Source organism: Bos grunniens, chromosome 1, assembly GCF_055505025.1.
Source record: "Bos grunniens cultivar Pamir isolate PY7600 chromosome 1, Bosgru_T2T1.0, whole genome shotgun sequence".
Taxonomy (NCBI): domain Eukaryota; kingdom Metazoa; phylum Chordata; class Mammalia; order Artiodactyla; family Bovidae; genus Bos; species Bos grunniens.
Window position 1 is genome coordinate 98,493,885 of NC_141165.1, and position 214,260 is coordinate 98,708,144.

Here is a 214,260-nt window from a genome sequence, read left to right on the forward strand (position 1 = left end):
CAAAAGCTGGAATGACAATTAAACTGAGAAAGGTGAGAATTATTCAAGATAAATTAAAGCCATAGAAGTAAAGACAGTGGGAAACTGAGATTCAAAAGAGCATTGAGGGGAAAATACACATGTACTAAAAAGCATAGCACAAAGCACATAGAGGCACAGAGGGAAAAGAGAAAAGCAAGGTAGAAAACGGATTCTGCTTCTGCTTGCTACACTTCTCTTTCAGCACCAAGGACAGAGCTTCTGAAGGGCTGACCCAAGCGACACTCAGTTCAGGGTCCCTCCCAAATCCTCTAGAGAAAATGATGCATTTGAAAGCAGTCATGAAACATGCAGTAAGGTCTAATAGGGACGCTGGAAGAGCAGCACATAAATGATTTCACCTTAGAGGCAAAAATGGGTGATTTTATTTCTGTTCATTTCCACAGTTTCTGTGTCCTGAGAATGGCAAAGTTTGCTTTGCTTGGGCATGTCTGCTGTTCGTAAATGGTTATAGGAGCTGAAGTGCTAAACCCCACAGCCTCCAGAAATCAGAAGAAATTTTCAGGGTAAGTAATTTTATTTCATTTCTAATTTAATACACAGTGTTTTCCTAAGAGGTTATTTAAGCAGCTTGGGGTTCTGTGGTTCTCTGAGACTATACATTACAACTCTGTACCCTCTCTTAAAAACCTGAACCCCTGAGGAAACTGTTTTCATTGTCTCTTCATTTTTTGGACAGTAGAAATGTATTTTCTTTCTCGTTTTTCCCCTAAAATTAGATCTTCATGGGCTCTAGAAACTATATCAAGGCAGAATTTTAAAATGAAAAATAAAAAGCTGTTACTATTCCTGAGATTTGTATGGAAGTTGATTATTTTCCTCTTAAGGGTTTTACTTAATTGAAAGGGTCTGTTATTTTAAACTCCCCAATTCAGCACCCTGGTAATCCAGAGCTGAGGGTTTGGAGAGGCACTGTTTTCAATGGTCTATTTTAAGTTAGGCTGCTTCCAAGTCAGAATCCAATTATTCCCAACAGAGATATGCAGTACTTGAGATGATGATTGTGTATATTTTCTTTAATGATGGCAGATGATTTTGAGGATATTGTTGTTTAATTGTGGGACTTTCATTACTTACAGTAGCTTATTGGGTCAATGGAAGTTGTTGCAATTAGGCATTTGTTCCAGTTCATGCCTTCAGTTTAATCAAATACTATCAAAATGAATGCACAAATAATAATGCAGCAATAGCAAAGTGAAACTGAATCTAGACACATTCTACATCCTGCTTGAACTTTATAGGTGAAGCCGTTTGCTTACTGACACGAAAAGGTCAGTATAATGCCTGTCCTTAGGTAAGAGTGAAGAATTGCTGCTTGATACTGCATTGGATTTCTTGTAACCAAAGAGAAGCAGATACAGTATGAGAAAGATTCTTACTCAGACACTATTTATAGTTGAACATTTTCAAGGGTCTGCTTGGCCAGCAGTGTGCAGAGGTGTTGAGCAGAGTAAATACTGACAGCATCAAAATGCATACCTGATATTAATGAATCTATACAGAAGGCTGCTTATTATGGAATGTGAATTAAAACAAATACCAAGTAGATTTTACCCAATACTAAATTCAATTTCTAATATGTTGAAGTTGTCATCAATCAATATTTGCTTGTTAATTGACTAATCCATTGAGTTCCCCATTTTACCTCTGACTAGAATGGTAGGATACTCAGATACCAGAATTTGTGATGGAAAGTGGGGATGCTCTGCTTTAATGGGCAAGTTTAATGAAGAAAAAACTATATTACCTTAGCTACTGGATCTCAGTAACCAGGTATGATTTTCCTCTGTATATTTGCCAACAACGTAAATGTGCCCAAATATGTAAGTAAGCTATGGATTTCAATTCACTTAAGAATCTTCAGTAGGAAAATAAATTAGACACAATTTTCAAGAATAAGGTGCCATAGAAATGCTAAAGACTATCTCTAATAATAATGACAATGTAACTCCCACTGTTTCTATGTGCGGTGTGCACCTGCATTGACTTCTCTGAGCTTGGTCAGGTCATGTGCACAAGATACTTTGAAAAAGCGAGGTTTTAAAATTAGCCCCCATTTCTGGCTTGTCTCTCTCACCTGAATAATGGGGAAGTTAAGAACATGGGGCTCTGGAAACAGACAGCTCTTGGGTTGAATCAGCTCCATAATTACTGGTGTATGACCTCAGTGACATCCTTAACCTTTCTGTTACTTTCTTTCTTCATCTGCAAAAATGGGGATAATAATAGGACCTATTTCTTTCATCAAGTTGTTATGAGGTTTAAATAAAATAATGCTTATAAATGAATAAATTAGTTATAATTATTAATTTTTTCAGGCAATACAGCAAGTCTGAATTGAATTCCCAAGCCAGAAAAGCCTTGGAGACTAGAGATCAGGATGTAACTGAGTGAAAGTTCAGAGCTGGCAAAAGACAGGGATCTGTGACACAAGGGATTGGTCTTGCAACCCTGTTGTCACCTGGAAATGATTGTCCACAGTGACTTCCACCCCCAGCATGAAAGAAAGTGAAGTGAAGTCGCTCAGTCGTGTCCGGCTCTTTGCGACCCCACGGATGGTAGCCTACCAGGCTCCTCCATCCATGGGATTTTCTAGGCAAGAATACTGGAGTGGGTTGCCATTGCCTTCTCCAGGAGATCTTCCCAACCCAGGGATTGAACCCGGGTCTCCTGCATTATAGGGAGACGCTTTCCTGTCTGAGCCACCAGGGGAGTCAGCATAGATACATTAAATAAGTCACAAATTTTGGATTTAGGAAGACACAAGATTAAAGTTGGGCTCAACTCAGACCCTATATTGTGCAATCCTGGGGAAGTTACTGAAATTCTGTCTCAGTTTCTTAATCTATAAAAAGAAGATATCAATATCCACCTTCAGGGTTACTATAAATATTAAAATGAGGTGATATCTGTAAAGTACTAGTGCCTAGTACAGAGGAGCAGCCAGAAGTGGTAGTGATTCTTATCTTCAGAAGGAGGCTGAGAACTCAAGGTGTTTTTGTTTTTGTTGTGTTTTGCCTAACTCCATGTCCTCAAAGAAAGAAAACGAATAATTAAAACCTTATAAATCTTAATGAGTAACTTCCTAACAAACTCAAATGGGAGTCTTGTATGGAACCAGGAGCCCAAACAAGGCAATGTACAGATATTCCAGGCAGACTGTGGTTCCACACTGAGGGACAGAATATCATCAGAGCAGAATGCATGTCATAGCTCATGGGGGCCTGTCCACACTATGTCCCTATGCTTTTTAAAGCAGATTAGACACTCACTCAAAGAGATGCTGTATAATCATAAGGGATTTGATTTTGGTCATACCTGAATGATCTAGTGGTTTTCCCTACTTTCTTCAAATTAAGTCTGAATTTGGCAATAAGGAGTTCATGATCTGAGCCACAGTCAGCTCCCAGTCTTGTTTTTGCTACTGCATAGAGCTTCTCCATCTTTGGCTGCAAAGAATATAATCAATATGATTTTGGTGTTGACCATCTGGTGATGTCCATGTGTAGAGTCTTCTCTTGTGTTGTTGGAAGAGGGTATTTGCTATGACCAGTGTGTTCTCTTGGCAAAACTCTATTAGCTTTTGCCCTGCTTCATTCTATACTCCAAGGCCAAATTTGCCTGTTACTCCAGGTGTTTCTTGACTTCCTACTTTTGCATTCCAGTCCCCTATAATGAAAAGGACATCCTTTTTGGGTGTCAGTTCTAAAAGGTCTTGTAGGTCTTCATAGAACCGTTCAACTTCAGCTTCTTCAGCATTACTGGTTGGGGCATAGACTTGGATTACTGTGATATTGAATAGTTTGCCTTGGAAATGAACACAGATCATTCTGTCATTTTTGAGATTGCAACCAAGTACTGCATTTTGGACTCTTTTGTTGACCATGATGGCTATTCCATTTCTTCTAAGGGATTCCTGCTTGCAGCAGTAGATATAACAGTCATCTGAGTTAAATTCGCACATTACAGCCCATTTTAGTTCGCTGATTCCTAGAATGTCGATGTTCACTCTTGCCATCTCCTGTTTGACCACTTCCAATTTGCCTTGATTCATGGACCTAACATTCCAGGTTCCTATGCAATATTGCTCTTTACAGCATCAGACCACTGGTCATTCAGGTATGACCTAAATCAAATCCCTTATGACTATACAGTGGAAGTGAGTAAGGGACTAGATCTGATAGAGTGCCTGATGAACTATGGACAGAGGTTCGCGACACTGTACAGGAGACAGGCATCAAGACCATCCCCATAGAAAAGAAATGAAAAAAGCAAAATGGTTGTCTGTGAAGGCCTTACAAATATCTGTGAAAAGAAGAGAAGCGAAAAGCAAAGGAGAAAAGGAAAGATATACCCATTTGAATGCAGAGTTCCAAAGAGTAGCAAGGAGAAATAAGAAAGCCTTCCTCAGTGATCAATGCAAAGAAATAGAGGAAAACAACAGAATGGGAAAGACTAGAGATCTCTTCAAGAAAATTAGAGATACCATGGGAACATTTCATGCAAAGATGGGCTTGATAAAGGACAGAAATGGTATGGACCCAACAGAAGCAGAAGATATTAAGAAGAGGTGGCAAGAATACACAGAAGAACTATACAAAAAAGATCTTCACAACCAAGATAATCACAATGGTGTGATCACTCACCTAGAGCCAGACATCCTGGAATCTGAAGTCAAGTGGGCCTTAGAAAGCATCACTACGAACAAAGCTAGTGGAGGTGATGGAATTCCAGTTGAGCTATTCCAAATCCTGAAAGATGATGCTGTGAAAGTGCTGCACTCAATATGCCAGCAAATTTGGAAAACTCAGCAGTGGCCACAGGACTAGAAAAGGTCACTTTTCATTCCAGTCCCAAAGAAAGGCAATGCCAAAGAATGTTCAAACTACCACACAGTTGTACTCATCTCACACACTAGTAAAGTAATGCTCAAAATTCTCCAAGCCAGGCTTCAGCAATACATGAACCGTGAACTTCCAGATGTTCAAGCTGGTTTTAGAAAAGGCAGAGGAGCCAGAGATCAAATTGCCAACATCTGCTGGATCATGAAAAAACCAAGAGAGTTCCAGAAAAACATCTATTTCTGCTTTATTGACTATGCCAAAGCCTTTGACTGTGTGGATCACAATAAACTATGGAAAATTCTGAAAGATATGGGCATACCAGACCACCTGACCTGCCTCTTGAGAAACCTATATGCAGGTCAGGAAGCAACAGTTAGAACTGGACATGGAACAACAGACTGGTTCCAAATAGGGAAAGGAGTACGTCAAGGCTGTATACTGTAACCCTGCTTATTTAACTTATATGCAGAGTACACCATGAGAAACGCTGGGCTGGAAGAAGCACAAGCTGGAATCAAGATTGCCAGGAGAAATATCAATAACCTCAGATATGCAGATGACACCACCCTTATGGCAGAACGTGAAGAGGAACTCAAAAGCCTCTTGATGAAAGTGAAAGAGGAGAGTGAAAAGGCTGGCTTAAAGCTCAACATTCAGAAAATGAAGATCATGGCATCTGGTCCCATCACTTCATGGGAAAATAGATGGGGAAACAGTGGAAGCAGTGTGACTTTATTTTTTGGGCTCCAAAAGCACTGCAGATGGTGACTGCAGCCATGAAATTAAAAGACGCTTACTCCTTGGAAGGAAAGTTATGATCAACCTAGATAGCGTATTCAAAAGCAGAGACATTACTTTGCCAACAAAGGTCCATCTAGTCAAGGCTATGGTTTTTCCAGTAGTCATGTATGGATGCAAGAGTTGGACTGTGAAGAAAGCTGAGCGCCAAAGAATTGATGCTTTTGAACTGTGGTATTGGAGAAGACTTTTGAGAGTCCCTTGGACTGCAAGGAGATCCAACCAGTCCATTCTAAAGGAGATCAGTCCTGGGTGTTCTTTAGAAGGAATGATGCTAAAGCGGAAACTCCAGTACTTTGGCCACCTCATGTGAAGAGTTGACTCACTGGAAAAGACTCTGATGCTGGGAGGGATTGGGGGCAGGAGGAGAAGGGGATGACAGAGGATGAGATGGCTGGATGGCATCACCAACTCTATGGATGTGAGTTTGTGTGAACTCTGGGTGTTGGTGATGGACAGGGAGGCCTGGCGTGCTGCAATTCATGGGTTCGCAAAGAGCTGGACACGACTGAGTGACTGAACTGAACTGAACAAAGAGATGCTACAATAAACTCTAAATACTGTGTAAGAAATTAAAAAGCTCTTTAAAATTTGTAAGTAGGGTGATATGTAAAGATTCTTGAAAGAGTAAGACCAGCAATAATCTTCTAGTCCTTGCCTTTCCACTTTCTCACCTCCATCCACTTTTAACTAACACCCTTCACTGAGGTCAGCAGTAATCTCCTAATTTCCATGTCCATTAGACACTCTGCAATTGTAGTTTATTTGACTCCTTCACCTATTCCCACTTGCCCTTAAACAATAAAAGCTACAATATTTTAAGTGAAATGTGCCAGACATGATGTTAGAGCCATGATTCTCAATGGGGAGAGCAATTTTGCCCCACAAGGGACAGTGACAATGTCAGAGAGTTGTTTCACTGTAACATCTGGAGGGAGGGCCATGTTACTGGCATCTAGTGGGTAGATGTCAGGGATGTTGCTAAAAATCTTACAATATAGAAAACAGTACCCCCTCACCCCAACAAAGAATTTTCCAGCCCCAGTTGTCAACAGTGCCAAGACTTTGCATATTTAATTTTATTTGATCATTACAATAACCGTATAGAGTGGGTATGATTGTCCTTATTTTGCTGATGAGGAAATCAGACTATTGTTATGAATTACTTAGAGAGTCAAAGAATTGATGCTTTTGAACTGTGGTGTTGGAGAAGACTCTTGAGAATCCCTTGGACTGCAAGGAGATCCAACCAGTCCATCCTAAAGGAAATCAGTCTTGAATATTCATTGGAAAGACTGATGCTGAAACTGAAACTTTGGCCACCTGATGTGAAGAATTCATTCATTTGAAAAGACCCTGATGCTGGGAAAGATTGAAGGCAGGAGGAGAAGAGGACAACAGAGGATGAGATGGTTGGATGGCCTCACCGACTCAATGAACATGAGTTTGAGTAAACTCCGGGAGTTGGCCATGGACGGGGAGGCCTGGCGTGCTGCAGTCCATGGGGTTGCAAAGAGTCAGACACAACTGAGTGACTGAACTGACTGACTTAGAGAGCGACTTTTTTTCCCAGCTGGGCTGGGTCTTCACTGCTGTGTGTGGGTTTTCTCTAGTTGCAGCAAGAGGGAGCTACTATTGCAGTGACTTCTCCTGTTGCAGAGCATGGGCTCTAGCGTGTGCAGGCTTCAGTATTGCAGCATATAGCTTCTAGAGTACGGGCTCAGTAGTTGTGGCACTGAGGCCTAGTTGCCCCATAGTATGTGGAATCTTCCCTGATCGGGGATTGAATACTTGTTCCCTACCTTGACAAGCAAATTCCTAACCGGTGGACCACCAGAGAAGTCCACTTAGAGAGTGAATATTAAGTTCACAAATTCTCTAGACTCTTTACTTCTCCTACCGGAGATCAGTAGCGTATCTATCAAAAGAAGAAAGAAAAGAGAAAACCCAGCCCTGTTCTGTGTTATATAAGCAGTGCTGGTTAAAAAAAAAAAAAAATTTCCTAAATAAAATCTAAGGAGGGAGGAAGTTGAAACAATTAGCTGAGAAATAGGGAGTAACCTAGCATCTCAGTCATTTTCTGCTTTCATCTCCCACACCCACAACCCATCAGGAACTGCCTGGGCAACCAAGGCTTACCCCACAGCTATGCTAAAGGATCTAAGACTAGAGATAGTGTAATGCAAAAAGTAATTAAGTCAGAAATTGCAATGGTGATTCCAACATCAGGCTCAGAATTGATTTTCAGAGTCAAGGGTTTCCCTTCATAGAATTAGTCACTGACACTCAGCTGTGCTATTTTTAAGTAGCTGCCAAACCTCAGCAAAAATGTCCAGCACAAGGGTAACAAGTATCCCAAGGCTTTATGCTTCCCTCCTATCCAAAAGATGAGATAAGGCCAAGACATCACTACCCAACTGCAGACCCCAGGAAAATGTGATTCCTGGCCACTGATTTCCAACATGGCCCAGCTGCAGAAGCAAAAATGTTCCAGGCCTGAGCCTGTCTCAAAGGTGAAAATATCCTTGAACAATCAGAAAGCTTTGTATTTTTCCAAAAGCTCTTGGCAGTAACAGTGCTATCTCCGGGGTAGCGGCTGCCCTTCTCCGAATAATGAGAAAATTATAATTATTATCAAAAATTATTATTATGCTTTAAAATATATTTAGTGCAAACAGTGTGCCAAGATAAAGAACGTGTTTTTTTTTTTTTTTAACAATCCTCTGAGTTCATTCCAAACCGCTCGCCCCTTACAATTAATTATTTGTTCACTTTAACACTTTCACATTCCAGGCTGAAACATTCAAAATGAGATACAAAATGACAGCCAGGAATAAGCCAATCTCCAAATCAAAGGAGAGCTGCAGTTAGCAGAATTGAGAGCAAATGCTGGCCACAAAGCCAGGGCCTGGAGCAAGAATTCCCATGGGGGCCCATATACTCCATGTCTACATAGTTTAGTTATAACTAACAAACAGTATTGAAGGAAATGTTTACTCCTCCTGCCTTAATAAAGGTACCTTTTCAAAAATCTGGAAGGCCAGGTTTGAATTTAGGATTCCCAGGCCTTAAGAGTGCCATGCAAAATGTGAGAAGGCAGGAGAAACTACCCCACTCCCCATCCTGTCCCAGGAGCTCTGTCTTCTCTCCCCATCTCAGGCTACCTCCAAGCTATTCATCCAAACTCCCCCAGACAGATACCCCGGGAGCCCATGGGTCCCAAACATATGCCATAGTCTTCCTTCAGGGTGACAAATCCAAAATGAGGCCTGTGCTGCCCTAGAAATAGGGTCCAAGCAGTCTGGGCAGAGAATCCTGTGATCTTGATACCAAGAGTAGGGTCTAGAGGGCCTCCCTGGTGGTCCAGTGGTAAAGCATCCTCCTGCCAATGCAGGAGGCACGGGTTCAGTCTCTGGTCTGGGAAGATCCCACATGCCCCGAGGCAATAAAGCCCGAGCACCAAAACTATCAGGCCTGTGCTCTAGAGCTCGGGAGAGGCAACTACTGAAGCCCACGTGCCCTACAGCCCATTCTCTACAAGAGAAGCCACTGCGACGAGAAGCCCGCAGACCACAACCACAGAGTAGTCCGTGCTTGCCACAACTAGAAAAAAGCTTGCACAGCAATGAAAACCCAGCACAGCCACAAATTAATAAATTCATTGAATTACATATTACACATACATATATATACACATATACACAGTGATAGATAAAGAGTGTAGTCTAGAAAGGGAGTGTGGACTCTGGGTGGTTCTGCTCCTTGGTGCCATGGGAAGGCACAACTTCATCCTCTGGGGAGGTTATGACCAGATGGGGTCCAGAGTGAAGGCCTCAGAAGTACAGAGCCCCTGGGAAGCACTCTGCCTAGGTCTCAGGGTCATGCTATAGGCTACAAGCTTTGTGCTTCCCCAGCATGTGGCATGTGGGATCTTCCCGGACCGAAGGCACTGCTACCCTTGGCACAAAGGCATTTCCCTCTCGTCCCCGTGGACACACACACAGCTGGCTTTGAGGGCCCAGAGTCCCTTCTGGCCCCAACAGGTTGGTGTCGTTGGCCAACTGATGGGCTCTGTTGCCTTTCCCACTCTACATCAAACATCCCCACAGTTGGAAGGTTGGCTTTTCCTAGTGGGTAGTAATATGACAGCTACTATGGCTTTCAGATGCCAAAGAAGAGCACTGGAAGGCCTGCATGCCGGTTCCCTAAGAAGCTGTATGACTTAAGATATGTTACTAATCTCTCTACATCTCAATTTCCCTGTTTGAAAAGTGAGAGGATTGAACTAGGTCAGAGATCAAAAACTGGTGACATATGGTTCATTGACCCATGGATGTGGGAATTTTTTGGGGGGGATGGGAGACTTCATAAGGCTTAAATATTTTTTAAATTAGTAATAAGTCTTTAAAAATTAGGAAGTTTCAGGAATTCCCTGGTCATCTTAAGGGGCTTCCCCAGTTGCTCAATGGTAAAGAACCGGCCTGCAATGCTAGAGCTGCAGGAGACACAGGTTCAATCCCTGCATTGGGAAGATCCCCTGGAGGAGGGCATGGCAACCCACTTCAGTATTCTTGCCTGGAGAATCCCATGGACAGAGGAGCCTGGTGGGCTGCTGTCCATATGGTCACAATGAGTTTGACAGAAAGCAACTTAGCAGGCACATATCAGTGGTTAGGACCTGGCATTTTCACTGCCGTGGTGTGGGTTCACTTCCTGGTCTGGGAACTAAGATCCCAGAGGCTGCGCAACACAGGCAAAAATATAAAATGAAATCATTAGGAGGTTTCCAATAAAATTCCACACATGGATTTTTCCTAAATATAAAAACCACTATACTGCCTCTAAACCCCATTACTCTTCAGACTTTCTCCCATAATCCAGTCTCCAAAACCACCATGTCCTACTATCTAAGACCCAAGAGAAAGAATGGTAGACTGAAGGAAGTGAAGAGAGACAGAGGGAGGCAGGGGAGCTGGCAAATGCAGGCAATGGGAGGAGGGTAGAGTGGGAGGGGAATAAGGAAAGGGGAGTGGGAAGCTAAGAGAAAAGGACCAATCAGAGAAAAAAAGCTGACACATCACTTTCTAGGTGCTGGGCATGGCTATCAATGTCTTACATATATTATAACTCATTTAATCTTCACAAAATCCCTATTTGGACAAGTTCCATTATTTCCCCATTTCACAGAGGAGGGAAATGAAGCTCAGCAAGCTGAAGTGACGCGCCCAAGTCCCCAGAGTTAGGAAGTGGTAGACTTGGGGTTGTAATCCTGCAGTGGCTACCCAGCTCACTCAGAGCCCAAGTGAGGTTCTTTCAAGGGCCCTGCATGACCTCTCAACCACACCCTTCCACTCTGCCCCTGCCTCACCTGGCTCCAGGCACACTGGTCTCCCTGCAGCCCCTTCCACCCACCAGCTGCTGCCTTCTGTACCTGCTGTTCCTCCTGCTTGGCTCTGTGCAGTCGGCTTCCTCAGGTCCTCCAAGTCATGACTCAGTGGTCACCATCTCCCTGAGGGCTTCCTGATCACTCAAGTCAAAAACTGCACTCCGACCGCCTGCTGGGTGTCTAGTGTGGGAAAGTCACAACGTCCATCTAGATGTTGGTATAGAAGATGGACACTGTGACTTCCCCACACTAGCAGAGAATTGCACACACACACAATCCTCACCCTGTCCTCACCTCCTTCCCTAATTTATTGTTCTTCAAAATACATATCATCATTGAACACATTGTTGTCATTTTTTTTAGTCTCTAAGTTGTGTCTGACTCTTTTGTGACCCCATGAACTGTAGCCTATCAGGCTCCTCTGTCTGTGGAATTCTGCAGGCAAGAATACTGGAGTGGGCTGCCAGTTCCTTCTCCAGGGGAACTCCCCCACTCAGAGACGGAACCTGCATCCCCTGCATTGGCAAGAGCCACCCCTGAGCCACCTGTGAAGACCTTCATCAAACATACCACATGTTTTATTTATCTTACTACTGTCTTCTCCTCTGGAATGGAGGCTTCACAAAGGCAGGAGGTTTTATCCCTTCTCTCGGTGCTGTATATCCAGGGCTTGGAATAGTGTCTGGCATATAGAAAGTGCTCAATAAAATATCTGTTGAAGAAATAAATTGAAAAATGTACCCAAGCAAGTCAAACTCCAAAGAGTCTAACTTGACTGACATTGTTTTCTATCTCCTCCCAGGAAACGCGTGGGGGTTACCCCGCTCCCTCGGGGCGATGGCACCTCTCAACCAGCTGGGGGGCCACATCAACGCGACCTGTGCCGCAGAGAACTCCACAGGGGCCGGCCGGGCCCGCCCACACGCCTACTACGCCCTCTCCTACTGCGCACTCATCCTGGCCATCGTCTTCGGCAATGTTCTGGTGTGTTTGGCTGTGCTGAAGGAACGGGCCCTGCAGACCACCACCAACTACCTGGTGGTGAGCCTGGCCGTGGCGGACCTGCTAGTGGCCACCCTGGTGATGCCCTGGGTGGTGTACCTGGAGGTGAGTGGGTCGCGCGTGCAAGCTGCCCATGTGACCGTGCTTGTCTTTGTCGTCCCTGAGCATCTGGCGCCTGGGCTCTGAATGCTCCCAGCCGTGATCCAGGGTCTGGGAAGGAAGGAGAGTTCCTGTTACTCTCCCTTTCACGAGGGAACTGAAGGTCCTGAGAGCAGCATTTATTGCAGCATTACTTGCCCACATCAGAAACAGGGAGCTGGGAATGATTCTTCCCCGGGCCTCCAGCATCCAGGTGACTGGACTTGAGAAACGGGATTCATCCTAAAAACCGCACCAGGTTTGCTCCCCGTGTCAGTCACGCTGCAAAGACGTGGAGGGCTGGGGGAGGCAGTCCAGCGGCCTCCTCATAAGTGTTCAATATACTAATACGTAGGGGTGAGGGTGTGCGGCGAGGGCAGAGGAATTCTTTTTTAACGAAATCTTTTTTACTGAATGAGAGGAAACAGGAAAGGGGGATGGGAAGGTAAGAGAAACAGAGCAGAGAAAATGAGAAAAAAAGAGAGAAAGAACAGTCTGCGAACGGATCAGACTTCTGATGGCTCAGTTGCCCTTAGACTCAGCACTTTCCTCCTGGGTACCAGTTCTCCACACTCTGCTTCCACAGGAAAAGACCGAATTTTTATTTTCGATGCCTCCATTAATAGTACAGAGCCCTCACCCGTTAGATAATGCAGCAGACCCTGGAGAATTCTTCCAGAGAGAAACATTTCTTAAATTTGAAAGTATTTTCATTGGAAAGTGCAAAACAGAGTCAGGAGGTGATCAAGACAAAACATCCATTTGCTAACAAGGAAATCGGGGTGCCCACACCTGTTCAAGAAACAGACATTCCTACCAGGAAAACATGCAATTACTAAGCAGTTTTTAAAAAATACTTAATACACTATTAATATTTCTCCTCTACACTGCATATCATTCTAAAGAGGTATCCAATGAAGGCTCAAAATGATGCCATGATTAAGAGAAATTAAAATTCATCAAATTAATATCTCAGTTAATATTAATAGTGAAGATGACAGTTAATTAAGTATGACATATCACAGGAGAGCAAAAACCTCGAACACAGACTGCTTACCCGAGTAACCATATTAAAGAATGACTGGGAACTAAAATTAGACTTATGATCTCAACGGGGAGAGATAAAGGAACAAAATCAAGAAGACAGAAAAGGAAATTCAAGAATAAAAGCAACTAGGCTGACTGGGATAGATTTCAAGGCTAAGGGAATACTCAGAGTAAAAACTATGCATTTATTTTTCCATTAGGATGTTCCTGATGGTAAAGGATCTTGTGATTATCTTGACTTTTCCATCAACTCAATTGCTGTGCTTAGTCACTCAGTCGTGTCCAACTCTTTGTGACCCCATGGTCTGTAAGCCACCAGGCTCCTTTGTCCATGGGGATTCTCCAGGCAAGAATACTGGAGTGGGTTGCCATGCCCTCCTAACCCAATTAGAAACATTCTTGAAATTATAAACCATGTCTTTGTCCTTTTTCCCCATAGTCCAGATATACTACTTGGCACATAATATGTGCTAAATAAATACTTGATGTATGAATGGTTAAATGAATCTGCTCTTCACAGTATGCGTTAGATAGACCATTTCTGCTTACACCATCTGCAGCTACATCTATTGTTACAATGAACTATTTACTTTTACTTTTTAATAATGATACTGAAAAGGAGTTAGAAGCGTATATTTCTATTCAAGAGAGAGGAAGACTTTAGTGGCCATAACCCAGTGTGGATGGATTAGTCAACACTTCAGAACATCCCCACACGCCACTCAAAAGTGTTTCTGTCTATCCCTATACACTATAAGGATTTCTGCAGTCTTTCAGAAGGACGAATGTCAGAAAAAATGCAGGAAGAGAACCTTCCCTCTGATAAGCATCTTAATTGCATCTGAAATAAAACCAGGCTTTTGGTGTCTGTGCACTTAGGCCTTCTTTAGCTGTCCATCTGTGATTGTTTCCAGGACTCTGGATGGATCATGGTTGGAGAATCTCTGTAGATACTGGTATAGGAGATGGACAGTGTGACTTTCCCACACTAGACACTCACTGTATCCCCTTCTGGCCCCAACCGCCAATATGGATGGTGCCCCCACTCTACTGCTGAGCATAGAGGAGCACCTGAGTCTGCAGAAGGCCAGCATGAATTCTCTCCAAAGGCCTTAGTGGACTCCCTGCAGGTTATATCTCTGGCTTTCTCCACTGGAGAAGCTCTTGTTCTCCTCATCAAAACCAATACACCCTCTGTCCAACAGATTATTTACAACAAGCAGGCATTCAGTGGTCAAGAGGATGGTCACATAAGTCTGAAATCAAACCAAAAAGATTTGGAGGAGCAAAGATATCTCTCCACTGGGAAATAGGCTTTGTGGCCTCTTTTTGGTCCTACCCATTTTCTTCAAGGCTGTAGTAAATGCAACTCAATAACTCTGCATCACTTTTTCCAACAGTTAACTAAGGGCCTGTCTCAACAAAAGACAAAATATGGCATTAAGTAACTATCATTAACAGACAACCAATTAAGATAACAGAAGATTCTATTCCAGAGGATCAGGTCTCCCTACCCTACCCCAGTCTGTATATTTTCCTTAGTCTTAAATGTCAGCTTCTTGTGGACTTCAGAAGCAGACTGGGTGGTTAAAGAGAAATAAGAGCACTTTGAGCTCTTAAAGGAATCATGAATATATAAATCCATGTGTCTCAGGGAAGAACAAACTGTTACTCCCACTAACTTGTCTTAATGACAATACAGTTTGGGTAGCTGGTCTAGTAATTACAAGATCATACCAAAGAGGAAAGAGGAGTAAAGGATGCGGTGTTGACCATAGAGACTACTGTGGGCCTGAGGGTCCCCAGGGGGACAGGATGAATATGAGAAGACACCATGAGAATGCAAAATTAACTGTCAAATTCCCAGCTTCCTGTACTTTGATTTGAATGCATCCATACTGTTTGAAGGGAATATTGGCTCACATTGGCCAGACCTCCTCCTTCAAAGGAAAATTGGCTCATCATGCCAGACACCAGTTTGTTTGAGTTACGAATGTTTTGGCTGTAAATATTGGAAAATTTGACTCACTGTGGCTTAAACAAATAGGAGTTACTTTTCTTAAATAATCCAAATTCTGGAGGAAGGGGTTGTGTGGGTATTGAGTCAACTGCCTCAGGTGTCATCAAGGACCAGACTCTCCCATTCTTTCTGTTCACCATCCTTGGTAAACTGACTCACTTCCTCATGCTGCTCACAAGAGGGCTACTATTGCCCTCAGCATCATGGCCATATTCAAAAATAGGATGGGTGGGGACAGCAGGGAAAGAAAAAAAAAAAAATCCTTCCCTGGAGTAGCTTAAAGATCTCTCTAAGGGACTTCATTTCAGTCTAATTGGCCAGAACCAGAATATAAGGCCAACTTTAGTTACAAGGAGGATAGAAAAGAAAAAGTGAAAATGTGGGTTTTATTAAAACAAGATGTGGGGGAGAGATAGGCAATAAAATGTCATATAACTTTGTGCTTCCGCTGGAATTCACTGGGATGAATGTTATTTTGATACAGTCATGCTATGAGAATGACTCAGAATTGGGAGTCAGAAGGCATGGAGATACATGAATAAAATGAAAATGACAGCTACGCTTTCCCTAACTCAAAGGGTTGATTTAGGCTCAACTGTCATCAACTGAAAAAGTGCTCTGATAACTAAAGTGCGATCTATAAGTATCTTAGTTAATACACTTCAATTTGTAAGTAAAAGGAACCTTAACTCCAGTTGACTTAAACAATGACCATTGTTTGTCTTTCGATGCACTGGCTCTCCTGTCCTGTGGTAGGGTGGACTGCAGGCACAGTTTGAACAGGGTGCCAGTTCCATCTCTCTACAATTCTTTCAGCTTTGTCTTCTTCCATATACTGGCCTTATCCTTTGGCAAAGGGTAAGCTATAGACCTCACATTGCACACCATGCCATTCACAGCAAGAGAGAATATCTATATCCCAGAATTTCTATTAGAAGTATCCAGATGTACTTGGATTGGATTGGTTTATGGCACACGATTTTCTCTGAATTAATCACTGAAGAGAATAACCAGTTTGGCACAGGTTATGTGTACCTTCCATAGAACACATCAACTGCTCAGGAATCACAGGGATTCCCAGTAGACTCCAAGGGCAATTGGAAAGAAGAAGGAACACTGTCAGCAAGAATGCACCACAGTGGCTTTCATGGGTACCATTTTCATTGTGAAGGCACACAAGAAGGCTGGGCTGGGACAATATATTAAAAGGGACTAGAGGCAGGAGGAGAAGGGGATGACAGAGGATGAGACGGCTGAATGGCATCAGCAACTCGATGCACATGAGTTTGAGTGAACTTCGGGAGTTGGTAATGGACCGGGAGGCCTGGCATGCTGCGGTTCATGGGGTCGCAAAGAGTCGGACATGACCAAGCAACTGAACTGAACTGAACTGAGAGGGGGCCAGTCACTACCCTTCTTCAGATTTCTCTGTCCTCAGGCCTGGCAGAGAAGTTGAGGACAAAAATCACTCAGGTGACCTCAGAGTACATTATATTCCAGAGGGATCTGGCCATCTCTTTAATTCAGTTTGCAGCATTTTTATGAAAACTCTTTTCTGGGCTATACCAAATAGTTCTATCTCAGATTCCCTCTCAGGTTTTTAATTTCCTGCTTTAGAAGCCGCAGTCTGTTTAGAGCTCCTTCTCCAAGCACAAACATCCCATCTTGTTCCACTCGGTTAAGCACCTTTTGTGATGTTTAATGCACTTGTATCAGGGCAGAAAGGCAGCGTAAGCAGCCAGGGGAACATTGAGAATGCTAACCAAAGAGTATTTGGGTCCCAGTGTGGACTGAAGGAAAGATTCAAGGATTAGGTAATATAAACAAGCAAAAAAGTGCCGAGTGGGTTCAGGCAGGAGCGCTCATCACAGAGAGCACAGTCCAGGCCAGAAGATGGTGACAGAAAAGAACAGCGCTATTCTGGGGAGAGAGGTGCCGTTGGACCTTGTAATGATCCTGATTATTAAAAATAAAGACTTTTTAAAGGAAAATTTCACCATTGTCCAAAACCTCCAAATGACAGCTATTTAAGCTCTGGAAACAAAAACACCAGGAGTCTCTTCACCAAACTGGATTTTGATGGAAGTCATAGACTACAAAGCTGGAGGGACTTGGAGAGTGTTTCTACTGTCATTTCTTTTTTTCTTTTAATATATATTTATTTATTTGGCTGTGCTAGGTCTTAGCTGTGGCATGTAGGATCTAGTTCCACCACCAGGGATCAAACTCAGGCCCCCTGCATTGGGAATGAGGAGTCTTAGCCACTGGATCACCAGGGAAGTCCCTCTGCTGTCATTTCTAAAGTGTCATCCAACCTCAAGAAATCTCTGGCAATATCCTAGTGACCAGGATTCTCTGTGGGAATGGGCCTCAGGGTTGAGCTAAACCTTCATGACAGGGAGCTGCTTGTTCAAAATACAGACTGATGGGTCTACCCTAAATGTACCAAACTGGACTGCGGCAAACAAAAATCGAATGAAGAGGCTAATCAGAGAAGTAATTCCATATCTACCCCTTGGATATCTCCCCAAAACTAAAATTCCACCCTTAGAGCAGAAATTCTTAATCTGGGGAGTCCATCAACTTGGATATAAACAAAATTACTTCTTTATTTTCACTAAACCAAAATTAAGCATTTCCTTCAATTATGAATGTCAGCATCAACCCACAGCAGAAGAAATCCTTTGTGTCACCAGTAGAAGTTACAGATATTTATATTTTCAAATCACATGACAGTTTTTACAGACACCAAAATAGCATTTACACTCATCAGTACTCTGAAACTATAGGAATTTGAGGCCTGTACCTAGGTCTTGTCATTTAATGCATTATTAAAGAATCACATATATTTTTAAAAAATTTGTAACTACAGTTTGATATAATTGATATCCTTTGTGATTCATTGTATTTTATTTTATGCATTTAAAACACTCTTCTGAGAAAGAACTATAAGGTCAAAGGCACCCAAGGGATAAAGGATGCTTCAGGAGCCCTAGGACAACCATTTCTTTTTCTTTTAATATTTTTTGTTTTATTAAATACTGTTGATTTACAATGTTGTGTTAATTTTTGCCATATAGCAAATTGACTTCATTATACACACAAATATATTCATATATTATACATATATTCTTTAGGGACATATATACACATATATTCTTTAGGGATGACCATTTCGGAAGATAAAGTCATGCCCCGCCCTCCCACAACATCCTGTGGACCAGTATTTCCCAAACCTCCAGACAGCATGAATCACTGGAGGTATTTATTATCCTGAATGCAGCCTAAAAATCATTTTAACAAGAGCCTCAGGTGATTTGGAAAATGCTGCCTTATCAGTGAATTTGGGAAATGCTGCCGTAGGCTGTGCCTGTTGAAAATCAATAGCCAACTTCTGTACCTGAAGACACTCTCCTGCTCCCCCTCCTTCTGTATTGCCAAAGGGAGTCAGTTATATTCATTAGCAAGTGAGAGTAACACCACCTGGCTGCTGTTTAATTCTGAAGTGAGTTATTCATTAAAATTTAGGGGAAAGGTAGAATCACATCTCTTAAAAAGCCTTAAATCAATCAGATTTCTTTTTTCTGCTTTTCTCCTGCTTTAATTTCAAAAATCACTTTACCTTCCATTTTCTCCCAACACTGTACTCATCTCACTGTCAGCACTTATCATAGATATTTTCTTAGTGTGCCTCTCCCGGGCCTTCAGTTCACCCCTTCCCAATCACACATGACTTCCCGCTTCCCCACCACCCCCTGCCATCCCCCACCTCCACACGCACTATATTCTGGCCTCACAATACAGTTTAATTCATCTCACAAGTTTAATTCATTTCAGTACACCCACCCCAGCAAAGCGTCAGCCCCATAATGGGCCCTCAATAAACACCGGACACGTGGGTGGATGGATGGACCAAGGCCAAGTCTTCCCCCTCCTGTGATATGCGAATGGAGTTACATTGTACATGTCTCAGAAGCAGCGTGGCAAGGTGCTGACCTCTGAGCGGCAAAACAGAGTCATGGTTAACATTAAGGTTTGAAATTCCAGCTACTTTTACTAGCTATGTGTCCTTAGGCAAATTATTCAACCCCTCTCAGACTCCTATTTCTTTATCTATAAATTGGAAAGAATATTTACCTCATTGGGTTGCTGTGAGAGTTACTTAGCATGTTTTTGGCTGCTACTGATTGTTCACTATTATTTACTTGGTGTGGAGGACTCATTTTAAGAAAATAAAGGTATTTTCATTATACATACCACCAATTACAGACACATCTTGACGAGCAAGCGCCAGAGAAGGCCAGGTGATGGCACCTTAGCGGGAATTACTTAAATAGCTAATCAGGTTGTTTTCTTCTTGACACTGAGCTGAGATCAAGGGGAGAGTGAGTATTTTGCTGGCAGAGTTGGAGACGGGAGGAGAGGAGAGCCAGAATGGGGTAGCCCAGTGGAGGCCTGGAAGCCAGAGGACAGCTTGAGCGCTTTGGCCCTGAGGAGCTCAAGAAACCAGGGACCTGCCCGGTATATACTTCACTAGCTCCAAAGTCTGCGGGCCCCCACTGTTTTGCACTGTTTTTCTGCAACCCTGGGATGCAGGCAATCAGAAGGTCTCCCATTCCCTGGAAGCGGGGTGATGTGGTCTGTGCCACAAAATTCCCTGATGAGCACATGGTTTTCTCTTCCTCCTTGTGTCCACCCACTTCCATCCCTTTCCACAGCTGCCCCCTCCTCACCCGACACCCCCATACAGCGACGCGTAACCATCTACATTCCAGTGCCCAGTCTGTCTCTAGAGCCATGCCTTCCTGGGCCAAGGCGCTGCACCTCGTCAAACATTAGCCTCTTTCTCAGCAATGAAGATAACAACAGTCCTCTCTCGCAGGACAATAACCAGCCACAGAGGCCATGATGTAATTGTTAGTATTAACACAGATTATGTCAGAGACCCTTCATCCTGTCAGAGTGTATTTGCAGGCTGGGATTCCTCTAGGAGAGGGATGCAGCAGCAAACAAGAAAAACTCCTTGCTCCTATCAGATTGATTAAGTAGCAGTCATTTAATCTCCTATCAAATAAGTGTATAATTTGTCCTCAAAAAGCTTTGAGAGCACATACAGTTAAAAAAAAAACAACAACTCAGGGATAAAATTCCAAAGTTACAGAAATTTCTGCAATGGGTCATGTGGATTGGTGACCCACATAGACTGAGTTCTCAATAAATGTTAGCTTTTATTAATAATATTAGGATCTCATGATGATCTCTTTTATTTAGAATGCCTTGCTTCTTCAGTACTCTACAAGGATGGGGCCTGAAGAACTCTTTTTAAAAAACACATAATATACCCTCCTCTAATGAACCAATAGGAGTTTTGCAGGTACTTGTGTTATGGATAAATGAATGAATAAACAGGACATCCAGCAAGCCTGGGGTTTGCTACTCTTCTAATGATCCTCTCTCACTTACACAGTCCCCCAACACACATAAACAGGCACTCACAATTTCACCCCCCAAAAAAATGGTTTCCCCCAATTTAAGTTACATAAAGAGATTAGCATACAAAGAGATGTTAAAAGAGATTTAGCATACAAATTTCCCTGGTGGCTCAGACAGTAAAGAATCTGCCTGCAATGCAGATTCTGCCTTCAGGTTTGATCCTGGAATTGGGAAGATCCCCTGGAAGAGGGAATGGCAACCCACTCCGGAATTCTTGCCTGGAGAATGCCATGGACAGATGAGCCTGGCGGGCTACAAACCACACAGTCACAGAGAGTCAGACACAACCGAGTGACTAACACACTGCCACATACAAATTTCACCTTTTGCAAGAAGCTTTTATAGCATAGAACTGTCCTATGGACTGAGCAAAACCCTCTTCTATTCTCCTGGCTGCCTTAAAAGGATGTCCCTTTAAAAAATGTTTCATTTTCAGAATTCGTATATATTCATTATTAGGCTTTTATTTACATAGCACCAAATGACTGGACTAAAAGAGAGAAAGTAAATCCACAACTAAATGAACAAAAATGATGACTTCATCACTAGTTTGAACTTTTCATTGTTGCTCTTAAAATACTTTTGGTCAGAGTTTCTCATACTAGAGCCTAGAGATGACCAAATATAAGGAAAAGATCAAATGCTGAAAAGGAAATAATTCTATGGGGAAAAGTTATTAGTGGAGGGGAAACAGAGAGAGCCTTTCAGGAACGTACATTAATGCCATAAAACAAGGATACCCAGTGAAGTGGTCTGGTGATATAAGAAGCCTCCTGGATGAGAAAAATTAGAGGAACAACAGCATTTTCGTGCACTATTGTTGGCCATTTTTTCCTTAGAAGCTACTTCAGAGGCTACTGAATCTATGTTTCACCCACCTTTCTCTTAAATAGCCATTTGACCTGCCAGCAGAGCTATCATGAACACCCAGCTAAGCCTAGGGGGCCAGCCTCACAGTTTTCCCTTGAGACCCATGGTGCCCAAGAATGGCAGCCCCAGGGGCTGGAAGCTGGCAAGAGCACAAAAGCCTCTGGGCCCCAAGAGGCATTTGTGCATGAAAGTGATAGTCTCCCTGACATATCTCTCTGGCTCAATTAGCTTATGTAAAAAAAAAAAAAAATTTTTTTAATAAAGTAGAAAGGTGCTAGAATATAACTTAAATCATCTAAATTCCTGACTTATTTATATACGTTACTCGGAAGAGTTATGGAGCTCGGAACACATGTGTACATGCGTGAGGTCAGAACCATCTTCTCTGATTCTGTGAGCAGTAAAGAGGATCTGGGCCCCTTTCCAATGCCCTGGACGCACCTTTCCCCTCCACGTCTTGGTGAGCAGGACCATGGTGATGAAGGCAGGAGCACTGGCACAGACTGATTTTACATAGTCTCTTACAGATGCTGTTAAATCTTCCAAGCTTTAAAACCAGAAGCCAGATAGACTTTTATTGTGGAGGGAAGGTTTATGAAAAATGTGTTCTCGGTTTATTTCCTGAACAGGGTGAGCTCTCCACTGGGTGGAGGGCTTCGAAGAGGTAGTCTTGGCACAGCGCACACATCTGGCAGTCACCCAAGCTCTTTTACCATGAGCTGTGCGTCTATGGGCACATCACTTAACCACAATGAGCTCAACCTCAATTGTTTCCGACTCTTTGTGACCCCATGAATCACAGCACGCCAGGCCTCCCTGTCCATCACCAACTCCCGGAGTTTACTCAGACTCATGTCCATCGACTCATCGATGCCATCCAACCATCTCAACATCTGTTGTCTCCTTCTCCTCCTGCCTTCAATCTTTCCCAGAATCAGGGTCTTTTCCAATGAGTCAGTTCTTCACATCAGGTGGCCAAAGTATTGGAGTTTCAGCTTCAGCCTCAGTCCTCCCAATGTATATTCAGGACTGATTTCCTTTAGGATGGACTGGTTGGATCTCCTTGCAGTCCAAGGGACTCTCAAGAGTCTTCTCCAACACCACAGTTCAAAAGTATCAATTCTTTGGCACTCAGCTTTCTTCATAGTCCAACTCTCACATCCATACATGACACTGGAAAAACCATAGCCTTGACTAGATGGACCTTTGTTGGCAAAGTAATGTCTCTGCTTTTTAATATGCTATTCAATTGGTCATAGCTTTTCTTCCAAGGAGCAAGAGTCTGTTAATTTCATGGCTGCAGTCACCATCTACAGTGATTTTGGAGCCCTAAAAAATAAAGTCTAACACTGTTTCCACTGTTTCCCCATCTATTTCCCATGAAGTGATGGGACTAGTTGCCATGATCTTCATTTTTTCAATGTTGAGTTTTAAGCCAACTTTTTCACTCTCCTCTTTCACTTTCATCAAGAGACTCTAGTTGAAACAGATCAGTGATTCACAAACCTTGGTGTGATGGGTGGGGAGTGTTCATTTTAAAAAGATGATTCATGGGCCCTAGATCCAGACACTGTGACTCAGTTGGTCCAGGAAAGGGTTCAGAAATCTACGTCTTTAATGAGCACCCCACTGAGGACTGCACTTTGAGAAATGCTGGAATATTTGATTCAGAAGATCCATTTCAGTACTGACATTCCGCCAATTTGACCTTTCTCAGGCAAGCAATCTTAGGCACCCTGACATTCACTCAAGGTCTGCCTACCCTTGGTGATGAGGTGGTACCCACAGAGATGACATGTCTCCGTCTGTTCAGGACAGCCCAGGGAAGGCAGTAGAGTCGATTGGGTTGCTGTCCCTTTGTTGGGAGGAAACACTAACATCCTTGTCTCTGATGCCCAGGTGACAGGTGGGGTCTGGAATTTCAGCCGAGTTTGCTGCGATGTTTTCGTCACCCTGGATGTCATGATGTGCACAGCCAGCATCCTGAACCTCTGTGCCATCAGCATCGACAGGTAAGGCTGGGCTTTCCTTCCAGGCTTAGGAGAGAGGTGACTAGGTCAGGTGGTGAGGGACCCCACCTAGGGAAGCTGCCCTTGCTGTGTTGAAGGCACAGGCTCGGCATCTAGGGCACGGGGGTCATTGTGAGTGCAGCTTAACATGGGACATTTTCTTTTCTCTCTTTTTCTTTTAAACGATGGTTTGTAGGTGAGATGAAACTCCTGTGATAGAAGAGAAATAACTATTCTGGAAATTTTCCTTTACCGCAGATCCCCAAGGAGGATTCTGGTTTTACTTTTCCACCATCCTTGAGGCTTTCATGAATCTTAACTTTGTAGGGAGAAAGCAGAGAGATAGGGAGGTGAGATTAGGAGAAAATGTTCCTGCTGCTATTTTGTTTGTTTTTGGTAAAGGGAGGGAGACAACAGGGCCAGGGACAAAAGACAGAGAGGAGAGAGAAAAGTTTGGGAGTATCTGTGAGGACAGAGAGAGGAGTGGATGAAGGAGAAAGGTAACTGCAGAAACTGTGGCCATGACCTGTTTGTTAAATATGTATTTCCCTCATAGAATTTAAGAAAAACAAGAATGATGTGTTTTAGAATTGTCTTTTGGTCGCTGGAGTGGACTTCTGTGATTTTGACCCGAGCCTGTGTGTATTCCATCAGAATGGCATCACTTTCTAGCCCTAAGCGTGTCCTGCCCCAGCTCTGGGGTGCTCTGCGCCTCTCTTCCCTTCTTTTCATGTTTCCTCTCCTCTGTCCCTTCCTCCATCCTGAGTCAGATTTGTCATGGCTCCCATGGACATCTCCAGAGCTGCGGAGCACCCTGGGAAAAGGTCGCTTTCCAGCCTGTGGCCTCTGTGGCCGGTCAAGCGCCTCCATCTCCCCTTTTCCTACTTCCTGTCTACCTCTTTTCTTCCTACACTCTTTCTCCCAGAATTTTATCCATCCACTCCATAACTTCAACACTTGACCCCAAGTAAAATCTGCCTTCTACTGAGAATTTACCACATTGTGCTAAGGCATGTCAAAACCTTAACCCATTTTGTTTTCACAACAACCCTTCAGCCAGTCAGTTCAGCTGCTCAGTTGTGTCCGACTCTTTGCAACCCCATAGACTGCAGCATGCCAGGCTTCCCTGTCCATCACCAACTCCCGGAGTTAACTCAAACTCATGTCCATCGAGGTGGTGATACAATAACCCTTAGGTAATATTATTAGCTTCATTTCCAGCTTCTTGGAATAATGAAGAAGTTTTCCCAAGTCACACAGCTAGTATGAAGCAGTGCCAGGATTTGAATTCATGTCTATCTGATTCCCAAGTTAATAATCACAGGCTTTGTGCTAAGCCTCCTCAAATCTCCAACCTCACCTCTAATCTGATATCCAGACCACATTGCTACCTGGATATACCACTGGCTCCTATGAGGCGAAATGTTAAAAACCAAACCATCAAAGCACCAAACCATCTTGACTTGATGATCTCTCATTGGCAACATCATTCTTCTGGAATCTTGGATTTTGTTCAGCTCCTTTCTCTTCCTCATCTCCTTGTTTACATACACCAATGTAGCTAAACAATCAGTGCTTATAGACTCTGTCTCTGAAATGTTTTCTAAATATGCCCCATCTTTCCTTTCTTACCTCACCTGCTTCTTTTAGGCTCCCATGACCTCCCACAGCTTCCTAATTGGCCCTTCAACCATGCTCAGAATTATTCGCCAAGAACTGGAGCCCAAATGTCCACTGCCCTACTCAAAACCCTTCAGTCACCTTGGCCTGAGGAATAAAAATGGAAGTTACCTTCACAGTCTAAGATTCAAAGGTTTCCACAACATGGCCTCACTCTACCTTTGCAATCTCATCTCTTTCTGGGTTGCCCTCTGGCCCTCTTATGCTCCAAGGCTGATCACACCAGTCCCCTTTTCTGCGAAGCCCTTCCAAGTTGTCTACAGCTTAATTCAGTCATCCCTGACCTCCCATGGTGCTTCCTCTGTAAACATGTTGTGGCCTCGCCAGGCTCCTTTTGCAGGAATCCTGATGCAGGCCCTCCTCACGGCCCAGGTGTGACATTCGCATGACCCACAGTTCTGCTGTAAACTTCCCTGCATGTGTGTAACCAGTGAAAACCCAACCCTCTGAGGATACTGCAAACCAACCAGCCAACTCAATGGTCTTGACTTTTATCATTTGATTGGTATCACTTGACTTTTATTACTTGACTAGCTATGCTGAGAAGGAAAATCAAAGAATGTGTCTATAATGCTAAAACTAATACCATTAAAGAATGTGTTAAAAATAAAGGGGAACAGTTGTATAACTCTGTAAACATACCAAAAAAACCCAAATTAATTTTATACTTAGATGAATCGGGTGGTATGTGAATTATATCTTGATAAAAGCTGTTAAAAAGTAAAAGGATTGTTAGGGATTTTATAATATTTTTAGCTCTCTGAGAACAGAATTCCTCCCATAGCATCTATGCCTTTCGTGTGATTGCTGGACATTTAGTACATGTTTGCAGAAATGTATGATTTACAGAAATAATGGACTGTGTTTGGTTTGCTACATCACTACCTCCACCACCCAACAATTATACCATCCTAGCTCCTCATCACCCATGAATGTCAGTGCTGTACTTATTTCAGAGCCTTGAACAAGGAATATTAAACTGGATCCAGGGATCCCTGCCTGAGGATAGCCAATGCGTACACCACAAATATGCACCTTCAGAGAGGACATGAGAATGGAATCAGATCAGCCTTGGAGGAGTGAGGGAAGAGCTGCATAAAGAGAGCTTCTAGGACAGGCTCTGGGCCTCTAGCCTTCTAGTTCCAACCCTACCCTACCCCTCCCAGCCTTCTAGTTCCAACCCTACCCTCTCCTATCTTTGAGGGTGTGCCTATATACTCCTGGAATGTGAAGTCAAGTGGGCCTTAGGAAGCATCGCTATGAACAAAGTTAGGGAGGTGATGGAATTCCAGTTGAGCTAGTTCAAATCCTAAAAGATGATGTTGTGAAAGTGTTGCACTCAATATGCTGGCAAATTTGGAAAACTCAGCAGTGACTGACTGGAAAAAGTCAGTTTTCATTCCAATCCCAAAGAAAGGCAATGCCAAAGAATGCTCAAACTACTGCACAATTGCATTCATCTCACATGCTAGCAAAGTAATGTTCAAAATTCTCCAAACCAGGCTTCAACAGTACATGAACTGTGAACTTCCAGATGTTCAAGCTGGATTTAGAAAAGGCAGAGGAACCAGAGATCAAATTGCCAACATCCATTGGATCATTGAAAAAGCAAGAGAGTTCTAGAAAAACATCTACTTCTGTTTTATTGACTACACCAAAGCCTTTGACTGTGTGGATCACAACAAACTATGGAAAATTCTGAAAGAGATGGGAATACCAGACCACCTGACCTACCTCCTGAGAAATCTGTATGCAGATCAAGAAGCAACAGATAGAACTGACATGGAACAACAGACTGGTTCCAAATAGGAAAAGGAGTACATCAAGGCTGTATCTTGTCACCATGCTTATTTAACTTCTATGCAGAGTACACCATGAGAAGTGCTAGATTGGATGAAGCACAAGCTGGAATCAAGATTGCCAGGAGAAGTATCAATAACTTCAGATATGCAGATGACACTACTCTTATGGCAGAAAGTGAAGAAGAACTAAAGAGCCTCTTGATGAAAGATAAAGAGGAGAGTGAAAAAGTTAGCTTAAAACTCAACCTTCAGAAAACTAAGATCATGACATCCAGTCCCATCACTTCATGGCAAATAGATGGGGAAACAATGGAAACAGTGCAAGACTTTATTTTCTTGGGCTCCAAAATCACTGCAGATGGTGACTGCAGCCATGAAATCAAAAGACTCTTGCTCCTTGGAAGAAAAGCTATGACCAAAGTGAACAGCATATTTAAAAGCAGAGACATTCCTTTGCTAACAAAAGTCCATCTAGTCAAGGCTATGGTTTTTCCAGTAGTCATGTATGAATGTGAAATTTGGACTATAAAAAAAGCTGAGCACCAAAGAATTGATACTTTTGAACTGTGATGTTGGAGAAGACTCTTGAAAGTCCCTTGGATTGCAAGGAGATCCAACCAGTCCATCCTAAAGGAAATCAGTCCTGAATATTCACTGGAAAGACTGAGGCTGAAGCTGAAACCCCAATACTTTGGCCACCTGATATGGAGAACTGACTCATTTGAAAAGACCCTGATGCTGGGAAAGATTGAAGCGGGGAGCAGAAGGGGACAACAGAGGATGAGATGGTTGGATGGCATCACTGACTCGATGGACATGAGTTTGAGTAAGCTCTGGGAGTTGGTGATGGACAGGGAAGCCTGGCGTGCTGCAGTCCATGGAGTCACAAAGAGTCAGACACAACTGAGCGACTGAACTGAACTGAACTACACACTCCACCACACACTCCTTCACACATGGGGCTGGCAGGTGAGGCAGTGCTGGTTGTGGCTGGAGTGTGGGAACTGAATTCAGCCAGGGCTTCACGCCCAAGCCTGGAGTAGACCAAGAGAGGGTACTTTTTTACAACTCACCAGCCAGGAGAGGGTATCTTTTTGTAACTTGCACAAAAGCACCATTTTGCTGGCAGCAGCCATGCTTAACGCACACTTCTACTTGCACCACTTAAGACACAACCAACAAGAGCAAACTTTGAATTGGCTTCTGTCTCATACAGGAAGAATTCCCAGAATGCACAGCACTCACCTACCTACAACCTGAGGGACAAGTTCCCATCTTAGACCCCAATGGACAAGGATGCTCCCCTCTTGGCTTGTAGGTCTAAAGGAACCAACCCTCACCAACCTTAAAATGTAGCTTCCTCCCTCTTCTAGGACTGAAAATAGGCCTTGGAAAAGCTGTCTCTATTATCCTTCACAGCAGTTTGCAGTACACAGCATTAAATTCTGTTCATGGGATGCCAAATAGCCGGTCAATTCATTAAAAATGCAATCATTCATGCAGACCTTTGGTCTTCACACAATGCTAGTCACCCATCTGACAAACTTGACCAAATGGATTCAGCATTTTTTGGTCATGAAGCCCTGATCTGTAATAACAGGGTAGTAGGAGATAGAGAAGAAAAGGAAATGATAAAAGGGTTTTTGAAAGCAAGTAATACCATTGTCATTAGATTCTCAGGCATCGCTCTGGATGCTGGCATTAATGCTGCCTTTTCTTTTCTAAAAAGCAGAGTGGGTGAACACCACCCCCAGAGCCCCCCTCCCTTGGCTCCTTGCCTCCCAGTGGGCCAACCCCTCCCGCTGCACCCTGGGTCAGAGCTAACTCGGGGAGAGGGCTGAGAAAGTGTCAAAGGAGGAGGACAAGATCCGAGCGAGCGGTGAGAATGCGGGTCCTCCGCAAGGATCCCGGGAATAATGCAACCAAATTCATTCACCAGGGAGTTCTTTAAGTGGCTCTCAAATGGCACCCATCACACAGGCAAGCCTCCGCGTCTTTGCAGCAAGCACAATAGGTACCGGATGAGTCACAGGCACCTTGGATTTTTTAGTTTGCATCTAAATAAGCACTTTATGTTTGCAACGGGCTTTCCAGTCATTTGCAAAAAGCTTTCTCCTTCAACAATTCCACGAGGGGAGTCCACAGAACTAAAGATTTATTGAGCCCCCTGTCTGACCAAATAAAAGGTGGTGAAAAGCAGCGCTCACAGAGCTCGGGGGCTCATTAAACCCAGGCGGGGAGTCAGACTCCGGCCCTCCCTCCCGGCCCAGCCTCCTGCCGTCCCCGCTGCAGCGTTCTCAGGACGCACCCTCCTCGGTTCCCACACACACACCTCCCACCGGTCAATAGGGCTCCAGGCCGAGGTCGAATTCTGTGAGGACCTGAGACCTTCAGTAAAGTGGCAACCCCATGAACCACAGTCACAGAATTGAAAGTCAGAGGGGCAGTAAGAGCTTAAATTGTTGGTGCAGGAATGAGCTAAACTCAACGCTCACCAGGGTCCCACAGCCTCTTAGTTCTGAGCCTAGAACCTGAACTTTCTGACTCACACATCACCCCTCTGTCTGTGCCAACGAGTGGCCCCTTCATTGTTGGAGGCGAGGACCGGGATCGGAGGGCAGGGGCCTCTGGCCAGGCTGGCACCCAGCTTTCTAGGTGCCATTTCTTGGGAGTAAATCAGGCACATCTCCTTTGTCTTCAGTGACCTGGCTACCGCTCTGCTGATCCTAACATGAGTGGATCTAAAACCAATAGCAATAGAAATACTGCATTGGCCAAAAAGTGCGTTCAGATTTTTCCATACCATCTTAAGGAAAAAATCACACGAACTTTTTGGCCAACCCAATAGCTACCGTTTCTTTAGCATGTACTATAGGCCAGGCACCAAGAGCTTGTCATTATGCTGACCCTCACAACACTCCAGCAAGGCAGGTGTATTACCTGCATTCTGCAAGTAAAGAGTCAAGACTAGACTGTGCAGGTAAGCTTGCCCAGATCTCACAGCTGGTAGGTAAAGGAGGAAAGACCCAGGCAGCCTCTTTCTCCTCCAGCTCACTGCCTTTCTCAGAGGCTTAGCCACACTCTGGGCCCCCCAGCTCTGAGTCATGCTGCCTGGCTGGAAATCCTGGCTCTACCACTTCATAGGCTTCCCTGACGTGCAGGAGACCAGGGTTTGATCCCTTAGTTGGGAAGATCCTCTGGAGTAGGGCATGGCAACCCAACCCAATTCTTGCCAGGAGAATCCAATGGACAGAGGAGCCTGGAGGGCTATGGTCACAAAGAGTCCAACATGACTAAGCAACTAACACTTTTACTTTTTTTACCAGTTCATAGCAATGTGACCTTGAATAAGTCAGTTAACCTCTCTGAGCCTCAGTGCCCTTCCATTTAGTGGGGATCATAGCAGAAGGGTTGTTATGAAGAACAAATGAGTTAATATTTGTAGAGCACTTCAAATCGCTGTTTGACTCGGAGAAAGTGCTATATACTTGTTTGTTTGAGAAATAAATAAACTTAATGTTCCTTGATAATCAGGAATAAGGTGCAGACACCCACCTCCCAGAAAACTGATTGATATGAACAGTTACAGATCCCCTGGGCTAGCACAATAATAATGACAACAATAATAATACTGTTTTTCAAATGCTTAATAGGTACTGGGCATTGTGCTAAAAAACTTCACAGAGATCATCTCATTCAATACCCAAAACAGCCTTATCGGGCGGAAACATTATCCCCACTGTGCACATGAGGAAATTGGGTCTCAACGAAGTCGTATCTCTGGTCCGTGGCCCCACAGTTCAGCCGCAGGCCAAGTGGGATTCAGTCGCTAATCAGCCTGTTTTCCAATGCCCATTGACTTACCACTGAGCACGCCGCCAGTGTTCCCGCCACGCCAGCAAGGACCCAGAAAGCTCAAGAGGTCAAAGGGAGGGGGCCTGGCCAGGCGCGCTGCAATCGAGACAGCGCACACTGCGCACTGGAACTTGGCTGAGGACCTGGAAGCGCCGGGGGAGGGCAACGGGCCCACGCCCAGCCCTGCCTTGGCCTAAGGTCGGTCATCTGCCATCGATTCGGGGGCAGACCAGAGGCTAAGCAGTCTGCTTGAATAGGAATTCGGGGTCCCTGCAGGGCTGCAGGAACCAGGGGGGTCTCCCGAGCTTTCCCTCCCCACCTCCCCAAGGTGCCTGGAGAGCCCCCAGGTGAGCCGTGAACTTCTCACCCCGCCGCGCTGGCGGAGCTCTTGCTGCATTCCGGCGCCCTCCGGTGGCCAATTCCGGAACAGCCTCTGGGTCTCAGCCCATTGTGGCAAGCTTCCTGGAGGAAAAGCCCTGGAAGCAAATTGGGGTGAGGGGTGGGGCGCCGCGGGGCGGAGGGGTGTCACTTATTCTAAAAGTTTAATCATGTTTTAAAATTAAGAAAAAATATTAATGTAACAGTGGCAAGACGTAGTCTCATCTCTCACTTCTAACCCAAGTTCACAGGAGTTTTTGACACAGAAATGTTCCCCAATGCAGACTTTCTCCAGCTTGTCTAATCAAAAGATACACTTGCTTGTTAAAAATATGCACTTCTGGAGTGAAACAAATATCCAAGGGTGTGGCCTTGAAATATGCATTTTAACAGGACCCGCAGGAAATTAATAGAATCAAGCTACTTGGGGAAACTCAGTTCCAGGCAGCTGGTTGCTCTCAAAGTACAAAGCACCCTTCAATACCATGTTTCCTAAAGAAGCCCTTGTCCCCACAAGGCCTCGTGCGTGCGTGCTCAGTCACTAAGACGTGTCCAACTTTTTGAAACCCCGTGGACTGAGGCTGCTAACTAGGCTCCACTGTCCATGGGATTTCCAGGCAAGTATACTGGAAGTATACTTCTCCAGGGGATCTTTCTGACACAGGGATTGAACCCGCATCTCCTGCTTGGCAGGCAGATTCTTTACCACTGCACCACCTGTGAGTCCCCACAAGGCCTCAGAGACTTGCAATGCCCTGAAGAAGCAGCGAGGCAGCCAGAAGAGACCTGGCCTCTGCCACCACTAGCTTTGGGAAGTTGTTTTCATCATGTAATCATTCAGTGATAGTGCTCCCTACGCTTACTGACTCATTGAATATATTGGGACCTCCAAGAAGTTGCTGAACATTAAAGCCTATTTAGGAAAATGAGCAACTATCAGTGGTGGGCTTGGAGTCAGCTCATAATGGCCAGTGAGAGCTGATGGCAAAACTTTAGGAGCTTTTTGAGGCAGTTACTAAACCATTGGTGTAACTTGAAATGGACAATAGTGGGAGTACTTGTACCACATAAATTGACAAATGGTATAAATTAAGGCTCTTTTTCACCTGCAGAGCCAGTTATTAAGCATTTAGCAGCATATCACTGAATGAATGGGATGGTCAGTTCTTCTACATCAAAGGTAATTATGTAAATAAAGGCCTGGGTCCAGCTGCAGGTCTGAAGGGCAGGAAGTACATCTTACCTTTCCTTCCTGACCCTCAGCAGGTGTTCAGCCAGGACAGCTACAGGACTCAAGGCTCAGGCTCTCCTCTGAGGTGCCTCAAGGGATCACTGCTAAGGGCCAGGCCCCGGTAGATGTATTTGACTTGAAGCCCCAGCAGAGTCTGAAGTCCTGAGCAGAGTGAGAGCCCGGAGGAGTGCCAGGCACTATTTGCCCACCCCTTCATCTCCAAGTTAGGGACTCAAGGTTAGTGTATGTGCATCAGGAGAAGGAAACTGAGCCATCATGGGCCGTCCTTGGAGTTAGTGGTGGGATCTAAATTTGACCTCACTGAATAAGGGCTCTGTTTCTCTTTCTTGAGAAAGAATCACCTCTGTCACATGCCAGGGTGCCGAGGCCGAGTTCTATCGAGTCTGCATCCATCTTCGCCCTTGGAGCTGACTTGCAAGGCTCTTTGGGGACACAAATGTTAACACATGAACTCTAAGGCCAGATACACAAGAGGCAGATGAGTCAGGCAGCTGGAGCACTGAGGAGCACTGCACCCGCCTCCCCAGCTCAGGGTCTGTCCTTCCTCAGCCCCAAGCCTTGAGGTGCACAAGGGGGTTCCTGCTCTGCATCTGGCCTCCAGGTTCCCTGGATACTGAGAGGACAATGAAAATTTGAGCATATGTGCTATTTACAATAGCCTAGATAAGTGTCCATCAACAGATGAATGGATAAAGACGCTGTGGTACATACACATAGTGGAATGCTACCCAGTCATAAAAATGAATGAAACAATGTTATTTACAGCAACATAGATGGACCTAGAGATTATCATACTAAGTCAGACAGAGAAAGACAAATATCATATGATATCGCTTGTATGTGGAATCTAAAAAATGATACAAATGGACTTATTTACAAAACAGAAACAGACTCACAGACATAGAACACAAACAAGATTGCCAGAGGGGAAAGGTGGGCGGGAAAGATAAATTAGGAATTTGGGAGCAGCAAATACACACTGCTACTGCTGCTGCTGCTAAGTCGCTTCAGTCGTGTCCGACTCTGTGCGACCCCATAGACGGCAGCCCACCAGGCTCCCCCTCCCTGGGATTCTCCAGGCAAGAACACTGGAGTGGGTTGCCATTTCCTTCTCCATTGCGTGAAAGTGAAAAGTGAAAGTGAAGTCGCTCAGTCATGTCTGACTGACTCTTCGTGACCCCATGGACTGCAGCCCACCAGGCCCCTCCGTCCATGGGATTTTCTAGGCAAGAGTACTGGAGTGGGGTGCCATTGCCTTCTCCAAATACACACTACTATATATAAAATAGATAAACCACAAGGACCTACTATGTAGCACAGGAACCTGTGCTCAACGTTTTATAATAACCTAATGGGAAAAGAATCTGAAAAAGTGTGTGTGTGTGTGCACGCGCGTGCATGTTAAGTCGCTTCAGTGGTGTCCAACAACTCTTTGCAACCCTATGGACTGTAGCCAGCCAGGCTCCTCTGTCCATGGAATTCTCCAGGCAAGTATACTGGAGTGGGTTGCCATGCCCTCCTCCAGAAGATCTTCCCAAGCCAGGGATCAAATATGCATCTCTTAAGTCTCCTTCATTGGCAGGTGGGTTCTTTACCACTAGCGCCTCCTGGGAAGCCCATACACACACACACACACACACACACACACAGTCACACACACACAAATATATATATATATATATTTGTAAAAATCACTTTACTATACACCTGAAATTAACACATCATTGTAAATCAACCATTCAATAGTAAATAAATGTTCAGCATTTGTAGACTCAGCTATATATATTAGATCCCTTGAGCTGGGATAGAATTAGAATTGTCCTCTTTTGGGGAAGGACACCCACAGGATCCATGAGGCAATCAGCCTACAGTTTCTTACTACTTGCCTTGTGCAAGGACCTATATGGAATATGATGAGCTGAGCCATTAAGTAGCTTAAATCATACGGAGTCTCTCTCTCCAGCCATGAGGTAAGTTCACTACTGAGGCAAGACACTGCCTGCAGAAGAGCAGTGTGACTGGCAGAAGAGTACTATGCATTTAGAGTTAGAGGTCTTCATAAAATGGAAGGACTGGGACGGTTACTGCGAGCTGATCTGAGATTAAAGGAGAGAAAATATGAGCTACCTGGGGAAGGAAAAGGGATAATGGATTGAACAGACTATTGAAGATTACCCATCAGTAATACGGGTTACATGGCTAACGTGGCTGGAGTTATAAGTAAGTGTCAGGGACCAATGGGAAGTCAAATTGGCAAGACAAGTTGGGGTCATGCTGGGGAAGGCTTAGTATTGACACTGTATTTGTTTTCTGTTGCCATGTAACAAATTATCACAAATGTAGTGACTTTAACTATATCCATTTTTTATCTCACAGGTCAAAAGTCTGCACGGTGTAGGTAGGTTCTCTGCTCAGGGTCTCACGAGGCTGAAAATGGGTATAGGCTGACTTGTGTTTTCATCTTTCAAATGTATTCAGGTAGTCAGTAGAACTCAGTTGCTTGCAGTTATAAGATGGAGGTTCCCACTTTCTTAGTGGTTGTCAGCCAGGGGCTGTTCTCAGCTCCTGAAGGCCTCATGCTGTTCCCCGCCAAATGATCTTTTCCCAAACGTGGCAAGTTGCCTCTTCAAGGCCAGGAGGATAATTTCTCATGCTTTGACTCTCTCTTATTCAGGAAGTCCTGAGTTCCTTTTAAGGGCTCACCTGATTAGGCCCAGCCACCCAGAATCATCTCCCTTTTGGTTGACGCAATCTGTTGATTTGTAGTCTAATCACAGGAGTTCTGCTCGTTCTACAGTGCATGAACCTTGGGTGCCATCTTGGAATTCTGCCTATCTTAGACAGTTGTCAGCTGAGGGACCATGGGGTGGGGAAGACATAACGAAATCTATTTTGGAACCTGGCACAGGAAACCAGCCAGGAGGCTGTGGCCATCACAGAGAGAAGGTGGCAGAAGTGCATGGATAAATAGGGAAGTTACTACAGTGCATAAATTTACAGGACCTGCTGTCCTTCTGCCTAAAATGCTCTTCTCCTACCTTCCCTCAAGGCTGGCTCCCTCTCACCCCACTCATTTCCTCCCATCTTGTGTCAGCTTGCCCCTTCTTTACATCCTCCTCTACCCTTAAACCGGAGAAGGCAATGGCACCCCACTTCAGTACTCTTGCCTGGAAAATTCCATGGATGGAGGAGCCTGGTGGGCTGCAGTCCATGGGGTTGCAAAGAGTCGGACACGACTGAGCAACTTCACTTTCACTTTTCACTTTCATGCATTGGAGAAGGAAATGGCAACCCACTCCGGTGTTCTTGCCTGGAGAATCCCAGGGACGGGGGAGCCTGGTGGACTGCCGTCTATGGGGTCACACAGAGTTGGACACAACTGAAATGACTTAGCAGCAGCAGCTACCCTTAAACATGTCACCCAGCTTAATTCTTTCATAATAGTTTTCATTTTATATTAACATTTTTTTCATCCATCCACTTCACTTACCTCCAAGCTCAATAAGGAAAGAGACCATTGTCCCATTTCCAATTCTTGGTATTTCCAGAATAAGGCCTGGATAATAGTAAAGAACCCAATAAATGCTGGATGAATGAAATGTTAAATGAATGGGTGAGCAAATGATATGGAAAGGCCAAAGAAATGTCAAAAAGCCTGAATGTTGGGTGTGGATGTCTTGAAGAAAGGCAGGAAGTGGAGCCAGATTAAGAGATGTAGGAAAATAGAAAGATCTACTTCAGATAGCTTGAGTTTGGGACAACCATGGAACAATGGTGTAGGTAAGTCCAATAAGCAGCTGGAAATGTACGCGTGGATATACCACAGAAAAGACAATATCCAACAAGAATAAAAAATAGCTTTGACCATGTAAAAGTGTGTGCTGTAGACTGAATGTTTACATCCCCCACCCCCAAATTCATATATTAAAATCCTAACCTCCACTGTGATGGTACTAGGAAGTGGAACCTTTGAGTAGGAATCCACCCTCATTAATGGGATTTTCCCTTATAAAAGAGACTCCAGAGAGCTTGCTTCACCCCTCCCACAATGAGAGAACACAGCAAGAAGATGGCTGTCCACCAACCAAGTAGTGGGTTTAATACCAGATACCAAATCTACCAGCACATTAATCCTGGACTTCCCAATCTCCTGGACTGTGAAAAATAAATATTTATTGTTTAAGTCACCCAATGGTATTTTGGATAGAGCAGCCCAAAAAGACTAAGGCAGCATGAAAAGTTGATTTTAAAATAAGCCTTCATTAGATATTACTCATCTCTATTTACAAAATCTCTGCTACTTGGAATAGTTGTCACTGCAAGGGTTAGAATTAATGTTAGGATACAAGCGGGGATAAACATCCTCTTTGGGCATAGTTCCATCATTATCTGAAAGCTGTGGAAGAAAATAAAGGCCCACAAACCAGCACCTAGAGTCTTCAGGTTTAAGAGTGTCAGGGTATGTGAATACAAGGCTGGGCCAGCAGCCACTCCTGATACCCTCTTGGATATACCAGAAGCTCGCTGACAACCCAGGGTCACTATGCTATGCTTTTCACTCTTTCTCCCCGTCTCTGCTCACCTCCCTCAATGAGTTCTTCATCTGTCTTATCTCAATCTTTCTGCTGTGTTCACTCAAAGACCCTTTTCTCCCTTAAGTTTCTCCAACCAAAGTATTTTTCTCCTTCCGCATGTATCAACCTGATTATTCATCTAGTAACCTTTTGCAACCTGTCTTTTGACACTTCTCATCCTACCTATTCTCTATCCCCTTCCTTTCACAGGTACACTGCTGTGGTCATGCCTGTTCACTACCAGCAAGGCACGGGACAGAGCTCCTGTCGACGCGTGGCCCTCATGATCACAGCTGTCTGGCTGCTGTCCTTTGCTGTGTCCTGCCCCCTCCTCTTTGGCTTCAACACCACAGGTAACAATGACAGTGTCACTTGCAACACCCAAGTGATTCATAGCACATCTGAATGGCTGTGAGTGCTGTTCATCCCTGAAATGTCTGACCTCAAAGGCAGTGTACTTTGTAATCAAATGAGGATCCTATAGCTTGCAAAGCAGTGGCCTCTATTGATTATAAATAAAACAGAAAGCAAAATCTCTTCACTTAATGGTGCAGGAGCCACACGCTGCCCCAATTAATGAAGTCTGGCTTACTCCTATTTTGAAAGAAATACCATTGTATTCATTTGAAGAAATATGCCAGTTAAAAAAACTATGCTATATGAATAATTCAGGTGAGATTTGTTAATGAAAAGATGATAATTTGTAATGAATTTACAACGCAAAGTAGCATATCATAAAAGCCCTTGAGCAGGGTATACATTTCTAGCTTTTTACTCAATAAGAATCATTTCTAGCATACGTTGGGAACTAGGATACATTTGTGAATTATTGGAGGATGTATTTTATATTTTTAATACACAGAAATTTTTGGCCATGGTGCTCAGCACATGGTACATCTTCTATCAGATGGATGGATGGTTGGCAGGATGGATGGATGGATGGACAAATGGATAAAAAATGTGTTTATCTGACATGTCCAGGACTTTAAATACAATACTGATCCAAATCTATACCTCACGTGCTTCAGTACCTTCCATGTCTATTCTATGACCATCTTTCAGCCTCAGGAATTTCATGTCTTGAAAGAAAATTGTTAGCACATATAGTAAGGTTATAGGCACTGACAGTAAAGACTGAGTATTCACTAAGAGGTAACTACTTAACTCCTGTTCTAGTGTTCATCTGGATTTCTTACTTCGTCCATTTGAATTGGTTCATTCAATTCCGACTATGTTCCACTTTTATGAATTTCTGGTATACATGTTCAAGTCACATAGCTATGTACTTATGTGTACAGATATATGTAACATATTACATATAAATTCAGGTAAATCTTAACTTATAAATAGTCTTCAAAGAGTCATTTGCTGGTCAATTATTTAGAAGTCAGAATACATTTAGGAAGGCAGAGGCCCTGGAGTCAGAAAAACCTAGATGCAAACTTCAATTCTACTACTTAACAGCTGTGTCTGTTTGAACAAGTTACTTAACTTTTCTAAGTTAAGCTTCCCCATCGACAAATTTGGAGTAATAATATAGTAGAGCATAAACGAACAAAATCAAATATTTGGACTAGGTCTGTGTATTTAGTTAGGAAGTTTTCAGCATTTCTTTTTATATATGTCCTCCTGCAAATAAGTGCAGCAACTTTATCTCTAAAATTACATGTTATGTTGAACTCTTTATCAAAGATGACATATTCCTGCATGTGTCATATGTCTTTACTTATTACTGTTCAGGGTTGTAATCAAACCATGTATATTTTTATATGTGATTCAGGGTGAATTTTGACTCTATAATTTTCATTGACTCTAGAAGCTAAGCCTACATATGCCATAACTTCACTCCACCTCCTTCACGGAGCTTTTTTTACAATTAAGTGAAGATTAAATTGGGATAACATACATAGACATGCCAAGCACATATCCCCTACTCAAGGTGAGGCTTGTTTCTCTGCCATATTAGAGGTTAAATTGAGAAGTTATCCAATGAACATGTGCCTGGTCAATTCAGGGTGCTCCTAAAATATGATGTTGTTATCATCTTTGCATTACTTTTTACTGTTTCCCATCACCACTTACCAGTGACACATTATATACACAAACGCGTGTGTGCACACACATACACCAAGGCAACACTCTCTAACATAAAATAGAGGCTGACTCTGGCACCCAAATACCATTTCAGTGAGTCTAAATGTGCTCTGGGTGTTAGTCTGATAACTAAGCCACCCTTTATATCCATGTTTCTATAAGAAAATGCATTCTGGACTTCCCTGGTGGCCCAATCTAAGACTGTGCTCTAACGCAGGAGCCTGGGTTCTATCCCTGGTCAGGGAACTAGATCCTACATGCCATAATTAAGAATTCTCATGCCACAACTAAGACCCAACACAGCCAAATAAATAAATAAACACTTTTTCAAAAGAGAAAATGCCTTCTAAGTTGGAATCTGCAAAATGAACCAGCAGCAAACCTCCAGCAATGTTTGCTGGGCAGAGTTATTCCTCTTACTCATTCTTGGAGGCTGGCAGGGGCAGTCTTACTCATGCTCACACACACACACACACACACACACACACACACAGAGGTAACAGTCTCAAAATCTGACATTAGACAGGGTTCCCAGTTAATGTCAACATGTAAAGTGAAGAAGAATGATGAGCTAATTGCAGTCTTGTTGCCACCAGTGAGATCATAATTGTTCCAGAAATAAAACTTTCCAAAAGAATTTTCAAATATAGAATTGAGAAGGCAAAAAAGACTTGTGACTTAGCACGTATAGGCTCGCTTCTCTCTCATCTCTTTCTCTTTTACTTTTAAATGTATTCATTAGACTACAGTAAGTGAAAGTGAAAGTCACTCAGTCATGTCTGACTCTTTGCAACCCATGGACTACACAGTCCATGGAATTCTCCCGGCCAGAATACTGGAGTGAGTAGCTGTTCCCTTCTCCAGGGGATCTTCCCAACCCAGGGTTGGAACCCAGGTCTCCCGCATTGCAGGCAGATTCTTTACCAGCTGAGCCACCAGGGAAGTCCAGACTATAATAAGCTCTCCACTTATTCACATATTGTGTTAAAGTCTCTGGGCCATTATAAAAGCCCAATAGATATTAGCCAGTGTTATTGTTATTATTATGTATTAGAAAAAGTTCCTCTGCTTCAAAATATAACTATGCCCTTGCTCCAAGGTAAATCTAAACAGTGGTAGTTCTGCTGGTGGTCAGAGAAGAGCCTAGTCGTCCCATTCTAGAACATCGGTTAGAGAATTTGTGAGCAGGACTCAAGGCAGAGAAGCCCAGCCGTCCTCTGCCTCGTCTAGCCTTCACAGCATAACTTCGCTATTGATATAGTGCTATATTGCGTCTATAAGGAAGTTCCCAAGTTATATTGAAACCCCAGTAGAAATGACTTCTCCGCCGTTTTTTCTTACTCCTCCTGCTGTGAGAAGCAGAGGAGAAAGGGGCAGTGTACTGGCAGATAGTGGAAGTCACTGGACTTCTACTAAATGCAGCACAAAACACAACCCTCTGGCAGAGCTCTTCTTTTTTTTCAATTTCTTTTTTTCTTTTCCTAAATTAATTAATTTACATATTTGGCTGCGTCGGGTCTTAGCTGCAGCACAAGGGATCTTTGCTACCTCCTGCGGGGCCTTTCATTGCGATGCCCAGACTCTCCAGATGTGGCTCAGGGGCTCCAGAGCCCATGGGCCTGCTTAGTTGCTCTGAGGTGTGTGGGGGATCTTAGTTCCCTGACCAAGGGTCAAACCCGCATCCCCTGAATTGCGAGGTGGATGCTTAACCCCTGGGCCACCAAGGAAGTCCCCAGAGCTCTTGTTTTAATGAAATGGGCTGCCATATAGGATTGTGAATGGTCAGAGAACATCTTCAGTTCAGTTCAGTTCAGTCACTCAGTCATGTCCGACTCTTTGCGACCCTAGGGACTGAGGTAGAACAAAGTTGAACTGCAGTTTCTTCCTTCCTGGAATCGCTCTTATTGCCTGGGAAGGGTGACATGCATTTCTGGATGCACACATAAGGCAGGACTGTGGGTTGCAGAGAGTTCCAAGGCTGTGGGGCCTGGTCGACCTGTGTTGCCTCGGGTCCCAGCAGAGATTTAGCAGTCAGGAGTCAAATATCACAGCATCCAGCCCCTACGGCAATGGAGGGTGGAGAGCTAGTGCTAGAGAAAACCCTAAAGATCCCCGATCCTTCCATTGCACAGGTCAGAAAAATAACTAGGATCTAAATTTTTGCTAAATCAGACAGCTATTGAGTTATTTAAAATTCCAGAATGGATAAACAATAGCCGGTGACCAGAATTTAAGAAACTTTCAAGTGCAAAAAACTTTAAAGAAAGTTCCTACCGGCTTAATTTTCTTTTGAAACAAGGAAATAGAGGAGGGCTGTTTATAGTTTAGCAATAGAACCCGCACTTTCACTACCAGAGGGTGGGTTAGCTGCCTGGTTAGGGAAGTGAGAGCCCACGTGCCACACGTGTATATGTGTGTATTAGCCACTCAGTTGTGCATGACTTTGTGTGACTCCATGGACTGTAGCCAACCAGCTTCTCTGTCCATGGAATTCTCCAGGCAAGAATACAGGAGTGATTGCCATTCCCTCCTCCAGGAGATCTTTCCAACCCAGGGATTGAACCCAGGTCTCCTGCATTGCAGGTGGACTCTTCTGAGCCACCAGGGAAACCCTCACAGTGTGGCTTTAAAAAAAAACAACTCTAAATTTTAGCAATAGAATGCCTCACCTGGCTTTCAGAACACTGGATAAGGGGCAGAGGATGGTTGATTGAGAAGCACAAAGTTAAGAGAATACTAGGCTCATCTTCAATCAAATTCATCAGGATCTCCTGTCTTTGTAAACAAATTGAGGACAAATCCTCCAATGAGTTGGAAATTCATGAATCTCTCAACTCAACTTGCTTTTGACTTTGCCATTCACATCACTATGGAACTTAAGTTCACAGCCCAGCCCACAAAAGATGTTGTTTACCACTGAGTGCAATGCCTTAAATACAGTGTGTCTGACTCTTTGCAACCCCATGGACTATACAGCCCATGGAATTCTACAGGCCAGAGTACTGGAGTGGGTAGCCTTTCCCTTCTCCAGGGGATCTTCCCAACCCAGGGATCGAACTCAGGTCTCCCACATTGCAGGCAGATTCTTTACCAGCTGAGCCACCAGGGAAGCCCTTGAATACAGCAGGGGCTCCATAAACTTGTGTTGAATGAATCAGTGGGTGAGTCCTCACCATCATTCTTTGCCCCTTAGCTGTTGAAATCAGTTGGCTTAGTAACTTCCCAGCCTTCCCTATTAGGCTTTGGCTCATGACTGCTGATGTTCTTAGTGAAAATGCTCCTCTGTACATGTTGCTCATTGATTCATCATTCAATAACTCGTGCTGACAGCACAGTACTGTTTCAGTTAAATAATCAAGACAAGGCACCGCGTCTCCTGGGGAAGCTTAGCTCTTGGGGGGCTCCCTGCTCTCACCACCTCCTTGGGACTCAGCAGAGAGAAGCTTGCAGAACTGCACCCCACTGTGCGAGGCGCTTCACTCCGCCCTGCCCACAGGACGCACTCCAAGGCCTGGCCTGGAGGAGGCTGAGGCAGGGCCCAGCTCACTGCCCATCCTTCTCCAATGTCACTCTGCCTGCTGACAGGCCTCACCAGCCACATAGTGTGGTGAAATTGTGGGACGAGCTTCAAAACTCTGTCTAAGCTCAGGCAGCAGGTTCTTAGGGAAGGAAGGACAGGATAACAAGGCAGGCTCGGGGGTGTCTTCATTGCTCAGTGACCCCAAAATAATTTTTACATTACATTGACTATACTGTAGTTAATGTATAAAGTAGAGGTCAGCCTCCCAGAACCCAGGGGAAGGTAAAGAAGGGGAGAAGGTCTAGCTGGGGAGACCCATGGAGACCCAGCACACCAAGGATGGCAACCAGATGAACAGGAGGAAAGTGACTCTGCCACCCTCTGACCCCCTCTCACTACAGACATGCCGAGGTGCCTCCTCATTAGAGGAGACATGTCAGTCACTGACATCAAGGGTGCTGATGGCAGGGGTGGGCAGGTCACTGCCAGCATGGCTCCTTATAGACTCAGAAAGACCACCAGGTGCCACCCTCTCCCTGCCCCCAACCCCATTTCCCCAGATTACCAGAAATGCCAATATGGTGATCACTGTTCAGAGTCTTATGATCCATTCCCTAAAGGATGAAGATACAGGCTTTGGTGAGAAGACATTAATTTTCCTTGAATTTTGCCCCCTCCTCAGAGAATCATAGAATTTGGAGTGGCTCATAAAGGGTCTGGTGGCAGTGTTGTCATTAAAATGCCTCACTGAGCACTAAACACGTTCAGTTTGGTTTGTCTTAATTCTTACCTGTTGCTCCCTTCTCTCCTCTACAAATTCTGTTCCATACAAGCCTCTCTTCAAATTTTCATTCCAAGTGATACCTTCCCTTTCAAGTTCAAAAAGCTCAGAAGAGGTATATAGTAAATGATATTAATAATAATAATAGCTGCCATTTAGTCTCACAACCTCTACATGAGACAGGATTTTTGTCTTTCTTTCACAGATAATGAAACTGAGGGTTTGGCATGAAAGTGAAAGTGAACCCATAGACTATACAGTCCATGGAATTCTCCAGGCCAGAATACTGGACTGGGTAGCCCTTCCCTTCTCCAGGGGATCTTCCCAACCCAGGGATCAAACCCAGGTCTCCCGCATTGCAGGCGGATTCTTTATAAGCTGAGTCACAAGGGAAGCCCAAGGTTTGGCATCAGATCAGATCAGATCAGATCAGTCGCTCAGTCGTGTCCGACTCTTTGCAACCCCATGAATCGCAGCACGCCAGGCCTCCCTGTCCATCACCAACTCCCGGAGTTCACTGAGACTCACATCCATCGAGTCAGTGATGCCATCCAGCCATCTCATCCTCTGTCGTCCCCTTCTCCTCCTGCCCCCAATCCCTCCCAGCATCAGAGTCTCTTCCAATGAGTCAACTCCTCGCATGAGGTGGCCAAAGTACTGGAGTTTCAGCTTTAGCATCATTCCTTCCAAAGAAATCCCAGGGCTAATCTCCTTCAGAATGGACTGGTTGGATCTCCTTGCAGTCCAAGGGACTCTCAAGAGTCTTCTCCAACACCACAGTTCAGAAGCATCAATTCTTCAGCGCTCAGCCTTCTTCACAGTCCGACTCTCATATCCATACATGACCACTGGAAAAACCATAGCCTTGACTAGACGAACCTTTGTTGGCAAAGTAATGTCTCTGCTTTTGAATATGCTATCTAGGTTGGTCATAACTTTCCTTCCAAGGAGTAAGCGCCTTTTAATTTCATGGCTGCAGTCACCATCTGCAGTGATTTTGGAGCCCAGAAAAATAAAGTCTGACACTGTTTCCACTGTTTCCCCATTTATTTCCCATGAAGTGATGGACCAGATGCCATGATCTTCGTTTTCTGAATGTTGAGCTTTAAGCCAACTTTTTCACTCTCCACTTTCACTTTCATCAAGAGGCTTTTTAGTTCCTCTTCACTTTCTGCCATAAGGGTGGTGTCATCTGCATATCTGAGGTTATTGATATTTCTCCCAGCAATCTTGATTCCAGCTTGTGTTTCTTCCAGTCCAGCATTTCTCATGATGTACTCTGCATATAAGTTAAATAAACAGGGTGACAATATACAGCCTTGACGTACTCCTTTTCCTCTTTGGAACCAGTCTATTGTTCCATGTCCAGTTCTAACTGTTGCTTCCTGACCTGCATACAAATTTCTCAAGAGGCAGATCAGGTGGTCTGGTATTCCCATCTCTTGAAGAAATTTCCACAGTTTCTTGTGATCCACACAGTCAAAGGCTTTGGCATAGTCAATAAAGCAGAAATAGATGCTTTTCTGGAACTCTCTTGCTTTTGCCATGATCCAGCAGATGTTGGCAATTTGATCTCTGGTTCCTCTGCCTTTTCTAAAACCAGCTTGAACATCAGGAAGTTCACGGTTCACATTAAGTAATAAACCCAAGGTCAGATAGTAAGTGGAGACCTGGGTCTCCCACCTCAAGCTGCCTGGGCTCTGCCTACATCCAAAGACCAGGAAGCAGAATGGGGTCCAAGGCCCTCTCTCATCAGTTCACACCCGAGGCTACATTTTCTGAGGCCAGATTGTGGACTGGAGAATCCTCACCCCTTCATTAAGATTGACTGGATGTGCCAACACCTGTTGATGATGGGACAAAGTGCAAGTTTGTTGTGTGCCAGTGGTAGAGGGAAGCGGAGAGTTAAAATCCTAGAAAGAACATTGGCTTTGGGATCAGAATAACTGGAGGAATCTGGGCTCCACCCCTTTCAGACTATGTGATGTTGGGCCACTTACTGAATCTCTCTGAGCCTTCGTCAGCTCATCTGAGAATAGAGATAGCAATGACACCTGCTTACATCATTTTGCCACAATGATTAGGTAAGACAATGTGTATAAAGCCCTCGGAATCACCCAGAAGATATTAGTTTTCTTTCCTTTTCTTTTCCAAGGTGACGCAAGTATCAGGTCTCACTCTGGCTATTGGAGGAATCTCAACATCTCTAATGAAGACAAAGTTGCAGGGCCCTCCTAGAGAGGAGGCCCAGGAGCATTTCAGGACGTAAAGCAAGGATAAGGACATGCCTCAATTCACATTGTCCATGATGGCAATATGTTTACTGGCTCTTTTGCCATTGTACCTTTGAGCAGAACAGGGATTCCCTGAAAAATAAACTTGCCTGTATTCAGCCACCACCTGCCCCACACTTGATTCAAACATGGAGACCTGGCGTTCTCAGCATGGAAGCCTTCCTCCTTTCTCTCATTGCATTCAATGCTCCTTTGATGGCCTCCACACCAGCAGGCCTTTTTGCAGGGGCTGCATCCCTCCTGGGAGCCTCTGTTCTGTTACTCTGTGACACTCCACCCAGCCTCCCAGGCCACGTCCCTCTGTGACACTTAGCACAGCATACAGAAAGGATTTTCTGTCTGTCTAGACTGTGAGCTCCTTCAAGGGTAGACACTGAGTCTTACTCATCTTTGTAGCCCCAGTGTAGAGTGGTGTCTGGCATGTAATCATCAGTAAATTTTCTTTTTAAGTGAACTGTGAGCAACACAAAGATGAATTAGATTTGCATTTCTCCAATATTTAGTGATGTTGAACATCTTTTCATGTGTTTATTGGCCATCTGTGTAAATTGATACAGCCACTATGGAGAACAGTATGGAGATTCCTTAAAAAACTAGGAATAAAACTACCATGAAAATGAAACATTAGTCACTCATTTGTGTCCGACTCTTTGTGATCCCACGGACTGTAGCCTGCCAGGCGCCTCTGTTCATGGAATTATTCAGGGAAGAATACTGGAGTGGGTAGCTGTTCCCTTCTCCAGGAGATCTTCCCACCCACGGATTAAACTTGAGTCTCCTGAACTGCAGGCAGATTCTTTACCACCCAAGCTACCTGGGAAGTGAACTACCCCAACAATCCCACTACTGGGCATATACCTGAGAAAATCATAATTGAAAAAGACACATGTACCCCAATGTTCATAGCACCAATATTTACAATAGCTAGCACATGGAAGCAACCTAGATGTCCATCAGCAGATGAGCAGATAAAGATGTAGTACATCTACACAATGGAATATTACTCAGCCACGAAAAAGAACAAATTTGAGTCAGTTCTATGAGGTGGATGAACCTAGAACCTGTTATACAGACTGAACTCTATCAGAAAAAGAGGAACATATATTGTATATTAACACATTCAATATCACAGTAATCCAAGTCTATGCCCAAACCAGTAATGCTGAAGAAGCTGAAGTTGAACAGTTCTATGAAGACCTACAAGACCTTTTAGAACTGACACCCAAAAAAGATGTCCTTTTCATTATTGCATTCCAGGGGACTGGAATGCAAAAGTAGGAAGTCAAGAAACACCTGGAGTAACAGGCAAATTTGGCCTTGGAGTACAGAATGAAGCAGGGCAAAGGCTAATAGAGTTCTGCCAAGAGAATGCACATGTCATAACAAACACCCTCTTTCAACAACACAAGAGAAGACTCTACACATGGACATTACCAGATGGTCAACACCAAAATCAGATTGATTATATTCTTTGCAGCCAAAGATGGAGAAGCTCTATACAGTCAGCAAAAACAAGACCAGGAGCTGTCTGTGGCTCAGATCATGAACTCCTTATTGCCAAATTTAGACTGAAATTGAAGAAAGTAGGGAAAACCACTACACCATTCAGGTATGACCTAAATCAAATCCCTTATGACTATACAGTGGAAGTGAGAAATAGATTTAAGGGACTAGATCTGACAGACAGAGTGCCTGATGAACTATGGACGGAGGATCATAACATTGTACAGGAGACAGGAATCAAGACCATCCCCAAGAAAAAGAAATGCAAAAAAGCAAAATGGCTGTCTGAGGAGGCCTTACAAATACCTGTGAAAAGAAGGGAAGTGAAAAGCAAAGGAGAAAAGGAAAGATATACCCATTTGAATGCAGAGTTCCAAAGAATAGCAAGGAGAGATAAGAAAGACTTCCTCAGTGATCAATGCAAAGAAATAGGGGAAAACAATAGAATGGAAAAGACTAGAGATCTCTTCAAGATAATTAGAGATACAAAGGGAACATGTCATGCAAAGATGGGCTCAATAAAGGACAGAAATGGTAGGGACCTAACAGAAGCAAAAGATATTAAGAAGAGGTGGCAAGAATACACAGAAGATCTATACAGAAAAGATCTTCACAACCCAGATAAACTTGATGAGTGTGATCACTCACCTAGAGCCAGACATCCTGGAATCTGAAGTCAAGTGGGCCTTAGGAAGCATCACTACGAACAAAGCTAGTGGAAGTGATGGAATTCCAGTTGAGCTATTTCAAATCCTCAAAGATGATACTGTGAAAGTGCTGCACTCAATATGCAAGCAAATTTGGAAAACTCAGCAGTGGCCACAGGACTGGAAAAGGTTACTTTTCATTTTGATCACAAAGAAAGACAATGCCAAAGAATGTTCAAACTACCTCACAATTGCACTCATTTCACACACTAGTAAAGTAATGCTCAAAATTCTCCAAGCCAGGCTTCAGCAATATGTGAACCGTGAACTTCCAGATGTTCAAGCTGGTTTTAGAAAAGGCAGAGGAACCAGAGATCAAATTGCCAACATCCGCTGGATCATGGAAAAAGCAAGAGAGTTCCCGAAAAACATCTATTTCTGCTTTATTGACTATGCCAAAGCTTTTGACTGTGTGGATCACAATAAACTGTGGAAAATTCTTCAAGAGATGGGAATACCAGACCACCTGATCTGCCTCTTGAGAAACCTGTATGCAGGTCAGGAAGCAACAGTTAGAACTGGACATGGAACAACAGACTGGTTCCAAATAGGAAAAGGAGTACGTCAAGGCTGTATATTGTCACCCTGCTTATTTAACTTATATGCAGAGTACATCATAAGAAACGCTGGGCTGGATGAAACACAAGCTGGAATCCAGATTGCCGGGAGAAATATCAATAACCTCAGATATGCAGATGACACCACCCTTATTGCAGAAAGTGAAGAAGAACTAAAAAGCCTCTTGATGAAAGTGAAATAGGAGAATGAAAAAGTTAGCTTAAAGCTCAACATTCAGAAACCTAAGATCATGGCATCTGGTCCCATCACTTTATGGCAAACAGATGAGGAAACACTGGAAACAGTGGCTGACTTTATTTTTCTGGGCTCCAAAATCACTGCAGATGGTGATTGCAGCCATGAAATTAAAAGACGCTTACTCCTTGGAAGGAAAGTCATGACCAACCTAGACAGCATATTAAAAAGCGGAGACATTACTTTGTCAACAAAGGTCTGTCTAGTCAAGGCTATGATTTTTCCAGTGGTCATGTATGGATGTGAGAGTTGGACTATAAAGAAAGCTGAGTGCTGAAGAATTGATGGTTTTGAACTGTGGTGTTGGAAAAGACCCTTGAGAGTCCCTTGAACTGCAAGGAGATCCAACCAGTCCATCCTAAGGGAGATCAGTCCTGGGTGTTCATTGGTAGGACTGATGCTAAAACTGAAACTGCAATACTTTGGCCACCTGATGCGAAGAGCTGACTCATTGGAAAAGACCCTGATGCTGGGAAAGATTGAGGGCAGGAGGAGAAGGGGATGATGGAGGATGAGATGGTTGAATGGCATCACCGAATCGATGTACATGGATTTGGGTGGACTCCAGGAGTTGGTGATGGACAGGGAGGCCTGGTGTGCTGCAGTTCACGGGGTTGAAGAGTCGGACACGACTAAACGACTGAACTGAACTGAACTTAACACATGTCTATGGAATCTAGAAAAATGGTAATGATGGGCCTATTTGCAGGGAAGGAACAGAGACACAGATATGTAGAAGAGACTTGTGGACACAGTTGGGGAAGGAAAGAGTAGGATGAACAGAGAAAGTAGCATCGAAATATATACACTACCAAGTGTAAAACAGATAGCTGGTGAGAAGTTGGTATATAACACAGGGAGCAGAGGGGTGTAATGGGGGCATGGGAGGTAGGCTTAAGAGGAAGGGGATACTTGTATTAATATAATCACGGCTGATTTGCATTGCTGTACAACAGAAACCAACACAGCATTGTCAAGCAATTTCTGTCCAATTAAAAAATAAATATATGAAAAAAAGATGAATTAGACCTCGTATGGAGGACAAGTGGACAATGTGGGTGTCTGGGATGGCACAGCCTCCCCCACAGCTTAACAATCAGGCCATGAGTGCTAATTACACAAGAGTGATGACAATAAAAGACTGTGGGGCGCAAAGGAAGGAAGGGTTGCTTCTGACTGAGAAACTCGAGGCAGGCAGCCTACTCAGAGGAGGCAGCATGTAAATTGGGACATGCAGAGGAGGAGACAGGACCGGCTCCCGGCACTTCTCAGACGTCCATTGTGGACGTGATGGTGGAGACACCACACGTGATGTGGGGCCTATTCTGTGCTCGCCACTGAATCCCGTTCTTGGCCAACGACTTTGCTTTCTCCACTTCTCTCACTCACAGGAGACCCCAGCATCTGCTCCATCTCCAACCCTGACTTTGTCCTCTACTCTTCAGTGGTGTCCTTCTACCTGCCCTTTGGAGTGACTGTCCTCGTCTATGCCAGGATCTACGTGGTGTTGAGACAGAGGAGACGGAAGCGGATCCTCACTCGACAGAACAGTCAGTGCCTCAGTGTCAGACCCAGCTTCCCCCAACAGGTGAGCATCCTGAAGTGGCAGAAGGAAGACACGGCCTCCTACCCTTGTGTCCAGCAGTGCATGCTTTTGCCTGTTCGCCCATCAAGGACACACATCTGCCACCTTTTAACCTGCAGATATTGGCTAGGTCTTGGAGGAAATCCAATCTCAACAGTGCATTGATAGTCTTCCCTAGAGCACCCTTTCTGGGCTTGTTCTGCTTCCTTTCAAAGTCTCTCATTGCCCTCAATGAGAGGGCTGTTCAGATATCACACAGGTGTGAAGTTTCAGTGTAGCAGCTTTACCATTCACTGCTGCTGGGTTTCCAGGAATGACTTTTTGGCCAGACCATTCACATCAAGAATCACTAGGGGTCTGTTGAAATTTATTTTCCTTTCTAGATCTGCCTCTGTGTCAAGGCACTAACCAGCTGGTGGAATGGGATGCTGATGGCACATTTTATTAGGTCTTTTGAGGCTCTGAAAAGGAAGTTTATTGAAATATTCCAATTGCTTGGGTTGTAAATTCTGCTTATTCCAGTGCCTAGTACATGATTCAAGTGTATTCATTTGAAGCATGAATGGATACATACCTATCACTTGTAACTGCTAAGCAAGAGACAGCAGGGATATTCTACAGCCTCTACCTTCATGGAGTTTAAAACCTTAGATAAGCAAATAAAACACACCTACACTCAAAATTAATCAGCAGCCCAAAACTGAATGGAATGTTTGCCAAAGTGAGATGAAGACAACTAAGCACATAAACATTAAATGCTGGAGAGGTTATGAGAAGATAAAGTCAATATGCTCAGGAAAGGGCTTCATAGAGTAAGAACTGAGTGTGATCTTGAAGGTAGGTCCAAACTGGACATCTAGATCAAGCTGTAATGACTTGAGTGAGAATCATAATCTCAAATTGAAAGTCCAAAAGCTTGGGTGAAACAAGAATATTAGCCCCCATGAAATAGGAGGTCAGGACCCCAGACTGAGGATATCAACACATTGTATTCATATAGCGTCACCTATATGACCCAACTATATAGAGCTTAACACACAACTGTTTCTCCTTCAACCCACCCTAGTCTTCCTGTCTACGGTTGCATCCCATTCGGCAGTTTTCAATAAGGGCCAGATTTCCATCAGATGCCACAGGGAAAATGGTAAGTAAGCCAAGCCTATGCTTGTAGTAAAAGAATAAGAGACCCTTTCTCAAGACAATGGCTTGACTCGATTCCACTTCCATCCCAAAATGAATTTGGCCCCAGTTTCCTACTTGGATTTATGATAAATAATGAACCTGAGAACCTATCTAATTTGAGCTTCAAAATAGGCATTATCAAGTGATATTCCAGAAGCATGTGACTCTTGGGATAGATCCCAATGACTGGAGCCAGTGACTCTTGGATGTGTTGTGGAGTTTACTATCCAGAACCACCTGCATTAGAGGGAAAGGACACCACTGAAACAGACATGGGCAGAGCCAAGAAAAGTAGAAAAAGGAGGCTAATGGGAGAATTTCGTGTGCCCAATTGCCATCAAATATGGGGAAAGCCAAGACATTTTCATAGTTGCCCTAATTCTTATCCTTCCCATTCAAACCAGCCCTGACTCCCCAAGCAAGCCAAGTGCCAAATGGAGCCTAAAAGTGTTAGATAAAAGACCAGTATCCCTCTCCCTGAACTCCACAGCTAAGTAAATATTAGGAATAAAGCTTCAAAAGCCCATCATGATGAATGACAGAGCCTTGTTTAATTTCTGTATAGTTCAGTCTCTCAGTCGTGTCCAACTCTTTGCAACCCCATGAACCAACCGCAGCATGCCAGGCTTCCCTGTCCATCACCAACTCCCGGACTTTACTCAAACTCATGTCCATTGAGTCAGTGATGTCATCCAACCATCTCATCCTCTGTTGTCTCCTTATCCTCCCACCTTCAATCTTTCCCAGCATCAGGGTCTTTTCAAATGAGTCAGTTCTTTGCACTGGGTGGCCAAAGTATTGGAGTTTCAGTTTCAACATCAGTCCTTCCAATGAATATTCAGGACTGATTTCCTTTAAGATGGACTGGTTGGATCTCCTTTGCAGTCCAAGCATTCTCAAGAGTCTTCTCCAACACACAGTTCAAAAGCATCAATTCTTCAGCATTCAGCTTTTTTTAATAGTCATGTATAGTCACATCCATACATGACTGCTGGAAAAACCATAGCCTTGACTAGATGGATGTTTGTTGGCAAAGTAATGTCTCTGTTTTTTAATATGCTTTCTATGTTGGTCATAACTTTTCTTCCAAGGAGCAAGTCTTTTAATTTCATGGCTGCAGTCACCATCTGTAGTGATTTTGGAGCCCAAAAAAATAAAGTCTCTCACCGTTTACACTGTTTCCCCATCTATTTGCCATGAAGTGATGGGACCAGATGCAATGATCTTAGTTTTCTGAATGTTGAGTTTTAAGCCAACTTTTTCACTCTCCTCTTTCACTTTCATCAAGAGTCTCTTTAGTTCTTCTTCACTTTCTGCCATAAGAGTAGTGTCATCTGTATATCTGAGGTTATTGATATTTCTCCTGGCAATCTTTATTCCAGCTTGTGCTTCATCCAGTCCAGCGTTTCTCATGATGTACTCTGCATATAAGTTAAATAAGCAGGGTGACAATATACAGCTTTGACGTACTCCTTTTCCTATTTGGAACCAGTCTGTTGTTCCATGTCCAGTTCTAACTGTTGCTTCTTGACCTGCATACAGATTTCTCAGGAGGCATGTCAGGTGGTCTGGTATTCCCATCTCTTTCAGAATTTTCCACAGTTTATTGTGATCCACACAGTCAAAGGCTTTGGTGTAGTCAATAAAGCAGAAATAGACATTTTTCTGGAACTCTCTTGCTTTTTCAATGGTCCAATGGATGTTGGCAATTTGATCTCTGGTTCCTCTGCCTTTTCTAAATCCAGCTTGAACATCTGGAAGTTCTAGGTTCATATACTGTTGAAGCCTGGCTTGGAGAATTTTGAGCACTACCTTGCTAGCATGTGAGATGAGTGCAATTGTGCAGTAGTTTGAACATTCTTTGGCATTGCCTTTCTTTGGGATTGGAATGAAAACTGACCTTTTCCAGTCCTGTGGCCACTGCTGTGTTTACCAAATTTGCTGGAATATGAGTGCAGCACTTTCACAGCATCATCTTTTAGGATTTGAAATAACTCAACTGGAATTCCATCACTTCCACTAGCTTTGTTCATAGTGATGCTGCCTAAGACCCACCTGACTTCACATTCCCACCAGACTTTGTCTGGCTCTAGGTGAGTGATCATACCATCATGATTATCTGGATCATGAAGATCTTTTCTGTATAGTTCTTCTGTGTATTCTTGCCACTTTTCTTAATATCTGTATAGTTAACTAACCATTTTTACCTGGGCCTCATATAGCAGTTACAGACCTTTGCTGCAAATGATTTTTTTTTTTTTTTAGTAGATAGGAGGTTTAAAGTTACCTACAACAAATCCAAGGTCTGAGAAGGCTCCAAGGGCAAATGAAGGAAAAGTAGTGACTACGTAGGAGAGATTGGAGAATCAAGAAGCTGGCATTGTCTGGAGTGTGGAGAATTAGATTCTGTCCTGCCATCTGGGAATGGAGGGCTACGCCAGCCAGATCCCAAGGAGTCCAGTGTTTCTTCATGTCAGCCAGAGAGGTAGTGATAAAAGTTTGTAGAGAGAGTTGAAAAATACACTCACTAATGTGAGAACAGGAAGAATCACTTTCCTTCTGTAGGACTGAATTTCCAAATCTGTGGAAGGGAGACAAGCTGCATTAGATCAGTGTTCTCCAATGTGAGATTTCATAAGCACTCTCAGAAATTTGTCCCTGGCCCTTTAGTTTCAGAAATAATGCACCTTTTAGAAGATCACTAGATGTCAGCTCAGCCATCAATATAATCTTACAAATGGTCAGCCAGATAAATCACAATATACTTACATTAATTATTAGAAAATTCTACCAAAATGAAAACCAAATTTTTAAAAAACATATTATGATAGAATCCTTACAAACACATCTGTGAACAGTTTATAAAACACTAAATTATCTTGAAGGCCACGTGCATTCATTCATTCAACAATGTTCCTGAGTGTGTGCAGTATACTGCCCCTGAGTATTTGGAAGACTGTGATTCCTTGAACTAAGGAGAGACTAGTGAAAGTTCTTGGTTGTTGACACTGACTAACATGTAAAAAAGGAATTTGCTGGAAGGATATCAAGGAGCTCAAGCTTAACAAGAAGGCTAAAGAACAGCTTCAGAAGATGCTGTTCATGCCTGAGGAAGAATCTGGGTAGAATAGTGAGGACACTGGACACTGTCACCACTGCTGGATGAATTCTGAAGTCTTGCTTCATGAGCAAGTTCAAGGCTGTAGGTGCAAATCTCCAATTGGCTGGGCTTGGTTCATGTGTTCATGAGCCAGAGTTCTAGCTGCCCTGTGGGGAGGTCAGGGAGAGTGAATATCTGATTTTCATGGCTTCAGTACAGGTGTTGGGGAGTCTTTCTTCTACTCAAGATTAACACAGTATCTGAGTTTTCAAACATGGGAAGAAATGCTGTTGTTGAGCACACACACATCCTCCAAAATACCCAAAACATCTGCATCTGAGTCTGCTCACCCCAAGCCTATTTCTTTTTCTTTTTTTTTTTTCTGTTTTATAAGTGAGGTTCAGTTCAGTTCAGTTCGGTTCAGTTGCTCAGTCGTGTCCGACTCTTTGCGACCCCATGAATCGCAGCACGCCAGGCCTCCCTGTCCATCACCAACTCCCAGAGTTCACTGAGACTCACGTTCATCAAGTCAGTGATGCCATCCAGCCATCTCATCCTCTGCTGTCCCCTTCTCCTCCTGCCCTGAATCCCTCTCAGCATCAGAGTCTTTTCCAATGAGTCAACTCCTCACATGAGGTGCCCAAAATACTGAAGTTTCAGCTTCAGCATCAGAGACATTTAATTAACTTACCCAAGGATGCATCTAAGTAGTAGGAAGCTGAGATGAAAATCCTGAGTTTTTTAACTTTTTGTTATTACAAATTTCAAAAGTAAAAAAGTAGAAAGACAAATATAACTAAGCCTTCAGTAGCCATCAGCCAAGCTCAGCAATTATCAGCTCGTGGCCCTGTCTTCTTTCAACTACATGCCCACCTACATTCATACACCCCACTGGATTGTTGCGAAGCAGATCTCAAACATAATAACATTTCAACCAAAAATATGCTATAAGACTCTCTAAAGGATATGGGCTCTTTTATAAAACATATAACCAGAATACCACATCACACTAACAAATTTAATAATAATTCCTCCCTGGTGGCTCATATGGTTAAGAATCTGCCTGCAATGTAGGAGATCCGGGTTCAATCCCTAGGTCGGGAAGATCCCCTGGAGAAGGGAATGGCTACCTATTCCAGTATGAGGAATCTGGTGGGCTATAGTACATGGGGTCACAAAGAGTCAGACACAACTGAGCAACTAACACACACACAATGTTAAATATTCATTCAAAATTTCCTCAAATGTCAGGTAAATTTTTATAGATGGTTTATTTGCATCAAAATTCAAGTAAGACCCATACTCCGCACCTAGTAGGTGTTGTTTTTGTCATTGCAATTTATTTGTTGAAGCAACTGAGTCATTTGTCTTATAGTTTCCAATATTCCAGATTTTTCTCCTTACATCCTAATGGTGTCATTTAACATATCCAGGTCATTCTACCTCAGAAAGTCCAGGCTATAATTCTGTGCTCCCCTCCTCAAGGGATTATTGTGATTCTCAGATGTTCTACATGTGGTAGGTGCTTTTGGTTGTAAAGCCACAAGCAGATTTTGTTTACCATAACTTCCCATGAGCCCACCACTCTCAGAGACACCCTCTGTAGGTTTCACAGGATGATGGTTTCTTTCTTCTTCATTGCTCTGTTTCCTTTTCAGGAACATTCAGAAGATAAACAATATCCCCAGAAATGTCAGGATCCACTCTTGTTACATCTACAGCCCCTCTCCCCTGGCCAGACGCACATGGAGCTGAAACGCTACTACAGTATCTGCCAAGACACTGCCTTGGGAACACCAGGCTTCCAAGAAGGAGAGGGAGACTTGAAAAGGGAAGGGAGGACTCGGAACTCCCTCAGCCCTACCATGGCACCGAAACTCAGCCTAGAGGTTCGAAAACTCAGCAATGGCAGGTTATCGACATCCCTGAGGCTGGGGCCCCTGCAACCTCGGGCAGTGCCACTGCGGGAGAAGAAGGCAACCCAGATGCTGGTCATTGTGCTTGGTGAGTTTGAGTCATGTTAAGCTGGGATAGGTTGGATTACGTTGAGTTAGGCTGAATTCAGTGGAGCTGGTGGAGGATACTTGGGTAACCATATTTAACAGAAATTGGAAATCCGACAACTTTAATACTTGTAAATGTTAATATTTATAAATGTTTAGAATGTAAAGAGTTTGTGAATACATCTTAATGCTGATGGAAATTCAAAAACTTAGACTGAAATTTATGAAACCAAACAAGTCACCTAATTGAGCTGTGTTTTGTGTCTATCACTTGGAATTATAATGGATAAACCAAATAATAAATAAGACAGCAATTCAATAAAACCATCTGGCACATATTGGATATTTACTAAATGCTTACCTATTTTAAAATATTGAGGGGGAAAATGAGGATGCAAAAAGACTACTGTCATATGATATTATAACATCTAGATTAAATATAGAGAAAAAAAGACTGAAAATTAATTCACTCAGATGTCAAAAGTGATTGAATGTATGCTGCTGCTGCTAAGTCACATCAGTCGTGTCCGACTCTTAGCGATCCCATGGATTGCAGCCTACCAGGCTCCTCCGTCCATGGGAGTTTCCAGGCAACAGTACTAGAGTGAGTCGCCAGTGCCTTCTCCAACAGTGGCTGATTATTTCACTTTTTTTACTTTTCCATATTTACCAAGTTTTCCATAGTGTATAAAACCAGAACTAGTTTTTATAGTAGAAAAATGTAAACTTTATTTAAATAAAGAAATTAAAAATTGATAAGTTGCAGATACGATATAGAGTTAGTTAAGGTAACCGTATCCTGTTCCAATGAGTCAGTTCTTTGCATCAGGTGGCCAAAGTATTGAAGTTTCGGGTAACCATATTTAACAGAAATTGGAAATCCAGCAACTTTAATACTTGTAAATGTTAATATTTATAAATGTTTAGAATGTAAAGAGTTTGTAAATATATCTTAATGCTGATGGAAATTCAGAACTGACTCATTGGGAAAGATCTTGATGCTGGGAAAGACTGAAGGTGGGAGGAGAAGGGGACGACAGAGTATGAGATGGTTGGATGGCATCATCAACTCAATGGACATGAGTTTGAGTAAGCTCTGGGAATTGATGATGGACAGGGAAACCTGGTGTGCTGGAATCCTTGGGGTTGCAAAGAGTCACACATGACTGAGTGACTGATCTGAACTGTATCCTGTTCACTGTCAGAAACAAGCCCCAAACTTGTCATATCTTAGGGAATTCTCATATCCAGGGAATCTCTATGTTAATATCCTTAACAGCCTTAATTATATCAATTGCATCTTCAAGGTCTTCCCCTATCAATGCCACGAGTCATATCTTGCATGGATAGACATAAAATAAACATGTGAATTGAACTGAGAAGTAGACAAGGCTAATGAACAATTATCTAAAGATCAAACTAGAAAACTGATTTAGGAGCAGAGGTCTAGGATGAATCAAAGATGTAAGCATCTAGTTTTCTCATCTAAAAAAAAGAAAGAAAATGACTAATCATACCTGTTTCATAGGTTTGGTGTAAAAATTAGAAGTTTAAAATTAAAATTAAACTTGCAGCATATTGGCTGCCATTGAGTAGACAAGTGGGATTCATTTTCATGCTGCAACAAAGGAAGTAAACAAATCCCTGACCCAGTTTTTCTTTCCCTTTGCAACCTAGGGACCTTCATTGTCTGCTGGCTGCCCTTCTTCTTGACCCATGTTCTCAATACCCACTGCAGAGCATGCCACGTGTCCCCACAGCTCTACAGTGCCACCACATGGCTGGGCTATGTGAATAGTGCCCTCAACCCCGTGATCTATACCACCTTCAATATCGAGTTCCGGAAAGCCTTCCTCAAGATACTGTCCTGCTGAAGGAGGATAGAAGAGAAGACTCCCTGAGCCCACATTTAGCTGCCAGGCCACGGTGCTGCTGGCCAAGGCCTGCTCAGAATGATGGTGCAATGTTTTCTGAATGGGGAAGGAAGGAGATCCCTGGAGCAAGGATGTCCCTGTGTGGCAGGTGTCACCAACTACTTCCTCCAGAACAGCATGTTCTACCTCCCCAGCTAAAATCTGACTTCAGTCTGGCAATCTTGAAGTGGTTTAGGGCCCCTGAATGATAAGCAATAATTCAGAGAGAAGCTGATAGAACATGATTCCACACACAAACACAATTGTCATCAGAGGCATGATTCATTACAGTGAAGGAAAAAATGAACAGAGCTCATAATTTTCAACTTGCCAGGGGTCCTTGAAATCTCAGCCAGTAAACCATCTTGCAGACAGCCAGTCTCTCTTCCTTCAAATTTCTAATTAACTGTCAGGCTAACCTTGTACTTTCATGGGCCCACTTTCTCTGGTCATTCCTTTCATTCACTGCATCCTAAAATATAACAGCAAGGCCAGTGCTTCCACCTCTCCATAGACTCTGACTGGCTACATTTAGTTTGGGAAATTCCTCACCCTGAGAGAGATATGGTCTCACACTGGGACCTGAGATTCATTTTAAACCTTGCTACCCCTGTATTTTGGGCTTCCCTGGTGGTAAAGAATCCACCTGCCAAGCAGGAGACATGGGTTCGATCCCTGGGTCAGGAAGATCCCCTGAAGAAATAAATGGCTACCCACTTCATTATTCTTGCCTGGGAAATCCCATGGACAGAGAAGCATGGTGCGCTACGGTCCATGGGGTCACAAAAGAGTCAGATATGACTGAGTGACTAAACAACAACCTCTGTATTTTAGCTCTAGCTAAGAAGCCCCTTTGATTCCATTCCCTTACTTTCAGAGTGTCAGCTTCAGAGTAATTCAAGGTGCGAGTGGAGTGACAAAGGAAGGACAATTCTCTCTATAGAATCTCTATTGAAACTTATGCTTCAGAACAAGCTTTAGATGTGCTTTTCATAACCAAGGTTTTCCTACACAGACATCTCCATCTCGTGCTTAACAGAGATCCAATACTTTCAGACCCGGAAACCCATTGAGTAATAAGTGTCTACAAGGCACCATTCATCTCCCAGATTCTGGATGTATGACAATGAATAATACAGCTCCTGCCCTCAAGGAGCTCACCACCTGCTCCAGTGTTTGACTGTTCACTTGTCTAAGGGTGGTAGGGACTCACCTAAGCTACCAGAGGACCCCAGAACTGAGACCAAGTAGCTGTTCAAAGTCATCATAAGGACAGTCTTTGAAAAGTCCTAATGCAGATGCTAAACATTATCCTCCAACAATTCAGATTAAAGGTATAATAGAAGCAATGTGTAAATGTCATTCAAAATTGCATTTAGAAGAAACTTGAATATTCTCACATTTACCTTTTCACCCACAGAAGCTCTTTCTTATTGATTACAGGATCAATAAAATCTGTGGATAATCTATGAAACATTGTCATCCTGAGCTTCAATAAATTTACTGTTAAGATTGGTTAAGTGCATAGGCATGACAGATATTTGCTGCAATGCTGTTAAAACCTCAAAATGCACAGGAACTCTATATGGAATCCAAGGCTTCCTTTGCCCCTTCTTATTCCTTTAACCCGTAAGTGTATATAAGGAGGAGATATACACCCCCGGCCCCAGTGAATCAGTTACTGTTACTCCTGAATGGTTTAATTGCAAATATTTTAAAATATTATTGTCCATAACAATGCTGTCTGCCCACTAGTTCTTGTACCTGACGCCATCTGGCATAATAGGTTTATGGAACAAGTAGAACTAGGGACTGAGACAATTAAATATCAGAAGAGGTCAAAGTACATAAGTCCTAAGCTTTTCTATACAAAACAAACAGCAACATAGGTGGGACAGTAGGGTGAAAGATAGAATTTCATATCAAAATCAGAGTCCTAAAAGGGGAAATATAAATAGCATCAGTACTCAAAACATTTGTGAAGAACAGTGATAGCAAATATTTTGTACCATTTATTTACATCAGGTCATCCAACCATTATGATAACTTTAGAAAGATAAACATCATTTTGTACATGAGGAAACTGGGGCAGAGGGAGGTTAAGAGGTTTGCCTCAGGTCACACAGTCAGTAAGTGGCAGAGCCAGGATACAAGGGTCCGTCTGCCTGATTCCTAAACTCATGCAGTTAACCACCAAGAGTGGTAAAGGAGTGGGGAGAAAAAGATGGACAAAGATCCCCAGAAGAGTCTTATCCTGCCCCACCCACCTCCACCTTGGACTCTCTTGAAATTCCAAGGCATTACTCTCACCCTCCTTTCGTGTTCAACCTCTGAACCAGTCACATGGGACATTCATAATCTGTTTTTGCAGAATCATGGAACAGACCTGAGGGAGTATGGGTTCTATCCTCTCCTTCATTCACAGAAAAGGAAACTGAGGCCCAGAATTGTTGTCCCACCATTGGTTAATGACAGACAAGTGCTCGAATCTGCTAAATCCTAGTTCAGTGCTCTTTCTACCTTACCACACTGCCTGCAAGCCCCATAAAAATCATAAACTCCATACAGATACAAGGACAAAGTCCTACTGTCGCCATCATTAAGCTGAGGCACTTTTCCCCTCCATGGTGTCTATTAGGGAACAACATCTCCTTTCCAGAATTTCCTTCTGAGCCAGGAAGAGCCTCCTAGGGGAATCCCAAACACACCTTCCAAGCACTCACTTCAGCCTCTTCATCCTGAGGTTCTGCATTCTGCCTCCTCCACCTCTCCATTCCCAACACGAATCAGCACACTCAACCTCAAAGCTCGCTACTTCCAGAACCAGCATGATCAAATATCCCAGGAGAGATGCTGGCCTGAATAAAGTAGAGCAGAGTTCTTGGGGCAAACCAGGTCTGGAATCCAAAGACACCTAAGAGCAGACCATACTGTTTGGGTGAAATGTAAACATTGTGGGTATCCAGACAGATGACAACCAACATTCAACTTTAGATCTGAAGTAATATTTTCTTCTTCTACAACACCATCCTAAAAAAATTCCATTCATTACTCATTTACTAAATCAACCCCTTATTCAATAAATATTGATTGGTTACTTTCTATGGGCTAAGCATGGTGCTTGGTGCTGGGAAATAGGAGCCAGGAAGCCAGAGTCCTTGTTTTCAGCAGCTTGTGGTCCAGTGGGGAGGTAGAATGCCTGTGCACAGTGCTGACCTGCTTGTCATCTATTTTAAAGGGAATTCATGGTGTCTGGAAATCCCATATTCAACCTTGAGAAGGCTTTGCAGACATGCAGGGTTGAGACATAATTAAAAAGTAGAAAGAGTGTTCTGGACAGAGAAAACCTCTGAAAAAATAAGAGAACAAGCAAGGAACATGCAAGGTACCTCAAATAATTCCATCTGGCTAGAGAGAAGAGACCCTAGAGATAAGACAGGAAAGGGCCTCGTTGTTGGTGACACCCTCCAGCTCTGCAAAAATGGCTGCTGAGCTGGTGGTGACATCTCTCACAGAAACTCTCAAGATTTTGTCTCTGCTTTCCTCCACGTGGGCAATGCACATCACAGCACACTTACCGCTGACTAATCTAACTACTTCTCTCTGAATTATGATGAATTTCAATAAAAGCAGAATTCAATTTGAATTTCTGCTCTTTTCTTTACAAGAAGAGGAATGACTAGTTTGGTGGCTGTACAGTCAAAGATGGCTAAAATTAAGAGAGTTTAGGTCAGAAATCAAGGGAGGTCAGACAAAGAGATTTGTTTTCCTGAATGCTCAGGTCAGAATTAAAGAGGCAGAAAGGTTAAGGCATTCGCTAAGAATGGGCTCTTTCTTGGAGATCCTGACTCCCAGGCCTGTGCTCTGATCGTCTGGTATCTGCTGACATCAGAAAACTGAAAAAGCTTAATTTGAATCAACACACAGAGAGCAGCAAGGGGATGACAGGCAATTAATTTGATTCCTCCTTTCTACCTAATTCTCTCCTCATCAGCTCAGAAAGGGAGTGAGTTTCCATGACTACCTTCTGACACACGGAGACTCGGTTGAGGGTGATGCCAGTGTCAGCTCTGCTTTGTAACACACACTGGTGAGGACAGACCCGAAGTCTGTGCCAAGCACAAGACCTGGAACCTCTTGCTCCACCTGCCCTCACCTCAATTAATCACCTAGCCTCTACCATTGTGCATCAAGTCCCTGCTTTGTGCAGTCTGCTAGATACCAGGAGGAGAGGATACATGGCTGTGGGCCACCAAGGATGGATATGTGCCAGAGAGGGAGCTGGGCTGAACCCCATGTGTCTCTGACCAGCTTATGGGGAAAACAATGGACAGAAATGAGAGAAAGACTGGAGGACTAGCATGGACAAGTGACCTTAGGCAACTGTTTCACCTCTATGAACACCAACTTCTTCATTAGTAAAATGGTGACCTGAAGACCGAGCCTTCCTCATAGGCCATTTAAAGATCAAATAGCTAATCTTAGAAGTGCTTGGTCGACTACAAAGCTCTAACGAATGTAAGAGATTATTATTATTATTGATATTATTGTTACTATTATTATCACTTCCCCCCTAGGCAGCTATTTCTACCCTATGTGATTCACAGTGCACCTTTCTCTCTCCTTGCTGATTCTCTAATTGTCTCAAGTTATTAGGCACAGTCTGTTCAGCCTCCCACATGAAACTGATTTTTCTCTTGTCTTTTATTCCCCAAATGTGCCCAGGATACTTGGCTGAATCTGTAGTCAGATTGTTAGGCAACTGGATAGTTCCCTCACTGTTCACACAGCCAAGTGCACAAGTGTAGCATGATCTAACACCAGACGGACAGCAGATGCTTGCTTGCTAAAGTGACCTTGGGGCTCTCTCCCTCTCCTGGCCAAGAAGAGAGCGCTGAACACATCTATTCCTCAGGACTTTCCAGCTTTGTTCTTCATGATGTCTGAGGCTAACACACTTTCCTCTTCCTCCATCTATTTCTTCCTGACTGAGACGAGTGCTTTGGTTTCCTGGAGCTACTAATTACCACAAACTGAGTGGCTTGAAACAACAGAAGTTTGTGCTTTCATGATTCTGGGAGCTGGAGTCCAAAGTCAATGTGTTGGCAGGACCATGCTGTCTCTGAAGGCTGTAAGGGAAGAGGCTTCTTTGCCTCTTCTAGTTTCTGGTGGCTGCCAGCAATCCTTGGTATTCGTGGCAGCACAACTCCAATCTCTGCTTCCATCTCCGTATGGCATTCTCTTCTGTGTGTCCATGTCCAAGCTTCACTCTTTTTAGAAGTCATTGAATTAGGTCCCACCCTAATTTGATATAACCCCATTTTAATTCGATTACATCTCCAAAGACCCTATTTCCAAATCAGATCACATTTACAGATTCTGGGGAATTAGGACATATCTTTTTGTGGGAAGACAACTAAACCCATAAAATATGGTGAGAGTGATCTGAAAGGAAGGAGGACTTAGAACCTGGAAGACTTGGGGAAGTGTATAAATGCTCTGTTATTCAGTATTGCCTGCTGCTGCTCAGTCATGTTTGACTCTTTGCGACACTTTGGACTAGCCCTCCAGGCTCCTCTGTCCATGGGATGCCATTTGCTCCTCCAAGGGGATCCTCCCAACCCAGGGATTGAACCCGCATCTTCTGTGTCTCCTGAATTGCAGGTGGATTCTTTACCCATCATTCAGTATAAGAGGTCTGATTTCAGCCTTGGCATATGGTCCTTTTAGTGACCCAAGTTGAGTCTGCAGACTTCCTGGAGCTCAACTTTATTATCAGTGAAAGTGATGTCTGAATTCTTAACCTATGATGAGACAACTTAAAATAATTCTAGGGGGATATAAATTATCTTCTGAGTCCTAAAAGCCTATGCATATGCTTATTAATAAAAGTCAAAACTGTTCAAAAACAATTCCAAGCTGCTTCTCTGTGTCTTAAGGGGAAAAAAGGAGTTCAACAGCAAACTCACTGGGGCTGAGGAGGAAAGCTGATGGAATATCACATAAGTTTCCTATTCCATGTAGCACCACTTCAGACTGACTAAGGTGGAAGAAGGTACTTTTCCCTTTAAGAAAAACTGACATAATTGAGTCTTGCATTATGGTTTGAGCAGACTCCATAAAACTCCATAGTAAAGACTCTTAGAAAGCATGCAATTCATCACAGTGTATAATTATGGAATTTGAGAGTTGGAGGGGACTTTAGTCCAATCTCCTAGTTATTGTAGAAATTCTCTCCAACATCGCTGATCCATTATCACCCAATTGTATTAAGGAACTGGCTCACTTCTTTCCAAGACATATAACAGGCTATCCTTTAGAAAATCCCTCCCTCTTTTAAGACAAAATTTGCCTTCTTATAAAATCCACTTTTCAGTCCCTATTCTCTCCCTATTACATCTTCCCGATGATCTTTGCACATTTTGACAGTTCTCCAAAGTTTCAATGCCTATATCTCTACTTGTGTTACGTTTTCTTACACTCTCCATCTTGGTTGCTTTCCTCTGGGTCTAGCCATGTTGTTAGTGTTTCTCTTAAAATGCTGCTGCTGCTGCTTAGTCGCTTCAGTCATGTCCGACTCTGTGCGACCCTACGAACTGCAGCCTGCCAGGCTCCTCGGTCCATGGGGATTCTCCAGGCAAGAATACTGGAGTGGGTTACCATACCCTCCTCCAAGGTTCTTCCCGACCCAGGGATCGAACCTGGGTCTTCTCCTGCATTGCAGGCAGATTCTTTACTGCTGAGCTGATTCTTTACTACTTCCCTTTACCAGGGAAGACCTTCTCTTAAAATATGAGGCCCCAAATAGAATACAAATCTTCTAAGTGTTGTTTAACCAGTTCAGAGTACCATGGACTCATTATTCCACATGATTGGAATATTCAGTTTTTAATGATCCAACGCAAATTACATAGACTATTAGGGCTCATATTGAAACTCTTTAAGAAGGAAATTTGCATCTTGAATGGATCGGTTTAATGGATGTGCCTTAGGGAACAACACCTATACTTCAAGGAGGAGTGGAACTGTGGTGCAGTCACACATAAAAACTTAGATGATCCTATAGGGACTTCTGGAGGGGCAGGGTCTTTATGGACCTTGCCATTAATTGGATGCAGGCTACCTCTGGGGAGGGAGGCATGACTAGGCAAGGATGCTCTCTTCAGTTAAAGGGTTTCAGCTGTCAACACTCCTAACAACTAGGGGAACAATTCCTCAGTCCTGAAGAGGGATCTGGGTAGCAAACCATGGGATTCACTACAATTTATCCTTTATGCCATTCGGCTTCACTTTTCTTCATATGATAAATTCTAGAAGCAGCTTCCTCAGGAATCTAGTTGGTTTCCTCCTATGGAAAGTTAATCGGATAGACTATAATCTCTGACACAGCAACTGGTTTCAAAAACAAAGTAATTCTCATCATTTCCCTTTCTACTATCTATTCTAGATTCCCCTCACTTTTGATTATCACTGTAGTGGTCTAGGTAACTTACCTGGTAGAATGTCCTGAGGGACATGGCAACTTTCTTAGGCCATGGCTGCTACACTTATCCATTACCATCAAAATAAATGAGAGGATACAAAGAAATACCTCAGTGGATCATCCAGGTAGCAGATATATCCTCCCCTGTCCCCATTGTGTAACAATCTCCCTAACTTTTCCTAATGATCAGGATTCAGTTATCCTTGCCAGAATGCTCCATCACTTGCCTGTTGGTCTTCTGGCACAACGAATTCCAAATGACTAGGTGGAAACTGTAACTTAAAAACTAAATGGGATCCTCATCCCTAATGAAAGTGTTCCTCCTTTAAAAACAAGGACCTTTACCTCAAAAAGGTAGACATAGCATTGCTACATGATCCAGCAATTCCATTCCTATGTATATACCCCGCAAAGTGAAAAGTTCAAACAAATATGTACATAGAAATGCTTATAGTAGCATTATTCATAACAGCTAAAAGTACAGAAAGAACACAGATGTACAGCAACAGATGAATGGATAAACAAATTGTGGTATATATAGTACAATTACATAATAAGAATGGAATATTATTCAGCCATAAAGACAAAGTACTGATACTTGTTATAATGCAGGTGAACCTGGAAAAAGTTATGCTAAATGGAAGAAGTCAGACACAAAAAGATCACAAATTGTATGATATCATTTATGTGAAATATCCAGAATAGGTAAGTCCATAGTGACAAGGGCGGAAGGAGAAGGAATGCTGCTTCTCTGTTTAACGGGTACATGGTTTTCTTTGGGGTTTTCTTTCATGGTTTTCTTTGATGAAAATGTTTTGGAATTAAATACAGGTAGTGTTTGCACAGTAGATAGAGGTACTAAATGCCACTAAATTCTTTGCTTCAAAATGGTTAATTTTATGTGATGTGAATTTCACCTCAATATTTGTTTTTAATTTTAAAAGGAAATAAAAATGAGACTCAATATTGTTGCATTGGCAGTTCTCTCCAAATTGATCTATATAACTCATGCAATCCAGTTCAAAGTCCAGCAGACCTTCTTTCTTTTCCAGAAACTCACAAGCAGATTGCAAAATTTACATGGAAATGCAAAAGACTCAGAATAGGCAAAATAATTTTTGAAAAGAAGAATAAAATAGGAGAATATTTCCTTCCCAATTTCAAAACTCACTATGAAGCTACAGTTATCAAGATAATATGGTATTGACATAATAGATATGTAGATCAATTGAATAAAAAAGTCTAGAAAGAAATCCTTACATTTATGGTTAATTGATTTTCAACAAAGGCAATCTGTTGGGGAAAGGAGAATCTTTTAAACAAATGGTGTTAGGACAGGTGGATATTCATATGCATAAACATGAATTTAGGCCCATACCTCATGCCATCCCCCAAAATTAATTCAATATGGATCATAAAATTAAATGCAAGAGCTAAACAAAAAAACTTTTAAAACTTTGAAAGAAAACGTAGGTAGAAATCTTTGAACCTTAGGACAGGTGAAGATTTCTTAGCCAAAACACTATGCTGCTGAGTCACTTCAGTTGTGTCCGACTCTGTGCGACCCCATAGACGGCAGCCCACCAGGCTCCGCTGAAAACTATAAGCACCATAAAAAAGAAAAAAGTGATAAACTGACCTTATGACAATTTAAAATTTTGCACTTCTGAAGATACCGTTTAGAAACAACAGACTAGCTTGCAAAATATTTGCAAAACAAATATCTAATAAGGGATTTGTATCCAGAATATATAAAGAACTATTACAACTCAGTAATAAGAAAAATAACTCAATCCAAAAATGGCAAAAATATTTTAATGGATATTTTACTAAAAAAGAAAAATTGCTTATAGACACATGAAAAAGATGCTCAAAAAAAAAGATGCTAATCATTATCATTAGACAATGATTAAAATTTTTTTAAAAGACAATAACAAAATTTAGAGAGGAGGTAGAGAAATAGGGAACCTCCTACATTGCTCGTTGGAATGTAAAATGTGGTATATCTGTACAACACTTTGGAAAACAGCTTGAAAGTTGCTCAGCTGTGTCTGACTCTTTGTGACCCCAGGGTCTGTCCTTGGGATTCTCCAGGCAAGAGTACTGGAGTGGGTTGCCATCTCCTCCTCCAGGGGATCTTCCCGACCCAGGGATCAAACCATGTCTTCAGCATCTCCTGCATTGGCAGGAGGATTCTCTACCACTGAGCCACCTGGGAAGCTTCCTAGGTGCACCCCAAAAGTAATAATAATTTTTTTATTTAAAAAGTTAAATATAAATTTACCATATTATCATTCAGTGATTCTGCTCCTGGGCATCTACTCAAGAGAAATCAAAACAAATATCTGCACAAAGACTTGCACATAATATTCTTTTCAGCACTATTCATAATAGTCAAAAGTTAAAAACAACCCAAATGTCCATCAATCACTGAATGTATAGACAAAATGTGGTATATCCGTACAACAAAGTATTATTCAACATTGGAAAGTAATCAACTAGTGGTACACGCTATGACACGAAACATGTCAGGAACTTTTACTAAGGGAAAGAGGCAATCCACAAGACACTATATATTTTATGATTCCATTTATATGAAACGTCCAAAGAGGCAAGTTTATAGAGAAAGAGAGCAAATTAGTAGTTACCTGGGGCAGGGGAATGTAATGCACATGAGAATCTTAATGGAAGCATACAAATGTTTTAAAACTGATTTATGGTGATAGTTGTACAACTTGGTAAACTTACTAACAATCATTGAATTATACACTTGAAGTATGTGAATTATACACTATGTAAGGTATACCTCAATAAAATAATTTTTTTGAAAAGGACCTTAAATGTTCAGAGTCCAGAATAGCAGGGACAGGAAGTGCAAAATTCCTCAAGTGGTTCAGAAACAGTAATGTTAAGCAGGGGTGCTTGTACTTCTACTTCTTGTTTCCCAGATCCATGTATTCTACTGATCTTTGATTTAGAGTATATACCCTTCATCCAGATAAGCAATTTCTTTGGTCTGATACAATATTTGGCAGGATTCTCTTCCAGTGGATCAAATGCTTCATAAGCACTGTTTGGCTGAGATTCTATGAGTAGGAAAGGTAAATCCACACTGGAATATGTGTTAGTTCAGTCAATTTTTATCAGGAGGAATCACAATTTGGAAGGACCTATTGTAATAAACTTGCCGTTAAGGAGCTGATGGGTCTCTTCAAGAGTTGGATTCATATTGCAAGTTCAATGCTGAGATTTTTTGCTGGTAGGATGGATCTTCAACAGCGGCAATAATTAGGTCAGACTTGGATAGCTGGAGCCCATGTTTTGGGCCATGTGTAACCTCCATCCTTGCTAGCATTTCATAGAATGATTGTTGTGCTTGTTCACGCAACTGGGCAACTGAGTATTTTTTTTTTTTTTTGGTCTCCATAATGTTGTTGTTGAGTCGCTAAGTCATATATGACTCTTTGCAACCCCATGGCCTGCAGCATGCCAGGCTTCCCTGTCCTTCACTATCTCCCGGAGTTTGCTCAAACTTGTGTCCACTGAGTCAGTGATGCCATCCAACCATCTTATCCTCTGTCACCTCCTTCTTCTCCCCTCAATCTTTCCCAGCATCAGGGTCTTTTTCAGGTGGCCAAAATATTGGAGCTTCAGCTTCAGCATCTGTCTCCATCACATAAAGCACAGAACTATCTTCTCTTGGTGATAAAGGTCAGTTAGCCTTGCCAGGATGGTGACTCCATTTCTTACCTACTAGTGCATTAATGTGCCTTTTGTGCCAGCATTGATAGAAGGTGACTGACATCAACTAAGACATTCTGTTTTGTAGGTTGTAAAACATCACCTGGACAAGTCATTCACTCTGCCCATGAGATATATTCTTACCTCAAAGCACTTCACTTCACAGGCATACTACCTGAGGCTTTATTCTTAAAAAGAATTCCCCTTCTTCCCTGGATTAAGTCTGTAGCATTCTAAAATCCATCCTGGCAAGGGGAGTGGAATATCATGATTGGTTTAGTCTTAAACCAATCATTTGCAATGGAATGGATTTCAGGGCTCCCTGATCTGTAGTTGGTAGAACATAATCTGTTCCTCTGTGTGCAGAACCTTCAGCCTTCAGGCACCTCTCCACCCCCAGTGGATTGTTGATAGAGGCTCTGGGAACCCCTCCGCACTATACTTTATTTCAGTTTTCTGGCATTTAATTCATCCAGCTCTAGAAACTTAAATCCACTTAGAGAGGGCCCATGTTTTCTTAATTTCTCACTTATGTGGGACTTCGATTCTCCCTGTATCTTCCTTTCAAAATTGAATATGGTATATCCTGGTGTGGTTTTCTCTGGCTCCTGCATTTAAAAGTCGACTTTTATTTTCCCCAGCACCCCTAGGGAACCTAGCTGAGTTCCATCCTCTGTTTCCATAAGAAATCCACTCGCACTAAGCAATTAACAAACTCAGAGGTTAAAGCGTCTGTCTATAATGCGGGATACCTGGGTTCCATCCCTGGGTTGGGAAGATCCCCTGGAGAAGGGGATTCTCTTGCCTGGAGAATCCCATGAAGAGCCTGGCAGGCTACAGTCCACGGGGTCGCAGAGAGTCAGGCACGACTGAGCTACTTCACTTTCACTTTCACCCAAGATCTGAGCCCGGTGGGGAAGAGAGGAGGCAGATCACCACTTCCTTACTTGGTCTTTCTCCTGTATCTTCTCAAAACCTTTCTCCCAAATTTGGCCTCAGGGCTCTCGAGTCTTCTCTTGTCCTTGATGCCCAAACTTGGAATCTTCATTCCTTTTCAAAGTGGGATAATATCAATATCTTCCTTCCACATTAAGAGAATTATAATTTTTCCCATCTTTTTGCACATTGGTGAAAACAGAAGCAAAGCAAACAATAGAAAAAAGTAAAAACTACTTAACTTGGGTTAACATTATACCACCTCACTTACTGAAAGAGCAAGCTGCTCCATATTTGGGCTTCCCCTCACTCTGACAAAGCTTTTAGGGTTCTTAGAGCAGCTATTAGCACTTTTTGTAAGGGGAGGTTTATTCCCAACTTCAGCTTCCTTTATTCTGTTTTTGAAGGTTCATGACAATCTTTTGTGTTCAAGCTCATCTATAATCCCCTTTCCCTGTCTTTTGTTCATGTCCTTTTAAAAGCCTGAGCTCTGCAGAGCTCCCTGCACAACCAGCTCCTTCTTCAGATGTCTCCCCTTTATCCCTGGATTATTTCCTATTATATTATAATCAGGATTTTATTATTTAAATCTCCCACCTCCCCCAAGTTATATTCCTTTTGTAAAAGCTCACATCACAGAATCGCACCTGTGGTAAATACTCTTTTGAAGAGAAGAATTAATTTGTAATGCAAATAATTACCTCTTTATTTATCTCATTTTCAAGTAGGAATTTTCGTATATCAAATTTTCATAAAGACAAATTCAGGGCAAATGATTTCACACCTTTTTTCTTCTCCGTTGCTTCCTCTCCTTCCCCCTCCCACTTCCCTCCTGTCCTATTCCCCTCTGGGTTGTTTTCCTTCCTCCTTCCAGGATCTGTGCAAGGCCCTCGGGCTTCTCTCCCTGACGCTGCTTTTGTCAAACTGAAATACTTTCCGTTCAAGTGTTGGAGTGAGCCTTTGTTGCACCAGGCCGGCTCAGCTCACACCTGCCTCTAAAAGAGCTCATAAGCAGAGCCAAGTGAAGAAAGCACTTGCATGGAGAATTGGTTGTCGGTCTGTAACCCCTGACAGCTGGGGATTTCCATTTCCTGACTGTTCTGTATCTATCAACTTCAATTAAAGTCCACCTTCTTCAACTGACAAACTCTGAGGAGTCAGTCTCTGCCTCAGCCTCCTCAGGGGTAAAATGAGGGCAATGATCTCTGTCCTGTCTACTTTACAGTGTTGTTGGGAAAAAAATCATGTGTAAGAAAATATAAACTGGAAAGCATGATCTAGCTATACAAGAATATCTACTGCTTGTGCTTAATATAGATTTGTTGCCTGAAAATATCAGGGATGGGAGTGTTGAGTCTGGAACTGGGTAGAAATGAATGATCTTTAGGGAGGGTTTTCAGCAAGGTACTCTGAGAACTGAGATTTTTTTAAAAATTTATTTTATTAAAGTATACTTGATTTACAATGTTGTGTTAATTTCTGCTGTACTGAAAAATGATTCAGTTATACATATAATACATTCTTTTCCATATTCTTTTCTGTTATTGCTTATTATAGGATATTGAATATAGTCCCCTGCATTATGGGCTTCCTTCATAGCTCAGTTGGTAAAGAATCCGCCTGCAGTGTAGGAGACCCCGGTTCAAATCCTGGGTGGGGAAGACCTGCTGGAGAAGGGATAGGCTACCCACTCCAGTATTCTTGGGCTTCCCTTGTGACTCAGCTGGTAAAGAATCCACCCGCAATACGGGAGACCTGGGTTCAATCCCTGGGTTGGGAAGATCCCCTGGAGAAGGGAAAGGCTACCCACACCAGTATGCTGGCCTTGAGAATTACATGGACTATACAGTCCATGGGGTTGCAAAGAGTCAGACACAACTGAGCGACTTCTACTTTCACTTCCCTGCATTATATAGTAGGGCTTTGTTGTTTATCCATCCTGTGTATAATAGTTTGCATCTGCTAAGCCCAAACTCCGAATCCATCCTTCCCCCACCCCCAGCCCCACCTGGTAACCAAAAGTCTAAGAACTGAGTTTTTTTCATCAAGAATTGCCCTGTCCCTGCTCCTTCCCACAAGAGCGGCTCTGGATTTCTGAAAACCAGGGGTGGCCCGTCGTATTTGTGGTATCTGGTTCCAGTGCCCCTCTACATAACTGACCCCAGGTATATCATGTAAGAGGGGCAGACCAAAGACTGCAAGGATTGTTCAGGGTATGGAGAGGTGGAGTGTATGGTCAGGCCCCTCAAGATGGCTGTTCTCTTGGGCTGTGTACATCCCCTGCCCAACCAATGCCTGCCTCACCTGTATCTTATGCACATGACTGACCTTCCATCCCACATACCTGCCCCAGGCCCCAGCTAGTGATTGTTCTTATCAAAGGGACATGCCCCTCTACTGAGCTCCTGCTAATTAATGAGCCCACCTGATATCAACTGGTAATTCCTGCTCCCCTCCTGCTGCCATGTCCTGCCCATTGTCCACTGCACACAGTGGACTCCAGGACCTTGCTTCAGGTGTGTAAGTTCTGATCCATTAAACTACTGATGTCTCAAAAAGAATCACCCTATCCCTACACATATGAAGATTAAAGGCTGAAGGCTTCATGAGATAACAATGTTACTGCCTCTGAGATGATTTATTTCATTTCTAGAAATATTATAAGGACAAAACTGTCCAGAAGACTGAGATACAGGGAGGGGAGTGGAGATAAGGGCAAGGCTTTCTCAGGATTTGCAAAGGGAGGTAAAGTGAAGGAGCAAAGATTCTCGAAGCTAAGGGAAGTTGTGCCATGTGGAGTAGACATTGAAAGGAAGTAGGAAAATAGCTTTATCAAGTGAAAATAACGTTTAGAAAAGAGAGAAGCTATGAGATATGTTAGTAAGAAATGGAGAATTGAGTGAAAAGTTAGAAAAAAGCTAAGAAAGCCAAGAGAAGTAATTCCTTTCAACGAAGAAAACAAAGTTTGCCTGGTAATGCCAATCTACCTGCATTCCTGCTTGCCCACCACCATCACCTTCAAACTTTTATCAGGTTTCACTCTGACGAACTATAGGAGAAACCTCAAAGTTTTGTTCATTTAATTACATCAATCCTGAGTAGCATCATGGGGGTAGAAACAGAACATGGGTTTTAACTCCTGTCAGGGGGCAAAAAAACATAGAGAACAAAGTGCTGGTTCTTGCTGTGTTGCCCTGATGGTTATGCAAACATGACCTCATACTAACTTCCTAAAGAAGAGACAAGGGAGCTCAGACAGGGGATTTGGAACATCATCTGGTAGAAACATTAAACTCAGCAACCCTGGGAGTGGTCCATGAGATTTAAAATGTCTTCTAGGACTTACTGGGTGGTCAGTGGTTAAGACTCTGTACTTCCAATGCAGGGGGTGTGGGTTCTATCCTTGATCAGGGAATTAAGATCCTACAATGTGGTGTGGAGCCTGCCAAAAAAATAAATACGTAAAATAAAAATTTTTTAAATGCTGTCTTCTTGGATGATGTATTTCACTTTTGAAAATATTATAAGATGTATCAAACACTCAAAAAACTTTAGAGAATAATATTGCACCAAAGAAGGGCAATGCCAAAGAATGTTCACACTACCACCCAATTGCACTCATTTCACATACTGGCAAAATAATGTTCAAAATTCTCCAAACTAGGCTTCAACAGTACGTGAACCGAGAACTTCCAGATGTTCAAGCTAGATTTAGAAAAGGCAGAGGAACCAGAGATCAAATTGCCAACATTTGTTGGATCATTGAAAAAGCAAGAGAATTCCAGAACAACATCTACTTCTGATTCATTCACTATGCTAAAGCCTTTGACTGTGTGGATCACAAGAAACTGTGGAAAATTCTGAAAGAGATGGGAATACCAGCCCGCTTTACCTGCCTCCTGAGAAATCTGTATGCAGGTCAAGACTAACAGTTAGAACCAGACATGGAACAATGAACTGGTTCCAAATTGGGAAAGGAGTATGTCAAGGCTGTATATCGTCACCCTGCTTCTTTAACTTATATGCAGAATACGTCATACGAAATGCCAGGCTGGATGAAGCACAAGCTGGAATCAAGATTGCCAGGAGAAATATCAATAACCTCAGATATGCAGATGACACCACCCTTATGGCAGAAAGCAAAGAGGAACTAAAGAGCCTCTTGATGAGAGTGAAAGAGGAGAGTGAAAAAATTGGCTTAAAACTCAACATTCAGAAAACTAAGGTCACGGCATCCGGTCCCACCACTTCATGGCAAATAGATGAAGAAACAATGGAAATGGTGACAGACTTTATTTTCTTCGGCTCCAAAATTACTGCAGATGATGGTTGCAGCCATGAAAGTTAAAGACGCTTGCTCCTCAGAAGATGCTTGTCCTCAAATTTAGACAGCATATTAAAAAGTAGAGACATTACTTTGCTGACAAAGGTCCATCTAGTCAAAGCTATGGTTTTTCCAGTAGTCATGTATGGATGTGAGCGTTGAACCATAAAGAAGGCTGGGCACCAAAGAACTGATGTTTTTGAACTGTGGTGTTGGAGAAGACTCTTGAGAGTCCCTTGGACTGCAAAGAGATCAAACCAATCAATCCTAAAGGAAATCACTCCTAAATATTCATTGGAAGGACTCATGCTGACACTGAAGCCAATACTTTGGCTAACTGATGGGAAGAGCTAACTTACTAGCAAAGACCCTGAGTTGGGAAAGATTGAAGGCAGGAGAAGGGGATGACAGAGAACAAGATTGTTGGATGGCATCACTGACTCAATGGACGTGAGTTTGAGGAAACTCAGGGAGATGGTATAGGACAGGGAAGCTTGGCATGCTGCAGTGCATGGGGTCACAAAGAGTGAGACACGACTAAGCTACTGAACAATAATTGCACATAATAGCTATATCAGATGTTAACATTTTGCCATATTCATTTCAGATCTTTTAAAAGAAAGAATACGTTACAAATACACTTAATCATCCTTATTGCATTTTCCTCCTTCCATACTCAGAAGGAATCAATATTGGCATTAAATATTTATCATTTTCACCATGTTTTATGCCTTGCTATGTACACATATATCCATATTGCATTTTATTTTATGTTTTCAAAGTGTAAGTACAATTATAGTACTAATAGTATAAGTACTATTCTCTGAAAATCTTTCTTCATATAAATTGATACATGTAGGTTTAGTTCATCATTCATTTTAACTCTATATAAACATTCCATTCTCCTGTTGATAGTCATTTAATCTGTTCTCAAACCTTTATTGTTTTTAAAAGCTATAATGAATATTTTTATACATATATCCCTGAGCATATGTGCTGAATTTTTTCTAGGATATAAACCTAAAAGAGAAATTATTAGTAGAAAGATCTGCACATCTTCTACTTTAGTAGATATTATCAAATTATATTATATATTATATCCTAATGAGTATCTGATTTTTTTAAAGCTTTTATTGGAGTATGATTGATTTACAATGTTGTGTTAGTTTCAGGTGTACAGGAAAGTGAGTCAAGTATACATATACATATAGCCACTCTTTTTTAGATTCTTTTTTTCCCACATAGGTCATTACAGAATGTTGAGTAGAGTTCCCTGTGCTAGTCAGTAGGTCTTTATTAGTTATCTATTTTATATATAGTAGTGTGTATGTGTCCATATTATAAATAGTGCTGCAATGAATATTGGGGTGCGTATATCTTTTGAATTAGTGTTTTTATTTTGGGAGAATATATACCAAGTTTCTGTATACCAACAACATGAATTGGGGTGAGAGGCACAAAATTCAGTCTACAGCAGCCCCTAATGAAATAGTGGATCTGGGAAGTGATCATTAGTGACTGTCATGACCATTAGAAGAAAAGCTGATGGGTAAGTCTGCAGTATCAGGACCACTAATCAATCTTAATGGCACAAGAAGTGAATGAACCATTATGTGCCTCCTCATGGAAGAACACACCACCATCCTCAAAATAGCCTTGCCAGAAAAATCAAATCTGAACCTGATCTCGCCTCTAAATCAGCACTATTCAACAGAATATAATGTAAATCACATATGTAATTAAAAATTTTCTACTAGCCATATTAAAAATTAAAAATAAATAAGTAAAATTAATTTTAATAATATATTTTATTTATCCCAATGAATTAAAATATTATTTACCATTAAGATGTTAACAATGTAAAAATAATTATTTGCATCTTTTTTATGTGCTAAACTTTTGAAATCTCTTCCATATTTTACCCTTTAAGCATATCACAGTTCAGACTAGCCACATTTCAAGCACTTTGTTGCTACACAGATGCTGATTCAAATAAACCAACTCTAAAAAAATATGAGATGATGGAGTAAATTTGAATACTGTCTAGGCATTTGGTTATAGTAAGGTGTTATTCATTTTAAGTGGAATAAAAGTACTTTGTTTACTTATTTGTTTATTGACCACAGTAAAATTTTTGTTGAGCCACTTTCAAAGATTTTTCAGTAAAAATCACTAGCTTAATCTTTAATCAATAATATGATAAAATGGCATAGTGTCTAATGAAGGAAAATCTGAAGTGGTTGGCTACTTCACACGTGTATTTTAGAGTTTCTTGGTTGTTTTTTGGAATTATTTATTATTATTAATTTTTAAAGAGCCCTTATTTTTTAAAATATATATGTTGAAATGTTTACAAATAATATTAATATCATAAATTGTCTGTAATTTGCTTCAAAATAATCCAGATAGCACTGAGAAGAGTAGATAAGAATGTAGAAAAAGCAAGATTGGCCCTGAGCTGATGGTTGACACTAAGAACATGGTACCAGCTTGTTGTTCAGAGTTTCTGTTGAAGAATAGCGGTGTCTTGTTTATTGAACACAGTAAGTTAGGATTAATCTATTACATCATTCACTTTTGACTCCAGGAGAGGTTATAACAGTGGCCAGAATTTCTCCCCTGGCTTTGAAGCAGATATCCAATCTTGGGCAATGTTTCCCCATGTTCCCTCTGATTCCCTACATTACCCCAAATGTTAAAATTAAAAAAAAAAAAAAAAAGATTGTGGAGCTGAAGATTTAGATCAACTATGTGAAAAAAAATGAAGAAATTTCAACTGCTGTCAGGGAAGAAAAGTAATGTTTCAAATCCAGCTTGAGCTAGTATTCCTCCAGGAGATGTTCAGTTGATGGAGACAGGGCTAACTCGAATATGAAACATCCAAAGAGAAGTCAAATCTCAGAGGGAGAACATGGAGCTGCTGGAGTCAGTTAACCACCTCCTCGTGGAATACCATCCTCCTTCCAGCACTAAACCTTGAGGCTTCCGAGTTCCATTTTATCAGAGGAGACGGCAGTCCTTTCTTTTGTATCCCCTGCATAGACTGCCTAGTCAGTCAGCAAACGTGTTGAGTGAGAGAGTGAGGGATGGATAACGGAGGGTAATCAGAGGCAACATGGCATCATGGAAGGAACGCAGGCAAGTCTGGGAAGAATTCCTGGACCACTTTGTTAGTGGCCTGGAATTGTCTTCCCTTGGTAAAACTCTACACATCCTTTCTTAAATTACCAAGTTAAGTGTTTTCCCTGTTGTCCCCATAAGCAGATTCACATTCATCCAACTGCATGTTTTTTTTGTTCAAAAAATATGACAAGAAAAACTTCTCTACCATGTCACTTCATATATCCCACAGCAGTGTGGTTACTGTGCTATTTTGCATGGTTATAAATGTGTGTATTCTCTCCACTAAGCTGTGATTTCAAAAGCAAAACCTCTGACATTTGCATGTTTTAATCCCCACCATGCGGCAAATGTGGGACATATAAGCAGGCAGTACATGTTGAATGAGTAGATCATCCATAGACAAACATTACTGGGCATCCAAACAGGTTAACAGCATGAAGTGGCAACTTCCTTAACTTTTTATTTTTTAGATGAACACTTCAAACATGGCTTTCTAGCTAGGATCTTGTTACTGACTTCAAAAGTCACACAAGAAAACCAGTAGAAGACTACTTTGCAGTTACTCTGACTCATATACCCATACCCTTTAAAAAACAATCATAACCAGAATTACTCAGCTTGACCTTCTCTTGAGGCATGGATTAGAATGACCTTTGGTATTTTCTAAAATGTAAAGCACATATATATTGCTGTTATTAAGGACACTCAACTGAGTGTGCTTTCTAGTCTGTACCCCTTTCCCAAATTCTATATTCAATTGTTGCTCCATAAAGGTTTTGAATAATTGTTGGATCATTAGAAAAAGTCTCTACTCCTATGATTATCTTTAAGATTAGATCACTTCTTTCAAAATTCTGTTCAAAAAAATCAGCGACACATCTCTGTAGAAACTTGTTAAGAGAAGATAGACTATATACCTATTTCAGAGCCTTACCCTGGACCTCAGGTGCCTGTGAATGAGAAGTGGGTAAGGCTGGAATTATAGCATAGGCTATGGCACCAGATGTTCCTGGAATCAAAGTACATATTGTAAGTAGTTATTTGATTGTTCCAGCCCTGTTTTCTCAAATATAAGTGGAAACAATTATACTTTTTCAGAGGGACATTTGTTGGGAGCCTTAAAATGAAGGCCACTCAAACTGAATTAATGTCAGCCAATCCAGGCAAACCCAGCTCACTAATCTGGCCTGTAGTTCTATTTCTTCAATAACAAATATTAAAAACAAAACCAAAGAACTCTTTAATATTTGCATTTTCTTTATCATAGGAATTGTCATCTAGTGATTTTTTACATTCTCTCATTTCTTAGGGGAGTTCCCTAGTCTTCTTTGTGGTTAGGATATGACTTAGGTTATTGAGCAAAGTGAAGTTTTCTAATTATATGGAATGTATGTAATTCTGAGTTTACTCCTGGTCTGAAAATTCCAAGAAGGTAGGTGCTCTCTGTGGGGTGTTTGTCATTGAATTCCAGTGTAGAGAATGACTGACACTTAGTTGGAAATCAATAAGCTTTTCTTGACTAACTGACTGAATGCTAGATATTGGAATGAATCAGGTTGGTGAGGATATATTTATGACTGGACAATATCCCCAATGACAAATTATGGGGAAGTCCCTCAGTGAGATTTGTTTTTATGTACTGATTAGCTGGACCAAAGTCCATAGATAATCAAGAACCTGTGAGAAAAAAGATATGATCACTTGATGAGGCCCTGGATGATGAACACCACTGCTCACTCCTTTCCTTTCTCCTGACACAAACCAGCAGCTCAAAAAAACCGTGGAGCCCTTTACAATTATGGGAGGGGCATAGAACAGAGAAAGGATTATACATGGCAGATTACATTGGAATGACTTGGTCTATATGATCTTTCTGAACTAGGCTTGAGACATCTTTGCCAACTCGTATGGTGACCACAGTTACAGTAAGGTCAATGCAGACTTTAAAAAGTGTATCTATAAACAGAATGATGTCTGCGTTCAAGAATCACTATTATTCCAGAAGCTGCGGAGGCTCACAGCCATGGCCAGAATGGTAAAATCATGCCTGTCAGAGTTCTCCAGAGAAACAGAACCAATAGGAGATGATAGATGGATAGATACAGACAAATAGGAGAGATTTATTATAGGAATTGGCTCACATGATTATGTAAACCAAGAAGTCCCACAATCTGATCTGCCGTCTGCAAGCTGGTGGCCCAGAGAAGCTGTGGGTGTAAGTCCAGTCCAAACCCCTGAGAACCATGGGAGCAAGTGGTGTAAGTTCCAATCTGAGTCCAAAGGGCCAAGAATCAGGAGCATCGATATCCAGGAGAACAGGAGAAGACAGATGTCCCAGCTCAAGTAAGAGACTTATTCGTCCTTCTTACACTTTTTTGTTCTACTCAGACTTTTGAGAAATTGGATGGTGCCCACCACATTGATGAGCGAGATCTTCTTTACTCAGTCTACGAATTCAAATGTTAATCTTTCCTGAAACAGCCTTACAGACATACTCAGCAATAATATTTTACCAGCTATTTGGGCATCCCTTCCACAGTCAAATTGACATGTAAAATTAACCATCACAAGTGCCCAGTACATGATGTAGGAGCTGCTTAAGAGGACTGAGGCTGTATGGAGGCAGAACAAGAACTAGGGACCAGGAGGAAGGCTGGGAAAGGAAACCTAGACGCTTGTACCAGCCCTTCCTCTCACTTCCTGTTAGACCTTGGGTTAGTCACATTCTATCTGGGCCTCGGTTCCACCTCTGTTTATAAAATGAAGGAGCTGATAAATGATTATATTTTCTGTGTCACCAAAGAATCCTGTTTTTGACAAGGAGAAAAACTAAGCTAATTTCCCCTCCCCATCCCTTTCTACAATTTAAATGTCCTTTTGTTTTTCATTTATATGTAAATATGTGAGACTTTGACCAAAACAAAATTACCATCTCTGGGTGACTCCTCAGCCTTCTCCTCATTAAAACTGCAGCTGCAGATTTCTAGAACCAAAAAGGGAAAAGAGAGCTCTTGTTCTGCCTCCATACAGCCTCAATACTCTTAAGCAGCTCCTATATCATGTACTGGGGACTTGTGATGGCTAATTTTATATGTCAATTTGACTGTGGAAGGGATGCCCAAATAGCTGGTAAAACATTATTTCTGAGTGTGTCTGTAAGGCTGTTTCGGAGAAGATTAACATTTATGGGGATAAAATATCTTATCCCCATTTCTTTTATGAATTATATCATTCATCCAAGGAGTAAGTTTCCCAGCTGGATTGACTAGAAGACAAGTGCCATTGACAAAGGCAAGGAAGTTGAAGTTTGACTTTGACTTTAGTTTGACTGAAAGAAGAAAGATAATAAACCTGGTTTCTGAGGTGTCAGATTTCTGGTAATAGCTGAACGTTCAAGTAGAAAAGTGAAGTTGAACTGACTTTTTTAATATGAATGGAAGTGACTTTTCTACTCAAACAACATGGAATTGGGGTCTAACCAAAATTAGATACATGGTAAAAAAAAGAAAAAATGAATGTGCTCTGTCATTCTCTTCTCTTTTGATGTGTAATTACTATGTGGGGGACAGGATATATTTTCATAGTTTGTGTTTTCTTCAGCTGGCATCATGGGAAATGATAAATGCAACTGTGATGAAAACGTTAAATAAGTTTGTTAAACAAAAATAAAAGTAAGTGAGTTGGGAATGGAAAATTGGAGGTGTGATTATTATTATCTATTATGTCACTGAATTCTGTGAAAGGACCTGTGACCAACATAAATCATTCTGGGATGGTTTTAAGTACTATTTTAACTGTTTGGAAGGAAATCAGATCCTCTGAGGGGAGACCATCTTCTCATTCCATCCATACAAATTCAAGTGAAACTTCACCAGACCCCGGGGTTTGTAATGTTCAGTCTTGAGGGCTAATCTTGCCTAATTTCTTCATGAAAGAAGCGTCCTGAAGATGCTTGCCTTATTTCTCAGTTACTGGGGGTTCCCTCAGCCCCCCTCACCTTTCGGTTTCTTGTCTCTTACCTCCTGTCTCACATCCCTTACTAATAGCAACTGTAAAGCAGTAGTTACTAAATGGTTATGAAACTCTGATTTGAAACCAAGATGATTATGTTGTTTGGGAGGGAAGGGAAAATGGACTAAATAAAAGGAAGTGACTCTGAGCTGTTAAGAAGGAGAAGACCATTAATAGCCACATCTTGATTTTGTTCCAAAGCCATCAAAAAGAGTCAGGGAACAAGGTGATAATAAGAGCAAATGCGTTCCTCAGACAAAGGAGCAGACAGCAGGGTACAGCAGTTCAGGGAAAGAGGCAAGCATTAGGGAGAGCGTGCAGAAGATGCGCTAATCCTTCTGAATCACACTGGCAGGAGCACAGGCCGTTTGAACTCCTTGGCAACTTCAGCTTGGACTCAAAGTGGATTGCGAGGAACGAGAACAAAAGAAAAGTTCACTCTGAGTTCCTCTTGTCAGAGCAGGGGAAACTGCTTTGAGGCCAGCGCTAGAAGATGCTAATGGCAGAAGGCAGAACTGAGTCAAAGAAGAAAATAAAAATGTGTCAGGTCACTGGGAGCTTGCCTAATGTAAAGTGAGATAAAATCACCACTGACAAGACATTCAGCCTAGGTCCCACCGCGTACTGCTGTGTCAGCTCAGCTGGCAAAAATCTGAAGATAATGCCTCAACTGCTCGGAGAATACGCCTTCCCTAGACAAACAGTAATTGAGCTCTCACTGTGTTGGCTGTTAAATGCTGGAAGGTGCGATAGGAACCCTTATGTCCTTGGACCATCTGGTTTTGTGAGCCAGAAAGGATCCTTGGAAAGGGGTACTGGGAAACCACTGCTGACCCTGGAAGGGCACAGCCCAGCAGAAAATAGGGTAGGATGGAGGAAAGTAACTGGAAAGAGAGAGGCTTCTCTTTAAACTCCTTAAGAAGACAGACACAGTGACTGAGTCTTTCTTCTCCAGGCCTGACATTCTCAACCATAAATCAAAAAGTTGAACAAGGCAATCATACCTTCCCTTTGGGCAGGTTTGGAATTGTTTTGGGAGTTATCTGGGGATCATGCCAGGGAGCTGGGACAACATAGGGGATCTCGTCTGTTAAAAAAATAAAATAAAATTACCTTATTGAATTCTTACAATCAAATACTGCCAACTAGCATTGCTTCCACTCATGCATCATTAAAAACAAACAGATATTTCCTTGGTATTTCCAAATACCAAATACCTAACAAAGTTTGAACTTAAAATGCACCTTGATTAATATGTGAACCGGTAATTTTTTTTAAGCATAACTAACAATTCAGTTCCTAACATGAAAGTGAAAGTGTAGTCACTCAGATGTGTCTGACTCTGAGACCCCATAGACTGTAGCCCACCAGGCTCCTCTGTCCATGGAATTCTCTAGGCAAGAATACTGGAGTGGGTTGCCATTCCCTTCTCCAGGGGATCTTCCTGACCCAGGGATTGAGCCCCAGACTTCTGCATTGCAGGCATATTCTTTACTATCTGAGCCACCAGGGAATGGGGCTCTCTTAATGTGGAAATCTGTAATCAGCTGCAGGAGCTAGATGCATCATTGAAAAACTTTTAAATGTTAAAGATGCCAGTCTCCCCTCCAGATTCTAAACCAAGGGTTGCAAACTAGGCAAACAGGTTTTGCCTGACTAGCAGAATATTTTTTTAAAAAATTGATCCAGCATTTAAAAGTTGTGAGTTTCAGTGTTCTGTGATGGCCTAGAGGGGTGGGGTGGAGGGGGAAGCTCAGGGAGGGGATATATGTATACTTATAGCTGATTCATTTTGTTTTACAGCAGAAACAAACACAATGTGGTAAAGCAATTATACTCCAGTAATAAAATAAATAATAATAAATTATGATGAAAATGCAAAAAAAAAAGGTTTTATCTGAAAATCCAGATTTGTTGGCTATTCTGAAAGATTGGAAGATGTGACAACACTGGATCCACAGCAGCAATTAGCAAGAGGTGGATACCAGCCATCCTGTTTGGATGTGGCATCTGCTCTCGTTTGACCATCCCCACCACTCACATTAGGGTGACCACATAACCTGGCCAAACTCGGCACTCCTGAGAGTAAAACGGGTGCCTGGACCATCGACCTAAACCAGGACTGCTGTGGGCAATGAGGATGTATATAGTTACCTCACTTCACACTATTACACTGGACTTTCTTCTCTGATTTGCCCAACTATTAATTTGGTTATATGGTCATAAGTTAGGGATTCCCATAAGGAAGAAGGGAGAGAAAAGGTGTAAAACGAGTGAGAGACCTAAAGGGTGAAAAAAAAAAAAAGACATGAGAAAAAGCATATTACAGTGAATGCCAATTACACCAAACCTTCAGGTGAAGGCAGAGCCTTGCTGGTGGCTGGCTCAGCATGTAAGTTTGACCTTCCTGGCTCCCTGCCCTACACAGCACTGTCAGTTTTAATAAGCTGTAATCCTGTTGCTATGAGCGAGACTAATCAAACTGCAGAGAGCAGCCTGTTCCTAATCAGAAAGGCACAGGATAATCATTTAACTCTGTGGTTTCTCAGTGAGCTCCAAGCTGCTTCAACAGAAAAAAAAAACATCCTGGAGAAGATGGTTGCTTACACACTCTAATCTTGACCTTTTGATGGCCTTTGTTTGAAATTTTATTAAAATTCTTTAAATACACAAATATTTAGTTTGAAAAATGTGTTAAAAGAGTCTCTTCCCTTTATTCTCAGAGAAGAATAAAATATCCACCAACCGCCCCCCTCCCCCGACCCCCCGCCGCATACAGGAAACCTCAGACTCTTACTGATTTCTCAAGAGTCCACTTTAACTGATCACAGACCCAAACCCTCTCCCTGGTGGCTCAGATGGTAAAGAATCTGCTTGAAATGTGGGGGACCCAGGTTCGATCCCTGGGTTAGGAAGATCCCCTGGAGAAGGGAATAGCTACCCTACCCACTCCAGTATTGTTGCCTCGAGAATTCCATGGACAGAGGAGCCTGGTGGGCTACAGTTGACAGGGTTGCAAAGAGTTGAACACAACTGAACGACTAACCCTTTCTGAGAGAGTCAATTCCTAGGCAGGTTGATAAGAAGTCCAAGGGTCCCTGAGGAGACAGGGGTCTGAGGTTCTCGAGGAAGAGATAGGGGTCTGGAATTCTCAAGGAGGAGGAAAGGACAAACTTTTTTCTTTTTTCTCTCTACATTCCTTAGTCACATAAAACAGTTTTTTCTTTAAGCCCGGAAGTGATGATTATACAAGTTCAGTTCAGTTCGGTCGCTCAGTCGTGTCCGACTCTTTGCGACCCCATGGACTACAGCACGCCAGGTCTCCCTGGCCATCACCAACTCCCGGAGTTTACTCAAACATGTCCATTGAATTGATGATGCCATCCAACCATCTCATCATCTGTCGTCCCCTTCTGCTGCTGCCTTCAATCTTTCCCAGCATCAGGGTCTTTTCAAATGAGTCAGCTCTTCGCATCAGGTGGCCAAAGTATTGGAGTTTCAGCTTCAACATAAGTCCTTCCAATGAATATTCATGACTGATTTCCTTTAGGATGGACTGGTTGGATCTCCTTGCAGTTTAAGGGACTCTCAAGAGTCTTCTCCAACACCACAGTTCAAAAGTATCAATTCTTTGGCGCTCAGCTTTCTTTATAGTCCAACTCTCACATCCATACATGACTACTGGAAAATCATAGCCTTGACTAGATGGACCTTTGCTGGCAAAGTAATGTCTCTGCTTCTGAATATGCTATCTAGGTTGGTCATAGCTTTTCTTCCAAGGAGTAAGCGTCTGTTAATTTCATGGCTGCAGTCACCATCTGCAGTGATTTTGCAGCCCCCCAAAATAAAGTCAGCCACTGTTTCTCCATCTATTTGCCATGAAGTGATGGGACCGGACACCATGATCTTTGTTTTCTGAATGTTGAGCTTTAAGCCAACTTTTTCACTCTCCTCTTTCACTTTCATCAAGAGGCTCTTTAGTTCTTCTTCACTTTCTGCCATAAGGGTGGTGTCATCTGCATATCTGAGATTATTGCTATTTCTCTCAGCAATCTTGATTCCAGCTTGTGCTTCATCCAGCCCAGCATTGCTCATGATGTACTCTGCATATGAGTTAAATAAGCAGGGTGACAATATATAGCCTTGATGTACTCCTTTTCCTATTTGGAACCAGTCTGTTCCATGTCCAGTTCTAACTGTTGCTTCCTGACCTGCATACAGATTTCTCAAGAGGCAGGTCAGGTGGTCTGGTATACAACAAACAACTCAGTTTAAACTCTGTACTAGGGATTATGTAACAACAATGTATCCTGCTTGAGGAAAGTTTCTCCTTCCTGAAAACCTTCTGACTAATCCTGATATCTTAGAATGTGTATTATGGGAGTGGGTCTGGTAGGATCTTTCTGTTATTAAATTCTAATCCTGTTATCCTAGAATGTAAATTGTGGGAGTGGATCTGGTAAATTTTTACAACCTTGAGACATTCTTTTGATTTATTGTAGTAACTAATTTTAAAAGTATATAATTCCCTTGCTTAGACAAGTGGGGCAACCCCCGCCCCTTCTGATGTCTATGTCAGAAGCTTCTATGTCCCTTTTCACTGATAAAACTTCTTCTGCCACACAAGAGCCCTGAGCGGTCAAGCCTGGTCTCTAGTCCGAAGCTAAAATTTCGGAGATCACAAATCTGACATCATTCACTGTAAGCTATCATTTCCAAATCCGCTCAATGCCATTCAAGGTGTGATTACGGTCCTCAAACTGGGCTTGGGCAAATTAGGGGACATGGAATGGCAACTCACATCAAGTACCTACAGACCGATAGATGTCAACATGGTACTGTGGGCCACACAGACCAGTGCCAGCTATTCCCCAGCAGAGCAGTGGGAGCCAGGACTGAGCTCCAGCAAAGCTTCAGAAGCCCCCTGCACCTCAGGGCCAGAAGGCTTCTCTCTTCAGTCTGTGCTTCTTGTAGCCCCTTCAACTCAGGAGCAAGCCACCAGGAAGAGGCTAGTGCAATGGTTAACTTGAGTTTTAGTCCGATGGAGCCAGGTCTAACCTGGGAGCTGACTAGTGGCGGGCTTTTGGTAAACCACTCAACTTTCCAGAAATTCCTGGTAGGGCTCAGGCAGACAACTCAACCTTCCTGAAACTCAAGCTAGGAATAATATCAGCAACACACAGCCACGCTGTAAGAGTCAATGAGATATTTGTGGAAAGCATTTGCTAAGGCGCCTGGCACAGTAAAATACTCCATAGATTGTGGCTATTACTATTATTTTTATTATATGCTAGCATAGCCTTAAGGCCTCTGATTATGTAAAGTGACAGGTGCCTCCCTGAATCTCTTTCCTGGATTCTGCATTTAGTGTGAGTACACTTAAAAACAATGACTACACATGGAATCAATGTAGAAAAATTCTTTTCCAATGAAGAACATTTCTGGTACCATGGAAATTAATGTTTTGTTTAATAGATGCATTACTATTTATAGGAAACCAGATATTTTTTTAATTAAAAATGTTTATTGGTTATTGACTTTAATCAGTTTAAAGGAAAGAAATATTCTTTCAAATGTGCTAATAAGAAAAAGATCCAGAGAAATGGACAAAGTTGGGCAGAATTTTCAGTGCTTTGAACACAAATAAAGCTCATAAATTTTATATGGATTCTAGGATATTTATTAATACTTCTCCAACAACGGGCTTGACATTGAACAGGAATATAAACATATGAACAAGTCCAATCCAATATATTTCATAACAAGAAGATTCTTGAGAATAGAAATTCTGTCTTTTGTAAGTACCCTTGCCATTCATTGGAAGAGAGGTTACAGGGGGATCTATGAATTCTGAAATTCATGAACTTTGGAATTCACGTACATTCTTAAACCACTAATAAAAGAAGACCATAGAGATGGGCGCTCAACATATAAAAATATAGTAACCACATAATAATTAAAAACAATGTTCAGTAATGCCCACTAAAATGAACAAAGAGGAAAATACAGCATAAAAATATAAAACAAATATTTTATACCTTTACAAACAAAACAAAGGCATCTTTTTTGTTCTGTTGTTTTATAAAAACTATGTGTGAAACACACACGTATGTGTATTTTTACAGGAAACTTGACAAATATAGAAAAGCACTTATAAATAAAAATCACCTGTCATACCATCAACATGAATGTCATTCCTTTGACAAGAGCAGAAAAAAATTCATAGAATGAGACGTGATCAGGGAAGGCCTTCCTAGCCTCAGGACCTGCTGATGCCAATTTACCAACCACTTCAAAATCCATGGGCCAAACCTCTTTTTAGGCTCTCAAATATCTCCACTGTTGCCTGACTCCTGATACCACTGTATTTCAAATCAAGCCAATAGTGATCAATAAACAAGGATACATGTAAAGCTATGGTTCTAATCTAAAACTTCTTGTTCCCCAAATATTAAGAGCTGGATGGAATCTTAGATTCATCTAGAGATTCATCTAGTACTCTTCACTACACCTGTCCCCATTATTCAGAAGGAAACAGGAATGGGGAGGTTAAGTGATATATACCCAAGTGTTACAGCTGAGTAAGTGAAACCCAATCCCCTAACAGCCAGGCCAGGGCTCCGTCCAAGTGAACACACAGTGACTGAATCTCCCTAAGTGATGGAACTTCAGTCATCATGTGGCTCGACTATGAATGAGCCTGAAAGGCAGACCACAGTGGATCTGTATGACCAGATGAAAGCTGCAATGCAAACTTTCAGCTCCACACAGGCAAGTGTGGTGACTTTAGGGAGGAAAGTCACAGAAAGACCATATGGTCAAATGAAGAGTGTGCCCTGCACCAACTGGTCATTGGAGCAACGTGAGAGCTCCACATTCCATGGAGATGTGAGCCTGGTGAAGTCACAAGAGTCATTTCTGGTTGACTGGACTGCCAGGACAGCTTGGGAGGCAGAAGAATCCAAAAGAGGCCCCTGAGAATATTAGGATAAAAATGAAGAAAACTCTTGAATCAGCTAGATTCCTCTTGGTCAGCAGGCACATGTCCACAGAAGTCATACGACTTATGACCAATCATCTCCCTTCAAGTTCCAATCCAACGCAGTGAACCCTCAGATTCTCATCATCCCCACTTCAAGGCTGTCCTCTTATATCTAAAGCTTTTATCTTTGACTAAACAAATCTCTATTGACTAAAAGAGTGTAGAAATATGAAAGGTCATGTTTCAATTTCTTCTGATCAATCTAGGTCATTTCAGTTTTAAGAAGTCTCTTTAGCCTTATGTGGGCAGAGCTCAGTACAGATGTTCCTACTTTAAGCAGACTTCATTCTCAAATATAAGTGACTAAAGTTTAAAGTTTCGATCACTTCTGGCTCTCTTCTTCCCACATCACAACCGTGGTGCAGGCTTGATGTGAAGAGTCAGACTGGGTGCCACGTCTCAGGAGGCTTGTCGGCAGATGAGGTCTTTCAACTGAGCCAGTCTGTCACTTTTCAGTGCTTCCCGGATGGAGTGGAAAAATCCAAAGTAGTGTTCAAAGTTGTGCATCATAAGCAGGACGCCAGCCAACAGCTCGTTGGTCACCAGCAGATGGTGGATGTATGCACGAGTGTGGTTCTTACAGCAGTAACAGGAACACCCTCTCACCAGAGGACTGAAGTCCTCCTGGTACCTGAGGAAGGAAGTTACAATGATGTTCCACAAGAAACTGACAACCCAGACCACCTATTCTGCTGGCACATAACCAACAGTCAGTAACACAACTAGCAAACGTAGTGCCAGGCACCTGCTGAAGAGGGCAATGTAGTCAAAAGGTAATGGAGAGCACAGCGGGCCAGGAGATTCAGAAGTCCGGCTCTGATGGATACAGCCTCCTAGACCAAGGCTTACCAAGGAGCAGCAGCAGAGTCACATGCTCGCTGCCTCCTGCTGAGCACGGTTAGTCACACCGTAAAGGCACACAAAAATGTGAGGAGACACGGTTCTGACGAACGACACTCTTCTCCCACTTGCCATCAGAACTATAAGATTAGAAGAGACGGTATGACCTTTTACTTGCAGAGCTTTTTGCAGTTTACAAAAAACTTCTATATGTTCTGTCCCATTTAATCTCTGCAACCACCCGTGGAGACAGACATTTTTTCTGTCACTTTACCAATGAAGACTGGCCAATGGGGCTAAAAGGGAAGGCCCTGGAGCTACAATGACCGGGCTTGTTTCCTGGTTCACAACTCAACTCTGGAAAGTCACTTAACCTCCCCCAGGTCTGTTTTCTCATCCGAAATGTAATCAGGGAATAACAATGCCTTATTAGTGCTTACCTTATAGAGCTGTTACAAGAATTAGATGAGTTAATATAGTAAAGGACACAGACAGGCACATGCTAAGCACTATATGCACTATCTTTTATCAGCTATGAAAAAGAAGTTAAACGACTTGACCAAAGTCACACAGTCATGAGCAGAACCACAATCTGAATGCCAAATCTCCAAAGCTTCAAATCTATTGCTGATAAATATGGCAGTTTCCAATGACTTCCACAATGTAAAGGGGATTTTAGTAGTAACCATTTATATCACCCTAGCTTTTTAAAAACAGAAATGAATCTCTTTGGCTATTTTTCAATAAGTCAAATATGGTAAGCATCAGCATTTCAGACCTACAATCAAGAAATCGCTACAGAAAGAAGAACTAAGAATTTCGTATTCTTTCATAAATTTTCAAGTTTGTACTGTTACTGCTGCTGCTGCTGCTAAGTCACTTCAGTCGTGTCGGACTCTGTGTGACCCCATAGATGGCAGCCCACCAGGCTCTGCCAACCCTGGGATTCTCCAGGAAAGAACACTGGAGTGGGTTGCCATTTCCTTCTCCAATGCATGAAAGTGAAAAGTGAAAGTGAAGTTGCTCAGTCGTGCCCGACCCTCAGCGACCCCATGGACTGCAGCCTTCCAGGCTCCTCCATCCATGGGCTTTTCCAGGCAAGAGTACTGGAGTGGGGTGCCATTGCCTTCTCCGTGTACTGTTACTAGATAGTAATAAATAAGTCCGAGTCCCTAAAATGTCCCTTTACATAAGACCAAAAATACCCCAGCATTAAAACAAGTATACCAAGTTCCAGAAAAACCACTTACTTGTTCACTGATTATTTCCACTTTTGGCCAAATACAAAGTTACAAGATATCTTAGTTTAGTCTTTATAGAGGCAAATACTTTATTTAAGATTTATAATTTGTATATAACCAAGATGGCTTAAATCCCTTAAAATTTAAAAATCTTGTTGTATTTTATCTTGAATTCTTATTTTACACTGTCATTATTTAAAGTAATCATAAGAAATACCAAACAGTGGATTTGGTCTAATCCTCCTGACAGCTCTTCTAAAACATTAGTTATGAAGCCTCAGTTTTCTGACAAGACAAAGTACACAAATTCATCTACAGAAAAAAAAAGAGTTCTGCTAGCACTGAATTTGAGAAGGCCCAAACAATGTCCAACTATAAATATTTTATGAACTCATAAACTGAGAAGGGAACAGTTACATAAAACTTTTAAAACAGACTGAAATTAAAAAGACAGAAATCAAATTTAAAAAAAACAATCCTTACTTTTTTTCCTTCAGATTAATTTCAAATGATGTCATTTCTTGGTTGCAACTGGTTGTTTTACTTTTCTTTGTTTGATCCACATATTTTATTTCTTCCTGTGTTCCATTTTGTTGTAATACTGAGGGCAAACCAATAAGAAGTCTTGAATGAAGGTCAGGTAAAGAGGGCCACTGGTAGAATTTTTGTTTTAGTTACTATTTCAGGTCCTTTGACCCTGTAATTCCACTCCTTAGAACTTATCTTAAGGAAATGCACACACATTAAAAAAAGGAACATGTAACAAGGTGAGCACTGACCTGTAATCCATAGTATCAAAACCTGGGGATTCAACTATGTCTAGTAAAACATGGCTACAAGTATATATCTTATAATCTTACTCTCAAGGAATGATTTTTTAAAAACCAGCTGGGTGTGTGTATGTGTGTGTGTTTAAGACAAGAGGGGGAGGGAAAGAATAAATGTGTGTGTGCCTGTGTGTTGGGGTCATGTCTTATCATAATGTACATGCAAATTCATTGGGATTTGTAACTGCCTATATTACAGATTAAAAGTAGAATATGGTTTTAATTTATGTATTCTGTATGGAGACTCTGGCCCTCCAGGGAACTCAGTTAATCCAGAATTAAATGGGAATTTGAGTTGTGCCCTTGAACTCTTTGCTTTAAGTAAGAACATTGCTGGAATTGCAACAGAAACACTAGTTACTATGCAAAGAGCCAGCCAGAGTGCAAGTAGAGAAGTATTTCTGGGAACAAGTAATAACAATGCTAGGCCCAAGGAAAATGGGCAGATGGTCGCAGGAAGGTAAATTCGCCCAGGTGAAAGGAAAAAGCGATGTAACCTGAGCACTGAGCCCATGGCTATTCTAATTTTGCTGCCATTACTGGCATGCTGACGTGGAAAACCCTAATAAAACCCTGGCTTTTGAAAAGTCCTTGTCACTGGGGAAATTGCTGCCTACATCAGGCAACTAATTCTTGTGGAATTTTCACTTTGAAATTGGCAAAAAGCTCCAATTTACTATGCACATACACAAATATGATTCATAATAATACTTTAATTAAAATGTTTGAACTCAGTTTTTCCAATCATGAAGAAATCTGGCTTTCTCTGGCCCAAAAGGAACTGGTTTGTTCCAGAGAACTCAATACCAGGTTCTCTGTAGAGCTTTGCATATTCACAGTGCAGATTGACTAACAATCACCTATGTGCTGGCAGAAATAATTTCACTTGTAAATGAAGCCAGGAACATTTATAAAGTGTTTACGGCACACCTATCTATATACCAGAGAAGGCAATGGCACCCCACTCCAGTACTCTTGCCTGGAAAATCCCATGGATGGAGGAGCCTGGAAGGCTGCAGTCCATGGGGTCGCTGAGGGTCAGACACGACTGAGCAACTTCACTTTCACTTTTCACTTTCATGCATTGGAGAAGGCAATGGCAACCTACTCCAGTATTCTTGCCTGGAGAATCCCAGGGAAGGGGGAGCCTGGTGGGCTGCCGTCTATGGGGTCGCACAGAGTCGGACACGACTGAAATGACTTAGCAGCAGCAGTATCTATATACATATGTTATAGTCTGTCTAAAAGATAGTAAACCTGGCCTCCTCTGCTTAAGAATTTGATCAACTTGATTGATTTTGTTTCCAGAAGTAATTCCATTTAGATTAATGCTTAAGTTGTGTTATGGAAGTGTAACAAATCCTGAATGAAATTTTCATGACTGTGGGGAATAAAAGTCTCTGACCCTACTCAAATTTAAGGGGAGCAGCAGGCGGGAAAGGGAAGCACACTCCGAAGGCCAGAGGGCAAACGGGCCCACAACACGCTCCTGAAACACTGCAGAGACACTTCGAGGGACCCCAACCCAAAGTCTGTCTCCCGGTTCCTTTTCCATTGCCAGCTAAACATTAGGATCTGAAACTGATTTTCTTGACTTCTGAATAACTAAACAATAAAAGCAAATGGCAGTGCTTCAAAGGGAACATTAGCAGAGGAAAACAGCTTTCACATCTCAGTATGAAAAAAAAGGCAAAGTAACACTAAGATCAGAGGGGGTGAGACTCCCTGTATTTTAGCATGAGGTTTGCAAAAAAATAGACAAGAACTCCTTTGTGAAAAAACGAATTAACTTTTACCAAGCAGTTCAAAGGTTTTCTTTTCTTAGATTTTCATCACTATTCATTCACTCTGAATGTTCTTTTTTTTCTGGCTGTTAATAGAAGAGGTTTTGTTTTTCTTGGTTCTGCTCCCTACAAAAATCACTTCCGAATATTGATGAGCTATGTGTGTAGTATTAAGTGCCTGGTTCTGTATGCCAACATGCCAGGGCGTACAGATAAGAAACAAAGACGTAGTTTTATAAAAGGCTGCTTCACAGTATGCACATATTTCTGGTTTGTGACTCAAGCCAAAAGCTGATAGGAAATAGAAAGAATTTAAGGGTGACACAGAGATTAACTTCAAAAGACCTACATGTCTCTTCAGGATTCGGCTGGTAATCAAAGCTGAAAGTCAGGGCGCATCCCCGCTCTGTCACTTGATAAGGGAAAAAACTCTCAAATAAGTCCACTCCTCTTTCAATACACTCGAGCACCTCATCTGGCCGGCTAACACCACAGATGAGCCTGTGAAAATAATATGTACAGTGACATGAGGACAATGCCAGGAATGAAATCAGAGTCTTTCCAGAGGGCATTAACAGTAATAATAATGAAAATCATGGTTAGCATGACAGGCAGCAGATAAAGAGGCGTGGCGGAGACTACAGAGCTTTGGCGGCAGAAACCTGGACTGGAATCCCAGCTCTGCCATTTATTTACTTGCTGTGTTACTTTGGGAAGGTTTCTTAACCTCTCTGAGTTTTGGTTTTCCCATTTTAAAAACAAAAGCAAGAATACACATCTCATAGACTGGCTGTGAGGATGAATGTTGTACTTGAAAAAGCAGAGTGTAGTTTCTGACTCCAAAGAGACGCTAATAAGGGTTAGTTTTCTTTCCCCCTCATCTCTTCTGAAACAATCTCCAGAGTCTTGGACTGAACTCTGTAGCCTTTCTATCCACTGCATATGATTTTTTTTTTTTTTAGTGCAAAGCTGTGTGCTTTATTTCCCCTTCAAATACTCTTCCATGTTTTAACTGTACTTTGCTTATAATTCTTTTTCATTGTTGGCTCAAGAAAGACATTTTTACCTACTGTATTCTTCATAGCTCCATTTACAAAGCAATTCTTACTCTCGGAATTTCAACTCTGCCCACAGGATCCAAGAATCTAGTTAGCTTTCTTTATGCTTCTTTATATTTTCTCCATTAACAAAATGTCTGCATGGTGGAATGAGATGGTATTTCTAGAGGCAATAGGTAATGCATTCTGAGAATGTTAATAATATTCAACTAGGTTTTTCCACTAAAACAAGATGGGGAGATGCAATAGATCAGGGCTGGCTGGCTGCTATTTTTTATGTTTGTTTTTCTACTCATAGTCCCTTTTATAAACTGGCAGAGAAAAGCTTATAGACTCCCTGATTTCTAAAAGAAGTCCAAAAAAAGGCTTATGTAATATTAAACAACCAGAACCCTTAAATATATGCTGGTTTTTCTGACTACAGTTTCCTTCAAGTAATGTCATGTTTTTAGAACTCCTCTCCAACTGAAGCTGGCATTTCTACACACTTAGAGAAAGAAAAACAATCCCAGCTTTCAAATCCAGTAACAGACATCTGTGAGCATTTAATTCAAAAGAAGTCCAGAAAATGACTAGAAATACTAGTGCTGAATTGTCATCTGCACCCAAATGAAATAAGCACAGGAGGGAAAGCAATGAACACAGAGGGCTAGGATAAAACTGGGGCGAGGGTGGGGAGAATGCTGGCTGGGGTGCTGGAAATATCTTGTTCTGGCTGGTGTTTACAAGCATATACAGGAATAAAAATTCATCAAGGCATGCCTAAAATCCATATACTTAACTGCAAGCTATACCTGGACTCTTTTTAAAAAGTAGTAAAATTACATACATATATATATCACTCAGGGTATCCCAGGTGGCTCAGACCATTACAGGTAAAGAATCTGCCTGCAATGCAGGAGACCTGGGTTCAGTCCCTGGGTTGGGAAGATCCCCTGGAGGAGGGCATGGCAACCCATTCCAGTATTCTTGCCTGCAGAATCCCATGGACAGAGGAGCGTGGCGGGCTACAGTCTATAGCATCGCAAAGAATCGACACAACTGAGTGACTAAAAACAGCACACATAATATTACTCATCAGCCCGAGGGGTATAAGCATTACCCCATAATCAAACTTCTTAATGTATCTGCAGGAAAAAAAGCATGAATATTCATACCAACTGGGATAAAAGACTACAGTCTTTAAAAAAAAAGAAAGAAAAAAATGTGGATAGTCTGGTAAGACATCAGCTGTACACAGAAACTTACGGATTTTTTTGCCTTAAAATCCTGCAGATCACTCTTCTCTCTAGCACATAGTGAATCCTGTGATGGATGGAAACAGCCAGCCCCACTCAGGCTGCCAGTTCCCCTGATTTCAAAAAATACTCCTCCTCACTACCTGCCTCAAATCTAAGAACCTCTTAAAGGTCCTTATTGATAGAATCCGTCTTCATTCCACTGGAGATCCCAGATCTATCCTCAGCTTTCTGTGATTAAAGCCAGAGTTCCATGTGACTTTCTACCTGTCCCCAGGTTATAATGAATAAAGAATATTATTTATATTTGGCACAAGAATGAGGGGGAATAATATAACACTTGCCCTCACTTACAAGAATCAAATAAACTAACTCACATGGCACTGTCCTCTGGCCTACATTCTAAAATCAAAGGCAAGATGGCCTTGATGGAAACACCCCCAAGCAGACTCAGCCCAGAAAGAACATAATCAAAACATCAAAAGACATGCCCATGTAGAGACTGCATACTACACTGCACATTCTGCAGCCCACCAGGCTTGGCCTGCATCCTCCTGAACACTAGCCTTGGTTTGTCCTCGGGCAGCTCCGCAGTGACTGATGACAGCAAGTGTAGTCTAGTCTCCAGGGTCGCTGGATTCCCCTGAAAGCCATCCAGAAGGAAACCGCCAACAGGCCGCTTGGCTGTTTCTCGAGCCGACCTCAGCCTCTCCTCTGTCACGTCTCCACCTTCGATCACTCCAATGATCGAGCTTTTCTGGAGGACCTGAGGTGAGAAAGGATTGAACATTTTTAACTGTTTTCAGTAGTGGAGACCTCTGTTTAAATGAGCATTAGCTACCGGAAGCCCCCTGAAGAGACGAGATCTCAGCTGAAGCATGCAGGGGAATAGCACACTCTCCTTCCTGAGAACCTTTAGGGTTCCAAAGAACACAATCTGAAAGCCATTCAATGAAGAAAGAAAAGACTGAAGAGAAACTGAGACAATCAACATAGGCAGTCATGCTTTAGCTTAAACACACACCAGGAAGATACAAGAGGAAAAGAATAAAAGCAACAGCTTTCATTTGTAGAAATGGTTCTCCTGGTCTACTCTAGGCTACTTCTAAATCTCTTAGGACTCGCAGACTTAGAAAACAAACTTACAGTTGCCAGGGCAAGGGATAGTTAGGGACTTTGGAAAGGTCACATACACACTGCTATATTTAAAATGGATAACCAACGAGAACTCTGCTCAATGTTATGTGCCAGCCTCAGTGGGAGTGGGGTTTGGGAGAGAATGGATGCATATACATGTATGGCTGAGTCCCTTTGCTGTTCATCTGAAACTATCACAACATTGTTAATTAGCTATACCCCAATACAAAACAAAAAGTTTAAAGTTTGGGGGGAAAAAAAAATCTCTTAGTTATAAATAACATTAGGAACTGTGACACTGGGTTTCGCTGGGACAACTGATTGTCCATTTGGAAAGAGATAAAACAAAAATCAGTACTGTACACCATTCTCAAACATAAATTCCAGATGGCCCTAAAGATCTAAGCATAAAAAATATAGTTATACAAGTATTAGAAAGACAGATTTAGTATTTTTATACTCTTGGGATAAGGTAGGCCTTCCAAAGCAAGATAAAGCTTTGGAAGGAAAAGGAAAAGGCAGACATAATTGAGCACAGAAACATTAAAAAAAAAAATCCTTAATGAAATATCCTATCAACAAAAGTAAAGGGGAACGTACTCTTTGGAGGGATAGATAAATGTCTACACCATGGACAAAGCTCCAATAAATCCTCTAAGCAAAGGACAACCCTACAGACATCTAGGCAAATATGTGAATATGAACTTCAGAAAAACACATCCGGAGAGCTTACTAAACCTCACAAGGAAATGAAACCTGGAAATAATTACATACCATTTTTTGCCCATCACACTGACAGAAAAGTCTAAAGATAAAAATCAACACAGTGGAGGAAAAAGGGTTAGAGAAACGGCACTTACATACCCTTACAACTACAGAGAATAAAAATTAGTTCACCTTGCCTTATGCTAGGGCAAGCATACAACATCTACCAAAATGTCAATACTTTTATCTTTATACATTCTAAAATTCCACTTCTAAGAATATCACCTACAAATATATTTATTCATATGCACCAAAGTTTATTTTTGGTGCATATGAAACAAAGATGTGTAGAATAATGAAAAACTGGAATCAGGCTAAACATCCATCAATAGAGTAGAGGCTTAAGTAAAGTATAATATGTTCATAGCATGGCTTCCTACACAGCTGTTTTAAAAAGAAAGCAGAACGTATAGTAATATATACACTAACAGGAAAATAATTTCAAGACATTGTTAAATAAAAACAAGCAAATTCCTGAAAAGATGATCATATTCATGTAATAAAAACCAGAGTCATGCATATATGTAATAATTATGTGTATGTAACTATAAAAAATAAGGTTTACAAGGAAAAATACCAATCAACAGTGGCTCTTCGATAGAGGAAGTGGTGGGAAGGGAGCCTGGAAGGCTATAAAGAGGCTAAAAGGCTATGTTCCTCCTGCTTCTTGGTTTAAGCAGGAGGAACATAATCAGACTATTCCTCCGGAAAGAAGACTTCAGCTGCTGGGCGGAGAGTGAACTGAGCATGACTGTGGTTAAAGGATGGAGTAGAGATGACTTGAATCACTGGCGAAGACGAAGAGGATCTGGACTGAGGCAGTAGTGATGGAGTGAAAAGGAGACAGAGGATCTGCAACCTCGTCAGGAAGAACAATCAACAACTCAACACAACCTGACTGATTAGTTTCCTGGGGAGAGGACGCAGACAAAAATAGGACGACTCCTGGCTCCTATTTCAGATGTCCAGGGAGATGATGAGAAGAGCCAAGACAGGGAATCCTAGGACACCAGTGGAGGGTGAGGGAAGATGATTATTCTGTTTTGTGCACTCTGAGTTTGAGGTATCAGCCACTGAAGATACAGAATAAAAGTCAGGGCAATGTATATACTGGTGCGACGGCCCAGGCTAGACAGCAGGAGGTGCTTGGTACAGGCCTGCCACTCCCTCGCCTGCTGCCATGCTAGACACAGCCAGGAGACTCTCCTCACCCTGACGCACCGTGCACAGCTCTGAGCACCTTGAGATGAAACCCATTTACCATCCCTGGCCTCGGGAATACACACAGAAGGAAGAAAAGCTGACGACAGAATCTTGAGGAGTCTCGATACTTAAGGGCATTCAGAATAAGAGGATTCAATGGATAAGAGGAAGAAATCACAGGGAGAGGAAAAGATGCTTGCAGACATACAAAGCAGACAGTTACACAGGCCTGTTCCTTTACGTGACTGGCACAGCCCCATCTAGGAACTCGTTTTCATGGGTATAAGAAGTGTAACCACCAGGGACTTGCCTGGTAGTCCAGTGGTTAAGAATCCACCCTGCAATGCAGGAGACCCAGGTTCAATCCCTGGCCAGGAAAGTAAGACCCCATTTGCTGCCAGGCAACTAAGCCGGCACACCACAATTAGAAAGCCCACGCACCACAACCAAAGAGCCCGCGTGCCACAACTAAGACCCGATGCAGCCAAATAAATAAGTAAATAAAAAGTATAACCGTATTGTCTAAAATGGAACACACTTAAAAGGGGGCACTATCAATAATCCTGTCAAGACAACAGCATAAGGGGGACAGGGAGGGACCCAGGCATTTGCCCAACCCACAAGAACAATGTGAAATGGTGTGGCTGACAATACACAAGAGGGATTTGAGGCCTTTCTAATAATCACACTCTGTCACACTCCCTGTCCTCCTTTCTACTCATCCAAACATTACTCATCCTACAAGGATAATTACCGGCCGAAAACAATCACTAGCAAATAACTGTTAGCAGAGCTAACAATTCAGAGCCGCAGCAATGTCCCCACGCTGAACCCTTACTCAGATACTAAGAGTTCTATCAGAATGACAAGTAAGCTTCCTCTAATTATTTCATGTATATTAAGTTGATTAGCCGAAGTACATTTTTTATTAGTAAACTCAAAATAATGATCTTTCTCAAACTCCATGTGCTTTGCCACAGTGGGCCTGCTCGTGGCTCAGGATTACTCTACACAAATGACTAGACACTAAAAGTCTCTCCTCCGATTGCTGTCTCCCATTCTCCCACCTCCCCTGCTCTCTCCTAATGAATGCCTTCCTTTCCAGCTTTATTAACTCTGCTATCAAGACCCCTTATTCACTACTACAGCTTCATCTTCACCAGCTCATGAGATGATGAGGTTACTATGCCTTCAGGATATAGAGCCAGAAGGGGCACGTTGCAGACATATGTAGGGAACTGAAGCCAGGGTGGAGTGAACAATTGAATATTAACTGGATACTAAAAAGGGTCTTGAAAGACTCAAATCTCTGGGCAGAGGAACTGGGGACTGTCACACAGGGAGAACAGTGCTGAAGGAGAGCCAGAGGAAGAGCAGGTGTGAGGAGAGGAGATACTGAGTTTGTTACCTCTGAGGTGCATGAGAGGAACAGTCTAGTGATAGAATGTAGCAAAGGCCTGTGGCTGTGTAACTCTGAAGCTAAGGAGAGTGATCTTGATCATATACACAATTTTAGAATTTTCAGCAATTAAAACTAAGGGGAGCTTGCCAGAGAGAACATATAGTGTGGGATGAAAAAGAGAGCCTAAGACATCCTGCTGCTGCTACTGCTGCTAAGTCGCTTCAGTCGCGTCCGACTCTCTGCAACCCCATAGATGGCAACCCACCAAGCTCCGCTGTCCCTGGGATTCTCCAGCAAGAACACTGGAGTGGGCTGCCATTTCCTTCTCCTAAGACATCCTAAAGAGCAATAAAACATTCAGGGAAGAAAAAAAAAATTAGGAGAGTAAAAGAGACCAAGAAGTGAAGAGCAAGAAACAGGAGGAGGGGCAGAAAGGGCGGTATCACGGAATGTAAATTAGCTAGAGTTCCCAGGAGAAAGGCGAGGTGAGTGGTGCGGCTTTACCTCTGACTCTTCCTGTAGCTTCAAACAATTATCCAGGAAGAGAAGCGATCGGTCAACAGATTTTCTGGCTCTTTTTACGGAAGTTGCTTCGTTGCAAGTTGCCTCTCCATCTGAAATGCACTGGAACCAGTCTGGCTGAAGGGCCTGCTGAATGGCCATGAACTTGGAGGCAGTCATTTCTACTCGTCCTCCAACACCCCACACAGACACTGACTGCCATGGAACAAGGTGAGAGGAATTAGCAAGAGTAACGTGCAAATAAAAAGAAAATAATAAAATGATTAAAGCAATTCTAAATTCAATTCTTCTTTACAGCTGGAGAGATGGTGGCAAATGCAATCTTCTAGACGTGGTGGGTAAACAGGTTTCCCATACCATATTCCAAATTTTCTAAGGACCTGAGAGCTCACAGTGTCCTTCAATGTCCATTCAAGCCAACTGCTCAGTTATCGCCCAAGAATTCTGTGACTACTTTTCCAGAATCCCAGTCTTTCTCTCTCTTCCACCCCATGCTATTTCTGATTATACCACAGACTGATTTTTTTCTTTCAACACATTGCTCCTTTTGATTGGGATGGCCTTCCCCTACTTCTTTGCCTGGTAAAATACTATTCAAGACATAAGAGTTTAGATGCCATCTTCTCTACTGTGTTCCCCAAACTCTACTAGGCATAATCAATTGCTCACTCTTGTAAGCTCTATCAGCAATTTGTATTTATTTCTTTCATAGAAAAGATAGCCTTTATCACACCATTGTATATTTGTCTGAACCAAGTATCTAATATCATGGTTGTGCCCCAAACGCAGTCTGGGCCTCACACATTATAAATGTTTCAGTTCAGTTCAGTTCAGTAGCTCAGTCATGTCTGACTCTTTGCGACCCCATGGACTGCAGCACACCAGGCCTCCCTGTCCATCACCAACTCCCAGTGTTTACTCAAACTCATGCCCCCTGAGTCAGTGATGCTACCCAACCATCTCATCCTCTGTGATCCCTTTCTCCTCCCGCCTTCAATTTTTCCCAGCACCAGGGTCTTTTCAAATGAGTCAGTTCTTCCCATCGGGTGGCCAAAATATTGGAGTTTCAGCTTCAACATCAGTATTTCTAATGAATATTCAGGACCGATTTCCTTTAGGATGGACTGGTTGGATCTCCTTGCGGTTCAAGGGACTCTCAAAAGAGTCTTCAACACCACAGTTCAAAAGCATCAATTCTTCAGAGCTCAGGTTTCTTTATAGTCCAACTCTCACATCCATACAAGACTACTGGAAAAACTATAGCCTTGATTAGATGGACCTCTGTTGGCAGAGTAATGTCTCTGCTTTTTAATATGCTGTCTAGGTTGGTCATAACTTTTCTTCCAAGGAGTAAGTGTCTGTTAATTTCATGGCTGCAGTCACCATCTGCAGTGATTTTGGAGCCCCCCAAAATAAAGTCAGACACTGTTTCCCTATCTATTTGGCATGAAGTGATGGGACCGGATGCCATGATCTTTGTTTTCTGAAGGTTGAGCTTTAAGCCAACTTTTTCACTCTCCTCTTTCATCAAGAGGCTCTTTAGTTTTTCTTCACTTTCTGCCATAAGGGTGGTGTCATCTGCATACCTGAGGTTATTGATACTTCTCCAGGCAATCTTGATTCCAGCCTGTGCTTCATCCAGCCCAGCGTTTTTCATGATGTATTCTGCATATAAGTTAAATAAGCATGGTGACCATAAACAGCCTTTATGTACTCCTTTTCCTATTTGGAACCAGTCTGTTGTTCCATGTCCAGTTCTAACTGTTGCTTCCTGACCTGCTTACAGATTTCTCAGGAGGCAGGTCAGGTGGTCTGGTATACCCATCTCTTTCAGAATTTTCCGCAGTTTATTGTGATCCACACAGTCAAAAGCTTTGGCATAGTCAATAAAACAGAAATAGATGTTTTTCTGAAACTCTCCTTCTTTTTCAATGATCCAACTAATGTTGGCAATTTGATCTCTGGTTCCTCTGCCTTTTCTAAAACCAACTTGAACATCTGGAAGTTCACAGTTCACGTATTGTTGAAGCCTGTCTTGCAGAATTTTGAGCATTACGTTACTAGTATGTGAGATGAGTGCAATTGTGCGGTAGTTTGAGCATTCTTTGGCATTGCCTTTCTTTGGGATTGGAATGAAAACTGACCTTTACCAGTCCCGTGGCCACTGCTGAATTTTCCAAATTTGCTTGCATATTGAGTGCAGCACTTTCACAGCATCATCTTTAGGATTTGAAATAGCGCAACTGGAATTCCATTACCTCCACTAGTTTTGTTTGTAGTGATGCTTCCTAAGGCCCACTTGACTTCATATTTCAGGATGTCTGGCTCTAGGTGAGTGATCACACCATCGTGATTATCTGGGTCGTGAAGATCTTGCCACCTCTTCTTAATATCTTCTGCTTTTGTTAGGTCCATACAGAGTCTGGGCCTCACACATGATGAATGTTTAATACATGTTTACTCATTAGACATAGTTAGATACAGAATTATATGCAAAGACATAAATCTCGTAGTACACAAGAATCTCTGTATGTTCCTTTGGTTACTGCTTCCCCTACAGCATCTCTCTTCTTAGAATAGATGTACATAATTGGAGGACCACATACAATCTTTTTCATCCTGCATAACACTGTTTGAATGAATCCGTTCTCCCTTATAAATGGAATAAGCGAGGTCAAAATTTTCTTTTGAATTCAAATTGCAAAATAGAAAGAAGTGTAAAGAGGAAGACAAATTTTAAAAAAGGTATCTTAGGTAAGATTAATAGACGTTGTTGATATCAATAAAGTGGGTGAAGAAAAAGTAACTGTTTGTGAAGCAGCAGTATATACTGAAGTCTTTCCAGAACATTGTCCTCTGGGACAATGCAATGGGGCAGTATCTCCAATTAAAACTTTTAATGAAGTCCTTTGGATACTGTTTTTGACTAGCTAAAACCTCTGGCTATGGGTTCAGATTTTTCAAATTCTGTTCTAAACAGCAGTATTATACTGAAGTCCTACTATATATAGTTATACATGTGATAACACTCATCAGCAACTTTCCCTACTTTTCCTGAGGTTGTTAAAACGGCATATAAAGCATGGTACCAAAAGAGTATTTTTTTCTACCATTATAGCAATTTATTTTGGGGGCATGTACTTGACCTTTCTCTCCTCCCAAAGTTTTGGCAACAGTCAAAAAGCTGAGGATACATTCCTTACCTTAACTTATCCGTGGGCTGCCCTACAAACCACACCATCCCACGATAGTCATACAAACAAAGAGAAGGCATGAAGGGATCTGGAATGGGTCAGCATCCCAGGCAGTGGAATCCTTGCATCTGAGGGATCCAAGGGGCTGACTTCCTGAGACAAAACTTCAGCCTTGAAGGACCTTCTGAGAACATACCTTATTTGTTACATATCCAGCTGGGCAAGGGCTGACTGGATCATGCAGGGAACAGTATAAGAGTGATTCTGGCATGCCTGTATAAACAGAAAAAGAACCCCTAAAAGCACTTTCATCAGCAATTACACAGTGCTGTAACTGACAGCAGCTTCATAATGTGGCTTCATATCCATCAGGACAGATACTGCTGCTGCTAAGTCGCTTCAGTCAGGTCCAATTCTGTGCGACCCCATAGACGGCAGCCCATCAGGCTCCCCCGTCCCTGGGATTCTCCAGGCAAGAACACTGGAGTGGGCTGCCATTGCCTTCTCCAAAGTGAAAAGTGAAAGTGAAGTCGCTCAGTCGTGTTCGACTCTTAGCGACCCCATGGACTGCAGCCTACCAGCCTCCTCCGTCCATGGGATTTTCCAGGCAAGAGTACTGGAGTGGGTTGTCATTGCCTTCTCCAGCAGGACAGATAAAGTAACTCTAAAACAGAGTAAATTGCCCACACCCGACCTTAGAATTATAGGAGGCCTGTCAACATGAATGAAGATTATCTGAAACCTACAAATCCAAAAGAAGAATTAAACGTTCATGTCTAATGACACTGAGTTGCTACAAAGAAAATGTATAACCAGAAGCATGATACAATGAAAAGTGATTAATGAAATGCTGACCCTACTTGATTTGCTTTGAAGAAAATAACATTAAGTTCATTCTCAATAAGGTACCATCCAAGGGGTACTTGCTACTGGAAAGACGAAATTATACAGTCAACAGGTAACCTTATTAATAATAAATGGAGCCCATATCATGGGTCCCTAAGGACAGAATTATAGAAAAACTATAGGACACTGCAAATGGATCTCCTTTTCAGTAAGTTTTATTGACTCAAGATGACAGTTTCTTAGGTTTTTTTAATCAAAAAGACATTCGTTAAAAAAAAAATATTTATTAACTCATACGTACTTAAATTTTATATGCCACATTTTCATAGGAAAAAAACAGGATTTTGCTGAAGACCAAAAATATAAAGCAAACAACAAAAATCTCTGCAATTCTCCACCTTATTTTCTACAATTGCAATTATTACAATTATCTCTAGAAAGCTTATATTAGCTATTTTCACTTAATTATATGCTTGGATACTTTAAAGCCAGTTATTAAAATTGGTCTCAGATCAAGGGAAATGGTATTATATAAATTCCTCTATGGAGATACAGGCCCTTGTGACAACCAAGTCATCATGCGGTTTCCCTCAGAAGTAGCAAGACTGAATAACCAATGGAAACGGATTTTCAGTCACTTAAGTGAGTCCCAGACACTGAGGAAAAGCTTCAGAAGAAAACTGTTTGGTGAAGAGTTGGTTCTCTGGCTGTCACTGCTAAGCTTTTCCTATAAATAAATGGACACATATACTGGCATTTAAAATTCTATTTCTGGAACAGAAGACGATATTAACATATCAGAATATAGGTGAATATAAACTCTTCATCCTCTGCCATGTTTTAGGCTCAAACATGACAAGCCTGCTTTGGGTCTGAGGTGTGTTCCACGCAGTCCCTCACCTCTAGGTCTCTGCTCTCCTCCTGGAGCGTCACCCACACCTGTCGACCACCACCACTACACCCACCTCCCAACCTTGCTTACTCCTATTCCTCCTTGACCCACGAGGTCTCTATTCTGACCTCCATTCACATGGACTCTACAGCAGGTTGTATGTTCCTCCCTCTAGGCCCTCACCATACATGTACCTACTCCCGATCCTGCAAATGCAGTCACCACACTCTATTAGAACTACCTGTTTATCTTTATGCCAACTAGGCTCTGAGTTTCATTAGGGCAGTTAATTGTTTCCTACTCATCTTTGAGGAGAAGGCAATGGCAAGCCACTCTAGTACTCTTGCCTGGACAATCCCATGAACGGGGGAGCCTGGTAGGCTGCAGTCCATGGGGTCACTAAGAGTCGGACTCGACTGAGTGACTTCACTTTCACTTTTCACTTTCATGCATTGGAGAAGGAAATGGCAACCCACTCCAGTGTTCTTGCTTGGAGAATCCTAGGGACAGGGGAGCCTGGTGGGCTGCCGTCTATGGGGTCGCACAGAGTCGGACACGACTAAAGCGACTTAGCAGTAGCAGCATCTTTGAATCCCCAATGCCTATTCTTAGATGCTCAATAAATGCTTATTATATTCATGAATGAGTAACTGTATACATAAAGAGTCAAAAAACAAAAAGTATCTTCAACCTCCAAATTAATACACCAGAAGGCACATGCAAATAACTTGATTAACTTTTACCTATAAACTTTCCAACTCCTTCCTTATATTCTGCCAAGACTTCATGATGTTCTGCCCTATAAGAAAACAGAAAAATATGTAACATAATAATGAATCATTCTACAGATACTCTATGCAACAACTGAAGCCCTCTTCTCCTCAGCCAAATGAGCCACGTGACAGTAAGCGTAGTCTCAAGACACCAAGTACAACATATTCAGGAGTCCCCATTCATTAGGTTGGGTTCATTAGACAGGGCGAAGGTCTTTAATTTGCAAGTGGCTCTGTGAGAAAGAGAAACTGGCAAAGATCAAGGGCTTCAGAATATCTAGATTTTCTTCTTCCCCTTGTTCCTTTAAAATGACTGTTACTAATACAATCTTGCAGAGTAATTTGATCAAATAGCAGATTTTTCAATTAGGGATAAGGTCAGTATGTACATGACACAAAATGACCTCAACTCTATTAGTTCTGTTACCCTAGAGTAGAACTGGCAAGTACACATGCAGAGACAGAGGAAACTCTGAGGCTGGAGCACGAAGACATCCCTGCGGTCCCAAGTTTAGCCCCTATGGGGCATTATGGGCACCATCACCCCTGGGAACAGCGGCAATGAGGGTGGTATGGAAAAGCGAAGCAGCTCTAACATGTAGGTCTGGCCTGTGCCTTCCATGTTATGGTCAGATGATGTATAACATTTGATATCTCTCTTCTGATTTCACTATAAAAAGCCTACACATTTTGTATACAGAAGCAAAAAAAGTCTTTCTCTTTACTGCAACTTAGTAAGGTAAACAAGCTGCTGCTAAAGTTGACATGTGAATGACCAGGTCTCATACTTACAGTGAAGATAGTGTAAGCTGAGCCATGGCAGGAACCCCGTGGATTTTATGCAGCGTGTGATGGGTCAGGTGGGGGGCAGAGCCAGCCTTGGTGTACAGAAGGCAGCCTGGGATGTCCATGGTGCGGTCCCCTGTTTTGCCAAGGTTTTTTATTTTTCCGAGGCGACAGCCATTAACCACCTTGGTAAGATTTAGCTTCATCTCAAAGGGATTCCTCTAAGTCCTGATAAGAAAAGAACATTACATTCAGAAGTTCCATGACGGCTAAAGGCTAAACATTTTTGAAAGAAAGCAACTTACAGAAAAATAAATAACATGTTTCATATACTTCCCAGTCTAGAATTTTTTTAGATATCAGGAATAGGGGGATGGGAAATGACAGAGAGAATAAGGTACCTTTCCCAAAGTTGCAGAGCAATATGATGACATCATCCATATTTAAATTCAATCAGGGAAGTTTTGTCTCAGCTGATGAAAACCAAATAAATGGAAGGACAGAAGTAAAGACTAATCATGGGAAGGACACTCTGAAGCCAAGGCTTACTCTCAGCTTTGAAAATGTGTATATAGAAAGGTCACACTGCTTAAGAAATACAATTTTGATCAATTTTTTCTTTTTCTGATTTGAGAGGATACTAGGCAACATAGTAAATCTTCCTAACACATAATTAAATGAAGGAAACAGGTTCCAAAGCAGCATTCCACTGTTTATTAAAATATATGGAAGAATATATAGGCCTCACAGGTGGTTCAGTGGTAAAGGATCTGCCTGCCAATGCAGGAAGTTCAGGAGACTCGAGTTTGATCCCTGAATCAGGAAGATCCCCTGGAGAAGGAAATGGCAACCCACTCAAGTATTCTTGCCTGAAAACTCCCATGGACAGAGGAGCCTGGCAGGCTGTAGTCCATGGGGTCACAAAGAGTCAGGCACAACTGAGCATGCACTCATGGAAGAATATATATTGAACAAATAAACAGAGATTATCTCTGAGAAGTGGGATTATTTTCCAACTTTGTTCTTAAAAAAGTAGAGGTGAGAAACTGTGGTGCATCAATGCAATTCACAAGCAAAGTTGCTTTTACAATTGGAAAGGAAAAATATTTGATTAAAAATAAAAGATATACTTTCTAAATACCACAGATACACGGGGGGGGGGGGGATCAGAAAACATTGTCAATTACTTTGTTGGATTGTCTTAATTATTATTCAGTAAAGCAAATCCCAGGCTCCAATTCTTTAAATGCCCTGTAAAACTTGGTAACCAGGCATGGCAGATCATTTGCAAAATGTCACTGGATATCCAGCATTCTGAAATACCAGTGTCTCTACAGCAACCGCTATATCCTCTCAAATTTTTGCAATTTAGGTAAGGCCCAGGAGAATCCCAGGGACAGGGGAGCCTGGTGGGCTGCCGTCCATGGGGTCGCACAGAGTCGGACACGACTGAAGTGACTTAGCAGCAGCAGCAGCAGTTTTATTAATAGATAAATTAACATGGCTCTCTGAGTGGCTCCAACCTTAGATCCTATCCTCTTAAGCCACACTGAAAGTCAACCAATGTTTAAAAGATGTTTTACCAAATAAATAAGCACTATCTATCATGAATTAAAAAATATTCAGAAATGCAAATATTCCTTTTTGGGAGTCATAAATTCTTATATTGAAATAAAATAATTAATCCTTGTGAAATTTAGAAACAAGAGTAACTACTTTCTATATGGTCCAATAAATGATTTCATGTTAAACATGAATTATGTTTGGCAGAAACTAACACAATATTGTAAATAATTACCCTCCAATAAAAAAAATTTTTTTTTAAATAGTATGAGTATTTCAGGAAAGGCTGGTCAATTTTCTATGACTCAACATTCATTATTTCAAGTTATCACAAATACAGACATAAAAGTAACTCTGGGGATTTCCCTGGTAGTCCAGTGGTTAAGATTTCGCCTTCCAAAGAAGATGATTTGGATTCAATCCCCGGTCAGGAAGCTACAATCCCACATGCTTCGAGGCCAAAAAACCCAAAAACAAAAAACAAGAATATTGTATCAATTCAATGAAGACTTTAGAAATGGTCCACATCAAAAAAAGAAAAAAAAAAAGTCTTATTGGAACCCACACAAATAGATAGTGTTAAGGGGCTTCCCTTTGGAGAAGGCAATGGCACCCCACTCCAGTACTCTTGCCTGGAAAATCCCATAGACGGAGGAGCCTGGTAGGCTGCAGTCCATGGGGTCGCTAAGAGTAGGACCCGACTGAGCGACTTCCCTTTCACTTTTCACTTTCATGCACTGGAGAAGGAAATGGCAGCCCACTCCAGTGTTCTTGCCTGGAGAATTCCATGGACAGAGGAGCCTGGTGGGCTACAGTCCATGGGGTCGCAAAATGTTGTACATGACTAAGCCACTTTCGAGGGAAAAAAGTTATGCTTTAACAAAGGGTAATAAAAAAGCTACTTTTTATAAAACTGTGTTACCACATATTAAAACTGTTAAAATAAAAGGAATTTTATACCAAAAAATTAAATATATTTACAGGCTAATAAGAATGTAACTCAGAAAATACAAGAGAAGAGTCATTAGTTTACAAAATCATATTTCTTATTGATTTATCAAATAATACACATAATCTTCTGATTTCAAGGGATAAAAATAGTTTTTAAACTAACAGAGCTCTGAAGCCATTTACAGCAAAGTTAAAGAATGTACTTTGCAATATAAGTTCTAGAGACTTGAAGCAGGGGGAAGCATGAAGGTGAGAAATTCACTTTAAGGTTAATTAATCAACCCTATTATTCTATTAGAATCAACTAACATCAAACAATAGGTTTTTGAGACAAAAATAAGAACTAATGAAAATTTACTGGACCAAGGTTACTAATACTGCAAGAACTTAGCACTTACTACTCACACACATCCGAAAATGTAAGAAACTTCATTGTCCCACATATTTTCAGAAAGGCCTATAGAGAAGAATTTGCTGGTTCCTCCACTTACTCCAAAAATTCTGTCTCATCTAAGTGTTTAAGCTTTGTCAAGAGTTTCAACGTATACACGAGTTGACCATATAAAAGGAGAAACAGCCTTTATTGGATAAAACTAGCATGTTTGAAAAAACGAAGTTTAAGACTCTACAAGGCTATCAATTTTTATTACTTCTCCTCATCAAATCCTTTCATTTTTCCAGTTTATTAATAAATAAGACTGACAAACAAAGCTGCTGACAAGCATAAGACAATGTGCTTTTCCATGTCAAGTTAACTCAATTTCAGATAAAAACAATCCACAACTCTTTAATAAACCTCTGTTTAACACCCCAGGTAATGAATGATTGCCATTAGACTTTAGAAATGCTGAGAATAGTTAAGTCTGACCATTACTACCAGAGACGCTGCACTGAGAGCTTGTCATGAACTTGATGATCCCCTCTGCTGTTCCACAACTGACTCTGAGGCTGAGATTAACCAGAGTCTAGAACCCAGGTCTCTGCCCGGAGGCCTGTGCTTTTGATTACATCTTTGAAGTGAGATAACACAATGTTTGTATACACATATCTCCTTTTGCCACTCTTTCCCCAAAGAAACATCTTCCTTCATTCTTAACCCAAGGTCGGTTATTACAGGTCTGCGTTAGTTCTAACGGACATCAGCCACCACGCTCTTAGATGTAGAGATGGCTTCTCCTGTGATACGATGTAAAGTTTAATCTTCAAACTTTTAAAGATGAAATTCAAAGTCCTCAGCTTAGTGTCCTGAACCCACTTGGTTTTCTCCACAGTATGGGACTCTAATGGAATGCACTCACATTCTGCAGCTTAGGGTTTCTTAAGAGTCCTACCCTAAACAGTGAATGGACACGGCATCAAAGAAAAAAGTAAGCGAGGTAAAGTAGACAACTGGGTTTACGGAAAAGTATTCCAATAGATAAACTGCTAGTGGTGAATCTCTGTATTGTGAGGATGAATGCAAACATTAAGAAATCTGAGGAAATCATCAGAGAATGTATTTTACCCGGAAATCAATATTTAAAAAATAACATGCAACTTTGTCCAGCTTTGAACCCACCTTTCCTTTCTTAATTACTGATCAATTTGTGGTTAGTACTTTTATAATTGCACCTCTTTTCTAACAGCTCAAACACAAAAAGCTTTTATTATGGAGTAATGTAAATATAATATATATACACATACACATAGTTTTAAAATATGTTTTTGGAGTGATATAATCTACTACTCCAAGCAAAGTTCTCAAGAAACAAACCAACAGTCTCCAAAGTATTAAATGGTTTTTATTTGGCCCTTTTCCTTTTCACTTGCTGTAAGTCTCTTCTAAGATTTCTGGGGTTATGCTTTTCTTGGTATACACACATCCACACTTTCACTTCCTGGTTAAGTCTTAACCATTAGAAGAGCCATTTGGAAATAATGGTTAGTGGAAAAACTCTTAATCACTTTAAGGACAAGTAGTCGTGCCTTTACAAGGGCTAACCAAGATTCCCTGCACCTGTGGCAGCACTGTACCTGTCTTAACACTTCCACTGTCGCATATTTCTCCCCTCCCTCTATTCCCTTATGAAAGAAGGTTTTTTTAAATTTTTCTTAATCAATTCTCTACAGACTGTCATGGGAAGATGACTTCAATATGTTGAGGGAAAAGAGCAAGCTTAGGTGAACACATTTTTTGCAAAAGAAAAATTGCATATATGTATTTATAAATACACACACAAATACACACTCTACACTGTATGTGCATATTAAAAAGTGTGAAGGACTTCTAAGCAATATGGTGCACTGAGCTAACTAAGAAAGACATACAGAAATGATGGACTTGAAAACTCTGAAAACTAGTAACAGAAGATGAGACTATTCAGAGGTAGTATTCGAAAATTCTTTCACTATTTTGGAGGAGGAAAGAGATCAATAAAAATGTTAAACTTTAAGTATGTGTGTTTAAAATTTTTAAGTAACCATTAAAACTTACTGACAATGGATAATTCCCAAACCCACTGGGGGGAAACAGGGAAGGATAAAGAAAAACTGGTTAATATTTAAAGGCAAGAAAAAGGAAAAGAGACCAAAAAGCATATCAAAAATGGAAAATACAGAATAAGATGGCAGAAATAAGTCCAAATACGTCAGTAATCATAATAAAAGTTAAAATTAGCATAACCTACTTAAAGATATAACAACAGTAGCAACATTTATTGGGTTTTTACTATGTATCAAGTACTGTTCCTCACATGCTAACTCCACTAACATGTACTGTCATGTCAATCTAAGACAGATGCTACTATTAGGAGCATTTTACAGATGAAATGAGGCTTAAAAAGTCACCATTTAGGAAATGCCAGAGCCACTTAAATCATAGAATTCTGCCTTTTGAGCCTGTACTTTAATAGGCTGGTAGTCTGTTAGAAGTCTCATCTTGTCCATAAATATATGCAATGCTTACATACTAACTGTAATGTTAAGATATAATTTTCAGTCATATTTTCCATTTTGCTATAGTGTTATTGGTGACATTCACTGAGCTTAATTTACCCGTTGAAGCTAACTACTTTATGATATGGCATAGCTTGGATGTAACACAATTTAATCAACCATCACCCTTCCAATGAAAACTCAAGTTACAGAGCAGGTCCTATGATTGGTGCAGTAGTCTGAGGGCAAAGCTTCCCTGATCTTTCACAAATCTCAATTCTAGTTTACGTTTCCAAGTAGAGGTCTCTGCATACACTGATTTTTACTGGGTACCACACTCTAATGATTTAGGTACTTTTGCTCCCATTTGAGTAAACTGAAGGTCCGAGAGTTATTAAACATGTTTCCTAAGGTCATACGACTACAAAATGACTGGGCCCAAAGCTGCCAATCTAACTCTCTACTCTGCCTTATGAACCTACATATCCCAGCATGGACAGTTCCCGGGAACACCTAGGCTCAGTCAATAACGACGGCTTTAGCTTCACTCCATGAGCCATCTCCAGGGGCACCAGACTTCGCGGAGTGCTTAGCTCAGGTGTTCGAGATCGGTCCAACCCTCCCAAGCACCCTGGACAATCCAGAAAAACTTCCGCATGGGAACTTGACCCTTAAACAGACGCCTGTTGAACGGAGACACTTCTCTCTGAGATGAGATGAGGCCACACGATTTGGGAGAATCTGGATTTACAGAAGCCAGGACCCACCAGGAGAACCCGAAAATGAAAGAGACATGGCGGGAGGACAATCACAGTTACTGCAACACAACCAAGAAGGATCTAGACGCGACGCAACGCGACGCGCCTCTCTCGCAGCAGCCCCCACTCACTCGAAATAGGGAAGGGAGGTACTTACCTGCAAACCTCCCAACTTTGGGAAACTTGAAACTCCCTAGGTTCTCGCCTTTAGCTACCACGTGTACAGCTTGCAAAATTCTCTGCCCCCGGAACCACCGCCTCCGATGCTAGAGCCAATCAGGGAACATTGCGTCATCACGGGGCGCCAGGAAAAGGCAAAAATAATTGTAAAGCGAACACTGGTGATTGGAAGGCGGAGAAACAGCTACCGTTGCCATGGGTAACTGAACAGGATCGTTCCGCCTGGGCAAAGCCTCCTGGGAGTGGTGGTCCGGCTGCGCCCTACACTTACCTCCTTTGTGGGCAGAGGAACTACAACTCCCACGGAGACTCGGAAGCAGCCTAGGCAAAGGAGCGGTTGTTTCAGCTTTGGCCTTAGTCCGTGCCTGAACCTGGAAAATGTTGCTGGCGCCCCAAGACAGGTCCTCCTCCAGGAAGAGGACGGGGCTGAATCGCTGGAAACAGATTACAAGGAAGCCGAGTCCCACCAAGGTGATCCATTCCTATCGGGAGCTCGTGGAGAGAGGCGGGGAGGCGGGGACCAGCCCTGAGGAGAGCTGCAGCGCCGCCTGCGCTTCCTTCCTCTTCCCTCAGGGGCATCCTTACCTGGCCGGTCCGAGTCAGGACCGACCCCGCGGCTGCATTGCCCTAATGAAGGGGACCTAGGGATTTGGAGGATTGGTTGCCTTACGGCTTTGATGGGCCGCGTCGTGAAAGAACCGTTTCCATCTAACGCTTTTCTCAAAAACCGGAGAATCTTAATAATAGTACACATCCCTGTGAAGAGAATTCCAGAGCTATTCCTTCACCTCTCTACGCCTGTTTTAGGGAAGTCCCCGCAAGGTTTCATTTCTTTTTCTTTTTTTTAATGTTTTGCAAGTCATAGGAACCTGTTCTTCTTTGGAGGGGTAAGATTTTCACCTTAAATCCTCTACTTCATATCCCTGTCCTTCTAGTTTTACATAAAGTCTGTAAAATGAATTCAGGAATGCAAGTGGATATTGAATATATCAATACTTAATTCACTTGAAAATCTCTAAATTCCAGCAGCAATCAAAAAATAGATGTTCTTTATATTTGTCACCTTTTTTGATGCCTTAGCATCCAAAGAGATGGAAAACTGAACCCCACTGTAAACTTGAAACGTGTAAATGACAAGTGCAAAGTCCCAATGACACGGTGTGTGCTTTTCACAGACTGCTTTTAACGTCACAGAAATAAATGTTTTACATGTAAATAAGTGGGAGTGCCAAATGGAAATCTTAGCTTTCAGCTCCAGAGCAGCTTCACAACTGTTTTCACCCTTAATTTACACCTCCTTAAAAACTATTGTGTAGACATGTGGCCTTTCTGAGGCCAATAGGCAATTTGTGCTTGCAGGTTATTCTAAATATACGAGCTAAATAATGCACTGGACATACTCTACTTAATGAATATCTTGCCCCAGATGCAGGAGGGTGCAGACTGGAGCATTAGAGAGAGTTGGAAACAGAGCCTGCTTCTACTGTGTGGGTTCTATAAAAGATTGGATCCAAAATAGGTTATGACTATAAATTTGATGATGAAAGGTAAAAACTGGGGACAATTTTGGGACCCCAAAAGGAAAGATTTTTGCTGCTAATACTCATTGCTACTGCCTACAGGATAGAAAGGTAAAAACACAAGTTAAGCTACTTGGGGCTCAATTGTGTTTGAATAGGATCATCTGTTTCTTTGTTGCAGCAACAAAATTATTCAGCAGTACAGCTGCATTAATTAGTTATTTGTAAGGTGCTTTGAAGGGGAAGTGTTATGTAAGTGAAGATAGTATTATACCTTTCCCTCCTCCATGTGTCAGTATGCTAGTTTGGATATTCCCTTATTTATTTAAAAATCCACCTGAATTATTAGCAAAGCAAATACCTCTCTTTGTTAAGTGACTATTGGAATTCTGCAAACTTCTGAGAGTTACAAAGAGTGAAGAAAGAAGTTCTGCAGATCTGATTTCTAATTTCAGATTAATATCTGACTGATCTGGGTAGAAATTTATGTGATTTCTGCTTCATTTTCTGCTCTTTAAAACAGTAGATAATTGGTTATCCCTCACTCCACCCCCCAGTTCTTATTGGACCAAACAGTATCCCTGCTTTAGGTAAATACAGGTTACTCCTGAAAAGAGAGACCTAAGGAAAGACACACACCCTTCTCCAAGCAGATTTACTTTCACGGCACTTGAATAATCTTGACTAATCAGTGCTTATTTGGGCTTTTATAAGGAATCTTATATGCAACATTCCTCTATCTTGGCTCTTAACCCTGGGGAGCTTTAAAAAAGTACACATGGGCCCTACCCCTGACCAATTAAATCGGAATCTGAAGCTGGACCTCTGTAAGAGGTGGAAACAGTCAGAAGGTGTTCCAGAAAAGGCTTCATGTTTTTCCTCCTGCTGGTATTCTGTGTTTTTTTGTTGCTGAACTTCCTACTGAAATGCTTTGGGGACAGACTAAAGAACAGTTTCCCACACACTTTAATTAGAAAGACAGACTAAAATGGCAAAGTTGATAGATATATTGCTGTGCACTAATATTCTGTATATATTATCTACAGCCTGTGTTTGACCCTGACAATGTGGAACATTGGATTAAGGTAAGGATATTTCATAATTAAGATAGAAAATTAAGAGTCACACAGAATCATGTAGAATAGGAGTACTAATAGGTCTCTATTTTGCATATAGTTTGCTGTTTTCATTCCCATGGGACTATATATATATATATATATATATATATATATATATATTTTCTTAGTTTTATACTCTAGTACATTTTCATGATTTTGTTGCTTCTCATAAAAGCACGAATGACAAGATAACATCTCTTTCAAATGCCATGAGGATCATATGAAGAGGTTTAAAGGACAGGGGAAGAGAAGCTTTAGGAGAGGGCATTGTGGACTTCCCCAGATAATTGGGAAGAACGTACTGCTGTAGCTACACTGACCTGTGAGACCAATTCAGTAGGTAAAAACTGTGCATGAATCACAAATGAGAATCTAATGATTGGAGCAATCCAAAAATGGAGTGGGCATTCCTGTAAAGAGGTGGATTTTCTCTCACTGGAGGTATTCAAGTGGATTCTAAATTGTCACTCAATGTTAGGACTGTTGAAGAATATATTGTGCGTTTAGTCGGGGGTGGGGGAGCCGATTGGGTTAGATAACCTCTGAGGTCTCTTCTAGGCCCAAGATGTATGTTTCGGTACCAAGTACCATTTAAGCTGAAAGTACTGTTAAACTGCTTCAGGTGCCTCCAAGTGTCATTTTGGCAACTTGCCATACACAACTCATTTGTGCACCACATGTTTCAAAATCATGCAGTATTTTCCTGGGAAATATCCTTCTGCCTGTTAGTATTTTGAAGAGCTGTTACTTATCTAAATTGACAGCCATTATGAGCTTCAGGCTTGGAGAAGGCAATGGCACCCCACTCCAGTACTCTTGCCTGGAAAATCCCATGGATGGAGGAGCCTAGTAGGCTGCAGTCCATGGGGTCGCTAAGAGTCAGACACGACTGAGCGACTTCACTTTCACTTTTCACTTTCACGCATTGGAGAAGGAAATGGCAACCCACTCCAGTGTTCTTGCCTGGAGAATCCCAGGGACGGGGGAGCCTGGTGGGCTGCCGTCTATGGGGTCGCACGGAGTCGGACACGACTGAAGTGACTTAGCAGCATGAGCTTCAGGCTAGAATGGAACCTAGGCCCGATATAATCATTGCTAACCATTTTTTCATGGTTAATTATATTTATTAAGTTTTTAATAATTATAAATATTTAGCCAGTATTTATTAAGTTCCTACTAAGTACTAGCCCACTGTGTTGGGCGCTGGAGGTATAACAGTGCATGGGGCAGGTACAGTTTCTGCCTTTTCAGAGTTTATAGTCTGTGCTGTGTGCGTGCTCAGTCACTTCAGTCGTGTCCAGCTCTTTGCGGCCCCATGGACTATAGGCTTCTAGGCTCCTCTTTCCATGGAATTTTCCAGGCAAGAATACTGAAATGGCTTGCCATTTCCTACTCCAGGGGATCTTCCTGACCCAGGGATCAAACCCAAGTTTCCTGTGTCTCCTGCATTGCAGGCAGATTCTTTACCACTGTATCACATGGGAAGCCCAGTTTATAGTTCAGTGGGGGCTAAACAACTTACTTGAAATTGTTGGGAGAATTAAGGATGTGGTTGAAGTCCCTGGGGTGGGGTGCTCGTACAGATGGGGCCAGGGAAGCTTCCTAGCTCCTGCAGAAGGCCTGACTTAGGAGACAATAAGATGGGCCCACCATGGTGGAGGCTAACCTCGGGGAAGCCCACTCCTGAGACTACATCAAGCTCAGCTTATGTGCCAGTGATGAAAGTTGCAGTACCAAACCCTTCCTGGGCTTGATTGTGTGTTTAGTTACTGTCTCCTCCAGAGGGGAAGATTTAAGTAAAATAGAAAGGCAAAATTCTGCTGCTTGTACCATTTTCCTCTCTCATGCAATTATCAGCTAGCTTCACTTGGTTAGATTTTATCATTCCTGTAAAACTTCTGCAGTAGCTCTTTCTCCATTATACCCTCAAATCATCCCTGTCTTGAAAAAAATCAATCTTCATTTCATCCCACAGTCATTTTCTTTTGGTCTTTGGACTGGACTAGTATAGTCTAATACAGCCTAGACTCCTTGCTTTTGTGTTCTTATTGTCCTCTTGTGTCCACAATTATTTTCCTTCAGTTTCTAATTCTTACCACTCACAGAAAGTTGTCATAAATGACTTCCTGAGTAAGTACAGTGGTCTTTTCTTTGTCCTTTTAACTTTTTAAGGTTATTTGATAGTTATCAATTTTTTATGCTAGACATTCTCTCCTCCATTATCTTTTTGTGACAGTTTGGTCTGGTTCCTCTTAATACCTTTCTGTTCACTTCTCTGTCTCTTGTCTGTTCCCTAATATTATCCAAACTCTGAGTATACCTCAAACAGTTACAACTCTAGACTAAGACTTCGAAATCCACTCGTTCAAAATGGAAGAGGGGGACATATATGGGAAGGACGTGGAATGTGGTGAAGATGGTGAAAGGACTTCCCTCGGGACAGAAAACGAATATCACTCAGTAGAATTGGAACTTGGCCAAAGCAAGGAACCATTATTTTTTGTGATACCAAGAATTGGTAAATCAGATTGATTCAGGCTTGAAGGTTTTCACTGGAGAGGCAAGGAATTAGACATTTGAGGCTTATGTAAGATAGTAGTTGAATATCCACACAGAGTAAGAAAGAGAAGGGACCCTGTAAAGGATTCATAGGTTGGGAGAAGGAGGGGGTGTACGGTGACTAGAGGGCTTGGTTAGGTGCAACATCACTGTATGGATTAGGAGGAGTCAAAAAAGGAGATGAATAGGAGGTTGATGGGGGGAGCAGAGGTTATCAGCATTTGATTTGAACAATGGAAAATCTTGTGACATGGTTGAGGATGACCATATCATTGAGTTGCTAAAATGCAATTGAGGAGAAAGCTGTTGGCATACAAGAGATCAAGCAAACTTTGAGGCTGAAATGTTGGTAAGTCATTCTCAGGGACATTAAAGTCACTTAGAATCAGGCAGATGCTTGGTAGAAATATGAATCTTGGTGCTGGTCACTCAAATGCAATAGTCCATCTCAACTTACAATTCATCTTCATCCTGATTTGATAGAATGACTGATCTTCTTACTCCAGTGTATTTGGCTACTTTTAGCTTTCTAAACATTTCCACTGTGTCAGTTCTCTACTCTTGGAACCTTCAGTAATTCTGCATGCTGTCATATAAGTAAGTGTTAGTTGCTCAGTTGTGTCTGACTCTTTGCGACCCTACGGACTATAGCCCACCAGGCTCCTCTGTCCATGGAATTTATCAGGCAAGAATACTAGAGTGGATTGCCATTTGTTTTTCCAGGGAATCTTCCCAATCCTGGGATAGAAACCAGGTCTCCTGCATTGCAGGCATATTCTTTACCATCTGAGTCACCAGGGAAGAGGCAGTAAATTCTAGAGAGGCCTCTATCAATCTCACTGGAATATCAATCTCCCTGTAACAGCCCTTTTACTCTTATACTGCATGACTCCTAACAGGCCAGTCTCCTTCCCCTCTATCAGGTAAGTCTTCCTTTTGCTTTTTTTTAATGATGATCCCCAGCTTGGAATACCCTCTCCCTAGGAGGCCAGTCCACATCTTACCCTTAAATCTCAGCTTGAGACACCCCTCTCAGTGAACAACTACCCCTCACTCCCCTTACCCTCATAATCCTATCTTCTGTACTCCTTTCCTTGGAGTTATGTTGGCATTCATACACACAGATACAGTGTCAAGCATTTACTTGTATGCAGAGTGATTAAGTGGACATGAGTTTGAGCAAGCTCCAGGAGATGGTGAAGGACAGGGAAGCTGGGCATGCTGCAGTCCATGGGGTTGCAAAGAATTGGACATGACTTAGCAACTGAACAATAACAACAACAGCAACAGTGATTAAGAAAGAATTGGGCACTTTCAAAAAACACTTTACTCAGAAAACTACTATGTATGGACATACGGTTTGCACATGGGAATTGGTCAAGAAACTCGTGTATGTACCTGCCAGCCTTGAGGAAATGAAGGAGTGCATTATAGAGCTGCCATCTGTGCATCAGTGGCAACAGGCTACACAGGGTCTGTAGTGGGTAATGTAATCAGTGTGTGCCGTGGGACATAAGGAACACATGTTAAACATTTATATGATCACAGGACTCACTGAGACAGTTCCTTTACAAATTACATCCTCATAGCATAGTCAATGAGTAAGAAACTTTTGAAGACGTTCAGTTGTTTTAATCACCTTGTATTGCTTTAAGACTGTTCTTAAGTTGTTTATTGCACACATGGCACATGTAACCCGAACTAAAGTGAACTCTTTGGGAACAGAAGCTTTTAGTTTTGTTTCCCCCTTAATGTCCACAGTCCTGGGAACAGAGTTAGTCTTTAATCAACTTGTTTAAAGAATAAGTTGCTAAAGAGATACATGAGACCTTGCCAGTCTCTTATGTATTTTAATTGAAAAAAAAAAATGGTAAGGATATAATGTTTTAAAACAAGGAATTACAGAGATTATTTCTAATCCTTACTATCATCTAGCATTTTTCCCCCCAAATCTTCATTTTAAGTGATAGCCCAAACATTTTCTTTGTTAGAGCCAAGCACACATTTCTCTTTACTCCCTGACTTGTCAGTACCAGACTCTGCCCTTCTTTAGTACCAAAATCAGTCTTCCTTCTCCTGTCTCCAAGCTCTCTTTCTTCTAAGAATCTGCACAGATTCCAACTCAGGTGAGATGATGTGTCATGAAAAGTTATTTCTTTCACCCACAGCCTGAAGAACCTACAACCTACAACCCTGTTTTTGTTCTTTATATTTAGTTTGTGGATATTGGTTTTAAAAAATTAGAGTTGATCTATTTATTTGTACATTATTTACAAATATATGTGTCTATGTATGTATACACATACAAACACATAGAGTATATGTGAAATTCATCTCTCTGCCTGAGAATTTAAGGACCTTAAAAGGAAGGACTAGGTACCAAGCATATCGTGACCCTTAAGTAAAGGATATATAACGACAGCATTGACTTAGGCATGATGGAGGCTCTGAAAGAGAACACATCTCTCCAGAGTGACCTCATGAAGGTCAAGGATACGTTCTTGACTCTCTCTCTGGTTAGACCATTTTTATTCTGATTTCATATTTTGTCCCATAAGTTCTATTTTGACCTCTTTTTCGAGTTACCTTGATGTTTCAACTTTATTCCTCTGCTTCAAATTCAGACTTAGCATATGAAATCCTTAAAAATTTAAAAGATCAAGCCCATGACAAGTTTTGAGCATGCAGGTAAAACCAAAATGTCAAGAGTTTGCCCACCTCTGCCAACCCCTTCCCTATTCCTGTGAATTTGGCCATGTTTTTACTAGATTTTCACTGTTAACATTCTGAATTACTACAGTTCAGTGACCCTTTATCCCAGTTTTATTAGTTTGCCTGATATGTAATGGAGGTTTCTTTCAGGGGTAGGAATCTGAAGTACAGCTACCTGCCTCTGGTTCACATTCATATGCAAGTACCAGTGGCATGGAAACTATTAATAATAAGCTACTGTATATTTTTTAAATATCCAGGTGTCAGGATCCCATGACTAATGCTCTAAACAAAAGTCATCTAAAGCTTAAACACCCTTTTGTTCAAATATAAACATTATGAGCACCTGTTAAAACTTGGTAAAATGCTGCAATTAATTTCATGTTTAATGAGTGAAATTATTTGGGGTTGATGTTTAAACTTCAAAGTATCTTTTAAAATGGAAAAAAGAAAGTATCTTGGTAGTTGATAGAAAATCAGAATCTTGAATAGGAGAGAAATCTTCTAACCCTGAAGAAAGTTGTCATCTTGGATTTTTTTTTCTTTTAAAGAGAGTGGAGAAAGCTTCAGAATTTGCAGTTTCTCAAGTATTTTCTGCTGGAAATTCAAATTTATCCAGAAGGCTTTGGGGCCAACTTGTAGATTTGGAAACACCTGAGCAAATAGAAGATCATGAAGAAGTCTACGCAGAAGGTAAGAGAAAATACATTGGGAGTACAACTTACTAAAGCATAACTCATAATGAATTTCAGAGTACAGAACGAAAGTGTTTCTTTCTCTTGTTCTTAGTTTTTGTTTTCTTCTGCTTTCCTAAAGCTAATTTACTCTGGAATTACTTCCAGTATTTCAAGTAAGGTTATATTTAAGGCCTGTTCTGTCTCTTGAAATAGAACCACGTCCAGAGGCAGTTTTGACATAACACAGTTATCTAGTAAGTGTAAGATACTGATCTTGTGGCACCAAGGGCAGCTTGTTTATAAATCAGCTTTGTTCCTTAGGAAAGGAGAAAGCATTTACTCTTCTGGAATCAGTATGGTAGTTACTGATGCCCTAGGGAACTCCACTGTTGGGATGAAGAGATCAAGAGGGACCAGCAAAGAAGACTGGAAAGGAGAGGCCCTTGAGGTAGGAGGAAAGTCAGAGTGCCGTATCCTGGAAGCCAGTTTTCATTTTGAATTATTTATGTCTCCAGTTTTTCAGATTATTTCTTCATTTATTCAACATATACATTAAATTGTTACTCTGTGCCAGGTATCGTTTTAGGCTTTGGAAGAGCAAGTTATGAACAAGGGATGACGTTCTTGCTTTCATGGAGTATGCATTCTAGAGTGGGAATAAAGAAAATGAAAAACAAAAGGTCAGACAGTGATAAGTCATCCGAGTTTGGACCTAAATAACAAGAAAGAGCCACGCAAGCTGTGATGGCGGAAGAGCATCCCAGGCATTGGGAAAGGTCACATTAAGAGTTAAAGTACAGGCTTGGGTGTGCTTGAGGGACTGAAGGAAGACCAGTGTTGCTGGAGCTTCCCAATGGAGAAAGCTTGCAGAAGGGTCTTCTAGGCCTGGGGAAAGAATTTAGAGTTTCTTCTGAGTATGAGCAGATATCATTGAAGAGTTTTTTTTATTATTGTTTTAACATCTTTGAAGGGATTTAAGCAGAGGTACAGTAGTACCTTTTCCTAATATATGAAGACTGAATTACGGGGCGGGAAGAAGGAGACTAGTGAGAGACCGTTACAGTGGTCTGCGTGTGCTCTGACGGCACTTGGTCTTGGGTAGTTGGTGGTACTGGAGATGGCGAAAGGAGATTTATTCAGAAATTGGCCAAGCTATGTCTTACTCTACCCATTCTCCCACTCCACCAATAGAAATACACAGTATACTTTAGTCACTCAAGATTTCCAAGAAGTCCTGCATTTAAAAAAAAAAATGTTTACTTACCCCATTTCCCAAGCTTCTTAGACCTGGATTTTTTTATTTTGAAATACATATTAATATCCTGAGAAACTTTAGAGACTGTTAGTGGATGAATAAAACATTGTTTTCAAAGATCAACTGTCTGTTAATATTCAGTAAGAACTAGTAATCTGGGGAACACACTTTGAGAAACTCTACTTTAGGGTGGGCTTCACGCCTCTGATCCAACGTGAAATGTCCTATAGTTGAACCCTCCAAGGGTCTCCTCTTTCATTGTCTTTTTGGAGTACTTCATTCTAAATCTCTCCTCACTAATAAATGGTATTTAGTAGATGCAAATTATTTTACACATAAATTATATATAAATATTCCGAACTATTATAAATGGGGTTACTCAAATATCTGTTCCATTTCTCTACTTTCCTCTGAAAGCCAGTAGTGTCTGTTGCTAGTATACTTTATACACTTAGTTTCTACCACTTTGATTCATTTTTTTCTACTTTACATTTCATGCCTTCCTATCTATGTTAAATGTCTTTTAGCATCATTTAATATTTGGAAGCACTCCATTCCCTTAGAGGTGTGCAATAATAATAATAACCATGATGAAGAATGCTAAAATAGACGTTTTTCTTCTTTGAAAATCCCCATACCATGTCTGTAAGAGCTGTATAGTAATGATGATAATGAAGTTAATGCTAAATTTTCTCTCATGCCTCTACATTTAAGAAGATTTTCTGGATGTCACTAAGAAAGAAATGCAAATGGAAGTTGGCTTCCAGAATATCTCACTCCAGTTTTTCTCCTCCCTCAATGTGGGTCTCTCCTTCCTAGTTGGCTTGCCTAGTTCTGCCTTAGCTCTTCAACCCCTAGAAGCCAGAGTTCCTTGGGGCTTAGTCCTTGCAACAGTTCTCTATCCACCTTCCTCCTTTGGCGATCTCATCCTCTTCTGTCTCTACATAGTATCTGTATGCTGAGAACACCTACATTTATTTCTTCAGCATGGTTCTGTCCCTTGAAACCCAGATAATATAACCAACACCTCCTTGAATCCTTATTTGAATATCTCATAAGCATCTCAAACCTAACTCATCTAAAGCTGAATTCCTCATCTTCCATCCAGATCTACTGCTCCCTTTTTGTTCCCTGCCTCGGTAAATGACATCTCCATCCTGTAGTTGCTTAGGTCAAAAAATGTATAGGTTTCTTTCTCTCACATCCCATATCCAGTCCATCAGCAAATCATGTCAGCTTCACCTCAAAACATTATTTTCTAGAATCTGAGCATGATTAATACTACCACTTCAGGTCTAGGCACCATCACCTCTCTCCTGGATATTTGTATCCCAACTGGTGTCTCCTGCTTCTGCGCTTGTCCCCCTACAGTTTGTTGTAACCTAGTAGTCAGAGTGATGCTCTTAAAATATGTTACCTCTTTGCTTAAAACCCTTCTGTGGCTTCCCATTACATACAAAGTAAAAGCCCAAGTACATCGGATGATGTCAAGACATAGAAAAAAAGGGTTTTCAACCTCAGCACTGTGGATATTTTGGGCCTGATAATTTTTGTGTCAGGGGCTATACTGTGCACTGTAGGGTATTCACTGGCATTCCTGGCCTCTCCCAGTTGTCATTTCAGTTCAGTCACTCAGTCGTGTCCGACTCTTTGCGACCCCATGGACTGCAGCACGCCAGGCCTCCCTGTCCATCACCAACTCCCAGTGTTTACTCAAACTCATGCTCATTGAGTCGGTGATTCCATCTAACCATCTCAACATCTATCGTCCCCTTCTGCTCCCGCCTTCAGTCTTTCTCAGCATCAGGGTCTTTTCAAATGAGTCAGTTCTTCACATCAGGTGGCCAAAGTATTGGAGTTTCAGCTTCAGCATCAGCCCTTCCAATGAATATTCAGGACTGATTTCCTTTAGGATGGACTGGTTGGATCTCCTTGCATTCCAAGGGACTCTCAGGAGTCTTCTCCAACACCACAGTTCAAGAGCATCAATTCTTGAGCACTCAGCTTTCTTTATAGTCCAACTCTCAGATCCATACATGACCACTGGAAAAACCATAGCCTTGACTAGACAGACCTTTGTTGGCAAAGTATTGTCGCTGCTTTTTAATATGCTGTCTAGGTTGGTCATAGCTTTTCTTCCAAGGAGTAAGCGTCTTTTAATTTCATGACTGCTGTCACCATCTGCAGTGATTTTGGAGCCCAAGAAAATAAAGTCTGTCACTGTTTCCACTGTTTCCCATCTATTTGCCATGAAGTGATGGGACCAGATGCCACGATCTTAGTCTTCTGACTTTTGAGTTTTAAGCCAACTTTTTCACTCTCTTCCTTCACTTTCATCAAGAGGCTCTTTAGTTCTTCTTTGCTTTCTGCCACAAAGGTGGTATCATCTGCATATCTGAGGTTATTGATATTTCTCCCGGCCATCTTGATTCCAGCTTGTGCTTCATCCAGCCCAGCGTTTCTCATGATGTACTCTGCATATAAGTTGTTGGAGGCAAAAATGGCTCCAGTCACTGCCAGATATGCACGGGGAGGCAAGTTCATCTCTGATCTAGAACCACTGCTCCAACCCTGATCCCTGCAATACTTCTTCCACCTCATCTCCAACAACCCTCACTTCACTAATTCCTCCAGCCATTCCACCTTCTGTTTCTCCAGTACGCTAAACACTCTCCAGCCTTAGGGACTTTGCACTTGTTTTTTTCTCTGCATGGAATCATGTTCCCTTGCCGGGGTCCAGCCCCGGCTGATCCAGGGTATTCGAAGGAGAGACGGCCTAGGTGACTATTTATATGGTAATTAGAGATATAAAGAGTAATAGAATGAGGATAGCTCAGTAGGAAAATTCAGTGGAGAAAAGAGGCCGAGTAGCTTGGTTTACGCGGAAAATCAATTTAACCCGTGACACCAGGTTAGCTCTGACCACGGAGGCCGCAGGCGCCCTCTCGAATAGCGGAAGGTGCCCCACCTTAGACACCTTCTCGAGTGGGTCTTAGAAGCCCAGGCAAATAAATGGTCGCAGAGGATATCCACGCTCCAGATGGAGACTCAGCCAGAAGTTAAAGGGAAGAATGACATGGGGAGACCAAGTGTTGGTGAGCAAGGCCCGTAGCTTTATTTTCAACAGGGGTTTTTATACCCTAAGTTACACATAGAGGATAATAGGGGATGCAAAGTCAGCAGTTTTTGATCCTTATCAAAAACCAGGGTTTCTTTCCTGCAAATTTATCGTATACAAATGGTTTAGATGATTTACATCATCTTCTGGCCAGAAGGCCTATTAACATTTTATGACTCTTGATAAGGACTTATCAACAAAGACTTATTTTCTCTAAGAGTAATTATTTTAAGGTTTGGCGCCATCTTCCGAGGATAAAATTGCATTCCTATAGGGCGGATGTGTAATGGGTTTACAACAAAGGAAAGAATTTATTACCTTAAGGGTCTAAAGTTACTAACACCAAGGCCACTACTTATTTTTTCTACATACCAACTATTAATTAATACATATTCAAGGATACAGTTCAGGGGATGTGAAAACTTGGCAGCAAGCATTGGCTCATCGATGAAATCTTTTACTAGTTTTATTCTGACAGTTTCTAACTCTCTGAGAGGCTCTAAGCTATTTGAATATCTTAAGCCTCCCATGCCTCTAGAGGCTGGGAGACTGTAAACAATCGTATGTATAGCTGTAGGAGTCAGGGTAAACTTGTCAGGTGAGTTAGAGAGCCATCTGAGGGGTTTGGATTTAAACACTCCTAATTGCCCAGGAACTTTATTAATTGGAGCTGTAAGTTAACTCTTTGACAGAGAGAGCGAGATGGTGGTAGGGGACAGCCCCCAGTAAAGTCAGAGGTGAGAGCACAAAGCAATAAAGTAGGCAGACTCTGGTTTTTTGGGGGCAGATGCTCGAGAATATCCGGGGGGACTCCTGAGGCTCGATCCCACCTTTGCGTATGTCGAGCCTCCTTCCTCATGACCTTTGTCACGAGTGGAGTGCCTCACCGGCTCCCGGCATTCCCTTATATAGCCATCTGGCTCACTCCCTCACCTCCTTCCCTTCTTTGCTCAGATGTCTTCCCAGTGAGGTCTCCTTTGACCACCCAATTAATTTAAAACTATCAACACCCGCCTTCCATTTCTTGTACACCATTTCTCCTACTCCTGCTCTGTCTTTCTGACTTACTGGTTCTTTGTCTCTCTTCCCCAGTTAGAATGTAAGCTTCAAGGTGATGGGTTTCATTTTCCCTGTTTTGTTCACGGCTATACTCCCAGTATCTAGAGCAGTATTTGACACATGATAGTGCCTCAAGAAACATTTATTGAATGAATGAAGATAGCAAATGAAGAAAGTCTCTGAAGTAACTGAAATATTAAAAAGATGTCTTTGTCTTATTGATAGCTCAGGAATTGGTCAATGACTGGTTAGACACCAAACTTAAGCAAGAACTAGCAAGTGATGGGGACAATGATGCTGAAGACACTGTGTCCAGTATCCCTCCTGTGCCAGAAGCCAGTGGACATTTGAAATATGACAGGTTTGATGGTAAGAACTTACTTGATTGTTCTAAGCTTTAACATCAATGATGGTTCCAAGAAATCTTTTTAATTGTTCTGAATAATAAATAATATGTTATTTGACTTTTCTGTCTTTTGCTTAGTTTTGTAATTGGCTTTAAGTTTTCTTGATTCACTTTAAATTACTTATCTATAGGTCAGTAAATTCGTGGTGATTTTTAAAAATTAAAATATTATATTATTTGTAATTCTTCTTATGATTGGGCTTCCCTTGTAGCTCAGTTGGTAAAGAATCTGCCTGCAACGCAGGAGACCTGGGTTCAATTTCTGGGTTGGGAAGATCCCCTGGAGAAGGAAATGGCAGCCCACTCCAGTATTCTTGCCTGGAGAATCTCATGGACAGAGGAGCCTGGCGGGCTACAGTCCATGGCATTGCAAGATTCAGACACTACTTAGTGACTAAACCACCGTGATTATAACAGCAATTAATGCTGATTAAGAATGTCTCTTTCCATTGGATGACCGTTTACTCTGATGGCTGTTTCAATGTTTTACCATATTTAAACACTGACATACCATTTTGTATTTACAAAATGTTTCAAATATCTTTATAAGGGAGGTTATTACTTGTATACAGAGCCAGTGTCAGACAAGGTACATAGCTAACTTGTGAGGGTTCATCAGTTGTACTCCGAGTCTAAGATTTCTTCTCTAAGCATAAGGGTAGGCATAGTGATGGTGGTGGCTGCTCCCCTTGCATGACTCAGGCACCCCTGGTGAACTCATCTTGCAGCATTTCCCTTGTTTAGGACTCTACAGTCACAGAGGCATGAGCTCTTAAAGTTAAGGGACTCCTCAAGATCACTTAATCTGATTTACTCTCTTCACCCCCTCAGACAGAGGTTCTTCCAAAGTGTCCCTTATATGGGATAATATAATCTCTGCCTAAACACTTCCAGGATAGAGGGCCTGCACTCTGGGAAGAGCCCATTCAGCTGTTGTGAGGCTCTAATCTTCATAAATTCTTTCTTTTTTAGGAAAAATTAGGATTTTGTCCTCATCTTTTACCCGTTAGTGCAGCAGAAAATATTGATATCATTTTCTCTCTCTCTCAAGAATAGTCTTCTCTTTTTTTGTGGGAGTTGTAATCATATCTGAACCTCCATATAGGTCAGTGTTCCTAGGTTAAATAGCACCAGTACTTTCAGAAGTTCTTTATATCTCATTGTTTCAGATATACTGATTGTCACCTTTAGATATTTTTCTAGTTTAGTGATGTTGTTATTAGAGTGAAGCATTCCAGTACTTATTATTTATTCTGAAGTGTATCTGAAACATAATGAAACTGCTACTTTCTTTCATATGGTGCTAATAGATCTAATTATGTCTCTACTCAGATGTGTTATTACCTTCTAGTATTGTACTAGGCCTCACTCATTTTATGCTTATAGTGTTACTTTTTTGGGGGATCAAAGCATTGAACAAAAATATTACCTAGCCATTAAAAAAGAATGTTTATCAAAATTATTAACTAACATATGATTATCTCAATAGGTAAAGAAAAAATACTTGACAAAATCAATTCCTGATTAAAACTCAGCAATCTAGTAATAAAAGGTAAATTCTTCAACCTGACAAAAGGCATTTATACACATGACACATACAGAAAACAAATACCAAAATGATGAACATAAATCCTACCTTATCAGAAATTGCATTATATATAAATGGATTAAACATTCCAATCAAAAGATGTAGACTGACAGAATGAACTTATAATTATGACCTTACTATATGCTGTTTCAAGAGACACAATCTAGGGTCAAAGACACAAACAGGTTGAAAGTAAAAGGATGGAAAAAGATGTACTGTGCAAACAATAACCACAAAGGAGTGACAGCAGCTTACTAATCTCAGAAAAAATAAGCTCAAGATAAAAAATTGTTACTCAGGACAAGGAAGGGCATTCTATGGTAATAAAAGGGTCAATCCATCAAGAAAACATAACAAGGATGAACATATATATACCTAAAAAAAGAGCCCCAAAGTAAGTGAAGCACAAACTGACAAAATTAAAGGGAGAAATAGATCATTCAGAAATAACACTTGGCGACTTTAGTACCCCATTTTTAATAATGCATAGAATTAAACAGACCCATCAGCAAGAAAAATATTCAGTATCACTAGGCATTAGGAAAAAGCAAATTAAAATTACAGTCAGTAACCACTATGAAACTATTAAAATGGCTTAATTAAAAAACTGATCATACCAAGTCTTGGTAGGGATGTGGAGAAACTGGAGCACTCCTGCACTGCTGGTGAGAGTGAGAAATTGTATAACCACTTTGGAAAACAGTTTGACAATTTCTTAAAAAGTTAAGCATGTACTTATCATATGATCCAACCATTCAACTCCTAGGCATTTTCCCAAGAGAAAAGAAACCATATATTCGTACAAAGACTTGTACACAAATGTTAATAACAACTTTATTTGTAGTAGCCCAAATCTGAAAACAATCCAAATGTCTATTCCAGATGAGAAAAATGAATTAATTGTGGTATGTCCATACAGTGGAATACTACTCAGCAGTAAAAAGGGATACACTATTGATACAACAACATGAATGAACCTCAGAATAATTATACTGAGTTTAAAAAAGCATGGCCAAAAAGAATACATAGTATATAATTTAATTGATACCAAATTCTGGATAACATAAACTAATCTTTTGGCAGAAAGCAGGGCTGGGATTATCTTTGGGATATGGTGAAGAGCATGGGAAGAACTTAGAGGAAGAGATTGCACATCAGCATGAGGACCCTTTTGCAGCTGACAGACAAATTCATTATCTTGATTGTAATGATATTTACTGTATCTATATATGTCAAAACTTACTGTAGACTTTAAATATTTATAAGTTTATTGTATGTTAGTTATACCACACTAAAGCCTTTTTTACAAAGAGCACTGGAGTCGTCAAGGACGTTTAAATCCTTGTAATACAAATGTAAAAGTAGTATCTTTTAAATTTGGTAGCGAGGAAGTTAGTGACTTGGGTGAAGGCAGTTCCTCATGAGCGGAGGTTTTTTCCTCTTAGTTGAAGGTAGTTGCTGAGAGTTGTACTCATCCAATTGGCATTATCAGTTACTATTTATTGAACTCACAGCTTTGTATTTTTATTGTACCAGGATTATTTATATAAATATGGAAATTATACTAAAATTAAATTTAAAAAAATTCTTTTGATTTTCCCTTTTTTGTTGTTGTTCTGTTTCCCCCAGATTTATGTGGTTATTTGGAGGAAGAAGATGAAAGTACCACTGTTCAAAAATTCATAGACCATCTGCTCCATAAAGACGTGGTGGATTCTGGGATATTGGAAGATCTTGGAATGAATGAAAACCAAGACAAGAAGCGGCAGAAGGATCCTCGTCTTACCATGGAGATGAGACATAAGCAGGTGGGAGGGAAAAGCAAAATTAAAATGGATAACAGGAAGCAATCTTGGTGTAACACATTTAATAAGCTTAAATAAAGACTTAGGCTTTATTGTGAAAAAGGGTGCCATCTGTGGTTTGGTTAGAAAGAATAAAAATAAAATATAAGAACTTCAGAAGAAAAATAATGCTCATAAACTGAGGATAGGAAACAATTTAAGAAAACCAAAAAGAGGAATAATTGATTTTGACCAAGAGAGTGGTGAGCTAAGCTTTATTAGTTTGGATGTGGTACTTCCCATTATAAATATGTAGATTGGGTTTTGCTTGAATTTGGTTTTTGAATTGCAGTGTCAAGATATTAATATCACGAATATTCTGGTGAATGTTATAATGATAATTCTTTTCTAGACAGTGGAAAAATTTACTCATTTTGTGATTATAATTTGAAAGGGAGGACAGAGCTGAATTAAATCTAGTTCATCTGTTTTGAATTAGAAAGGCATATGGGAACTTTCTTTTCTCCAAAGGGAAGGAAAAAGATTCATCTCAACACTTTGTAGAGGAGCTTCAGGAAGTCAGAATGACCAAGTCTTTCCCATATGTCCAGAACCAAGACCAGACTAGAATTAATGTCTGTCTGTGTGTGTGCTGTCTTTTTGTAATACTGAATTTCTGATTACTTTAAACCATAAGTTATGCTGAAGCAGCACTAAGGATATTAGAAAAACTGGGGTAGAAATATGAGCCTGGTTGGGATTTATGAAGAAAGATGGGGAAATGGCTCATTAGCTAGAAGTCTTATCATAGCTGGAGAATAAGATAAGGGTAAAGTTAAGTGAAACAGGAAGGAAAGGACCACTCTCTAATTCATAGCTAGTTAAGCCTCTAAAGAATTAATGAATTTGAAATAAAAATGATTATGCTTATTCAGAAATGTCTGTGAGGTTCATGATTTTGATTTCCAAATATGATCCAGAATCACTGATAAATTTAAATAAAGGTAGAATTGAATAAAAGGTCATGATGTTTCTGAAGTCAGTAAATATACTGACTGTTCTAGCCTTTACAAAGTAACCTATCAAAAATACCCTTATCCTTTCTTAAATTATAATTAGCGTACAGACAGAGCCTAAATAAATAACAGTAATGTACACCTTGGAAGATCTTATGGATAGGAAATCATTACTAAACAAGAATCCAGAACTTAGCATACAACCCATTGGATTTCAACTTTTTCATGGTGCAGATAATTCCCAAATTGTCTGGGGTTGTCTTTCCTGACTTCATTTAAAACTTTGTATTGGCCATTACCCAGTAAACAAATGAACTTCCCCTCTTTTTCTGATAAACAGTGGGGTTCTGGGCCGGCATGTTTCAATGTAGTTGTATTCTGAACTTCAAAATGTGTTCTTAGGTTTTGCATATCCCTTTCTACTTGAAAGGCTGCATCTCAACCTTGATGTATTCTCTTGAAGGTAAAAGAAAATCGCTTAAGACGTGAGAAAGAACTGGAGCGCCAGAGAATTGAAAAGACCCTGAAAAAATCGGCGTTCTTAGAGGCTCAGTATCTGGTGCAAGAAGAGAAGAAAAGGAAGGCTCTAGAGGCCAAGAAAGAGGAGGAGGAGATTCAAAGGGAGATGGTAAAGCTGCGGAGGGAGATAATTGAGAGGCGACGCACAGTGGAAGAAGCATGGAAAATGTAAGCCAGCTGTGATAAGCAGCGTGAAGTTTTTTTGTTTAAGCAGTCATTTTGGAAGTACTCTATAAAGTTTTTTAAAATGTACCAACAATGCAATAACAAGACACAAAAGAGAAATCGCCCACTCTTCCATCATCTTAACAAGTTAGCTATTTTCATTTTTCCATGTTTCCTCCTGGTCTTGGTTCCTTTAGGTACTTAATTGCAACCATAAAATACATTTAATTTGTCTTTCTGCTTGTTGTAATTACCACATTGTCTGGAGTCCAAAGGTCTGTATTTTACTCCATTGAGTTCCTATACCATAGTTTATGTAATGACTTCCACTCCTCATACTGGTAAGCATTTCAGCTAATTTCAGATTTTTCACCAGTACGTAGTTCAGTGAGCATCCTTAAGCATAGAGTGTTTTCATTCTTTTGAATTATGTTCTTAGGTGTGTAATTACTGAGTTAAATGGTATAGACTTTTATGACTCTTGAAACATTGCCTAATTCATTTCCCAATGGGTTGTACTTATTTACATGATTGCTGGCAGTGGGCTGCACTCAGCATTGGGGGAGGTCATCACTTTCAATATTTTTACACTTCTAATGGGTATCTTGTTGGTTAGTTTGCATCTGTTTGTGTACCTGAATGTTTTTAAGGTTGAAAATGTTTCCTTATGCACATTTTCTAAATTTGCCTCATTCTGTTGTGAATTGCCTCAGTGTCCCATCTTCAGATAATCATACAGAGAGTCACCATGGCCTTACTGCCACTGATAAAGAAAAAAAATATCTGACAAAAGAGGGAAATCAAAATAGTCCTCACAGGATGTAGTACTGTTGTGGGTCTTTAGGCAGAGAATGAGCTTCATAAGTGAAATTACTAATGTATTTATTCTGAGAAACAGCACTGATGCATAAACTACAGAAGCCTAAGGACAACGTGCCCGAAGTGCCTGAATACTCAAAGCCAGGAACACCTATTAGATAATCTTTTCCACCCCCATCCGCCTATGCAGCTTTTCCCCCTGTGTTCCTGATTGCTCTCATCCCACCCAATTTAAATCAGCTCAGCAGTGGACGTGCGTTTCATTCTTTCAAGTGCCAGGCTCAGGCCTCCTCCAGATGCCCTTCCTTTTAGAAAGCAATCACCAGTGTTTTAGTGAGTTCTTGCTAAGGTCAGCCTTGCTCTTCAGATTGCTCTCAAGCCCTGACAAATCTGGGCTGACCTAAAATAAATTGTGAAAACAACATTTGATGGTAGCCAGAAGCTCTGCTCACAGTGGGCACTCCACAGACGTTCACTCACCAGACATTTCTCTTAAAAGTTAAAAGCTTATCCACAGATACAGTGAGACAGGGAACATGCAGTCCTTCTAGGTGAACAAACTGATTTAAATGTTCCAGAAAGCAATTTGGTGATAAACTATAAGAGCCATGAAAAATGTTATTATCACTTGACCTGGAAATTCCAGTCCTAGGAAAACTACCCTAAATAAATAATCAGAAATCCAAATATTTATACACAAAGATAGTGAAAATAACATTATAGATAGTGATAAATATTGGAGAAATTAATAAATACTAGTTGTACAATGAAACAGCACTGACGTGTTATCAGTGTTTTTTTCTGGGTAGAAATATGTAAGGCGAACGTGCTGACCACTACACTCTGGAAATGTTGCCTGGGTAGAAATATGGATATCCTTTATACCTCTCCAGGTTTTCACAGCGAGCAGATACTGCTTTCATAACAGATACATATTTTGATGTTATTTTTAAAAATTAGAGCCATGGTATTAATATTAGAACTGTATTTCTTTTAATGCCCACTGTGACCTACTGGTAACTATCTAATATAACACTGTTATGGCGTTAGTAAGTTCGGAAAATCAGTGAAATGTTATTGTTGGTAGGGCTTTTTAATTTATTTGTAAAATGGCCTACATCTGCTCCATTGAATAGTTTCAAAAGTGTCTTCTCTAAGAGGTTTATTAATTACAAGGGGAAAAATAGCAACTTTACACTGGAAAAGCTACCTTAACCAAGTGATGGTTCATATCCCTAGTAATAAGATGTAACTTTGTGTGCTCCCATAGGATATATGATAATTAATGAATAAATGTCTTTAGATTATTCTGGCATCCCTCTCTCAATTTGAGTTTCCACAACTGTAAAGTGAAATTCAGAGAGACTAGGTGACTCTCCAGAGTTTTCACAGCTGGCTGTGGCAGAGCCCATGAATCCTGATTCCTGGCAGATGCTATCTCTACTACATCACTGATAAAATGTATACCTTATACATATACACATACCTGTACAGTTTAATACACTCCAATAAGAAGGCAATGGTTAAGAGCTGTCTTGGATTGGTGAGGGTAAAGGGATGACCTGAATGAGAAAGAAAAGATAGGTGGGTGAGCAAGAGAAAACCAGAAATTTGAGCAAAAAAGTTACTAAGAGATTCTTGTTAACTTCCCTGAAGTCCTTTTCCTCTTTGTTATTATGTTCTATTTTTTCTCTTTTCAATTATTTTTAAATTAATATAATTATATTCTCTCCTTATTCAGTAACACCTGATTCTTTTATTATTTTTCTTCCTAGAAATCTTGTAAAAGCCTTATGATAAAAATCTCACTCCTTTCTTACCTGAGGGTCCTGTTTTATCTCCTCTTGTGAAAATAGAGAGAACTCATGTCTGTATCAGAGCATATCTAATGGTTGTTATCTCTCAAATTTTGATGAGTATTATTCAATGTTAAACTCAATGAATACACTTTACTAAAATTTCTATAAGGTTTTCTACTTTGCAGAATACAGTATAACAATGTTATTTCATTTAACTGTATTTTATAAAAGAAGAAACTAACTCAGAAAACTCACTCTGTAATTTTAGGCCCAGATCTAAAATTCTGTACCTTCTGATGGAAAATTCAGTGTTCATTCCACTGTGATAGATTCTAATCAAGTCTATTGTTCATACATGTAGTTTTTAATTGTTATTAATAGAGAGAAGAAGAAGCAAGAAAATGCTCCAAAAATTCCAGAGAAAGGCACGTTTCAAAGTGTTCATATTCTTCTTGATGAAGAAAAAATGGCAAAAGAAAGAAAGAAGAAGCTGAAAGAGTTATTAATACAAACTTTCAAGGAAAATCACCAGGTAGGAATTGTAACATCACTTTATTCAGCATTCTGCAGCATAAATGACAAAGGGCTCCATCAGAGATGTGACAGTGTAACACTGAGCCCAGCTGAGTCTTGTTACAAATACCAGAACTGCCCACACCATTTGCTCTGTGCTACCCAACTGACTTAGTACATAAGGGAGCATTTTGATCTCTTATTCAGGGGCTATTCTTACATACTCTTTGTGATCCTGAGAAATTGGGGTATGAATTTGGGATGTCTATTCTAAATTACCCTTTTTGGAGTAGTGTGTAAGTACTAATGTAGATCTCTGGCAGTTTGCAAGCATAGCTTCCACTTTGATAGTCTTAACTTTTATTCAGAAGAATTATTCAGAAAGTTACTTGCCTTTTGGTAGCTCAAATCCTAAACAGTAATATATCGGTGCTTCTACTTTTAATGGCATGTGTTTTATTTTGCTCTTCTATCACTTTCTTTAGTTCCACTTTTTGTAAAATTAACTGGCCAATTTTTTATTGACTACTGCGCATCCTCCCCAGGCTAGTTAGACAGAAATATTTTTCAATGAAGTAGGATCAAAGGCAATATAAATTTGGGGCTTACAATGTTTCAGGTAAAAAGAATTCTTTGGAACATTTTTAAATGAGGTCTGATGAGAAAAGACAAATACCGATGTTTTATGTCTCCAACAGCCACCCCATGGCCTTGGGCATTGATGAAATTCAGTGAAAGTTAATGGAATGAATGTACAAATGAATGGATTTAACAAGTGAAAAGAACGTCAGGAAGAGATTGTGGGAGCTTGATAAATGTTGTTGTTTAGTCCCTAAGTCATGTCCAACTCTCAGCGACCTTGTTGACTGTAGTCCTCCAGGCTCCTCTGTCCATGGGATTGCCCAAGCAAGAATACTGGATTGGGTTGCCATTTCCTTCTCCAGGGGATAGTCTCTATCTAGGGATTGAACCTGCATCTCCTGCTTAGCAGGCAGATTCTTTACTACTGAGCCACCTGGAAGCCCTGCTGCTGCTGCTAAGTTACTTCAGTCATGTCTGACTCTGTGCGACCCCACAGACGGCAGCCCACCAGGCTCTGCTGTCCCTGGGATTCTCCAGGCAAGAACACTGGAGTGGGTTGCCCCTAGGATAGACTAAAAAGGCCCCAGAAATCAATAGCAGGCATTTGGATATGACATGGATAACTAAGATATGAGAGGGAAAATAAAGTAGTCAAAGCAATTCTTTAAAAAAAAAAAAAGAGCTAGACATGTTTGATGGCAGCATTTTGGACTGTCAGGCAAGAAGTCATAACTATTCAAATGTGAAACAACAAGAGTTTGGCCAGAGTTTTGGCTTTAGGAATAGGCAAAGAAAAGCATAGTAGGAGGAGATATTAAGAGTTGGGATTAACATTTTGGGAAAGATTGGCAAAGACTGCTCAATGCTGTGTCCTCTATGAGACGAATGGAGTTAATGTGTCCTCCTGCAGTAACAGTTCAGATTTCTGAAAGCACATTGAAAAGGAACTAAGTGTAGAGCGGGCTCTCTTAAGAGGACATCAGGGCAAAGGGCCATGCTTTGCTCCAGCCAGTGAGGGATGGATAAGATGTGTGTTTCCCATAACATTATTTTTTAATTTCATCCAAGTCCAACTATGCAAGAAGTGATACAGTCATCCATTGGTATTCACAGGGGGATTGGTCCAGGATCCCAAGTATTTACCAAAATCTGTAGATGCTCTAATCCCTTATACAAAATAGTGTGGTATTAGCATATAACCTATTCACGTACTTCTGTGTGCTTTAAATCATCTCTGGATTACTTAGAACACCTATGTAAAAAATAAACAGAAACCTGAATTAAGTAGAGTCCAGGAGACCAGCAGGGGGAGCTTTCATGCCCTGTGACAATAGCAGAGCCCAAAGAAGATAAACTATTTCCTGGCAAGAACTGAGCCAATGAAAAGCCATGAACTCTGCTTACTATTGGGGTTTGATCCCTGGGTCAGAAAGATTCCCTGGAGAAGAGAATGGCTACCCATTCCAGTATTCTTGCTTGGGAAATCCCATGAACAGAGGAGCCTGGTGGGCTAGAGTCCGTGGGGTCGTACGGAGTCAGACACGGCTGAACGACTAGCACTTTCTGCTTACTACAGCCCTCCCAACATAATCTTCCCCTCTGTAAGAGTTCTTCTCCCCTTGCTATGAAAGAACTTGAACATGGCTCACCATGGGTACAGATTCCGACTTATAGTTCTCTACTGATTCCAAATAAACCCAGAGTTTGCTGGAGTAATACTTGGCAGTCTGTTTGTTCCACGTCAACACCTAATACAGTATAAATGCTATGTAAATAGTTTTAAATACAATGTAACTGCTATGCAAATAGTTTCCAGCATGGCAAATCAAGTTTTGCTTTTTGAAACTTTCTGGAATTTTTTTTCCCCCAATATTTCCTATCCACAGTTGGTTGAATCCACAGCTGTATTGCTTGGAGATACAGAGGGCTGACTGTATATGTTTCATAAAGAAGTGCTAGGTATGAATTCTAGATACATATAAAGAGTTTTACAAAATTAGTGGCCTACTGAAACAAATTACTCAACTTTAAAAGGGTCAGATGGTATATTTAAAAATGAGACAATAAATGATCTATACTTTGCTACAGACTCTGCTTGACTTGAACATATATTTTTGAATCTTTATTTTGAAATAATTTTAGACATGCAGAAAAATTGCAAAAAAATAGTACATGGAGTTCCTGAATACCCTTCACCCAGCTTTCCTCAATGTTAATGTCTTATGTAACCATAGTACAATTCTCAAAACTAGGAAATTAACATTGGTAAAAATGCCATTAAGTACAATTAGCAAGACTTATTAAAATGTCACCTATTTTTCCACTAGTGTCCTTTTTCCGCTTCAGGACTTTATTTGTAGTTTCATGCTGAAGTTGCTTGCTGTATCTCCTTAGTCTCTTCCTGTTTGTGGTCATTCTCCAGACTTCCCTTCTCTTTTATGACTGACATTTTTGAAGAGTACTGGTCAGGTATTTTGTAGAATGCCTCTCAATTTGAGGTTTTCCGAAGCTCTTCTTAGATTGAGATTATGCATTATTGGTGATAACACAATAAGAAATGATGCTGGTCCGCTCTCAGTATAATATCAGTTCAGTTCAGTCTCTCAGTCGTGTCCGACTCTTTGCAACCCCATGAACCGCAGCACGCCAGGCCTCCCTGTCCATCACCAACTCCCGGAGTTCACTCAGACTCACGTCTATTGAGTCGGTGATGCCATCCAACCATCTCATCCTCCGTCATCCCCTTCTCCTGCCCTCAATCTTTCCCAGCATCAGGGTCTTTTCAAATGAGTCAGCTCTTCGCATCAGGTGGCCAAAGTACTGGAGTTTCAGCTTCAGCATCAGTCCTTCCAAAGAAATCCCAGGGCTGATCTCCTTTAGGATGGACTGGCTGGATCTCCTTGCAGTCCAAGGGACTCTCAAGAGTCTTCTCCAACACCACAGTTCAAAAGCATCAATTCTTCAGAGCTCAGCTTTCTTTATAGTCCAACTCTCAGATCCATACATGACCACTGGAAAAACCATAGCCTTGACTAGACGGACCTTTGTAGGCAAAGTAATGTCTCTGCTTTTGAATATGCTGTCTAGGTTGGTCATAACTTTCCTTCCAAGAAGTAAGCGTCTTTTAATTTCATGGCTGCAGTCACCATCTGCAGTGATTTTGGAGCCCAGAAAAATAAAGTCAGCCACTGTTTCCACTGTTTCCCTATCTATTTGCCATGAAGTGATGGGACTGGATGCCGTGATCTTAGTTTTCTGAATGTTGAGCTTTAAGCCAACTTTTTCACTCTCCTCTTTCACTTTCATCAAGAGGCTCCTTAGTTCTTCTTCACTTTCTGCCATAAGGGTGGTGTCATCTGCATATCTGAGGTTATTGGTATTTCTCCTGGCAATCTTGATTCCAGCTTGTGTTTCTTCCAGTCGAGAGTTTCTCATGATGTACTCTGCATATAAGTTAAATAAGCAGGGTGACAATATACAGCCTTGACGTACTCCTTTTCCTATTTGGAACCAGTCTGTTGTTCCATGTCCAGTTCTAACTGTTGCTTCCTGACCTGCATACAGGTTTCTCAAGATACAGGTCAGGTGGCCTGGTATTCCCATCTCTTTCAGAATTTTCCACAGTTTCTTGTGATCCACACAGTCAAAGGCTTTGGCATAGTCAATAAAGCAGAAATAGATGTTTTTCTGGAACTCTCTTGGGGTACGTAATCTTTGTTTTTGTTTTTGGCTGTGCCATGTGGCTTGTGGGATCTTAGTTCTTCAATGTGGGATTGAACCCAGGCCCTCAGCAGTGAGAGCATGTAGTCCTAACTCCTGGACTGCCAGGGAACTCCACATAATGTTAATATATCTTATTTCTGTTGATATTAACCTCAGTCACTTAAGATTGTGTCTGCTGGGTTTCTCCACTGTAAAGTCACTATTTTTTCCTTTGTAATTCATATCTTAGAGGAAATATTGTGAAAATATGCAAGTATTCTGTTTATCCTTAAACTCACTTACTGATTTTAGCATTTATTATAACTTCCCTGTAACAATAATTTATGTGGTAGTTGTCTAAGGATGATTTTGTATTTCCCTCATCTTTTCTCCATTTATTCATTTAGATTCTTCTAGAAGGAAGAACTGTCCCTTCTTCCCCATTTATTTATTTACTCAATTTTTCAGTTACCTATTTATATTAGTATGGACTTGAGGATATTTACTTGATCCTTTGGATTATATTCTAATATTATTGTTTACTTTGTTTTTCAAATTGTTTTAATCTTGGCCATTGGGAACTCTTTCTGGTTGTTTCCTTTGCCCTTTCAAAATCCTTTCTTTCTGGTACCATAGGATATTCCAAGCTCATGTTATACTTTCCCTGCCCTAACTCTGGAACCAACCACTTCTACTTGGAACTCTACTTCCATTTGTTGGAGAATATTTAGAAACCAAGATATGGTTACTAGCTGTGCTCACTGCTACTGGGATATCATGTTTTCTGGGCCCTCTTGGCAGACAGATCTGGGAAATCAATGTACATATACTAACCTACACATACACGCACATTATATTTTTTTCTGTGTCTGTCTGTGTGTATGCACGTTAAAATCCACTAGTTCATACTGAAACATCCAGTTCTGCTACAACAACACAGAGGACACGCTCTTCTTCCCTTCCTTATTTGTAACTTTTTCTTTATCTGTCTATCTGTATATTAAAATAATTGTAATAACTTCAACCCTAATCCAGCATCATAGGTTTTAGTGTAGCCTTTCCCCTTGCTTGTTTATACCTGGAACTTAGTATCTAAAATATATTTATTTAGCCCTTGTTGTTGTCATTCAGTTACTGAGTTGTGTCCAACTCTTTAAAACCCCTGGACTGCAGCATGCCAGGTTTTCCTGTCCTTCACTATCTCTCGGAATTTATTCAAACTCATGTCCATTGAGTCAGGGATGCCATCCAACCATCTCATCATCTGTCGCCCTCTTCTCCTCCTGCCCTCAATTTTTCTCAGCATCAGGGTCTTCTCCAGTGTGTTGGCTCTTCACGTCAGATGGCCAAAGTATTGGAGCTTCAGCTTTAGCAGCAGTCCTTCCAGTGAATATTCAGGCTTGATTTCCTTTAGGATTGACTGGTTTGACCTTTGTGCAATCCAAGGGACTCTTAGGAGTCTTCAGCACCATAGTTCGAAAGCATCAATTATTTTAAACTGTTTTATTGTTTAATTATTTTATTTTAAATTATTTTAAACTATTTTAATCCTGTATACTATAAAAGTAGTTTTAGAATTGGTAACCTATACTTCTGTGGAAACAAGTTTACTGGTTATTGTGTATATTTATACAGCTGTTTTTTGTTTTCAGCCTTATTCAGCCAAAATTATTTTCTAAAGTTAACTAGGTTGGTTCTTTACTACCGCTTCCCCTTTCATATGATTATGTTATTCATGTGCTTTATTGTCAGTGAACCTCTTAATTTCAATGTTCCAGTGGATGTAGGTAAAACTGAGACGTGGGGGAAAACCCACTGACCAGACTCTTCATGCTTTTGCATAGACTTGACTGGAAACAGGATAGCCCCTGGTAAGCTCCACCAGAGTTAGCAGGTCCTCTGGGCGCACTGGTCATAACAAACACCCTCTTCCAACAACACAAGAGAAGACTCTATACATGGACATCACCAGATGGTCAACACCAAAATCAGGTTGATTATATTCTTTGCAGCCAAAGATGGAGAAGCTCTATACAGTCAGCAAAAGCAAGACCAGGAGCCAACTGTGGCTCAGACCATGAACTCCTTATTGCCAAATTCAGACTTAAATTGAAGAAAGTAGGGAAAACCACTAGATCATTCAGGTATGACCTAAATCAAATCCCTTATGATTATATAGTGGGAGTGAGAAATAGATTTAAGGGCCTAGATCTGATAGATAGAGTGCCTGATGAACTATGGACTGAGGTTCGTGACATTGTACAGGAGACAGGGATCAAGACCATCCCCATGGAAAAGAAATGCAAAAAGCAAAATGGCTGTCTGGGGAGGCCTTACAAATAGCTGTGAAAAGAAGAGAAGCAAAAAGCAAAGGAGAAAAGGAAAGATATAAACATCTGAATGCAGAGTGCCAAAGAATAGCAAGAAGAGATAAGAAAGCCTTCTTCAGTGATCAATGCAAAGAAATAGAGGAAAACATCAGAATGGGAAAGACTAGAGATCTCTTCAAGAAAATCAGAGATACCAATGGAACATTTCATGCAAAGATGGGCTCAATAAAGGACAGAAATGATATGGACCTAACAGAAGCAGAAGATATTAAGAAGAGGTGGCAAGAATACACAGGAGAACTGTACAAAAAAGATCTTCACAACCCAGATAATCACGATGGTGTGATCACTGACCTGGAGCCAGACATCCTGGAATGTGAAGTCAAGTGGGCCTTAGAATGCATCACTACAAACAAAGCTAGTGGAGGTGATAGAATTCCAGTTGAGCTATTCCAAATCCTGAAAGACGATGCTGTGAAAGTGCTGCACTCAATATGCCAGCAAATTTGGAAAACTCAGCAGTGGCCACAGGACTGGAAAAGGTCAGTTTTCATTCCAATCCCAAAGGCAATTCCAGAGAATGCTCAAACTACCGCACAATTGCACTCGTCTCACATGTTAGTAAAGTAATGCTCAATATTCTCCAAGCCAGGCTTCAGCAATATGTGAACCGTGAACTTCCTGATGTTCAAGCTGGTTTTAGAAAAGGCAGAGGAACCAGAGATCAAATTGCCAACATCTGCTGGATCATCGAAAAAGCAAGAGAGTTCCAGAAAAACATCTCTTTCTGCTTTATTGACTATGCCAAAGCCTTTGACTGTGTGGATCACAAGAAACTGTGGAAAATTCTGAAAGAGATGGGAATACCAGACCACGTGATCTGCCTCTTGAGAAACCTGTATGCAGATCAGGAAGCAACAGTTAGAACTGGACATGGAACAACAGACTGGTTCCAAATAGGAAAAGGAGTACGTCAAGGCTGTATATTGTCACCCTGTTTATTTAACTTATATGCAGAGTACATCATGAGAAACGCTCGACTGGAAGAAACACAAGCTGGAATCAAGATTGCCAGGAGAAATATGAATAACCTCAGATATGCAGATGACACCACCCTTATGGCAGAAAGTGAAGAGGAACTAAAAAGCCTCTTGATGAAAGTGAAAGTGGAGAGTGAAAAAGTTGGTTTAAAGCTCAACATTCAGAAAACGAAGATCATGGCATCTGGTCCCATCACTTCATGGGAAATAGATGGGGAAACAGTGGAAACAGTGTCAGATGATTTTTTGGCAGGGGGCTCCAAAATCACTGCAGATGGTGACTGCAGCCATGAAATTAAAAGACGCTTACTTCTTGGAAGGAAAGTTATAACCAACCTAGATAGAATATTCAAAAGCAGAGACATTACTTTGTCGACAAAGGTTCGTCTAGTCAAGGCTATGGTTTTTCCTGTGGTCATGTATGGATGTGAGAGTTGGACTATAAAGAAAGCTGAGCTCTGAAGAATTGATGCTTTTGAACTGTGGTGTTGGAGAAGACTCTTGAGAGTCCCTTGGACTGCAAGGAGATCCAACCAGTCCATTCTGAAGGAGATCAGCCCTGGGATTTCTTTGGAAGGAATGATGCTGAAGCTGAAACTCCAGTACTTTGGCCACCTCATGCGAAGAGTTGACTCATTGGAAAAGACTCTGATGCTGGGAGGGATTGGGGGCAAGAGGAGAAGGGGATGACGGAGGATGAGATGGCTGGATGGCATCACTGACTCGATGGACGTGAGTCTGAGTGAACTCCGGGAGTTGGTGATGGACAGGGAGGCCTGGCATGCTGCGATTCATGGAGTCACAAAGAGTCGGACAAGACTGAGCAACTGATCTGATCTGATCTGATCTGGGCTCATTATGTTGGTCCCAATCCATGTTACTAGCCTGGCTCTGAAGGAGCCTAAAGCTGCCCTTGGGTAATGAAGCTTGGATACTCAGCAGCTGAAATATGACCACAATATAAAAAGAGGGGAAATGCCTACCTGGCTTGCAGCGAGCAGAGAGATAGCAGGAAGCTCTTGTCAGCACCCTCCAAACGGTTCACTAGCACAAATTCAACAGCAAGCTAAGTAATTTGCAGGAAGACTTCAAAGAATCTTTTTCCTAGGGTTGCTCTAGTTCAGGCTCTTTTAACTCCTATATTCTTTGTGCTTTGACTCTGGCTTCTGTTTGTTTCCCCAGACAGTTCCTTAACATCACATTTGGGCCACATTATTTAATAGACTCTGAGAGAAACAGAGCAGGCTGTCTTACCAATACACAAGCTCAGGTGTAGCACTGTTCATACCTCTTGCCCACCCATTTTAGTACCAGGTCTTTTTATGTTGTCAAAACACTTATTTTTATATAGAAACTTTCTACTTCTACCATACCCTACTTTCTTTTTGATCTCGAAGTGAAATCTCTTGGGGAGATTCAGCAATCCACATGTCATTGCTAATTAGCAGAAACAACAAGGGATTAACTATGAAATTCTTACACTGTTTAGCAAGTGCCCTTCTTAATTCTCACCCTGTTCTGAAATGCATTTTATGTTTTCTTCAGATAAGCAAATCTATGATCCTTCCTGCATGTAAAAGTTGAAGAAAAAAAGAAGGATGGGCTGACACTCACTAAATCTTAAATCTAGGGGCGAGGGTTTTGGTTTGTTTATTTAAGTATCTCTGTTAGAGGATAAGATAATAATGACCTAAAGGAGGCATCATCGATATTATGATTGTGACATGAGTTGAGTTCAGTTCAGTCACTCAGTCATGTCCGACTCTTTGCGCTCCCTGGACTGCAGCACGCCAGGCTTCCCTGTCCATCACCAACTCACGGAGCTTACTCAAACTCATGTCCATTGAGTCAGTGATGCCATCCAACCATCTCATCCTCTGTCCTCCCCTTCTCCTCCTGCCTTCAGTCTTTCCCAGCATCAGGGTCTTTTCAAATGAGCCAGCTCTTCACATCAGGTGGCCAGAGTATTGCAGTTTCAGCTTCAACATCAGTCCTTCCTATGAACACCCAGGACTGATCTCCTTTAGGATGGACTGGCTGGATCTCCTTGCAGTCCAAGGGACTCTCAAGAGTCTTCTCCAACACTACAGTTCAAAAGCATCAATTCTTCAGAGTTCAGCTTTCTTCACAGTCCAACTCTCACATCCATACATGACTACTGGAAAAACCATAGTCTTGACTAGATGGACCTTTGTTGGCAAAGTAATGTCTCTGCTTTTGAATATGCTGTCTAGGTTGGTCATAACTTTCCTTCCAAGGAGCAAGCATCTTTTAATTTCATGGCTGCAGTCACCATCAGCAGTGATTTTGGAGCCCAAAAAGATAAAAGTCTGTCACTGTTTCCCCATCTATTTGCCATGAAGTGATGGGGCGAGATGCCATGATCTTAGTTTTCTGAATGTTGAGTTTTAAGCCAACTTTTTCACTCTCCTCTTTCACTTTCATCAAGAGGCTCTTTAGTTCTTCTTCACTTTCTGCCATAAGGGTGGTGTCATCTGCATATCTGAGGTTATTGACATTTCTCCGGCAATCTTGATTCCAGCTTGTGCTTCATCCAATCCAGCATTTCTCATGATGTACTCTGCACATAAGTTAAATAAGCTGGGAGACAAGATACAGCCTGATGTACTCCTTTCCTGATTTAGAACCAGTCTGTTGTTCCATGTCCAGTTCTAACTGTTGCTTCTTGACCTGCATACAGATTTCTCAGGAGACAGGTCAGGTGGTCTGATATTCCCATCTCTTTAAGAATTTTCCACAGTCTGTAGTGATCCACACAGTCAAAGGCATAGTCAATACAGCAAAAGTAGATGTTTTTTCTGGAACTCTCTTGCTTTTTCTACGATCCAGTGGCTGTTGGCAATTTGATCTCTGGTTCCTCTGTCCTTTCTAAATCCAGCTTGAACATCTGGAAGTTCACGGTTCATGTACTGTTGAAGCCTGGCTTGGAGAATTTTGAGCATACTAGCGTGATATGAGTGCAATTGTGTGATAGTTTGAGCATTCTTTAGCATAGCCTTTCTTTGAGATTGGAATGAAAATTGACCTTTTCCAGTCCTGTGGCCACTGCTGAGTTTTTCAAATTTGCTAGCATATTGAGTACAGCACTTTCACAGCATTATCTTTTAGGATTTGAAATAGCTCAACTGGAATTCCGTCACCTCCACTAGCTTTGTTCCTAGCGATGCTTCCTAAGGCCCACTTGACTTCGCACTCCAGGATGTCTGGCTCTAGGTGGGTGACCTGGCTCTAGGTGGCGCAATAAACACGCCATCGTGATTATCTGGGTCATGAAGATCTGTTTTGTACAGTTCTTCTGTGTATTCTTGCCACCTCTTCTTAATATCTTCTTCTTCTGTCAGGTCCATACCATTTCTGTCCTTTATTGTTCCCATCTTTGCATGAAATGTTCCCTTGGTATCACTTAATTTTCTTGAAGAGATCTCTAGTCTTTCCCATTGTAATGTTTTCCTCTATTTCTTTGCATTGATCACTGAGGAAGGCTTTCTTATCTCTCCTTGCTATTCTTTGGAATTCTCCATTCAAATGGGCATAACTTTTCTTTTCTTTTTTGCCTTTCTCTTCTCTTTTCACAGCTATTTGTAAGTTCTCCTCAGACAACCATTTTTGCCTTTTTGCATTTCTCTTTCTTGGATATGGTCTTGATCACTGCCTCCTGTACAATGTAGGTAAGAACCTCATTTATACGTCATGATTCCCTCCCAGAGATCTTAGTTTTGCAGGACTGGCTACATAGCACTGAAACACAACCATTTCTGAGCTGAAACATAGCAATTGCTGTTCTCCTCTCGATAATGTTGTCTTATGTTTGGACAAGGAAATGAAAGAAAAGCCTTTTTACATATAAAACTGCAAAGTAAGAGAAATGTTGGGCACACACATGAAGAATATTGGAATTCATGTAACTTTCCTCTCTTATTACCAAGGGTAGCATGTGGTGTGCATTTTAGGACGACTTTGAAGCATTATTATGTATTACTTTATATAGCCACTCAGTGGAAAATTTCTAAATAAAATTTTGTTGGTATTAGTAAAGAGGCTATGTATTTAGTTGTTACTATACTCTTCCTTAGTCTCCCCTCTAACAGAAGGGACAGGGAGAGAGAGCCAATTTATCAAAACATTGCAATGGTGTTTTGCTTTTCAAAATGCCATTTTGATCCAAGAGGTTCAAATTCAGAAGCATGTGTTTTTTTTTAAATCTTTTTAAAAGTGTTGATTAGATTATGCTTTTTAAAAAGTTAATAAAAGAGTCTTTGGCATAAATGAAGCCCATTCTCTAAGTTATACAGAGTAGAATATCTTTTTTCCCCTGAACACTAGACATTCAGGTGAATATTTATAAGGATCTTAAGAACCATATGGGTGAGGACAAATGACTTCACATCATTGTCTTCTGTCAGACAACACTAGAGGTGGATCCAGCATTTGTCTAATATATTCTGAGGTAAACTGTACTTTTGGTTATAGTTGCCAGGGGTGGGGGGTGGGGAGGATACAGTCGTGCTAGGGTGGGGAGAATGGGCAGGGAGTAGAGATGGGTAGAAGACGGAAGAAGGTTTAGAAGGGGATGAAAGAGAAGATGATGGGGACTGGTAGTTTGGCCTTCTCTGAAGACTTGAGGTTATGAAAATTGTTACAGGCTTTGTTGGGAAAGGAGCCCTATCCTAGTAAAGAGTCAGATTATGGACTGTACTATGTCATTCTTTAAAAGATCCCAGAGTGTTTTCTTGGTTAAAAATGTAATATGATGAAACTAAGCAATTGCTTTCTGAAATTCTGCTACTTCTGCGGTGAAACTGAATTAGATAATTGCAGCAATATTATTGATTGAAGCTTCTTAGAAGAATTAAGAAGAATTTACAAAATGTCCTTGTGTTAGTAATACATATTGATGCATTTGTGGGTGAAATGATACAATATCTGATGTCTGGAATTTATTTTTAAATTCCAGAAGAAGCTGACTGAGGGGGTTTATTCTTGTATTCTGCTTTTGGATATGTTTGTCAAATTTCTGTCATAAAGTGGGTTTTATTCTTTTTTTGAAGTTTAAAAGTGAAGGGGGGAAAAAAAAAGTGAAGGGGAAAAAATTAAATACAGAAGTAAAATGACACCACAGCTGTCAGTCCATAACAAAAGTACCTTTTGTCTGTAGCCAGTGTGAGTGTTTCACATAGCACTGGTTGTCAAAGTTTAGGCTTTTCCATGAAACCCAACAGCAAATCCAGGTCTTAGCACTGAGTGCTGAAAACTGATCTTTTTTTCATTGATGTATTTATGTAGTTATAAGAGTGTATGTGTTCAGGGGTTGGGGGGGCACAATAATTTTCTCAAATCAGGAGTAAGATGGGATATAGGGTACAGTTTTTCAGTGCTATATCATCAAGATTCAACAACACATTAAAAGGATCATATACCTTTTAATGATCAAGTGGGGTTTATCCCAGGGATTCAAGATTTCTTCAATATATGCAGATCAATGTGCTACACCATATGAATAAATTGAAAGATCCTCCCCTCCACCTTCCAGGCACTTTTTAGTGTCTGTGGGGTCCTCTGCCTCAAGATAGTTGTCCTCCAAAAGGAAAAGAGATGTGGAGGATTGCTTTCTTGTGTAGTGTTAGGACGTCTGTTTCCTTGGGCCTGGCAGCAGCCAAGAGTCAGCTGAGCCCTTTGTTTCTAACCTTCGGTCCTTGGTTGGCTCCCCTAGACCACTAGTTGCACCACAGTTAGTTCCATTCGGCAAAAATAAATTGTAAACTTGTTGACATTTTTGTCCTCTTTACAACTCATTGTTTATTTTTCCATGACTGAGAATTTTGATGCAATTATCACTGCGCTTTCTGACAAAAGGGAAATAGCAGAGGAATTCTGATGAGTTACCCAGTTCATTAATCAGAACAAGCATCTCTAGTGACAGGGTTAGAATTACAATGAAGATTAGATAGCAAATTGCTGTTCCACCTAACGTCAATCATTCCCAGTGACAGCGGTGTGATTACACTTCAGGGAAGAGCTTTTCTTGCCAACAAAAGGAGGGCAACTCCAGTGCAGGTAATAAATTTAGCAGAGTGAGCTGTCATTTCTTCTCTTGAGTGGAATCCTTAATGACTGAATGATGTTTTGTAGAAGATTTTGAAAGAAGAAAAGCATTTCACTTAAAAACTTTCTAAATTTCACTTTGTAGTTGTTGTTCAGTCGCTCGGTCATGTCCAGGTCTTTGCAACCCCATGGACTGCAGCAGGCCAGGTTTCCCTGTCCTTCACTATCTCCCGAAGTGTGCTCAAACTCATGTCCATTGAGTAAGTGATGCCATCCAACATTCTCATCCTCTATCCATCCACTTCGCCTCCTGCCCTGAGTCTTTTCCAGGATCAGGGTCTTTTCCAGTGAAATAGCTCTTGGCATCAGGTGGCCAAAGTATTGGAGCTTCAGCTTCAGCACTAGCCCTTCCAATGAATATTCAGGGTTGACCTCCTTTAGGAGTGACTGGTTGGATCTCCTTGCTGACCACAGGACTCTCAAGAGTCTTCTCCAACACCACAGTTCAAAAACATCAGTTCTTTGGCACTCAGCCTTCTTTATGGTCCAAGTCTCACATCCATGCATGACCACCGGAAAAACCTTAGCTTTGACTAGACAGACCTTTGCGGCATAGTTATTTCTTTGCTTTTTAATACACTGTCTAGATTTGCTTTTCTTCCAGGGAGCAAATATCTGTTAATTTCATGGCTGCAGTCACTGTCCACAGATTTTTGTGCCTAAGAAAATAAAATCTGCCATTGTTTCCACTTTTTCCCCATATATTTGCTATGAAGTAATGGGACCAGATACCATGATCTTAGTTTTTTGAATGTTGAGTTTTAAGCTAGCTTTTTCACTCTCTTTCACCCTCATCAAGAAATTATTTAGTTCTTCTTCACTTTCTGCCATTACAGTGGTATTACCTGCATATCTGAAGTTGTTGATATTTCTTCCAGCAATCTTGATTCCAGCTTGTGATTCATCCAGGCCATCATTTCGCATGATGTCCTCTGCATATAAGTTAAATAAGCAAGGTGACAATATACAGCCTTGATGTACTCCTTTTCCAATTTTGAACTCACTTTGTAGTATTTTATTTTAAACATTGGGCTTCCCTGGTAGCTCAGTCGGTAAAGAATCTGCCTGCAGTGCAAGTGGATATGTACTTAGGAGCAGTTCTTCCCACAGTGATTTCCAGCATTTTATTTACCTGTAACAAGTCTTAATTATCACCACAACTGTAAAAAAGAGATGTTAGAAGTTAGCAAAAGAGAAAATGACTTTATTTGAGAATGTATTAGACATAAAAACATGGTGCAGAAATAAATGAGCTAGGTAAAAAGCAGAGAGAGATAAGACTAGTTGTCTGCCTTGTTCAAACATGGTTCTCTGGCTTAAGCAGAATCTGTTCCTTTTCCAACCAGCTTTGATTTTAAGTATAGTTTTTGTTTCATAGAGCAAAGGGATAGAGCCCTTCTGTAGTTCCAGAGTGGAGAACTGTAGAGGAGAAGCAGGCCTGAGCACTGTGGGGACTCTGCTTGGGGGAACATAATAGGAAGGATAAGTAGATGGTGACTGTCAGCTGTGTCACTTCTTGTCTGTTCTCAGTAAGAACAGAGTGCTAGCATCTTGTCCCAGAGCAGACAGAACCAAGACTTTTTTCCTCTCTCAAATATTTTCTTCCAAGCACTTTGATGGGATTCCTGTTTGTCTAAATAATGTTTACTGTGAATCAAGAATAACCAAGTGATTATTGATTCATACTTTTATTTTTTTTTAATTTAAATGGGATTGCTGGGTTGCTCTTTTGAGTTGGCAGGGATAAAAACCAATGGCAAGGTGATTTCAAGAGAGCAGTTACCGTATGAGTATGTCACTTTGCTGCTATTAACTTCTATGTAGTGAAACTGAATTACAGACCTTCAAAACTGATCATGTTGCTCTCAAAGTCTAAACTTAAGTATTTTTAAAGAAATATTAATATATTGACTATGGCGTTTACAAACTCAAATTTTCCCCCTCTTAAATTCATGTTTTCCAGCAGTGCTTTTCTACTGAGGTAAGTGATGTATCAAATTCTTTCTCTTTCAGTATAAAAAAAGCAAATAATTTGCTCTTCCTCTTTAAGAGAAGTTTTTTTTTTTTTTTTTTTAATTTTTTTTTACAGGTATACCCGCGTTCCCCGTCCTGAACCCTCCTCCCTCCTCCCTCCCCTATCCTCCCTCTGGGTCGTCCCATTGCACCAGCCCCAAGCATCCAGTACCGTGCATCGAACCTGGACTGGCGACTCGTTTCATACATGATATTATACATGTTTCAATGCTATTTTCCCAAATCTCCCCACCCTCTCCCTCTCCCACAGAGTCCATAAGACTGATCTATACATTGGTGTCTCTTTTGCTGTCTCGTACACAGGGTTATTGTTACCATCTTTCTAAATTCCATATATATGTGTTAGTATACTGTACTGGTGTTTTTCTTTCTGGCTTACTTCACTCTGTATAATAGGTTCCAGTTTTATCCATCTCATTAGAACTGATTCAAATGTATTCTTTTTAATGGCTGAGTAATACTCCATTGTGTATATGTACCACAGCTTTCTTATCCATTCATCTGCTGATGGGCATCTAGGTTGCTTCCATGTCCTGGCTATTATAAACAGTGCTGCGATGAACATTGGGGTACACGTGTGTCTTTCCCTTCTGGTTTCCTCAGTGTGTATGCCCAGCAGTGGGATTGCTGGATCATAAGGCAGTTCTATTTCCAGTTTTTTAAGGAATCTCCACACTGTTCTCCATAGCCTGGTATATTAGGGTCATCAGGATGCCTGAATGTTTTCATTTTAGCTTTAGGTATACCACGAACTCTTCACTTTGTGAATTTAGCCATTATCCCTTTTAAATTTGAAATTTGGCTTGGTAAGGTAAATCATAATATCTGGAGTCTATTTTGTAATGATGGTCTATGAGTTAATAAAATAGTACATGGGAAATGCTTTGAATTTTACAGAGATAAAGAATGTGGAAATCCAAGAAGGACACTCTTAATAGTGCTATTATCATCAAGGTGGATTATGTTTGTACTATTTAATTGTTAGAAATATTCCAGGAGTTAAAATTAGAGATAGTTACCTATATATAGAATATTTCATCAAGTCACTTAAGAAGAAACTCTTAAGTGAATGTGGCAAATAGATATGATGTTTTCTTTAGACTACAGTGCACAAGTTAACACTATTTTTTTCATGCTGTATTTTTTGGGATAGATAAACAAATAATAATAAAAAACCATACCCCCTCAACAGGCAGCTGTGCATCTTTTCCTTGTTATGACTAAAAATGTATCTTATGTTCAGTGAATTTCCCTTCATTCATTCTGTCCTTCCTCCCTTTTCTCTTACTTTCTCCATCCTTCCTGCTTTTCCTTTTATGGGATCTAAGGTGAAAGTCTAGAAAATCTGTCCTCGTTTGACATAATGGAGAAGGAACAAGGACTATTTAAAGACTTTTGTGGTTTCTCCTAATGGAAAATTATAAAAAACAAGATTTTGTAGTTTGTCTAAATGACAATATAATCGGTTTCTTTTGTGGAAAATATTTCAGGCCAAATGAGCTATTCTAGGAATTCCAGCCTATGCTCGCCTATGTTATTGGTCTTTAAGTTATATACTCTCTCTCCCTATAACCTCACAAACACAGAGATTATATCTTAAAAAAACTTGTTCAGAATCCCAAAATTCAAACACAATGGGTGCTTACTAAATGTTAAAATAGTGAAGGATAAGTATTTTTAAAGAGAAAGAAGCAGTAAATAGGGCCAACCCTGCTATAGTCCCCAAGTTCTTGACGCTGGTTGCTAGGTACCTCTTGGACCTCCCAGAGTCACTTTCTATGCAGTTACTTTCTATGTAGTGCCCCCCACATGTAGTACGGGGCTTCCCTGGGGCTCAGACAATAAAGAATTCACCTCCAATGCAGGAGACCTGGGTTTGATCCTTGAGTTGGGAAGATCCCCTGGAGAAGGGCATGGCTACCCACTCCAGTATTCTTACCTGGAGAATTCCATGGACAGAGGAGCCTGGCGGCTACAGTCCATGGCATCACAGAGTCAGACATGCCTGAGCAACTGAGCATGCACATGTGGTGCACTCTCAGATCTGCCAGGCCCTCCTCTAGAGGCTCACAGTCTTGTGAAGACTGGTATCAGGTGACTATAATATAGTATGAGGACTGCTTTAACTGTAGAAAGCATAGGTTGCTCTGGCAACCCAGGGGAAGAGTACTTGCATGTGGGGAGAGTAGTTGGTAATAGGAGGGCTTCCTGAGAGAGGTGACTCCTGAAGTCATCAGGCAAAGAGAGGGCATAAAAGGACAGAGAAATTAATATGACCATAAATGGGGAAGTGCAAAAACAGTGTGGTTGGTATAAGGCAAGAACTGAAAGTAATTTGATGAAGTAGGAGCATAAAATGTGAAAATAGAAGATGTAGGTCTTAGCCTGGGACCATAAGTACTCCTCTGGGGACATCCTTAGGGTCAGTATACCTTGTCTGATTTGTTGTCAGATACATATAGTGGAAGATTGCAAGCAGCCTGGGTATCTAGTTTCTCTTGGAGTGCTCACCAAAACCCTGACGTGGTCAGTGGTAGCTCAGCTGAAGCCATTTTTAGCTGTCTTGTTCCGAGGCACCAGAAACTGCATTCCATGCTATGGGATCTCCTATGTTCGTTTGTGTAGGACATCAGTGATGTTCCCCGTTGGCATTGAAGCCCCAAGACAGTCTGGCACGGGAGATCTCTGCGAAGCAGACCTTTCAAGTCTCCCAAATAGGCCTCTTAACTTAGATCTTAGATGTGACAGCTACTCCAGCTCTATGTAGGACTAGTGCCTTAAGACAAGAGTTAAATATTGTAGTAATAGCTTAAGTCATGAGGCTGATAGTGCCTTAGCTGCAAGACTTGAGTGTTTCTCATCATTATTGGCATAAAGCAGTTGTCTGTTCCCCTTCCATCAAGTTCCTAGATTTGTTAGAAAAAGTATGAGGGGGAAATCTGAGGAGAGGGTTCCCATCAGTAGATATTAGAAACCCTAGCACTGATTTTCCAATGTTTCCATTGCAGTGTCAAAAACGGTATTTCTCTGCCTGGCACAAGCTGATTCTTGATCATAGGATTAAGCTGGGGAAAGCTGGGACCCTGTCCGACTGGAAGTTGCAACTGAAGGTCCTGCGGGCCTGGAGAGACTACACGAGATCCCAGAAGTTGGGGCGAGAGACTCAAGCCATAGAAGATTACCTTAGAGAAGAAAACAGGTACTATTATTTGTATTAATACCATGAATTATATACTATGAAAATGTATATGTAGGACATACGTTTATGTTTCTATGTTTATGTAGGACATGTTTCCTCCTGAAGAACCCAAAAATAAGCTCTAAAAATGCTGTTCACTGGAATCATCTCATTTACATTTAAAATATATCACTGTTCTTCTCTGTTACATCCCAAACTGGAAAATTTTAACTGAACATTATAAGCAAAAAAATTTGGATTAAAATATACAAATGTACATGCTTTTCTTTTTTTAAAGGAAGCTAGTATTATGCTTTTTCCCTTGTCCTTTGATATAGTAGCATTGCACCCTGGACCATCTTACAATTTAGGAGACAGATTTTAGCTTATGTGCTAGTGATTTTCATTGATAGAAATCACTGTCCTCACATAGAATGTTAATTACAGGCATAGGTAACGAACATCCATTTGGGAGAGCAAACCTTGCAAGAATGATTTCTCCCACTTCCCCACATCTTATTTAGAGGTTTTTGACACCTTTATATCAGTTCCCTCTTAGACTTGTGAATGACACAGAATTTGTCCTCAAAGAAAACTTTCTTTTGCTCTATCAACTTTCAATATGTTTTCTTCTTTTGATTTCCAAGCTCAACTTTGCATTCTTGAACCAAAATCATAGATGTGGAAGGAACCATTTGTTTATTGGTGAGGAAAGCTGGAGGGAGCAGTTCATGGTCTTGGGTTTAATCACTTCTCAACCAGCGATCCTCTTGTTCATTCTGGGTGGAAAATTGGATGAATCGTATGTGAAAGTATCATCATGTATTGATAGAAGGGAGTGTCACGCTGGAGTTGTGCATCACCGTGACAGCATCAGGCCATGGGGTGGGTGCGTAGGAGCCTGACGCATGACCCCTTATCTTCTAAGAACTCAGTTTTGTGGGGAAGATGAAATCTAGAAATAGTACAGGTGTGGACTAGCATTATATACTTTGTAATGTATCTCCTTTGGCTGTTGAGAACCTACTAGAGGGAAGTAACTGAGGAGGCTCCTACAGAATATCAGGAAGGACTTTATCAAGAAGATGGGTCTTAAGTTGGATTCTGCATGCGGTTAGTGGGATGTTCCTCAGTAGAAGTAAGGAGTGAGATGATGGCATGAAATATGGCTGGAAATCATCAAGCCTGTGGTTGTCAAGTTCATAAACTTGTGAAAGGCCTTAAATGGTAAGACAAGGAGTTTAGGCATTCTTTGGTAGATAAAGGTGAATGCCTGAAGGTTTTTAAGCAGGATGGTGACTTAGACAATTTTCCTTTCCTACAGTATGCTGAGGGAATATCTTCAGTGTGGGGGAGGAGCATTTTACAATTTACTTCTAAATTTTGAGGACCCAGTGATTGACCAAAGAATTGGGTGGATTTGTTGGATAAAAAAGCGAAGGAAATTAGAGATGTTGCAAAGGGGAAACATCATGAGTGAGGGCATAACAGGAGTGGAAACTAAGATGTTAAAGTTCAGAGTGGTCTGTGAAATTTACATGCCAGAAGAAGAAACCTATAGAAGAAAAATCTGAAGAACTTGAGATTCCATTCCAATTAAGCTATTTAAATATAAAAGCACTAAATGGGGATTTCATAATAGCACTGTGTGCCAATTTTTTTTTTAAAGATCTTCTTAGAACTTCTTGTCTCATATCTGTGAATTATTTTCAAGTGTCTATTTTTAAATGCTAAGCACAGATACTACATTTTTTTAACTGTCAGAGTTAGAAAATATTTAACTTATAATAATTTTTTTTTACTATAAACCTTTAGAGCAAGAAACTCTTCGAGTAGGAAGATATACCTCAAGGAGTATCTGATCCAGCCCCTCATTTTACACATTGCAAAAATAAGGCACAGAAAGGATGAACAACTCTGTCAAGGTCATAAAGCTTCAAGTAGCCCATCCAAGACTAGAGCCTGGTCCTTTTGATGCTAAGTCAGATGCTTTTTCCTATACTATGCTGCTCCTAGTTAAAGAAAATCTAGGTGATGGCTCCCTAAGACAGTCATGTTTTTCAGGTATATTGCCGTTGACTCTAGATGGTTGTAGATGTGAAACAAGAGCAGTAATTAATAAATAACAAATCAAGGTAGAAATATAGAAAAGGAGCCACACTGTCCTTCATGTTGCTTTCCTACAAATCCCTGGCTTTCTGCATGTTGTTCTTCATTCTAGAGATTGTTTTAGGAAATTTTTGGGTGATTTTGTGCAAAGAAGGTTGGGTTATTAGAGGTAGAGAAAAAAGCTCAAAGGTAGCTACTACAAGCAGAAACCAAGAAGTGTCAGTGGGACTAAGGGTGTCAGGAGAGCCAGGATCCCCTTTGCTATGCTCGTCAGAGTTTCTCCCAGTTTCTCTGTAAACGCTAAATACATAATTGATGAATAATAGGTGAGCCAGTGGATGAATGAAGTTGGTTGCTTCTTCTTCTATAATTTAACTCTATACATTTTCAAGCATTTTTTTCCTAAATAGTGAGATCAAAGGATAGAGAGCACTTATTGTAAATGGGTTACCCATTATAGAAATTATAACTCTTAACAGATGGACAGGACATCGTTGGTTCTTCAGCCCATTCACCTGGACATGAAAATCATGTGTTGTGTCTGTTTCTCAGATGTCAGCTCTGACCTGAGGCTCCAGCTCTTGAATCCACATTTGTTTTTGCCACTTGGGCTTTCCTCTTACTGGCCTGTCCCCCTTGCAGGGCCCAGCATTTGGGGCTTCTTTCTCTGCCTTCTTTCCTTTCTGTTCTTCCCACTTTCTCTCTGGAGCAACAATAAATCCCTCTCTTCTCATTCCTGATTTAGTCACCTTCTTTTCTTACTGAGCTTGTGCTCAGAGCCTCACTCATCCATGTATTTCTCCTGAAAGATACACCTTTTTCTAAAGGTTTATTTTCTAAATTTTCTTAAAAATTCCCTAATAGGAATTTTTGTCTATCTTTTTTCTTTTAAAAGTAGTTTTGGTGTATATAGAATGTCAGTACAATATTGTAATACAGTTGGAACATTGACAGATATTCCCGAACTCTTAATTAAGGATTTAGCCACTCAGGTACTACAACGAAATGGTGGCACACAATGCTGAGTTAGACCCTTGGCCGTGGTGGTATTAGACTTGAACTGTATTTGTAATTTCTTTAACATATTCACTTTTGAAAGTTGGCTCCAGATCTTCCATTCCGCCTCTCCACCATATTCCTTCCATTTACAGCCAGCCTGGACACACTGGGAAGAAGCAGGGCTTGTTTTCTACATCCTCTCCCCACCGTTCCTGAGCCTACTCTCCCGATTCCTCAGTTCTTTCCTGGGAAGCATCTCTGTCCTTCTCTTACTAATCTCCACAGTATCCTCAACCCTGCCTTCCCTTGAACAAGTGCTTTGGGCCTTTCCTGGACCAGGCTTTCATCTCTTCCCTGTGTCCCTCTAGCTCCTCATACTCCGTCTCTGTACTCCTCAATTTGATGTTATCCCTCCTAGGAAACTTACACTTTATTAGGCAGTGTCTGCAAACAGTGCCCAAAATGTCAGTGATGGGGATTGGGGAGTACAGTGGCAGGCCCTTTGTCATCCTTCAAACCGTGACATTTATTCACTCACTCATTCATTTATTCTGTCTGAGAGCATGTATTCATTCACCTGGTCGGCTTTACTGATGCTTACTGTATAGTAGACTTTTTCTTAAGTACCTGCAGAGGAACTAAAAAGAGTGTTGAACATTCTTGCCTTTTAGGAGTTTTCAATCTAAGTGGGGAAGTTAAAAATTTACCCAAATACTAAAAATAATTGCAACAGAAGGCGCAATAAGATAAAAAACTTAGGAGTGACATAGACTTGGCTATCATGCATTACAGTCCCCCAAGCAGCTTTTTAAAAATAGGAACTCTTGGGTCCCATCTTTTGAGAGAGACAGATCATGACTAAGTAGAAGAGAGCATTTTTCAGTTTAGGGGAAAACTGGTAAGCCAGTACATACTCAGCTTGTGTGGGAAAGGCTGGGGTGAACCCGCCAGGCTAGCTAGGGGTGGGAAGGCAGAACTGACGAGAGACTGTCAGGTAGTCCCCATTTCTGAACTCCTGATTTCAGCGTGCTGCAGGGCAGTCTTTTACGAAGCATCTCTGTTAATCACGGTCCACTGCCCTTCCCTTCATGCTCATCGCAGTATCCATTTGAGAGGCTAGAAATTACGTGGCATCCAAAGCTGGTAAAGCTCCTAGTGTGTCTGCCAGAGAGGCAGGAGGACCAGCCAGACTTGCCCTGGCTGGCTCACTTTAAATCTCTCTAAAGTAGAATTGTGTTATCTTCCATGTTTTCCCTGGAGGGGGCTACCTGGTGCATTTCAGAATGCATTAGCTTATGCATTCCTGTTCCTGCTGAACCCGCTCACCCCAAATGCAGCTGTTTGCATCGTTGCTATTTTTGTGTTCTGCATCAGATTTCAGCACTCTTATTGGATCACTAGCATATGGTTATTTGTTTATCATTTCTCACTTCCTTTTAAAAAATTCAAGACACTGACCTTTTAGATATCTAATAGTCTTGTCCTTAGATAGGGCTGTTACCTTACATGCATTTGTTCTATATTTTCAGGTTCTTTTTAAAATTTAATTACATCTTTAAAAACAGACTCCTGTGCGATGGGGCAGTATAGGGCTTGTTGTTAGAATGACACCACTTTTGAAGCGGAATCTGAGACACTTTCAGTTGCTTACCCAGGGTCCCCTATCTAGTTAGTGTTCTTCTGACTAGTGTTTTAGATCAACAGATACGTAGCATTTGAGGTGTTGATTCTGAGCAGCCTGGCTCATATTTAAATTCCTATTTGGACCTATTACATTTTATCTACTTAGTTCTTTGGAGACAGCCTTTCTCTGCATTTGTTATATAATTATAATGATCAATTTATATACTCTTATCAGAAATTCCCTGATTTCACCCTGGAACCATATTGGGACAGGATCCATAAAGGACCTCTTCATTTTATGTTTATTTGGAACTATTTCTTTGGGTTAGCATGCCGAAGTAAATCACATCTGACTGAGCTTTTAAGAAGTGATTTTTCAGTTTCAGAAATATTTATGCTTTTAGTATCATCATTTTAAAGGTATAAAAATGGGCTTGTCTGCAAAAGTGTCACTCTGCTGAAGGGAACCACAAGGGAGCAAGAGCAGAACCAGCCTTGTCTCTGGATCCCTGGCTTCTGTGTTCCTACCATTCCCACAAACCCAAGTACATCCTCGAATCCCTGCATATTCACTATAGGGAAAGCTCTGAACACAATAATAAACATGCATTTTCAACCCACTTTTTTTTTTTTTAACTCTTTAGTCTTTTGTTATATTTCCAGAAGTATTTTTCTCTTTGCCTTTTCATACTATCCAAATAATCCCTCTCCTTGACAGTCAAGAGTCCAGTGCAGCTTTTAGCTGTTTATGCTATCAGTTCAGTTCAGTTCAGTTGCTCAGGTGTGTCCGACTCTTTGTGACCCCATGAATCACAGCATGCCAGGCCTCCCTGTCCATCACCAACTCCCGGAGTTCACCCAGACTCACGTCCGTCGAGTCAGTGATGCCATCCAGCCATCTCATCCTCTGTCGTCCCCTTCTCCTCCTGCCCCCAATCCCTCCCAGCATCAGAGTCTTTTCCAATGAGTGAACTCTTCGCATGAGGTGGCCAAAGTACTGGAGTTTCAGCTTCAGCATCATTCCTTCCAAAGAAATCCCAGGGCTGATCTCCTTCAGAATGGACTAGTTGGATCTACTTGCAGTCCAAGGGACTCTCAAGAGTCTTCTCCAACACCACAGTTCAAAAGCATCAATTCTTTAGAGTTCAGCTTTCTTCACAGTCCAACTCTCACATCCATACATGACCACTGGAAAAACCATAGCCTTGACTATACGGACCTTTGTTGGCAAAGTAATGGCTCTGCTTTTAAATATGCTATCTAGGTTGGTCATGACTTTTCTTCCAAGGAGTAAGTGTCTTTTAATTTCATGGCTGCAGTCACCATCTGCAGTGATTTTGCTATAAAAACATGAAATTAACATATCAGGTAGACTTCACACTTCTCCTTCATGCCCAGATTGATGTAAATCAAATTTTACATTAATTAGACAGAGCACATACATCTTCTGGCCTGTGGAAATTTACAATTTCCACTCACTTGAGTAAAATGCCATAGGGTGTTTTGTTTGTTTCATTATTTAGACATTGAAATTTTTTGAGCTTTGTTCTTTCCTGCATTGCTACCTGATTTATTAGTCTTATTTCTTTTAAAATTTTTATTCCAAGGTCACTCAGTCTCAAATCCTTTTCTTTTTTACTATCAAAGTAAAATATTATATATAAATGTTTATTACCATATTGTATTTTTACTATAAAAACCATCAGTCAATCACCAAGTATTTTTTATCTATCATTGCATTAGAAAGAAAGAATTATATATAATGAAGTATGCTGTTGGCAGAATTGTTGTTAGGATTTATCCTAAATTCTATTATTTCAATCAACATTACTCTCACTAGTTGGTTATTTCACCCAACTCCTCTGACATATGTTAAATTCTGTGACTCTGGAGTAGTCTTTCAAATTAAGGGTTTTAACTCATTAATGGTTCCTAAAATCAGCCTCAAGACAAGGTATGTTTTTTAAAAAATAGGATAGATTAGAAAAGAAACATTGGAGTACATCTCTGGTAGTAAGGGTAAATATCCTTTGACAAAACTTGTTGCAATTATATATACTTTGTTTCATACACACACAAGCTTATATTGAAGTCATGGTGTAACATTTTTTCCTTAGTGTAGGTGTCAGTCACAGAAGGTTTAAAAGTCACTTTAAGCATGTAAGAACTGTAGAAATGTTCTTCTGACTCATTGGCTTAAAACCTTACGATTTTTTTTGATATGACCCCAAAAAGTCCATGAGGAGGGTTAAGTGTTACATATGTTTAACAGAAGTGAATATGCAAATAGTGTTGTAGAGAACTTATTCAAGTCACCTTTACAAGGTAAAATTAGTAGGTATCTAAACAATATTAGATTTTAAATCTCAAAATGGACCCTGGTTGTGACATAAGTTCCAAGCTCTACATCTCCCTTCTTCGGAGATGATAATCATCCACTTATAGACTGATCTCAGAGACCTCTATGCTTGAATTGTCACCTGGCTATCCCCAAAATGTCTTCAAATTGAGAGCCCCTTTGGGAGGGGAATGTAGCTGGCAGTTCCCAACTCCACTCAGTCATGTCCCCTAACATCAGGAAGTTTTCAGGAATCAAAAGGAGCTCTTCCTTAGGAAGAGAGTGAACCAGATCCCCTACTAGATTATGAGTGAGCTCTGTGGGAGCAAGTGCCTTGTGTATTCCTTCACGTACTTCTAGTGTTAACAAGTGTCTGCACAAGGAAGTCCTTCATTCATGCACTTTATGGCTTTGGTAAACGAGTCCTTCTCTGCAGAGATCCTTTCCCTGACCAAGTCCTTCTGCAAGGTTCACCCTTGTAAATTCATGTTTATTTTTATGTCTTATACTTAACTAATTATTGACAATTCACTTGTTAAGTTTTGTCCCTTTCTCCTCCCAAACCTGTCTTCCTTAGATTTGCAAGTATAGTTGAATATCTCCCTCATCCATTCATATATTTTTTCAAGTAGTTACCTGAATACCTGTTCTTTCTGCTCCTTCCCCTCCAGAACCTCTCAGAAACTATATTATGATAATAAAAAAATTTAGCAAGTCTTTGTGGTGCGACAGAACAGAACAGTCCCTCTTTCTTCCGAGGCAGTGCCTTGAGGTGCCATTTTCTTCTTTGAGCACAGCCTTTGCACTGGGGAATTTTATAAAATGACTCCTTTGAGCTTAAATAAAAGAACAAACTGGAGCTATGATGTAGCATCTCTAGAACTTCTTTAGACTTGTATTTCATTTATATTATCAACTAAAAAGCAGTAAATGGCTTCTTTTTTAATGGAAGTGCTTTGTTGCTTAGAAAACAACAACTGGCCACTGAGCATAACCGGAAACAAGTTCTCCAACACCATTTTACAGAATGGCAGCATTGGCATCGTGCAGAGATCCTAAAGAGAGAACTGGCTGTAACAAAGGAGGAAACCAGGAAGAAAATGAATGAGCTGCTGGAGGCAGCATCACTAGGGAAACTCAGTGCAAACATGTCATCAAGCATCGGTCTGCTTGAGGAGGCAACAGCTGTGGAGGATCCACCTAGAAATGGAGAAGTAAGATGTTTTTCCTTTGCTTAGTCTTCCTGCTTATTACATACTTGAATTTAGCTTTGTCCTTGTATAGCCTGGGCTATTCATTTGGTAAAGAGTCCACCTGCATTGCAGGAGACCCCAGTTCAATTCCTGGGTCAGGAAGTTCCCCTGGAGAAGGGATAGGCTACCCACTCCAGGATTCTTGGGCTTCCCTAGTGGCTCAGTGGTAAAGACTCTGCCTGCAGTGTGGGAGACTAGGTTCAATCCCTGGGCTGGTAAGATCCCCTGGAGGAGGGCATGGCAACCCATTCCAATATTTTTGCCTGGAGAATTCCCATCAGAGGAGCCTGATGGGCTACAGTCCTTGGGGTTGCAGAGAGTTGGACACGACTGAGTGATTAAACACAGCACAGTACAGCCTGGACTATACTGTTGTCAGATTTCCTGGCCTGGGCCGTCTAAAAGGTGAGAGCTGCTGCAGTGAACAAAGGTTGCCTTTCAGTCAGTGTTGACTTTCTTGAAATGAGTCTTCTTTTATAATCACATATAAACTTTGGAATAGTTGAAATTTGGTAGAGATGTAATATAGACAGGGAATTTAAAACAACTAAGAGAAAAATTCCATCCAAAAAGAGATGTATAAAGCTTTGTTTAGAATTCCTGAACCTCTTATTTGATTATCAGACATTTCTCTTGTAAATGAGCTTGTGATTTATAAGAGGGGAATGTTTAGTTTTAATTTTCCTAATAAGAATTCATATGTATGAGTTCTGGCAATTGGCAGGAGAAAATGACAAAAAGGAAAAAGAAATGAATGTATATACAAAATAGAAACAGATTCACAGAGGAAGAGTAAAAAATAGGAAAAAGAAAAAATAGGCAATAATTCCATCATTTAGAGATAACCACTTGCCAGGTGGTGCTAGTGGTAAAGAACCTGCCTGCCAATATACGAGATGCAGGAGACACAGGTTTGATCCCTGGGTCAGGAAGATCCTGGAGGAGGAACCACCTCCTATTGGCAACCCACTCCAGTATTCTTGCCTGGAAAATTCCGTGGACAGAGGAGCCTGGCTGACTACAGTCCATGGGATCATAAAGAATCGGACATAACTGAGAATGCACACACACACCAATAACATGTTGAAGTATATAGCCTGGTCTTTTCTCTATTCAAGCGTATGGAGATTTTTCTCTTTAATGCTATCTAGCTTTTAAATTTTCTTCAGTCAAGTCATTGAGGATATCTAATTTGCCATAATACAGGAAAAGGAAGGCCTAGTTGATTTACGATATTTTATTAGTGTCAGGTATATAACACAAGTGATTCAGTTATATATACATATTTTTCAGATTATTTTCCACTATAGGTTATTGTACGGAGAAGGCAATGGCACCCCACTCCAGTACTCTTGCCTGGAAAATCCCATGGATGGAGGAGCCTGGTAGGCTACAGTCCATGGGATTGCTAAAAGTCTGACATGACTGAGCGACTTCACTTTCACTTTTCACTTTCCTGCACTGGAGAAGGCAATGACAACCCACTCCAGTGTTCTTGCCTGGAGAATCCCAGGGACAGGGGAGCCTGGTGGGCTGCCGTCTATGGGGTCACACAGAGTCGGACACGACTGAAGCGACTTAGCACCAGCAGCAGCAGGTTATTATAAGATAATTGCATATAGTTTCTTGTGCTCTTGTTGATATCTCTTTTATACATAGTAGTTTGTATTCGTTAATCCCCTACTCCTACTTTATCTCTCCCCTTCCCCTTTCCCCTTTGGCAACTGTAAGTTTGTTTTCTGTGTCTATGAATCTGTTTCTGTTCTGTGTATACATTCATTTGTATTGTTTTTTAGACTCTATACGTAAATGATATCACATAATATTTGTCTTTCTCTGTCTGACTTCAGTTAGTATGATATTATCTAGGTCCATGTTGCTGCAAACAGCAGTATTTCATTCTTTTTTATGGCCGAGTAATCTTCTGCTGTGTTTATATACCTCACTCTTAAACCAATTGTCTGTTGATAGGCACTTGAGTTGTTTCCAAGTCTTGGTTGTTGTAAATAGTGTTGCTGTGTTAATTTTTTAAGGAAACTCTGTACTGTTTTCCACGGTGGATGCACCAGTTTACATTCCCACCAATAGTGTATGAGGATTCCCTTTTCTTCACACCCTCTTCAGCATTTATTAGTTGTGGACTTTTTGATGATGGCCACTTTGACCAGTATGAGGTGATAGCTCACTGTGGCTTTGATTTGCATTTATCTGATAATTAGTGATATTGAGCATCTTTCATGTGCCTGTTGGCCATCTGTATGTCGTCTTTGGAAACATGTCTGTTTAGGTCTTTTGCCAACTTTTTATTGGGTTGTTTGCTTTTTTGATATTGAGGTGAATGCACTGTTGTATATTTTGGATATTAACCCCTTGTCAGTTGCATCGTTTGCAAATATTTTCTTCTATTTAGTGGACTTTTGTTTTGTTGATGGTTTCTTTTGCTGTGCAAAAGCTTTTTAGTTTGAGTAGGATTACTTTTGATTTTATTTCTTTTGTTTTGGGAGCCTGATCTAATATAATACAGCTATGATTTATGTCCAGTTTGCCTATGTTCTCATCTAGGAGTTTTATGATGTCGTGTCTTATATTTAGGTCTTTAAACCATTTTGAGTTTATTTTTATATGTGGTATTCAGAAATATTCTTATTTCACTGATTTACATGAGACTGTCCAGCTTTCCCAATACCGCTTGCTGAAGAGACTTTTTTCTCCTTTGTATACTTTTGCCTCCTTGGTTAGAGATTAATCTGCTATAGGTGTGTGAGTTTATTTCTGAGCTCTATATTCTGTGCCAGTACCATGCTGTTTTGATTACTGTAGCTTTGTAGTATAGTCTGAAGTCTGGAAGGGCTATGCCTTCACCTTGATCCTTTTTCCTCAGGACTGCTTTGGCATTTCTGGTTCTTTCATGATTCCATATAAATTTTAGGATTATTTGTTATAGTTCTGTGGAAAATGTCACAAATATTTTGATAGGGATTGCATTTAATCTGTAGATTGCTTTGGGTAGCATGGCTATTTTAATAACATTAATTCTTCCAATTCAAGAGCATGGGATATCTTCCTGTTTCTTTGAATCATCTTCAGTTTCTTTTATCAGTGTTTTGTAGTTTTCAGCATATAGTTTTCAGGCCTTTCACTTCCTTGGTTAAGCTTATTTCTAGGTTTCTTTTTTATGCAGTTTTATTTATTTATTCATTTATTATTGAAGCATAATTGATTTTCAGTGTTGTGCCAAAATGATGCAGTTTTAAATGGAATTTTTTTTTTTTTGCTTTCTCTTTCTGATATTTCATTGTTAGTATAAAGAAATGCAGCAGATTTAAATATGTTAATCTTATATCTTGCCACTTTACTGAATTCCTTTGCTTTTTTTTTTGGCTGCACTGCACAGTAGGGATGTGTGCACTCCTTGACCAAGGATGGAACCTGTGCCCTGTGTAGTGGAAGTGTGGAGTCCTAACCACTGGACCACCAGAGAAGTCCCCTTACTGGATTCATTTATTAGTTCTAATAGTTTGCATAGCAAGTCTTTATGGTTTTCTGTATAGAGAATCATGGCTTCTGCAAACAGTGACAGTTTCACCTCTTCTCTTCCAATTTGAATACCTTTTATTTCTCTTTCTTGTTGATTGCTGTGGCTTTCCAATATTATGTTGAATAGCAATGGTGAGAGTGGGCATCCTTGTCTTGTTCCTGAATTTAGTGGGGAGGTTCTCAGCTTTACACAATTGAGCATTATATTGGCTGTGGTTTATCATAAATGACTTTTATTATGTTGAGATATGTTCCTTTATACACACTTTGGTGAGAATATACTTTCTTATGATAATGTGGTCTGTTTTTCTAAAATTATTTTCCACAATGTAATGAGAGTTTTCTGTGTCACTAAATCTACTTCTACAACAGTAGTTTCCAACTGAGAGTATAACACAGACTCAGACCTACAAAATCAGAATTTCTAGGTGTGGGGCACCATGGTTTTTTTGAAGTTCCACAGGTGAACTTGATGAATAAGCCCTGGTTAAGGACTGTCATTCTGTGCCATTGTGTTTAATGACTGCATGAAACTATCATGGACCACAAGCTAGACTCTTTTCTGTTGCTAGGCATTTAACTTGTTTCTAGTTTACCACTTTTATAAACAAAGCCTTAGTGAACAAGTAGCTAACTAAGTCTTTGCACACATCCATAAGCTTTTACTTTGGATAAATACCTAAAAATAGAATGCACATTTTAAAGACTTTTACCAAATGGCCCTTCCAGGAAGGTTGTTTCAAAGAAGTACCTATTTTCCTGTTTGATACCATATTTGTTATTTTTGCTAAGTTGACAGGTAAAATATTTTTCATGTTACTGTTGCTTCAACATTTGCATTTTTTATTACTATGAGGTTAAGCTGGAGAAGGCAGTGGCACCCCACTCCAGTACTGTTGCCTGGAAAATCCCATGGATGGAGGAGCCTGGTAGGCTGCAGTCCATGGGGTCGCTAAGAGTCAGACACGACTGAGCGACTTCACTTTCACTTTCCACTTTCATGCATTGGAGAAGGAGATGGCAACCCACTCCAGTGTTCTTGCCTGGAGAATCCCATGGATGGAGAAGCCTGGTGGGCTGCGGTCCGTGGGGTTGCACAGAGTCGGACACGACTGAAGTGACTTAGCAGCAGCAGCAGCAAGATTTTTTATATGGACCATTTATATATATATATATGAAAATGAGTATAGAAAAGTTAATAGTGATTTGTCTCATCATACATTTTGTCCATTTTTATCCTTGATTATATATCTTTTTGTTATTTATAGGAACTCTGTTTTTAAGACTATTGATGCTTTTATTATCATTTATTTTGCAATTTTTTTCATTTTGTTATTTGTCTTGATTTATTTGTGGAGTTTGTTATGTATACAGTTAAGTTTCATTTTGTTTTTTAATTGGTCTGTCATATTTGAATTTTTTTCTGGTTGTACATTTATTTTAAATTCTGTGTTCTAAGTATACAATAATTAATCTGTAGGGAAACCTGTTGGACTCATTTTCTTTTTTTTTTTAATTTTTATTTTATATTGGAGTATCGTTGGTTAACAATATTATGTTATTTTCAGGTGTACAGCAAAGTGATTCAGTTATACATAAACATGTATCTGTTCTTTTTCAAATTCTTTTCCCATTTAGGTTTTTACAAGATATTGAGCCAAATTCCATGTTCTATACAGTAGGTCCTTGTTGGTTATCTATTTAAATATAGCAGTGTGTACATGGTAATCTCAAACTCTCAATATATCCCTCCTTCCACCCTTCCTCCCCGATGAACCATAAGTTTATTCTCTAAGTATACAGTTAAGTTTTTATTAAGTCAATCCTATCAGTTTTTTTTTTCATAATTGCATTTGGCATGTTTGAAAAGACTTTCGGGAAAGGACCTCTGCCCCCTCACCTCCAACCTGGCCCCTGCACCCTTCTACATAATGCTGTTAAGTACTAAAGTCAAATGTGTGAAGTTAAATTGAGCACTGTATGATCCCCAGCCTTGCTTTGTGTTGTGATTACTGCCAGCAAGTAGGTGGGTTTTAATTTAAGCTTAGTCTCTCTCTGCAGAGGAGGGTCATGAGGGTGCTTTTTTGGATTTATGTAACATTTTGGTCCCTTCCCCTAGGCAACTTAACTGCCTTGATGTTAGTTAGATAATCTTGTTTCCATTGAGACCCAAGAGAATCTTCTATGTAAATAGCTGTATGAAGCCTTTTACATCACAAAGTTCCAGTTATCTTCAAATGGAAGAAGTCAGCAGAAAATCTTTTGTTACCTGCATAAAACAGAAAAATTGCTACATGTGTATATAATTTAGACTCAAGAAAAAGTCTTCAGATCTCTGAAGTCAAGATAAAAGATTTTATCAAGAAAAGATAAAGTTGTAAAAAGTAGAACAAATGAAAATAAAAGGCTGTAATAGATTCTATAGATTACTAGATAAATTCTGATCTTGCCCAGAGTATACAGTATAACATGAACAAATGAATATATAAAATCTATACTTAGATGCTCAGTAATTATACTGTCAGAGGAACATATGTACCATGAACACATACCTTATACCTTGAAATTTTTTTGAAATTATCAGTTAGCTAATAGAGGTGTTTTTCTCTAATTGAGCCAGACTGTTCAGTCCTTTTCTGTTAAGTACAATCTGTACCATTAAGATTTTCTTTCATTCTCTTATTTTCACCTTAAGAAGTTAACGTGATCCAAAAGAAATCTTGTTGCTGTACTCAAGGCTTTTATAGTCTTGCTGGGTTAATAATGCATCATTACCACAAAGTTTAAAAGGGCCTAAAACACATACCTTGCTTGACACTAAATTGCTTAAGCAGGTGTTCTCATGAATAAATGTCCACTGACATTTCTAAAATAGAAGGCTATGTTTTAAAGTATTTTAACATTTCAGAGTTTCCATATATTATATCTTTCTCTTTCGCTGAGTCTATGGAAAATATTTCCATCATCATGAAAATTATCTTTGAGTTCCCAAGTATGGCGCCCTGATGGAGCCAGAAGTTTCTATGATACAAGATAGTTCATAGTATTTTTCTCCTAACACCACTGTGGATGACAGAGTCAAAAACTGATCAGACTTTAGACCATGGAATCAAACTATTCTAGAAGAAACATTTTAACTGTGACATTATTTTAACCAGCATAACTTTTTCTGATTAACGAGTCTGTTTCTTTCTATATAGAATTTGTAATTGAGTATAACACCTAAATCTGTTTAATAAGATTTATGTGATAAAGCCTTAAAAACTATTAAGCTATATGCTAATACAAAATATTATTAGGTAGCATTAGTCTTATATAATGTAGATATTTGCCCAGTGGGCTTGCAAACACTTCCCACAAATAAATTCTTTGGAATAGCTGGAGACAGTATGGTTTAATCCAGGCCTTGATCCTGAAATAGATAAATACCCTGTGATTAATTTATTAGTGGCAAGAGAGACATTAGAAGAACTGTCATTAAAGAGCTGTTATTATTAAAGAGCTATTACTGATTTGTAAAGTTTTTCCTTAGCTGTCAAACATTCTTGAGAAAGAATATATACTTCGCCATAATATTTTCAGTTTCCTGCAAAGTGAAAGTGTTAGTTGCTCAGTCGGGTCTGATTATTTGCGACCCCATGGACTGCAGCCCACCAGTCTCCTCTGTCCATGGAATTCTCCAGGCAAGAATACTGGAGTGGGCAGCTATTTCCTTCTCCAGGGGATCTTCCCAACCCAGGAATCAAACCTGGGTCTCCTGCACTGCAGGCAGATTCTTTACCATCTGAGGCACCAGGGAAGCCCATTTCCTGCAAAATTCAGGGTCAGTTCACGCAGATTAAATTCCTGGGATGTATATCTGGAGTAATCATGCCCAATTTCTAAATGAACTATCCAAATTAGATATTTATAAGAGCACGTTTTTCTGATCACAAATATCCTGGCCATGGCAGTAGTTCCTGTGATTGTACCCACTCCCACCAGGTTCTGTGGTGAGCAACAGTACACATTCTAAGAGTGACTGACAAGGCTAAGACTGGCAGCCTCTGAGATAGCCAGGTGGGAGCCCAGAGCAGCCGTGGCTGGGGTCAGGGCAGTTGTGCCATTGAACAGAGCGGCGCCGAGCTGGGGGAGATAGAGCTCATCAGCACAGTCCTTTAAATGGATGAGCTACAGCATATTCCTTCTCTCTCAGGTGGCTGCTGTCCCTGCTTTGTGGGAAAAGCCTCCCTCCAGGAGCAGTGGTTGTCTGCCCAGCTGCCACCTCAGAAGACCAACAAAGAGCATCTTGCAGGTTCCCCTCCAAAAGGCCCCTCTGGATACGTCTGACAGTAAGCCACACAAGGGCCCAGGTGATGAGCCCTCCCAACAGCCTGGTAACAAAAAGAAGTTCAGAACCAGTAGCTGGAAAGCAGAACCTGTTTGCATGGGTCATTTCTGCAACCGCCATATCTTCCAGCAGCAGCTGATTGAAAAGCAGAAGAAGAAACTTCAGGAACAGCAGAAAACAATTCTGGAGCTGAAGGAAAACCAGCGGCTGGCAGAGGTTCAGCGGGCAGCAGGGCATACGCACCCACAGAGCTGCCAGCTGTCAAACCCGGGAGAAGATGAATGGGAACGAACCTGCCAAGTGCTTCCAAAGTATGTTCATTGTACTGGAACACTCTCTGGAGTCTTTGTTGTTGTTTTTTTACTTTGTGGTCAAAAGGCTCCTGAATTTTACCCAACATCCAGATTCCATAGTTGCTTGTTGTGCACATGCAAAGCAGAGAGGCCTCATACATTGTGATTGGTATGTGAAAGGTACCAAAAGGTGTTTAAGGCAAGTGGCTGCCTATAAGGATCCAGTTGTATACAGCTAGCAGTTGTATTGTAGCTGCCTTTGTCTGAGGACCTGTCACTCTACCAGTAAAATAGGAAAATGCTTACTTGCTCTAACTCGATTTCTGGATTCCTGATTATGTTTAGGGCTGAGAAGCCAGGTCAGAAAATATCAGGTCTAAACGGAGCAGCCCTTGGGGATGGCCATTTATCTAGCTTAAGTCTGTAGTTGTTTGAGATAAATATCTTTGAATCTAGAATAATAGTCCAAATTTCTCAAAAGCTATTTAAGATGGTTTTAGACATGCTTGTGACATACTCAGTATGTGTGATAAATGGTAGGATAAGAAGTGGGCAGTATGTATTAATCTAAAGCACTGGGTTGGGAGTCAGAGCACCTGACTCACGTTGTAGACTCAGGCCACTCACTCAACCTTTCCATGCCTCATTATACCAATTTATTAAATGGGTATAATAATACATAGTTATCTCAAGGGAGTAAGGATTAATTAAAGTTTGTAAAAGACTTTGAGTTCTGAAACTGGTGATTGGTCTGAATTCTTTTCCCTTTTCTTCCCCCCCAGTTCACCTGTTGCTTCCCCTGAGACTGAAGGCAGTAGAAGTGACTCCCGAAATTCTCTTTCTGGACCCAGAAGGAATCCAAGGCAGATGATGGCGCCCCATCCCATACTGAAAGGCAGGGCTATCTCGGTGGGACCTGGGTTATGGTTATCTTTCCTCCAGGAGTAGGATATGTTGGGACTGAATCCTGGCAACTGTTGGGTTTTGAGACTTAGCAGAACCTGGTCAAAGTCTAAGATGAGTAGATACGTGACAAGTAGATACACCAGAGAACACAGAGAACACGACTTTTTTCCTACCCCTCCTGCCAAATTTTCTGGTCTTCCTGGCCAATACAAAAACAAAACACTGCTGAAAGGTTTAATCATTCTTTTGTAATTTGAGATTTGGACTGTGTTTTTAAAATGGGATAATTCACAAAAGAATTCTGAGTGGCTTCTAAGAATAAACACTAAAGGTCATCTGTCATTGTACTTTTTAACATTAAAATACAGATCAGTTTACAGTAATCTACATCAAGTTATTACATCATTGTATAATGAATCGTGCCTTGATGACAGGCTTCTAGAATGAAATCTATAAACCAGACATTTTAATAACATTTTTGATGTGCATGGAATCATTATTTAAACCAAACCACACTATGAAAAGAGAAGCATTCCTTGGAGCTCACCTAGTGAAATTGCTAGCTGCTTTTACTCTGTACTTAGTCATGCACTGAACATATGTTTGTGTGAAGTGGTAGGCACTTTGACAATTTTATTGTGGCTTATAAATCTGACTTTTTACCTGTGGTAGGATTGCTGCCCTAACAGGAAGTGATGTCACCAGAGGTACACTGTGCCTGAAGTCCATTCCTGTTAATGAAAAAAATCAGCAGTCTATTCATTGACTCTCTGCCAAGTCAGCAATTTATGACCTCTTTGTCCATCATTGAGGATGATCAGGAAGTGCCCAGTTTGGTGTGATTATTTTTAAGAAATTATTGTTTGATCAAAGAGTTAGCATGTTTTGGAACACCTGGCTATTTTCAAGTAATCTTTAATGACTAGCTCTAGAAAAGATGAAAAAAGGGCATATTACCACAGGCTCTGCCTCTTGGGGCTCTCACTTTAATCCTCTAGTCTTATTTCTGCCTCCTTAAAGACAGTCTCATTCCTGCCATCTGTGGCACCCCCACTATTCTTTTTCCAGCAAAGCCGACACTTAATATCTGTAAGAAATAGCCTGCTGGGTTTTTTGTTTATTAATTCTTGAAACTTGGACTTCAATTTTCTTCTCTGTAACACAGCACAAGGAACCTAAAGTAACCATTGGCTGAGTTAGGTGAGCAGAACTTGATACTCCTCCCACCCATGCCCCTCTGCCTATGAAACCCCAGCTGGTGACAGACTCATATTATCAGGCCATCTTGCACATTTGCTTCTTTTGGATCGATATTTAATAGACTGTCAAGAACAGGAGTCTAACACTTGAATTCGTTCAGATGCCAGTTCTTCAGATGCCTAGTACAATTCCATTTCCTGCCCATCTGGATATCCCGGCCCTAAAACTAGTTTAAAATGTGATCATCAGGACCCCAAACCTCAGTTTGTTCGTTGTTGTTGTCACATATGCAGACATACATAGTAACCTAGGAGAAGGTGGCAAACTCCATGGTATTTGAGGAGTGATTCTGTTCTCAAAGTATTTGTTAGATGTAATTAAAGTTTTCAACATTCATTAAAGGAATTGCCAAATTAAAATTCTGGTTTCTGGATTTCACATACTAAAAGTTTCTTCAAGACACATTATCTTATTTAAACCAGTGAACAATTATTCTAATAGAAATGTGAGCAAAAACATAATCTGAAAATTGTTCATCATGGCCAAGGATGGGACTGTCAGTCCTTAACCTGTAGGATGTGTGTGTATGTGTGTATATACCTATACACATGGTATAATTACAATTTCTGTAATTGTATTTTAATATAAATTTTATGCATATATATACACATATATATTTGGCATTGTGAACACCCAAAAGAAAACTTTAACCATTTTACCATAAAATGGAGACATTTCTTTTCCAGTGTTCCTTATATTTTTTATATTGGAACTCTTACTGTTTTCTAGCCATGGAAGAGAGAGCAGTTCAGCGAGCTGAACGTAGGCGGATCTTGGCAGAGAAGAAGAAAAAACAAGAAGAGGAGAAATTGGTAATAAATTAAGAATGCAAAGTGAGGCAAGAAAAAGGATTTGTATAGGTCTTTATTAAAAACTGAAACCTAGGTTGTTTAAGGCAATTAAGGCAGTAGCATAACACCAACTTTGGATATGGCTTTTTGCCTCCTGGCCTGAACTCTATGATAGTTTTAGGAAAATGAAGAGAAGGAGCATCAGCATCATTAGTATACAACAATAAAATGTTTTGAAAGTTGATGGAGCTAGCAAATTAGGAGATTTACACATAACCAAGACTGATGTGTAATAGGTAAATGTTCAACCTGCGAAGTTTACATAGGTGGGTAATTCTTTTTTTTAATTGGAGGCTAATTACTTTACAATATTGTAGTGGTTTTTGCCATACATCGACATGAATCAGCACACATGTGTTCCCCATCCAGAACCCCCCTCCCACCTCCCTCCCCATCCCATCCCCCAGGGTCATCCCAGTGCACCAGCCCTGAGCACCCTGTCTCATGCATTGAACCTGAACCGGCAATCCACTTCACATATAATAATATACACATTTCAGCGCTACCCTCTCAAATCATCCCACCCTCACCTTCTCCCACAGAGTCCAAAAGACCGTTCTTTATATCTGTGTCTCTTTTGCTGTCTCTCATATAGGGTCATTGTTACCATCTTTCTAAATTCCATATATATGCATTAGTCTACTGTATTGGTGTTTTTCTTTCTGGCTTACTTCACTCTGTATAATAGGCTCCAGTTTCACCCACCTCATTAGAACTGATTCAAATGTATTCTTTTTAATGGCTGAGTAATACTCCATTGTGTGTATGTACCACAGCTTTCTTGTCCATTCGTCTACCGATGGGCATCCATGTCTAGGTTGCTTCCATGTCCTGACTATTATAAACAGTGCTGCGATGAACATTGGGGTACACGTGTCTCTTTCAGTTCTGGTTTCCTCAGTGTGTATGCCCAGCAGTGGGATTGCTGGGTTGTATGGCAGTTCTATTTCCAGTTTTTTTAAGGAATTGCCACACTGTTCTCCATAGTGGCTGTACTAGTTTGCATTCCCACCAACAGTGTAAGAGGGTTCCTTTTTCTCCACACCCTCTCCAGCATTTATTGTTTATAGACTTTTTGATAGCAGCCTTTCTGACTGGCGTGAGACAGTACCTCATTGTGGTTTTGATTTGCATTTCTCTGATAATGAGAGATGTTGAGCATCTTTTCATGTGCTTCTTAGCCATCTGTATGTCTTCTTTGGAGAAATGTCTATTTAGTTCTTTGGCCCATTTTTTGATTGGGTTGTTTATTTTTCTAGAATTGAGCTGCAGGAGCTACTTGTATATTTTTGAGATTAGTTTTTTGTCAGTTGCTTCATTTGCTATTATTTTCTCCCATTCTGAAGGGTGTCTTTTCACCTTGCTTATAGTTTAAAGGTGGGAAATTTTTAACCTTCCAAAGTCTTGATCTGGACTTTCAAAAGGAAATTTTGTACCTACTAAGAAAAAATGGGGGCTTCCCTGGTGGCTCAGCAGTAAAGAATCCGCCTGCAATGCAGGCGACCCAGGTTGGATCCCTGGATCGGGAACATCCCCTGGAGAAGGGAATGGCAATCCACTCCAGTATTATTGCCTGGAGAATTCCATGGACAGAGGAGCCTGGCAGGCTACAGTCCATAGGGTTGCAAAGAGTCGGACATGACCGAAGCAACTGAGCATGCAAGAAAAAATAAATAGTTCCAACAGTTTTGTGGGTTTTGGTGAAATGGAAGAAAATTTTTTCTTATACTGTGTATAGTTTGGACTTAGTATTTCATAAATGAAATAAGAACTAAAGAGTAATCATTTTATGATGAAAAGTTAATGGTCTCATTCATGCTCAGCCTCATCTTCCCAAGTAGAAGAGAATCCCTTTGGAGAAACAGTGAAGTTACACAACTGACCACCTGTTACTTGGGTTTTCTACTTTTAATACATAGTGCAGGCTTCTTCCAGGGACTGGGTGAACACTTTGGTAGATAGTGGACTTACCTCAACATAAACAGTCTTATTTCTGTGCAAATTGAGGGTCTGATTTTTACAAATTCTAATCTTGATCAGGCCCAGTTAAAGGCCCAAGAGGAGGAGCGTCAGAAGAGGGAGGCAGAAGAAAAGGAGGCTCAGCTTGAGAAAAAAAGAGAAGAGAAGAGACTGAAGAAAATGGTTAGTAGTTTCTGTTTGGTCAGCCACCTGTCCTGTGAAGCCTGCTGTGTATGATCCTATAGTCCTATGCACCTTCCCTCCCAAGAATTTCTGTCTAGAACACTTCTTCTCTCACCTCCACCCTCTTCTCTAGCATACTTAATAATAACCTGCTCATTCCTCAGATCTTAACTCAACCCAGTTAGCCTTTCCTGCCTTGCCCCACCCTCCTCTCTAACCAGGGTTAGGTGAGATCCCCTTGATGGATTCTGAGTTTATTTCCTTCAAAGTATTGGGTTGGCCAGATATCCTGCATGCAACTGAAAATGAATTAACCCCTTTCCCAGAAGAGGAAGTAAAGTCCTTGAATGATGTTTATCCTTCTCCTTGCTATCCCCTCACTTAAATGCTATAATATAAAATTAACAGTACTGAAATAGCATGACACAAAGTCAGTACATCTTTTGTTACATGATGAGAGAATAAGAGTGGAAATAAAACAAGATACGTATACACACAAACATACTCACAGCAAAATAAGAAGGGAATACTCATGACAATTCCAATCTTCATTTCTGTAACCAGTCAAGTGGATGTAGTTGCTATTTATAGTTACCTTCTTCCACTAGCCACTACCCCTTTGTCTTCATTCAGTGAGCATCTCTGCTAGTCATGGGGTGACCTGAACCTTCATTCTGGAAGGGGCTGGCCTGTTAGTAGTCCGGCATGGATTGGGTTGTAGTTTTCCTTTCACCTTATCACAGGGCATGATAATACTAAGAGATACCCTAAGGGTTCTCCTGTATTCCAGTCATACTCATCTTCACCTCCATTGAGGAGTAGTACCGATTGCCCCTAGTGACCAGGGTCAATCACCCCAGCAAGCACTTTCTAATTTACCTTTTGATTGAGAGGCCTAAGGAACCCACAAAGACTAGGAGGCACTGTTCTCAGTGCAGTGGAATCACTGTGTATCTCCTTATGGAAGCATTCCCCCATTTGGAACCAAGACCTCTAGGCCAACAGAACGTAAATGTGTGAGAAAAGGAAACCAGAAATGTTGCTAGTGAGAGGTGCCACTCCCACTTCCTCCCCTAGCTTCCTGGAGAAACAGTACCATATACTGGATGCTGATTCAGAGCACAGACAGCCTTCTGGAGAACCTTGCCCTAGACGTGCAAGGTACTGCTACCTAACTGGTGCTGCAGCTGGGTCTTCCAAAGGTCATTCCGCCATGCTGGTGAGCAAGCTGCTTCAGGGTGGTGGTAAGACCAGTGCATTCCATGTGTATGGGTCCATCACTCCATTTCTTTTGCTGTCAAGTGAGTTCTGTGATCAGAAGCAATGCTGTGTGGAAATCATGATAGTGAAGAAGGCATTCAGTAAACCTAGGGGTGGTCGGACTGCCATGACAAAACACCAGAGGGCAGGTGGCTTACATGACAGAAATTAATTTTCTCACACTCAAGGAGGCTGGATGTTGAAGATCAGGGTGCTGGCATGGTTGGTTTCTGGTGAGAGCTCTCTTCCTGGCGGTAGGTCACCTTCTCGGGGTATCGTCCCATGTCCTTTCCTTGGTGCATGTACACAGAAGGGGAGAGTGACCGTATGTAAGTTCTCTGGTGTCTCTTCTTATAAGGATACTAGTCCTACCCCTAGAACTTGTCATAAGTTATTTAAAATTCCCTCTCTGATAGTTCCAACATCTTTCTCATATGTGGATTTTGTTCTGATGATGGCTTTATCTTTTCAGACTGTGTTAATTTCTTATTTTTTAATATGTCTTTATTTTTTGTTGTTGTTGAAAGCCAGACATGTACAGGGCAATGGAAACTGAGGTAAATGGGCCTTTAGTGTGGAAGTGATGCCAAGTGAACTCGCTCAGTCGTGTCCAACTCTTTGCGACCCCATGGACTATAGCCCGCCAGGCTCCTCTGTCCATGGGATTCTCCAGGCAAGAATAGTGGAATGGGTTGCCATTTCCTTTAGTGTGGAGATTTGTGTTAATCTAGCCAGGAGTCGGGCTACGTTTGAAGTTTGTTGTTGCTATGAGCATCAAGACTTCAGTTTTCTCTAGTGACTGTTTTTTTGTCCCCTCTTTTGGCTTTCGGTCTTCCCTTTGTGTGGTTCCCTGAGGAAAATCTGTCTCTTGCAGTCCTCCAGCTGTACTCCACTGTTATTACTAGGTTTGCTAGCACGCTGGTGTGGTGGGGATGAGTGGAGCATTCTCTAATGTTCTGATTAAGTCTCACTCTTTGGAGTGCACAGTATTGGCCATTCAGAAGAATTTTGGCTCTTACTGTAGGGGCAGAGATTTTCCCTGCCCCTGTGTTCCCTTCTTTCAGTCTCCACTGTCTCAGTCTGATCTTAGAGTACTTCCCTCTGTAAGGTTCCTTTTTCTCTTAAATGAGATAAGGAGGTTACTCTGGGCAGAGTTCCCCTCCCCCAGTGGCAGCAGCCTCACCCTAATGCCTTCAGGTGGTGCTACTTGCAGATGAAGGCCAGAAGAAGAGTCTAGGCAGATTTTCCAGAGGTTGCTGTTCCTCTGCCCCAGCTAGACCCATGATGGGGACTTTATCTAAACTCTGCCTTGATCTTCTCTGTGAATATCTGGTGGAGTTCCTTGCTGTCCAAGGGACTCTCAAGAGTCTTCTCCAGCACCACAGTTCAAAAGCATCAATTCTTCGGCACACAGCTTTCTTTGTAGTTTACCTCTCATATCCATACATGACTACTGGAAAAACCAGAGCTTTGACTAGATGGACCTTTGTTGGCAAAGTAATGTCTCTGCTTTTTAATTTGCTGTCTAGGGTGGTCATAACTTTTCTTCCAAGGAGCAAGTGTCTTGTAATTTCATGGCTGCAGTCACCATTTGCAGTGAATTTGGAGCCCAAAAACATAAAGTCAGCCACTGTTTCCATTGTTTCCCCATCTATTTGCTATGAAGTGATGGGACCAGATGCCATGATCTTAGTTTTCTGAATGTTGAGGTTTAAGCCAACTTTTTCACTCAGCTCTTTCATCAAGAGGCTCTTTAGTTCTTCTTCACTTTATGCCATAAGTGTGGTGTTATCTGCATATCTGAGGTTATTGATATTTCTCCCGGCAACCTTGATTCCAGCTTGTGCTTCATCCAGCCCATCATTTCTCATGATGTATTCTTCATATCAGTTAAATAAGCAGGATGACAATATACAGCCTTGATGAACTCATTTCCCAATTTGGAACCAGTCTGTTGTTCCATGTCCAGTTCTAACTGTTGCTTCTTGACCTGCATACAGATTTCTCAGGAGGCAGGTCAGGTGGTCTGGTATTCCCATCTCTTTCAGAATTTTCCATAGTTTGTTGTGATCCACACAGTCAAAGGCTTTGGCATAGTCAATAAAGTAGAAGTAGATGTTTTCCTGGAACTCTCTTGCTTTTTTGATGATCCAGCAGATGTTGGCAATTTGATCTCTGGTTCCTCTGCCTTTTCTAAATCCAGCATGAACATCTGGAAGTTCATGGTTCATGTACTGTTGAAGCCTGGCTTAAAGAATTTTGAGCATTATGTTACTAGCTTGTGAGATGAGTGCAATTGTGTGGTAGTTTGAGCATTCTTTGGCATTGCCTTTCTTTGGGATTGGAATGAAAACTGACCTTTTCCAGTCCTATAGCCACTGCTGAGTTTTCCAGCATTCCAGGATGTCTAGCTCTAGGTGAGTCATCACACTATTGTGATTATCTGGGTCGTGAAGATCTTTTTTGTATATTCTGTGTATTCCTGCCACCTCTTCTTAATATCTTATGCTTCTGTTAGGTCCATACCATTTCTGTCCTGTATTATACCATTTTGCATGAAATGTTCCCTTGGTGTTTGTAATTTTCTTGAAGAGATGTCTAGTCTTTCCCATTCTATTATTTCCCATTCTGTTTTTTTCCTCTCTTTCTTTGCATTGATCGCTGAGGAAGGCTTTCTTATCTCTCCTTGCTATTCTTTGGAACTCTGCATCCAAATGGGTATATCTTTCCTTTTCTCCGTTGCCTTTCTGAATGGTGTACTGGTTTTCCCTGCTTTCTTCAATTTAAGTCTGAATTTGGCAATAAGGAGTTCATGATCTGAGCCACAGTCAGCTCCCAGTCTTGTTTTTGCTGACTGTGTAGAGCTTCTTCATCTTTGGCTGCAAAGAATATAATCCATCTGATTTCAGTGTTGATCATCTGGTGATATCCATGTGTAGAGTCTTCTCTTGTGTTGTTGGAAGAGGGTGTTTGCTATGACCAGTGCGTTCTCTTGGCAAAACTCTGTTAGCCTTTGCCCTGCTTCATTCTGTACTCCAAGGCCAAATTTGCCCATTATTCCAGGTATTTCTTGACTTCCTATTTGTGCATTCCAGTCCTCTATAATGAAAAGGACATCTTTTTTGGATGTTAGTTCTAGAAGGTCTTGTAGGTCTTCACAGAACCGTTCAGCTTCTTCAGCATTACTGGTTGGGTCATAGACTTGGATTACTGTGATGTTGAACTGTTTGCCTTCGAAATGAAGAGAGATCATTCTGTCGTTTTTGAGATTGCATCCAAGTACTGCTTTTGAGACTCTTTTGTTGACTATGATAGCTACTCCATTTCTTCTAAGGGATTCTTGCCCACAGTAGTAGATACAGTGGTCATCTGAGTTAAATTCACCCATTCCAGTCCATTTTAGTTCACAGATTCCTAAAATGTCTATGTTCACTCTTGCCATCTCCTGTTTGACCACTTTTAATTTGCCTTGATTCATGGACCTAACATTTCAGGTTCCTATGCAATATTGCTCTTTACAGCATCAGACTTTAATTCCATTATCAGTCACATCCACAACTGGGTGTTGTTTTTGCTTTGTTTTTGTTTTTGTTGTTTTCTCTTCATTCTTTCTGAGGTTATTTCTCCACTGATCTCTAGTAGCATATTGGGCACCTACCAACCTGGGGAGTTCATCTTTCAGTGTCCTATCTTTTTGCCTTTTCATACTGTTCATGGGGTTCTCACGGCAAGAATACTGAAGTGGTTTGCCATTCCCTTCTCCAGGGGACCACGTTTTGTCAGAACTCTCCACCATGACCTATCCGTCTTGGGTGGCCCTAAACAGCATGACTCATAGTTTCATTGAGTTAGACAAGGCTGTGGTCCATGTGATCAGATGGTTAGTTTTCTGTGATTGTGGTTTTCATTCTCTTTGCCCTCTGATGGAGAAGGATAAGAGGCTTATGGAAGCTTCCTGATCGGAGAGCCTGACTGCGGGAGAAACTGGGTCTTGTTCTAAGGTGGCCTCAGGAAGATCCAAAAGTGTTCATCGCTCAGTCGTGTCCAACTCTTTGTGACCCCATGGACTGTAGCACGCCAGGCTCCTCTGTCCTTGGAATTCTCCAGGCTGGAATACCAGAGTGGTTTGCCATTCCCTTCTCCAGAGATATTCCTGACCCAGGGATCCAACCCAGGTCTCCTGCAATGCAGGCAAATTCTTTACCGTCTGAGCCACCAGGGAGCCCCAAGGTCCACAAGGGGCAGGTTAGACGTGAGACACCTATTAGACATCGAAATGAAAACACTATATAGGCAGCTGAATGTGTAAGCTTGGATATCAAGATGATAGTCAGGAATCTGGCCATCAAAAACATGTCAGTGTTTTAATGCTCTGGATGTGAATGAAATCAACTTGGGATATTATGTGGAGAGAGAAGAAATGCAAAAATCCAGGACCATGTCTGAGAGTATATGAATAACTACTCAGAGGATGAGCTAGTGAGGTAGAAAGAGTAACGAGAGAATTGCTTATTGAAAAGCTGAGAGAAAAAAAGTATTTCTAGAAGGAAATGATGGTGATTAACTGGGCTAAATGTTGCTGGCTGCAGTGAAAAAGACGACAGACAAACTTTTATTTGGCAACATGGAGACTGTTCATGACATAGACAAGAATGCTTTTAGTGGACTGCTGGGAAGGGAGCCCCATTTCAGGAAGTTGAGGAGAGAATAGGTGGTGAGGCAATAGAGACCATGCATACAGTAGGGGTCACATGGGGTCAAAGAAGAACTTTTTTTTTCTGTTGGTGATTGGTCTTTTTTGTGTTATTTTGTTAAAAAGATGGGCAGTACCAGCACATATTTGCATATTTATAGGAATGGTCTAGTAGTGAGAGAAAAAATCATGATACAAGAGAGCAAAGACCATAAATTACAGGAGTGCCTAAGTGGGAATACGTTCCAGAGTGCAATGAAAGGGTGACTTATAAAGGATAGAAGGCAAGGTGTGAGAATGGTGTCAAAAGTTCATCAGGCACTCTGTTATTCTTCTTAATCTTGCTGTAATTCCTTGTCTTTCTTTCAAAGCAGTAGTGGTGGAAATACACACACACACACACACACACACACACGTGCTTCCTTGGTGGTTCAGACAGTAATGAATCTGCTTGCTTATGTGGGAAACCCAGGTTTGATCCCTGGGTCAAGAAGATCCTCTGGAGAAGGGAATGGCAACCCACTCCAGTATTCATGCCTGGAGAATTCCATGGACAGAGGACCCTGGTAGGGTACAGTCCATGGCTTCACAGAGAGTTGGAAATGACTGAGCAACTAACACTCACTTTTCATTTGTGTGTGTGTGTATGCGAGCATGCGCACAATTGTGCCTGACTCTTTGCAATCCTGTGGACTATAAACCACCAGGCTCCTCTGTCCATAGGATTCTCCAGGCAAGAATATTAGAGTGGGTTGCCATGCCCTCCTCCAGGGGATTTTCCCATATATATATATTCAAATGAGTCATTTGTTTCATGTTGTTTGTTGAGTAATTTAAATCAGAAAGAAACCCTGATTTTGTGTCCCTTTTTAGCCTGAGTGAAGTATGCTCTGTAAAACTTTAGGTGCATAGATCACCCCCAATATAAGTGTCATCTCAAGGCAGACACTTTGATTTCATGTTATCCTCCCAGTAAATCTTAGATGCAGGCATTATGGACATTTTATATACAAGTAAATGGAAAATATAGTAATAATAGTAAAATACAATCAACTGTATTGAGGAATCCTTAATCAAGGCAGGAAATACACATCTAAATTGCTATATATGAAAACAGAGTTTTGTCTCAAGAAGATCTCTGGTTTATTAAACGTTTTTCTACTTTTCCATGGAAAAGTAGAATTTTTTAAAAATCTACAAACAATAAATGCTGGAGACAGTGTGGAGAAAAGGGAACCCTCCTACAATGTTGGTGGGAATGTAAATTGGTGCAGTCACTATGGAGAACAGTGTGGAAGTTCCTTAAAAAAAAAACAAAACCAAAAATAGAGCTACTGTATGATCCAGCAATCCCACTCCTGGGCATTTATCCAGAAAAGTTGAAAATCCTAGTTGGAAAAGATACATACAGCCCAGTGTTCATTGTAGCACTATTTACAATAATCAGGACATGGAAGCAACTGAAATGTCCATCAACAGAGAACTAGATAAACAAGATGTGGCACATATATCATGTGGAATATAACTCAGTCATTAAAAAAAGAAAATAATGCCATTTATAGCAACATAGATGGACCTAGAGTTTGTCATATTGAGTAAAGTAAGTTAGAAGGATAAATGTCATATGATATCGCTTATATGTGGACTCTAAGAAAAGGGTACAGATGGACTTATCTACAAAATAGAAATAGAGTTACAGATATTCACCAAAGAGGAAAGGTGAGTGTGACAAATAGATTAGGAGTTTGGGGAAAGAGATAAGCTAGGAGATTGGGGTTGACATATACACACTACTATGATATAAAATAGGTAACTAATAAGGACCTGCTGTGTAGCCCAGAGAACTTTACTCAATACTCTGTAATGGCCTGTATGGAAGAGAAGCTTAAAAAGAGTGAATATATGTATCACTGATTCACTTTGCTGTACACCTGAAACTAACACAGCATGGTAAATCAACAATACTCCAATAAAACTGTTAATAAATTAGTTAAACAGGCCATTTCCCCCCACAAACCATCTGAAAATGGCTTTGCTTAAGAGCCTACAACACCAGCCATAGGGTTGTATTATAATTGAAGATAACCTAGGTGTGCATGTGCATAGGATTGGCCAAGCCCAAGGGCTTCTCCAGAGGCTTACTGTCTATTGTTAGATACCTGTCTGCAATTTGCAACTGCTGCCTTGGACATTTCAGTGAATGTGAAAATGGCCGCCTTCTGTTTTCCTCCCCACTTAACTCTTGGCTCTCTCTTGTTGGTCTCAGTGGTGCTTTAGTCACTAAGTCATGTTTGATTCTTGTGACCCCATGGACTGTAGCCCAACAGGCTCCTCTGTCCATGGGATTCTCCAGGCAAGAATACTGGAGTGGGTTGCCATTTCCTTCTCCAGAGGATCTTCCCAACCCAGGAATCAAACCCAAGTCTCCTGCATTGCAGGCAGATTCTTTACCAGCTGAGCTATAAGGGAAGCCCTTGTTAGTCATAAGAAGATTCTTATAAATAATTTTTGTTTCTGTCCATTCAATTCAACATATAAAATGTCTGTAATAAAGATTACAAAGGTAATTTTGGTTTAATCCTTTAGAGAATATGGACATTTCCTTTTCAGTGAGGAATGTGTACAGATACAGGAAGTTTGGCTTGGAAGATCAGAGCAAATATCCCTCCCATATTAGAAATGTTCCAGGGCCTTCTCTTTTTTTCCCCCTCAGAGAAAACTTAAGACTATTAAATAGTTTGTCAGAATCAGCCAATTCACTACAACCGTTTTCTTGAAGTGAAATTGTAGGAAATGAAGACAAAAGAAGCTTAAATTACGATTTTTTTTTTTAATTTTTACTACCGAAACTGACAACTACTGTGAAGACAGTGTGAAGTCTTTGCTTTTACTCCTATGTCTTTCATAACAGCAGCCACTGTATTTTTAATGGAGTATCTTTGAAGTTATTCATATATAAATTTCTACCCCATGATCTAAATGAAGGGGCTATATTGCTGTTTTCCATAATAATAAGGGGAAAATACTGATTTCTCTCCTAACTGAATGAATATTTTACTTTCTAGTAACTTGGTGAGATGTAAATCATTTCTGTGAACAATCCGAAATAATTCAAAGGATATGCATAGCTCTGATTCCTGTAGGACTCATGAGGAACTTTTTCTCCCCTTCTTGGCAGAGTGGCTTCCGTTTTTTTTTTTTAATGCTCCTGAGTTCTGTTATCATGATTAACATGCTATTTAGTGGTTACATATTCAAATTAAAGTAATTAGTGATTTGTTGAAATTCATGAGTTTTCAGGTCATTGCATCTTTACTTTTTGTTCAGTTTTATTGAGGTGTAATTGACAAAATTGTAAGATACTTAAAATGTACATACAATATGGGATTCCCACTGGGTTAATTAATATGTCCATCACTTTACATATTTATTGTGCATGTGTGTGTAAGAAAACTTACATTCTTCTCCCTTAGTAAATTTCAAAATTTTGAGAATATTGTCAACTATAGTTACCTTGTTACACATTAGGTTCTCAGACCTTATTCATCTTGTAACTGAAAATTTGTACCCTTTTTCTGGGCCTTGCCTATTTCTCCCACCTCAGAAGGCACTGGCATTTCTCTCTCTCTTTCTGTAAGTTCAACTTGTTTTTCTTTTTTTTTTTAAGATTCCACACATAAGTGATACCACTCAGTGTTTGTCTCAGTCTTGCTTATTTTACTGGGCATAATGCCCTCAGGATTTATCCATATTGTCAATAATGATAGTATTTCCTTCTTTTTTAAGGCTGAGTAATAGTCCATTATGAGAATCAATAGTAAAATTTTTTATCCATTCATATGTCAATGGATACCTACTTTGTTTCCATTCCTTGGCTATTGTGAATAATGCTTCAATAAATATAGGAGTACACATATATCAGTGGAAGTGAGGAATAGATTTAAGGGACTAGATCTGATAGAGTGCCTGATGAACTATGGATGGAAGTTTGTGACATTGTACAGGAGACAGGAATCTAGACCATCCCCAAGAAAAAGAAATGCAAAAAAGCAAAATGGCTGTCTGAGGAGGCCTTACAAATAGCTGTGAAAAGACGGGAAGCGAAAAGCAAAGGAGAAAAGGAAAGATATACCCATTTGAATGCAGAGTTCCAAAGAATAGCAAGGAGAGATAAGAAAGCCGTCCTCAGCGATCAATGCAAAGAAATAGAGGAAAACAATAGAGTGGGAAAGACTAGAGATCTCTTCAAGAAAATTAGAGATACCAAGGGAACATTTCATGCAAAGATGGGCTCAATAAAGGACAGAAATGGTAGGGAACTAACACAAGCAAAAGATATTAAGAAGAGGTGGCAAGAATACACAGAAGAACTATACAGAAAAGATCTTCACAACCCAGATAATCACGATGGTGTGATCACTGACCTAGAGCCAGACATCCTGGAATGTGAAGTCAAGTGGGCCATAGGAAGCATCACTACGAACAAAGCTAGTGGAGGTGATGGAATTCCAGTTGAGCTATTTCAAATCCTGAAAGATGATGCTGTGAAAGTGCTGCACTCACTATGCCAGCAAATTTGGAAAACTCAGCAGTGGCAACAGGACTGGAAAAGGTCAGTTTTCATTCCAATCCCAAGGAAAGGCAATGCCAAAGAATGCTCAAACTACCGCACAATTGCACTCATCTCACACGCTAGTAAAGTAATGCTTAAAATTCTCCAAGCCAGGCTTCAGCAATACATGAACCATGAACTTCCATATGTTCAAGCTGGTTTTAGAAAAGGCAGAGGAAGCAGAGATCAAGTTGCCAACATCCGCTGGATCATTGAAAAAGCAAGAGAGTTCCCGAAAAACATCTATTTCTTCTTTATTGACTATGCCAAAGCCCTTGACTGTGTGGATCATAATAAGCTGTGGAAAATTCTGAAAGCGATGGGAATACCAGACCACCTGACCTGCCTCCTGAGAAATCTGTATGCAGGTCAGGAAGCAACAGTTAGAACTGGACATGGAAAAACAGACTGGTTCCAAATGGGAAAAGGAGTACGTCAAGGCTGTATATTGTCACCCTGCTTTATTTAACTTATATGCAGAGTACATCATGAGAAACGCTGGACTGGAAGAAACACAAGCTGGAATCAAGACTGCCAGGAGAAATATCAATAACCTCAGATATGCAGATGACACCACCCTTATGGCAGAAAGTGAAGAAGAACTAAAGAGCCTCTTGATGAAAGTGAAAGAGGAGAGTGAAAAAGTTGGCTTAAAGCTCAACATTCAGAAAACTAAGATCGTGGCATCTGGTCCCATCACTTCATGGCAGATAGATTTGGAAACAATGGCTGACTTTATTTTTGGGGGCTCCAAAATCACTGCAGATGGTGACTGCAGCCATGAAATTAAAAGACGCTTACTCCTTGGAAGGAAAGTTATGACCAACCTAGACAGCATATTAAAAAGGAGAAACATTACTTTGCCAACATAGGTCCATCTAGTCAAGGCTATGGTTTTTCCAGTGGTCATGTATGGATGTGAGAGTTGGACTTTAAAGAAAGCTGAGCACTGAAGAATTGATGCTTTTGAACTGTAGTGTTGGAGAAGACGCTTGAGAGTCCCTTGGACTGCGGGATCCAACCAGTCCATCCTAAAGGAGATCAGTCATGGGTGTTTATTGGAAGGACTGATGTTGTAGCTGAAACTCCAATACTTTGGCCACCTGATGTGAAGAGCTGACTCATCGGAAAAGACCCTGATGCTGGGAAAGATTGAGGGCAGGAGGAGAAGGGGATGACAGGATGAGATGGTTGGATGGCATCATCAACTCGATGGACATGGGTTTGGGTGGACTCCAGGAGTTGGTGATGGACAGGGAGGCCTGGCATGCTGCAGTTCATGGGGTTGGTTGCAAAGAGTCGGACACGACTGAGCGACTGAACTGAACTGAACTGGCACATATATCTTTGAGATAGTGATTTTATTTCCTATTGGATATATACTCAGAAGTAAGATTGGTGGGTAATATGGTAGTTCATTTGTAATTTATTGAGGAACCTCCATACTGTTTTCCTTAGTGGCTGTACCAGTTTACATTCCTCCACAGTGTACAATGGTTCCCTTTTTCCACATCCTCATTAGCATTTGTTGTCCCTTGTCTTTTTGTTAATTGCCATCCTAACAAGTGTGAAGTGATAGTTTATTGTGGTTTTGATTTGTATACCCCTGATGATTAGTGATATTGAGCACTTTTTCACATACCTGTTGGCCACTTGTATGTGTCTTCTTTGGAAAATAGTCTGTTCAGGTCCTTTACCCATTTTTTCAAATGAGTTTTCTGTTATGTTTTTTTGCTTTTGAGTTATATGAGTTCCTTGTATATTTTGGATATTAACCCTTTACTGGGTATGTGGTTGCAAATATTTTCCCCCATTCCATAGGTTGTATTTTCATTGTGTTGTTGGTTTCCCTTCCTGTACAGAGCTTTTTAGTTTAATGTAGTCCTGCTTATTTATTTTGGCTTTTGTTGCCTTTGCTTTTGGTGTCAAATCCAAGATTTTGATTACTGATTCAGTCTCTTTACCAGTAATTAGTCTGTTCAGTTTTCTGATTCTTCATGATTCAGTCATAGTAGGTCTTTTATTTCTGACTTTGTCTTTTTTTCCCTTAGTCTAGCTAATGGTTTGTCTGGGGGGTTTTCTTTGTTTAAAAACAGTTCTTAGCATCTGTGATCTTTTAAATCATCTTTCTAGTCTCTATTTCATTTATTTCTGTTTTAATCTTTATTTCCTTCCTACTGCTAAGTTTGGGCTTAGCTTGTTCTTCTGGTTCCTTGAGGTGTATAGTCAGGTTGTTTATTTGAGATCTTTTTTCTTAACGTAAGACTTTAAACTTATGTAGCAGAACTGCTTTTGCTGCATCCCATAAGTTCAGGTCAGTGTTGTATTTCCATTTTCATTTTATCAGATTCTTTATTATTTAATTTTCCTTTTCTTTTATGACCCTTGGTTGCTCAGAATCATGTTGTTTAATCTCCACATATTTGTGAATTTTCCAGTTTTCCTCTTATATTGATTTCTAATTTTATAACTTTGAAGTTGGAAAATATGCTTGATATGACTTCAGTCTTTTAAAATTTATTAAGACTTGTTTTATGGCCTAACATATGATCCATCCTGAAGAATGTCCCATGTACACTTAACAAAATATGTATTCTGCTGCTAGTGGATAAAATGTTCTGTGTATGTCTATTAATTCCATCTGATCTAACTTGTTATTTAAGTCCAGTATGTCCTTGTTGATTTTGTGTTTGGATGATCTGTCCATTGTTGGAAGTGGCTTCTCAAAATCCACTACTATTATTGTATTTTTGCCTATTTCTCACTTCAAAATGTTAATATTTGCTTTATATATATTTAGGTGCTCCAATGTTGAGTGCATAAGTCATTTAAATTGTTACATCCTCTTGATTGACTTCTTTATCGTGATCTAATGTCTCTTGTAGTTTATAGGCTTAATGTCTATATTGTGTGGTATAAATATAGCTACCCCTGCTCTCCTTACAATCCAAACTACCTGTTTGCATAGAATATCTTTTCCATCCCATCACTTTCAGTCTATGTGTGTCCTTAAAGCTGGAATGAGCCTCTCATTGAAAACATATAGTCAGGTCTTATCTTTTTATCCATTCAACTAATCTGTGTTTTTTGAATAAGGATTTAATCTATGTACATTTAAAGTAATTATTAATAGGTGTTGGCTTGCTATTTTGCCATTTTAATTACTTTCTAGCTGTTTTGTAATTTCTGTTTTCCTTTCTTCCTCTCTTGAGTTCTTTTGATTATATGTATTGTGCTATGATTTATATTTTGTATATTTACTGTAAGTTTATGCTTTGTGGTTACCATAAGGCTTATATAAAACATTTTGTAGTCATAACAGTCTTTAAGCTGATGACTTTGAATGCATACAAAAACTGTATTTTTACACTTCTGCCACCCTATTTGTGTTACTGTCACAATTTATATCTTTTTATATTGTGTATCAAATTAGTTGTTTTTAATACTTTTGTCTTGTACTACAGTTTTAAGTGAGTCACCATTACAATATTGAGTATTCTGCATTTAACAATATATTTACCTTTATTAGTAAGTTTATACTTTAATATATTTTCATATTACTGATTAGAGAACACTGTTCCTGGGTAGAATATTCTTAATTGGCAGTTTTTTCTTTCAGGACTTGAATATAACATCCCACTTCTCTGGCCTGCAAGGTTTCTGCTGAAAAATCCACTGATAGTTTTGTACTATCAGTGTATAAGGAATGGCTTTGTATAAAGGTTACTTTTCTCTATTGTTTTTAAGATTCTTTGTCTTTAATTTTTGACAATTTAAAGTGTCTTTGTGTGTGTCTCTTTAAATTCATCTTATTTGATACTTTTTGGGCTTCCTGAACCTGGATATCTGTTTCTTTCTCAAGGTTAGGGAAGTTTTCAGCCAGTATTTCTCTGAATAAGCTTTGTTCTCTTTTCTCTTTCTGGAACTCCTATAATATATATATTCTCCCTTTGATGATATCCCCTTAGTCCCTTAAGCTATTTTCACTTTTTCTCATTATTTTTTCTTTTTGTTTCTCTGATTGGATGTATTCCACTGTTCTGTCTGTAAGCTGGCTGAATCTTTTTTCCTTCAATTTTCCAGTCTGCTGTTGAACCCCTTTGTTGAGTTTTTCAGTTTGATTATTGTATTCTTCAGCTGTGATTTATGTTTGGTACTTTTTTATATTTTCCCTCTCTGTTGAAATTCTCATTTTGTGCATTGCTCTCCTGACATCAGTTAGCATCCTTATCACCATTATTTTGAAAACACTATTGGGTAAGTTGCACTTCCCTGATGGTTCAGACGGTAAAGCGTCTGCCTACAATGCAGGAGACCTGGGTTCAATCCCTGGGTTGGGAAGATCTCCTAGAGAAGGAAATGGCAACCCACTCCAGTATTCTTGCCTGGAAAATCCCATGGATGGAGGAGCCTGGTAGGCAACAGTCTATGGGGTTGCAAAGAGTTGGACACGACTGAGTGACTTCACTATTGGGTAAATCACTTTCTCCATTTCATTAAGATTGGTTTCTGGAAGTTTATCTTGCTCTTTTGTTTGGAACATAGTTCTCTTTTTCTTTATATTTCTTAACTCTCAGTGTTGGTTTCTGTACATTAAACAGTCACCTCTCCTAGTCTTGACAGAGTGGTCTCAAGAAGATGAACTCATCAGCCAGCCTGGCCCAGATTCCTTGTTGTCTCTCAAACCTTTGTGATTGTCACAGCCACTGTCTTTGTCTTCAGTAGCTCCACCTGTTTGAGTATGTGTCCAGACCTATCAGTGTCCCCAAAGAAAGGATCTCAGTCAGTACCTTGATGCACACTGATTAGAAGCTGTACCCTCAAGCAGCACCTGTGCTGAGAGTGTGTGTGTGTGTGTGTGTGTGTATACATATATATATGTAGTAAAGTATACATATATAGTGTATATATATAATGTATATAGTTAAGCCCCTTCCAGGGAGAAACTAGGAGATGTGTGTTTTTCCTGCTCCCTTTCACTGAGCCCAGGTGTATAGCTCTGGGGCTGGGTGGCCAAGGCAATGGGGCTGGAGTCCTTCTGTGCCTATTTAAAACCTGCTTGTTTGCCATAGTCCTATGGGACTTGTGATTCTAAGTTCCATTGGCTATCAAAGCCCAGAGGCCCATCCCTCTCAGGTGATAATCACTGAAGTTAGCGTCTAAAACGTGTATAAGCCAACATGTATATTAGCTCCCTTCAGAGAAATGCTAGCAATCTGGTTTTACCTTTGGAATGAGCCAGAGGGAGAAAGCAGAGGAAGTCCCTAAAGGCTCTCTCAGCCTTTAGGAAGGATCTCAGCCAGCTCCTAGATGCAAGCTAAATTAGAATCTGAACCCTCAAGCAGCAGCTTGTAAAATATGCAGTCACATTCCTTTCAGGCAAAGACTGGGTGATGGACTTTTTTGCCTGATTTCTCAGAACTGATCGTAGGAACATAGCCACAGTGAGTACCTCACATCCATTAACACCTGTTTCTTTGTTTGCTATAGTCTTGTGTGTCTCATGGACACAAGCCTTATTGGCTTTCAGAGCTAGGTATTTGGGGGGGCCCATCCCTTGCTTGAATGGTTATCTTTAAAATCGGGATGCTAGAAGTACAGTCCAAACCCTTCATTCCTCGTGGAGACACTAAGGAATCCCTATGGATTGGGATGGTTCAGTGCCATCTCTCCCAATTATATGGCACTGAGCCAGGGATGGAGTTTATGGTGAGACTGTGTCTCAGTCTTTCCTGTCAGTATTTTTGATGTATCAGTGTGGGTATTTTCTCATTTGCTTGATGTGGAAAAGTCACACAGCTAGTTTCTGGATTTCTTTCAGAGGGAACTGCTCCATGTGTAGCTATACATTCAATGCATCCAAGGGAGGAAGGAAGTTTAGTAGCCTCCTGTCTCACCATTTTGGTTCCTCCATGGCATTTTTACTTTTTTATTTTCTTCCAGAAAGAACTAGAGAAGCAGAAGAGAATTAAGAGGAACCAGCAGCTGGAAGCAATAGCCAAAGAACACTATGAAAGGGTATTGCTAAGAAAGAAAGGTCTGGAGCCTTGGAAGAGGCTAAAAATGCAAAGCATGCAAAACCTCCAGGTATAGTGTCACACTCTTACCCACCTCCCCCCCACCTAAATCAACAGGTGGGACTTTCAAATAAACACCCAATTAGGCCTTGGAGGTTGTCTGGAGATTTAAAAGTCAGAAAGATAAATGAATTGAGTGTGGATATTTATTTGTTTCAGATAACAGTTTGAATTTGGTCTTCCAAGGTAGGTAAAGACTTCTGTAACTGAATAGATTAGAAAAAACTAGAGTTCATTTTTTATTAGAGACCTCCAAAGCAGGATAGATAGAGGCCTCTCTCAATTTTAGCAGTGTGTGTAGCTAAAACAGCAGTGTATAGCTAGCTATGTAATAAAGGAAAAATCATTACCATAAGGTATACTAATCAGATTTCTACTGCAATAAAGCTGCCTAACATACAACCCTAAAATTCTGTGGCTTACAATCCAAGTATTCATTTCCTACTCACATGTTTGTGAGAAAGTTTAGGTTGAGTTCAGGTCTCTCCACAGCCTCTCTTACTAGCCCCCTGTTTTTCAGGGGAAGCTTTCACCTGGCAAATGTCTTAGGTACAAAAGCCAAACCCAATTACGTAAATGCCTATGAAACCTGGGCTTGTATCATGTCCACTAACATTCCACTGGCCACGGGAAGTCATAGGGCCAAACTCAGGGTCACTGAGGGGAGAAAGGGGCGCTATCTACTCCATTGGGAGACAGGATGAAATCACAAGCAAGCTGTGGTGTTTAGTCCTATTATCAGGAACAGTAATTCATTCTACCATAAATCAAATACCACTGAAATTCAAATTTATCCAGTGCACAGAACAGAGCATTTAACTAAATAATCAAAAGCTCAAAATAGATAAAATGTTATCTGTAGAATTCTATTTCATAATAAGGTCAGTAATACATACTAGTTATGAGCACTGTTTATACATTTGGCCAAGTGAATACTGAAAAGTAAGGCTAATATGTTGGTTGTGAAAACTAGGATTAAAGATGAACAATAATGCTCTACATCATAAGAATCCTTGAAGGTTATACCTCTGTGAATGTGACTCAGGTTACTCTCTTTCCTCCCCTAGCCAATCTGTTCACCCTTCATTCTCTTTGTTCTCTTCTATTTTCACACTTTCTTTCCTTTTTATCTTTTCTAAATGCCCTCCATACTGTTTTTCTATGTCCGTGATTTTTTGTCCTCTGCCTCTTAGTGTTCTGGAACTACTGAGTATCCCAAACCAGCTAAGGAGGCCAATTTATGGTGGTCAGGCCTGAGGGCACGAAGAGCCCTCCTATTGGAGGCTTTGCCCCATCAGTGCCCCAAAGTGAAAAGTCGCTCAGTCATGTCTGACTCTTTACGACCCCATGGGCTATACAGTCCATGAAATTCTCCAGGCCAGAATACTGGAGCAGGTAGCCTTTCCCTTCTCCAGAGGATTTTCCCAACTTGGGGATCGAACCCAGGTCTCCCACGTTGCAGGCGGATTCTTTCCAGCTGAGCCACATTATTTTCCCGATAATGATATGGGAGGGCCGATCCTTAATCTACTTAGTAAACAAGTGTGGAAATGAAATTTGAATGGAAGTTTGCTTCTTGTAATATACTACCACAAAGATCAGTCATATCAAATAGTTTGCTATCCATTTGTGTGCTCCTAGTTTTATCTGGCCACCTCATGTGAAGAGTTGACTCATTGGAAGGGACTCTGATGCTGGGAGGGATTGGGGGCAGGAGGAGAAGGGGACGACAGAGGATGAGATGGCTGGATGGCATCACTGACTCGATGGACGTGAGTCTCAGTGAACTCCGGGAGTTGGTGATGGACAGGGAGGCCTGGCGTGCTGTGATTCATGGGGTTGCAGAGTCAGACAGGACTGAGCAACTGAACTGAAAGACACAAAAAGCAGACAGGGAGTATAATAACTCTTATATTCTTATCAGCTCTTCTTTTTGGGGCCCTGTTTTTGATTGAATGAAATCAAAGGTATAAAATATACAAAGAAAACAATCTATGGGTGAATAACCAAATTTTTTAAAATATTTATTTGGCTGCACCAGGTTGTAGCTGCAGTACTGCCAGGGGTCTTCGCTGCCCGTGCAGGTCCTTGTTGTGGCGGGATCTTTAGTTGAGGCATGCGGAATCTAGTTCCCTGACCAGGGATGGAGCCCATGCCTCTTGCATTGGGAGTTTGAAGTCAGCCACTGGACCACTAAGGAAGACCCCCAAATTAAGTTTTTAAAAATTTATTTATAAGAATGTAAAAAGAAACCAGAGTTTGAGTTCAAAATGACAGCATAGGCTTTAAATATAGAAAAACCTAATTAAAATAAAACCAGGAAAACACAGATATGAATCCAGCATTTCCAAACTTTCCTATTCATAAAACCATCTGGAAAGCTTGTAAAAATGCATGTTCCTGTTTCCACCCCCAGGTGTTCTCAGTAGCTCTGGGTTGTTGGCCAGGGCAGTGGGGGTGGCGTGTCAGGGGATCTGCATTTTTTAAAAGTAGTCCAGGACCTTCCCTGGTGACCCAGTGGTCACCACCTTCCAGTGCAAGGGACATGGGTTCAATCCCTAGTCAAGGAACTATGATCCTACGTGCCATGGCCAAAAACATTTTTTAAAAGAAAAAAAAAAAAAAGTAGCCCAGGAGATTTTGATCCAAGTAGTCTTAGCAGCACATTTTGAGAACCACCTCTCTAGTCTGTATTGAATAACAAGTGTGTTACCTATACTGTTGTAACAAATTACCACTAACAGTGTCTTAAAACACAAATTTTATTATCTTAAATTTCTGTTTAAGTCATAAGTCCAAAATCAGACTTCCTGGGCTGAAGTCAAAGTGTCAGTAGGGACAAGTTCCTCCTGGAGGTTCCGGGAGAGAATCTTGTCTCCTGGCTGTTTTCAGCTTCTACTGGCTGCCTGCATTTCATTGCCCATAGCCACTTCCTCAGTTCTCTCTTGATCCCTTACTTTGATGTCACATCTCATCATGTTCCTCCTGCCTTCCTCTTACAAGAACTCTTGTGATTACATTTAGAGCTCTACCACATAACCCAGGACCATCTCCCCATCTTAAGATCCTTCACTTAAGCACACCTGCAAAATCCCTTTTACCTTGTAAGGTAACATATCTGCAGGTTCCAGGGATTAGCCTGTGGCCATCCTGAGAGCCACTGTTCAGCCTACCACGTAGGATAATAGAATGTTAGAATACTAGTAATCTTCTCCCATCTCTTTCAACTTGTAAAGAAACTGAACCTCAGAAAGGAAAACTCACTTGCTTAAGGTCACACAGCACATTGGTCACAAAGCTAGGAGGGAACTCAGCAACCCCTTCCTCCAAAAATCCTGCCCAGTTCAGGCATGTCTTCTGTGCTGGGTGGGAATCAGAGGGATACGTAGATACCAACCACCAGCTGAAAGTTAAAAAAAGAAAAAAAAGAAAAAAAAGTACCAGTGCTGGAGAACAGTAAGAGGAAGCAGTTGCTGCTTCATCCATCAGAGCTGACTTCCAGGAAAGGATAGAAAAAATTAAGAATGAAAGAGGGTCTAGTTAAACAGTTACTGGCTTCTTTATACTGCATTTTTGTGTTGTTTTCAGAAGAGTTATTTAGCATTTTCCCTACAACTCACATGTACCATATTCCATTTGTTCCAATAACCACTTTTAGAATTTTAAAGGCATCTTCTGACTATCTTTTTCTCCCTGGTTCTCTTGTGTTTTCCTCTAAGGGGGGGTAGGAGGCAGTGTGTTTCTGGCTCCTCTTGCCTTTTGGCTCCCAGGTGCCACAGAGACCTCCTGGGAGTGTGTGTCACTGGCCAGTATGTGTGACTGCCAAGGGACTCATTCAGGTCAGTCACATTCACATTGCTCAGTGGTGAGACGAGGCTTAGAAAACATGCCCATTTTTCTGGAGAGGACTAAGAGAGAAAGGCTTTTTCCATTTCAAGAATGGAGCAGTTACTTTTTAAAATCTATAAAGTCAGAGTTGTATGTTTATTTTGATAGAATGATACTCTGAGCCTTTTAAGTTGGTAAGACATTAAGTTTTACATCATGTTATTTTTCTATCAAATGATTCTGTGGTTTACTGATAATGTCTAAATTTCAATGCTGGTGACAGCTCGTTCTACAAAACAAATTGAAAGTATTGGCACTTCCTCAATTAGACAGTGATTAAGTACATAATAAAGAGAGGTTTGTTATGCAGTTGCTGCCCAAGCTCCTGGAGATCAAAACAGAGTGTTGCCAGCCACCCACTTCAAAACTCAATGCAAGTGACCTAATGGTTTTGGAGGTTGTTTATTCCATTTCCTTAATAACCAGCCAGTCATTGTGGTCTTCAGAGAGTCAGCATTGAACGGCTATGCATTCTGTGAATCTAAAATCCCCATATAACACAGTCAAAGTTTTTAGGACATAAATGAACGTCCTTAAGAGAGTATAACTGCCTACGTGGGGTTTACAGCATCACTTGCCAAGATGATGTGTATTTCCTTAAATGATTTAGGATATGAGAGATAATTTCCTTTTCTCATTTAAAACATTGTCCAGGTGGCCAAAGAGCATCACTCTTTGACCCTACAGAGGAAATGCCTGCTGACCTGGTTCCAGTGGAGTCAGGAAAGCCTGGCTAAGAAGATGGCCCAGGCTGATCAATTTTATTCACAAATATTGCTTAGGAGAGTTATCCGGAGCTGGCTACAGGTAAGGCCACAAGGAAGAGAGTTTTAAATGCATGTCTCTGTCCAACTCTATGCAAGAAAAGTAGGTGTACTCCAGATGTCAACAGTCATTGTGTTTTTTTTAAGAACAGTATAGAAGAGGCAATTCAATCCACTGCTTTGAAATGAATTTGAAAATGTCAAGTCAGTTTTTTGTTAGTATAAAACCTTAAGCACATTTCTTTTCACACAGAGAGTATCCATATAAACTGTAATGTGTCACTACATCAGCTTTTGTTTTTATACTAATCTGTTTCTTGTCCCATAATTGCTCAAGTGATTTTACTAGAAATCTGCCCCCTCGGTCTTAGAAGGGTTTCTGCCCCTCTGCTTCCAGTATTATCTCTTTAATCCACGACAGAGGATATGGCCTTGGCTGCCGTAGCCTCCTTATACCTCCAGTGTCCTTCGTTTGTTTTGATTCTTTCTCTTTTGTACTATTTGCTTGAATTTTTTGTCTGTGATATTATATGCCTCACTTTTCCCCCGTCTTCATCCCCAGCACCTGATTGATCTAGATGAAGAAGTAAGAAAACTGTGCATACATTTTCTTCAGAAGAAGATTTTCAGGGCCTGGCGTGACATGGTCAGGGAGGCCAGGGTCGATTCTCAGAACAAGCACCAGATCGCGGTGGAACACAGTGACAGGTGAGGTTTTCATCTCTGAAAATTCACTCACAATTTCACAATTGCCTGGGGCAGAGGCTAGAAGAGCTGACCACTCAGAGATGCCCAGCAGGGTGGGCAGCCCCAGCTCACCCCCTGACTCTGTGGGTGAAGACGAGAGTAACCCCCTGGAACTCCAGGGTCCCTCTCTTTAAAATGAAGAGGAGGAGGAAGATGATGCCTGCCTCCCATCTCACAGGATGGGTCAGAAAATAGTGTGAAATGTGAAATACATGCAAAGGCACAGAAGCAGAGGTACTGTGTTCTTTGTCATATAGTTTTATCTTTTGTTTTTACAAATATTCTTTATTGGGAAATATAACGCAAATATAGAAAAGTGCTTAACTCATACCAGCACAGCTGAATGAGCACTATAAAGGGGATGACATTGCTGTTGCCACCGCCACCACCCCTGAGGTTGAGGAGTAGGACACTGTTGACCCCAGAAGCCCCCACGGGCTCCTCCCTAGTCACAGGTCCCACTGTCTCCTCACAGAGGTAAACTACTCTCCTGACCTTTATGATAAATACTTCCTTGCACTTCTTTTATTTTTACCTCCTAAGTCTTCAAGACTTGGAGTTTTATATAAGTAGAATCATATGTCCTGTTAATATTTATAATACAGTGATGACTTATTTAATTCAGTGTCTTTGGGGAATAAACTATTCCATATAAGTACACCAGGACTTCCCTGTAACTCAGATGGTAAAGAATCTGCCTGCAGTGCAGGAGACCTGGGTTTGACCCCTGGGTCAGGAAGATCCCCTGGAGCAGGAAATTGCTACCCACCCCGGAATTCTTGCCTGGAGAATCCCATGGACAGAGGAGCCTAGTGGGTTACAGTCCATGGGGTCGCACGGCTGAGCGACTAACACTACTACTAAGTACATTATTTGTTTTCTAAGTCTTAAGCATTTTGGATAAAAATATTCTAAACTTCATTAGGTACTTCCCTTGGAAAGTAAGCAAATGATTTGTCCTTTATTGGTGATTTAATGTCATTTCTTACAGTTAATGTCGAGTTTCACCTTCAGGTTCTGAGGTGTGAAGACTGTTGTGAAGGTGTATGTCCCTTTTCTCTATCGATTCATTTTTGGTTGCTTTGCTTTCATTTGTGTGTATGTGGTGTGTGTGTATCTTTTTTTTTTTTTTTTTAATGTGTTTCTATCGTGTTGCCAGTGGGGTGCCACCTCCAGCAAAACCTTGTTTAATTTATAAGTACTAAAATCTGTGGGCTGGGGAAACATAAGCAAGTTGATTCTAATTTTGTCTAAAATAAATAGGCAATGAATGAAGGTATTCAGAGGGCCTGCCTCTGAATAAATGCTCACATTTGAACCTCCCTGTTCCTCTTTTTATAAAATGAGGATAACTGCAGACCATCTTAGGGGATGTTGTGAGGACTAAACAAGGTAACAAAGGAGCTCAGTTACTGCAGTCATTGCACTGCTGACCCAAAATAATAGCTGGTTTGTTTTTTTTTTTTTTTGTTAGTACATTATTATTAAATACCCTTTTTGTCCAAATCTGTGTTTTCTGTTTCTCAGCTGCCAAAAACAGACTGAGAGATTGACTGAGGCAGCTGCCTGATGCAACATGGGGGCAGTGAGAGGGCTTTTACACACGCCGTCTCACCTGATGAGTGTAGGCTTCTGAGGGGGTCGTGGTATGTCAGGAGTTGGATTTTCAGGTAAAGAAACTGAAGTTACACTTGGTGAATTGCCCAAATAACAGATGGTGGAGCCTGGACTCCAAATCAGGTTTGAGGATTTCTGACTCTAAATCATTCTCTTCTTGCTAAGTCAGTCTTCTTCCCCACTTTTCTAATTCAATCTCATTTGTAAACTAAAATACAGCAGTAAGATAGTGGTCCTACTCAGAGTGTAAGGTAACAAAATCAGTGCGTGAATCCACGCAGTCAACAAGAGTCTCAGCCAGCATCTACTCGGTGCAAAAGTACTGCAGGGACTTCATCTCTTCCTGCTCCACACCTTGTTCACGAGGTCCAGCCCCACTAGCCTCCCTCAGCATTCCCTGGACAAACACTCAACCTGCATCACAGCTCTTGCATGACCCAGAGCTCCTCACCAATCGGGTTTCCTCTCAAAAGCACGCCAACTGCCTGCATTCATTTCTGTCCAGTAACCTGCCCTATTTTCTTCACAGCACTGAAGACCCTGAAATTGTCATTTACTGTTTACATGTTTATCATCTGTCAGTCCCCATCACATCTTGCTTGCAGCTGTATCCTCAGCATGACAAAGCCTAGTACATGGTTGCATGATAGATTTTTGGTACATGAATGGATGTTTTATTGCTGGAGTGACACTAACATTTAGTCACAGATCTTTTAAAAGGAACTTTTAACACTTACAAATTGATATTGAGTTCTTAATTTAACTTTATTTGAATGAAAGAATATTGTACAGAAAAGCTGTGGATGAAAAATCTCAGTACTGCTGAGAAAGATGATTCCTAATAAGACCATGAGGTTTAATTCTACATATCTGAATCACTTCTAGGTATATATAATTTGTAATTTGATAGATTTATAATGTTAACAAATCTGATATTTTATACATGGCAGGACTAAGAGATGTCTCCAGACGTGAGTTTATCATTATCAGTAGTTTTTGTGTAGTTCTGCGTTTAGAGCTTGGCTATGCACTTGGCCAGTTCTTCTCAACTGAACTAGTACGTCTTATTTTTCTGGTATTGCCTTGATACTGTAGTTCTTAACCACTTTGGAATCAAAGGCCCCTGTGAGGCAGTAATGAAAGTCACAGGCCTGCTCTCTAAAAAATGCACATATGCACATTACATACAACTTCACACAAACTGTCAAGGAGTTTGTGAATGTTTGTCAAGGACCTCAGGTGACTGGATGTAGGAAGGTAGATACATGTAGACAGATACAGATGGGTAGGTAGGTAAGACTGTAATAAGCACAAAGTAAGTGAATGTGACCATATGCTTTAGGAGTTCAGAGGAAGGAAGACACATGTAGGCAGAAAATTCCCCCAAGAGGCAGAGTTGTTAGGATAGAACAGTAGTAGCTAAAATGCAGAAGTCAGAAAATGGGAGTGTTGCCAGAAAAAAGGTGTGAAAAGCAGGTGAGAGTGGGAGATAGGGTCAAGGTCTGGTAGTGGGGGTCATGGAGCTGAGTACAGGAAGCTATCAGAGTTGAAATGGATGCTAGATGGATGAAAGAAGAAATAAAATGAAGCACTCCACTCCTTGAAGCCATTTTTAACTGAACAGTAATACCTCCACCAAAAAAAAACAAAAAACAGCATTATCAGAAACATCAACTATCAGCCATAAAATTAATAGGGGCTGAAATGCATTCTAGGGGGCTTCATTAGAGGGTCAAGGAGCCAGAATAAGTCCCATCTATGCCACTACTTATGAAAATATAAACTTAGCTATTCTTGCCTCTGCCTTTACTCAAGACATGCCCTCTTCTAGGAAAGCCTTTTCTTTGCCTGATAAAAATTCAGTTCAGGATAGATCAAGATGGCAGAGTAGGAGGACATAGAGCTCACTTCTCCCCACAAGCACATCAAAAATATGTCTACACATGGAACAGTTCTCACAGAACACTAACAGAAACCATCAGAAGAACTCTGTACAACCAAAGTTCCAAAAAAGATCTCCACTTAACAGGACAGTACAGGAAAAAGGCACTGGGGTCAGGACCTGGGCCCCTGGGGGCAGATCTGAAAGGAAGAGAAGGTCCGTATGGGCAGACCCTTGCCTTGGGGAGTGAGTAGGCTGAGCTGTAGTCTAGGCATGCCAGTCCTGGGGTTCTGTGCAGAGGAGACAAGCCCCTTTGGCTGCTGAGAGAATCACTGGAACAAACAGAAGGGCTGGAGAAGCCTAACTCTATTCACAAGGAGTGCACGTGAGTTGACTTGCGAACAACCAGGGCAGAGAGAGCCTTGCATTTGTAGCTGCTGCCTTGCCAGACTCACTAATCCAAATGGGGTGAACACCCCTGCACTGCATGGGGGTCAACCAGGCCCAGGGAGGAGGCTCATCTAGAGACAGCCCAGGGGGATGTGATCCAAGTAGGGTGGTGGTGACCACTGTCAGAGCTCACTCCAGCGATGCCACAGGAGCACACGAGGGTCCCTCTCCCAGAGCACCCCAACTCCCACCCACTACACACCACACCTTAGCATTGGGTCTGGGGCAGACAGGTCCTGGGAGAAGGCTGCCACAGAAGCAGCCCAGATACCTCAATTCCTGCAGCCACAGTGCCCTGACCCTCAGCTCCAGCCGAGCAAATGCACCAGCCCCACCCACTCCACACTACAGCTTGCACTAGATCTGGGACAGACACAGTGGGGAAAGAGACCTTGGCCTGCATCTGAGTGAGGCCCAGGTCGCCTCCTTAGGTGGTGCATCAGGGCCCTGTAAGTGCATGAGCCCCGCTTACTCCAGCACTCCCCTCCTCTGGGGCAGGGCATGCAACTCAAGGGGAATGGAACCTGATCCTCAGGGCTTCTACTCCAGTGACTGGTAGCCTGACAGGCTAGTGACTGCACAGAGCAGAAAGTAAGTCCTGCCCCTGTACCGGATTTAGATCAAAACCACACCTCCATCAAGGTGACAATGGCTGGCACACCCTGAGGACAGACATGGCTGGCTTTCATATCAAAACCTGTTCTCTCACCAAAAACACTGGACACACAGTCTACACAGGGATCTCTCACATAGAAATACTCCTTCAAGACCACAATGGATAACTAAATACATGGAGACAGAAAATTTAAGTGAAAAGGAAGAGGAACTACTCCCAGTTAAAAGAGCAAGAGAAGTCCCCTAAAAGAACAAATAATAAAACAGAGCTCACCACTCTACCAGACCTTGAGTTCAGAAAGGTATTGATAGTAGTAAAAATGCTAACCAAATTAAGAAAGATTATCAGTATAAACACAGAACTATAACTAGGAACTAGAAACTAAAAAAAAAAAAAAAAAATTCAACCAGTCAAAGATAGATAATTCCGTTTACAAGATAAAAAGCAATCTGGAAGCAATGGATAGCAGAATAGGTTATCTCAAAGATAGAATAATGGAAATCACCCAATCATAATAGCAAACAGACAAATGAAAAAAAGATGAACAAAACATATGAGATCTATGGGGTAATATAAAATGTGCCAACCTACATTTAACAGGCATTTCAGAAAGTGAAAAGAGAAAGGGGTCAAAAATGTATTTGAAGAAATGATGGCTGAAAACTTCCCAAACCTAAAGAAGGAAAAAGATATTCAGGTACAGGAAGCACAAAAGGTCCCAAATGGAATAAACCCAAAGAGACCCACACCAAGACATATCATAATTAAAATGGCAGAGCTTAGGATTCTAAAGGCAGCAAGAGAAAAACAGTTATTTAAAAAAAAGAAAAAAAAAAAAAAAACCATAAAGCTATCAGCTGATTTCTCTGCAGAAACTCTACAGGCCAGAAGAAAGTGGCATGATACATTCAAAGTTCGGAAAGAGAAAGACCTGCAAACTAGGATACTCTGCCCAGCAAGATTAACATTTAGATAGAAGAAGAGAGAAGAATTTCTCAGACAAGCAAACACTAAAAGAATTCAGCAATACCAAACCTAACCTAAAAGAAATGTTGAAAGGTCTTCTCGACATGGAAAGAAGAATTCACAGGAAAGGGAAATTCCCAATAGGAAGACCAAATATATAGTTAAGGATTGAAGATCACTTAAAGAAGCCAGGACCATCCCCAAGAAAAAGAAATGCAAAAAAGAAAAATGGCTGTCTGAGGAGGCCTTACAAATACCTGTGAAAAGACGGAAGTGAAAAGCAAAGGAGAAAAGGAAAGATATACCCATTTGAATGCAGAGTTCCAAAGAATAGCAAGGAGAGATAAAGCCTTCCTCAGTGATCACTGCAAAGAAATAGAGGAAAACAATAGAATGGGAAAGACTAGAGATCTCTTCAAGAAAATTAGAGATACCAAGGGAACATTTCATGAAAAGATGGGCACAATAAAGGACAGAAATGGTAGGGACCTAACAGAAGCAGAAGATATTAAGAAGAGGTGGCAAGAATACACTGAAGAACTGTACAAAAAAGATCTTCATGACCCAGATAATCACAATGGTGTGATCACTGACCTAGAGCCAGACATCCTGGAATGTGAAGTCAAGTGGGCCTTAGGAAGCATCACTACAAACAAAGCTAGTGGAGGTGATAGAATTCCAGTTGAGCTATTTCAAATCCTGAAAGATGATGCTGTGAAAGTGCTGCACTCAATATGCCAGCAAATTTGGAAAACTCAGCAGTGGCGACAGGACTGGAAAAGGTCAGTTTTCATTCCAATCCCAAAGAAAGGCAATGCCAAAGAATGCTCAAACTACCGCACAATTGCACTCATCTCACACACTAGTAAAGTAATGCTCAAAATTCTCCAAGCCAGGTTTCAGCAATACGAGAACCGTGAACTTCCTGATGTTCAAGCTGGTTTTAGAAAAGGCAGAGGAACTAGAGATCAACTGCCAATATCTGCTGGATCATGGAAAAAGCAAGAGAGTTACAGAAAAACATCTATTTCTGCTTTATTGACTATGTCAAAGCCTTTGACTATGTGGATCACAATAAACTGTGGAAAATTCTGAAAGAGATGGGAATACCAGACCACCTGACCTGCCTCTTGAGAAACCTGTATGCAGGTCAGGAAGCAACAGTTAGAACTGGACATGGAAGAACAGACTGGTTCCAAGTAGGAAAAGTCGTACATCAAGGCTGTATATTGTCACCCTGCTTATTTAACATATGCAGAGTACATCATGAGAAACACTGGGCTGGAGGAAGCACAAGCTGGAATCAAGATTGCCGGGAGAAATATGAATAACCTCAGATATGCAGATCACACCACCCTTATGGCAGAAAGTGAAGAACTAAAGAGCCTCTTGATGAAAGTGAAAGAGGAGAGTGAAAAAGTTGGCTTAAAGCTCAACATTCAGAAAACTAAGATCATGACATCCAGTCCCATCACTTCATGGCAAATAGATGGGGAAACAGTGGCTGACTTTATTTTTCTAGGCTCCAAAATCACTGCAGATGGTGATTGCAGCCATGAAATTAAAAGATGCTTACTCCTTGGAAGGAAAGTTATGACCAACCTAGACAGCATATTCAAAAGCAGAGACATTACTTTGCCTACAAAGGTCCGTCTAGTCAAGGCTATGGTTTTTCCAGTGGTCATGTATGGATGTGAGAGTTGGACTATAAAGAGAGCTGAGCTCCAGAGAATTGATGCTTTTGAACTGTGGTGTTGGAGAAGACTCTTGAGAGTCCCTTGGACTGTAAGGAGATACAACCAGTCCATCCTAAACGAGAGCAGTCCTGGGTGTTCACTGGAAGGACTGATGTTGAAGCTGAAACTCCAATACTTTGGCCACCTGATATGAAGAGCTGAATCATTGGAAAAGACCCTGATGCTGGGAAAGATTGAGGGCAGGAGGAGAAGGGGATGACAGAGGATGAGATGGTTGGATGGCATCACCGACTCGATGGGTTTGGGTAGACTCTGGGAGTTGGTGATGGACAGGGAGGCCTGGCGTGCTGCGGTTCATGGGGTCGCAAAGAGTTGGACATGACTGAGGGACTGAACTGAAATAAGCCAGTACCTAGATTAAAAAACAATGAAAAAAATTTTAAAGAGATTATAACTACAATAAACAATAAAAGGATAAACATGAAGATGTAAAGTAAGACATAAAAATCACAAACGTGGGTGAGGAGAGTATAAAAATATAGATCTTTTAGAATATTTTTAAATTTAAATGACTATTAGTTTAAAACAAGTAGATATATTTCTGGGTCAGTCAACATAATTGAACTCCATGATAACCACAAACAAAAAACACAATAGATTCACAGAAACAAGAAAGGAAAGCATATTATAAAAGAAAATCATTAAACCACAAAAAAGAAAAACAAGAACTAAAAAAACAACTGGAGAACAAAGATTAAAAATGGCAATAAATATATACCGATCAATAATTACTTTAAACGTTGATGGACAAAATGCTCTAATGAAAAAACAGAGTGCAGACTGGATTTAAAAAAAACCTGCAATATGCTGCCTAAAAAGAGACTCACTTTAGGGCAAAAGACACACAGACTGAAAATAAGGGGAGCAAATAGAAACAACAAAGTGGGGTAGCAGTTCTCAGACAGAATTTACAAGTTGGCTTCATTCCAGGATCACAAGAATGGTTTAGCATATACAGATCAGTGTGGTACACCACAATAACAAAAGGAAAGACAGAAACCACACGATCATCTCAATAGATGCAGAGGAGCATTTGACAAAATTCAACATCCATTCATGATAAAACTTTCACCAAAGTGGGTACAGAGGGAACATATCTCAACACAGTAACAGTCATTTACAACAAATCCACAGCCAACATAATACTCGGTGCTGAAAAAATGAAAACCTTCCCACTAAATTCAGGAACAAGACAAGGATGCTCACTCTCACCACTTTTCAGTATCGAATTTGAAGTCCTAACCACAGCAATCAGACAAGAAAAATAAAAGTATCCAGATTTGAAGGGAAGAGGTAAAACTGTCACTGCAGAGAACCCAAAGTCTCTAAACAAAAACTATTAGAATAAATGAATTCAGCAATGTAACAGAAGTCTGTTGCATTTCTTTACACTAAAAGTGAAATACCAGAACGTTAAAAAACTATCCTGTTTAAAATCTCATCTAAAAAATAATATACCTAAGACCAAACATACAAGGAGGTGAAAGACCTATATGCAGAAATGTATAAAACATTGACAAAGGAAACTGAAGATGACTCAGGAAATGGAAAGAGATCCTGTGCTCTTGGATTGGAAGAATATTGTTAAAATGGCCATACTACCCAAAGAAATCTACAGATTTAATGTGTTCCCTATCAAAATACCCATGATACTTTTCACAGAAGTAGTATAATCCTAAAATTGATATGGAACAACAAAACACCCAGAATCGCTAAAGCCATTCTGAGAAAAAAGAACAAAGTTGGAGGGGCAACCCCTTCCAGACTTGAGAGTACTACAAAGCTACAGTAATCAAAACAAACAAAACAGATTTACAAATCAATGGAACAAAATAGACCAGAAATAAACCCATGCACCTATGGTCAAGTAATCTGTGATAAAAGAGGCAAGAATATACAATGAAGGGGGGAAAAAAAAAGTCTCTTCAACAAGTGGTGCTGGGAAAGCTAGACAGCTACATGTAAATCAATGAAATTAGAACATTCCCTCGTACCATATACATAAATAAAATGGTTTAAACACTTTAAGACAAGTGAACATAGTAAAAACATTCTTTGACATAAATCATAGCAATGTTTCCCAAGGCCAAAGCAATGAAAGCAAGATTTAATCAATTGGAACTAATCAAACTTAAAAGCTTTTGCACAAGCAAAGGAAACTGTCAACAAAACAAAAAGAACCTACAAAATGGGAGAAAATGTTTGAAATGATGTGACCAACAAGGGTTTAACATCCAATATAAACAGCTCATACAAGTCAATATAGAATATCAAACAATCCAATCAAAAAGTGGGCAGAAGACTTAAAGAGACACTTTTCCAAAGAAGACAAACAGATGGCCAACAGGCACAAAAAGAGATACTCATTTATTACAGAAATGCAAATCAAAGCTACAGGGTATCACCTCACACTAGTCAGAATGACTGTCATCAAAAAGTCTATGAAGAATACATGCTGGAGAGGCTGTGGAGAGACCTTGTACACTGTTGATGGGACTTGTAAACTGGTGCATCCACTATGGAAGGATGGAGGTTGCTTATGAAACTGAAAGGTTGCAGCTGCGAGCCATGAGCCACAGGGGGATTCGTGACCTCTGGAGGAGAGGAGTTCAATCCAGAGTCAGACAGGAGGCTTGATCACTCGAAGATGTTGTGTAATAAAGTTTTATTAAAGTATAAAGGAATAGAGGCAGCTTCTGACACAGACTTCAGAAGGGGACAAAAAGAGTGCCCCCCTTGTTAGTTTTTAGCAAGGAGTTATATATCTGTTAGCAATCTGCTGATCAGATAAAGAATCCCCTCAAAACTGAGAGAGCTGCATCAGGCCCCTTTCCCACCACATGCATTCTGAGATAGCACTGGCACAAGGTGAGTCATCCCCCACCTTAAAACAATTGACGTGAATCTTAAACAAAGGCAGGTTTCCAAGCAAATACCTAGTTTCATTAACATAGCTTAAGAGAACATTTCCATGAGTAGGACATTCTGGTTTGTTAAGCCATTATAGGTTCAAGGTTTGAGTCTTTAGGCCTAACCCACTTGAAGAAAGGCAGATTCCAAGGCAAATACATAGCTCATTAACATAGCATAAGAAAAATATTTCCATAAGAAAAACATACTGATTAACTCAAGGTTTGAGAAAAGTTAAGGGAGAACCAGGTGTTGCCATGACAACACAGAATTGAAAAGAAACCTCCTTCTAATTTTGAATAGAGAAAGGAAAAAAGTCTGCCACTTGCAGTTTATTTCCTCTACTTGGGGACCCTTGGCCTTCCTACCTGTTACCCTCTCAAAACTAAAGCTACTATATGATCCTGCAATCCCACACCTGCGTATATATCCAGAAAAAATGAAAATTTTAATTCAAAAAGATACATGTACTCCAAAGTTCACAGTAGCAATTTACAGTAGCCAAGACATAGAAAGAAGCAAATCAAAGGCCCATCAACAGGTAACTGGCTTAAGAAGATGGCTGAGTAATATTTCATTCACACAATGGAATATTAACTAGTCATTGAAAAAGAGTGAAATATTGACACTTGCAGCAACGTGGATGGACGTAGAGATTATCATACTAAGTGAATTAAATCGGAGAAGACTATATGATATCACTTTCGTGTGGCATCTAAAATAACACACATGAAAGTATACACACAACAGAAACAGACTTACAGAGAAAACGAACTTATGGTTACAAATGAGAAAAAGAAGGGAGAAGGGACAAATTAGGAGTATGAGATTAAGACACAAACTACTGAACATAAAATAGGCAACAAGTATTTACTGTACAGCACAGGAATCACACCAAGTATCTTGTAGGAATCTACTAATATAAAGAAAAATAACATGAAAATAACAGGGCTTCCCTGGTAGCTCAGACGGTAAAGCGTCTGCCTACAATGTGGGAGACCCAGGTTCGATCCCTGGGTTGTGAAGATCCCCTAGAGAAGGAAATGGCACCCCACTCCAGTACTCTTGCCTGGAAAATCCCATGGACTGAGGAGTCTGGTAGGCTACAGTCCATGGGTCACAAAGAATCGGACACGACTGAGCCACTTCACTTTTAACATGAAAAAAAAGTTTTGGAGATTATGAACAGTTAGCATTCAGTTTATAAATACCACTTTATAGTAAGTATGTAATATTACAATGTAAATAAAAGCAATTACTACTTAAATTGTCACTTTACCTCAACTGCCACTAAAAATACAAATGAAACAGTCATATATCAAATTTTAAAAAGTTCAGACATCATCTCTTTCAAAACCTTCTGATGCTCCTCACCACCAGACCAGGCAGTAAGGGTGCTCACTGCAGGATCTCCACCACCGTAGCTCTCTGCAGCACTGAGGTGATCTGCTCGCCAGGTTAAACCCTATTTGGGCAGAGACTGGGCTACTTTTCTATCCCTGGGGCAAAGCTGGAGTGGGCACTAAGGAATCCCGTAGTCATGCTATCCTAACAGGCCATCGCATGCCTCCCTATGACAACAGACACCCCCGCTTCAACACGTGAGCCTCTGGACCATGTTTTCAGATCCTGACCCAAGGGTGTTTTTTTCCTCAACTAAAATTCAAGACCATTGGAGGTGAGGTTTTTTAAATTTCAGTGGGCTTTTTAAACCATATATGTCCAAGCACCAGGACCTCGATGCTTGTAACTGGCGTGTGCTGCACAGGCTGCAGCAGCTTCCCAGCACCTCCACCACAAGCGCTTTGGCTGCTCGAGCCCCCGCTCCTCTAGTCCCACCTCTCCCGTAAGGTGCTCCTCCCTGCGGAGCGCGTCCCCTGGCTGGTGCACTCGAGAGGCCACCGGGTGCTCGGCTCAGATGTCTTCTTCTTACAGAGGGGTCCCCTGACCACCCACCCGCTGCTGCTGCTTCATTCTCTTCACCGTGTTCATACTGTCTGAATCCCAACTGTGACTTCTGTATCTTTCCTATAACGTTTTATTCACAATAAAGGTGATTTTTTAAAGTTTTCAGCACAGATTGATGGAAAGTTAACTTTTCCTCAGTATATCACTTTTTCTCTTTTTATTGTTAAAGGAGGATTCTCTGGATCATGTTTCAGACATGGAAGAAGTTTGCAAAATTTACAAAAGAGGAAAGAGAAAAAGAAGAGAGGCGAGAGCAGCTCCGTAGGAAGGTAGCTGAAATTCTTCCAGATTTCCAGATGTTCACACTGCTGTGACTCGGCCGTGCAGCACTCAGATGCTCGGCCCTTGGGTAAGGAGTCTGTGGTGGACAGGGGGCCACAGCCCACGCAGGCGCAGTGCAGTGCTTACAATGGGAGTTTCATCGGTCCGTATGTGGGTTACCTCCCCCCACCCATGTATACGCGCAAATATATGGCTTATGTTCTGTCACATACTTTTTGGACCAAAGAAATTATTTTGTGAATGTACACTTCCTTCTTTGATCTCTCTTGGATTGCTAATCAGCCCACTAAAGCATTTATCACAGCAGGACCATCCAAAGGAACAGTCTTGGGCTCTGCTGTTCAGATGTACCCTATATATTTTTAGTATCATAAACTTTAAAAAGGACAATGTTTCTTTGCCTAAGACTGTGCAGGAAAATGTGTCCTTATAGCTTAATGTGAATTGTTGACAAATGGAACTTTAACTAAATAGAAATTTAAAACAGTGAGTCCTTAGAAAAGGAGGGCCAGTCATCTAGTCCCTTAGCATCAGCAACAGGCATTCTGCCAGACGCTGTCCATGTTGCCCACCTGATGGAAAACTGGATCAAAAGGCACTCTGGGAAGTCACTGCAAAGGCAGCAGCGTCTCCTGATTTCAGAGAAACCGGGGAACCAAAGATCCTTCTCCTCAGTGCACTTTTATAATGTGAAGAGAACTCCAAAAGCAAAGACTATCAAAGGCCGTCCAGCAATCTGTTAAAATGTCAGCTCACGCTTCCAGCTGCAAACTTGAAATAACACATTCAATCTGTCTTCTAATCCTCAGCTCAGCTTGATCTATGTATCAAGCTTGTTGTTCAGTTGCCAAGCAGTGTCCAACTCTTTGCAATCCCATGGACTGCAGCACCCCAGGCCTCCCTGTCCCTCACCATCTCCCAGAGTTTGCCCAAGTTCATGTCCATTGAATCAGTGATGCCATCCAGCCATCTCATCCTGTCGCCCTCTTCTCCTTCTGTCTTCAGTCTTTCCCAGCATCAGGGTACTTATCTTGAATTCAAAGAATGTTTTAATCTTTAAGGTGCTAAAGAATGTAAAGACTGACACAACATTCCTGTGAACTGTCTGAAAGAGTTACCTGCTAGAACAAAAAGTTTTCATTACAAAGTACATGCACATAACAACAAATTCAGGCAGTAAATGCACACAGTAAAATGAGACAGTCTCTTGCAGCCCTGAGGTAACTATAACTATTTGGTAAGCTTAAAATTTGAGTTGGCAATAAAATTCTGTGTGTTGTTCAATAAATCGTGTTATTGTCTCTTACTTCCTAGAAGGGATATCTAGCTACACCACCTACAAAATGACATATTCTTCTTCTATGGAAGATGTATTATGATTTACTCAGATACAAAAAAAAACACTATTTGAGCTTTATTTCTTCCAGTGTCCCTATTCTCACTTATCTTTTCCTTTAATATGATCGTAGTCATCATCTAAAAACTCTAAGACTAATGGCCACTAAAGAAACGGACTAAAAACAACTCATAGTTAACCTCTTCCTGTCTAAATCACAATCTGTTTTCACCTATCTTTAGCACACTGGCTGGTATTAGCAGTCAGAAATAAAATACCAATTTTGTTTTAATGCCAAGCCAGTAGATAAAGAAGGGTGGATCCCTCATATAAACCTGCCAGGGGTCTAAATAAATAAATTGCAGAAAGCTTAAGTTTTCTCTCTTAAGCTTTATTTTGCTTTGATTTCACCTCAAGCATCAGTAGAAATTGAGTCTTCAGCAGTCCACATTCTGATTGTTTCAGCAAGGACTTTTTACCTACCTATAGAAACCCTCTGAAGAGACACAGGACAATAACTTAGAAAATGACCTACTTAGCAAGAAACTTAGTAAATGACCTAACAATTTCTTGCTGCTGTATCATAAAGATACAATTTAAATGCTGGAGAGGGTGCGGAGAAAAGAGAACCCTCTTACACTGTTGGTGGGAATGCAAACTATAACAAAAGTGTGATGATTCCTTAAAAAACTGGAAATAGAACTACCATATGACCCAGCAATCCCACTGCTAGGCATAAACACCGAGGAAACCAGAATTGAAAGAGACACGTGTACCCCAATATTCATCGCAGCACTGTTTATAATAGCCAGGACATGGAAGCAACCTAGATGTCCATCAGCAGACAAATGGATAAGAAAGCTGTGGTACATATACACAATGGAGTATCACTCAGCTATTAAAAAGAATGCATTTGAATCAGTTCTAATAGGGTGGATGAAACTGGAGCCTATTATACAGAGT

The 214,260-nt window shown here is 41.0% G+C and overlaps 3 protein-coding genes and 1 long non-coding RNA gene across 16 annotated transcripts; 2 read left to right on the top strand and 2 right to left on the bottom strand.

Annotated features, from left to right (window-relative positions):
- Nucleotides 1-420: 420 nt before the first annotated feature.
- DRD3 (dopamine receptor D3) lies at nucleotides 421-61,784 on the top strand. 2 transcript variants are annotated; one of them, XM_086405744.1, is made up of 8 exons: nucleotides 421-545; nucleotides 11,870-12,174; nucleotides 23,537-23,649; nucleotides 37,398-37,540; nucleotides 50,291-50,487; nucleotides 51,551-51,628; nucleotides 56,425-56,770; nucleotides 58,447-60,151. In XM_086405744.1, exons 2-8 carry the CDS (start codon nucleotides 11,905-11,907, stop codon nucleotides 58,641-58,643), a joined length of 1,344 nt encoding a protein of 447 aa, XP_086261870.1. In that variant the 5' UTR covers nucleotides 421-545; nucleotides 11,870-11,904; the 3' UTR covers nucleotides 58,644-60,151. The 2 variants fall into 2 exon arrangements, with proteins under 2 accessions (XP_086261870.1, XP_086261859.1); XM_086405733.1 differs by lacking the exons at nucleotides 421-545; nucleotides 11,870-12,174 and adding an exon at nucleotides 19,662-19,795 and having other exon boundaries at nucleotides 58,447-61,784.
- QTRT2 (queuine tRNA-ribosyltransferase accessory subunit 2) lies at nucleotides 52,193-114,625 on the bottom strand. Of its 10 annotated transcripts, none has more exons than XM_086405619.1 (9): nucleotides 114,487-114,625; nucleotides 107,857-108,078; nucleotides 107,035-107,090; nucleotides 104,750-104,826; nucleotides 101,342-101,554; nucleotides 96,897-97,096; nucleotides 94,384-94,535; nucleotides 91,907-92,024; nucleotides 52,193-54,247 (listed from the first exon to the last, which is right to left on the bottom strand). In XM_086405619.1, the coding sequence occupies exons 2-9, from the start codon at nucleotides 108,054-108,056 to the stop codon at nucleotides 53,950-53,952; spliced, it is 1,314 nt and encodes a 437-aa protein (XP_086261745.1). In that variant the 5' UTR covers nucleotides 108,057-108,078; nucleotides 114,487-114,625; the 3' UTR covers nucleotides 52,193-53,949. The 10 variants fall into 10 exon arrangements, with proteins under 10 accessions (XP_086261745.1, XP_086261739.1, XP_086261768.1 ...); XM_086405613.1 differs by lacking the exon at nucleotides 114,487-114,625 and adding an exon at nucleotides 114,193-114,303; XM_086405642.1 differs by lacking the exon at nucleotides 114,487-114,625 and adding an exon at nucleotides 114,193-114,288 and having other exon boundaries at nucleotides 104,750-104,849.
- CCDC191 (coiled-coil domain containing 191) lies at nucleotides 114,393-213,249 on the top strand. Of its 3 annotated transcripts, none has more exons than XM_086405500.1 (17): nucleotides 114,393-114,686; nucleotides 116,782-116,820; nucleotides 122,676-122,817; nucleotides 128,459-128,602; nucleotides 131,857-132,035; nucleotides 133,491-133,714; nucleotides 136,711-136,861; nucleotides 155,662-155,852; nucleotides 163,868-164,114; nucleotides 171,886-172,331; nucleotides 173,096-173,208; nucleotides 175,209-175,291; nucleotides 177,371-177,472; nucleotides 193,981-194,124; nucleotides 198,657-198,809; nucleotides 199,329-199,474; nucleotides 211,849-213,249. In XM_086405500.1, the coding sequence occupies exons 1-17, from the start codon at nucleotides 114,594-114,596 to the stop codon at nucleotides 211,991-211,993; spliced, it is 2,742 nt and encodes a 913-aa protein (XP_086261626.1). In that variant the 5' UTR covers nucleotides 114,393-114,593; the 3' UTR covers nucleotides 211,994-213,249. The 3 variants fall into 3 exon arrangements, with proteins under 3 accessions (XP_086261626.1, XP_086261636.1, XP_086261645.1); XM_086405519.1 differs by having other exon boundaries at nucleotides 114,628-115,102; XM_086405510.1 differs by lacking the exon at nucleotides 193,981-194,124 and having other exon boundaries at nucleotides 114,398-114,686.
- On the bottom strand, nucleotides 194,247-198,657 carry LOC147379976 (uncharacterized). Its single transcript, XR_015165412.1, has 2 exons — nucleotides 197,379-198,657; nucleotides 194,247-195,984 (listed from the first exon to the last, which is right to left on the bottom strand). It is a non-coding gene; the product is annotated as an uncharacterized LOC147379976 (long non-coding RNA).
- Nucleotides 213,250-214,260: the final 1,011 nt, after the last annotated feature.

Coding starts and splice junctions, on each gene's coding strand:
- DRD3 (XM_086405744.1), top strand. CDS start 11,905: ATGGCACCTCTCAACCAGCTGGGGGGCCACATCAACGCGACCTGTGCC. Junction 50,488..51,550: donor GACCCAGCTTCCCCCAACAG/GTGAGCATCCTG, acceptor AACCCACCCTAG/TCTTCCTGTCTACGGTTGCA. Junction 51,629..56,424: donor CAGATGCCACAGGGAAAATG/GTAAGTAAGCCA, acceptor TTTCCTTTTCAG/GAACATTCAGAAGATAAACA.
- QTRT2 (XM_086405619.1), bottom strand. CDS start 108,056: ATGAAGCTAAATCTTACCAAGGTGGTTAATGGCTGTCGCCTCGGAAAA. Junction 101,555..104,749: donor CTGGATATGTAACAAATAAG/GTATGTTCTCAG, acceptor GTTCCATGGCAG/TCAGTGTCTGTGTGGGGTGT. Junction 54,248..91,906: donor ATTAATCTGAAGGAAAAAAA/GTAAGGATTGTT, acceptor TCCCTTCCACAG/ATTTGGAAATTCAGTCCTAC.
- CCDC191 (XM_086405500.1), top strand. CDS start 114,594: ATGTTGCTGGCGCCCCAAGACAGGTCCTCCTCCAGGAAGAGGACGGGG. Junction 172,332..173,095: donor ACCTGCCAAGTGCTTCCAAA/GTATGTTCATTG, acceptor CTTCCCCCCCAG/TTCACCTGTTGCTTCCCCTG. Junction 175,292..177,370: donor AACAAGAAGAGGAGAAATTG/GTAATAAATTAA, acceptor AATCTTGATCAG/GCCCAGTTAAAGGCCCAAGA.